The following is a 288,358-nucleotide window of genomic DNA, read 5'->3' as shown; positions in this document are numbered from 1 at the left end:
CATCTTGAAAGGTATCTCCGAGGACGCGTGTCAGATGCTCTGGCTGAAAAATCCTGCCTCCGTCAGTGAAGTGATTAAACTTTGCCAGAGCTACGACGAGCTTCGAAAGCAGCGCGCTTCTACCCGGCGGTCCGGTTTTAGAGACGACACCATTTCTACACTAGCACTGGGTGGTTCTACTTCATCTGAGGACAGCCCTTTGATTCAACAGATAAAAGCCTTCGTTCGCGAAGAGGTCGCCCGCCAACTATCCCTGGTCCCTCAATTACAAGACACTGGTCGCCTTGTTCCCGACATGGCTCCGTCTTTGGCCCCTACCATACGGCGTGCCGTGCAAGACCATATCGCTGATGTCCTTTCGCCCAGTTCCGTGCTCTCGCCCAGCCCAGTGCTTCCGACCAGCCCCGTGCCACCGCAAGTAACGGCACCACTAACGTACGCCCAAGTTGCGGCCAGACCGCTAATGCCAACCGCACCTGTTTCCTACCAGGCCGCCCCTTCCAACCATCCTTCACCATCGCCTGGGTCGGCGTTCCATGTCCGTATTCCAAGGGTACGCCAACGCCCTACGAACCCTTGGCGCACCGCAGACAACCGGCCAATTTGCTACTCTTGTGGGCTACCGGGCCATGTAGCCCGTCTTTGCCGCCAACGCCTTCCACCTTCTTGCCCTGACCCCTGGAACTACACGTACGACGCCGACCAGCCCTCGCCGAGAACTCAACCCGGTTCCGAGTTCGTTCCTCGGGACAATCAAACGTATACCTCTCGCCGATCATCTTCCCCTCGTCGCCGTTCACCATCACCGCTTCCCCGACGTTCTACCGGCGCTGTTGAGGGAAACTAACAGTCGCAGTTCCCGGGGCAAGAACTGCGCTTGGTTCGAACTCTTCAAGTCCTCCGTCTTCTCCCGCAAACGTAATACAAGTGTTCGTCGACGGTGTCGCAATACTCGCTCTTGTTGACACGGGCGCTGCCGTATCCGTCATCAGTGAATCTCTTTGCCGTCGTCTTCGCAAGGTGACCACCGCACTACCCGACTTTTCGCTTCGCACCGCTTCATCCCAGCGCATTCATCCCTCAGCAGCGTGCACGGCCCGTGTTCTCATCGAAGACGTCTTATACACCATCGAGTTTATTGTACTGGCTCACTGCTCACACGACATCATCCTGGGCTACGATTTCCTTTCCGCTCATCATGCCGTTATTGACTGCGCCCGCGCGGAAGTTTCCTTTTTACCTCTTTGTGATACCGTCTTGTGCGACGTCCCTACCCGGCCTGCAAAACTCCTCGTCGCCAGTGACACAGACATTCCTCCATTTTCTGCTGCCCTCGTTCCACTCTCCTGTGAAAGCGTTATTAGTTCGACTGTCTTCTTCACACCTTCCGACGCCGCTTCACGCCATCCCTGCCTCCTGCTTCCATTTGCTGTCCTCAAGTTCGAAGATGGCCTTAGTGCAATGTACGTCTCAAATCCATTTTCGTGCCCGTCCGTCCTGCTACGCGGCGAGTGTCTCGGTCGTATTGAAGAACTTGATCCCGAGCTTGTAAATACTCTTCCTGCAACGCCTACTCCATTAGACGTTAATGTGCTCAGCTCTTGCGATACAGTGACCGCTTCGACACCACCCGATGTTCTTCAACAAGCTATTGACGCAGATCTCCCACCCGCACAACGCGATCAACTCGCTGCTCTTCTACAGAACTTCACTTCTGCCTTCGACCTTCCTCACACTGCTCTGGGTCGCACGTCTGTCGTTACGCACGCAATCGACACTGGTACAAACGCACCTTTACGACAGCGTCCTTATCGCGTGTCGGCCTCTGAGCGCCAAGTCATTGCTGACAACGTGGACGACATGCTTCGCCGGGGCGTCATACAGCCATCTAACAGTCCATGGGCTTCTCCGGTTGTTTTGGTCACCAAGAAAGATGGTTCCATCCGGTTTTGCGTCGATTACCGTAGGCTTAACAAAATCACGCGCAAAGATGTCTATCCTTTGCCGCGAATCGACGACGCCTTGGACTGTTTACAGGGAGCCGAGTATTTCTCCTCTTTGGATTTGCGCTCCGGCTACTGGCAAGTACCGATGGCTGATAATGACCGCTCGAAAACTGCCTTTATAACACCGGATGGATTATACGAGTTCAACGTTATGCCCTTTGGCCTCTGCAATGCCCCGGCTACTTTCGAGCGCCTGATGGACACTGTTCTTCGTGGACTCAAGTGGCAGACCTGTCTTTGTTATCTGGACGACATCGTAGTTTTTTCTGCCGACTTTTCTTCTCACCTTCTCCGCCTAAAGGATGTCCTCACGTGTCTCGCCGGCGCTGGGCTTCAGTTGAATTTGAAGAAGTGCCACTTTGCCGCCCGAAAACTCACAATTTTAGGCCACGTAGTTTCTAAGGACGGCATTCTTCCCGACCCCACCAAACTTCGCGCAGTTGCAGAGTTCCCGAAGCCAACCTCCCTGAAGCAGCTTCGGAGCTTTATCGGCCTCTGCTCCTACTTTCGACGTTTCATCTTGAACTTCGCCTCTATCATCGCTCCTCTGACCCAGCTCCTTGCCGGCAGCTCCGACCTTTCCGCCTGGACTCCAGCCTGCGATAAAGCCTTCGACACTTTACGCCGCCTTTTGGTTTCGCCGCCCATTCTACGCCACTTTGATCCGGCTGCCCCTACGGAGATCCACACTGATGCCAGCGGTATTGGGCTTGGTGCCGTCCTTACCCAACGTAAGCCTGGTTACAGCGAGTATGTTGTGGCATACGCCAGCCGAACATTGACAAAGGCAGAATCTAATTATTCAGTCACAGAAAGGGAATGTTTGGCCATTATTTGGGCTATCGGAAAATTTCGTCCTTATGTGTATGGTCGACCGTTTTACGTTGTGACCGATCACCACGCTTTGTGCTGGCTTGCCTCTCTGAAAGACCCATCCGGTCGCCTTGCTCGCTGGGCTCTTCGTCTCCAGGAGTTTGACATTCATGTCATTTATCGATCAGGCCTAAAGCATACGGACGCGGATGCTCTTTCCCGCTCGCCATTGCCTAGAGATAATTCGTCTGACCACGTCTGTGCCTACGATTTGTCGACTCTTACAACTATCGACATGGCTACCGAGCAGCGGAATGACCCCTGGATCAATGCACTTTTGGATTTTCTCTCAAGTCCTACTCCCGGTCATTCATCCAAAGCGCTCGTCCGCCAAGCCCACCACTTCTCCATTCGTGACGGTCTTCTCTATCGCCGCAATTATTTGCTTGATGGACGGAAGTGGCTTCTAGTCATCCCGCGTCATCTCCGTGCCGACATTTGTGCTGCGTACCATGGTGACCCACAATGTGCTCACGGTGGCGTATTGAAAACCTACACGCGCCTACGTCTGCGATTTTACTGGCGTGGAATGTACCGCTTCATAAGACATTTCGTGCGCGCTTGCGAATCTTGTCAACGCCGAAAAACGCCTCAGAAGTCCTCTGTTTCGTTGCAGCCGTTACCCTGCCCTGCTCGTCCGTTTGACCGCGTTGGCATAGATCTCTATGGCCCTCTTCCGACTACTCCTGCTGGAAACCGGTGGATTATTGTGGCAGTAGACCATCTGACTCGCTACACTGAAACATCACCGTTACCCTCTGCCTCTGCAAGAGACGTTGCTTTGTTCATTCTCAACAACTTGATTCTTCGCCACGGGACTCCGAAGGAACTGCTCAGTGACCGCGGACGCGTTTTCTTGTGCGACGCTCTCGAGGCCCTACTGAAAGAATGTCGCATCATTCATCGCACCGCTACTTCTTACCACCCTCAGACGAATGGCCTGACAGAACGCTTCAACCGTACTCTGAGTGACATGCTGGCCATGTACGTCAACGACGCTCATTCCAACTGGGACCACTTTCTTCCCTTCGTAACCTACGCGTACAACACTGCGATACAGACCACCACCGGATTTTCTCCCTTTTTTCTTCTTTACGGGCGCGAGCCAACCTGCACAATGGACGCGCTTTTTCCCTACCGCCCTGATGTTTCTGAATCGACGCCACTCTCGGACGCCGCCCAGTACGCAGAAGAATGCCGTCAGCTCGCTCGTTCGCTTACAAAGGAAAATCAGTGGCAACAAAAACACCATCGTGACACTGGTGAGGCGCCTTCATATGCGCCCAACTCCCTGGTGTGGCTCTGGGTTCCTGCCACAACCGCCGGCCTGTCAAAGAAGCTTCTTGCTCGGTATCACGGTCCATACCAAGTCCTTCAAAAAACATCTCCTGTGAACTACGTAGTTGAGCCGGTTACGCCATCTGCGGACTTGCGTCGCCGTGGACGCGAAATAGTTCATGTGGACCGAATCAAGCCCTACTACGATCCGTCTGTCCTTTCGGCACCATGAGTCGCCAGGATGGCTCCTTCTCTGCCCGGGGGGAAACTGTAGTGTGGTAATCTTCATCGATATAACCACTGACATGCGTCGCGTGCTGCCGCTCTCAAGGACGAAGAAGTTGTTCGCTGCCTTGCTCTTTCGCCACGCCTGACGCTTCGCTGCGAGTCTCCCCTGAGCGGCTGGAATCACCTGGGTTCACCGAATAAACACACCCCTACAATAGGAATGGACACTGAGAAGTTTGCAGAGCCCTATTTTTTGTTTGCTGTCATTTAGCATTTGTGACACTTAATTTAGATTTGGTTGGGAACCTTCATGATAAATGCTTAATTTTACTGACACTTCAGTATGCCGAAATGCAGCATTTTTGTTTGTCCCTCTTTCCAGTGCATTTTTTTTACAAAGCGCGAGGTAGGAAGAGATCTGTATGCATGTGTGTGCGTGTGTGTGTGTGTGTGTGTGTATGTATGTGTGTGTGTGTGTGTGTGTGCGTGCGCGCGTGTGTGTGTGTGTGTGTGTGTGTGTGCGCGTGCGTGCGTGCGTGCGTGCGCGTGTGTGTGTGTGCGTGTGTGTGTGCGTGTGTGTGTGTGTGTGTGTGTGTGCGTGCGTGCGTGCGTGCGTGCGTGTGTGTGTGTGTGTGTGTGTGTGTGTGTGTGTGTGTGTGTGTGTGTGTGTGTGTGTGTGTGTGTGTGTGTGTGTGTGTGTGTGTGTGTGTGTGTGTGTGTGTGTGTGTGTGTGTGTGTGTGTGTGTCACCGTCTCCAATTCTGCCTATAGACCTTTACACGACCCTTGGAGAAACCGGTTTGACTGGGCTGAGAACCAGGTGTGGGGGGAGAATCCGCAGCTTTTTCCTGTGTTATGAGCACAGCCCAGTCTCCAATATGGCAGCGCCCTGTGGCCAATTTTGAAAAGGTCTATAAAGTGTAGCGGCACGTAACATATTAAGAGCAAATTTTCTACTCTACACCTGTTCAGTGTCGCATATCACAATGACACTTGTGTATGCATGGAAACGAAACTTGATTTCTGAAGACAAAGTACAGCTGAGATTTATTTTCAGCATTTCGAAACAATAACTTTATTTTATTTCCTTATAGAAAGGACTTATGGTCGCTATGAGTGCTGAACATGGTGATATTACAGACAAAAACTGTGGTCGGCAGGATCACTTACAAACGTGCCCATTTCGCAGGACGTTTCTTTCGCTAAGTACCGTCACACCTTCTCCGGGAATCAGTTTAGAAAGAAGTGTACGTTAAACAAATATCCATAGCATGATCTCGATATTGAGATTTGTAAGTGCCGCTAGGTTAAATATATCTGCAGTAACAAATCGTTAAGAAACAACATGATAAATTTTGAATTCATAACAACTGAACAGGAAGAAAAAAGAACTGAAACTCAACCTGAGCAGATTACAACAATTTAGGAAGAAGCGAACGCAAAATCATCGCCAATACTCCTTGCGACATCACTGAGTAGATGAAAAAATGCGATGAACAATATCCCTTCTAAAATTCACACGAAGAAGCTTTACAGAAAAAGAACACATGACTGGCAGGTCACATATCTCGACTAGAACGAACTAAAAAAGAGAATACAAACAAAAAAGGTCAGCATATGCTTTTCGTCACAGGGCTTACTTGCAATAAAAGTGATATATTCTTTTAACTACCCAAGAATTCACAAATAAAAAACGGGTCGTTGATATCAAACGACTAGAATATAGATTTAAAGGTGCAGAAATATATCAAATACTTATTTCCGAATGATTGATTTGGAAGGAAATAAGGTAAACTTTGAACTGCAGATTAAATTCATACGGAAACAAAAAAAGCACCACAATACGAATAAGCATAAATAAAAACACAATCGTGTTAGATTTAGCCGCTAACGTAGAAGAAAATGATTGTACAAAATGATAGACAGACAGACTACAAGGTACAGTTACGAATATTGAAGTTTAATATATGTAAATAACTCGTCTCACCCGTTACTCGCACTGCTCTATCCGCACAAAGATGATGCCCTGCTTTGAGTCAAAACTCACACGCTCACACTTAAAACAAATACATAGATATGCACAGAAAACACACTGACACAAATTTAAGAGAGAAGGGACGCGGACACCTGCAAGTGCCTCCCTTCCAAGAAGCGTCAGGGTGGGAGCCGTCTCGCGTCCGAGCGAAGGTCGCTCCCTCGGAATCGGGAGTACTGCTTCGGGGCCCTCGAGCACACAGACTCTCGCACAAACAAAGAACCCCACCTTCTTAGTCGTAAAACAAGACTAATGGCCGTTTAAAAAAATAAACACACAAAATGAAACGTACGCCCGAAACACTTGCTTACAATCGTAACACAAAAATGTGGCCTGTACTTTTGGTGACGTGTGTGATCTAATGAAAAATGAGAGAGAGAGAGAGAGAGAGAGAGAGAGAGAGAGAGAGAGAGAGAGAGAGAGAGAGAGAGAGAGATAGATAGATAGATAGATAGATAGATAGATAGATAGATAGATAGATAGATAGATAGATAGATAGATAGATAGATAGATAGATAGATAGATAGATAGATAGATAGATAGATAGATAGATAGATAGATAGATAGATAGATAGATAGATAGATAGATAGATAGATAGATAGATAGATAGATAGATAGATAGATAGATAGATAGATAGATAGATAGATAGATAGATAGATAGATAGATAGATAGATAGATAGAGAGAGAGAGAGAGAGGGGGGGGGAGAGGAAGATAATGGCCCTATTTTTCTGATGAGAAACTTCAAGCAGTGCAAGAGACTCAATGAAATATAAAAAGCACATCTGAACGTAAATATAAAACGACTGGAACTAGGAAGAGGAAAATACAAGAGCGTTGGCAGACCTGATTCTCCCATGATTGATTGCAAAGAAGAAAAGAAAAGAAAGGAGGTATAAGTTTGGCTACCCATAGTATTTCACTAGAGAAAAAAAAAAGCAACTGAAAAATATGAGAGGCGAGAAAAAATGCTCTAGGAAAAAAGAGGCACAGAAACAAGACCAAAACTTCGTTCACCCTCACTACTACGAATCACTGTATAGCTATCATTTCCGACGCTGCCTCATCAAACTAGAGTTAGAATTTTTAAGCTCTAAGTTAAATTGTATGTATGTACTACATCAGTTTCTATGAAAAAGCACTGAACAAAGGTAGAGGGGGGGGGGGGGGGGGAGCCTCAGTTCGCAGGTCGAGCGAACGCGTCGACAAGTGGACTTGTCTTCGTCTGTGCAGAGCGATCATCACTGGCAGAGGCTTACATACGCTTTTGCATACGAAGAAGAAAAGCTGTGGATGGGGGGAGTGGGTGAGAAGAAGCCCGCTTAACACATTTAGACACGAATTAACAAATTTTATGATGAGGCAATGAATAAATACTGCGATGTTCATATTCATTTCTGATATCTGATGTGTGTATAATTCTTTGGATTTTGATCTCATGTACATATCCATTTTTCGACTGTGTTGTGAAATCCTCTGCGAGATGCTGCCTGTAGGCCCCCAGGGCCCAGTCAAGCTGTCTGTGACAGCTTTTTCCCTGGGGGCCCCCAACTTGTAGGTTGGAAATAAAGTGGATTTGGAAAGAATGTAGTCAAGGAGTGAAAAATAAATAATTAAAAAAAATCTCTTCAGTATTTCTCAGCCTGGAAGGGGTGATCCTGTGGCCTGAAAAAGAAATAAAAGCAGCTGTACCAGGAAAACCTACAATGTGGGGTGGATGATAAGTCACCACCTAAAGCAGGTTCGGTGCAGACACACCTTTCTTAAAAAGGGACAGGCATTCCAAAGGGTCCTGATAAGGAATATATCTCCAGGGGAACAATTCTCAAAAACTTTCAGCAGGGGAAAGGGGAGGGGGAGAGGGGGGGGTGGGGGGGGGAGCTTCTGTACTTGATGCCCCTGGAGCCCATTTCTGCTCTTGATGTTCACACTGCCAAACTTAGACGTTCTTCTCACCTTGGGCAGTGTAGGGTGGGACATCCAGAAGACGATATGCAACATGGAGTCAGAGGCTCATCAGCGCAGAGGCTCCGGCACTACGTGTATAGTGTGATATGATTCGCGGACTCCAAGTCCTTTTTTAGAGACGGTGCCTGAGAGGGTGCTGCACTTGGCAAGATCGCATATCACTTTTATCACGTTCTAATCGAGGCCCTCCAGAGCTTCTTCTATATAACCAAAGGCTTGCTGCACGTCTTGCTGCTGACCTGAAGAGCTCCTGGGATCAAGTAATTGTCGAACGGAAGATGAATTGCCGTCTATCACGCATAACTTTCTTTGCAGTTTTTTCATGCTTGCAGTCAGCGACGCGTTATATATATATCACTTTCCACTTCCGTATATACTTTGAACATGAGCTCGTGAACATCTGATAAGCGAGCTTTGTCAGATCAGACATTAGAAATTGCATGCGCAATCGGGCTCAACGTGCAGAAAGCGCTTTTCAAATCTTTCCGGAAGTGGTCTTCATAAGCAGCTCTAATCTGGCCGCCATCATTTACAAACCCTGTTGCCAGACCAGGAAACGTTAACAATTGGTATCATTAAAAGTATAATTTGTGTCTTTCTATAACCAATAAATGAGGGGCAGCATGTGCACAAGGTGCAAAAAGCTAGGAAAAAGACTTTACTGTTTCAATGCAGCTATACATATTGATTAATAAATAACTAAAATTTCTAAAAAACATTCCAATAATTCCGGGGAAAAAAACTTGTTTTTTTTTTCGTGTTTTTTTTTTAGCCTTCAAATTTTCAGGAAGTCACCTTTAGTCTAAAATCACATGCATGCATGAGAAGCGTGGAGGCGTCGCTAGAGGGGCGGTCCACTGGACCAGGATTGGTGCGCACCATTTTTTCTCTCGGGATATACATTTTTAATGCCCTTCGTTTTACTGTTAATCCTGATTTTACTCTATTCTCGCGCACCGAACAAGTCATTAAAAGCTCGGGTTAAACCTGATTATGCAGGAGAATGTGTCTTGTAGTATACGCATAAAGAACGCAATTTTTATATACACAAAGCTGAGGACAGCACGCGAAAATTAGCGGGTATCTTGACTCTTGAGTTTATTCCAAAACGGTTCTTACAGTTTACTCGAATGACTTGAACCCCGCTTTCTAAGGCTTGTCATTCACGATGATCACTTTATGTCGTTTCACTCGGTGATCACTTTATGCAGCGCTATTCCTTGCTAACGCCATCCCACTCCAACGTTCTTATGCGTGTGGAATAGTCACGGTAATGCTAAATTAACGTTTTCGACGTGTTTTGGCCATTCATGGGTGCAGGAGATGACCAGGCGAAATAATTGCAATAAATGAGAAAACGGGGGAAATATCTGTCGCAGTATCTTCTCTAATATGTCGTTTTCGCGTAAGTAGCTTATAAAATAATCACCTAAAAAGAGAACATTATGCACCGAAAAAACAAAACACTGATTGGAAAACTAGTCTTGCTGCACAGTATGTCCTCCCTCCTAAAAAAAAAAAAAAAAAAAAAATGTGTTTACATTCTAGCTCATTAGTTCGATTCGTGCCCAAAATTCAGCTCAAAGAATATCGAGGAATTCAAAAAAAAAATAATAATAAAACCTGGAAACGAAATGTGCATACGTTGTCTTGCGCAAAGTTGTGGAAACAGGCCACGGCTGGGTGCCTGTGGCCTTGTCAAGCTGCCCAAGAGGCAGCTTTTACTGTAGGCATCCTGCCACCATGTACTTTGTGGTGGTGAAATAAAGTTATTATTATTATTATTATACGGGGAATGTGCACCGTACATCTCATTTGTGTTCCTTTGTTCTCGTACCTTTTACTGGGTGTAGGTGCTATCAAGGCTAAATGAACAAAAACGTGCGTTATATGGTGAACCCTTCACAACTTCCACTCTTTGCAACTGTATAGTTGCTCCACTTCAGATGCTCACCGGTCCGCTGCAGAGGCCCTGTCGTTACTCGATGACAGCTGGGAGACCTCGGTTCGATCCTGGCCGCGGCGGCCGCGTTTCAGCGGAAGCGAAGAGCAACGCTAATGGGTAATGTGCGATGTCACTGCACGTTGAAGAACCCCAGGTGGACGATGCGGAGCACTACACTACGGTGTCCCTCGTAGCCTGAGTCGATATTGTTGAAAAAAAAGGGGGAAAAAAAAGCTAAATTCCACTACCGGCCTTGTAACGATGCCTAGCTATAGAAAGTAGAATACTACAAGAGATCAGCTATCAATTCGTCGCTGTCACGTCACTTCCATTGTTGTCCGTCCGTCGCAAAGCGCAATCGAAGGAGTCACCTACCTTGCGCGAGAGTGTGCTCCGGGGAATCTTTCATAAATATTTTACAGCGACATTCTTTCCTCCATTGACAAGGCGTAACCCGCTGCCATGATCACGTTTACCCTCTGCACTTGCTTCGCGCTATATTCGTCATCTTCATGGGGCGCGTGAGCGCCCTTGATCACGTTACCATCATCTACATGCACCATCTGTTTCGCGCATCGTGCAACCTTTGTGGCAATTGGGTCATACTCGCGTGGTTGAAATGCACCTCCAAAATGTAGCCTTACAGCCTGCAACCTTCAAAATGTAACATTACAGCCTGCAAATTCGCACAGTTGAGAATATACATATGTGTTACCCGAGCCAGCTAAAACCGAACTTTCGAATAATATACGAACGGTTTGGTTACAGCATTTAACGTCACAACTTATATCAGGCTAAGAAGGAGTTCGTCGTTGCTACCTTGCGCCACATTGGCTACTTTATGACCCTGCCTGGCAATGAAAATTTCAGTTTTGCTGCCTGGCTACTTTCTAGCTACATAGGAGGTTTCACTTGGTTCATATATACCAGCCACGTTTCAGTAAAGGGAGGTACAATAGCGAGCAAATAAAGACAACCCATTATTTCCTAGCATCAGCGGAATCTTGCGCTTGTCTACATACGCGCGCGGCACCATTTTAAAGAAGCACCTATATGGGTGCTTTGTAGGCACCGTATTCGAGTCTGACGCAATGCACTAGCTACCAGCCCTGAAGTTTGTCTGGCCACAGAAAAATTGTAAATGTGCCGAGCGCAATTCGCTCGCCGTGACAAAGAGGAGTTTCCATAATACGATGCTCCCACCCCCCCCCCCCCCCCCCCCCTCATTTCCCCCACCGCGAGTAAGTGAAGCCCTCTCCACTGCCTTTTGTTCATTTACGTTTATGGAGAGTGATGTGAATGCAAAAACATGACTGCCCGACTACGGTGCACGTATTCAGCCATGTTTGAGTTTGCGGTACACAGCAACATCGTGCAAGGACACTTGCAGCGAATGTCATTTTCAACACCTGGCGCAACTCGCACTGAAAGTTTTGTCATTGCCACTTTAAGTTTATTCGCTGAGCGCGTGTCCTCATGCGCGAAATTGCTTAAAAAACACAGATGTACGGCCAAATGAATTTGGACTACATTAATTGCAATTATGTGACGAAGAATCGATCTATAATGCCCAAGAAAACACAGCCTTATAACGTTTAACTTTCCAGCTTATAGTTGCTGGCTAGATTGCGCTAAAAATAATCTAGAAGAACACTGTCTATTGTAGATAATCTGTAGGAGAGCTAATTCGACATTTGAAATGATTTATTTATTTGTTCGCCATGCACGCGTGGCTTGAAGAAAAAAAAAAACAACATGGCCAAATCTTGGTGCTCTTTATGCTGTTTCTTGTGCTGATTGAAAACGCTAATACTTATCAAGATACTTTGTTGGGCGAGTTGGTACTTATTCATTATTAATATAAACAGCGCGAACACAAAGACAAGGGACAAGAAACAAGAAAGCCACAGTACATGCGCTGACTCACAACTAAGCCTAAGCCGTTTACTCCAAGGCCCAGAAAAACAAACATGAAGAAAACGAAACAGTCACGTGAAACAACCCCTGGGTTCACCTGCTGCATAAAAAATTACTTTAAAAAATCACTTAAAAAAGACACCTCTTTGCTTGAAAGAGCAAGAGAAGTCTTGCTAACACACTTATTGTCCGTTGAAATAAAATACGATTCCACTATCTCTCTCGTTATCTTCTCTTTGTGGCGATATAAAATCTTAACACTGTCAAACTTAGGAGTGCACTTCTTCATCTCCTTCTTCATTATTTCACATGACTGGCAATGTGATACCAGAAACGTTTTGTCCTTTCCACTTTCCAAGTTGTTACAGTGTTCCTGTAGTCTCTTATTAATACACCGCCCGGTTTGTCCTATATAACTGGCTCCACACGAGAGTGGAAGCCTATACACAACACCTGTCTTGCATCCAACATATGGGTTTCTATGTTTCACCCCACATTCTTGCTTCTTCGCTTCTCTTTCCCTTTGAACAGCCGGGCAGATCCTCTTCATCTTGAGCGGGGCGGTCAGTGCGACGTCCACATTATACATCTTGCCTACATTTTTGAGGCCATGAGAAATCCTGTGCACATATGGTACCACTGCAACCTTCCTCTTCCTCTCACCGATGCTGGGCAGGGATTTCAGTCTGTGCGTTCTTTTAAGGCTCTTCAGTACCCGGCAACTGGCCTCAATAATAACTGACTCCCGATAACCGGCCTTTGCAATTCTCGTCACTTGTCTTTCAAAACTCTTGCCCATGCCGTGGTAACAAGATTTTTTCAACGCATTTAATAAGCATGTGTTTATCATCCCATTCTTCACTAATTTTGAATGTCCTGAATTGGAGCCTAGCAACGGCTTCATCGATCTCGGGTTGTATTCCCAACAAACATGATCATCACCGAATTGAATCAAAATATCTAAATACTGTAACCGATCGTCCACTGGTTTCTCAACAGTAAATTCCAGCCTGGATCCACACTCAGTAAAAACATCCACAATGTCCTTCATTCGTTGATTGAATCCTTCACGGTCTGTTAATACTAAAAAGTCGTCCACATACCTGAAGGTGGAATAATGTAAGCCCTCCAAGTTATCCTTCAGGTGTCTGTCCACGTACATTAAGATGTCACTCAAGACCGGTGCAACACTCGACCCAATGCATACTCCAGCCTTCTGCGTTAACAGCTTGTTCTTCCAGCCTATGAAGGTGGATTCCAGGTAGAACCAGTCATGGGGGAGGCTATAATATAAATCCTTGACATTCATGCTGAAGCCGACACATTTTCTTGGGTTGTGTTCTTTGAGGAACACGACAAGGGCTTCAGAGTTAGGTAGCCTTAGAGGATCTGATAAAGTCAACGAGGAAAGGTGTTTCTGCAAATATTTAGCAGCACCAGGTGTCCAAATATTTGCAAAAACACCTTTCCTCGTTGACTTTATCAGACCCTCTAAGGCTACCTAACTCTGAAGCTCTTGTCGAAATCTGTACGAAAAAGGCGACGGTTTTGAGGACACGTGGAGACCCCCGTCCGCTACACTATATATTCCACCGCCATTAAAAAGCGGCCGCCGCGGTCAACATCGCACCTGCTTTCTTGATATCAGCAGTCGAACGCTACAACCACTGAGCCACTGCGTCGGTGTTAACTTTAAAAATAATAAATTTGCAATAATGTCATATTTTGCATTGTAGCTGTTACAGTAATGCTAAAAATAAACAAATGACATCATCTTTGGCTTGGTATATGGAATTTAACGTCCCAAAGCGACTCAGGTTATGACAGACGCAAATGACGTTATGGATTACGTTGGAAACGTAATTTAGCCTTCATAGTAAACATTATTTTAATGCTCACTTTCAACCTTGACCATGGCGGCGCAGCGGAGGGTGCTAAGAATCTCTGGCTCCGGACAGGCCGCCGTTGGAAACTAACCCTGGGAACGTTTAACTTCTGGTTTCTACTTGGGCATAGGCCACCAACCACCGCGGGTTCGAGCGTCGCGCGAGCCGAAGCCCCGATCAACCGTCACCACGCGCACACTGAAACACCGCAGCGCGCACTCAACCTCCACCGGGAGGAGAGCACTTCGCTGCAAGGACACAAGCCTCCAAGTTCACAAAGGAGACGTTTATTGAAACGCCATCCTCCAGCGGCACACACACACACACACACACACACACACACACACACACACACACACACACACACACACACACACACACACACACACACACACACACACACACACACACACACACACACACACACACACACACACACACACACACACACACACACACACACACACACACACACACACACACACACACACACACACACGCACGCACACGCACACGCACACGCACACGCACACGCACACGCACACGCACACGCACACGCACACACACACACACACACACACACACACACACACACACACACACACACACACACACACACACACACACACACACACACACACACACACACCCGCCGGGGTGGCGCAGTGGTTACGGCGCTTGACTACTGTTCCCAAGGACGCGGGATCGAATCCCGGCCTCGGCGGCAGCTTTTCGATGGAGGCGAAAAGCAAGGCGCCCGTGTGCTGTGAGATGTCAGTGCACGAAGAACCCCAGGTGGTCGAAATTTCCGGAGTCCTCCACTACGGCGTCTCTCATAGCCTGAGTTGCTTTGGGACGTTAAACCCTACAAACCAACCAACCAACCAACACACAAACACACATACAAACGCACATATACACACACATACTCAATCACCGTGTTCTGGGAGCGCGCGAGGTGCAAGGCTCCCCTGCGCGCACGAAGTGACACGGAGTGCGCGTTGCAAGCACGCAAGGGCGTGCTGTGATCTCTCTCTCGCAGTGACCAGAGAGTTCCAGTAATTTTATGCTGTCTTCGTTGCCAATCTTCGGAGGGGCTGAAGCCTCTCCAAACGTGGTCATTCGGCAGTGAAGCAGAAGACGATGATTTGATGATGGTTAGGAGTAGATATATATTTACAGAAGCAAAATAGTATACATAGGCAAAGTTACAGCAACAAGTCACACAGACAACTGTAACTTAAAAGAAAAAAGAAAGAAGACTCTCACACAGAGAAGTCACTTTACAGGCCCTTACTTTCCTACCGAGGGTTTCGGTTAAAGCCTAGGGGGTGTAAATACGTGCTAAGCACGGAGCCTCAATCTTGACTGTCGAACATGGTCCGAGGACCGCTTTTTGATACCAGACATCAACAAAGACTTAAGGGCGGTCACCTTAGGTGATCCGTCCCGAAAATGAAGCAGCCAATCAAATTATTTAAAAACATGCCACAACCCCCGTGGGTTGGGAATAATCTTGGACCCAGTTCCTTAATTACGCCAAATAAAACTACAACATTCAAAACACACACTCTCTCCATTCGCTGGTCCCCAAACCCTCTCACACGGCGCCTGTCTTTGCCTCCCCTCCCCGTGTTTGCGACGCGACCTTGCAGCTAGCGCCTTTGTGAAAGAAACGCCGCGGGGGATCTGGAGACTAGGCCACCCAGCCGTCCCGTTCGAGGAAAAGGGGGGGGGGGAGGCACTGTCCCAGAGCAATGTACAGTCGCCGTTGCTCGCGGACCCAATGTCTCGCGACACAGCGGGACGCCGCTGGGCTGATTGCCTACTTGGGAGGGCCAAGGGTCGTGCCTATTGTCGCCTTCTGCAGGACATTTAGTGAGCGCTTGTGACAGTGCAAAAAGCTTCATTAACGGCGTCTCCCTGCACCCATGCTTGGAGCCACGGCGGGACATCGCTAGACGAGCTGGCCGTAAAGTGGTTCGCAGAAGGTGCTGCTGTTCCCGGCTGATAAGGATGTGTCTGCCGTTCGCTTCTTGGCGACGCCTCGGGGCGAAGGGGCGAAACAAACCAAGCCTCCCGCGCGCCCGCGCCCAAGAAAAGGGGGGAAAAGGAGAAAAAAAAAAAAAAAACAACAGCACTCGCTCCTTGGCCTCGGCGCGTGGGGGGTTCGACCGCCAGCTCGACTCCACGTGCGAGTCGCTTTTCACTGCGGCCTTACACGTCCCTCCTAAGAGGGTAAATGAGCTTGGAATCCGGTCACTTCAGCCTAATACAACAAAGGCCGCAACAACCCGCGAAGAAAACAAAACATGTAAGACACTTCGCACGTGAATGGAACACCAAATGAATCTCGCGACACAAGATGGGTATAACACAAAACAAATCACACATTCGCATCGGCGGACCGGACAGTGTTCGTGAAAGTCCCGCGCGCGAGGAATTGGATGTCCTCACGCCAAGTTCACGCGCACTCCACCGTTCACATCACACATTGCACCGGGTACGCGGGAACATTCACGCGTCGCCGAAAGGCCATGGCTCAAGCGTGTGCTTGCTCTACGCCCCAAGTCACATTGGGAACACGGGTTAACGCGTCGGCGTTACCATTGCTTGACTCTTTCCTGTGGGTCACCGTCACATTGTAGCGCTGTAGGGCCAGCGCCCATCGCGCGAGTTTTGCCCCATGAGGCGTACTAGTAGTGAGATAGGAGAGGGGGTTGTGGTCAGACACCACGTTAATTTCTGCCCCGTACACCCAATGATCAAATTTCTTTAGTGCCCAGATAATGGCGAATGCTTCCCGCTCGATCGTAGACCAGCGGGTCTGCGTTGGCGTGAATCGGTGGCTGGCAAACGCTATCGGCCTTTCCCGTCCCTCGTCTCCCATCTGCGCCAAACAAGCCCCCGCTGCAACGGCGGACGCGTCGGTGAACAGCCAATATGGCCTTTTAATGTCGTGGGTGTTCAGCGATGCAGCTTCGCACAGAGCTGACTTGAGCCTGTCGAGCGCGTTTTGCACTTCCTGGCTCCACGGAATCGTGTTAGGTACACCTCGCCTCGTCAAAGACGTGAGTGGTGCGGCCACCTCGGCGTATCCTTCAACGTAATCGCAGTAGTAACCACATAGGCCTAGCAGACTCCGTAGCTGTCTCTTTGTTGCGGGGGGCACGAGCCCACGAATGGCCGATATCTTTTCTGGGTCGGGCCCATGGGTTCCGCCTCCCACTATGTGTCCTAGGTACTTAATGTGGGCCTGTGCGACCTGACACTTTTCCCGGCTCACTTTAAGCTTGGCGTCGCGCAACAAATCAAAAATTATTTCTAAGTGCCGCAAGTGTTCAGTCCACGAGGAAGAGAAAATGGCGATGTCATCGAGGTATGCGGCCGCATAAGCCTGATGTTTCGAGAGGAGGGTGTTCATTATCCGCTGAAAGGTGGCCGCGGCGTTCTTTAGCCCGAACGGCATGACGCGCCAAGCATATTGTCCCTCGTGAGTTACGAAGGCGGTCAGATGTTGGCTCTCCGGAGCTACGGGCACCTGCCAGTATCCGCGTCGCAAGTCGATATGAGTGATATACCTAGCGCGGCCCACCCTCATGATGAGCTCTTTAGGGGCTGAAATTGGAAAGGCATCCGTGCGCGTCACTGCGTTTAAAGCGCGATAGTCAACACACATGCGCACCGATCCATCCTTCTTACCCACGCATACAACGGGATGGGCGCACTCGCTTTCCACCGGATACACCAGCCCGAGGTCTAGCAACTCGTTTACCTGGCGGCTCACCTCACTCCTTAATAACTCCGGCACGCGATATGGGAAAGTGCGTTTGAGCTGGTGGCCTTCGTGCAGCTCTATCTTATGTGCCCCAACTCGTGCGACTCCCGGCGTTTCGCTGAACAAATCAGCGTAAGCGGCAAACACCTCCGAAATCTCGAGGCGGTCCTGAATAGGTAGGTGTGCGAGTTCCTCCGCATCTATCAGACAACCACCACATCTCTCAGGCACAGACCGAGGGGTGTACTCGATTTCACCAAACTCCTCGTCTTCCTCGAAAACTACTCCGACATGGCTGACACGTGCGTAGTAGGGTCGCAGCCTGTTCGCATGCACTATCGCTGTAGCCTTTTTTCCCTTGTCGATTCTGTACGAGTTGTGCCTCTCTTGCGCGGTTACGACGAATGGACCGAGCCATTTGGGGGCCATTTTACTGCCAGGGTCTGTGTCAAAGAGCAATACCTGGTCTCCGACGACAAACGTCTTGCTCCGTGCGCGCCTGTTGTACGCCTGCGCGTAACTTCCCTGACGTGCGCTCGCCGTCAAACCCGCTACTTCTGCTGCTACTTCTAGCTGCTCGCGTAGCTGTCGCAAATACTTCGCGGGGTCTTCCCTGAGTGTGTTCGGGAGGGGTTGCTGGCCTGTCCATGTTCGCTGCAGAATTGCTAGCGGTCCGATAGGGTTTCTACCGAATAAGAGCCGGAACGGCGCCACGCCTGTAGTGTCATGGGGGACTTCCCTGTACGCGCAGAGAACGAACGGGACCAGTCTATCCCAGTTCTTGGGATCTTTCTCAATAACATGGAACAACATGTTCTTCAAAACGCGGTTCCACCTTTCCACTGTCCCGTTGCTCTCCGGATGCTCAGGAGTCGAAAAACGCGCTGCGCATCCCAGTCTTGCTAACATCTCACGCGTCAGCTGCGCCGTGAAGTTCGTTCTCTGATCTGAACAGACTACCTCAGGTATGCCTGTGCGGCTGAAAATCGTAAGCAAGGCGTCGCATGTTGCCCTAGCGGTTAGGGATCGCAAACAGACTACCTCCGGCCATCGCGTGCACAAGTCAACGAGGCAGAGAGCGTACCTATGACCCCTGCTCGACGGAACATCGAGCGGCCCGATTATATCGACATTTACGACCTGAAACGGATGGTCGGGTCTGGTGAGAGGTGTGATGGGAACCTTATCTTTAATTGGCCTGTCTGAGCGGACTTGACAGCCGTGACATGTCTTGTAGTGTCGCGTTAGGTCCCCTTCTAAGCCTGGCCAGAAAAAGCTGTACTTAATTCTGGTCTTCCCTGACGTGGTCTTCCCGTGGCCCCAAATGGCCTCCCCAAAGGGACTCATGCGCAAGGCAGAGTATCTCTTCCCGCCTGCTAAGGGGGAGCACAAGCTGCTTCACTTTGCTACCGGAGATTGAGTCCCAGTGATACAACAAGCCGTCTGAAACAAACATGCCTGCCTTCCCTGCCTTTGCGTCAGCCCACGCTTTCTTTAAGGTTTCGTCTGATACTTGGTCGGATCTGAATACCTGGCGCTGTTTTAGGGCTGCGTCCGCGTCATCCTGGATCGAGATTACATCTTCCTTCTCGCTTTCTTCCAGATCTACTTCACAGGGCTGTTCCGTCGCCACACCCTGCTCACCACTCATTAGTTTGTCTGCCTCAGGCCTCGCCGCTTGCTCCTCGTGTGATGTAGAGCTCAGCTTTGCGCTCTGCTCCGCCATGGTGACAGACGCGTTAACTGCTTCAGACAGAGGGCAGGCCTTATTCATAACAAGTGCCTCGTAACGACTGTCTATCTCCGAAAGCAGTTCCCAATCCTCCCTGGAGAGCAAACAATCCACTCCCTCCGCCAGCTTATCAGAAAGCGCGCATACAATGTCTACTGCCTCGGGCCCTGCTATGTGTGCGGTGGGCCGCCTGATGCTTATCGCAAGAGTGACCAGTTTTGCGTTAACCGTCTCCCCAAAAGCGGAAACTAGCTTTATCGAGCTGGATGGCTCCCAACATATACTTGGCACGAGGCCTTCCCTAACCACGGTTATCTCGCTACCGGTATCAATTATAGCTGTCGCCGGTATCCCTGCGCACTCAATCTCCACCTGCTGTAGCTTCGATTTGCGTACCTCGTCGAATGACTGGGGCGTTTTCATCTCTGCTACTAGGGTTGTCTGGGAGGTTACTGACGCCGGTGTTTCGCATGCCTCTACGTTGGCTACAGCTACTTTTTGAGCTCGAGCGCGTTTCTCATTCTTCTGCACGTTTTGTGAAGCGCGAGGGCATTCCTTGGCTCGGTGGCCAGATGCGCGGCACTCATAACACTGAATTGGCCGTTTGCTATCATTGTTCGCCGCTTGCGGGGGTCCCTTCGGTTTTTCCGCATACACAACAATTTGTTTCGCTGCGCGCCCCTTGCCCTTAGCCTGTTCGAACGTTTGGAGAACGTCGGATATTTCATCCGGTTTTAGCCACCTCTCCTCCTCACGAAGACGCACATACTCTAAGCCCTCAGGGCTCAAGCTACCCTTCATGCGATCTGCAATGATCAATGATACCAGGTCGTCTTTGGTTTCTACGTCCCGTGACCGAAGGTAGTACTGAAAGTACGTCTTAGTGCGCGAGGTGAACTGCGCCCCAGTTTCATCGCGGCGTTTCGTCGCGCGCTCAAAGCGTTCGAGGTATTCTGAGGGGTTAAGCTTCAGCTCCTTTAAAACGGCTGTTTTTACCGACTCGTAGCTGCCACACTCATCGTCCCCGAGGTTACGGAGAAGTTATCTGACACGTTCAGCTAGTGCTGGCATGATTAAGTGAACGCGGCTTTCGTTTGGCACCTTGTACGTCGTGAAAATTCTCTCGACGTCCTCGAACCATAACGGCACGTCCGCGTCACACGGCAGCTTCAGTCCCTTAAGGACTTTAGTGCATTGGGAGACTGGATCGGGCCCCATTCGACGCTGATCGTCAATGTCTGACCTTACAGACGTCTGCCCGCTTCCCGCTATCGCCATTGCAACCGCTGGATCTAGCCCAAGTTTCAGTAACTCTAGGCGTTCCTGTGAAAGAATTTTCAATTTTTCCAGCTCAAAATCTAGTTCCATGCGGCGAATTGCAACCGCATCGGATACCGACACCTCCGCTACTTCACGTAGCGCTCCTGCTACAGGCTGAGTTGTCGCTTGCTGCGACTGCTCGCTGTCATCTGTTATATCTCCCCCTGTCTCTCTCTCTCCTACGCTCGCCATCATGCTCCGTGTTAAAACCATACGCCACTTTACACTTGAGCCACAGCCACTTCAACAAAGCGCAAGAAAACCTGCTTACCCGTGCTGGTGTCGCCAGTTGGGGCCTCCGTCCCTTGGTGCCGCAGCCTCGTCGGAGTCCTTCCCCAGAATGCTGCCTCTGGTTCGGGGCCTGGATCACCTTGCTGCTTCTGGCTGGACGTGCGGACGCTTGTTGCCTAGTGGGTTCCCAGGGCCTGGGTGCTCTGGGTGATGCTCGTGGTCGCTGTTTGCCGAATCCTGTCGACTGCGCCAGTAATTTTATGCTGTCTTCGTTGCCAATCTTCGGAGGGGCTGAAGCCTCTCCAAACGTGGTCATTCGGCAGTGAAGAAGCAGAAGACGATGATCTGATGATGGTCAGGAGGAGATATATATTTACAGAAGCAAAATAGTATACATAGGCAAAGATACAGCAACAAGTCACACAGACAACTGTAACTTAAAAGAAAATGAAGACTCTCACACAGAGAAGTCACGTTACAGGCCCTTACTTTCCTACCGAGCGTTTCGGTTAAAGCCTAGGGGGTGTAAATACGTGCTAAGCACGGAGCCTCAATCTTGACTGTCGAACATGGTCCGAGGACTGCTTTTTGATACCAGACATCAACAAAGACTTAAGGGCGGTCACCTTAGGTGATCCGTCCCGAAAATGAAGCAGCCAATCAAATTATTTAAAAACATGCCACAACCCCCGTGGGTTGGGAATAATCTTGGACCCAGGTCCTTAATTACGCCAAATAAAAATACAACATTCAAAACACACACTCTCTCCACTCGCTGGTCCCCAGACCCTCTCACACGGCGCCTGTCTTTGCCTCCCCTCCCCAGAGTGTTTGCGACGCGACCTTGCAGCTAGCGCCTTTGTGAAAGGAACGCCGCGGGGGATCTGGAGACTAGGCCACCCAGCATTCCCGTTCGAGGAAAAGGGGGGGGGGAGGCACTGTCCCAGAGCAGTGTACAGTCGCCGTTGCTCGCGGACCCAATGTCTCGCGACACAGCGGGACGCCGCTGGGCTGATTGCCTACTTGGGAGGGCCAAGGGTCGCGCCTATTGTCGCCTTCTGCAGGACATTTAGTGAGCGCTTGTGGCAGTGCAAAAAGCTTCATTAACGGCGTCTCCCTGCACCCATGCTTGGCGCCACGGCGGGACATCGCTGGACGAGCTGGCCATAAAGTGGTTCGCAGAAGCGTGCTGCTGTTGTTCCCGGCTGATAAGGATGCGTCTGCTGTTCGCTTCTTCGCGACGCCTCGGGGCGAAGGGGCAAAATAAACCAAGCCTCCCGCGCGCCCGCACGCCCGCGCCCAAGAAAAGGGGGGAAAAGGAGAAAAAGAAAACAACCAACAGCGCTCGCTCCTTGGCCTCGGCGCGTGGGGGGTTCGACCGCCAGCTCGACTCCACGTGCGAGTCGATTTTCACTGCGGCCTTACAGTTCCTTTGAGAGAGAGTGGGCAACCACCGCAAGGTACGCCTGTAGCGGATCGTTGGATCACGATCGGCAGGCTCGAGCTTCGCTCTCAGGTACGACCCGGAGCAGACGAACTCCAGTACACACTGGTCTGCGCGGACAAAGGCCGGCAGACAAGAACAGTAGCGTACGCACCTTGCGATGTCTCGGAGGGGTCTCTCTCTCGGCCCCGCTCGGAGGATCGCGCGAGCGCGGCCGTCGAGCGGTGCCATGTTCCCGCCAAAAGGCACCAATGGGAACAGCCACTGGGACGCCAGGGCGGAGCTGCGGCCCGAACGACAGTGACAAGTCGTCCGAGCCTCTCTCCGCCGCCTCAGGCGGGAGAAAGGGAACGAGGAGAACAACTGGGAAGCGGGCGGCGGCCGCGCAAAGGGCAGCCGCAGCAAGCCCGAATCCCACAAACTCTAGAACCTCTTCGAAGAACTGCGGCATGAAATAGGATATCTAATTGAGGTTAGGAGTGTGGTAGATGTAGCCGGTATAACAAGCAAAACTGTTTATACATCAGTAATGGCGCCCGTTTTCACTCTGCTTGGCGCGGTCGCCCATGCCCGGGGTCTCCTGGCGGTCCGCCTGGTTAGCTTGCCGCTTGGGGCGCTGTAGTCAGTGGCGCCCACAACACCCCCTTTTCTTGAAAGGTTTGATCTCACAGGTCCAGGCGTTCTGGTCGCTTACAAACACGTCCACTTCTTGTGGTGCTCGTGTCCTGCAGCGGTTGCAGGTGTCTTGCTGTACGTCTTGCTTGTCCTCTCTCGGTTTGTACAACGTAGGACCTTGGTTCTGATGTTGGTTGTGTTACCACGCCGTGTGATGCAGCTCCAGCGAGGATGCGCACCGCTGTGCCTGGTGGTAATTAGCGCTCTCGGCTCTGTACCTTGTGCCGTATAATGGTTTTCCACGAGCTCTGTAGGTTTCACTATTTTGTCTGAATTCGCTGTCGTCCCACTTCGGGGCTAGCAGCTTCGAAGTGGTTGGTACTGTGGTGTTCAGACAACGACCCATTAAGAGTTCTCCTGGTGAAAACCCTTCCACGCTGGGTGTGGCCCTGTAGGCAAGCAGCGCTTCGTGTATGTTGGAAAACTTCCTCAAAAGCTGCTTTGCTGTCTGCACAGCCCTCTCAGCCATACCGTTGCTCTGCGGGTAGTAAGGACTTGAGGTTGTGTGTGAGGCTCCCCAATGATGCACTAGTTCTTTGAACTCTGTGGAAGTGAACTGCGGCCCGTTGTCTGTGCGTATTGTCCGTGGAACACCGTACCGTGAAAACGTTGGCTCCAAGACTAGGGCTATGTTTTTTGTAGCTGTCCTCGGCAGCTGTTCTAGCTCGAAAAATCGGGAGTAGTAGTCTACTACTACAACATACTCTTTCCCCTCCAGCGTGAAGAGATCCATGCCGCCTGTGTCCCAAGGGTGTGCTGGCAGTGGGGTTAGAAGCAGGAGTTCTGTTTCTGGCTTTCTGTACTCTCTGCAAGTTGGACACTTTTCCACGTAGTCTTCAATGTGCTTGCCTATGCCTGGCCACCATATGCATTCTCTTGCCCTCGCTCGGCACCTCGTTGTGCCCAAGTGGCCTGCATGGAGTTTTTCCAGAACTTCTACTCTGATGTCTAGCGGGATGATTATTCTGTCGCCTTTGAATAGCAGACCATCAACGAGCGAAATCGCATTAGCCACCTCGACGTACCTTTTCAGGTCAGGTGACAGCCCATGCATAGTTGGCCATGATGTAGTGGAGAAGGTAGCCACCCTGGAAAGTGTTTCGTCTGACTGGATGCTTGCCCTGCTTTTGTCCAGCATTTGGTTTGAAGCAGGGAGCTGTTCAAGTGCTAATTCTTCAAACTCGCGCACTGCGCTCTCGAGAGTTCTTTCTTTGTCTGCTGGTTTCCCAGATGGCTTTCGGGACAGAAGGTCAGCTGTGTGCAGCTTTTTGCCGGGAGTGTGAGACATGGTGTAGTCGTACTCCAAAAGGCGCATCCTGAAACGTTGAAGGCGAGGACTCAACTCGTCAAGTCGTTTAGTCGTCAGCAGCGGTATTAACGGCTTGTGATCCGTTTCCACGTGAAAGGTTGATCCCAGCAGATATTAGCGTAAATGTTCGCAAGCCCTTGCGATTGCCAGTGCCTCCTTTTCGATTTGGGCATATCTTTGTTCTGTATCCGTAAGGGAGCGTGATGCATATGCCACAGGTAGGAGCTTTTCGTGCGACTGCTGTAGAAGTACAGCCAAAAGACCGTATGGGGAAGCATCCACAGACACTGTGTGAGGCGACTGAGCATCGTAGTGAGTGAGAATCGGCGTCCTGCTTAAAGCTTGCTTGAGTTTGTCAAAACTCTGCTGCTGAGCTGGGCCCCAGTGCCAGTCGGCGTCTTGGTGGAGCAAGTCTCTGAGAGGCTTCGTAAAGTCTGCTAGCTCTGGAAGAAATTTCGCTAGGTGGTTTGCAGAGCCCAACAAAGACCTGACTTCTGACACATCACACGGTGGGTCGAGCTGGACTATGGCCCTGAACTTTTCCGGGTCGGCGCTGACTCCTGATAAGTTTACGACGTGTCCTAAGAATGTTACTTCTGTTTTGTCGAAAGAAGCACTTGTCGATATTGAGGGTAACACCTGCATCTTCCAGCTTCCTCAGCACCAGCAGTAGGTTGGTGTCGTGTTCCTCAGTTGTCTTCACTGAGACAATGATGTCATCTTGTACACAACTCACACCATCTAGTCCTTCGAGCACACGGAGCATTTCTTGTTGACAGAACCCTGGCGCTGTGGAGATTCCGAAGGGAAGCCTCAGGAACTGGAACCTGCCAACTGGTGTGATGAAGGTTGTGTATTCGCGTGAGTCCTTGGACAGTGGCACCTGCCAGTACCCTGCTCGTGCATCTAGGCGGCTGAAAACTGTTGCACCTGCTAAGTTTGCAAGACACTCGTCCACTGCAGGCATGAGCAGACGTTCGTGTATTATTTGTTGGTTGAGTTGACCATAGTCCACGCAGATGCGCAGCTCATTGTTCTTTTTTCGTGCGACAACCATTGGAAAACACCACTCGGTTGCTCGCTCGATCTTCTGGATGACTCCCAAGTCTTCCATCCTTTCTAGTTCTTTCTTCACAAGTGGAAGCAGTGGAAGAGGCACGCGCCTAGGATAACTGACTGCGTATGGCTCAGCATCCTTTTTGACTTTGATGCGGTACTCAGTCTTCATGACTCCAAGCCCAGACGTTAGCTTTGGGTATGACGCCAAGAAGTTGGGGACACCTGTTGATTGTGCGAGGGTTTCGTCTAGCTCAAGAGGGCGCTGTAGAATCCCAAGTGATTCTTAGCTGGTCGACTGAGCAGCGGTTCTTTTAATCATTTGATGATGAAGACTGTTTCTTGGACTTCAGTGTTGCGCCAGGTGACTGTTGCATCGATGTAGCCAACAGTGGCTATCGCTGTCTGGCCTGGGCCTATCAACAGCTGTTGCGTTGACTTGATGGGTCCCATGACGGTTCTGTCGTTCTGGTCGTGTGCGATTGCAGCCACATCCGCGCCGGTGTCGACCTTGAAGGTAAAAGGCAAGTTGTTCACGGTAGCAGTAATCCTCCACGGCGTGTTCACTCCCACTTTGATTTCGCCTAGATATAGCTCTCCGAGATCTTTTGGTCGTTGCCGGATACTCGAGGTCTCGTCCTTCGGCTTAGATATGCAGACGCGGGCGTAGTGGCCTTTTTCCCACACTGGTTGCACGTCTTGTCTATCGCGGGACACTGTGTCTTCGTGTGGTCACGCACACCACCACACCACTTGCAGCGTTCGTCTCCCGTCTTGTGTGCACGTTGACGGCGCGACTTGAAAGTCACCTTCGCTTCGTTCCGGCAAGTTTTGACGTTTGTCTGGCCGCGAACTTCTCCCATGTGTAGAGCTGGCTGTTCGATGGAGCGAATTTCCTTGTGTTGAAGTTTCACGCTCTCTGAATTGCGGGCAGCTGTGATTGCTTTTTCGAGAGTGAGTTCTGCGTGAAGCTGCAGGCTCTCGCTGAGTTTTACGTCTCGCAAGCCGACCACGAGCCTGTCCCGAATCAGTTCGTCTTTGAGAGTTCCGTAATCGCATCTATTGGCCATCTTGAACAGTTCAGTCGCAAATGCGTCGACGTTTTCATGCTGCTCTTGTTTCCGAGAGTTAAATCGCGCTCTCTCATAGATGACATTATTTCGAGGTAGGAAATGCTTTTCAAAATCACTCCCACTGCGGAGTATGATGCCATCTGTTCGTCTGTCAGTTTCAAAGCAGCGAGCACGTCCTCCGCTTCTTCGCCCGTGGCGTAGAGTAATGTGTTGATTTGCGTCGTCTTGTCCTGTTCTATCAGACCGGAGATGAGTCGGTAGCGTTCCCACCTGCGGTGCCATTGTGTCCAGTCTTCGGGCTTGCGGAAATCGAGCTTTGTCGGCAGTTCCACGGCGAGCTGGTTGAACGTCATTCTCGGAGTGCCGCTCGCGCGCTCTTCGTTCTCGCCGCGAGTGTCTGGCATGACGCTGCGGCCGCTTATGTTGGGCTCGCTGTCCTTCTGGGTGTCACACTGCGTTGGTTATCCCGCCGCTGCCACCATGTGGTAGGCGTAGCCGGTATAACAAGCAAAACTGTTTATTTATACATCAGGTAATGGCGCCCGTTTTCGCTCTGCTTGGCGTGGTCGCCCATGCCCGGTGTCTCCCGGCGGTCTGCCTGGTTAGCTTGCCGCTTGGGGCGCTGTCGTCAGTGGCGCCCACAACAAGGAGGCCAAGTTAGGCATATACTGTATACTGAAAGGGCGGGCACATTGTGTTCAACAGCTTCGATAAGGAACAGCAGTTCACAATATGTAGTGAAGCACTGGGAGTGGTAGGCGAATACTTAGGACAGGTAGTAACCACAGATCCAGACCTTGAAGGGGAAATGGCTAGGGGAATAAGATTAGAATAGGGCGCATTTGGCAAGTACTCGCAGATTATGACTAGCAGCTTACCGGTATCGCTCAAGAGGAAAGTATACAACAGTTGCATTTTACCGTACACTCTCCTATGGGGCTGAAACGTTGAGGCTAACGAAAAAGGTTATACATCAGTTGAGGACAACGCAGAGAGCTATGAAACGGAAAATGGTATGTGTAACATTAAGAAATCGGAAACGTGCAGAGCGGGTTAAAGAAATAACTCGAGTTAATGGCATTCTAGTAGAAATCAAGAACAAATGGGCATGTGAAGGACATGAGATGATAACCGATAGTAACTTAGGGTACCAAATTGAATATTCCGAGGGAAGGAAAGCGTAGCAGGGGGCGAAAGAAAGTTAGGTGGGCGAATTAGGTTGAGAATTTCGCAGAGGCCAAGTAGATGCAGCTAGCACAGGACCGGGTTAATTGGAGGAATATGGAAAGGGCCTTCGCCCTGTAGTGGGTATAGTCCTGCTGATAATTATGATGATGATAACATTAAAAATCTGCAGTAGTTATATGTACTATATACAATAACGTTGCAAATAAACATTATTTTAATCCACTCTTCTCAACACTTTTACAATGCGTAAACACTAGCTATAACTAACAAGCAATGGGTCCCTGAACGTTTTGGATATTCATACAATAGTGGTGCTTTTTTTAACTAGCAGGACCTCGCAACAGAATTTCTTACCATAGTCGCATGCAAAAAGAAATGGTAGAGGTTCAACTATCCTTGAACCAAGTTGTCTCGGCAGCGTATTTGGCACGGCTGCAGTCTCTATATTGAGCGAGATGGCTTTTTATGTTAAATGAAGGAGCGGTGCAGATGGAACTTCATGAAGACGACGAAGTTAATTGCACAGCGAGAGAGTATCTTGCTGTTGGAACTTGATGAGGACGACGATGTTTACTGCACAGTGCGAGCGATTGTGTAACAGTTTTACATGAGGCGTTATTGGCTGCTGCGATAGCAGTACTCTCGCGCCATGGACATGATGATGAAGGTGATGTTTGCTGCACAAGGAGAAATGAAATAACATGCAGCGCCCGAGTGCGTGGCGGCGCCATCTGTGAAACGCATAAGGTATTAGGTGCAGGAATACATTGGGATAACGGGGAATTCGCAAATGAATGCAGTAGAGCTATCGCTCTGAAATTCCTGCTGGTCTAGTGGATGTTTCATCCCTTTCTTCAACAAGTTAGCGCGACCTAGCGTCTTGTCCTGTCTGTCTCACTTGTGACCATTTTTTTATTTTATACTACCTGTCGCGGCACTATGGAAATGGCCTCAATCTTATTATTTTGTTACCTAGCTTTTCTTGTTACCATTCCACAACTACCGCCCATGGGGCGCCACTCTGCAATGACAGGATTTTCCAGCGCTTTTTCTGGTCGCGAAGCTCCCGCCGCGGAGCTCCATATACGGTCAGCGCCGCCCGGTAGAGACGCCATCATTTTCAAAGCAGCGTGAGCTGCCGCTGAACTCGCCGCCAGCCTTTATATTTCAGGCATTACTTGCATCTAAGCGTTAACACATTCCCCGATTGCCTTATCAGCTGATGTTACAGCGTGCTCTAGCATTCAGTTTTTCCATGAAGCAATTTCAGGAAAGACGAGGACAACGCTAATTTGATCTACCAATGGCTCGACGGAGTACGTTTGCTGTAAAGCAAGTTGCAAAATATTTTAATAGCTTGAAATCACCGTGGATGGTATTTATGACGTGAGGCAACACTCGACGCCCAGTACACGAGTCGCAAGACCATTTGCCTCTTTCCTGGCTTCACTCGGTCCTCTGTGACAGAGAAACTTGCTGTGTGGAAGCGAAAACCTCAACGCAGTCCAACATTCGCTTTAGAAATCAAAAGAAGCTGTCATACCTCAGTCATCGAGAGCATCGGCATATGCATTTTGTTGTGTTCTCTTTGCTCGTGGCACACAACGCCGACGCTGGCGGCGCGCCAGTGGTCGGAGTACGGCGGTGTCGTCGCTTGCACTGAAAGGCACTGCTGAAACCGAAACTGAGCGCATTATGACGCACATAAAGTTCAGTGGAAACGGCACGTCCGCTGATTACACGTTTCAACGACTACTTCGTCCAATCAAACTGCAAGCGCTGTCGTACCACGCCAATGACACAGCATGCTGTAGAAAAAAACACCGGAGTGAAATATAGTGAATAATACAGCATAGTAAAACAGCTAGTTAGAAAATGCCGCCGTAGTCACTGCAAGTCAGCAGCGGATGTCACGTTTCCACCGAGCTTCATCGCGTCACATGCGCTCAGTTTCGGTCTTGTGCGAAAAAAAAATAAAAAAAAAACGGATTACATCGCGTGCTAGGCTTTGTAAAATGAGATTTTCTTCTTTTCAAAAACTGATCTGACATTGCCTTGTCGACGGTTTTGACCCTCTATTGGCACCAACCAAAACTGAATTATTTAAAAGGTCAATTAGTAAGTTTTGGTAGGTTATAAATAAGTAGTTCGAAGAGTTTTTACAGTAAATTACGTCCACTTCAGCTTAAAGTCTGTTTCCGCAAATAACTTCTCTTATATTTCCAACTCCTTATATTTTGGGATTTTTGAATGCTCACTTAAACATTCGGTACAGATCCTTGCTTTCGTTAATGTGCCTCGCCGCGTACAAGATTACAGCCACTCTATAGTGACGGTGTTGTCAATGTCGCAATGATTGCAAGCTAACTATTAGAGCAGCAAGGGCCCTTTGCATCAGCTTCTGCAAACTATCTACCTGTTGGAAGAAAGGGGACATTTGTTGGGAACATATCTGTTGGTGTAGCAGTCGCTTCGGAGTACGTGGTTGCTGCCGTCCGTTACGGGTTCGTTATAGGTCACTTTTTTGCTCTGGTGAATCACCACCTTTTTCATTGTTACCGAACTCTTCAAACGACAAAAACGAGCCCTTAGAATAATTATCAACGTTTCCCAAGACACACATATGAATCCGGTTTTTCATATACCGAATATAATCCCTGTTAGGTCGCTACAGGACTGCAGATGTAATTCCAGTCTTTTTCTTCAAGGAAATGTACAGGTATAAACACAAATCTCACAGCTATAGCACGCATACTAAAAATCACTTCATCATTCCACAAACCCAAACTAATTACGGGCGACAGATAATTAATTACAGTTTACCACTTCTCTTAAACATCATTGATTACAGTGTGTAGATCACATTTGTTCTTTATAACCTGACTGAAACTATTTCTGTAAAAATGCTTTCCATCTGCGTGTATGCATGTTATTGATCCAACACTATTAGGAAGTGTCGTTTCGCTATCTTGCTGTTTCTGTAAACAAAATGCATATCTTCGTGTAGTTATCTGTCGCGCCAAAATTGCCAAGTTTTTGTATGGGGCACAGCCCCTTGTCAAGCCCCTATTAGTGCTTTTGGCCGCGCCCCTAACATCTCTGCAACGTTGAAATTATGACGACTTTGTAGCGTAACGATCAATTTATACTCCCAGTTAACTAATTAACAGTACTGAATGAAGATATGAAATTGGTGTAGCGCAATCGTACTCAATATAAGCTATCCAATAATACATAACCTGATGCTCTAGTGTAAAGTGAATTTTTAATCATAGCTAATCAACAGTAATCAAATAAGACGTAATTAGTCCAGGGCAGTCTATTCGACATAAGCTATGCAACGATATATAACTTGATGCTGTACCATAATATTCGGTTTTATTCACAGTTAACTAATTAAGGGTAATTTACCTAAAATTGTCAAGGGCAGTTTTACTCGACATAAGCTATTCAACAATATATGATTTGATGCTGTATGGTAAAGTTCTGTTTTTAATTGTTAACTGTTTTAATTAATGAGCTGTAATTAATTAGGACGCCTAGATAGCATTGCGGTCATTTAGTCATGTGGTCATTCACCGGCCATTTCACAGCGCGCTATATTAGGCGACGCTTGTGGTTTCTCCGGGCCTTCGTCCTGTCTCGCCCTCAGACCGATCGTCGCCTTACCGCTTACTGGCGGTTACGGACCCACCACATGCGCGTTCACTTGCACGGGGTCACTGATCATAGCCTCATTTATACTTCTGGGTGAACTCATCGTTTATGGCTGTCTTGAACTCTTCGCGCTGCGAAGCCGCTGCTCTGCAGTATCCAGGTGCTCCTTGTTTCTTGCCCGATCTCACCGAGGGGTGGTCCACACGTTTGCTGCACCTAGCGCGCAAGCAACCCATCGCACCACGTGACGCCTACTGTTGCTATGCGCGGTCAGTCAACAACGGACTCTTGCCTACCTTCCGAGCTACTGCCTGTAGCAGTCCTCGGCGGTCTACTTCTGTTGCCATCCATTGCGGACGCAGCCAGACTTCTTACTTCTCGCAAGCACAGTAGATCGGACCACATGGCGCTTTCGGCCGCCTGCTGCCGTCCTCTGCGCACGTGGGAGCACGGGACTACAAAGCACCGTTGGAAACTGCGGTCTCCTACGTACCCGCCGCGCTGCGGCCTTCTTCAAGCGTCTCTTTCGGACTCAGAAAGACTTCGTGCCAGAAGGACTGGCGAGCATGGTTGTCTCACACAAGCCCACCACGTGCCACTCCCAGCAAGTGACAATGCATTAGCTTTCCTTTCATTGCGTTGCTATCCTCCGACAGTATCCAGCGGTTTTCCTTCCTGCCCCTGATCTCATCGAGGGAAGACCCATTCATACGCTAGGCCTTGTGCGCGAGTACAGTGGCGCGAGCAACGCAACACCGTGAACGCAACTAACGCAACTGACCCCGTGGCGCCTTCTGCTGCCAGCTTTCCAAACCGTGCGCACCTCGGCGCACTGGTCTGCAACGATCCGTCAGAAACGATGGCCTGCTGTCTACTCGCCGCGCTGATGCCTGCAGCAGTTTTCTGCGGTCTCCTTCATCTTCCTCAAGCCTATAGTGAACTAGAATACTATTATGCTCATGCCTGAAACCCCTCACTGGCTTCGAGTCAGCGTGCTTGGCTTCCGCAAGAACATTTCCGATCCTTGCCACTCGGAGTGAGCGGCGGCTACCCGCTCCCTGCCAGAACCGTTCAAGAAAACCTCTGGAGCTACTGTCCCGTTCCTGTGCTGTGCGTCGCTGCGTTCCTGCTGTTCTAAGCGGCGTACCCGTGATACATTAGTGGTGCGGGAGAGATCCCACTTAGGATCTCAATCTACTCTGTCCTGAGCGGCGATCCCCGCGATACATTAGTGGTGCGGGCGGAGTCTGACTTTAGACTCCATCTTACCTTATGTCCTGAGCGGCGATTGCGGGGGCGGGTGCCATGAGGCGAGTAACTCAAATGCTCACGGCTGAGTAAGTCACGTTAGGAAACACCGGCTCCTTTGGAGGTTAAGAGCTGTTGGGACCTGCCAAGGAAGCACTCCTCGCCAGAGGTTCCTCTCATCTATCCTTTCGACATTCGCGACCCTTTTCTGGTGGGCATTGGATTAACTCAAGTAAATTTACCAGCTGCACCTAGCCCAGACCGGGTGAATTGGAGAAATATGGGAGAGGACTTCGCCCTGCAGTGGGTGTAGTCAGGCTGATGATGATCATGATGAAATTTACCGCCAGCATTCAGATGACCTGCTCTTCTTGGATACAATCTCGCCATGGTCGTGGCCCTTCACCGATCTCTACGGGATCCTTGTGAAAGACCGCGTTTTTTTTTAATGTTGTATTGGGATTTCTCCTTTTATTTTCAATTGTTTTTTCCTGCGATAACCTTTGGCTCGGTGCGGGCTTTTCTCACATTGTAGGTTTTATGTTTTGATGATAGTTTTACAATAAAGGCAGTCTCACTTTGACCTTGGCTCAGCTTGAAAGTCAGGCTGACGGAACGAGGTGTTGTCGGGGTTTGTATACCTGGAGCAGTAGAGCTATCGGTCTAAAATGTGCTTGTCAGAATCATTCTTGTATTAGGAATTGGCAACGTATGCATCATGTGACGTTATGCGGGAAGCTCACTGGCGCCTCTCCACGCTGGTGACGCATGAACACGTGCTACATTGCACAACTCGAGGCACGCACATCCTCACTCTACGCAGTCTACGGAATCCTAATAGAATAAGCGTCTTCGTAAGTGCTCTGAGAAGTCATAAAGGCGGTGGGTGGACGCTTAGACTATTCCAAGAAAGTATACAGGAGGGAGTGAAGGGTCACAGTTCTAAAAACAACCGCGTTAAAGTTCGCTCCTGCAGAATTTTCACGATGTAAGGAGCAGGCGGAAATGTTGCAAATCATAAAAATTGCTTTCCCTATGTCTACCGCTAAATACATTTCAGTCAGTTATGGTGCTAAGCAGACAACTGGCCAGCAAAGGAAAGCCAAGGACGGCCAACAATTAGTCAAGACTTGGGATATGCAGGTACCTTATTCTTGACGCGCATGGCCGCTGTTCCGCGCCATATTCTTTTTCTGGTTGGTTCTCGGAATAATCACGTGTTTTAATTTGTGGCACAAAAATTTTTGCCGTCGAAATGGCTTTTTGCGGTGAGGTCAAAATGACGTGACCTTGCAAACGCGGATCTTTAGCAGTTATTCATGCTGCCTGGATAGTACATATAACTAATTTGGAAAAAAAATGTAAATATGGTAGGGAGGAAAGCACTTGTGCTTGTATTACGAATGGGGTGAAATATGCTGCTTGCTGTCATGGGGTGCTTCTTGAAATCTGATTGGCTGATAATGTGTAGCGGGAAATGTGTCATGCATGCATTTTATACGGTGATGTCAAAATGACGTTTCATGACATGAAGGATCTGCCGCTATTGGCGTAAATAGCAAAAGTTGGGCGGCACGTTTGGGACCGAGCGCATAAAAACATGGCGAATTTGCCCTGGAGTATAAACCTCCTTCACTCCGGCTACGTCACGAAAATGCGGTGGCGCTGTCGTCGTTAGTGACTTTCGCGTGGCAAAAATACGCTTCAGTCGCTTTGCCTACCGTGATTGTGCGATGGCTTGCTGCTGCCGGGGAATGCAGAGCACCATGCCGACTAATCGCGTCGCTATGACATGTGTTGAAAGACACACAAGAGGAAGTTTAGTAAGCTTGCATAGGTTTCTTGCCGACAATGGTCGCCGTAAACAGTGGTGGGCCACCGCGGTGAAGCGCCAAGGCTGGATACCGACGCCTGCTCATCGAATATGTGGCAAATACTTCGTCATGGCTAAGCAGAAACTTATTCACCTTTACGCCAGAGCGGTCTACCGTTGCCACGCTGACCTAAATCATCTTAACCATACAGCCGCTCGACGCTAGCGAGGTGCTTCGTGCTTACCAAGAACGCTCATTTGCCGCTCGGTGTGAAGAATCCTCCGATTATGCTATGATGCTTCGAGCGGACTATTCGTACGCGGTTTGCGAGCGCTATTTATGAGCGAGAAAAATCGCCGTCAGCTTACTCGACTCAAAGTAGTTGTAAGCATCCGAAGCTTTGTAATTCTCGATGCGTTCCATGCATAATTTTCTGGGAGAAAACAGAAAATAGATGCCAACGTCGCTCATTTTCACCGGCTGGCAGCAACGCTTCTCTTGTGCGCCTTGAACCCAATCCCCATCGGTACGGCGTGCGGGTCCGTACGCTGCACGCCGTGTACGTAGAGTTTTTCAGTGTATCGCTTCTGTTCTCATCGCTGAGGCTCACGAAATACTAGCACATGGTCACTTCGTCTGCCTAGAAGGCGCCTGCAAATCACAATAACACTGCCTTGACAAGCTCGGCCACAGTGCCCCGGCTAGCCACTGTACACCGGCCGCGGTCGTGCTTTTTGCCTACCGTGGGATCGCTGACGAGAGCAGCGCCACCTCGATCGCCTTGTTTGTTTACAAACATGAAGGAGGTCTATTGGCCTCGAGATTAGGGTGCCTCGATGCGCGCGCCCTCTCCGCCGCTCCGTGCGGAGAGGGCGCGCAAGGAGCGGCGGAGAGGGCGCACATCGGAGGCACGGAGCGGCGGGAAAGGGCGCACATCGAGGCACCCTACTCGAGATCGAGCAGAGTCGCCACCTTGCGGTTCAGCGGCGAAACCTGCTCAGTGTGGATGCGTTTTCGCGTCGCGTGCCAGCCCGCAGTGATTTACGCACGCGCATGCGGCGTGTACAGGAGTGTTTTTGTTTGTTTCGCAGTTACTGTGAGCTTTTGCTTACCTATATGCCTCTTGCAAAACAAATATGAGCAGTCTATAATAAAGCCCCTCAATAAACTAAAAGTAGCGCCATCTCCTCTCTCCTCCTCCGGCGGCGCCACTCCTCCTCTCGCATTTCGACCGTGGCTCCACCTACGGGGTGCGCGACTAGCGCGCGCTCTCCGGAGCAGGCGCCCTTCACAGCCGTCTCGATAACGGCGATATGTGCCGGCGATATGTGCCGCGCGCGCGCCGTCCGCCCCGCTGGAAAGGAGGAAGCTGTACGCCCAGCAAAAAAAAAAGCGCGCGCGCGCACGTGACGGCGCTCGGCCAATGAGAGGGTCGAACGACGAAGGAGAGCGCAGGAGAGGAGGCGGGCGGCAAACTTCACATGTTGGCGCTACTTTTAGTTTATTGAGGGGCTTTAGTCTATAACCCCCCACGCTTCATTAAAAAAATATATACTCGTCCGTATCGAGCATGTCATGCTTGGATAAGGACATCATCCATCGCGGTCTTGTAGTGGTCTTCGGCGCTTGAGATCCTTTGACATGCAATGTCTCAAACGAAGTGGTACCGTCGTTACCGCCGTGTCGAAGCAAAACAGGTCGCTGCCCTCAATAAAAGTTAATGCAAACGCTCAGAAATCGCATATTCCCGTTTCTGTTTGGAATACCGCAGCTACTAAAACATATGCCACCGCCAACTGCTTTATATAGCAGAATGCAGTTTCAACAGACCACTCTATGCCTACTATGCCGTCTGTATGCACGATATAGTTGTGTGAGTACTTTTTTTTTTTTTTGCTTTTAAACCTCTGTCGCGGTGTCTCAATCGTAAGGGCGCTCGATTGCTGATTTCGAGAGCGGGGGATTCAATCACAACCGTTTCGAAAGGCGTTCCTCTGCTGTGGGATTTGACTGCGCAATAAACAGTGCCACGTGGTAAATGTGGTGTTAATAATGAAAACAAAAAACAAAAAACGACACCAAAACCAGCCTCTGCAATCATCCGTCATAGCCGATGCCGCTTTCATGCATTAAACCCAGGCCAATATGCATTTCTTTTTTTTTTGTTGTTGTTGTTGAAGGCTTCTGTGCATCCGTAAAAGTTTTAGTGAGCACATTTTGCTTTAGAGAAATGCTCGAATGTTTGGGAAAGATATTCCCTGCTTCTAATTGTTACCCTAAATATTACATAATACACCTAGATCAATGTACTTTACTGGTAGCCTATTATAATCATAATCCCTTTTCGCCCAAGTGCTGCCTTCCGACAAAACTCGTCATTTCTGACAAAGGGAGTAAAACAGCTTCACGCGGGCTTAAATATCAGTGTTTAGTTCGGGAATAAATACATTTGTATAGTCGCAATGATAAGATGACCTCTATTTCTTTCGGAATAGTTTTATATTCGGCATCTGTTTTGGAAGCAACCCTAATATTTTACTTCGCATAAGATTTAGTCACTGCTAAATAATTAGTGATAAAGAAATTTTCAGCCTGTAAAATTGCTTCCCAGAACATGACAGTGCCCATGCGAAGTTTATAACTGTCTTCGCAGCGAGTAATTCGTAGCTTGCACTTTAACGTTACTGAAAATTAATCGCTGATTATTGTAAATTCTGTTAAGTGTGTAAATGTTCTCTCACACGGTGGAATTTATTCGCATTGCAAAACAAAATAATTATACTACTAATTTACCGTTATATGTCAACATCACACACATCAGAAATCCCTTATACTTTCCTCGGTTTCAGGAAATCATTTACAGTTAGTGGCGCATGCAGTAATACACTATCACATTCTATGACAGTGGCCGCAAAAAGCATCTCGGCAAATTCAATCCGCTCATCACCCTACACGTGGGCAGTCATATTTCCTGTGCGGCGAGGTTTCCTGTATAGTGTCGGCGTGATCTCATTTTTGGGGAATATTGTACGTGGTTGTCTGGGCCAGAGTTGATGTGCACTCAGTCTAAAGCAACTCGCCATGCAGTGCGCTGTCAATGCTACATTTAGCCTGCTTAATCCTCGAGTCAAGTACGATATAATGAACCAGGCTATCTCGATTCAATCTAAAGTACTGCAGGTCAGAGCACGAACCTTGTATCTGCGTGGGCTTGACACTAAATTCGCCGGTCTCACTCGCATGAGACACGCGCAAACTGTTTAAAAGCCGATAAGAAAAACAAAGCTGTCATTAGGCAGGCCCAAGCATTAGGCGAGTGAGCGCGGTACAGCGCAAGAAACGTGCAAAGTAAATCTAGAAGACTGGTGGTTGCGTGTTTTGTTTTCCTAAAATGCGCTCGTCTTCTGCTGCATTGGCGAAATCCTTGGATTTTTTTCCGCAATATTGCAGAAATACTGCAGAAGACACGTTTTCATCGCCAACAAACCCACCGTAAACTCAGAAGCAGACCTGCGCAGCGTGCGTTTCTGCGAGCGCCGCCGGCTGCCGATCCACACTACCGGAGTGACGGTGGCGCCACCTCTAGGTCGATCTCGCGGCGAATAGACCGTTTTGCCGAGAGCAAGCAGGAGAGGAGGAAAATACTCTCTAACCAGATTCCTTGCGCAGGCCCATTGTTGCCAGTACCGAGTGGGCTGTGCATTCGCACGCTTCATGCATAGCAGAGCGGCCTTGCACATCGGTATATATTCGTTTGAGAGACTTAAATACCTTTATTAGCGCCCATTTTAGTGGTAATGTCATCTGGACAGCAATGCGTGGTCCTGGAATGCACAAACAATGAAAAAAATCGCAAGATGATTGTCAAAAGCGTATGCGGGAAGCATGCATCGACAGTCCGAGTTGGGCTGTGATATGTTTCTGCTTCACCGCTTTCCAGTCTATCCTGATTAATTTCACCTATGAACGTTTTATGTATGCGAGATAGACTTAGTGCCAATGACGGACTCACGAATATGATGCCCATTTCACTTCCTACGCCGTAGTAACCACGCACGCCGGGCAGGCCGTGCCTCCCCCAAGCCCTCCGCGCCAACGATACGGTGGATCTCTTCCGCCAGCGCGAGAAGAGCGTGATAAAATCTGTTCTTCACTTAAACAATAAGACAAAAGCAAAAAAAAAAATATTTCTTGCGGATTTTTGACCCATACCGTGTTATTGATAATTGCAATACAAATAAATTATGCAACACATTGCCGTTGGTGCAGCGCGCGGGTCATTCATTGTCTGCACACTGGCTCCGCTGCCAAGGCGTCACCGAAATGTACATCTTTCTTTTACTGATACTATGGGATCGGCAGTATGACAGTTCCATGACAGACCATTTACTCTAGCGCTGAGCAATTACAAAGCGCCTTCGGATGTGCCTTCGATGCGAAACAATTTAGGCCTAGCGACGATATAGGGGGTAGAGCTTGACGAGAGTGCCGTAGTCCGCCGCGCAAACGGGCGGCGCCGCTTTCGTAAGTGCTGCTGTATGTGCTGCGAATTTGTCGTCTTCGTTCATGGTGCAGCTCAGAGTGCAAGTTTTTCTGTTTTGCTCAACAATACGTCGTGCAAACGATGCTGCTACGACGTACGGGACGGGGGTTTACGATGTTGTGCTGCATTACGAACACTAAGGCTGAATAAAAACGTCGACGGATGGTACTTTAGACACTGTTTCTTTTATGTGCTGCTCTTGAACCGTGGTTTAACCTGAAAGTATACATTGTTGAAGCACGACAGCTCGATCGTATATCGAAATGGGTCGCACTTCACGTTAAATCAATGCGGCGATAACTGAAAAGCGTCTTTCGTAATATCTGCATCCGCGTTCGGTAGTTGCCAGTACGGTTCATTCGCTGTGTGTTTGTATGTACAGTTACCATTGCGATTATAAAATATAATTAAAAATGCATGTATCCTGAAAGATAGAATGGATACACCCTCGCTGTGGAAGTGAAGCGCAATCCTTCGCAGTCACTTCGGCCGTTAGTGCTGTTTCCAACAGCTGCCGCCATGCCAAACGGATGGTATACGGTTTGCTCGCGCGCTCAAACAAAGCACAAATAGCACTAAGGTGTCGGATAGCTTTCACGAGCACCGCGAAACAGCACTTTTAAGGCCCGTTCACACTTGCGACTAGCAACGGTCGCGCGACCGTTTTGGTCGAAAAGCGACAGTCGCAAATGGTCGCATCGGTCGAAAAGCGACTGCCGTGGTCCGATCGGGCACTGCTCGAATTTTCAGTCGCGCGACTACTAGTCGCAAACCATTTCACCAATCAGCGAGGTCCCGGAGTACTCGATCGAGCACCTTCTCAATGCAATTAAAGAATACCCCTACCTTTTCAAAAACGGCACCCGGAATTCAAAGGCAGGGAGCAGGATATGGCCTGGGAGGAGTTTGAGAAATGGGTTTTTCACGCAGACGCAACATTTTACATTGACACGTCGGCGTTCTCCTGGAAACACGAGAGCGCGGCATCCGCACGGGCTCGCCTAAAAAAGCTGAAGTGTCTGGCAAGCGGCTGTATACCGACGTTCGCTGCGATGTCATCGCCCAGCAGCTCTCCTACTCCCAACTCGTTCGGAACCAGAACACAACGAGAAGACGACAGTCGCAAGTGTGAACATCGGTAGTGGCGAGCTCCTCTCCTCTGTCGCGCGACTACCGGTCGCGCGACCTCATCTAGTCGCAAGTGTGAATAGACCTTTACACTACCGCACCGCAGCATCAACACGAACAGCACAGCCCAAGATGGCGTCAGGAGGAGCCGGAGCGGACTTTTCCAGTTTGGCCCATACGGTGCGCGACCATCAAACTAATATGGCTGCACCCAGGCATCGAAACTAAAAAGGTCTATAGGCGGCTGTTAGCTCGCCGCAGTTTAGTAGACAGTTTGACAGGTGGTGAAGTAAGCTGAGACATCTTGTAATTGCAGAAAGCACTGGAACGACGTCAGAAAGGTACTTTTCACCTGAGAAACCTTTTAGAGGATTAATAATAAAGATGCAGATTTACAACCGCACGAGGCCCAGCAACTATTGTCAGATGGGAGGGGGACTTCACACCCGAAAGTGCCGTGCCCCAGTCTCACGTAACTCATCAGCCCATCATCACCTGTTCAAAGCCTCCGGCTTCACCCCCTCCTCCCCAAGGCCGAGGTCTGGGGGAGCGTTTTATGTTCGAGGTGAGGAAGTCTAGGAGGTGTTGGGTGAGGGCCCTAGCCGGACAAGGTAGCCGCCGCACGATGCCCCACAGAAGTGGGCTGCATCAAACGGGAAGACGGCCGCGGCGCCATTGTACGTGGCACTGAGTCAACGAGGCGTTGGACCTTCATGTGTCACCAAGGGCGACCGTTCTCTGCAATAGAATCATATCGAAACTCTTCTGTTGCAAACGCTTTGCTCTCATACAGGGAGTTTATATTAGCCCGACAAAGTCGGGTCGCGTGGGCCTGTCGGGCTGAAAACCGGCTGTCGGGCTCATGTATATGCTAGGGGCCGAGTAGACGACCATCGGGGTCGGACGTTAGGCCGACTGCCGGGGGTAGGTTGGCAGGGGGTAGGACGGGACGACGGGATCACGGTCGGTGGACGGGATCGTTCGTTTGTGCATTCCTCCTCTTCCTCCTCTCACACCTGCGCCTGGTTCACTCGCTCGACGCAAGGTGTAGCAGCGATCTCTGCACGACTAAAGTGACTGTACACCCGACAGAAACGTTTGCATGTGAATCCAGACGGGTCGGGCTTCTTCAACCCGACAACCGGCTGCCCCTATATCGACTTGGCTTGCGTTGGGCTCATGTAATACAATCGATTCGTGCGGTTGTTGCCAAGCGCATAAATGGCGATCTGCTAACTAAAGCAATGCTTTGCAATTATCTATCGGTATGGTTCGCGAGTGCGACAAACAAGGAGACAGACAGCGAGGGATCACCAAGGTCTGCCTTAACGTCGGCCCTAAAACTTTACTAGCCCTATTACGCGAAAATCTAGTCGCCGCTGTGTGGACTCGATGGTGCCCCAAAACGTTGTGATGTGTCCCCTAGGAGCCCTATTCTAAACAATGCGCCATTTTGTCCAGATTGTGAAGTACGTATGACGTGTGCAAAAGGATGGTCCCAGGTTCCGTAAGCACACAATGGGGTTACGCATTCTGAAGAAAAAGATAAAAAATTATAGAACAAAACATATTGGCGCCAAGTATGAAAACCGATGACGCTCCAGGAACCGAACCGCTGCAGTGCATTCTGCGATGCTGTTGCCTCGGTTTGCCGTAAGGGCACTTCATTAACACTTCTTTGGTTGTGTGAGCGCTGTTTCAAATTTTCCTATTGCCGTAAGGGCGAGTGAAATATGCTGCGCGTTGCGGTCTCAGTGTATCGTGACATACTTACGGTCGGACGTTCGGCAACAGCCCTTTTGTTGTGTTCGTGTGTGCCTACACCCACCCACACACCCACACCCACACCCACACCCACACACACACACACACACACACACACACACACACACACACACACACACACACACACACACACACACACACACACACACACACACACACACACACACACGCACACACGCACACACGCACACACGCACGCACGCACGCACACACACACACACACACACACACACACACACACACACACACACACACACACACACACACACACACACACACACACACACACACACACACACACACACACACACACACTCCCGACTAAGTGGAATGCGCACGCTATGCCTTAAAATTATCATGCGCTGGCGCTTGAGGGTTCCCGCGAAAATGCGAAACATGTCTGACAGGTACAAAGGAACAGAAGAATGGAATAGGCAAGGAGGTTAACTAGGCGATGCCCAGGAGGCTACCGTGCACGTGAAAAGCAGAGAAAAGGAAAAGCAAGCGAACGATGCCCAAGGAAATGGCAGCATAAAGGCTAAGCTACATATATGCTAAAACTCACGAGAAGGTGACGGCGGCACGTGTCGCGCGAAGCCTTCGCGCCAACAGAAATTCATCTGTTGCATGGCACGCGTCGCTCGGACCTGCCGAAATAGAGAATTTCGCTTGTTCGCCCGGAAGTTTATGAGTGATCAGCCAATCGCGAAGCGTACGTCACTGCCGCTCATTTCGCACACTTTTGTTATTTTGCAGTGCTGCACTGTGATTATGCAGTACCGCGTAAATTTTTCGCCTTCCACGAACAATAACGAATGATCAAGGATTAAAAGAACACCTGATTGGAACGAAAAAAAAAAAAAAACAATGACATCACGCGACTACTCATATAATGTAAGGTCACACATGTTAGACGCTTCAAATCCATTTTCTTTTGCGCGTTGTCGCAAAATACTTGAATTCTTGCAATTGTTATGACTGGTGTTGTATTTGCCAATAGTTTTGCGGTGTACTGTGCCAGCAACACAGAGCGTCATCGCCGTTTCGCGTTGCCGTCGGTCCGCGCTTTTGCGTGCATGTATCTTGCCCAATCTGCGATTTGCTGATGACATTGCCTTGCTAAGCAACTCGGGGGATGAACTGCAGATAATGATTGATGACCTAGACAGGAAAAGTAGAAAGGTGGGCTTGAAAATCAATATGCAGAAGACTAAGGTAATGTTCAACAGCCTCGGAAAGGAACAGCAGTTTGCATTAGGTAGCGAAATACTGGAAGTAGTGGACGAATATGTCTACTTAGGACAGGTAGTAACCGCAGATCCGGACCATGAAAAGGAAATAACAAGAAGAATAAGATTGGGATGGAGCGCATTTGGCAAGCACTCGCAGATTATGACTAGCAGCTTACCGGTATCGCTCAAGAGGAAAGTATACAACAGTTGCATCTTGCCTGTACTCACCTATGGGGCTGAAACGTGGAGGCTAACCAAGAGAGTTCTACTTAAGTTGAGAACAACCCAGAGGGCTATGGAACGAAAAATGGTAGGGGTAACATTAAGAGATAGAAAGCGTGCAGAGTGGGTCAGAGAAATAACTCAAGTTACCGACATTCTAGTAGAAATTAAGAAGAAGAAATGGACATGGGCAGGACATGTAGTACGAAGAGAGGATAACCGATGGTCGCTGAGGGTAACAAACTGGATTCCAAGGGAAGGAAAGCGTAGCAGGGGGCGGCAGAAAGTTAGGTGGGCGGATGAGATTAAGAAGTTCGCAGGGGTCAAGTGGATGCAGCTAGCACAGAACCGGATTAAGTGGAGAAATATGGGAGAGGCCTTCGCCCTGCAGTGGGTATAATCAGGCTGATGATAATGATAGTGACAATAATAATCTTGCCCAATAGGCGACGAAGCGAACATGATCGTTTTTTCCGCGCCGTTCGTCGCGTCGCTCTCTTCTTCGCTCGACGCCGCGTGCGCGTATGTCGAAACGGTATAATATGCAAAGCAATAAAGGAAGATTGTTTCCTGGCTGTATTAACAAAAGAAGCAGTCAACACAAAAAGTCAATTAACAGCATCATATGATTACAGCATATCGTCATGATGTGCTCTGGGGTAGTTATTTTTGTTGTCTAAAAAATTATCATTTAAATGGTGAGCCTCCTGCATACCTGAACAAAACTTCACATGAAACACGTCACATCTGGCAAGGAAACATGTGCCATGTGCATGGCACATATATATATATATATATATATATATATATATATATATATATATATATATATATCTTTCAATTAAAAATGAAGCTGTCAGTAATACTACCTGCTTTTTCCTTATGAGAAGACTCTTCATTTCATAATGCTGGACAAAACCACAGTAGGGTCGATGTTCACGGCCACTCCATGGTGATCCCTCGCTACTTGTTGCCTCGAAGTTTCTTGCACAGCCATTACACCATATGCTTCCTTAGGTTAACGTACTCAAGAACCGTCCAGACAGATAATTCGAAAGCATTGCAGTGCTCTCTGAAATGCCTCGTCTCGCGCAGGTCAACCGGCCGAGTTACCAGACCGTCATTACTGCGTTTGGCAACATCGCGCAGCAATGGTTTCTCTGAGAGAAAAGCGTTTGCAACAAGAGGGCAGCTAGGGCTCTCGTGCGGCTGTAAATGTGCATCTTCATTATTAATCCTCTAAAAGGTTGCGCGCAGCTGAAAAGTACACTTATGACGTCTTTTCAGTGCTTTATGCAATTACAAGATGTCTCAGCTTACTCCAACACCCACAGTAATAGTCTATCACACTGCGGTTTTATTAAATTCGCAATGTTTTATGTGCACATCTGAGTGGTCCCAAACATGGCGCCTAACTAATGCTATTTACGGCAATGACAGCACATCCTCTACGTCATGACAAGTCATTTTGACATCACTGCGTATGTGTATGCATGACGTATTTTCTGCTACACAACGTCAGCCAATCACATTTCAGTTAGCGCCTCTTGACAGCAAGCCGTAAATTTCACCACATTCGTAATACAGGCATAACCGCTTTCCGCCGTGCCATATATACCCTCTTTTTCCTCCGCAATTATATTTAGTATCCATGCAGCATGAATAGCTGTGCTAAATATCAGTTTTCAAGGTCACGTAATTTTGGCGTCACCGCAAAAAGCCATTTCGACAGATAAAAATTTCGCGCCACAATTTTGAACACGTCACTATTTTCAGAACCAACCAGAAAAACAATATATGGCACCGAACAGCGGCCATGTGTGCCGAGAATAGGGCGCCAAGTACAAATTACACAATGCCTCACAGTGAACTGTTCATACGAGACAAAATAACAGTGGTTCTTTAATAACCTAGTTGACACGTAATTGCCCAACAACGTCACTGACCTTCATGTATTGCGCAATGGCCCTCCATCAGTCGATGTTGAGTGCATCCAGCTGTGTGCTTCCATCCCAAGGCTCGCAGACAACCGCAGTGCGCACAATACCAGCAAAGATCATATAGTTCATCTGCAGGTAGTCCTTTGCCATGTTCACATCCAGACATTGGAGCTCCGATTTACCCGACAGCGCAGCCAGGTGTTCTCGCAGCGATGCGGTGTGACACATTTCATCGAATGCGGCTTCCCAAGGACGATTGGTAGACGTTGGCCCTTCATTGACACTTGTCACGAACCGCGCTGCTTTGTTCAGAAGGCCCTGATTGCGTTCCTTAGCATTGTCCAGGTCTGCCCTAGTCTGCGCCACGTCCTCCCAGGCAGAGCATTCGACATTAATCTTTGCTAAGAAGGCATTCTTGATCACCATCTTCTGAAGCACTCCAAGGGCTGCGTCAGATTTGTTGCCAATGCCGACGATCTGCAGCTCGACCAAGCTGCTCTTGTGCTCGGCAGCAAAGGTAGATAGCAACTCCGAAGCCTTGAAAGTCAAGCGAGAGACGACGAACGAAACCTTCCTGATGAATCGATTGTGTATCAAGGCGTCAGTGACCTCGGCAAGCACAGGGGCCGTATCTTCATTTTCGCCGTAAGCCTTGTGTATATCGCAGTGGAAGGTCTGCAGCCGTCCACACGCCCTGGGTGTCGAACAGAGCCTACGGATATGAGTCCCCGGTGTGTTGCCCACATCGGTAGTACTGCCACCATCGTAGTCAATGTGCAGAGTGTGTAGAGAGTTATTCAGCGCCAGTGTGTTATACGAGAGTCCAGGATGTCGCTGGAAGAATTCCCGTGGTAGATGATCGCCTCGGTGGCACATTTTAGTGCCTCTTCAAGGGACCGGGACACGAATGATGGTTGGCGTACAAGTATGGGAAACTGGACACGGCCAGGACTCTCCAGTCTGAGATGCTCAAGAGCAGGACTTCCCTCCTCTATAAGAGGAGACGTGCAGATGATCACTGGCAGTAAAAGGTTTCGCAGCGTCTTGTTGACAGAAAGGATCCGGCGCAACTTGCTGGTGATCTCTGCTTCGAAGGGACAATTTCGCAGGCTCAGTTGCTTCGAAGTGCGGTTTGCAGACATTGCCTCGGCAACATGCGTGGCTCCTCTGACGTCAAATCTGCATTTTAGCAGCGAAAGTGTTTGAAGTAAATGTTGCCTAATCAAGAGCTGCGCCAGCGCCTGTTCCATCGTGTCATCAATTATTGCCTCTTCCAGTGCCAGGTGCTCGAATGATAGAGTGCCTTCCAATGCACCAAACAACGCTGTCAAACAAGGCATACAGTTGGTGTCTATTCATGAGGCTGTAATTGGAGTGCTTGCAACTAATGCCAGCTTTGCACAGACCTACCAGAGAGACTTTTTGGATTACCTTGTTACATGTGAAGAGCTCTGTCATGGCGTCGCAAGAGGAATATTCTGTGCTGTCCTGTATGGTCAACTCCTTCAGTCTCTCACATGAGGCTAGCTAGAGGAGCAGGATGCCGGCGGAATCTGGAGAAATCATGTTTCTGAGGAGTTTGATGCTCTGCAGGGTTAACCTGTTCTTCCTTAGTACTTCGGCCACTTTGATAGCGAGGGCGTTGGTGATATCAACGTTGGTGAGGTCAAAGTCGTGCAAACATTTCGGCGGGCCAAATGCATCGATGAATCTGCTTCCAGGCTCAATACTGCAAGGGGGCTGCAACACGACGCACTGCAGTTTGGGCGCCTGTCCAACTGCGAAAGGAGCCACGAAAGAGAGGCGTTCAAGATGTCTTTCGTCGTAGACGCGAACCTCGCTGATACAGAGGTGTTGCCTTGGTAGCCAGGCCATAAGGAAAGGACTGCCATTTTCATTGAGGCCGCTACAGCTCTTGTATGCGCAGTCACCTGTTTCATCATGAGAGTAAGCACAGCTTGCCCGGTTCATATTCGGTCATCAAAAGTCTCGCCGTCCGTAGAGCTTTGTTCCATGATGTGAGCTCGGCAATGAGCCAGCATTCTGTTAACGGGCCTGCAGTGCAGGTGCGCTCAGGGCTTAGACCAAACAGCCGTCGTTCGAGGCGCCAACGCCAAGGATAACGGTCACCCGCTCCGTCCATGGCGGTATTCGGTGTTCAAGTTACCTTGATGCTGTAATGTCAGAAGAAGCAGGTATCAATTCCCTCCGTAGCAACGCGTGCCGTGCTCGGGTGAAAGATGACGCTCACGCCGCCAGGTACAAAGCACAAGCACGAGCACTCCTAATTTTCAGAGCAATTCGATCCACTAGCAGGGACACTATACGATCTCATAAATTGCTAGGGTGCACCCCGAAGACAGACGTTGGAAAAACAGCCACGGCAAAAAGTCTAACCCGGCTTCGAACATGAGAGCGCGCGATAACCTCCTTCTTCTTCTCGCCTTTGTACACGTGACGCATACCCACAGTAGGGGACTGGCCAGGTATCAGTGCAGGTGCAAGAAGGAATACATGATTCCGATATAAGCTGTACAATATATAACTAGGAATAAGTGTTGGTTATGGTTTCGTCTTCCGCCAAGCTAGTGGACAATGATGCAATGATGACCAGACATTAATTATAGATAGACGTGAATAAGTGTTGGTTACGGTTTCGTCTTCCGCCAAGCTAGTGGACAATGATGCAATGATGACCAGACATTAATTATAGATAGACGTGAATAAGTGTTGGTTATGGTTTCGTCTTCCGCCAAGCTAGTGGACAATGATGCAATGATGACCAGACATTAATTATAGATAGACGTGAATAAGTGTTGGTTATGGTTTCGTCTTCCGCCAAGCTAGTGGACAATGATGCAATGACGACCAGACATTAATTATAGACGTGCTTACTAACTACGAGTCATTATACTGAAGCATTCACAGTGTGTGATGCAAAGTGCTCGTACAGTGGCTCCGTATATCGTCATTGAACAAACGTATTTTTTGTGACACTAGGAGAAAGACGAAGACGGCGTTCTGTATGGAATCGTGAATGTGTGTTGATGTTATTAATCCAGTCCTCACATATCTCAGTTTATTAACAACGCGTCACTATACGGAAGTCTACATAGTGTGTGATGAGAAGTGCTCGTACAGTGCCTCCGTAAATTGTCACCGAACAGACGTTTTAAGGCAGAAGCCTTCAACGGCTTATACTGTCGGTGCTCTCGTCCACGATTCTGTCACACACTTCCGTATACACTATAGCTAACACGTTGACACGTCGGATTAGGCGGAAATTTAAAAAAAAAAATATTTAGCAGGATCCTGATCAATCAAGCTGATGACGTCGTCGACAAAACTCAAAACCTCAGTAGTAATAATTGTTCATTAATTAGCAATGCATTTATAATTAATTAAATATTCTCTCTGCACAGGGAATCGAACTTCCATCCCTCTAATCCCCAGCCGACAGTGCGACACATCGCTCTCGTATGATTTCCAAGGAAACCGCAAAAAAAAAAACTTGATTTTCGATTGCTTCCCGACGGTTTTTTTTTTATAACTATTATGACACCCATAAATACAACAGCAGATCGAGCTGTTAGTTTAAAAGGACGTTTTCTCTTTGGGGGGGCCATGAACGTGTGTCAAGTCAGAAAGCGCGCACTCCTACAATGTGCTTCGCTCTCCATGTCGTGCTTGTACGTCGTCTACGCCAGGCTATGCTTCCCAAAAGCGAGCGCTGAGAACAGCTGGAAACTGTCATTAGGAAGTCGTTAGAAAAAAAAAAAAAAAGCTCCCGTTGGGCAGGAAGGCTCCGCGCTCTCTACAACACAGGCCGTGTCCGAAGACCTGCCAGCGCTGGTTACAACAACTTTTAGTAGTTTTTACAACTTTTAGAGCTCGAGTTTGGTCCAGAAGTAAAAAAAAGAAAAAGGCTCCTCTTTTTTTGTGTGTGTGTTTTTCGCGTGCTGCGCGCTCGATACAAACAAGCGATCGCTCGTGCATGCTTGAAAGAAACCTAGCGTGAACTACTGTACAAATAAAAAAAATAATAATAAACGTGGGATTTATTTATTTATTTTTTTTTTTGTACGCAAGCGTGTTACAAGACATATTATATAAACTCATGTAAATGGTTTTCCGTGAGGAACCGGAGCAGGCTCCCGCTCTCAGCGTTGTCGGTGAGCCATTTAGAAAAGTCCTCTTCCCTTGTTGTGGTTAGTCCCACTTCGCGCAGAATCTGTGTCCTTGATGCACTTGTCCCTGCACAACTCCATGGCAGGTGGCGAACATCCACTTCTGCAGCTGGTGTGGAACACTTCGGGCATGTCGTTGGTCCGATGTATGCTTGCGATTCCCATCGGCATTTTACCGAAGGGGTAAGGGCCGCCCCAGCTCTTATCCTTCTAAGGGAAACCTCCTCCAATCTCGTTAAGTTACGAGGGAGTGGGAATGTACGCGGGGAAATGAGGGCACGTGTACTTTTCCTTAAAGAGGATGCTAAGATGGGAACAGCGGAGCGGGCATCGAAAGGGAGCCTGGTGGGGGGCGTATTAGTGTTTGGAACTTCGTGTGTGAGGTGGTCAACTTTTCTCTGCTCAGCGTTCTCAACATTGTCTTGTGTCCAATGTATCTGGATGCTTTTTTTTTATTATTGAGTGCGTGGATTTCCTGGGTAACACATAGCGTCTTCGTCACTTTCTTCAGTTGTTTTATGGCGTCTAAGGAGTCTGTATAGATGTGGGCTTCTGTTATCGAATCTATTTTATTTATGGCCTCCATAGCATCGCGGATTGCATAGAGTTCCATCACAAGCGGGTCCGGGTATTCTAAAACATATTCTTTATGTACCTTTAGTTCACTGTGTGTTGGACAAGTAGCTGCTGTTCTACCGCCATTTTCTATAATTGATGCGTCCGTATATGCAGTGCAGGTACCTGGAAGTGCATCAACCAGAGGTCGAGATGTCAGCTTTTCTTTGCGACGAAGCCGAGTGGTCTTGTTTGTCGTAATTAGTCGTGAATTCCCACGGAAGGGGGTCAGCCATTGGTGGTGTTCGAACTGCCACCTCGTTGTACAAGGATGCTATGGGCATAACGTACTTTCGCTTCATATCCCTTGTTGCCTCTCGTTGTTCAATTAATTCTGTCAACGTATTTATCTGTGGAAACTCTTGGAGAATAGGGATAGGGGTAAGTTTTGGTAAGGTCGTGATAGTGCGCATTGCGTTTCTATTTATTGTTTCCAATTTCGCCCATTGCCGCCTCGTGAGTCTTTGGAATTGGGCCTGGTATAGTATCCTCGGCTGTAACACTGATTGTACAAGACGTCTTGCCATGTCCGCTCGAGCTCCTCCTCCCCTAGACGAAATGCGTTTTATCAAGTTTAAGGAAGTCGCAGCTACTTTTTTCACCTTATGAAGCCATTGTGTTCCTTTGCCGGATTTGTGAATTTCTAGGCCAAGAACTCTCAACTCGTCCACCTCTTCCAATGCCTGATTTCCAATCTTTAGGGTGACTCTTTGCGTTGCCAATTGTTTTCTTCCATTCTTGTTGGCAACATGAATGTAACTGGACTTGATTCCAGACCTGCATCTTGAACAACTCGTCCACCTCTTCCAATGCCTGATTTCCAATCTTTAGGGTGACTCTTTGCGTTGCCAATTGTTTTCTTCCATTCTTGTTAGTAACATGAATGTAACTGGACTTTTGAGGTGATAATTCCAGACCTGCATCTTGCCCGTACTCATCTATGGTAATTAATGCCTCTTGCAGATACCGATTCTGTCTCTCAAGTTGTTTATGAACAGACCAAATCATGACATCATCTGCGTATATCATGAACCGCACTTCTGGTATTTTAGCTAATTTCCACGCCAATGGGATCAGTGCGATATTAAATAATAAAGGTGCTAACACTGATCCTTGTGGCACGCCTCTGTTCGAGGTGTAATTGCCAATTTGTTTTCCGTTTATCCGGATAGAAAACGTCCTGTCCTTAAGCAGATTATGTACTGCTTTAATGACCTGCAAGGGAATGCCCATACATTCCATGTTGCTAAGAATCTTGGCATGTAACACGTTGTCGTATGTTTTCGCCATGTCGGTAGCCACTACAGTGCGCACTAGGTGGCTATAAGGCGACACGTGTATGACCTCTTCAGCGAGCACAGCCAGTCCATTTCCTGTCCCAAGGTTTGTTCAGAACCCAACTTGTCGAGCATGGTATTTTTTATTACTTTCCAACCACCATGACAGGCGGGTGGCTATCATCTTTTCATAGATCTTGCAAATTGTGGGTGTTAGCGAGATAGGCCGCAAAGATTCTAGACTTGTGGGAGGTTTCCCAGCCTTTGGTATTGTTACCACCACCGAGTGTTTCCAGCCGAGTGGAATGTCTCCTCCTTGCCATACCCTCTTTACCACATCCAACAAGCCGTCAACTGCGGCTCCTTCTAAATTCTTGAATACTTCATAAGGAATATCGTCATGTCCAGGCGCAGTTTTACCATCCGCTTCTTCTATAGCAGCCAATAACTACAATTTGGTAAATGGTAATGTTATTCCTGTTTTATCAACCGCATCCACTGTCGGTGAAGGCGCCGGATAATGTGCGCGGTTCGGGAAGAAAAGGGCAGCAGCCTGATCTGCAAATTCCTCTGGTGTAAGCTGTAATGCGAGTCTAATACTTTCTGCATGATCTTTACCCTGCCGCCTCTTTTCCATGCCATGGAAAGTCCTCCAGAGGGCCTTGTTAGTCATTCCTGAGCCCAAACGACTGTACCACTCATCCCATCTCCTATGAGCCAGCTGTTTTTCATATCGGCGTGCCTGTGCCGTCACTCTGTTTACTTCAATTTTTCTTTGCACGTCTTTAGGATGGCGACCAGCCTGTATCTCGGCCCCTTTTCGGCGTGCCCAAAGTTTTAGTAGGTGCAGGTCGAGAGTTGGCTGATCTTCGTTCACTGTAGTTGTAATGGTGTGATCCTTGAGTACCGTTTGAAGGGTGGTAACGAGAGTATTCGGGCTAACTGAATGCGTTCGAGTATCCTGCCGTACACTATCCCAATGTGTAACAGAAGCTTTCTTTCGAATTTTCTTCATATGTCCCAAATTAAGACCAATACTAATGGGGACATGGTCACTACCCCACGCATCTAATTCCGCCTGCCATTGTGGCGCACCAGGGCCCTTCCACCACGTCAAGTCTGGTGAGCGTGTTTGTGTTGCAGGTAGTGTTGCGACTCCTGGATTATTTAGCAGTGTAAATTCCATTTCTGTGAAGGCAGTATGAACTTGATCACCCCTTTTAGAATCATAATCATATCCCCATACGGTGTGCGGAGCGTTAAAATCTCCACCGATTAGTATCTGTCACAAACCCCCGCCTTTACGGTCAAAAGAGGTGCGGGATCCCCTTTACGATTACTCGTCGTTCCTCTATGAGGGTTGTGAACACATTTAAAAGTTAGGCCGGTCAACCCGTGAAGCACGTGTGTCGGTGTGTGATTGAGGAATAAGTACAAATAGGTCACTTTCTTTTACAAACAATTGAAGGTTTATAAATAGCAGACCAAAATTACACTGATAATAATAGAGTACAATGAAAGAGAATACAACGCCACGACAAGATATTGATAAAGACGAAGAAATAAATGATAAGAGAAAAAAAAATAACCCGACAATGAACAAAACACTGTGATAAAAATATGAAGACTATAAAGATAATAAAGCAGGTATTTCAGATATTATAAGTATGAGCAAAAGTTACATAAGAACACAGCGTAAAATACTACTAAGTCAGGTCAAAAGTTAACAAAGCGAAAATAATGTTCGATTGAACAACAGTCCGTGGCGAATGAAATTCTCACGTCTTCTTGTTTGCTGAGGCGTCGAAGGCTGTGTTGCTCGGTAGCGGCGGCCGTACAGGTGCAGAGGACGATGCGTCGATCGCGGGCCCGAAGAAACACAATACGCTTCGGAGCACCGCGGAGTGGCCGGAAGTTTGAATCTTCCCAAACGCACTGGTGAGGGCGTGCTGCTGTCGGTTATTTTATACCCTCGGCCGACTATGCAGCAGCCGCGTCAAGGACAGGCGGTCACTGCCCCATCGGCTTGTCGAATCTTGTCCAGAGGAGCGACGGAGTCCCGTGAATTTCGCTCTATATTCCAGCCGTAAGCTCCCGCATCTTCCGCTGTATAATAGGTGAGGCAGCTTGTGACACTGCCCCCCACTGAAGAATTGGAGGAATATGGGAGAGGACTTCGCCCTGCAGTGGGTGTAGTCAGGCTGATGATGATCATGATGAAATTTACCGCCAGCATTCAGATGACCTGCTCTTCTTGGATACAATCTCGCCATGGTCGTGGCCCTTCACCGATCTCTACGGGATCCTTGCGAAAGACCGCGTTTTTTTTTTAATTTTGTATTGGGATTTCTCCTTTTATTTTCAATTGTTTTTTTCCTGCGATAACCTTTGGCTCGGTGCGGGCTTTTCTCACATTGTAGGTTTTATGTTTTGATGATAGTTTTACAATAAAGGCAGTCTCACTTTGACCTTGGCTCAGCTTGAAAGTCAGGCTGACGGAACGAGGTGTTGTCGGGGTTTGTATACCTGGAGCAGTAGAGCTATCGCTCTAAAATGTGCTTGTCAGAATCATTCTTGTATTAGGAATTGGCAACGTATGCATCATGTGACGTCATGCGGGAAGCTCACTGGCGCCTCTCCACGCTGGTGACGCATGAACACGTGCTACATTGCACAACTCGAGGCACGAACATCCTCACTCTACGCAGTCTACGGAATCCTAATAGAATAAGCGTCTTCGTAAGTGCTCTGAGAAGTCATAAAGGCGGTGGGTGGACGCTTAGACTATTCCAAGAAAGTATACAGGAGGGAGTGAAGGGTAACAGTTCTAAAAACAACCGTGTTAAAGTTCGCTCCTGCAGAATTTTCACGATGTAAGGAGCAGGCGGAAATGTTGTAAATCATAAAAATTGCTTTCCCTATGTCTACCGCTAAATACATTTCAGTCAGTTATGGTGCTAAGCAGACAACTGGCCAGCAAAGGAAAGCCAAGGACGGCCAACAATTAGTCAAGACTTGGGATATTCAGGTACCTTATTCTTGACGCGCATGGCCGCTGTTCCGCGCCATATTCTTTTTCTGGTTGGTTCTCGGAATAATCACGTGTTTTAATTTGTGGCACAAAAATTTTTGCCGTCGAAATGGCTTTTTGCGGTGAGGTCAAAATGACGTGACCTTGCAAACGCGGATCTTTAGCAGTTATTCATGCTGCCTGGATAGTACATATAACTAATTTGGAAAAAAAATGTAAATATGGTAGGGAGGAAAGCACTTGTGCTTGTATTACGAATGGGGTGAAATATGCTGCTTGCTGTCATGGGGTGCTTCTTGAAATCTGATTGGCTGATAATGTGTAGCGGGAAATGTGTCATGCATGCATTTTATACGGTGATGTCAAAATGACGTTTCATGACATGAAGGATCTGCCGCTATTGGCGTAAATAGCAAAAGTTGGGCGGCACGTTTGGGACCGAGCGCATAAAAACATGGCGAATTTGCCCTGGAGTATAGACCTCCTTCACTCCGGCTACGTCACGAAAATGCGGTGGCGCTGTCGTCGTTAGTGACTTTCGCGTGGCAAAAACACGCTTCAGTCGCTTTGCCTACCGTGATTGTGCGATGGCTTGCTGCTGCCGGGGAATGCAGAGCACCATGCCGACTAATCGCGTCGCTATGACATGTGTTTAAAGACACACAAGAGGAAGTTTAGTAAGCTTGCATAGGTTTCTTGCCGACAATGGTCGCCGTAAACAGTGGTGGGCCGCCGCGGTGAAGCGCCAAGGCTGGATACCGACGCCTGCTCATCGAATATGTGGCAAATACTTCGTCATGGCTAAGCAGAAACTTATTCACCTTTACGCCAGAGCGGTCTACCGTTGCCACGCTGACCTAAATCATCTTAACCATACAGCCGCTCGACGCTAGCGAGGTGCTTCGTGCTTACCAAGAACGCTCATTTGCCGCTCGGTGTGAAGAATCCTCCGATTATGCTATGATGCTTCGAGCGGACTATTCGTACGCGGTTTGCGAGCGCTATTTATGAGCGAGAAAAATCGCCGTCAGCTTACTCGACTCAAAGTAGTTGTAAGCATCCGAAGCTTTGTAATTCTCGATGCGTTCCATGCATAATTTTCTGGGAGAAAACAGAAAATAGATGCCAACGTCGCTCATTTTCACCGGCAGGCAGCAACGCTTCTCTTGTGCGCCTTGAACCCAATCCCCATCGGTACGGCGTGCGGGTCCGTACGCTGCACGCCGTGTACGTAGAGTTTTTCAGTGTATCGCTTCTGTTCTCATCGCTGAGGCTCACGAAATACTAGCACATGGTCACTTCGTCTGCCTAGAAGGCGCCTGCAAATCACAATAACACTGCCTTGACAAGCTCGGCCACAGTGCCCCGGCTAGCCACTGTACACCGGCCGCGGTCGTGCTTTTTGCCTACCGTGGGATCGCTGACGAGAGCAGCGCCACCTCGATCGCCTTGTTTGTTTACAAACATGAAGGAGGTCTATTGGCCTCGAGATTAGGGTGCCTAGGGTGCCTGTATGCTCTCTCTCGCCCCCGCTCCGTTCAGGGTGGGGACATTCTTTGAAGGAGCTGTCGCCGCCTCGACCGGTTTTCGTAGCGGCTTTCAGCCATTGCATAGCCCAGTCCCCACGGAAGCAGCACGTATGAACTTTGCGCGGCCGCCTGGCTGTGGTTTTCGGCGCAGAATGCCTGGTTGCTGCGTGCCGTTGTGTACGAACCACTCCAGAAATGGTTGGAGAATGTTTCATTTTCCAACAGAACCGAAAAGAAGGCTCCTGTGGATTGTGAAATTCAAGCGCGACAAATGGCAGCCGACAAAGGGATCGTGCGTATGCCAAGTGAGTATTGTGCCTTCGTTTTTCGTGTCTACAGCTTATTGCCGTGCATGTGTAGTAACCGCTATTGGAGTCTGTCCGTTTGTGCTGTGCAATGTGTGACGCCTGGCAGCCTGTGCACTAAAACGCAATAAAAAGGCTGTCATGTAACGAATGAGTTTTGTATGCCTGCAACATGAAACTGTACAACGCCGGAATCTTTCGAGGGTGCTAAATATGTTGCATGCGAACCAAGTACTGAAAGAAATATGCATTGATGATCCATATCGATATTATATTAAAAGCTTCACTCATTATGTCTCGGTTCTGACATTGCCTGCAGGCCCACTTTGAAGAGAACAACTTCGAACAAAATCGGGCCGACGGCTGGAAGAAGTTGAAACCAAATGCTGTGCCAACCGTATTTTCCTTTAACGGTAAGTACATACAATACTTTGACATCAGCGTTGCATTCATAAGGCCGCTTGCCGTTGTCGTACTTTGACGAATGTCAACGGCACTAATGTGCGAGCGCTTGCGATTCCAGGCTTAAATCTAATTCCGGCAACGGGCATTCTTATTTGCACCTTCAGCTTGTTCATTTTTATTATTATTTATTTATTTTTACTTTACTAATATTATTTTTTTTTTTGCTGTTGTAGCCTTGCCGCGGCAGAGGAAGCCACCGAAAGAAAGGATGCGACCTCCTGTGTCATCCGTGGCATGTGAAGAAGGGTTGTCGCCATGTGGAGATGAATCTTCACTAACAGCTGCCGCCTCATCACCTGAAAGCAAGGAAACAGCTTCAGCGTCCCTCAAAAGCAGCAATGAACTACCTCCAGGACATGACTGCAACCCAAAAGCAGCCAGCCTGAGCCTTTCGCCAAGTGACAGAAACAACGCGCAAAGCTCGGCTCCTGCTGCGCTGTCTACTGGAGTTCATGACCAACAATCTGCTAATAGCTCCTGCGCAGAGTTAAATAAGCAACTGGCAGATATGACGAGAAAATATAACCAGCTTCATGAAGCGCACAGCAAGGCAAATACAACCATTCAAGGCCTTAAAAAAAAAGTGAATAAGCTGGAAAATAACTTAGAAAATGTTGGAAAGCGCATGAAGTTCTTGAACAAAGATCAAGTGGAAGCACTTTCACGAAACAGTAACCAGGGGAGCACATGGTCACCACAAACAATCCGGCAAGCACTTCAGATTAAATTTGCATGTGGAACCTCGGGTTATGAAACAGTTAGGAGACTTGGGTACCCACTTCCGTCCAGTAGAACTCTTGCGCGTCGCCTACAGGGTCTGAAGTTTACGCCGGAGGTGGTCGACTTGCTAAAGATGAAGGCAGAAGGCATGGTAGACGTTGAGAAAGGCTGTGCCCTTTCTCTTGATGAAATGGAGATCGCCGAGGGATACGAACTTGATCGTGCTGGAAACGTTAGTGTATGGGGGAAAAAAACTTTGCCACTGAAGCCAGATGAGCCTGCACACCATGCCCTCGTATTCATGGTGGGTGGCCTCACTCAGAGATGGAAGCAAGTAATTGCATATCATTTCACTGGAAGCCACGTCGATGGCCTGACCCTCAAGGAGTGCGTTCTGCAGATTGTTGAACTTTGTGCCGACATTTCGCTGAGAATCCGCGTCGTGACTTCGGACATGGGAGCTTCAAACCGGGCGATGTGGCGGGAGCTTGGATTTGCGAGTCACAGAAATTCTGATACTGTTTGCACAATATCACATCCTTGCCTGGAAGGTAAGGAGCTTTTTTTTACTGCAGATGCAGCACATGTTCTAAAAAATATCAGGGGACAACTTCTGAATACATCTGTGTTTACTTTAAGTGATGCAACTGTATGTGAACATGGCTTGCCATCTAACGAAGTAAGAATAGATCATGTACGCACTGTAGTACAGTATGACAGTGACAAAGAACTTAAAGTAGCTCCAAAGCTCGCAGAGGCACATGTTACTGCCGGCCACTTCACTAAAATGAAAGTAGGAGTAGCTGTACAGTTTTTCAGAGAGGCTCCATCCGCAATCCGGTATCTGGTGAGGCATCAAATTCTGGGCCCGGAAGCTGAGACGACCGCGTGGTTTCTGGAACTAATTTCTAAATGGTATACGATTATGTCTTCACGACACCCATCAACGGCCCTAAGCCTTCAAAACATGAAGAAATAACATTCAGCTATCAGCACACTTATGTTGGCACTTGATACCATTCAAGGTATGAAAGCAGGCAACACGGCTCAGTGGAAGCCATCTCAAGCAGGTCTCATGATTTCTACAACCGTCGTTCTTCGACTCCAGGACACACTCTTGAAGGGAGAAGGCTACAAGTTTTTTTTTTTTTTTTTGACTAGTAGAATACTCCAGGACTGCCTGGAAAACCTATTTTCCGTCGTACGTCTCAAGAATCCGGTTCCGAATGCCTACGACATGAAGTGTACATTGAAGCTTGTTTGCGTGAGCCAGTTTTTGCACACACCAACGACAACAAATTATGAAATCGACGATGGCCAATACCTTGTTGACATGCTGTCGAAAGGCCTGAAAGAGCAGGCTGAAGCAGAAGTAGAAGGCACTGACGACGCAGAGACATTTTTCATTGAGGAGCTACAATCAGCTGATTGCGTTATTCTTTTCCACATTGGTGGGTTTCTTGTCAAAAGCATTGTCAAAGCGTTTGACTCCTGCGAACAGTGCAAGACTGCAGTCTTGGGATCAAACAGCAGTGAGCATGCATATTTAACAGCGCTGAAGGAATATGTTAGCGATGCGATAGGAACAGCCTTCACTATCCAAGCGGTCCAGTCATGAGCACCCTAAAGTCTTGCGAAGAGCATTTCCGCGGCATCACCACTTGGACTGATAGCGCACTCACCATCAAATCGCCAGTGCAGGCAATAACAGCATATCTGAGCAAGATGTTGCGATTCGATCTGGAAACATGCGAACAGCATAAGGAAGCAGTTCAGAAGATGCTCGTTTCAAGCTACGCGAGACTGCGGTTACACATACACCTTCGTCAAATTGGGGCAAGAACAAAAAATGGAAATGCAAGTAAGACATGTGCAGGAGTCAACCTGCCATAAGCTCAGAAAGTTTCATGTTTTTCTCTGTACATAGCCACATTATATGTTCCTCCATTTTGGTTTAGGAATAGTGTTTCAATGTAGTCTGCTTTTGTCAATTTGGGATTCTCGTCATGCTACACATTTTCTATTGTTTTCTTTTCTGTAATTATTTGCATTTTATACTCAGCTCATTTCCCCTTCTGGCTCACTATCTGTTAAACGAATAAAAGCTTTCAAAACATTGATCTGTACGCCTGTTCTTTTAAACTACAGGTGTATCCGGAACTAGTATGATAATAGCTGCTGAAGTATATTCCCCAACACTGATGTCAATACCAGTATTTACATCTATTGGGATTTTTTTATTCATACAATTCAAATTAGCATTTTGATGCTTCGTAACGGCACTTCAGTAAAAATTTAAAGAATTCAGCCAGTTTGCTTTGGGAACGTGTAACATCTAGAGTTCGCCTATGCTACAGGGAACAAGTCCACACCATGTCAATAAGGATCATCTCCCATGCGCGGCGCGAGAACACAGCGATTCACGTCTCGTACTTTCTACGCGAGCATTTCCTACCTTGAAGCAAAAAAAAAAAAAAAAAAAAAAAAAAAAAAACGCCTCGTGTATAGGGCAACGCTTTGCAACATAGGTTGAGCAAAACTATACCATCAAAAAATGAGCCTCCCTGATCTATTATTATGGCCTGCCACCTCTTCAAGGGTCTTTGTCAGCGTGAAACGCGCTTGCGGATGAAAATTTAGTGGTATATTCGTGTGCTTGGAGCGCGCTACCCGAGTGACGGGCTACGCAATGGCGGACGCCGTAGCAGACGACGCGGTTGTCCTCACCCTGAACGGAGCGGGGGCGAGAGAGAGCATCCAGGCACCCTAAGGGTGCCTCGATGCGCGCGCCCTCTCCGCCGCCCGTGCGGAGAGGGCGCGCACGGAGCGGCGGAGCGGCGGGAGAGGGCGCACATCGAGGCACCCTACTCGAGATCGAGCAGAGTCGCCACCTTGCGGTTCAGCGGCGAAACCTGCTCAGTGTGGATGCGTTTTCGCGTCGCGTGCCAGCCCGCAGTGATTTACGCACGCGCATGCGGCGTGTACAGGAGTGTTTTTGTTTGTTTCGCAGTTAATGTGAGCTTTTGCTTACCTATATGCCTCTTGCAAAACAAATATGAGCAGTCTATAACCCCCCACGCTTCATTAAAAAAATATATACTCGTCCGTATCGAGCATGTCATGCTTGGATAAGGACATCATCCATCGCGGTCTTGTAGTGGTCTTCGGCGCTTGAGATCCTTTGACATGCAATGTCTCAAACGAAGTGGTACCGTCGTTACCGCCGTGTCGAAGCAAAACAGGTCGCTGCCCTCAATAAAAGTTAATGCAAACGCTCAGAAATCGCATATTCCCGTTTCTGTTTGGAATACCGCAGTTACTAAAACATATGCCACCGCCAACTGCTTTATATAGCAGAATGCAGTTTCAACAGACCACTCTATGCCTACTATGCCGTCTGTATGCACGATATAGTTGTGTGAGTACTTTTTTTTTTTTTTTGCTTTTAAACCTCTGTCGCGCTGTCTCAATCGTAAGGGCGCTCGATTGCTGATTTCGAGAGCGGGGGATTCAATCACAACCGTTTCGAAAGGCGTTCCTCTGCTGTGGGATTTGGCTGCGCAATAAACAGTGCCACGTGGTAAATGTGGTGTTAATAATGAAAAAAAAAAAAAACAAAAAAACGACACCAAAACCAGCCTCTGCAATCATCCGTCATAGCCGATGCCGCTTTCATGCATTAAACCCAGGCCAATATGCATTTCTTTTTTTTTGTTGTTGTTGTTGTTGAAGGCTTCTGTGCATCCGTAAAAGTTTTAGTGAGCACATTTTGCTTTAGAGAAATGCTCGAATGTTTGGGAAAGATATTCCCTGCTTCTAATTGTTACCCTAAATATTACATAATACACCTAGATCAATGTACTTTACTGGTAGCCTATTATAATCATAATCCCTTTTCGCCCAAGTGCTGCCTTCCGACAAAACTCGTCATTTCTGACAAGGGGAGTAAAACAGCTTCACGCGGGCTTAAATATCAGTGTTTAGTTCGGGAATAAATACATTTGTATAGTCGCAATGATAAGATGACCTCTATTTCTTTCGGAATAGTTTTATATTCGGCATCTGTTTTGGAAGCAACCCTAATATTTTACTTCGCATAAGATTTAGTCACTGCTAAATAATTAGTGATAAAGAAATTTTCAGCCTGTAAAATTGCTTCCCAGAACATGACAGTGCCCATGCGAAGTGTATAACTGTCTTCGCAGCGAGTAATTCGTAGCTTGCACTTTAACGTTACTGAAAATTAATCGCTGATTATTGTAAATTCTGTTAAGTGTGTAAAAGTTCTCTCACACGGTGGAATTTATTCGCATTGCAAAACAAAATAATTATACTACTAATTTACCGTTATATGTCAACATCACACACATCAGAAATCCCTTATACTTTCCTCGGTTTCAGGAAATCATTTACAGTTAGTGGCGCATGCAGTAATACACTATCACATTCTATGACAGTGGCCGCAAAAAGCATCTCGGCAAATTCAATCCGCTCATCACTCTACACGTGGGCAGTCATATTTCCTGTGCGGCGAGGTTTCCTGTATAGTGTCGGCGTGATCTCATTTTTGGGGAATATTGTACGTGGTTGTCTGGGCCAGAGTTGATGTGCACTCAGTCTAAAGCAACTCGCCATGCAGTGCGCTGTCAATGCTACATTTAGCCTGCTTAATCCTCGAGTCAAGTACGATATAATGAACCAGGCTATCTCGATTCAATCTAAAGTACTGCAGGTCAGAGCACGAACCTTGTATCTGCGTGGGCTTGACACTAAATTCGCCGGTCTCACTCGCATGAGACACGCGCAAACTGTTTAAAAGCCGATAAGAAAAACAAAGCTGTCATTAGGCAGGCCCAAGCATTAGGCGAGTGAGCGCGGTACAGCGCAAGAAACGTGCAAAGTAAATCTAGAAGACTGGTGGTTGCGTGTTTTGTTTTCCTAAAATGCGCTCGTCTTCTGCTGCATTGGCGAAATCCTTGGATTTTTTTCCGCAATATTGCAGAAATACTGCAGAAGACACGTTTTCATCGCCAACAAACCCACCGTAAACTCAGAAGCAGACCTGCGCAGCGTGCGTTTCTGCGAGCGCCGCCGGCTGCCGATCCACACTACCGGAGTGACGGTGGCGCCACCTCTAGGTCGATCTCGCGGCGAATAGACCGTTTTGCCGAGAGCAAGCAGGAGAGGAGGAAAATACTCTCTAACCAGATTCCTTGCGCAGGCCCATTGTTGCCAGTACCGAGTGGGCTGTGCATTCGCACGCTTCATGCATAGCAGAGCGGCCTTGCACATCGGTATATATTCGTTTGAGAGACTTAAATACCTTTATTAGCGCCCATTTTAGTGGTAATGTCATCTGGACAGCAATGCGTGGTCCTGGAATGCACAAACAATGAAAAAAATCGCAAGATGATTGTCAAAAGCGTATGCGGGAAGCATGCATCGACAGTCCGAGTTGGGCTGTGATATGTTTCTGCTTCACCGCTTTCCAGTCTATCCTGATTAATTTCACCTATGAACGTTTTATGTATGCGAGATAGACTTAGTGCCAATGACGGACTCACGAATATGATGCCCATTTCACTTCCTACGCCGTAGTAACCACGCACGCCGGGCAGGCCGTGCCTCCCCCAAGCCCTCCGCGCCAACGATACGGTGGATCTCTTCCGCCAGCGCGAGAAGAGCGTGATAAAATCTGTTCTTCACTTAAACAATAAGACAAAAGCAAAAAAAATATTTCTTGCGGATTTTTGACCCATACCGTGTTATTGATAATTGCAATACAAATAAATTACGCAACACATTGCCGTTGGTGCAGCGCGCGGGTCATTCATTGTCTGCACACTGGCTCCGCTGCCAAGGCGTCACCGAAATGTACATCTTTCTTTTACTGATACTATGGGATCGGCAGTATGACAGTTCCATGACAGACCATTTACTCTAGCGCTGAGCAATTACAAAGCGCCTTCGGATGTGCCTTCGATGCGAAACAATTTAGGCCTAGCGACGATATAGGGGGTAGAGCTTGACGAGAGTGCCGTAGTCCGCCGCGCAAACGGGCGGCGCCGCTTTCGTAAGTGCTGCTGTATGTGCTGCGAATTTGTCGTCTTAGTTCATGGTGCAGCTCAGAGTGCAAGTTTTTCTGTTTTGCTCAACAATACGTCGTGCAAACGATGCTGCTACGACGTACGGGACGGGGGTTTACGATGTTGTGCTGCATTACGAACACTAAGGCTGAATAAAAACGTCGACGGATGGTACTTTAGACACTGTTTCTTTTATGTGCTGCTCTTGAACCGTGGTTTAACCTGAAAGTATACATTGTTGAAGCACGACAGCTCGATCGTATATCGAAATGGGTCGCACTTCACGTTAAATCAATGCGGCGATAACTGAAAAGCGTCTTTCGTAATATCTGCATCCGCGTTCGGTAGTTGCCAGTACGGTTCATTCGCTGTGTGTTTGTATGTACAGTTACCATTGCGATTATAAAATATAATTAAAAATGCATGTATCCTGAAAGATAGAATGGATACACCCTCGCTGTGGAAGTGAAGCGCAATCCTTCGCAGTCACTTCGGCCGTTAGTGCTGTTTCCAACAGCTGCCGCCATGCCAAACGGATGGTATACGGTTTGCTCGCGCGCTCAAACAAAGCACAAATAGCACTAAGGTGTCGGATAGCTTTCACGAGCACCGCGAAACAGCACTTTTAAGGCCCGTTCACACTTGCGACTAGCAACGGTCGCGCGACCGTTTTGGTCGAAAAGCGACAGTCGCAAATGGTCGCATCGGTCGAAAAGCGACTGCCGTGGTCCGATCGGGCACTGCTCGAATTTTCAGTCGCGCGACTACTAGTCGCAAACCATTTCACCAATCAGCGAGGTCCCGGAGTACTCGATCGAGCACCTTCTCAATGCAATTAAAGAATACCCCTACCTTTTCAACAAACGGCACCCGGAATTCAAAGGCAGGGAGCATGGATATGGCCTGGGAGGAGTTTGAGAAATGGGTTTTTCACGCAGACGCAACATTTTACATTGACACGTCGGCGTTCTCCTGGAAACACGAGAGCGCGGCATCCGCACGGGCTCGCCTAAAAAAGCTGAAGTGTCTGGCAAGCGGCTGTATACCAACGTTCGCTGCGATGTCATCGCCCAGCAGCTCTCCTACTCCCAACTCGTTCGGAACCAGGACACAACGAGAAGACGACAGTCGCAAGTGTGAACATCGGTAGTGGCGAGCTCCTCTCCTCTGTCGCGCGACTACCGGTCGCGCGACCTCATCTAGTCGCAAGTGTGAATAGACCTTTACACTACCGCACCGCAGCATCAACACGAACAGCACAGCCCAAGATGGCGTCAGGAGGAGCCGGAGCGGACTTTTCCAGTTTGGCTCATACGGTGCGCGACCATCAAACTAATATGGCTGCACCCAGGCATCGAAACTAAAAAGGTCTATAGGCGGCTGTTAGCTCGCCGCAGTTTAGTAGACAGTTTGACAGGTGGTGAAGTAAGCTGAGCCATCTTGTAATTGCAGAAAGCACTGGAACGACGTCAGAAAGGTACTTTTCACCTGAGAAACCTTTTAGAGGATTAATAATAAAGATGCAGATTTACAACCGCACGAGGCCCAGCAACTATTGTCAGATGGGAGGGGGACTTCACACCCGAAAGTACCGTGCCCCAGTCTCACGTAACTCATCAGCCCATCATCATCTGTTCAAAGCCTCCGGCTTCACCCCCTCCTCCCCAAGGCCGAGGTCTGGGGGAGCGTTTTATGTTCGAGGTGAGGAAGTCTCGGAGGTGTTGGGTGAGGGCCCTAGCCGGACAAGGTAGCCGCCGCACGATGCCCCACAGAAGTGGGCTGCATCAAACGGGAAGACGGCCGCGGCGCCATTGTACGTGGCACTGAGTCAACGAGGCGTTGGACCTTCATGTGTCACCAAGGGCGACCGTTCTCTGCAATAGAATCATATCGAAACTCTTCTGTTGCAAACGCTTTGCTCTCATACAGGGAGTTTATATTAGCCCGACAAAGTCGGGTCGCGTGGGCCTGTCGGGCTGAAAACCGGCTGTCGGGCTCATGTATATGCTAGGGGCCGAGTAGACGACCATCGGGGTCGGACGTTAGGCCGACTGCCGGGGGTAGGTTGGCAGGGGGTAGGACGGGACGACGGGATCACGGTCGGTGGACGGGATCGTTCGTTTGTGCATTCCTCCTCTTCCTCCTCTCCCACCTGCGCCTGGTTCACTCGCTCGACGCAAGGTGTAGCAGCGATCTCTGCACGACTAAAGTGACTGTACACCCGACAGAAACGTTTGCATGTGAATCCGGACGGGTCGGGCTTCTTCAATTCGACAACCGGCTGCCCCTATATCGACTTGGCTTGCGTTGGGCTCATGTAATACAATCGATCCGTGCGGTTGTTGCCAAGCGCAGAAATGGCGATCTGCTAACTAAAGCAATGCTTTGCAATTATCTATCGGTATGGTTCGCGAGTGCGACAAACAAGGAGGCAGACAGCGAGGGATCACCAAGGTCTGCCTTAACGTCGGCCCTAAAACTTTACTAGCCCTATTACGCGAAAATCTAGTCGCCGCTGTGTGGACTCGATGGTGCCCCAAAACGTTGTGATGTGTCCCCTAGGAGCCCTATTCTAAACAATGCGCCATTTTGTCCAGATTGTGAAGTACGTATGACGTGTGAAAAAGGACGGTCCCAGGTTCCGTAAGCACACAATGGGGTTACGCATTCTGAAGAAAAAGATAAAAAATTATAGAACAAAACATATTGGCGCCAAGAATGAAAACCGATGACGCTCCAGGAACCGAACCGCTGCAGTGCATTCTGCGATGCTGCTGCCTCGGTTTGCCGTAAGGGCACTTCATTAACACTTCTTTGGTTGTGTGAGCGCTGTTTCAAATTTTCCTATTGCCGTAAGGGCGAGTGAATTATGCTGCGCGTTGCGGTCTCAGTGTATCGTGACACGGTCGGACGTTCGGCAACAGCCCTTTTGTTGTGTTCGTGTGTGCCTACACCCCCCCCCCCCCACACACACACACACACACTCCCGACTAAGTGGAATGCGCACGCTATGCCTTAAAATTATCATGCGCTGGCGCTTGAGGGTTCCCGCGAAAATGCGAAACATGACTGACAGGTACAAAGGAACAGAAGAATGGAATAGGCAAGGAGGTTAACTAGGCGATGCCCAGGAGGCTACCGTGCACGTGAAAAGCAGAGAAAAGGAAAAGCAAGCGAACGATGCCCAAGGAAATGGCAGCATATAGGCTAAGCTACATATATGCTAAAACTCACGAGAAGGTGACGGCGGCACGCGTCGCGCGAAGCTTTCGCGCCAACAGAAATTCATGTGTTGCATGGCTCGTCGCTCGGACCTGCCGAAAGAGAGAATTTCGCTTGTTCGCCCGGAAGTTTATGAGTGATCAGCCAATCGCGAAGCGTACGTCACTGCCGCTCATTTCGCACGCTTTTGTTATTTTGCAGTGCTGCACTGTGATTATGCAGTACCGCGTAAATTTTTCGCCTTCCACGAACAATAACGAATGATCAAGGATTAAAAGAACACCTGATTGGAACGAAAAAAAAAAACAATGACATCACGCGACTACTAATATAATGTAAGGTCACACATGTTAGACGCTTCAAATCCATTTTCTTTTGCGCGTTGTCGCAAAATACTTGAATTCTTGCGATTGTTATGACTGGTGTTGTATTTGCAAATAGTTTTGCGGTGTACTGTGCCAGCAACACAGAGCGTCATCGCCGTTTCACGTTGCCGTCGGTCCGCGCTTTTGCGCGCATGTATCTTGCCCAATCTGCGATTTGCTGATGACATTGCCTTGCTAAGCAACTCGGGGGATGAACTGCAGATAATGATTGATGACCTAGACAGGAAAAGTAGAAAGGTAGGCTTGAAAATCAATATGCAGAAGACTAAGGTAATGTTCAACAGCCTCGGGAAGGAACAGCAGTTTGCATTAGGTAGCGAAATACTGAAAGTAGTGGACGAATATGTCTACTTAGGACAGGTAGTAACCGCAGATCCGGACCATGAAAAGGAAATAACAAGAAGAACAAGATTGGGATGGAGCGCATTTGGCAAGCACTCGCAGATTATGACTAGCAGCTTACCAGTATCGCTCAAGAGGAAAGTATACAACAGTTGCATCTTGCCTGTACTCACCTATGGGGCTGAAACGTGGAGGCTAACCAAGAGAGTTCTACTTAAGTTGAGAACAACCCAGAGGGCTATGGAACGAAAAATGGTAGGGGTAACATTAAGAGATAGAAAGCATGCAGAGTGGGTCAGAGAAATAACTCAAGTTACCGACATTCTAGTAGAAATTAAGAAGAAGAAATGGACATGGGCAGGACATGTAGTACGAAGAGAGGATAACCGATGGTCGCTGAGGGTAACAAACTGGATTCCAAGGGAAGGAAAGCGTAGCAGGGGGCGGCAGAAAGTTAGGTGGGCGGATGAGATTAAGAAGTTCGCAGGGGTCAAGTGGATGCAGCTAGCACAGAATCGGGTAAAGTGGAGAAATATGGGAGAGGCCTTCGCCCTGCAGTGGGTATAATCAGGCTGATGATAATGATAATAATAATCTTGCCCAATAGGCGACGAAGCGAACATGATCGTTTTTTCCGCGCCGTTCGTCGCGTCGCTCTCTTCTTCGCTCGACGCCGCGTGCGCGTATGCCGAAACGGTATAATATGCAAAGCAATAAAGGAAGATTGTTTCCTGGCTGTATTAACAAAAGAAGCAGTCAACACAAAAAGTCAATTAACAGCATCATATGATTAGAGCATATCGTCATGATGTGCTCTGGGGTAGTTATTTTTGTTGTCTAAAAAATTATCATTTAAATGGTGAGCCTCCTGCATACCTGAACAAAACTTCACATGAAACACGTCACATCTGGCAAGGAAACATGTGCCATGTGCATGGCACATATATATATATATATATATATATATATATATATATATATATATATATATATATCTTTCAATTAAAAATGAAGCTGTCAGTAATACTACTTGCTTTTTCCTTATGAGAAGACTCTTCATTTCATAATGCTGGACAAAACCACAGTAGGGTCGATGTTCACGGCCACTCCATGGTGATCCCTCGCTACTTGTTGCCTCGAAGTTTCTTGCACAGCCATCACACCATATGCTTCCTTAGGTTAACGTACTCAAGAACCGTCCAGACAGATAATTCGAAAGCATTGCAGTGCTCTCTGAAATGCCTCGTCTCGCGCAGGTCAACCGGCCGAGTTACCAGACCGTCATTACTGCCTTTGGCAACATCGCGGAGCAATGGTTTCTCTGAGAGAAAAGCGTTTGCAACAAGAGGGCAGCTAGGGCTCTCGTGCGGCTGTAAATGTGCATCTTCATTATTAATCCTCTAAAAGGTTGCGCGCAGCTGAAAAGTACACTTATGACGTCTTTTCAGTGCTTTATGCAATTACAAGATGTCTCAGCTTACTCCAACACCCACAGTAATAGTCTATCACACTGCGGTTTTATTAAATTCGCAATGTTTTATGTGCACACCTGAGTGGTCCCAAACATGGCGCCTAACTAATGCTATTTACGGCAATGACAGCACATCCTTTACGTCATGACAAGTCATTTTGACATCACTGTGTATGTGTATGCATGACGTATTTTCTGCTACACAACGTCAGCCAATCAGATTTCAGTTAGCGCCTCTTGACAGCAAGCCGTAAATTTCACACCATTCGTAATATAGGCATAACCGCTTTCCGCCGTGCCATATATACCCTCTTTTTCCTCCGCAATTATATTTAGTATCCATGCAGCATAAATAGCTGTGCTAAATATCAGTTTTCAAGGTCACGTAATTTTGGCGTCACCGCAAAAAGCCATTTCGACAAATAAAAATTTCGCGCCACAATTTTGAACACGTCACTATTTTCAGAACCAACCAGAAAAACAATATATGGCACCGAACAGCGGCCATGTGTGCCGAGAATAGGGCGCCAAGTACAAATTACACAATGCCTCACAGTGAACTGTTCATACGAGACAAAATAACAATGGTTATTTAATAACCTAGTTGGCACGTAATTGCCCAACAACGTCACTGAGCTTCAGGTATTAAGCAATGGCCCTCCAACAGTCGACGTTGAGTGCATCCAGCTGTGTGCTTCCATCCCAAGGCTCGCAGACAACCGCAGTGCGCACAATACCAGCAAATATCATATAGTTCATCTGCAGGTAGTCCTTTGCCATGTTCACATCCAGACACACTTGGAGCTCCAATTTACCCGACAGCGCAGCCAGGTGTTCTCGCAGCGATGCGGTGTGACACATTTCATCGAATGCGGCTACCCAAGGACGATTGGTAGACGTTGGCCCTTCATTGACACTTGTCACGAACCGCGCTGCTTTGTTCAGAAGGCCCTGATTGCGTTCCTTAGCATTGTCCAGGTCTGCCCTAGTCTGCGCCACGTCCTCCCAGGCAGAGCATTCGACATTAATCTTTGCTAAGAAGGCATTCTTGATCACCATCTTCTGAAGCACTCCAAGGGCTGCGTCAGATATGTTGCCAATGCCGACGATGTGCAGCTCGACCAAGCTGCTCTTGTGCTCGGCAGCAAAGGTAGACAGCAACTCCGAAGCCTTGAAAGTCAAGCGAGAGACGACGAACGAAACCTTCCTGATGAATCGATTGTGTATCAAGGCGTCAGTGACCTAAGCAAGCACAGGGGCCGTATCTTCATTTTCGCCGTAAGCCTTGTGTATATCGCAGTGGAAGGTCTGCAGCCGTCCACACGCCCTGGGTGTCGAACAGAGCCTACGGATATAAGTCCCCGGTGTGTTGCCCAAATCGGTAGTACTGCCACCATCGTAGTCAATGTGCAGAGTGTGTAGAGAGTTATTCAGCGCCAGTGTGTTATACGAGAGTCCAGAATGTCGCTGGAAGAATTCCCGTGGTAGATGATCGCCTCGGTGGCACATTTTAGTGCCTCTTCAAGGGACCGGGACATGAATGATGGTTGGCGTACAAGTATGGGAAACTGGACACGGCCAGGACTCTCCAGTCTGAGATGCTCAAGAGCAGGACTTCCCTCCTCTATAAGAGGAGACGTGCTGATGATCACTGGCAGTAAAAGGTTTCGCAGCGTCTTGTTGACAGAAAGGATCCGGCACAACTTGCTGGTAATCTCTGCTTCGAAGGGCCAATTTCGCAGGCTCAGTTGCTTCAAAGTGCGGTTTGCAGACATTGCCTCGGCAACATGCGTGGCTCCTCTGACGTCAAATCTGCATTTTAGCAGCGAAAGTGTTTGAAGTAAATGTTGCCTAATCAAGAGCTGCGCCAGCGCCTGTTCTATCGTGTCATCAATTATTGCCTCTTCCAGTGCCAGGTGCTCGAATGATAGAGTGCCTTCCAATGCACCAAACAACGCTGTCAAACAAGGCATACAGTTTCTATGTCTATTCATGAGGCTGTAATTGGAGTGCTTGCAACTAATGCCAGCTTTGCACAGACCTACCAGAGAGACTTTCTGGATTACCTTGTTACATGTGAAGAGCTCTGTCATGGCGTCGCAAGAGAAATATTCTGTGCTGTCCTGTATGGTCAACTCCTTCAGTCTCTCACATGAGGCTAGCTAGAGGAGCAGGATGCCGGCGGAATCTGGAGAAATCATGTTTCTGAGGTGTTTGATGCTCTGCAGGGTTAACCTGTTCTTCCTTAGTACTTCGGCCACTTTGATAGCGAGGGCGTTGGTGATATCAACGTTGGTGTGAGGTCAAAGTCGTGCAAACATTTCGGCGGGCCAAATGCACGATGAATCTGCTTCCAGGCTCAATACTGCAAGGGGGCTGCAACACGACGCACTGCAGTTTGGGCGCCTGTCCAACTGCGAAAGGAGCCACGAAAGAGAGGCGTTCAAGATGTCTTTCGTCGTAAACGCGAACCTCGCTGATACAGAGGTGTTGCCTTGGTAGCCAGGCCATAAGGAAAGGACCGCCATTTTCATTGCGGCCGCTACAGCTCTTGTATGCGCAGTCACCTGTTTCATCATGAGAGTAAGCACAGCTTGCCCGGTTCATATTCGGTCATCAAAAGTCTCGCCGTCCGTAGAGCTTTGTTCCATGATGCGAGCTCGGCAATGAGCCAGCATTCTGTTAACGGGCCTGCAGTGCAGGAGCGCTCAGGGCTTAGACCAAACAGCCGTCGTTCGAGGCGCCAACGCCAAGGATAACGGTCACCCGCTCCGTCCATGGCGGTATTCGGTGTTCAAGTTACCTTGGTGCTGTAATGTCAGAAGAAGCAGGTATCAATTCCCTCCGTAGCGGCGCGTGCCGTGCTCGGGTGAAAGATGACGCTCACGCCGCCAGGTACAAAGCACAAGCACGAGCACTCCTAATTTTCAGAGCAATTCGATCCACTAGCAGGGACACTATACGATCTCATAAATTGCTAGGGTGCACCCCGAAGACAGACGTTGGAAAAACAGCCACGGCAAAAAGTCTAACCCGGCTTCGAACATGAGAGCGCGCGATAACCTCCTTCTTCTTCTCGCCTTTGTACACGTGACGCATACCCACAGTAGGGGACTGGCCAGGTATCAGTGCAGGTGCAAGAAGGAATACATGATTCCGATATAAGCTGTACAATATATAACTGCGCCACCCCGGCGGGGTGGCGCAGTGGTTACGGCGCTCGACTACTGTTCCCAAGGACTCGGGATCGAATCCCGGCCTCGGCGGCAGCTTTTAGATGGAGGCGAAAAGCAAGGCGGCCGTGTGCTGTGCGATGTCAGTGCACGCTAAAGAACCCCAGGTGGTCGAAATTACCGGAGTCCTCCACTACGGCTTCTCTCATAGCCTGAGTCGCTTTGGGACGTTAAACCCCACAAACCAACCAACCAATATATAACTAGGAATAAGTGTTGGTTATGGTTTCGTCTTCCGCCAAGCTAGTGGACAATGATGCAATGATGACCAGACATTAATTATAGATAGACGTGAATAAGTGTTGGTTATGGTTTCGTCTTCCGCCAAGCTAGTGGACAATGATGCAACGATGACCAGACATTAATTATAGACGTGCTTACTAACTACGAGTCATTATACTGAAGCATTCACAGTGTGTGATGCAAAGTGCTCGTACAGTGGCTCCGTATATCGTCATTGAACAAACGTATTTTTTGTGACACTAGGAGAAAAACGAAGACGGCGTTCTGTATGGAATCGTGAATGTGTGTTGATGGTATTAATCCAGTCCTCACATATCTCAGTTTATTAACAACGCGTCACTATACGGAAGTCTACATAGTGTGTGATGAGAAGTGCTCGTACAGTGCCTCCGTAAATTGTCACCGAACAGTCGTTTTAAGGCAGAAGCCTTCAACGGCTTATACTGTCGGTGCTCTCGTCCACGATTCTGTCACACACTTCCGTATACACTATAGCTAACACGTTGACACGTCGGATTAGGCGGAAATTTAAAAAAAATATTTAGCAGGATCCTGATCAATCAAGCTGACGTCGTCGACAAAACTCAAAACCTCAGTAGTAATAATTGTTCATTAATTAGCAATGCATTTATAATTAATTAAATATTCTCTCTGCACAGGGAATCGAACTTCCATCCCTCTAATCCCCAGCCGACAGTGCGACACATCGCTCTCGTATGATTTCCAAGGAAACCGCAAAAAAAAAAAAAAAAAAAAAAAACGATTTTCGATTGCTTCCCGACGGTTTTTTTTTTTTTTTTTTTTATAACTATTATGACACCCATAAATACAACAGCAGATCGAGCTGTTAGTTTAAAAGGACGTTTTCTCTTTGGGGGGGCCATGAACGTGTGTCAAGTCAGAAAGCGCGCACTCCTACAATGTGCTTCGCTCTCCATGTCGTGCTTGTACGTCGTCTACGCCAGGCTAGGCTTCCCAAAAGCGAGCGCTGAGAACAGCTGGAAACTGTCATTAGGAAGTCGTTAGAAAAAAAAAAAAAAGCTCCCGTTGGGCAGGAAGGCTCCGCGCTCTCTACAACACAGGCCGTGTCCGAAGACCTGCCAGCGCTGGTTACAACAACTTTTAGTAGTTGTTACAACGTTTAGAGCTCGAGTTGGGTCCAGAAGTAAAAAAAAGAAAAAGGCTCCTCTTTTTTTGTGTGTGTTTTTCGCGTGCTGCGCGCTCGATACAAACAAGCGATCGCTCGTGCATGCTTGAAAGAAACCTAGCGTGAACTACTGTACAAATAAAAATAAAAAAAAAAACGTGGGATTTTTTTTTTTTTTTTTTTGTACGCAAGCTTGCCATAAGGCATATTATATAAACTCATGTAAATGGTTTTCCGTGAGGAACCGGAGCAGGCTCCCGCTCTTAGCGTTGTCGGTGAGCCATTTAGAAAAGTCCTCTTCCCTTGTTGTGGTTAGTCCCACTTCGCGCAGAATCTGTGTCCTTGATGCACTTGTCCCTGCACAACTCCATAGCAGGTGGCGAACATCCACTTCTGCAGCTGGTGTGGAACACTTCGGGCATGTCGTTGGTCCGATGTATGCTTGCGATTCCCATCGGCATTTTACCGAAGGGGTAAGGGCCGCCCCAGCTCTTATCCTTCTAAGGGAAACCTCCTCCAATCTCGTTAAGTTACGAGGGAGTGGGAATGTACGCGGGGAAATGAGGGCACGTGTACTTTTCCTTAAAGAGGATGCTAAGATGGGAACAGCGGAGCGGACATCGAAAGGGAGCCTGGTGGGGGGCGTATTAGTGTTTGGAACTTCGTTTGTGAGGTGGTCAGCTTTTCTCTGCTCAGCGTTCTCAACATTGTCTTGTGTCCAATGTATCTGGATGCTTTTTTTTTTTTTTTTTTTATTGAGTGCGTGGATTTCCTGGGTAACACATAGCGTCTTCGTCACTTTCTTCAGTTGTTTTATGGCGTCTAAGGAGTCTGTATAGATGTGGGCTTCTGTAATCGAATCTATTTTATTTATGGCCTCCATAGCACCGCGGATTGCATAGAGTTCCATCACAAGTGGGTCCGGGTATTCTAAAACATATTCTTTATGTACCTTTAGTTCACTGTGTGTTGGACAAGTAGCTGCTGTTCTACCGCCATTTTCTATAATTGATGCGTCCGTATATGCAATGCAGGTACCTGGAAGTGCATCAACCAGAGGTCGAGATGTCAGCTTTTCTTTGCGACGAAGCCGAGTGGTCTTGTTTGTCGTAATTAGTCGTGAATTCCCACGGAGGGGGGTCAGCCATTGGTGGTGTTCGAACTGCCACCTCGTTGTACAAGGATGCTATGGGAATAACGTACTTTCGCTTCATATCCCTTGTTGCCTCTCGTTGTTCAATTAATTCTGTCAACGTATTTATCTGTGCAAACTCTTGGAGAATAGAGATAGGGGTAAGTTTTGGTAAGGCCGTGATAGTGCGCATTGCGTTTCTATTTATTGTTTCCAATTTCGCCCATTGCCGCCTCGTGAGTCTTTGGAATTGGGCCTGGTATAGTATCCTCGGCTGTAACACTGATTGTACAAGACGTCTTGCCATGTCCGCTCGAGCTCCTCCTCCCCTAGACGAAATGCGTTTTATCAAGTTTAAGGAAGTCGCAGCTACTTTTTTCACCTTATGAAGCCATTGTGTTCCTTTGCCGGATTTGTGAATTTCTAGGCCAAGAACTCTCAACTCGTCCACCTCTTCCAATGCCTGATTTCCAATCTTTAGGGTGACTCTTTGCGTTGCCAATTGTTTTCTTCCATTCTTGTTGGCAACATGAATGTAACTGGACTTGATTCCAGACCTGCATCTTGAACAACTCGTCCACCTCTTCCAATGCCTGATTTCCAATCTTTAGGGTGACTCTTTGCGTTGCCAATTGTTTTCTTCCATTCTTGTTAGTAACATGAGTGTAACTGGACTTTTGAGGTGATAATTCCAGACCTGCATCTTGCCCGTACTCATCTATGGTATTTAAAGCCTCTTGCAGATACCGATTCTGTCTCTCAAGTTGTTTATGAACAGACCAAATCATGACATCATCTGCGTATATCATGAACCGCACTTCTGGTATTTTAGCTAATTTCCACGCCAATGGGATCAGTGCGATATTAAATAATAAAGGTGTTAACACTGACCCTTGTGGCACGCCTCTGTTCGAGGTGTAATTGCCAATTTGTTTTCCGTTTATCCGGATAGAAAACGTCCTGTCCTTAAGCAGATTATGTACTGCTTTAATGACCTGCAAGGGAATGCCCATACATTCCATGTTGCTAAGAATCTTGGCATGTAACACGTTGTCGTATGTTTTCGCCATGTCGGTAGCCACTACAGTGCGCACTAGGTGGCTATAAGGCGATACGTGTATGACCTCTTCAGCGAGCACAGCCAGTCCATTTCCTGTCCCAAGGTTTGTTCAGAACCCAACTTGTCGAGCATGGTATTTTTTATTACTTTCAACCACCATGACAGGCGGATCTTTTCATAGATCTTGCAAATTGTGGGTGTTAGCGAGATAGGCCGCAAAGATTCTAGACTTGTGGGAGGTTTCCCAGCCTTTGGTATTGTTACCACCACCGAGTGTTTCCAGCCGAGTGGAATGTCTCCTCCTTGCCATACCCCATTTACCACATCCAACAAGCCGTCAACTGCGGCTCCTTCTAAATTCTTGAATACTTCATAAGGAATATCGTCATGTCCAGGCGCAGTTTTACCATTCGCTTCTTCTATAGCAGCCAATAACTACAATTTGGTAAATGGTAATGTTATTCCTGTTTTATCAACCGCATCCACTGTCGGTGAAGGCGCCGGATAATGTGCGCGGTTCGGGAAGAAAAGGGCAGCAGCCTGATCTGCAAATTCCTCTGGTGTAAGCTGTAATGCGAGTCTAATACTTTCTGCATGATCTTTAACCTGCCGCCTCTTTTCCATGCCATGGAAAGTCCTCCAGAGGGCCTTGTTAGTCATTCCTGAGCCCAAACGACTGTACCACTCATCCCATCTCCTATGAGCCAGCTGTTTTTCATATCGGCGTGCCTGTGCCGTCACTCTGTCTACTTCAATTTTTTTTTTTGCACGTCTTTAGGATGGCGACCAGCCTGTATCTCGGCCCCTTTTCGGCGTGCCCAAAGTTTTAGTAGGTGCAGGTCGAGAGTTGGCTGATCTTCGTTCACTGTAGTTGTAATGGTGTGATCCTTGAGTACCGTTTGAAGGGTGGTAACGAGAGTATTCGGGCTAACTGAATGCGTTCGAGTATCGTGCCGTACACCATCCCAATGTGTAACAGAAGCTTTCTTTCGAATTTTCTTCATATGTCCCAAATTAAGACCAATACTAATGGGGACATGGTCACTACCCCACGCATCTAATTCCGCCTGCCATTGTGGCGCACCAGGACCCTTCCACCACGTCAAGTCTGGTGAGCGTGTTTGCGTTGCAGGTAGTGTTGCAACTCCTGGATTATTTAGCAGTGTAAATTCCATTTCTGTGAAGGCAGTATGAACTTGATCACCCCTTTTAGAATCATAATCATATCCCCATACGGTGTGCGGAGCGTTAAAATCTCCACCGATTAGTATCGCAATTCCAGGGTATGAATGGCGAATATGCTTAACCCATCCAAGATTAAGTACTGTGTTTCTTGGCCGAGCGTACACGGACACTAATATAAGGGGCGTTTTGTTCGGACGCGTGAGTACAGCAACTACTTCCTGCTGAGTGTTGCACCACTTGCTCAAGTCAAGTGGCGTTTGGGGAATGTTGGCCCTAATATAGACGGCAGCTTTTCCTGGTGTTTCGGCCTCTGCTCTTGCTCGTTTATCAGGGATAGAAGGACACTGGTACCCTATATATCCTGTTATTGAATATAACCTATTGTGCTCCTGTATCAAGAACGCCCATGAATGCAGCTTGCCGTACAATAATTTTGCATTTATTTCCCCAACTTTATTAGAGAGCCCTCTGCAGTTCCATTGTGTAATCTGTTGCCACTTGTTTCGGCTACTTTTATCCATGATGTAAGCTGCTCTGAATGAGGTGTGTCAGTTGCGTAAGTGTGTCCAGTACCGCCTTTCAAATAGGTATGTTATCGGCGGGTTTACAATTCGGAGCATCCACTAACCTTGCTGTCGTACTGCCTGCAAGCGTTTCTTTCTGTTTTTCCGAGCTCTCCTTTCGTCGTTGGGCTATATGTGCTTTCTTTTGTCGCAGATGTGCAATTTGTGCTGAAAGCATCGCAATTTCTTTTTCTATTGCATCCTGCTGGCTTGTCCAGTCTTTAAGGTCCGGAAAATCATTAGCAGTGAATGCCACTGTGCTCCGTTTTGTGCGTCGTCCGTGTTTTAGCGTGGAAGCAAAAGATGCACTGTTCTGTGCAACCACCTCAACAGGCTCTTCTTCTTCTAGCGGGTATTCAAACAGCTCTTCGGCCAGAGCTGCAAATCTGTTTTTAACCATTAACGGTGCACATTGTTTATGTCGTCCAGCCCTTGCTAACTCGAGCTTTCGCTTTTTTGTCGGACACTGAGATGAAGTGATATCGTGATCATCAGATTTGCATAGACCGCATTTGAATTTCGACTCTCCAGATTCAGTTATGTATTCGGGGTTAACTCCATATGGGCAAATTTCTGCATATGGCCTTCTCTGTAGCACCTGCAACAGTGCACCGGTCTAGGTTTGTACGTTTTAGGTCGCACTATGCGGCCGTTGTAGTAAAATCTGTCTGGAAGAGTATCTGGTCCCTGTAATGTGATGAGAAAAGTGCCTCTGTTTCCCATACGACGTGCGGCTAACACAGTATGTGTTCCCGATATGATGTCTCTGGCCACCGTCTCCGGGGAATCTTGTAGGTCTAGGTCATAGAGGACACATCGCTGAGTGTTTGGACCTGACGCAAAATACGTCTGGACAGGAAGATACTCCTCTGTCGTGATTGGTATCTGTGTTACTGTGGTCATTTTGCGTGCATCCTCAATGGTGGCTAAATGTACTGTGACAGTATTAGATGCCCTGTGGCTTACAAACCCCTGGTAATCTGTGGTACCAAGCGCTGCGTCTATTACTCTCTGCATTGCTCTGGTGGGTATCCTAGTGATATCAAACTGCACTGTTGGTCTGATATGCACTCTGAAGGATTTCCGCAAGGCTGGTGTTGGATAAGCAGATGCTAGCTTATCAGGGGCGGTCCTTACCTTCTTTGCCGGTGGTGTGTTGACTGGTGGCCCAGGTAGTTTGACCACCCGGGGTGTCCGTTGAGAAGCGTTAGTGATGACTTCCTGTTGCACATCCATAGCCTGATGTGTATCGTTTAGCTCGGGTAGCGGTCCGATCGTTGTCCTCGTATTCGAAGTAATGTCTACGTTGCTCTGTGGCCAAGTGCTAGCTCCAGGTAAAGGCTCGTTACAGCAGCCTGCCGTTGTACTTGCAGAAGTCACAGCGACTACCGGAGGGTCCATTGGCGTCCCCGGAGCCCCAGTATGTCTAGCAGCAAGGCCGCGTCGGCATTCTGCAGCTCCTACCCGGAGGGCTGTGTCCTTGACGATCTTCTTGCCACGCACGGGTTGTTTGGCCTTTATGCTCTTCTTCAAGACTTTGATGGCCGATGTGTGGGCGCGGACTACAGACGTAGTTCGAAATCTTACTGGACACGATGTAGCTGTTGTTGTTGTTGTCCAAATAACTTATGGCACATACCAACAGAGGGGGATCGGCCAAGAATTGTGTAGCAAAGAATTTTTTTTAATATACTCGCATAAAAAAAATGATTTGAGGGGTAGAGCAAAGGAAACAAAACGGGAAATAAGTGAAATATAAAATGAAAAGTGGTAATACTCACGGGAGATTGACACTACAATTGTAGAACAAGTGATGTTTAAATATTTAGCAAGGCAAACGATTTGAGTCCAGTAAAGAATTTTGCATGACGGTAAACACAGACCTGTAGCCACGGTGCTCAGCAACACGTCTTCTTCCTTCCTTTTCAAACGTGGGAAATGCGCAGCCGAAATGAAAAGCAATGGGTGCGATATGAGATTCGAAATGACTAAGTAAGTACAGGCCCTTGTGTCAGTCGGTGTTTTTTTTTTTTTATTATTCTTACGGGGAATCGAAAAGAAATCGGAACACAGCGTCGGCGCTACCCACGGTTGCTGATCCAGCCGCCTTTTACAGCGGCGCCTCCCAGACGGCGCCACATGTTCGGCCAAAGCACGGCTATGGCTATTGTGCTGGGTACATGTGCGCTAATTTAGAAGGGCTGAAGAAGGCACGCGTCTGGAGCCGAAGCCAGATTACTGCCTGCCTTTTGTCTAGTTTCTTGTCTGGTGAAGGGTATATCCGCCTTTCTAGTTTAAAGTGATTAGTGTAGTCATGAAATGAGATTAGTGCATCTCTCGAGAAATTGGGGGAATCAACCTGGCTCACTGCTCGGCTGACATAACCTCGAGCTATACTGTGAGCCAACTCGTTTCCTTTGTTCCCCGAGTGTGCCGGCACCCATATTAATTCCACCTCTTTTTGGTTCCAGTCTTTATATCTTAAAATTCGCTCTGTCTCTTTGGAGATCATGCCCCTCGCAAAATTGTTTATAGCAGATTTTGAGTCGCTAATTATGGTAACCGCTTTGGTGCTGACCATCGCCATGGCGATAGCCGCCTCCTCCACTGTCCCTGAGTAGTTTGTTTTTATTGAACCTGCCATTAATGTTTTACCCGAGTCGTTCACGCCCACGATAGCAAAAAAGTTGCCTCCTTTGTATTCCGCCGCGTCTACATAAACAGTGTATTTAGAGCCTTCTAACTTGGCCTCAAGGGCCTTTGCTCTTGCTTTTCTCCTGCCTTCATGAAAAGCAGGGTGCATGTTTTTTGGTAGCGGTTTAATAGTAAGTGCGTTCCTTACTTCAGTCGGCAGTTTTACTTGTGCATTTCTTTCTGCGATTGTATCTTGTAGTCCTAATTTACCCAGGAGTTTCCATCCCATGGATGTGGTGGCGAGCCTCTTTAGCTGTGTTATTATATGTGCCTCGCATAGTTCCATGGTGTTATTGTAGACCCCCAGTTTAAGAAGTCTTTCCGTAGGGGTGCAGTGGGATAGCCTCAGTGCTGCTTTATATGCCTGCCTTATGATCGTTTCAATTTTGTTCTTTTCTGCCACCCCTAGCTTGAGGTAGGGGACGGTGTACACTAATCTGCTTATCACAAAAGCCTGAACAATTCGGCACAAATCTTTCTCTTTGACCCCGCGTCTTTTGTTGGCTATTCGCCTTATCAACCTGGTTGTCATGTTAATTGTTGACTTATGTCGATTTATTAGTTCTGTGTTCTTTCCATTGTCTTGGACTATCAGTCCCAAGACCCTGATTTTGTCCACTCTGGTTATCGGTGTGCCATTTAATTTCACCAAAATGTTTTCAGCGTTGATATTGCGTTTTTTTTTTGTTCCTCGGATTACCAGAAGTTCCGATTTGCTTGGTAAGCATTTCAGCCCTGCCCATTCTGCATATTCTTGAACAATGTCGATTGCCTGTTGAAGATTTTCTTCTATTTCCCCATCGTTGCCTGTGCATGTCCATAACGTGACATCATCAGCATATAGCGTATGTTTCACCCCTTTCACAGTTTTCAGTAATGGTGGGAGGTTCTTTAACGCTAGGTTGAAGAAGAGAGGGGAAAGAACTGAGCCCTGTGGGGTGCCCTTGTCTCCTAGCTTAATTGTTTCAGACCTGATGTCTCCAAGGCTCTAAACGGTATAATATGCAAAGCAAGAAAGGAAAATTGTTTGCTGGGTGTATTAACAACAAAAAGGCAGTCAACAGAAAAAGTCAATTAACAACATCATATGATTAGAGCATATCGTCATATGACGTGCTATGGGGTAGTTATTTTTGTTGTCTAAAAAAATAATAATTCAAATGGGGAGCCTCCTGCATACCTGAGCAAAACTTCACATGAAACACATCACATCTGGCAAGGAAACATGTGCCATGTGCATGGCACATATATATTTCTTTTCATTAAAAATGAAGCTGTCTAATACTGCTTGCTTTTTCCTTATGGGAAGACTCTTCCTTTCATAATGCTGGACAAAAACTCGGTAGGGTCGACGTTCACGGCAGTCCTTGGTGATATCCCTCGATGCTTGTCGCCTCGAAGTTTCTTGCGCAGCCATTATTATCCCATACGCCTCCTTAGGTTAACGTGCTCACAAACCGTCCAGACAGATAATTCGAAAGGACTGCAGTGCTCTCTGAAATCCCTCATTTCGCGCAGGTCAACCGGCCGAGTTACCAGACCGTCATTACTGCGCTTGGCAACAACACCGCGGAGCGATGGTTTCTCTGAGAGCAAAGCGTTTGCAACAAAAGTGCAGCTATAGGGCTCTCGTGCGGCTGTAAATGTGCGTCTTCATTATTAATCCCCTAAAAGTTTGCGCGCAGCTGAAAAGTGCACTTATGACGTCTTTTCAGTGCTTTCTGCAATTACAGGATGTCTCAGCTTACTCCAATACCCACAGTAATAGTCTATCACACTGCGGTTAGCTTCCAGCTGCTCCCGGTCAAATTCGCAATGTTTTATGCATGCGCACACCTGTGTGGTCCCAAACATGCCACCCAACTTGTGCAATTTAATGGCAGCACATCATTTACGTCCTGACAAGTCATTTTGACATCACTGTGTATGTGTATGCATTACATATTTTCCGCTACACAACATCAGCCAATCAGATTTCAGTTAGTGCCTCCTGACAGCAAACAGTAAATTTCGCCACATTCGTAATATAGGCATAACCGCTTTCCTTTGTGCCATCCATACCCTCTTTTCCCTCCACAATTATATCTACTACCCAGGCAGCATGAACAGCTGTGCTAAATACCTGTTTTCAAGGTCACGTCATTTTGGCATCACTGCAAAAAGCCATATCGACAGCTCAAAATTTCGCGCCACAATTTTGAACACGTCACTATTCTCAGAACCAATCAGAAAAACAATATATGGCACCGAACAGCGGCCATGTGTGCCGATAATAGGGCACCAAGTACAAATTACGTAATGCCTCACAGTGAACTGTTCATACGAGACAAAATAACAATGGTTATTTAATAACCTAGTTGGCACGTAATTGCCCAACAATGTCACTGAGCTTCAGGTATTAAGCAATGGCCCTCCAACAGTCGACGTTGAGTGCATCCAGCTGTGTGCTTCCATCCCAAGGCTCGCAGACAACCGCAGTGCGCACAATACCAGCAAATATCATATAGTTCATCTGCAGGTAGTCCTTTGCCATGTTCACATCCAGACACACTTGGAGCTCCAATTTACCCGACAGCGCAGCCAGGTGTTCTCGCAGCGATGCGGTGTGACACATTTCATCGAATGCGGCTACCCAAAAACGATTGGTAGACGTTGGCCCTTCATTGACACTTGTCACGAACCGTGCTTCTTTGTTCAGAAGGCCCTGATTGCGTTCCTTAGCATTGTCCAGGTCTGCCCTAGTCTGCGCCACGTCCTCCCAGGCAGAGCATTCGACATTTATCTTTGCTAAGAAGGCATTCTTGATCACCATCTTCTGAAGCACTCCAAGGGCTGCGTCAGATATGTTGCCAATGCTGACGATCTGCAGCTCGACCAAGCTGCTCTTTTGCTCGGCAGCAAAGGTAGATAGCGACTCCGAAGCCTTGAAAGTCAAGCGAGAGACGACGAACGAAACCTTCCTGATGAATCGATTGTGTATCAAGGCGTCAATGACCTCGGCAAGCACAGGGGCCGTGTCTTCTTTTTCGCCGTAAGCCCTGTGAATATCGCAGTGGAAGGTCTGCAGCCATCCGCATGCCCTGAGTGTCGAACAGAGCCTCCGATTATGAGTCCCCGGTGTGTTGCCCACATCGGCAGTATTGTCATCATTGTAGTCAATGTGCAGAGTGTGTAGAGAGTTATTCAGTGCCAGTGAGTTATACAGAGAGTCCAGGATGTCGCTGGAAGAATACCCGTGGTAGATGATCGCCTCGGTGGCACATTTTAGTGCCTCTTCATGGGATCGGGACACGAATGTTGGTTGGCGTACAAGTATGGGAAACTGGACACGGCCAGGACTCTCCAGCCTGAGAAGCTCAAGAGCAGGACTTCCCTCCTCTATAAGAGGAGACGTGCTGATGATCACTGGCACTAAAAGGTTTTGCAGCGTCTTGTTGACAGAAAGGATCCAGCACAACTTGCTGGTGATCTCTGCTTCGAAGGGACAATTTCGCAGGCTCAGTTGCTTCAAAGTGCTGTTTGCAGACATTGCCTCGGCAACATGCGTGGCTCCTCTGACGTCAAATCTGCATTTTAGCAGCGAGAGTGTTTGAAGTACATTTTGCCTAATTAAGAACTGTGCCAGTGCCTGTCCCATCGTGTCATCAGTTATTGTCTGTTCCAGTGCCAGGTGCTCAAATGATAGAGTGCCTTCGAATGCACCAAACAACGCGGTCAAACAAGGGATACAGTTTCTATGTCTATTCATGAGGCTGTAATTGGAGTGCTTGCAACTAATGCCAGCTTTGCACAGACCTACCAGAGAGACTTTCTGGATTACCTTGTTACATGTGAAGAGCTCTGTCATGGCATCACAAGAGGAATACTCTGTGCTGTCCTCTATGGTCAACTCCTTCAGTCTCTCACATGAGGCTAGCTCGAGGAGCAGGATGCCGGCGGAATCTGGGGAAAGCGTGTTGCCGACGAGTTTGACGCTCTGCAGGGTTAACCTGTTCTCCCTTAGTACGTCGGCTACCTTGATTGCGAGGCCGTTGGTGAGGTCGATGTTGGTGAGGTCAAGGCCATGCAGCCATTTCGGTGGGCCAAATGAGTCCATGAATCTGCTTCCAGGCTCAATACTGTAAAGGGGCTGCAACACGACACGCTGCAGTTTGGGCGCCTGTCCAACTGCGAAAGGATCCACGAAGGAGAGGCGTTCTAGATGTCTTTCGTCGTAGACGCGAACCTCGCTGATACAGAGGTGTTGCCTTGGTAGCCAGGCCATAAGGAAAGGACCGCCATTTTCATTGCGGCCGCTACAGCTCTTGTATGCGCAGTCACGTGTTTCATCATGAGAGTAAGCACAGCTTGCCCGGTTCATATTCGGTCATCAAAAGTCTCGCCGTCCGTAGAGCTTTGTTCCATGATGCGAGCTCGGCAATGAGCCAGCATTCTGTTAACGAGCCTGCAGTGCAGGAGCGCTCAGGGCTTAGGCCAAACAGCAGTCGTTCAAGGCGCCAACGCCAAGGATAACGGTCATCCGCTCCGTCCATGGCGGTATTCGGTGTTCAAGTTACCTTGGTGCTGTAATGTCAGAAGAAGCAGGTATCAATTCCCTCCGTAGCGACGCGTGCCGTGCTCGGGTGAAAGATGACGCTCACGCCGCCAGGTACAAAGCTCAAGCACGAGCACTCCTAATTTTCAGAGCAATTCGATCCACTAGCAGGGACACTATACGATCTCATAAATTGCTAGGGTGCACCCCGAAGACAGACGTTGGAAAAACAGCCACGGCAAAAAGTCTAACCCGGCTTCGAACATGAGAGCGCGCGATAACCTCCTTCTTCTCGTCTTTGTACAATATATAACTAGGAATAAGTGTTGGTGATGGCTTTGTCTTCCGCCAAGCTAGTGGACAATGATGCAATGATGACCAGACAATTATTATAGACGTGCTTACTAACTACGAGTCATTATACTGAAGCAGTCACAGTGTGTGATGCAAAGTGCTTGTACAGTTTCTCCGTATATCGTCATTGAACAAACGTATTTTTGTGACATTTGGAGAAAGACGGAGACGGCGTTCCGTTTGGGATCGTGAATGTGTGTTGACGTTATTAATCCAGTCCTCACTTATCTCAGTTTATTAACAACGCGTCACTATACGGGTCTATACAGTGTGTGATGAGTGCTCGTGCAGGGCCTCCGTATGTCGTCACCGAACAGACGTTTTAAGGTGGAAGAATTACACGGCTCATACTGTCGGTGCTCTCGTCCACGATTCTGTCACACACGTCCGTATACACTATAACCAGTAGCTAACACGTTGTCACATCGGATTAGGCGGAAATTAAAAAAAAAATATTCAGCAGGATCCTGGTAAGTCAAGCTGATGACGTCATCGACGTAACTCAATAATTCAGTAGTAATAATTGTTTATTAATTAGCAATGAATTGATAATTAAATATTTTGTCTACACAGAGGATCGAACTTCCATCGCTCGAATCCCCAGCCGACAGTTTTAACGAGCAGCGCCACGCCCGGGAATTTTCTTTTCTTTATTGAATGGAAGTACTTCGAGCGCTTTAACTGCTTTAACCAGGTCGCATTCCGCAATCTGTCAATACACAGTTACACCAGCGTCGAGCTCTCACTTTAATCACACATCAAAATTCCGAGAGACATATATATACATGCATCAAGTAAATGTAACCAGGCACGAGGTCGATCTTTGTCCGAGTTATAGTTCAAAAATTATGGTTCTTTTGTATTTTAGCGAAGAGTGTATAGTTTTATGATGTTTTTCTCTTGCTAGAGGACATACCGCGATTTCGCTTTGCTCGACTAGAGTCCAGGGACCCTAGCGCGACGGCGCCAGTTGGGAGGACATTTTTGCAGATCCTAAATGCGCAATCACGTGACACAAAAGTGACGTATGTAGATTTACGTTACTTATGCGTGTCCTGCCGAATATTTTTTTCTTGCATTTTTTTTCTACTGGGGTAATGAGAAAAGCGCCTGGCCGTCGGAGCGCGGCTTCGAGCTGGAGGAGGGCGAGCATCTAGCCGTCCACACTCAACAGCACGCACGCTTTCTTCTGCATCCGCCCCCTCCCCCTTCCCCCCCCCCCCTTTTGGTGGGGAAAGGTTGAAAAGAGGGGCGAGCAGGCTAGCCAAAGTAGACAGCGTAGTTTCAAACAAGTGACGGCTTGGAGCTGCCCTCGGCAAAGCAGTGTGCACGCTTGCTTCCTTTCTACTTTTTTTTTTGTTTTCCCTAGCTGTGAGGTATGGGCTGGTTTAACCTGAGCGGCAGCGGAGGGAGTGCTGAAGATTTGCTGTGCGCGTGTACTTGGCTCAATCGGCCGTTTTGCACCTTAAAATTTACGCCTCATGTGAAACTATATATATATATATATATATATATATATATATATATATATATATATATATATATATATATATATATATATATAGACATGGATTGCTTGTTACTAATGGGCCAGAGTTAAATTCAAACAGGATGTCACACAACTTTCCCGATTATCGATTTTATTCCAACAGTATATATATATATATATATATGTGTGTGTGTGAAGGAAAAATCCAACAGTCGGTGAGGCCACGGAAAGCATTGGGGATTGTACTTTATCTTTTTTTTAATTTTTACACCGGTAATCACATAAATTAGTAATGTAATATGTTTAGGGGAAAGATAATTAAACACAAAGTAGAAGGAAAAACAACGTGCCGATGGTGGGAACCGAACCCACGACCTGCGGACGCGATATTCGGAGGTCGTACGTGGGTTCGGTTCCCACCATCGGCACGTTGTTTTTCCTTCTACTTTGTGTTTAATTAACGTTCCCATAAACAGATTACATTACTAATTTATGTGATTACCGATGTAAAAATAAAAATGATAAAGTACAATCCCCAATGCTTTCCTTGGCCTCGCCTACTGTTGGCTTTTTCCTTCATGTATTATAACGAGCACCCTCATTTCCCCTTCATTTATCTGCTTATATATATATATATATATATATATATATATATATATATATATATATATATTGTGACGTAAAATTGTTTGTCCATGAGATAAGTACCATCTGTTATAATTTCACAGCTTAATTCCAAACATCAACGTTTACGTCGCAAGATGTTGTCATGCAGTTAGCTATTTGCTTTTTGCCACTACAAAACTGCATGTTTGTGGGCGCGCGTGTATGCAAATAACTCATGCGCAGGTACTCAATATATTTGCGGCCCCGCATAAGGTCAGTATTCTTGCAACCTGCAGTGGCCAGGCGTGGAGTGTAAAACCCCTCAATAAACTAAAAGTAGCGCCATCTCCTCTCTCCTCCTCCGGCGGCGCCGCTCCTCCTCTCGCATTTCGACCGTGGCTCCACCTACGGGGTGCGTGACTAGCGCGCGCTCTCCGGAGCAGGCGCCCTTCACAGCCGTCTCGATCAGCGCCGCGCGCGCGCCGATCGAGGCGGCCGTGCGCCGGGTCTCACCAGAGCCTTGCATTTTGTCGCAATGTGTTCAGGTTAAAATATTACTCACTGCTGAAACATAATTACCGAATGTTGACAGAAATTTCCCGCCAGAATAGTTTCAGCTGTGAGTGTTATACACCACATATACGCGATTTCGGCGTTGGTTCAACTCGCCGTCATCTCCGTGTATCCGTAGTTCGTCACATTTGGCCACTCATCGGCATGCTTTATAAAATTTGTAACTAGGCGGCGGACAGGAACAATTTTGGAACAGTCTGTGTATGGTTTCTTCGCAGCGTTGACTGGATTGCGAGCTGCCGGTAAACTTGAGAAGTGGGGCAGCGGCTGTCTTCCATGTATTTTCAACTTCAGCTGCAGATCAAATTAACTATAGACGGCGGAAGCTGCAGTCTGTGTGGAGTCTTTGCAGCTTTGATTGACTTCTGAGCTACTGGTAAACTTGGGGAGGGAGGTAGCAGTTATTTGTTTTTTTTTATATTTGGCGTTGAGACGGTGCCGTGTTCAGCTGCCATGGTGTGTCACCATACGTACACGATTTTGGCGTCGATTTAACTCGCCTTCACCTCCTTGAGTCCGTCAGCCGTTGACAAAAGTGCGCAACATGCTTGAAAAAAAAATAACTAGACTGCGGAAGCTGCAGTCTGTGTAGTTTCTTTGCAGGTTGGACTGAATTGTAAGATACCGTGAAACTTGAGAAGCGTGGTAGCAGATTTTTTTATATATTTTGCGCTGAAACGGTTCCGTTTTCAACTGTCAGTGCGTGACACCATTTGTACGCGATGTCTGCGTTGGTTGAACTCGCCTTCACCACCGTGCTTCTGTCAGCCGCCGGCCAAAAAGCGCAACATGCTTGAAAAAAAAAATTAAATAGCCAGCGGGAACGATTTAGTAGCAGTCCGCGTGGCAGCAAAACACACGGCGATATGTGCCGCGCGCGCGCCGCCCGCCCCGCTGGAAAGGAGAAAGCTGCACGCCCAGCAAAAAAAAAAAAAAAAAAAAAAAGCGCGCGCGCGCACGTGACGGCGCTCGGTCAATGAGAGGGTCGAACGACGAAGGAGAGCGCAGGAGAGGAGGCGGGCGGCAAACTTCACATGTTGGCGCTACTTTGAAAGTAGCGACACTCTCCTCCGCGCCGCGCTTTCCTCCTCGATTCTCCTCGAGCGGCGGCGGCGAGCGCTGAGCACGACACGCTTTTTCCCCTTGACGCCCGCCGGCAGGCCGCAGCAGTGAGTGAAGCGCGAGCTTTTGGGCCAGGTCTGCGCTCCAGGAGTGCACAAAATTTTTGAAAAATTGCGAGAAAAGCATTGAGAATGCCGAAAGTAAAGTTCATGAATTGATTGGTTTCTTCTTAGAACTGTTTGAATGGGGAATACTGATAAACAAAGCTTTCAGGCGAGTTCTGTGCTACAGACACTTTTTAAGTCTCATGATAAGGTTTTACTTTGTGCACTTAATCTAGTACTGCCTCTGACTTTGTGTTTGTTTTTTTTAGAGCGTGAAATCTGTCACCGCGGTAAAACTTCGGAAAACGATCCAGGCTGGTGCTTTGAACTTCAAGATTAGAGTAGGTTAAAGCAGGACTTAGTCTATTTCGCTACTGTCAAGCTATCTCTCTAAGCATAGTATATGTCACGTGATCAACCATGTGATTGGATTATTGGTTAATTGCACATGTGTTTCGATCAATTACTGGGCCCAATTAATTGATATTTAGTAAATTGCAATTAAAATCTAAATTTTAGCTACAACATCGAACCATATACCGCTGGAAAGCTTAGGCCAAGTGTAATGGCACTGTGCTAGTTAGCGATCCGCGATAATCTGCGTTCATTAGTTAATTTTGTATAAAACCAAATTTTGAGCTGTTCCTTGCTGCTTCGAGGCAAGGAACAGGTTTGCCACGGCAGTCTTGATATGATGCTGATGGGGGAATTAAATAATTTTATGAGTACGCGGCCCCTCACTGACTTCGCGTGTGGTTAAAGACAGCAGGGTACACTGGGAGAAGTGGTGGGCCCTATTGCCGATACACTGAAGTTCTAGGGCAAGCATGCTGTGGTCTCATGCGCTGTGTAAAAGAGCTTGATTTCATTGAACGCAACAATCAAATAAAAAAAATTACAAGGTGCACATAGGTCTTCAACGTGCGGAAATGAGAAAGCATATAACTGCCAATTCATTAACTATCGCTATCCTATATATCACTATATCTACTAATGCCAGAGACCTATCGTAACTGTCACTATCCGCAACAAACACTATCATCTCCCTATCCGGGCCTATTACTATAATTTACTATTATTATCAGTAACAGTCACCATCATTACCTATCACTATTCATAACCATCACTATTTAATCTGATGCCGTCCCATGACCCATTGATATACTTCAATTTTCATTGACTTGCGTTGTCAGTCATATCTATATTATCTCATAATATCTGACGAGACAACTATACATTGACTTTTAATTCTTATACTTTCTTGTTTTCTCATAAATGGAGGTGGGAAAAGAGCAAGCCACAGAAATAACTGACTACTATCAGCGCGAGGTTCATGTCTCTGTCGAGGAGGCTTCCTTTACTTCAGGACAGGTCGGTGAGAGAAAATTGATGGAACTGCGTTTGGCCTGTTTTTTTTTTCGAGTTCGTGTAATATTGGCGGCTTAAACTGGTCTTCAGTGAAATGTAGCTAGAACATAGAGCGATGAGATAATTACTCAGACTAGGTGAAAAAAAAAAAATCTTGCATACAATTGAAATGAGTAATATGTTACAGTGTTAAGAATTGTTGCTCGCAAAATGTTCCCCTATTTTTACATAATAACTATAATCATTATTGATTGTTTAAGTTTCGTAAATACAGAAAATTGATGCAATGATTCCGGCTGATTTGACATCGATGGGATAACTTTTCTCGCAATAAATGAATACGCGGAATCGCGCTTTTAGAGCTCCAGCTTTCAAAGCGAAGGTAACCTGCCAATGTCTAGTAGTCATGGTCAAAGTGAAACGTGTGTGATCATATGAACACTTCCTGCACAGTGGCCGTATCCCTGATAAAACGAACGCATATTTTTTAACCCACGCGTGCGTCGAAGCATGGCAAGACACATTCAAGAATTGAAAAAAAAAAAATGCCGTACGACCTAACTAGTGCAGATTACCCGCAATACCTCGGGTTTACTTGCCAAAGAGTTTTTCAGGGCCAGCATTCATTGCTCATGAGTAACCGACGTACACTACAAGTACAAGCTGGAAAGGCTAGCTCCTCTACAAGCCCGAATTTTGATTTTTAGTGAAGGAGGCCAGGGATCCTAGCATAATCGCGACAAATGAAATCGAGAGACTGTAATTTTCCAGTTATTTCTGACAGAAAAAAGCAGATTATAGCGCCCTGTTTCTGACTGTACAGAAGTCGAAGCGTGTTAAATGATGGAGCCTTGGAGCCTCGCAGAATATTCAGCATGCTGCAGAGGACAACCTTATTTTTATACAATGAACATGCTGCCGCCGCAAAAATATTGAGGAGCAAGCAGGAATAAAAAACGCAGCGTCAGGTGACGCGTTATTACGGGGAGTGAGAAAGGCACCCGACGTCGCAAACAACTCTGTTGTTTCTAGGAATAAACGTCTTTCGACTAATCTTGTGAATCCATTGACTCGTGCGCAAGCCGTCACGCTTGCCTTGAGATATCATGAATACCGCATAACCATCTTTAGGCCGCTTGCTGCAGTTGTACGCGTAACAGCACGGCATAGAGCTTGCACGCTGCAATAAAAGCACAGCGCGCAATATTCGCTCGGCCCCGCCGGGGTGGTGCAGTGGTAAGACGCCCGACTACTGTGCCGGAGTTCCCGGGATCGAATCCCGGCCTCGGCGGCTGCGTTTCGATGGAGGCGAAACGAAGTGGCGTCCGTGTGCTGTGCGATGTCAGCGCACGTTAAAGATCCCCAGGTGGTCGAAATTACTCCGTAGCCCTCCACTACGGCCCCCCTTTCTCTCTATTCACTTTCACTCCCACCTTCATCCCTTCCCTTACGGCGCGGTTCAGGTGTCCACAGAGCAAGTGTGACAGATACTGCGCCTTTCCCTTCCTATGAACCAACCAACCAACCAACCATATTCGCTCGCCGAGACTAGGAGAAAAATGACGCGAAGGAAAAAGAAAACACAAGAAAAACGCCGGACGCGCGTCGGTTTCCAACGGCAACGGCAGGGAGACCAATCGTCGCTCAGGAAAACGGGCGGAGAGCCGGCCTTCAGCGAAGGGGCGCTCAAGGGGCGAGGAGGAGGCGAGGAGGTCGCGCGGCGGCGGCAAAGTTCAATCGTTGGCGTAACTTTCAAAGTATCAAGGGGTTTTAGTGGAGTGCAGCATTCAGCGCCACCAACGGCGGCGCCGTCTAATCTGAGGCGGCCGGCGCGGTCGGGTTGCGTTCGCCGTTGTACGGCGGGAAGCATCTCGGCTCTCATTTTCTGCGGTTTTAAGGCAATTGAATGTCTTCAGAGCTACTTCCGAAGACCAATACTGGCGAAAGGACACCGCCTGTTTGAGAATAGCCAAGTTTAGAACGTGAACGGTGTCGACGTCACCGCGAAGTGCGCGCCGCTCGCGACGGAACACCCGCGCGCACAACTTTGAATTTCGCCTGAGTAGACGGAGATGATTTTTTTTTGTAATGAAATTCATTGCCTTAAGGCATCAGTCGGATTTGTGATGATGAATTAAGAAATGAATAAAGGAATGAAAACCTTGAAAGTGCAGAGACAACCTGAGAAGAGATTGATCGCCGTTTCTTCTTCTTTTTTTTTTTTTTTGTTCTTGCTGTTTGATTACAGCAGCGTAACAATTTCGTCGCGGTTGCGCTTTACAGTTTAATACCATGGCAAACACGTTTGTTCGTGGTGCACCTTTAGACAGTGCCGCGGAGGTTACAGGAGGCATGGTGCTGTACCCGCTACGGATGTCGTGGCGATTGCAAGCACTGTGCGGTTGTAGCGTGCGTCATCTACCAAAACTGGCATTTGGTCACGGAGGCCCCGGCCTCCGTCCCATAGGCCTGCGTGTCGGGGGCGGGGAGTAGGGGGCCTCCTACTTCAGTGGAAAAATAAAGTTTTTAACAACAACAATAACAACTGGCATGCATTTTATGCCTCCGTACCACAAGCTTGGGGAAAGCCGGCGGGAAATGCTGGTACTCAAGGGCAAAGCTTCACGTAGGCCCCGGCACGTCGACGATACGTGACCACCTTCCCACGGCTAGACCTGGTTCTTGGCGCTGCGGAAGCGAGGGTATCATATTCGCCCCGAGATCGACCTAGAGGTGGCGCCACCGTCACTCCGGTAGTGTGGATCGGCAGCCGGCGGCGCTCGCAGAAACGCACACTGCGTAGGTCTGCTTCCGAGTTTACGGCGGGTTTGTTGGCGATGAAAACGTGTCTTCTGTAGTATTTCTGCAGTATTGCAGAAAAAGATCCAAAGATTTCGCCAATGCAACAGAATAAGCGCGGATTTTAGGAAAATAAAGCACGCAACCACCAGACTTCCAGATTTACTTTGCACGTTTCTTCCGCTGTACCGCGCTCATGCGCCTAATGCTTGGGCCTGCCTAATGACAGCTTTGTTTTTCTTATCGACCTTTAAACAGTTTGCGCGTGTCTCATGCGAGTGAGACCGGCGAATTTAGTGTCAAGCCCACGCAGATACCTGCAATACTTTAGATTGAATCAAAAAAGCCTGGTTCATTATATCGTACTTGACTCGAGGATTAAGCAGATTAAATGTAGCACTGGCAGCGCACTGCATGGCGAGTTGCTTTATACTGAGTGCATATCAACTCTGGCCCAAACAACCACGCACAAGTATTCCCCAAAAATGAGATCACGCCGACAATATACAGGAAACCTCGCCGCACAGGAAAGCTGATTGTTCACGTGTACAGCGCTGAGTGGATTGAATTTGCCGAGATGTTTTTTGCGGCCACTGTCATAGAACGTGATAGTGTATTACTGCATGCGCCACTAACTGTAAATAATTTCCTGAAACCGAGGAAAGTATAAGGTATTTCTGATGTGTGGGATGTTAATATATAACGGTAAATTAGTAGTGTAATTATTTTGTTTTGCAATGCCAATAAATTTTCCCGTGTGAGAGAACTTTTACAATCTTGACAGAATTTACAATAATCAGCGATTACTTTTCAGTAACGTTAAAGTGCAAGGCAAGCTACGAATTACTCGCTGCGAAGACATCGTTGTAAACTGCGCATGGACACTGTCATGTTCTGGGGAGCAATTTTACAGGCTGAAAATTTCTTTATCACTAATTATTTAGCAGTGACTAAATCTTATGCGAAGTAAAATAGGATTGCTTCCAAAACAGATGCCGGATATAAAACTATTCCGACAGAAATGGAGGTCATCTTATCATGCGACTATAAAGATGTATTTATTCCCGAACTAAACACTGATATTTAAGCCCGCATGAAGCTGTTTTACTCCCCTTGTCAGTAACGACGAGTTTGCTCGGAAGACAGCACTTGGACGAAAAGGGATTATAATTATTATGATAGGCTACCAGTAAAGTATATTAATCTAGGTGTATTATGTAATATTTAGGGTAACAATTAGGTGCAGAGAATATGTTTCTCAAACATTCGAGCATTTCTCTAAAGCAAAATTTGCTCATTAAAACTTTTACGGATGCACAGAAGCCTTCAACAACAACAAAAGAAAAGAAAGCAAATGCATATTGGCCCGGGTGTAACGCATGAAAGCGGCATCAGTTATGACGGATGATTGCAGAGGCTGGTTTTGGTGTCGTTTCTTTTTTTTTTTTTTTTTTTCATTGTTAGCACCACATTTACCACGTGGGATTGTTTATTGTGCAGTCAAATCCCACAGCAGAGGAGCGCCTTTCGAAACGGTTGTGATTGAATCCCCCGTTCTCGAAACCAGCAGTCGAGCGCCCTTACCATTGAGACACCGCGACAGAGGTTTAAAAGAAAAAAAAAAAAAAAACTCACACAACTCTATCGTGAATACAGAAGGCATACAGTAGGCATAGAGTGGTCTGTTCAAACAGCATTCTGCTATATGAAGCAGTCCGCGGTGGCATATGTTTCAGTAGCTGCGGTATTCCAAACAGAAACGGGAATATGCGATTTCTGAGCGTTTGCATTAACTTTTATTGACGGCAGCGACCTGTTTTGCTTTGACACGGCGGTAACGACAGTGCCACTTCGTTTGAGACATTGCATGTCAAAGGATCTCAAGCGCCGAAGACCGCGATGGATGATGTCCTTATCCAAGCATTACATGCTCGATACGGACAAGTATTTTTTTTTTTTTTTAATGAAGCGTGGGGTTATAGACTAGTTCATATTTATTTTGCAAGAGGCATATAGGTAAGCAAAAGCTCACAGGAACCGCGAAACAAACAAAAGCACTCCTGTACACGCCACACGCGCGCGTAAATCACTGCGGACTGACGCGCGACGCGAAAACGCATCCACACTGAGTAGGTTTTGCCGCTGAGCCGCAAGGTGGCGACTCTGCTCGATCTCGAGGCCAATTGTTTGCGTCGGCATCGGCGGCGTTGTCCCTGAAACCAACTCCGCAGCTGGGGTTGACTCACTATCGGCGTCAGCAGCATCAGTCAGTCGCTGCTATCTCTTCCCTCCTCCCTTTATCGCGTTGTCCGCTTGCTGCGCGCGCTTCTGCCCCCATCGTTTGCCGCTGGGTGTACACGCCGCCCCCCTCCCCCCTCTTCCTGCGAGTCTCCGGTTGTCAAAGCGCCGGCTCGAACTTAATTCCTTTCTTCGCTCCTCCTCCAATGCAACCCCTGTGCGGTGGCAATCAGAGAGCCAGATCGGTGGCGGCGGATCTGTATATGTGCACCGCCCGAGCCGAGACCGATGTTAGTAGTGGGGGACTTTAATGTTGACATAAATACAAACAGGAATTTCTTCACACTTACGCGGGAGAACATCCCGTTCCTCTCGCTCGTAACGCGTCCCACGGCTGTGACAACCTCGCGAGGCACTTGTATAGATCTCGTCTTTGAGAATCAAGCATTGGTGTACCAAGTCGAACATATATCAGTCTATTTCTCCGACCACAAAGCTTCCATGACTGTCAAGAACTGTTAGTGGAGTCTTTGTTAAAGGAATACGTGTGAAAAATAAAAAAAAAAAAAATTCTGTGATAGCGCATACATGTGTTGCTCGATTTCTTTGCCTCAATCTATCGAAAAGGTGAAACAGCTTATTTACTGCGCTCAAATTTCGCATTAGGAAGTAACGTAATCGTCGGTATTTTTTTTTTTCATACAAATATCTTGTTTTTCTGTATTAGTGTCTGCGAATCATCAGCTGTACTGCACATGTTACCCTGCAGTTCAATGTGGGCGCCGGCATTGGCCATGAATTATTATTCGATTTACAAGTACGCGCTGCCGGACGTTTATCGAACGCAAAATTTTGAAAATAATCATTCAGAGGGTGACTTTCAGTTATCTTTCTCAAAATGTTTCAGGACTGAGGAAGCATAATATAATGCGTTTTGAGCCATAATATTTCAGCAGTCACCGGCGTAACGGGAGAAGAGACACTTCTCTCCGCCGCCAAATGGCCGTTTGTCATGCAACTGGGAGACAACGGTATCCCAGAGAGCCATATTGTTGCGAACAACATGAAGCGTGGCACACACAGTACTGGGAAGAGGTTATATTGCTAAATTTTACAAATTTGCGTTCACCGAAGAAGTGGTCAAAGTTTAGCTGGCGTCATACACTTCCTAGCATATGACCTAATCATACATCTGTCTACATCAGGAACGGCAAAAATCTAAAAATAAAAACCACCGAAGTTGCACTCAGTGACACAATGCAAAGCGATCTGCGAAAGATACCGAGCAAATCAGACGAGTGAAATGCAATCAACTGATTGGGAAAAAAATTTGCGCTTTATGGTTACATAGAGATCGATCAGCTCCTGATGAAAATGTACATTGATCATAGGAAGATTTTTTTTTTTCATGCAGGAATATTACTAAGATCTAGTGGCGCAGTCCGCGAAGACGATCATTAGTTGCGGAATGTCTAACCGCGGATTAACTGGTGTCAGCGTTGCCCATATGGATCTGACAACCACTACGCTAAGAGATGTAGATGCGATTGTGCACGTTTTGGAAACCATGCAAGGCTCGTTGGACCTTTAACAGCGGAGGGACTGCCTGCTACGAACAGGACGAATTTCTTTTTAACGATAAAAGGGGACTAAAACTTTTGAAAAGGATGGTTCAGAAAACATAAAATGCACTACATTAACCCATGAAAAAAGTGCTCTTCGGGGTCGTAATTTGAAGAGGCTGGCTGATTCGTTCCATTTTAGCCAGCAGAAAAAACAAACAAATTAACCAGCTCAGGAAAGGGGTGAAGAAAGCTCCAAAAGCTCTTATGAAAGTATACAAGACCTGTCAGGTTAGAATATATCCCAATAACAGGAGGTGTGTCGATCCCATAAGGCAGTCCTTTAATCGCCTCAAGCCTCGGGTTCAGATGGCATCAACTGTCAGAGGCTTCACACATACGCCTCACAAAATTGTTTTCGGGTGACGTGTCTGCTATTGCACAAAACCATAATGATTATGAAAACGTTAATTTGTACGGAACGCGATGAAAAAGGAGTGAGCATAGCGAGAACGCACTCGCTTCCAGATTATGTCGGAAAATCTAAAAATAAGGGTGACACTGATGCTCTGCTGTTAAGACGCTATAGTGTATCACATACAGACAATGCTTGTTACTTTTCATTTTTTTTTTTATTTTTACAATTTTTACTCACCGATACTCGCATCTGCTAACATTGTCTTCTCGTTCTGCGCAGTGCACACCTTAGCGCAGGTTTCATTTCTTCAACTACTGAAATTATTTAATTATCAATTGCACACTCTGAAATTTACTTTATTAGCATCATAGAGCATTGGCTTCCATTCTGAGCATCCTGACATCATTGAACCCCCTTTCTCATATTTTTTTTTTCAATTCCTTTAATTCCCCGCTAAATTAGCTTCAGTGATTTCGTTAACTCCCTATCGTCTACCACAAGCCAATCGGTAATCAATCACTAGAACTAAAGATTACGATTACGGTACGATTTCTTTTGCTCAGGCCCCCTATTATTTCCGAAGCGCGGTGCGGACTACAACTATTACGCCGACGAATTTTCGACCGGACTACTTGCATAACCTATCGCGTAAGCGCGACCGTTGAGTGTTGTAGCAGTAGCACGCGGTGGTACCTGTCATTGTTTGCACATATCCGGGCATGTATATGTACGCAGGCATCAAAACCAACTGGCGAAATGCACACGCAAAAAAGGTGACTGTTCTGCCCAAAGCGATAATTATCGCAGACGCCCAAAAAGCAGCAATCGTCCTTACTGTCCCGGCACTCACATCTATAAACCTGTCGCCACAGAGCGCGAGTTCGGAAAGCAGAGTGGAGCGCGGCGCTTCTGTAGCAGACGACGCTCTTGCCTGGCGCAAAGAGCGACACTAGCGCCGCGGTGGCGGGAGCAGCGGCGGGCCGCCTGCTCCCTGCGGGCGCGCCGAGGAGAGCACTATACCGAGGAGATTCGGAACTAAAGTGGTGCAGAGGGCGCCATCTTGCATCGCTGAAACTATACTGAAACGAATGGTGAAGTGCAGCACCACGTGAACCAGTTCACGTAGTGCAGGTGAAACGAACGGATATCGCAGAACAGGTGCTTGTGCATTACAGCGTGGACAGATAATTAAACTATAACGACGAAGAAAAATGACTGAAGTAATAGACCCTTTTTATCAACAGGTGTACAGTAGCGCCAGGTTGCCTGTAGTGTTCTTTCCCTAGCGGCAAGTGTTATGAACTAGAAGGTGCGCGATGGAGCAGGGCTATCTGTGCAGGTCTTTGTAGTTGTCGTCTGTAGCAGCACCCACTTGATGGCTTGTTCTACCCAGGGAGTCTGCATGTTGCGCCATACCTAATTGTGCCGTTGTTACCGCGTTGGACGGGATAACCAGCAATTTCTTTTATGTATGGTTTTGCTGGAAAGGCAAGGGGTGGGACATTGACAGCCAAACTAGCCAAACTGGATGTCTTGTCGATATGGTACCGAGGTAGCGACCGTATGATCCGTTTGTTATTTGTGCCCAATAGTCATATTGATTCACCTTAACTTCACAAATGCTTTATGTAAGTGCCTTTATTAGTTCTCCACGTAGTAAGGAATGCAATCGCTTTCATGGGCTGTATATAGCCTGTGCTAAATTATGCGAGCCTCGATACAGTGCGGATTAAACTTGGCTTCTTGATTGAATTTTTTGTTTTGATCACGACCTGGCAGTAGTAGTCAGAGTTTGTGTTGGAGGGCAAAAGTTCTGCAACCTGTGCATTCCAAATGTCGACTTTTTTGTGAACTGGGCCGCTTTTGCCGGTTGACATATGCTAGAGTGTTCGAGTTTTACTGTGAGTGAATGTGTGCATAGTGGGGATGATTTCACAGATATTAGGATTTTTGTTTTTAAACACGAAACATGCTACGGTGGAGAAATTGCCGGCAGAATAAACAAGACTAGTCCCACCTGTAGCATACAAAACTCAAAATAGTGTGCACGCGAGTTCTGTCTTTAGCTCGACATATCTGATGCTTTGAACATGCTCAGAAAGCTAGCCTTTTTTTTTTTTTTTATCAGCTGGGTGTTAAGCTTTGGATGCTTCTTCTTTGCACAGTGGTCCAAACTGCACAAAAAAGACTAAAGGGATTGATACGAGGGCTGCATCCTAGATTGTGGTTTCGATCTAGTGGCAGTGGTAAAAATTGCTGCAACCTGTGCATTCCAAATGTCAGCGCTATGTGAAATGAGACACTTTTGCTGGTTAACATATACTAAGTGTTTGGAATCTGACTTGGAGATGAGTGTTCTCAAAAGAGTGTGCACGCGAGCTCCATCTTTAGCTCTGTATATCTGTTGCTTTGAACATGCTCAAAAAGCTAATCTTGCTCCTCTTTATTTTTTTTCTTCAGCTGGGTGTTAACTTAAAGACACTTTTTCCTTTATGGTTGCACATTGGCCTGAACAGCCAAAAAAAAACAAAACACCCAAGAAGGATTGATACGAGTGCTGTGTTGCCTAATTCTGCGATGCTCAACAACAACAATAATTCTGTGGCTGTGCCTTTCATGATGTTTGCATCACCTTTTTTTCTTTCCCCCTTTTCATCTTTGCTGCAAGGAAAGTAATCATTGGGGTTGATTTTCTCTATTGCTGGCATTTTAAACGTGTTTTTATTTCAGACAAACTGAGGTGTGACATATTTATCAAAATGCAGTGTCCAGGATGGTGGTTCCAGAACAGATTTGGAAGAAAGTGTTGTACCACAACCAGAGTGTTCCCGACAACTACGTTGACCAGTCATTCTTAGGGCAGCTCCGCAAAAATGGTCTGTTGTGTAATTCCAGATTATTGTATCAGTGTTCTCATTGCTTGGAAGTTGTGCATTAGAGTTGTCTGAGAGGTTGCATTGCACTGCAGGACAGCTGTCAAAAAGTTGCATTAGGATGCCACCTCTTTTAAGCCACCAGCACTTGTCGAAAAAGTCAGCGAAAGCCTATTTTACTGCAGGAATTAAAAATTGATTGCAAACAAGGGCTAATTCCTCTGCTGTCTCTAGTATACAGAGCAGGCAGTGCAAATGCAGTCTAAACAGAAGCTTTTGGCAGGAAACTATCCTTACTGGGAAGTGAGCTTGAAAATTATCAAGTCAGTTGAGGTAGCCAGGTGAACACAATGCTGCAGAAGTTTTTTTTTTGCTAGTTTATTTGGTGACACTGTGCAAAGTGACATTTTGCAAACCAAGTGAAAATGAGCTTTTGCAAGACATGGTCTCACACTGTTGTAACTTAATATCTTTGTGCAAAAATATATGTCACACCAAGCTGATGAGGGACGTTTTGAAATATGCTGTTTCTCTGATTGGAAGCAGTGGTCCAACACATGATTTTGTTCATTGCAATGCATTACCATATTACTACTGGTCCGGAATGAGACGTGAACAGTACACACTGCAGCTGCGAAGGGGCAGCTGGACCAAAGAGTGCCATGACTAACGCCGTTATGGTCAGCTCAAGGTGGGATCACAGACCCATTTTAGTGCAAACGCACTCATACGAATGCCAGAGCTGAGCAATAATCTTGGATTTTGTTTGTCTTACGCCTGATTGCCCCTCCAGATTGTGACATCACAGTCCACGTGTCATGGTGCAGGTAATTAAAACAATGCTTTGGCACAGTCATCAACCTAACCGAGTTTAACATCCTTGGTAATTTTAGTGCAAAAGCACTACTTCACACTGTCAAGTCTAAGCGAGAATGTTGTGGCTCGTATATGCACAGCTCGGATGAAAAAATAAAATCGTTGGAGCAAAGTGGATTCCAACCCAGAAATTTCTCTTGGGGGAGCAAGCTTGGAACATCATAGCTATCATTGTAGCCGATCGCCCCATATGCAGACTGCAACACACTCTTGTGCCGTGCATTGTACACTGCAGTCTCCGTCAACTTTCATCTGGGCACATAAGCTTTCTCATGTCCTACTTGGTTGAACTATGTTTCAACCCTACCATTTTTTTCTTAGTCTTCTGCCTCCAGAGGCGAAAAAGCATCAGCACTTGTACCAATCTCCATTTTGTACGCATGGGGAAACCAGTGGACACTTGCTGACACTGTTGATTGAACCTTGCCCCTCCTGTATATGAGGTGGATGTTCAAACTACAAGCCTGCCTCTGCGGTGCTTAGCTGTTACAGGCAACTACATAGTGAATTTTTGTTACCGCTGAAAGGGTACTGCAAAGTGTATATTCATCAACTGAATGCATACTGATGTCATGCCACATCATTAAAGAATAATGCATGGTAATGTCTCCATTTCAATCTGGCCTAGTGGTACTGCTTTGCACCTAGACACTAAATAGACCATTTGCAAAACTTACAAGTCAGCTTCCCCATACAGGGCAGGGAAATAATTGGGAGCAGCGCTTGTGAGTATTGCCTGGCAGGTACGTCATTTCTGGAAATACCTTCCCCGCCCCATTGTTGTTGCTTCACCTTTATGCCCAAAATCTGCTTTCGCATAGTAGCCTGTGGGAGCGGCGGCTGCGTGTGAAGCTTCATGGACGCTGGGAAGATGCATGCATAGCACCTAATTAGTATCCCCGAGTCAGGTTCTGCTGCCATTGTGCATGAATTTCTGCCTTACAAGTAACCTGGTTTGTAGTTTTTGCAACTGGTCTGTTGCGTTGCCTGTCTGTGGGTGCATTCAATTCTTTCTGTGCAACTTTTTGTCTGTTGCAGTGAACTTGGTCCATTTCAGCTTGAGTGAGGCCCTCTACGGCGTGACTGGTGTCGTGCAGCAAATTTGCCGGTATAAGTTTCAACTGTTCTACTCAGTATTGCGTGACAGCCTTGCAGAGTAGCCTGTAATTGTCCCCTCCAGCAGGTTGTAGTGCAGTGGCATTTTTTGTCTGGTACAGCTCTGCATTGTTGCAGTATTGATAAAACTTGTACTTCATGGTTCAGTAGATTTATTAGCCTTTTCTCACGCACACTGCTGAAAGTACTACAACACAAGCACCTTACCCTGAAGTTAGAATGGCCGTTAGTAAAAAAAGGGAAGCAAGCAGTGCCTTCAATGTTGTTTTTAATATGGCTTCGTTTATCGCATTAGGGAGGAGCTGGCTTCATTAGTAGCCATGTGTGTTATTACATGCATGCTTGAATTCTGTTTACATGGATTCCCGTTTTTTTTAAGGAGGTTATGATTGTGTTTAGATTTTCTTTTGTTCAAGTGTCAAGCAAGCTGTAGATCGATTTTACAATTCAAAAGAAGAGCAAATAATGCATGTTTTTGAATTTTATCTGTTCTTTCAGCATCAATTTATGTAACTTTAAGCACTTATTTCAGCCTCTAATAAAATTGAATTTAATTTACTTTTCCACTTTAACCCCTTAAGTGTTTCATTTTTTTTTTTTTTCAATTTTTCCGACCAAAAGTGCCTATTTTTTTTTTTACTGATTTCTAATAATATTGTAAAAATCAACTACTCGATGTCGCCAGAACAACTGCGCCACATACTAAGTCAGATTAGCACAGTGAAATTTACTTGGCAGTGCTGCATACAAAACCAGCTGTTTGCCGGTAATGAACAATAAAAAACACTTAATACAAAATAAACATCAGTATTTGAATCTTCACTAGAAGAAGATGATGACGAAGAAAAACTTTTTTGGGCTGACGGACCAGCCGAGTATGTGTCGCCGCCACCGGATGCCATGTTTTCACTCGACAACCGCGCTCCTCGCGAAGAAGAAAACAAAATCATCAAGCAAGTGCTTCCATCTAGCATAGAAAAAACTAAATTACCAAGCAGGTGCTTCCATCTGGTGGCAGAAACCAAAAAGAAGCTGCGGACGAGCACTTCTTGCCCTGGACATTCAAGAGAAGAAACTTTTCAAGGAGGACGAGCTGGGCTCGTTCAAAACACTTTGGTGACAGCTATGCTTGGACGAACTGTGCTCATCCAAAATATTTAAGGGGTTAAAGGGTGAGAAAAAATAGCAAACGGTATAATGAACTAAGCAATATTGCAATTTTGTTAGCACTCACACATTCACAAAGAAAGCTTTGGGCTTTGTTGTTTTTCTTATAGCTCAAGGAAAGGGCTCTTAGGTATTACTGACTCATAAAAACATGTCACTAGGGTATGTGTGATCTTGCTGGGTGCATTTCTGAGGAGGATGGCTGTGGCAGCAATGCTGCATATTTAGGCATGCATGAGGATAGAGTATGTGGAGCAGAGTAGTGTGGAGTTGATTCGGCAGGCTACAGCATTGGGTTCCATTAACCCGAGTGACACCTGTATTGTGCAGCCACCCTTGTTATTTTGTCTTATTTGGTCATTTGTTCTCATCATTATTTTTAAATAGCTTATGAAAAAATCTTTGTATATTGGCCCGTAAGCAGTACAAATGAATCCTTTTTATTTAAATAGCTTGTTTTGTATTTGTTCTCTTGGAGAGATCAGGGCCAAGAAAACCATTTTTAGTACTGGAAAGTATACCTATTAAATCAGAAATTTTGCTTGTTCTGTGATGGTAGCTTTCTGGTTCTCTGATGTGTGACACTTGGCGGTGGTTGCGGGTATGCAGGACCGCCCTGTTTGCTGTGTTGTTTGGTCATCTCCAGGATGGCCAGTTACATCCTTCGTGTGTTTTCCTTGGGCTGACCATGCTTGGCTGGCCAACATACCTGCTATATGCATTTGTGCAGCAAAGAACAACAGCTGAAGGTAAAGGTGCTGATGGCTTGGCTTGCACCACTGCCATTTTTACTTATGAAACTAGTTTTAGGATTTATTTTATTTCCTGTGAATATTGTTGCTCATGTTGTTTTATTTATATGTGAGATTCAAGTTGGCAGAAGTTAATACTGCATTCAGCTCCTGTAATATCCAACCTCTGTTTATCTCTGAAAGCCAAAAATGTAAGCAAGTACTGGGATCTGCAAAAGTTCGTGCTCTGCTTGAGTAGGTCTCAGCCACGGATGTCAAGAGGCTAGCCCCTGATGCCAAACTGGATGTCTGGAATTTTTGATAAGTTATAGTATAAATTGTATTGCAGCCAAAAACCTTTATACAGCTAGTCTGAATTAGCCTGGTTCTAGATGTTCACAAAAGGTAGTGGTAAAATTAGTCTCTTTAGGCAGGAGGTGTCCAAGTGGCAGCGTGGATGCTTGAAACCGGCAAAAATTTTTCACGGATATGGAAATCTAAGGCTTTTTTGCGCATGACTCCAAAACTAACACGATTTCATTGTCAGACAGTGTTGTTGGCTGATATGGCAGTGAAAACAGAGATTTGACAACACCACATGAGCCTGTTTTTGTCCAGACAGCACATCACGCTTCAAGATGTATCACACTGAAACTTCACAGAAAGTGGAAAAGGGGGCTCTTAATTCATGTAACAATTGTTCAGCAAGCTTTCCTGTCGGAAAGGGTGTAATAGGCAATGAAAAAGTACTCTTTATTTAAGAGGTTAAGAGAAGAATGCTATTGTAGCATAATTTTATTGTGCAGTGGCGTAGGTACACTAGGAATAGGTTGATCTTTTAGATTTATTGTTGAAGCCATAGCACTTTAACCCTGATGGTTTGCTTTTTGACTCTTTAGCTGTGGGAGCTTGTCTTGTCTTGATATTTATAAAGGATAACTGCGCATCCACATCCAGCACCTGATAATCATGCTTGCCCCTCCATGGGGCAAACTCAACAAAATTTAGGAAATATGTGAATTGTTCTGAACATCTGAGATGTTTGCAGGTATGAAGTGTGTGAATTGGTGACGGTAGTTTGTGAACATTTGATGATCTGATATGCCCTGGAAAATGATCCTAATGAAAGAATAATTCTGCATATAGTGGCAGTGTTTGGGCTCATGTGGGGTTTGTGAACAGGTATAGTGTTCATCTAAGGTTTGTGTTCTCTATACTATTGCAGTGGTAGAGGACCTCCGCCAAGCTGCCATATTTGTAGCATTTGGATCGTCCTTGGCACCGATCATGGGCACTCTGACGGAGACCATTAGTACAGACACGGTGTACGCTATGGCCGCAGGCGCATTACTGCTGCACGTGGCCTGCCATGACTACTCGCCTTGTCCCGGGTGTGGCTCCGCTCTAATGGAGTGGGATATTCTCTTTGTGCTCATTGTAGTTTTGCCATCACTTGTGCAACTAATGCATTTGTAATAGCTAGTGAAGTATTTTGCCAATCATTTCACCTAAAAATACTGGTTACAGCTACAAATCATGAATTTTATACTAGAATTAGAGCTAAATTCATGATTTAGTACTGATTTCTCACTTCTACATTAGGACGTAAAAATAGGATTTAAATGTTGGTTTGTGGAAAAATGCGCATTGTTTTCAAGTCACCTAGTTTGTTCTATGCAAACTAAAATGCTTTGTCAATTCAACTGATTTTGAGGTGACCTTGTGCAAAAACTGGCGGCCCCTTGCGCTGACCGCATATGTTTCCTCCATGTTGGGGGATTCTGGATACCGCAGCAGTACTATGACAGTACAGGATAGCGATGCACAAGTTGGCATTTATTGTCATCTAAGGTACCCAAATTTGCAGAAAGGAGCTATGGATAACCAGGGAAACAAAATCAGGGTGTCAGCTTTGTAATTCTTTATTAATGCGCACTATTACTTGGCTCATTAGCATCATGTATGGAATGTGTGTAAACAGAATGTGTCTGCAGACTGCTGTGTAGCTTATGTTGAGTATAATTGCACTGTATTAACTTTAAGTCTCAGTTAACTGCCGTTAGTTAATTGGGATTAAGTTAAACTTTATGTTGTGTCAGTAAGTCATATATCGTTGGATAGCTTATGCCAAGTGCAGTTGCACTGAGTCAATTGTATATCTTAATTACCGTTAATTACTTAACTATAACTTAATTGAAAGTTTTGCTAGAACATTATCATATATCACTGGATAGCTTATATTAATTACGACTGCACTGCAATAATTGTAGCTGTTAGTTAATAACTGTTAATTGGTTAAATGGGACTAAAAGTAGTGTGATTAAAGTAGTGTGGTAAAACCGCACATTGGCTGGGCTAATGATTATCTACCTTGGTTAAAAAAACACGCAACAAAAGCAAAACAGGAGAACTTAATGTACTCATTAGCATCACAGAAGACCTAAGTGTCCTGGTAGTTTTATCTTGCTGGGATTACGATATGAGGCCAGACGGAAGCCAGTACCAGATGTTGAGTTCTGGAGAGGTAATTATTTAATTGCAAAAGTTATATCATAGAAAAAGGCCCAAGAGTGAGCTGTTTGCTTATCTTGTAATTTGCCAAGGAGCACTCTGTGTTCTGCTAGCAGTTAAGGCACAGGTGTCAGTCGGCTAGTAGTTTCTCACTTGGGACTAGTTTTGTGCCTGGTGCTTCAGCTTCATGTGCCATTTTTAACCTTAACGCTCAGTTTGATTTTATACAAGTCTTGCACATTTTTTTGTTTGCGAAGTGTCACAGGCAAACGAATCAGGAGGAGACCTTCAGCTAGCTCGGGGCATGCAGCAGCCACGTAAATTTGTCATTCACTGCTTGTGCTCCTGTTTGCTCTTCGCATATTTTACAAAGATAGAATCTTCCAAGCTGAATTTTCCAAGCGATGGTGTGCACCCAGAAGTGCAGCATCGCCAGTATGGTTAGGCTGTTGATCACCTGCTATTGTGGCACCGAAATGCACGCAGCAGTGCAAATTATCAGGCCACTTTTTACCAGAGCTTTGAAGTGCTAAGGGCTGCAGATTAATTTTGAGTGTCTCGGGAACATTAACATGCACCGAAATCTTGACACACGGGCGCTTTAGATTTTCAGTTCCATAAGAAAAATGGTCGCTGCGGCCTAGATTGAGCTTGCATCCTTTGGCTCAGCAGCACGAGGTCTTTGGTGAGACTTAAATACTTTACGCTCTACCAATTGGCAAGTTTCACCAAGGTATACTTGTAATCGAGTGTGTGATTCTGATATGGCGTCATTTATGCAATGTGGGTGCGGAGCTTGCCTTAACCCTTAACCATCACGATATAATCGTCCATCGTCCACGGGAAAGAAAACAAACAAAAAAACTACGGAGGCTAGTGATTGAAGAGCAGTGTGTTTGACATTTCAAAACAAAAAGTAAAGATATTTTAACGGATGAAATGGTTTTAATACAGGTGAATGCCGTATGAAGGACGGATGCACACGGCTCAGAAAACCCGGACCAATCTGCGCACGTCTCGCTTCCTCTGTCTTCTTCTTTTTCTTTTGCTTCTGCTGCTTCTCAGTGTGCCGCTACGCGGCGTAAAATTCCCCCTGGACAAATGATTCTCGTCCTCGAGAAAATTAGGCAGATTGAAGATGGCAGCGCTTCAGGCGAGCCACGTGAACAACTTGTGTCTTGCGGGATCGGCGGTTATCTGTCGTGACTTCGGCGATGACGTAATTCACGCCATTCAGTTGGTCCAACACGACGAAGGGGCCATCATACTTGTAGAGAAACTTCTCATATAATCCTCGCTTGCGAATAGGCATCCAAAGCCAGACATAAGCAACTGCACGATGATGCAGATCGTAGTGTTCTTTCGAGCGGCTTTGAGAAGCCAGTGTGCATAAGCGGGCTATACGACGGGCTTCTTCGGCACGGCATAGTATCTGGGAAACAGACGCATCGTCGTTGGGGGAAAATGGGAAGATGGTGTCTAGGAAAACATGGTGAGTTCTTGCATAGAGTAAATAGAAAGGAGAATAGCCGGTAACTTCATGATTTGCAGTGTTATAAGCGTACGTCACATACGGTAGCACTGCATCCCAGTTGCGATGGTCAGACGAGACTTACATGGACAGCATGGTTGTCAAGGTACAGTTGGTGCGCTCGGTGAGACCGTTGGTCTGCAGATGATACGGTGTCAAGTGTCGGTAGTGTGAACCATAAAGTCGAGAGCATTTCTTCTACGACATCAGCAGTGAATTGCCGACCACGATCGCGTATAATAACACGGGGTGCGCTATGTCGGAGAATAACGGAATGCAAAAGAAACGACGAAACATCAGCAGCCTTTGCGGTAGCAGGAGAGCAGCGGTCTCTACGTATCTAGTAAGATAGTCAACGCAGACGATAACCCAGCGGCAGCCCTTTACAGTCCTTTGAAAAGGGTCGAGCAGGTCAATTCCAATCTTTTCAAAAGGTGAGGTAGGTGGTTTGACGGGTTGTAAAGGTCCGGCCAGCGTGGTGGTGCGTGCCTTAAGTCGTTGGCATTGTTCACATGTCTCAACATATTGCTTGGTTGTCTTATAAATTTGTGGCCAGTAAAAACGCTGGCGAATTTGGTGCAGGGTACGACAGAAGCCCAGATGTCTATAGGTAATATCATCGTGAATGGCATGCAAAACTTGTGCACGGAGACTTTTTGGGACGACCAAAAGGAGGGCAGCACCGTCAACTGAGTAGTTCTTCTTGAACAAAACACCGTCTTCGATAGTAAACTGCGTTGACTCTGCTCTTCCGTCTGCCTCTTGTATAAGAGGCTGTAGTGATTGGTCGTTGTGTTCTCACCTAAAGGTCGCCATACTAGGAAATGTCGACGCGATTGAGGCTAAACACCCGTTGAAGCCGTCTTTATCAACGGAAGCTGGCAATGGGTGCCGTGACAAGCAGTCTGCATCACTGTGATGTCGTCCACTCTTATACGCGACACCAAAGTTGTATTCTTGTAGGCGTAATGCCCAGCGCGCCAGACGACCAGATGGATCGCGAAGTCCAATGAGCCAGCATAGCGAAAGGTGGTAAGTAACTATGGTGAAGTAGCGTCCATATAGGTATGGTGGGAACTTTTGCACAGCGAACACAACTGTGAGGCACTCCAATTCGGTAGCTGTGTAGTTCTGTTCACATTTTGTCAACGTGCGGCTGGCATATGCAACAACGTGCTCAGCCCCGCTATGCAGCTGCACAAGCACTGCCCCAAGACCGACATCACTGAAGGGTCGAAGTGGCGCAGCAATGGTGCTGAAGCTAGAGGAGACTCGAGCAGATTGAAAGAGGATTCGCACTCTGGGGTCCACACAAATTGCGAATCCTTGTGCAGTAGAGAAGTAAGGGGGTGGGCAAGTTGCGCAAAACCAGCAATGAAGCGACGAAAATAAAAAGAGAGGCGGCCAAGAAAGCTCCGAAGACTTTTCAGGGTGCGTGGAGTTTCGAAGTTGCGTACTGCAGCAATCTTCTGCAAATCCGGCCTGATACTATCCTCGTTGATGAGGAACCCTAGAACTAAAGTTTGTTGCTCTCCAAAATGGCACTTCTTCGAATTCAAAATGAGGCCCGCTTTGCCAATGCATTCAAGAAGATTATGGAGCCTCTTATTGTACTCTTGTAAAGTCTTTCCGAAAATGATATCAAGGTAACACATGCATATTATGCACATGCATAAATTCATATAAACCATCTGGTGTTACAAAAGCAGTCTTCTCACGGTCGGATGGATGTAGAGGAATTTGCCAATAGCCAGATCGCCAATCAACAGAGGAGAAATATGATGCCGAATGCAGACAGTCGACAGCGTCATCAATGCGAGGTGACAGGTATACGTCTTTCTTTGTTACCGCATTCAAACAACGGTAGTCTACACAAAATCGCCAATTGTCTTTTTTTCGCACTAGGATCACAGGTGCGGCTCACGGACTGGAAGATTCTCGGATGATTCCTTTCTGCAGCATTTCGTCCACCTGTTCTTGAATTATCTTCCGCTCTGCCGGGAAGACTGTGTAAGGTTTTTTGGCGAATAGGGGGTGCGTTTCCTGTGTTAATTTTGTGCTGTAGCCGAGAAGCTGGGAAATGGCTACCCGATCCATTTGAGGCAAAGTCGAACACTTGGGCATGAGTTGTCAAAATGTCTTGCAGAATACGACGTTCACTAGATAGGAGCGATTTGTTGATCATGCCTTAAAACTCAGCACAATACTCAGACTTGTCTTTTGCGGCTCTTCTGCAATCGGAAATAATTCCAACGGTACGAGTCACATAATTCTCAAATCTCGCGAGTGTCAAACCAGAAGGAAGACAAACAGGCTCTTCTGACACGTTTACAGCCCAGAGGTATGTGCGACTATCCTCCGCCTCCACGACGGAGCGTGGCACCAAAATTTTTTTTCATTCAATTTGAGACATCTGGCTCGACGACTATTGAATGTTTACCCATGAACGATTCAGATGGCTTCATGGGGAGAAACGTCGCCGTCATCGCAGGCAGCAGCACATCTTCCTTCAGGGCGAGAACTCCTTGATGACACTGAGACATGTTATCTACTAATGCGGGGATAATGTTCGGCTGCAAACGAATTTCACCCCCAACCCCACAAAATGTAGTGTTTTTGTCCCCCACAAACATTACTTTCTGTCGAAGGCGGTTCTTAAATGAAAGGCTCATAACTGACACAGTGGCACCAGTGTCAACCAAAGCATCCGTTTTAACATTGTCTACACACACTGATACTTTGTTCTTTAGCATGACGATAGGTAGAGGTATGCGTGAAATTGACCGTCCAGCGACCTTACCTCCATCGTTCGCACCACCTAGTTTCCCAGTGGTGGAGAAACAAAGCGGTGTTGTGGGGATGGCAAACTGGGTTGTCGCTGTGGCGGGGGAGTGATGCTGCGATCGGACACGGGAGTCATTCCGTGTGTGGCGTTGAGGGGAAGACGGCCGATAGAAGGTAGCGGGTGGCTGCTGCTCCCACTGGGCACCATTCGTGAAGCGCGGTGCTCATTGGACAGGGGGTCGGGTAATTTGACGACGCGGGCAAAAGCGGAAGATATGTCCGCTGCCCCCACAGCCGTAACATACTGGTGGCTGGCGGCTCTGGTAGTTCACTTCAGGATCCCTTGGAGGCCGAGATGGGGCGACAGAAGCGCGACGAGGAGCATCACGAAGCACTTCATCTGGATGGGCTGGGCGCTGCTGGAAATAGGGGTGCGATGTTGGTTGCAGGGTCCGCTCCACGCTGTTGTTGTAAGATGGTTCGCTGTTATTTTGTGCAGCCCATGGCGTGTGCTGTTCCCATGATAATATGGACCTCGATGTTGGATGGTAAGGTACATCAAAACTTATACGTTGCCGCTGAATATCGAGCTCCTTGCGTATAATCCTCCTGACCATAGAAGCAATGTCTTCAGCCTCCGGAATGTCGATACCGGCAACAGTTGTCACATTAGAAAGACGGCCAAATTTGGGCACTATCCGATGTGCCTTTAACGCCTCAAATGCCCAGCACTGCTTGATGACATCTGCTACTGTGGCAAGGGTGTCCCGCAAAATAAGGAAGTTGTACACATCCTCAGCAATCCCCTTGAGAAGGTGTCCTACCTTGTCTTCTTCTGACATCTGCTGGTTTACAATGCGAAAGCTTCAATATTTCCTCGATGTAATGTGTGCCTGTCTCACCGGGCAGCTGGGCTCTCTGGGAAAGCTGATGCTCAGCGCGTTCCTTCTTCGCAAGGGTATCCACAAAGGACTTCGTAATTTCTTCAACGAATCGGTCCCAGGTCGTCAGGATTTCTTCGTGGTTATCAAACCAAGTCAGAGCCGTGCCAGCGAGGAAGAAAACAACATTGTACAGACGTGCAATCGAGTACTAGCGGTTGTACTTGCTGTATCTTTCGTAATGTTGGAGCCATTCCTTAACGTCATCTTTGGGCTCACCATGGAACGTACGCGGCTCTCGCTGGTGGGGAAAGGTCGTCGTCTCTTCAGGTCACTGTTCATGAGTCTGCGTTGTGCGGGTGGTAGCCATTGAAAGGTACTGCTGAGGAGATAAAGGTGGCAAACCTGCTACACGACGGCTGCGATGAGGTACTGGCGGATCCAGAACATTTTTACCCAGCGCCTAGCACCAAATGTAACGGATGAAATGGTTTTCATACAGGTGAACGTCGTATGAAGGACGAACGCACACAGCTCAGAAAACCCGGATCAGTCTGCATGCGCCTCGCTTCCTCTGTCTTCTTCTATTTCTGCTGCTTCTCAGTGCGCCGCTACGCGGCATAACAATTATATGCCCCAGTGCACTTTCTTGTCTTCAACATACGAATGGGTGCCTCTCCCATTCTGTTTTCGACGCATAATAGGTACATGAAAAGCCATTCGGAAACGTATGCAAAACAGAAAGGTCCACGAATCACTCGTTGGTCTTTATTTCTCTTTTAAAGCTTAAAATAAAATGATCACCAAACCGAAAAAGCCACTCATATGTTCCATGCCAGGCAATCCTGCGACCGTTATTCCCCAACATGGCGCTGATTACTCATTTCGGTTTCCCTCCAGTAGATGGTAGCACTTTTGCATAAGGTCTATAGCTTCTAGGAACGCACTATTCTTGTTATTCAGTAAAGTGTGCTGATACATTAGAATGACATCAATGACTAACCTTGTTGCCTCATGAAATTATCTGTTTTTAACCTTGGATCAAGTAGGAATTAGTTTTAAATAATCTGATAACAAATACTTGTTTGAAAGAGGTTGGGTTTGTTGGGCTTATGGTGCATTAACAAGTAAGGGAATCATGCTCTAAGCATAGGGTCAAGAATCTAGTTTTAATGAATGAGCTGAACAAGGTAAGACTTGACACAGTAAAAATTAGTTATTTGTCTAGCTTTTCAAAAGCATAACAGTCTTGGTACAAGCTATTGTATCTAGTGTCTGGCATTTTAAAGGGGACTTTCTGTTTTGCGTCATCTAATTTATAAGTGGGCGATATATAAGTATGCCGCATATGAAAGAAATTGCACTTCAAGCCTGTACTGCAGGTACAACCTTGCATGCCATGGCTTCCTCCATCTAGTGAATATATATAAAAGTTTTTCTGCATTTAGTTCATTTTTATAAACATATGCAGGATGGCATTTAGTTAAGGTGAAACAAAAACTATGCAACTGAGCTATATTTTAATAATTAGAAATTTCTGGTCATCATCCTGCCTGCCATAGTGGGCTCAAAGTACATGGAAACTACTGTTTCATGCAATTCAGGCTTGTGGAGGTATATTTTAGTAATTGCTGGCTGCGCAGTTCGTACCTCAGTGCAGACCCTCGTTCGAATGAACTGGAACGAACTAGCTTATGTTTGAATCTCACACATAGACTTGCATAAGCGTTGGCCAAGACCAACATTACTTACTTTTTCTGTTTGAAACTCCGCCACCACATGTGTCACCCTTCCTTATCCTGACGAGCAGGGGATGCACTTGTCGCAGTTTGGCCAATCTGACAGCCTCTGGCCCCTGTACCAATGTTGCCCATTCCAGCAGTCAACATATCTTCTTCTGCTTCTGCTGAACATTTCTTTGTTGTCTTCAGCTGTATTCCATGTTGATCACTACCCCTATGAATCCTCGTAAAATTTGCTTAAACGTGGAGAGGGACGCAACTCGTGCCGATTACGTGGCATGTGTTTCTGCTGCAACTCGACGCTGCGGCATCTGTACGCAAAAACTACACATTGTACTATGCAGCTCTCGTTAGATGCAACTGTCCAGCTTGAATTCTCGACCCTGAAATCAAGACACAGCATTTACGCAATGTCATCAGCAGACCAGAGCCCATTGTTGGCTGAGATGCATATCTTATTACTTATCGGAGCTTGAAGGAAGGCCGCATAAAGCACCCAACAGCTAGGTTGTTGAGTGTAATGACAGTTTTTAACGATGTAATGTCTGCTACATTAGGGGAAGCTGGTGCCTGTACTAACATTTTCTGGGAGGTGCTGGAAGAGCTAAAAATGTGCAGCATTGCTTGTTTGGGCTGTGTTAAGCACATCACCATTCACCTGCGGGATACTGAATTTTGTCATTGTAAGCAGGATGCACTTTTTCCCCCAAGATGTCAAGCACCAGCTAGAGAGCAAAGAAAAGGTGGCTGTAACAAGCAGAAAAGTGCCCCTGTTGTGCCTCTGGCTTTTTAAAACTGTTTCGAGCAAAATGATGTTTTCAGTGCGAAGGTCGAAATGGTCCTTCAAGATGTGCACTACAGATACTGTGCCTTTCCTTTCCTGTAAACCAATTATTATATTATTCAGGTGTCTACAGAGAGCATGATAGATACTGCACCGTTCCATTTCTGTAAAACAGTTACTGAAAGAATTAGTAGGGTATATAAAAATGATGAATAGAAATGACAATAATTCATAACAAATACTAATAAAGTAATAATCCATGATAATTAGTTTGATAAAATAATAAACTAAAAACAAAAATAAATAAACATCTTGCTGCGCACCATGGTTGCCTGCATAGGTGCACTGCACATTTGCTACAGTACGTCAGACTACACCACGATGGTGAGTGCGCTGGGCTCTTTTACTGTCTCTGCCGAAGCAGTCCGTAGTGTCCAGCGGGCTGAGTTGAAGCGGGAGCGAAGACGCCGTAAGCGTGAATACGTCGCCTAATATGTGTATATCAGAGTGTAACCAAATCAAAATTTAGAGCAAAACAAACAAACAATAAATACCGATCAACAGCTAAACCAAATTAAACCGTGCTTTCTCGCACCTGACTCGGTTTAACCTTGTTTGAAACTTTGCTAATTTATTTCTGTCGATTCAATAAATTGTTTTCTATATGACATACTTTTGCTATTCGCGTCATTTTTAGTTTTTTTATAACATCAAAAACAGTGAGCTTTCGCAGAAGTAGATCTGTATCTAGATTTTAAAAACAAAATTATTCAAGTGGGGGGTTCTGCAACAATTAAACCAAGGATTCTTGGCTTTAGGCTTTAGTGTTTTCAGCGACGTGATTACTGTTGTTGAGTGGCTTGCCATTGACAGTAATTATGTGCAAAACTGAATTTAAAGATTACAGGATTGCACTTCACTTAAAAGCTTAGTGGCGAAAGCCGTTCCTTCTCCTTCTCTTTCCTTTTCTGTCTACCTCTTCTCTTCGTCCTCTATCTTGCGTGTTAGTGTACGCGTTACGATTTTATTACTTTCTTTCCTTTTGCTTCGTCATCAGAACCTATTGCAATGTCCTTATGCGAGAAATTATGTTGACGTCAGAACTTATTGCGATGTCTTGCTGACAAATCTCACAGACATGTCTCGTGGACGCATCTCACAGATGCGAGATGGGTATTTAGCCTAGAAAGGCTTCCGCCCTAAAACTACGCCCAATATCCTACCTAAGAGACTCGATTAGTCTTTAAAGCTGAATGGATAAGGCTCCCGTGTAGCAATTCAGGCATCTCAGTCGCATGCAATCGTTCTCAAAGCTTCAGTGCCACTTTGTGTGCACACTAAAAAATAATGCTTACGCACTCTTAGGAAATAATCCCCTGGAGCAGAATTACCCGTGTAAATTGCCATGAAATGCAAAGCGCACGCTTTACAATGATTGTGCGAGTGAACTGATAGCTTAGGAAAAGCCACCTCACGAGTGGGAATGGAAGGGGGCCGCATTTTGCTATGCGTTGTGAGCAAAGTTTGCAAACTGACCAGGTAATCTTGTAATATTGGTTGAGACGGCGCTCCTAGTTTGAATTATCCAAATTTCCTAACTTGCAGCAGCCGAATTATCAAGCTTTTACTGTATAATCTGGCAAGACAGAGAGGCTAGTTACAGAGCTTGTCACTTTGAAACTGGAAGACTGTTTATATTATGTGACAGCAGACAAGTAGTCTCTAAATATGTAATGTTGTAACGCTAAGTCAATGGGGTGTCCTTCATAGTCTGAATCATTTTAGGCTCCTGATCTCCATGAAGACCAGAGGTTGAAAAGGATAGATGAAATTATAGTGTAGGGCATACTTGAACTAATGGCTCAAATAAGCTCTATGCTTCACTTAAAGCAAAGCGACTTAGGCTCAGCTCCTGAATTTATTTTGTGCACTTGAATACTAATTGGACCCGGATATATCAAACTCGGAGGGGATCGCGAAATAGTTCGATATGCAGAAATCTGCTTGAGATGCCACTTGCGATTGTGAAAATTGAATGCACAAGCCTGGTTCGATTTATCACGCCATGCTTGGGGTGGGCGGAGTCCACTGCCACAAAATCATTGGAAAGCATGATAGCAGCAAATACCGTTTGAAGCGAGCAATGCGAAAAGCCTGTTTCATGATCGCAGCTGACCACGTGGTTTCGTTGATTCATAGATGCAAGGATGGATGACTCTTGCAAAAAAAATCTGCTTCTTCTTAACGTCCGCAGCGCTACGCCACATGTTCAGCACGATGACAAGCATGGAAGACTCGCAAAAAAAAAGAACAGGAAAAAAAATCTAATTTGCCTCTTAAAGTTTGCTGCTGCCATAGCTTATGCTATGCCACACATTCAGCACGACGTCAAGGATGGACAACTCTCGCAAAAAAAACACACCACTTAACGTTCACAGCTGCCATAGCTTACGCTACTCAGCACATTCAGCACGACAAAAAGGATGGACGACTCTCGCAAAAAGAAAGAAACAAAAAATAAAGAAATCTGCCACTTCTTAACATTCACAGCCGCCATAGTATGACGACAAGAATATGACTTGCAAAAAAAAAAAAGAAATCTGACGCTTCTTAACGTCCGCAGCCGGCATAGCTTACAAAACGCCGCAGATTCAGCACGACACAAGACGTGCATCACACGTCTCCCACCGTGTACAAAGGGTTCACAACACACACTAGAGAGAGTATTCGACGTTCTGTCTGCCACGTGCTGAGCTGACTTGTCGATGCATGCGTAGTGCGTGCTGCTGTGGACGAAGACCAGGAAAGAGAGAGGAAGGGAAGAGAAATCTTGGCAGATGAATGGGCGCACCATTGCACTTTGCTCTATCACGTTGTTTTCCCTCTCGCGAACACTACGTTGGCTGCGTCTGCTCCATACCAGGCATTGCCAAATCAGTTTCCTCTGGTTCCTTCACGCAATGGCTTGCAAACATCACATGCTGGCGCACGGCAAACGAATCACCTCAGATGCGTGCACCTTTGGGGAAAAGGCGCGGCACTGCTCTAGACCAACCGTCGCCGCACTGTTCTCTCTCATTCCTTCTGCACATGGCTTGAAAACGTCACATGGCAAACGGCTGTAGGTGATGTGATCGTCTTTGGGGAAGGTGCACCTTCCAGTGCATGATGTGGAGTTCGATATGTCGAACAACCGCTGAAATTTGAGTTCGATATATGATGCAGCTTTCCCATACTTTTATATGAGATTTTCAAGGGGATATTCTGTCAGTTTGATTTAACCAAAATTCAAAATATCCGGGTTCAACTGTATCTTTGTTCTTGTGTGGCATGGGAAGCATTATTTCTGGTAAAAAAAACTCAGTTGAATTAATATATTTTTATTTTGTGACAGAGCCATTGAACTAATGTCATGGGTAATGCCATGAAATTAAGTAAGATTATTGAGCTTGGTGTGTGATGACACCACTGAAACAAAATCATGGTAAAGGTCGCAGCACACTATGAAATATGGGAGTAATTGTGAGAAATTGTATTGAAAGTAAGACGAAAGAAATATGGCACTGCTGAGGACTTGCAGGGAACCTGTCAGTGACATGTGGTGTGTTGCCTTTTCTTCTGCCTGTGAACTTCCCTAAAAATGCCACATACTAACGTATTTGCACAAACATAAGGAGAGTTTGTTTTCCTTAGTTAATAGGATCCAGAACACATCTCGTGTTGTAATGGGAACCAGGGTGATTTTTAGTGCAATACCTCTACTAGTCCAAATTTCGCACGCGAGGTTTCGAAGCCTCGTGTGAGCCAAGCACAAGCACAGTATAGTACAGCATAGCTACAATGTAACATCTAATGCATGTTGTTCACTGAACTGCTTTTATTTTTTTCTTCTCACTGCTCCTTACACTTGTTACTGCTCTCTTCACCACTAGACTCATAAGCATCTAGCAGAAGCCAACTTTCTGACAGCTTCCAAATGAGGAAAAAGAGTGGCAAAAGCCATTAAGAAGTAGATGGGAATGAAAGTTAGAGTAGACATGAGTAGAGTAGGAATGAAAGTTAGAGTAGAAAGAAATAGAGTAGACAAGGGAAAGAATGGAGAATGGACCACAGGATTGGGCGAACAGGAAGAAAGGGTGACACGGTGCATTGTGGGGATGTCGGCCACTGCTGCACGTGTGAGCGAGTCTGGTACTTTGCTGCACTCGATAATGACATGCATACCCCTGAAGTGTTGCCTCTCAAATAGTATCAACACATCTGTTGCCTCGGTGCTTTCTTCTTCTACTTTGTATTTAATTGTCATTCTCTCTAAATAATTAAAAGAAACGAAAAACATTCCCCTACTCTTTGCCTCATTGACCGTTGGCTTTTTTTATTCGTGTATCGTAATGAGCTCATTTCCTGTTTAATTTTCTGCTATATATTCATTGCTTTTGAGAGGTCTCAAACTCTTTCTTGCATTATATTCATATTTGTATTTTTACTTGTAAACACAGTATGTGAGAAAATAAAAGTTGAACTACTTGGAATGACAGATGCCTTCAAAAAATAGCACAGTGACAAAGGACAAATGTAGCCCACAGAGCCTATCTTGTCAGTTCCATCCTTTGTCATTGCAGTACTTAAAAAATTATATAATTTTATTTTATTTATTTAAGAATACTGTCAACCCTCATTTGAGGGTCATTACAGGGAGGGAAATTAAAACAAATATATACACAGAATGAAAAACCACTTCTAATATATGATACAAAAGAACATGAAAACACAACACCGCTGTACAGCAACCTGATATATTAAAATATATATACACATATACTTGCATATTCACAAAAATCTAAACAGAGCCATCAAGTGCATTCACAAATGCAGCTACACTTGCAGACAGCAATGTAAACTGGCAGTTTATTCCAGCGCTCAACAACATCCGGAAAAAATGAGCAGCGAAATACTTTAGTGTTAGTTAGATAAGGCCTATGTGCTTTGTGATGATTAAGGCAGGAGTTTAATCTACTGTAGATATGTGGCTGTAGATATGTTTCCTTATTTATGTTTATTTCTCCATGGATGATTTGATACAGCATTTTTAACCTCTGCTGTGTACGTCTTCTTTCAAATGTTTCCAGTCTGCATGAGTTTAACATCTTCGTTACAGAATCTGTTTTTATATACTTTGAACAAATAAATCTCGCCACACGTCTCTGAACCTTTTCTAATTTGGTTGAAAGAATTTTCTGATAAGGAGCCCATTCTACAGACGCATATTCAAGGGAAGGCCTTTTGTTCTAACTTGAATATAACACTGTAATTTTCAAGCACTGTTCTGGGTACCAACTGCTTTAAACCTAAAAAGAGGGCTTTGTCAGGCTGGGTGGTTCATGGGACGAGCGGAAAGGAAAAAAAAAAAGTGGAAAGACAGCGCATGTGTCTGTCTCGCCTTTCCACTCGTCCCATCTGTTTGCGCTGTTTCTTCGTTTCATTGTCTTAAACCTACTTTTGTTCATTTGAATGTGGCTAGCATTATGTAGTTTTACACTGACATTTTTTTTTTTTTTTTTTTCTAGTTGTGCCCCTGTCTTTGGCTTGCTTCATCCAAGGTTCTGATCAACATATGTAGTCCAGTGTACTTTTTTTTTTCTTTGGTCTTACAACACCGAGACTGAAGTGCCTCCATTCTCATTTGTGCATGAGTGCGTGTGCGTGCGTGCACGTGCATGTGTGTGTTTTGCAATGTTTGGCAAGTTTCAGATATTGTTTACTATAAACTTGTTTGGGGCTCGAAATACAGGATGGTTGCGCAATCTTTAAATAATCTGGTTGCACCTAGAGTTTCCGTTTGGTAGGTAAATAGTAGTTACAATACTGCAGGCCTGGTCAGAATTTTCCTTCACTCAACTTTGTACTGTTTTGAAGACAGTAGAGCTATAAAATTTGTAAAGATAGCACATAAATGTTTGTGTATTGTGTGATAGTGCAAAGAGCTCATTGTGCTGAAAACCTGGCATAGTCATCAGAAAATACCAGAAATGAAGCTAACGAATTGGGGAAGGGTCCAGATGAAGCCAAAATTGATGAGGAGGTATTTCAGAAAATAGAAAGCATTCATTAAGATAAATTAGTTGGCACCGGGTTTTGAACCCAGGCATAAATAGTATGTAGTGGCATCGTATACTCTGTATGGAGTATCGTATGGAGTGCCACCTAGATAGTGATCGGTAATCAGTAATTGTGATTTTAATCAGTGACCATGATTGCATATTGGTAATCAGTAAGTGATTGGGAATAGATGATTATTGATGTGATAATTGTAAATGATTATGGGATTATTAATTGGTAATTATAGATGCGCTTTATGATTGGATACTCAAGTGGACAGGTTTGTCATGGGAATCAAGAAGAGGCTTTGCGTGTAGTTTGAGCAGTTATTATGTGTACGTATAACACCCCATGTGGTGATCACAGCAAAATCACTGTCAAGAAGAAAAAAATGAAATGGAATTAACAGAAAAGCAAGAGGAGGTGCTATTGTGTCTGCTCTTTGGTGAAAATTAAGTATCCTTCTAATTCTCTCTGGCCATGAGAGGCAAGGAAAATGCATTTTCTGACCACATGCACATATTGCTTGTACACTGATGTTGGTTAAATTCGATGCACTTACCACTAGCGGATATAGAATGCTTTGGTTAGAAAACCTGTAACATTTAAGTTGCAAGCTTTCTATAACTGGATTGCTGTTATCAGCTGATAAAGCTGATGTGCTGTTGCTTTGTGAGTAAACTTGTCTATTTCATCACCAGCAGGTATGACTGCAAGGTTATATATACGTAGTTTTCTGTTGCATATATAAAATATACACACTTGCACATACATATGATAAAGAAAGAGTAGGAGAAATCTGCATTAATGCTGATGCCCTTTCTGCTTTGCAGCACCCAGGGAGGTTGCACTACAGAAGCTGAGGAGCCCCCTTCAGATGAGTGAGTTTGTCTTGTATAGTGTCTACGTGCTGTGCTGTGCACTAGGCTCTGTGACTAATGGCAGTGAACAGCCAGTTTTCATACCTTGTTTTTCTTCTTTTTCTTTTTTTAGAAAACTTTTAGCCTGCAATCTGATGGCATATATGAGGCCTTTCATTTTTGGGTAAATTCAATTTTACCAGATTTCTGCACATTGAATGGAATTCTTAAAAATGAAATTAAAGGACTATAGACACCTAATATTTGGATTCGTGTTTTATTATTTGTAATGATCCGTAGGACATCACTGTACATGGATCACCATGTCACATTTGCCTATGGCTGCTGAATAATTTATAATCGAATTTCGTTTCTCACCTGTTTCGGTTTTCGTTCCAACAGCCGAGCGATGGCTGTAACGTCACAGTCGTCTAGGTCACGCAAGGGATGAAAATACAGCGATATAATTATTGCTGTGTCATTTGAATTCACTACAATAATAAAGCCAGCCTGCCTCAAGAACAGGAATCATTACAAGTGAGGAATGAATGATTATATTGTTGTTTTTTCATGCCGCGCATCAAGACACGTCACAACAATCTCTCAGGTATCCAAACCGAAACTGGTGAGAAAAGAAAATTCAGTTATAAATTATATAGCTGTCGTAAGCGAAAACTGCGTATGGATCGATATATAGTAATGACTTACGCATCATTAACAAGAAGAAAAATGGTACCAAAATTTGGTGTCTATAGTCTTTTAATACTGCTTCGAATGAAAATGTTTGCTTTATAAACACTTATGTTTTCCAGTGCAAAATTTGGAGAAATCTGATGAAAATTAGCAGGCTTCTAGGGCCACTTTTAGAGGTGTATCTTCAATAAACGGTTGGTCTAAAACCTCTTTTAATGTTTGTAAGCATAGCTTAGTTTAAAAAAGTATGGTATGTTTGGAGGGCAAAATACAGGTACTGATCCCGTCCTATTGGCATCAGTTTATTAAACTATTCACTCTAATGATGTCCTGCTGCAAGGATCTTGTGTGTTTAGCCATTGTGATGCTGAATTAATGTTTCTTCAGTTTAACATGGTGGCAGGCCTCTCCCTCTGTATATATTAATAATAATAAGAAATGCGTATAGGAAAGGAAAGGTGCAGTATCTGTTTAACTTTCTCCATGGACAACCGAGCCGCATCGTAAGGGAAGTGAGGAAGATGGGAGTAAAAGTGGAAAGATAGAAAAAGTTGTCATGATGGAGGGCTGCAAAGTAATTTTGACCACCTGTGGGTTTTTAACGTATACTGACATTGCACAGCACACGGACACCTCTCCGTTTCGTCTCCATCTAAATGCAGCCACCAGCAGTCGGGTTAGAACCTGAGTACTCTGGTACAGTAGTTGCGTGTTTTAACCACTGCACCACTACGGCGGGGCCTGCAATATTACAAATTTTCTCAATTCCTCAACGCAGCCCCCACTGAAGGGTGTGTATTTCTGTACTCCATGTAATGAAGGTGTTATGGTGGTTTTGCCTCATTGACTAATGCTGTGTTACTTGAAATTTGGTCGAATCATGCAAAAGGTTTGTGACAGTAAAGCACAAACTGCCATGAGAAAAATATTTACACTCGTAATGAGTGAATGCAGTTGACACAATGACCAGTGTCCTTCCATTGGAAACCCAGCTTTCACTTTTTCGCACCAAGTGGTACTAAAATGGCTCAAGTCCAAAAGCAGCAGGAAACAACAGGACTTAGCAAAAAGAGCATGAGACGAGTGCCCAATGCTACTGCTTGATTACTCGTGTGATTTAGGCAGCAAATGCATGGCAGGAGTGGGGATGGTGGAGAGCACTGGCAATGCGAGGTATAGAGTTAATTTCCGAAGCATTGGTGCATGGGCAGGTTAGGAGTTGAGTGTATGAAAATAGGTAAATTTTTCCGAGTCCCCTACTTTCCCTACCCCATGCATAGCGGCGTCATGTAATCTGCAGCAGAGGGAGGTGGTGATAGCTGCTGTGGCTCTTGCATTATCAACGTGATTGCAAAGTGTCTCTTCATGTTACAACTTTTATCGCATCGAACAGTGCAACAAAATGCGGGGACAGAAGAAAGGATGACAGAGGACAAGTGCTGACTCTCAGCTAACTTTATTCACCATAGTGCACTGTACTTATACGCGTGAACGAAAGAAACCACAGAAAAATAAAGAAAGGTTTATAAACACACACAAAAAATATATGTGCAACGTATGTGAAAAGCAGACTACCTTTTTGTGCTGAACACGTAGATATGCAACTTCATTGTCGGTTAGAAAAATTCTGGGTTTACTGATGCACGTGTCCCGATTTTTGTGATGTGAAAAGATTTAATTATCTCATAATGTTTAATCAAAGTGCTGATACAATATCCTTCTAGTTCTGAACCATGACAAGCACCCCTTGCACGTGAGGCAGTGGACTGCGATGCATGACTTTTTGTATTTGTTACCGATGTTGTTGCTGTGCTCTTAAAGGCATGTGTCGAGACATGTCGTCGTTTCTCCTATTCCCTCGTTTCATCGCGCTGTTCGATGTGATGGATCATTAGCAGCTTGCCAAATCGCTCTGCTTCTATTACAACTTTGAGCTAAAGGATTTAGTGCAACTATTTGCTACGCAATTTCATCTATTTATTTTTCGTTTTGGTTTCCATCTGTACAGTTCTTTCAAATTTCCTTGTGAAAACTGGATGTAGCAAAAACCTGCATGTATCATGTAAGAAAAATTGCAGACTTTGCTCGATTCCTTTATATACGTGTTTAACATTATGTGGGTTACAACAGAAAAGTTGACTCTAAGTACAGTTGATCATGGATATATTGAATTATTGCTTATATTGAGCTGCGTCAATATTCCAAAATCCCACGCAAAAGTATATCAGTGTTCGCGTTTATCGAGCACCTGCTGCCAGCACTAACAGTGTAAAATCTCGTGACGAGGTGAATGTTGAGTCCGCTTCAAAGTGGCTTTTGTACCAATGTGTTTGTGTTCAACGCGGCACTGCTGTCATGAGGCAGAGTCAGCGTTCGGTGCAGGTGTTGTTGTGCTGTGAAGCCAGCCTACCTGACCGAAGGCTTGCAGCTGCTCTCGTTTGGCCTGCTTCGCTATTGATGACGACACAGAAATCAGTTCTACCAAATTGGGTTATCATTATAGTACTTACAGTGCACCAGTAACATCTTGCTGCTGGCAATGCTTTTGCCTAAAGCTTTGGCCGCTTCAGTTTTGATGCGATCGCAAACTCCATTGACACTTGTGTCGCATGGCGTGAGCTCTAACGCTGCAATATGGAGCACAGAGCAGCACTTGAATGTGCTCCCAGTGCACTCTCCTTTTCAATGCTTGGTACGAGGCGCTGCTCTATGGTGGGTGCGAATGCATGGGCCTCACGGGCCAACGTGCTCGAGGCGAGTAGGCAGCGTATTGCTGCAGGTATAGCGCCACTGTCGTGGGTGTACCATATTCACGCATCTGGCTTACAGACAAGCTCATCTGTTGGCACGTTTTATATATCGAATTATTGATATGTCGAACTTTTTCGCGATTCCCTTCAAGTTTGACTGTATACGCCGATGAAAAGTATTGATTCTAAACTAATCCAATGACAGAATTTGCTAAGATGCAATAGGTATTGAGATACCTATTAATTCCCTGCTTCTTCTCAACATGCACTAAGAGGCGGTGCGTGCCAAGCGCCTAGTTTCGGAGCGAGGTGCAAAAAAAATAAAGGCATTGATTGCTGAATATTTTAGGACCTATTCCACTTGTAAATAAGATTGGTTGAATAAATAGTCTTCAAGATTGTGATTGCAGAAAAAGTGAATAATTAAAACTAATTACCAAATTTTGGCCAATTATTCATACTGCTGCTGCTGTCTTGTTATCTTGTGTCTAGTGGATTCATAAACACTGAGTGGAGGCAGAATTTATGGAACCATCATTATCACCTTTATATAAAGCTGTAAAGATCTAAAAACGTCATGTTTGCAAAGGAAACTAAATAAAAGTATTTTTGAATAATGCAAATGTAAAATGGAGGTTGGATTGACTATGTGAAAATTCTTCAAACACTGCACATAAGATGAAAGAGGAAAGAGAAGACAAGTGCTTATCTTGTCATTTCCTATTTTTTCTTTGATCACATGACTCAGACATGCTGTCATATTACAGCCCACTAGCTTGGCGGAAAGTACTTTACTGAGGGTCAAATAAAACGCACGCCTCATGATGCTGGTTGACCCCATGTTTTCGATGTGCACATTGTGTTCTTTTTTAGCTGAGGCAAAAATAGACAGAGTGGTTAAAAAGTGCCACAGCTATGCCTAGCTCACTTTTTGCAAACTGATAAAAAATGAGTTCTGTGTGACAGTCACATTTGTTGTAAACTCCTGTTTCCGGCATCAAAACATTTATTTGTGCTTCAGTACATGTGCAATCCTTTGGGCTCTCTTTTGTTTTGTGTTTTTTTCTGCTTCGTTTCTAAGTAGAATGGAATGGTGCCTAGTGTCAATGGCCAACATGAGCCCACAGGGACCATGTTGGAAAGCTGGGCCTTGTTATTTACCAATGGGCCAGAGGTCTTCAGTGGGCTGCTGGACATAACTGTCTGTGAATGGCGAAGAGGGGCAGACGGGGTTCCCACAACATGGCAAGCCTATTAGTATCCAGGATTTGCTTAACCGAATAAATATGTAGAAAGAATTTGCCTGTATTAAATAATAAAAAAAAAAACTTGTCTAACAAATCCTTCTGGTGCAGTGGACCATGGGCTGCTATCTCACTAAATGGAGCTCTTTTCGGTGCGGTGTGCCTTGCTTCACGGCTGCCTGGAACTGGCCCTGTGCTTGCCCTGTCTTCCCTAGCAGTTGCTCTTTTTCTACTAGCACCCTTGCTGGCCTCATGGGTGCAGGTTAGTTCATTTTCTTAGCTGCCTTTAAAGATTTCGCACTGCCTGTAGCAGCATTTAGTAGGACATTACAATGCATGTCCGAAGGCAGTCATTTTGAGTAAGTGCCTGTAGTTTATATAATTGCTGTTTATTTTTAATCCACATCACTTATGTAAAGGAAAGTTGAGTCGTTCTGCAAAGCTGGGAATCGCGTGAGTTTGCCAAATTGTTCCTGCACCAAGAACGATCTGGCAGCAGATCTTTTTAGGACATTTTTATCCTTTCTAAGTCAAGCACATAGGGCATTGGCATCTTCAGTATACTGTCACGTAGTGGTGGCAATGCCATCGGCAACAAATGAGGAGACTTGATCTTCACAGGAATCAACTCTTTATTGGGCTGACTCGCAGCTGAATTCTGAACAGCTCGGGGGGTGCGATGGCAACAATCGTGTTCAACAGCGGTCGTTGATCTACTGAGCCCATCATATCGACAAACGGTCAATTTATAAGAGGCGAGGAAACATCTAGATAAAGCCGTAAATGGTGACTAGCACAACTTAGAACATTGCAGAAACATACGTGAGTGGCCGGAATCTTTGAGACACATCGCGGTGAATCTTGCGCGACAAAGAAACTAAGCTGCACCTTGCGATAAAGAGCATGATCAAACAAAGGACACAGAATTGATATGCGTGCCAGAATCAGAGTGATAAAGCCGCATGCCAGTGCCTGTCAAAAAAAGAAGATTGCAATGTTTTGCGGCAATACCAAGTGAAGGTTTTGCCACGCTGCTGAGCATGATTATACCACACGAAGATTACGCACTCATGGATGTTCGAACGCTTTGGTGAAGCTCTTTTTTAATTGATAGCCAAGTCAGAAGGGGGCCTACATGGCTGCAGAATCCAATCTTTGGTCCCACAACCATATCCATTGAACGAAAATGACATTGCTGAGTTTTGCAGTGTCATTCTACTGGTTGTAATAGCTCGCCTGCTCATAGGACGTCAACCATTTATCAGCGTCATCGTTGCCGAGCGATGCCAGAACAGATGAGAGAATGAGTGCACTGGTTTGGCTGGTTTCATCATGTATGTTGGAATGTAGGGGCCAGGTGTGACTCTGTAGTTCCAGAGTGAGAATTGTCCAGCACCTCTAGCAAACTGTAAAGAAAGGTTGAGCCAGTACAACAAAGCTAAATCACTGGCAGTTTGTTTGATTGTTTACACTCTCATTCAGAACCCAAGTCTTGCATATCTGTTCTGCTGTATTGTTCTCATATTTGTTCATTACGCTTGTTTGATTGTATAAACAAAAGTTCAATCTTCATGTGCAGCAACTGTGACCATGGTGTTCTGTGATTTCACCATTCTGATGTATTACATAAAGTACGGTAGACTCTTTTAAGATGAACTTGGCAGAACCAGAAAATTTTTTGGCCTTAACAGATGTTCCGCGAAGAGAAGATATTTGAGCATGTTAAGTGGGGCCAGTAAAAAAAAAGCTATAGATAAATAACCTTCCACAGAGAGGATCATAATTACTAACGGAGCATTTGTAAAGCAAGAAACAAGCTCCTATTATCCTAGTAATGTGAATTGGTTTATAAGAAAGGAACGGTGCAGTATCTGTCACACTTTGTGGACACCTGAACCACACTGTAAGGGAAAGGAGGGAAGTAGGAGTGAAAGAGGAAAGAGAAAAGTGCTATAGTGGAGGGCTACGGTGCAATTTCGACCACCTGTGGATCTTTAATGTGCACTGACATTGTGCAGCACATGGACGCCTCTCCATTTTGCCTCCATCGAAACGCAGCCGGCGGCGGTTGGGTTCGAACCCAGATACTCAGATTCACTAGCCGGGTGTCTAAACCACTGATCCACCACGGCGGGGCCTGTTATCCTAATGTAAATTAGCATTGGTATAGTTCCTTTACTTTTTTTTTTCGCCATCTTTCTCATTGTATCCCAAATGGCTGTAGTTCTTTTTGCTCTTGAACTGTATTTCGAAGGTGCCCAGCATGGTAACCATTGTCTGTTTTATCTCACTCCCTCTGCATCATATCTGTTAACTACGCTGCAGGCAATACATGTAAAGCCAATATCTGGCCTTCTCTGTGACACCGTGTCATTTGAAAATATGGTCCTGGAGAGTTTAAGCTTCAAGCAAACTGTAGGTGCGATGATGCCCTGCCTCTTCTGCACCGGCAAGAAAGCACCCTACAGGAAAGTGTGCTCCCATAAGATAGCACATAGTTATGCAAGCCACCACCGGTCCAGTGAAGTTTTGGCATGTATTTAGAGCTGCTGCCCTTTTCTGTCTTGCCTAAAGAAACAGAAGCAACGAATGCATTGAGATGGAGGTCGATAGGTGTCTGCAGGCTTTGAATCTACCATTCATCACTGTGATTCCATCTAGGCAGGCCTTCAATTGATAAAAAGTTGCGCTTAATTTTTGACACAATGGTAGTTTGGCGGTGTAGTAATTCACATGCTCAGGTATGGCGATGCCTGTATCTGCGGAACATGCATCTACCAAAATATCATCTTTGCTGAGCATCGATGGGTGACAGTTTGTGGGGAGAGTCCACACCAACATTATGCATGAGTACGGTGACGATGTGCATACACTGTTCTACGCTATGCAGTCAAAATATGAAGTCCATCTGTGAAAATCGCAGGTAGCTGAATCGGTGGCGAAAGCTGCCGAGCATGATCGGCCATTTAAACAGATGCAACTGCATGGAGCTGTTGTAGTTGCTTTTCGCCATTTGTTTTAGTTGTGCATAATGGTGACCCTGGCACTTGGCCATTTGTTTTAGGGATGGAAGGTTTTAGCACTGGCTTTGTGTTCACTTCAGGCAGCCAACACACGGGCCTGATCAAGACTCGCAAGGATGTGAAGGCGTCCGAGTCTAATTGCATCTGCATGAGAGAAGCACATGCTTGCATAGAATTTGACAGGACTGGCTGACATAAACAAAACACCGGAGACGTAATGTGGGGGAGATTTAATAGAGGCTATGTTTTAGAAATAAAAATGGTGAGCCACACATCAGCACATTTGAGCTCATGATTATAGGCAAAGTATGTGCTCTGAACCGATTGACATGGTAGACAGTGTTAAGGTACTGGGGGTATATTTTACCTCAACATTACAATGGGATGATCATATAAACAGTCTAATAAATAAATTGAGTTGCATAATGGGAATTTTAAATCGCAGCCGCGATACTCCCCCGAAAATAAACTCATGGTGTACAATGGTCTCTTTGCCTCCTACCTAAACTACTGTCATTTAGTTTGGGAAACTGCAACAAAAACAAATTTACTGCAGTTACAAAGGCTACAGAAAAAGATATTACGAATCACTGCAGATGTAGAATACACAGCACCAACTTCTCATATTTTTTTTCATCGCTTAATGTGCCAGACATGAACAACTTATATGAGTATAAGTTGTGCTAGCAGTACCGTTTGAGTATCCAACAGAACAGTTCAACTTTGAAAGAAATTGCAGAACTATGCCCTAACAATCCAATTTACAGAACTTTAATTCCAGAACAATGGAATGCCAAAATGCCGCACAACCTAACACACTTCCACGATTATTGAACATTGTAGAAAAGGGTGGCATTGATATATTCAATATTTCTTTATCATCAGTGAAAATATATTTCACAACATAACCTATGTAGGTTTCAAAGCAGTACTCTATTAACGTAAATTATGATGAGTATATTGTCAGGTGCATGTTTTTTGTTTTTTTTTCAGAGTGTATTGTCTGATGTGCATTATGTTGCCTTTTTATTATTATTTTTTTTCCTTTCATTTTTTTTTTCTTTCTTTTTTGCCTGTTACCGTTTTGTGCCAACTTTCATTTCACCCTGCTGCTGTACACTCCTTAAGGGGGCTGAGGACTCCTCAAACCGCAGACACAGCTTTTCCCTTGGCCTCCTTCCACATCTATGTGGTGAATAAAATATCCATGATTGATTGATTGAAGTAAATAATAGGGCCATTTTTTTAACCTACAGCAGCTATACTAGTGTAGCAAAACACCATTGGAGGTATTGGCGTTTTGTACGCCGATGTATTTGTTGTAATTTAAAAATATAGCCCTAACTGTATGACATATCAAAGACTCTCAATAAATTAAACTCGGGATCATTAATCATTTTAGCCAATTCAAGCAAATTTCAAAATTTTTGGCTGGCTGGCTGTATCTTCAATGCATTTTAAAGCCGCTTATTTTGTACCATGGTTTTTCTTAAACTCGCTTATAGTTATGCTAGTTATGCTCGTCTTGCTGCAACGTACCCTGCACGCAAAAGAGCAGCAGCTGAGGTCAGACACGCCAGGTTCACGGCGCTACTCCAAGTGATCGAGGCAACCATCGCCACATAGCTTCATTTCTGATCTTCACTATACCGGACTGCAGCAGTAGCGGTTATTAACAGTATTGGCAAGCCAAGGCCAGCTGCATGCTATTTTATGTTCTGATAGGCGTCGGTCGTCTTTGTTCTTTTTATCTTGAAGGCATTTTTCGTCCTTGCTTTCGCCCACTGCGTAGTTCATCCAGTGCACCCATTGTTTGTTTGCTGAAGCCATCTTTACGTGGACACCGTCGCTTGTTAGGAGGCTCCACCACACCGCACCTGCGAAGGAGGCTGCGGAATATTTTGGAGCAGTTTTGCTTTGATAATTCCTCTGGCTGATATCCAGTACAACTTGATGGAATTGCAGATAGTAGTCATTTTTGCAGTCTTCACTCAGAGGAGGTGACCATTGCCCATTTTTTCACTAAGTTAAATTTTTTGCAGTGCAAAACATTTTTTTTATTTCTGAAATTGTCAACTGAAATGATTTGGAAACAAAGCCTCGTGCTCTTGAGTGCTTTCTAAATCAGTGTTTTACTACCCCAAAGTGTTCCAGGTTTGAAATTTATCAGCACGATACTGCTCTTAAAACAGCATTCCTCCGCTCCAAGGTGTTTCAAATAAAAAATCTTAGTGCCTCCAAAAAAATGGCTCAAAATTGCATTTTGACAGTAGTATCACTGTGCTCAGTTCTAATTCTTGCTAGTTTCCAGCATCCCTATTTTCTTGCATATCGTGGATTTTTTTTCACCTCCTAATGGCATGTTTTTCGATCTTGCTTGCTAATTGCAGGATCGCTGGCCTAGACTGCAGGTGGCACTGACACTGGCCCATGGAGTGCTAGCCATGGCTAGCTGCTTGCAGCTGAGTCCTCCTTTGGCTGCAGCTCTGGCCATAACATTGCTTGCTGTGGGCGTGCTTCTCCCTAGTCACTTTGTTTACTGCCATCAGTACAGAGAGTAAGGCATCCTTCCTGCTCATCAGGCAGCCTTGTGTATCCCGAGTGCCAGATAAAGCTAATGCCATGCATACAAGTCTGTAATTTTCACGAAGGATGCAAAATTGCGTACCCTTCACACTGGCTCAAATGGATGACGGCTGTATGGCGTTAGTGGTCTCAAGTCTGTTTTCGCCTTGCGTAATTTTGAGGCACATTATGCTTATTAACACTTGTTTGGTTGCATATAGAAGTTCAGTTTCCCTGTGCAGCAACTGTGGCATCTTCGCTGCTTGTTAGGCAGCCTTGTTTATGATGAGTGCCAGAAACAAAACAAGCAAGAAACCGATCTGCAGAAATTCTTTGATGCATACTTGATTTATGTGCAATCATTAGGCCCTAAAGTGAAGAGTTCCACTACCGTTGCTGAAATGCTGTCTCTGGTCACATTACACAGCTGAATGTACCGTGGCTTTAATGGCGCAGCACCTCTTCTAACTAATGGTCATGTCAACAATTGGTGCCGGCATACTGTACTAGAGGGGTGGCGCAGTGGTTACGGTGATCGACTACTGTTCCTAAGGATACAGATCCAATCCTGGCCTCGGCAGCTGCTTTTCAGTGGAGGCGAAAAGCAAGGTGCCCGTGTGCTGTGCAATGTCAGTGCACGTTAAAGAACCCCAGGTGGTCGAAATTTCCAGAGTCCTCCACTACGGCGTCTCTCATAGCCTGAGTTGCTTTGCGACGTTAAACCCCACAAACCGAACCAAACCATACTGTACTAGATCCTGTCTTCCTACTATTGTATTGCACAGGCATCACTATAAAGACATCATTATTTGACCTTGCAAGAGCATTGTTCTTGGCATGAGAAAATTTCAACAGTGGTGAATTATGTTCACTGGCATAATTTTAAAAAGGCCCTGAACCATTCCTTGGTTGATTGCAAAAGATGCCTTGGAGAATGTAGGGGACCGCGGGAGAGGTGTTGTCACAAAATAACTTTTGCTAAATGCTCATTAGAAGGAGGGAAATTAAAAATACAATATTTAGCCTTTGCTGCACCAATCAGCTTAAATCCCGTGTCTTGTTTTCGCTGAATCTGAGTTTCTGGGAGCATAGCCATTATCCATGGCAGCTCGGTTCCCACCACAGTCTTGAGCAGCATGTGGTTTAGTGCAAGTGCTCCTCACCACGCCAGCTGCAGTACTGCATTAGGATGGCATAGTGTAAAGGAGTACTAGGGAAAAAGAAAAAAAGATGTTGCTTTAGCGCTGTTTATAAGTGCTATGAGCAGTGTACGGCTGAGTAACTTGCCCGATAGGTTCATGGTTGTGCATTCTCCAACATAAAAGTGATATGCCATGGCAGAGGTGTTCAGGGTCCCAGTCAATGTTTATCACTGTTTTGTTTCATTGGTGTCATATCCAGACATGCCACCACACACACTATACACTGTATTGTCGCCTCGACACACAAAGAAAGCAAATGATGCGCATGTGGCCACTTCGTGCGGGCGTCACATTAAATTTTTTTTTTTTTTTTTGTTACTAGTGGCCACAGTTGGTGAACAACAGGGATAAGAAAGTAGTAGTAACGGCAGTTACAATTGGCCCATCAGCTGCACCTGCTGTGGTGGTGCAAGGCTTGGGTGTTTATTTATTTATATACTGTAAGCCTTTTGACAGGCTCATACAGGAGTGGGTAAAAAAGTCACAATTTCAGAGACAGTTTACAATACATCCTTGTTTTGTGGCTTTGCTTTCTTTTTTCAGTTTCTTTTCGATCCTTCTCATAGTCCCTTCATCACAAAAGCCCCTTTTAAAGTTTCGCTCACGTGTACACAGCAGTTCTTGACTTACGTCCACATCCACCTCCTCTGGTTGCTTTACATTGGAAAGATGGCTGTGGTGCCAATGTACAGTAGTTGTAGCACTACCAAAGTACAGGCGGATAGCACTGTGCACACTCCAGCCATAGAACTGAGTCCTCTGAATGTCTATGGGCACCATTGGAGCCAAATCTTGATTGGGCTACTTTGAAACTTCAGACAATACATCTTTCATAGCGTAGATTGGCCTTTTGCCTGTTACCCCAGGACCCAATTTAGTTTGCACTGATTAGATCTACACTGTTCATTTGACACTTTAAGGCTTAAGGCAGTCTATAGTTTACGACAAATTGCAGTCCAGTCAGGGAGTGTTTGACAATTACTGCTTAGAAGGTGATGCATAAAACCTGTTGCTGTGTATAGTACTCTAGTGCTTCACGTTTGCCATGTTGTACAATAGAATCTCGATATGTTCTCAGTTAAGATACATTTCTTTTCTTCAGACTATACCAGGCGTTTCAGCGAACACTTCTGAAAATTTCTAAACACAGCGAGTTTATTCACAGTAACTATCAGGCTTGATGGATACAATTTGCTGCAAAACTCTTCTAATTATGCAACTAAATAACTAGAATTTGCTAATTACCTTTTTAATTACTAGGCCATTAATTCCAGAGTGAAGTTCGAAGCCATGAACGAGATGATACCATATTGGTTAAACTCATTTTCTGAAGCCGTGCAGCGCGAGGAAATCCGATACTGTTTTCTCTACGGAATCGAAACTGAGCACAAGAAACATGCAGGACGCTCGGCACAGACATGATATCTGGTGACGGCGTGTTCAATCGCTACAGCGCCATATTCTAACTGCGTGCTCTACTACGACGTGTCATGCACTTTATTGTGCTCCGTTGCTGCCAACAACAATGACCACGCCGTTGGCAGTGACTGGCCTTTTCCATGCACCAAGCTGCGAGGCAAAAGAAAGTACAGGGTGATCCACTTCTAGCTACAACACGGCCACTGCTTTCAAAGCATCACTGCGTCCGACCCAGCCATTCCATAAGCTAGGCGGCAGGCCATGCATCACCTCTGCGTCCCACTGTGCATATATCGCATTGCTCCAATAAGCACCTGCATCCGACACAATGCTGCTTTGAAAGCAGTGACCGTGTTATAGGTAGAAGTGGATCACCTTGTACATGACATGGCACAATACCGGTTGCATTTTGAACTGAGCACTGTAGCCCCTGCACATTATCATTGGACATTGCGTCGGTGCCAAGCTTCCTGCGCGCTTCTCTTGAACTCTGTTTTGTACGAAAAAAAAAAAAAAAGATTTGCTCATGCTGCAGGGCTTTAGAAAATTACTCTCTCTCTGTTTCAAAAACAGACATGGCATCGTCTTGTTCACTGCTTCAGACTTCTCATTGGGATTAACCAACTGTGATTAATTAAAGCTAATTGGCTTGATAATTTGAAGAGTTTGGCGGCATACGTGTCTGCCGCAGCTGAAGAGTTCAAATACTTTTTTCGACTTTGACCTATTTTCAGGAATTTTTGAAACCGTTTATTGAAACACCTTGTATGTTCCCGGATGACGCGTTTTCCTGGCTACAACGTTCAACATTCCGACCCAGTCTAGTTGTATACATTTACCGATTATTTATTTACGCGCGAACACAGGAGTGGGCTAAACTTGGGGGCATGCGAGAGAAGAGCTAGAGTGCAGCAGCATTCACCTGCCTTGGTGGCTTCTCTGCAGTGCCAAGGTACGAAAGAGCAAAGCATAAAGGAAAAACCCCTAGCTTATGAAGGGGGCACCACTTGAAATAGTGCATCGGTGCTGGCTTCGTTGCAAGGAGGAAATGTGGCAAAGCATCCAAGAACTAAAACTATGCATTTAGATATAAACGAGCCAGACTAACAGTGGCTTCTGTGCAGTGCAATGGTAAAGCTGCTGCAAGGGAGCAAAGCAGCTAAAAATAATGAGGTCTTATCATCGCTGTTTAAAAATTCTTCTGCGTTAGGGGCAGTGCAATCACAGGCCCAATTCTGCAAGCACTAAATAAAAAGGGGGCTATTGATACCTTGCGCCAAGAAATGCTAAATGACTTATTATAACGCGAAACTGTTGGTAAATGCTTTTGCATTTCATTTAACTGTTACATTTTTCAGAATCAGGCAGTTTGAAACATGTTCAAGATGTTTTCTAAAAACATATCTGCAAGGTTGCACAGTGCTCGCAGTACTATCTCTGAGTGTACTACTGACTTTGACATGCATGCCTGCATTTATTTGCTTCACTAGTCATGCTAAGGAGCAGTCACCATGCTGCAGTTTTATCCTAATGTGCTAGCACGCCAGCCCTCACACTGTTGGGATGTCAAATTGAACATTACTGGCAGACAGATGCCATATTCTTTTTGTGCGTATTCAATAGAATACTGAGGTTTTGATTCTTCTGTATAATTCTAACGAGAATTAAATTGGGCTTAAAATTACAAATTTATGTTGGGCTCTTGAAAAGTGAATTAAACACACACTGCTGCTGAAGGGATGCAAGCTGAAAAGGCATAGAGATCAGTGTTCAGTGCTTAGCATGTTTGCAAACAATTAGTATGCACAAACATTTCTTTGAAGCAAACATTTCCAGTTATGAGGTGCCTTTTTTTTCACTGTGGATAAAGAGTACAGCCAGCCCCTTTGAAGGTGCAAGGATCACATGTTAAGTTTCTCCACTGCTAACAGATATGCTTAGAGGCCACAAGAGAATTGTGCGTAGCTCACTACCTTATCACTGAGAGGTCTGCTTGGGCATAACTCATGCGTGGTCCCTTCCTCTGTCCTATTGCACTACCTTTCTATTCTGAGCATGTGTCACCAACTAGCCCAGCAACAAGTTTTATTGAAGCATGCTTTTCTTTGCAGGAGCATCCACGGCCCTTGGGATGAGGCAGTCATAGATGACCAACCACACTAAGCTGGAGCAGTCAAGCTCCTCGTGAAGTGCAGAGGAAGTTGGCAGTTGCAACACAGCAGATACATCTGGTATGGCAAATGCACCAGAGCCTTCTTCGGCGTGCCCAAGACTGAGTGTATGGACCAGTGGGCGTCTGGTGCACTCATAAGCACAAGGAGTAGTACATTGTGCCTTGCCTCATGAATCGGCGTAGCACTGTCATGTGCAACTTATGTTGCACAGTGAGAGAAACGCAGAACTATGAGCACATGCCTGACTTTTATTCCTACAGTGGACACTGTTTATCGATATTTGTTCTATATAAATATTTAGGTTTGTGTAGCCATAAAAAAAAATAAGCAAGGGCCCTCTCTTCATTCCTCTTTTCAAGTGCACTTTCGTCCAAAACTGTTGCTGATCTTATTCTGGTTGCAGCTAAGATAATGCTGTGATACTGTAAAAGGTAAAAATAACATAAAATGCACAGGCAGTTAGGGCACTATTGTAGTCCGAAATGGGAGGGGCATATTTTTGTTCACAGTGTGTCATCAGTATTTATTTGTGAAAAGCACCACTGTATGCAGGAAGCAGTCTTGCCATTCTAGTATCAGCCGAGTGTTAGTACTGCTGGCTACAAAGATGAAACATTGGTTGGCTCGTTGTGTTATGTTGTTTGTTATGTACATGTAATATATGTACAGTCGAACCCGGATATATCGAATTTTGGTTATATCGAGCTCACGGAATATCCCCTTGAAAATCCCATGTAAAAGTATAGGAAAGCCGCGTCATATATCGAACTCAATTTCATTGGTCGTTCGATATATCGAACTCCGCACTACGCACTGGAAAGTGTGCCTTCCCCATAGACGATCGCATCACCCTCGGCCGTTTGCGGCGTGACGTTTTCAAGCCACGCGCGGAAGGAATGAGAGAGGACAGTTCGGCTAGGGCAGCGCCGCGCCCATTCCCCAAAGGCGCGCGCATCTGCGGTTATTGTTTCCCGCACGAGCACGTGATGTTTGCAAGCCATGTGCGTGAATGAACCAGAGAGAACAGGTGGGAACGAGAGGGGAAAAACGCGATAGAGCGAAGCCCAAGGGTGTGCCCATTCTTTTGCCGAGCTATATCTCTCCAAGCCAGCTCAGCCCGTTTTCAGACAGAACGTTGGACGCTTTCTCCAGCGTGTGTTGCGAACCTCTGCGCGCGGTGGCTGACATGGCTATGACGCCTGCAGCAGTTAAAAAGCGACAGACCTTTTCTTTTTTTTTTTTTTTTGCGAGTCGTTTGTTCTCATCGTTGTGCTGTACGCACGGCGTAGCATAAGATATGGCGTCACGAAGCGGCTTATTATTATTATTTGTTTACGGGAGTTGTTTATTCTTGCATGTATGAATCAATGAAAGCACGCGGTCAGCTGCGATCATGACACCGGCTTTTAGCATTTTTCGCTTCAAACAGCATTTGCAGCTACTTTGTCACGCTTTCCAATGATTTTGTGGCAGTAGACTACGCCCGCCCCAAACGCGGCGTGATAAATTGAACCAGGCCTGTGCAATCAAGCCATCACGGGCAGTCTGCCAAGTTCGCTCCCTGCCGCGGCAGGAGCTATCAAAGGATATACACGCCGGGACGTTATCGCTGCCCAGCATCTTGGCACGCTGCCAAGAAATGAGCTGTGGATGAGACGACCGAAACGGAGTGCGACATGCAAGCGATAACGTTGGCGATTTCCGCCACGGCGACACAGAAACCTTGTTTTGAGCTGCCGGGGTGGCTCGTACGGCAGAAGGACACAGTTCTAACAAGTTGGAAATTTTTTGCTCTGTCGCTGCGGCTCATCGCTGAGATCGCTTGCATGTGAGCGAGCTCGCTTTAGCGTTTTTTTTTTTTTTTTTTTGCCAAATTCTCGAGTGCAAAAGTGGAGGGTAGGTTCATTATGTGAGTGAGTTGATTACACGACAAATACAGTATCGTTTTTTCGCATCGTAAGTGCCGTCCCAAGCCGATTTCTGTATATCGAATTATCGATATATCGAACTATTTCGCGATCCCCTTCGAGTTCGATATATCCGGGTTCGACTGTATTATGTTCTATCACAGTGCGAGTTAAAATAGTATGCTATGCAGTATATTATGAGCATTTCTTTGACATGGCTGCACATATAAAAGCTGGTGTTAAAAATATACAGCTGGCTTGTATGCAAATTCCTGACACAATCTAGCATGAGTTAAGCTAGAAAAATGAGGGAAACTGGCGGCATTCTGAATAATTTATCCTCTGACGAAAGATGTGATCAAGTCTTTATATGTCTGATGCAATGGCAGTTCTAATAGTAATGTGCTGGCAAGCACGAAATCTTTCTTTTGTTACTGTGTGCTGCATGCGAAGAGTGCTGCGTGTATAAAAGCTTTGTTTGCACACTGCTCCCAACTCTGTTTATTATACTTGCCTCATGCAGGCATGCATACTCTTATGCTATGTACTATCGTGCGCAAAAGTGGGGAGACCACTGCTTTGGCGACTGGAGCGGCTGCAGGGACGCACCGCATTGCTGCTATCTCACGCGGCTCGCTCGCTGCGAGAGCAGTCCCATCATAACGCAAGACTTTCCCTCGCTCTCAGGCTGGCGCTTATCACGAGTGACGAACTTCTAGTGCGGCATTCTTCTACTCTGCTATTGACGGTCGCGTCAAAAGGAGCGGCATTGCAGGGTGTTCAGAAATAGCGCAGTCCCGCATTAGTGAATGAAATGTATGGTAACGCTTTTTTTGTCTCCCCACAGAAGGAATCGTGGTGTTTTTATCTTGATTAGCTTACTCGGCTGTGCGATATAATTTATTTCAGCTAATATAACTTCACCCAATCGGTGATTCAAAACAATCTTTCTTGCTAAATAAACTGGAAAGCGCATTTCAGATGATGATATGCATTAGAATCTTCATTCCCGAATCAGTGATGCCTTGTGCTGTATCGTTTGGTCGCTGTCATGAGTTCCGTCAGAACGGATATGCGAGAAAGTGTCGAGACCGCACGAGGTGGTGATTAACTGTTCGGAAGCGCCATAAAATAGCGAGTGCCTGAATGCTCAGTGCACTTCTTAAAATTGCTAGCTTGTTCACCGATGCGTTTCTGTAAGACACCGAGTTTTGTATACGAAAGATGCAAAAGGCCGCTATTTGTTTTTTGCCGTGACAAGCTAGTAGGGTGAGCGAGTTAGACTGTGCGAGTGGTTTTATAAATAAGTCTTTAACATGAGCCGCTATCACGGCGTAGCTCATCAACCTATTGGATATTGAAGCAAAATTAAAGCAAAGCGAAAGCAAAGTTACCTCACAGCTTCTGCATCCAAAAATGCATGTCTTATATAAACGGGTGGGTGAATAAGTCAGGGTCATTAAGAAGAGCACACTGCGCATTCAGGCGCGCGCCGTCACATCACACTGACAACAGTTAATCACATTTCATGTCTTTACCCCACTTCTCAGCACCTGGGATGTGGAAGAACTAAGTGACCAAACGATACAGCACAAAATACATCACGGCGTCACAACAGCCACTCATATTCTCTGCATCTTATTCTAAGTCAAGCTTTGTAGTGCGCTCTCTGGTTTGTGGAGCAAGAAAGCTTGCTACGGTTATTTTATTGGAATAAGTATTAGCTCCTTTAAAAGGGGAGACTCGCGCATACGAGTTCTCAATTTAAGAGAAAAATTTTCCAGTTATCAATTACTAGCACACCATGTATACGCAATAGCGTTTTCTACATCATGCTACATGATTGATACCGTTTATGTAATTAACAGATATTGAGGTTAACTCTTATTTCACCATCATTTCGTGTGTTGTGGAGTTTTTTTTTTTTTTTTTTTTTGAAGGACGTAGACCACAGGAGATATCCTGTCAGCGTCGACGTTACTTTCAGGTGAAGGTTTCGAGCTCAATGAGATCATATAGTCTTATGATAAGAGAAATGCGGATTTCCATGCCATCTCTCAGAGCATGCTCGCGATTTTACAAAGGCTGCCATACCTCGAAAAGGGGGGGGGGGGGGGGGGGGGGGGGGGAGAGAGTTCGGGATTGCTCAAGGCTTCGAGTATTCAAAACGAGTGACGCCGTCGACGCTGACGGACATTATTTCTCGACCTGCGTTTACTGACGCTATCGCTTTAAAATGAACTGCTATTCCTTCTGTGGGGGGAGAAAAATACGAAACGTTGGTGCAATCAAAATTAAAGTGGCCTTTGATGCTGCGGAGTCAAGTAGATCGACGCAACGTTACCATCCATTTCATTCACTAATGCGGGACTACGCTATTTTTGAACACCTCACAATGCCGCTCCTTTTAACGCGACCGGCAACAGCAGAGTAGCAGAATGTCGCACTGGAAGTTCGTCAGTCGTGATAAGCGGCAGCCCGAGAGCGAGGGAAAGTCTTGCGTCATGCTGGGCACTCTCGAAGCGAGCGAGCCGCGCGAGATAGCAGCGACGCGGTGCTTCCCCACAGCCGCTACGGCCGCCGAAGCTGTGGTCTTCTCACTTTTGCGCACGATAGTAGTTGCAGTTCTAGGCTTTAATTCCGTGATTGTGATCTTTCAAAAAATCAGATCAGTAAGCTTTTCAAGGCACTAAAAAATGAAGTGCTGGTCTCTCTTTATGACCTGCAGCCATGGAGGCATGCCATAGTAAAGGATTAATTTTGGCTACCACAAATTATTTAAAGTGCGCTAGCATTTTTACACAGAGACCTTCGTGAATTTTGCCTCTAATGAAATGTGGCTGCTTTGAATGGCATTAAAGTCACAAGTGGTTGACAGGTGAGTGTTGTAGGTACTGAGACGGCACAGCCGTTACAAAGAAATGAGTCTCACCTGTACTTACTGCGAAATTCAAAATGACTGTAATGGAAGTAGATGCTATTCCCAAAGGTTACTTTGGAGCACTCTTTATGATCAACAAGATGACAAGTTGGAAAGTTGGACCGACTGCTTCATAAACACAGCAGCATGTGCTGAAAGCTTCTGTTATTGAAGAGTCAAGATGGTGAGAGTAGGGCCTCTACTTCAGGAGAGAGTGCTACTTGGGCAGGAGTCTGGCCATCTGCATCCTTGACATCCCTGTTGGCACCACGCTTGAGCAGAAGTTCAGCCACCTGCTGGTGGCCGCATGAGGCCGCTGCAAAGGGATCCAATGTGGTACAAACAAATGAAAAACTATGCAGCTTTGCACTAAACAAGCGTAGTGCCTGCTATTCTAGAGGGCTCAAAAACCAGAGCAGCAGTCCAGTCAGGCGCTGCTGATATGAAAGTACCGATAAAAAGTTGGGAAAAAATTAAAGAGCCAAGTCAGTCCCTTCCTAAGCCCTTTTCTGGCTCTACTTCCGGTTGCGTGACGTCACATCCTTGACGTCACATTAATTCACTTCTTGTTTACCCATTTTAGTCTTTAGTACTTTCAAATTCCGTGCCAATCCCTTCCTATGCCCTTTTTCGGCTCTATTTCCGGTTGCGTGATATCACCCTAATTGACTGCCTTAACTACTTTAGTCTCTGGTGCTTTCAAATTGCGTGCCAATCCCTTCCTATGCCTTTTTATTTTTGGCTGAACGTCACATCCTTGACGTCACCTTAATTGACCGATTTAGCTATTTTAGTATTTTATACATTCAAATGTGGTGCCAAGCCATTGGCTAATGAAATCATTTTTGCCTTTGCTTTTACACATTTGTCTCTAATTAATTACATAATTAACTTATTGGCCTAATTATTTTCTTCAGACACATTACATCACCCTCTATCAATTGACAATACTCATTAACCTCTACCACTTCTCAATTACAACTGCTGTGGATATGATTTTGCGTGTTTTGCCTCTAATTAATTACCTAAATAATTTATTGGCCTAATAATTTTTTCGGACACAACATTACGTCACCCTCTATCGATTGACACCACTCATTAACCTCTATCACTTCTCAATTACTCACAACTGCTGCAGACAGAAATCTGTGAACATAGCGAAGTAATGCTTTCGCAGTAATAAGTCATTTTTTCCGCATGTGAATCAAACTGATAGAAATGAAATCCATAGTTTACACAAATGCAGAAAAAAGAACATGAATGCGCCATTTCTGTGGGTAATATAACAGGCAATATTATTAGCACAAGGAGCACACAAGCAAGGCATGAGAGAAAGCTGTAAGCAAAGAAAGAAAAAAAAAAGCAGCAGCTGCTGATGCCCACAAAAAATTTCAATGGTAAAAGAAAACATGCGACGGCACGAAACCTGGTGCAGCATTGCGGTCGCAATAAAAAAGAGAAGCAAAAATGAAATGGAAAAGCCTTTCTCAAAGAAGAATGAGTTGAATGTGCTGCACCCTTAGCAGCTCAATCAGATGCATAACCACCATTTTCCACCTACCAAACTAAGTGATGCAATGGGATTCCTTTTCCCAAGCCTTTTCACTATGAACATCAGCATACCTCAGCGCTTTTGTTTAAAATGTGCCTTCAAATCTTTGCTCTCGCTCTGTCACTGCAACAGAACAGGAGGCAAGGTCGAATCCTGCGGGATTGGCCCCAGCAGACTGATAAAGAAATGTGCTTAGCTTTGCACTCTGTTCTTGAGGCTCAGTTGCAACATTTTCTAGTAAGTCCTTAAAAGGGCATGAGCCAAGGTCCAGGACAGGTCTGCACAGATTTGCCTACAGCCATACATTATGGGCCTAGGGGTGACTGAAGGGACTTTCTATCCATCTACTAAGCCAACTTCCAGCTATTTGTGCTAGCTCTCTTTGGTGAATGTAAATACTGCAGAAGGAAGTATCAGCTTTTCCTGAAACGTTGCACCTCTGCTCCTTGGGGCAAGGCACCAAGCCAGGAACACTGCTAGCAGTTCACACCATGGCTCCAACCGGTGAGAGTAAATATCGCATAAACCAAAATATAGGTAGATTTTTCTTAAAAAAATCAAGCTAAAGTTTCCCCTTGCCTTATATAGTGGTTTCTAGCAGAATTTGAGGCACAGTCTGGCAATGTGTGACGTGCCTGCCTGTGAATGACGGAAAAAGCCGTATCGACATCCTTGCAGTTACTGGAACTTTTTTTTCTCAGTCCCTGGCACATTTGCCTTCACGTGCACTCCTTTTGACCCATAATATTTTATAGCGCCTCTTTAGCAATGAATAGCGGCATGCGGAGGCAGTTTACAACGGCTTTCCAGAAAGAATTTCTGTTCGCGAACATGGCCGCTCGCTCAGCGACAGTTCGTCATTTCACAAAAGAGGATGCGGTGACGTGAACGAGATCAGCTGTTTGTGTGCACCCTTTTCAACAAATCCTACTTAAACAACATGCTTGATGAGCTAGATGATGTATGATGGGAGGTGGCAGGTGGCAAAGACGCTGCTGAAAGTTTGGAGTGCGACCGTAGCTGTGGTGATGCAGGGACATGGCTAATATTTTAAATATATGCACTTCTTTTTTTTTTCCTTGTTTTATTTTTCTGTTTTTTTCACTTCATGCTAAGGGTGCCTACCTATGGGCACCGTGTAGCAGTAACTCGCGGCGCGATGTGCGCGCCCCTTTGCGGCGGGAAGGAGATCTTTGTAGTGGCCTGGCCGCGCAGCCGAGACGCGGCGGATCTGCTGTGTGTGGGTCGCATTCGCCATTTGTTCTTTCTATTCGCAACATTCTATAGTCAGAAATGAATTGCTAGGTTGCAGTCGTTGGGTTGATGGGCTGCACACATTTTCACTGGCCTGATAAAATATTTTTCACGTCCCTGAACAAGCTTTACGAAGCGAAAAACCGCTAAGTTTGGATCGCTGCTGTCCGACGAGCAGTGAGCTGGCAATCATGCCCGGATTTGCCGCGTCCAGATTTTCAGCGAAGTATTTTTCCCGAAAGAGGACACAGTATACCTTTCACCTGTGTTAGTACCTTTCCTTAAATCGTAAAAGAAAAAAAAGAAAAATTATTAAAAGAAATTGGGCAACTCATAGATGCACCTCTACTGGAACTGCCGTGCGCGCCGGCCAAGTGGGCCGCGCTCATGGATGCATGTGATCACTGCATAATTTTTATTGAAGCTATCCTGTGGTCTATATTTCCCTGTATACGAAAGCTTGCATGAGCACCAGCACAATGAAGAGAGTAATCAATGAGAATGGAGCGTTTTAACTGCGCATTTACTATGTCTTCCACTTAGTTTCGCGATCTTTTTTTTTTTTTTTTTTTGCTATCTTTCATTATTTTTACCTCTCTCGGCTCGTTCCTTTTTTCCTCCCACACCCTTTCCCTCCATGCTTATACCGCTGCTTTCCTTCTCCTCCTGGGCGGTTTTCTTTGTCCGTCCCCCAGCCTGACTTTTTTTTTCTTGCTATCCTTCGCTACCCTTAACTGTAAACGTTTCTACTTGCCTGCCCTGTCAGTTTTCTTAGTCTGGATGGTTGTCCGCTGTGCACCTCTAGATAGCCATATTTCCCTGGGATCCCAACATGCTAGCGGCTGTCCTTGTGTCATTGTCGTACCACATGCATGAGGAGCTTGCGGCCCACTTTTTTTTTAGCAACCTAGGCGACACCAGCACGCCACATAGTTCGCCACAACTTCCCCACCACAGCGGAAACTCGTGTGAGCGACTTGCAGACACGCATGCTTACCAAGCGCCGAGAAGCGGCATCTGACGTCAAGTACCAGCTGTCCGCTTCACCCTCCCCTGTAGATGCGATTCATAAAGCCCCTGCCTGCCATTCCATACATTTCGACGTCTACTGAGCTGTTGAACCTCGAATGATGAGCTGTTTCTCATGCCATATTGCTTAATTGAGACTGTATAGTAACATAAATTTTTTTTTTTACTTAGTCGTGGACGCTCTGGACATATCTTGCATTCATTACACGCCATCCTGCTCCAAACAAGTGGTCGAGCGGCTGGCTGCCACCTGTTAACTTCCCCTGTACTAACTTAATTTTGTGGCATAAGAATTGAAAGTGCTGTTAAAGAGGCAATAAGAATCGTTAAAAAAGAAGAAAAGGAAACTAGCATCCAAGTCGGGATTCGAGGCCGGACATTCTTTCCAACTAAAGAGAAAAGTAGGCATGCTACAATCCTGACATGTCTCGCAAAGAGGAAAACATGCATGTATATTAGGAACCGTTGATCGCTTGTTATGCTGTGCTGTAATGGAGTTTTCCATAGCTGTGTCGCTGTATCAGCGACTGCGTGCGCAAGCACCGCGTGGAAAGAGCGATTGGTGTGAATCTGCTATCCTTTCCTTTATCGTTGAGAAAAGTGGTAACTTCACCAGAAAACCAGCTAAAGTTCTTCAAAAGTCTTCTGCATAATATAAGTGGCTGCGGCATTGCCAAGCCCCGGTAATTGCGTTCTCGAGTTTTCAGGCTTGTCGCATTTTTTTTTCCAGGTTTTTTTTCTCTTTTGCTCCAGCTTCATTCATTCCTATTCTTCTCCCATACTATACTCATTCCATCCTTCCTGGCCGAATTCCTTGCAGCTTTCCTTTTTTTTTTTTTTCTCTCTCAGCCAGTCCAGCTTGGAGCGTTCGAGGCTGGCCTTTGTGAAGCTCTACAACAGGTGGGAGAAGGGGTGTTCGCCACATTTTTATGTATTTTTCAACATTTTTGCAGTGTTTTTTTTTACACCCCCCCCCCCCCCCTTTCGTTTTTTGCTCAGCCTTTCCCAACTGCACGTGCCCCCAACAATGAAACACAGTGAATGCATACCTGCTGCTTACCTTTTAGCACAGAATGTATTCTGTTGCTAAGTTATAACTTGAGATGCTGGCAGTCAGAAGAAGGTAAAAAAAAAACAATGTAAGCATATTATGCTAACCATCTATCATTTAAAATAATCAATCCATTTCTTTTACCATTCTGCTCGTCAGTTCTATTCTTTATTACAGTGACAGAAGCTGCTCATGGTACTTCATAGCGAATAGCATTGCCATGAGCATTGTACAGCACTGCAGCCAAATAAGTGCTGCCGGGTTTTAAGGGCACGGTAAAGCTACTGCCATCATTTCTTCACTTAACATCTGGCTATGAAGTGTGGGAGCTTAGCTGAATGCATGCTATTTATATCAACCTTTTAAAAAAGCAGCACAGAGGAAAGCTGCTAGAGCTCAGTCAAAAAAGCTGGGTACAAAGATTCAACATGCTCTGCTACACGAAGTGTGTTATATATTGAACTTGATGGTGATTGCAATATAGTTTGATACATCAATTGATAGATAGCAATGGTGAGAGCGCATCCGTAGTCTTGAAGCAAGAGTACGTACACTACACCCATGATGCGCTTCTAGCAACGATAAGTCGACCTCTAGCATACTGGCACTCCACCCCTGGCTAGCTCAAGCCTGCTTCACATCACAGTTGTAGCGAACAGCACTTTCAGCATGGCAGCTAGGTCACGTGAAAAGTGTTGCACACTCTGCGTACACTAAGTCATGTGGCTTTACAGTGCTAGCACTGCCAGCAAGTGTCCAAGGCCTTGCACTCTACCTGGCTCCTCTAATGAAAAGTGATCGTGAGAATTTTTTGCACATCTTCAGGGGGATATCCTGACTGCTCGTTATGAAAAAAAAATGAGAAACAGCCAGGTTCAACATATCTGGGATTGACTGTACATGTTACGGTACAGCCTTGTTATTGTGTCCTTACAAGACCTAGCCAAGGGAGGGAGGGGAGGGAATGGTGAACGCTGAACCACTTTGCGCACCTTGAGCAAGAGTGCACATTTCAAGAATGCACTGGAGGCATAACAATATTTCAAGCCAACTTACCATAATGCAAAGGTGTCTGGCCTTCCGAATCCTGAAAAGGAAGTAAAAAAGCAGAATGTTTAGATTAATATTGGAATCTTTTGGTGCTGCAGGAAGAATGGCTGTTAGGTTTTCAAGGAAGCATGCAACTCCCTACGTGAATAACAGAATGTTCATGAAAATTAACCCGAATTATCATTTTTCCTGTAAACTGTGACTAAATACTTTGCAGGAGATAAGGGCGACTAGGGCTGGTTGCATGAAAGTAAGTGAATATTATCGGGTGATGCTTTTATCCTGCAGTGGACATGACCTGCTAGATGATGGAAATAAGCCCAATGTAAAGAACTGCCCACATATTTTTTTCTTAAACACCATGCTGCGAATGTTGCTTTTATATTCAGTCTTGTAATGTGAACCAGGCTGTTGGTATTTCTAAGGTCAAAAGACATTATACAGCTTGTTGTTGCAATTAAATGATGTGTTAACCGTCTGTATTAGTGGATAGCTGACGAAATACAGCAGACCCGTTCTATAGTAAAGTCATTTGGGCCAACACAATTCTTTACTGTACCAGTTGTTGGTGATGACATGCTGTCTGGTAATTCAAAGGGCTACTTACTAACACATCTTGTTGGTTATAAAAGAGACACTCCGAAATACCTTCCATCCTTCTCTTATCGTCTCTTTGTGAGATCTTAATATTTTTGTTTTTGTTTTTGTTTGTTTTTTGTTTAAATTTTATGGAAGTACCACTTCAGCATAAATACAATGCGAGCTTGATTTCTTGTGAAAAACCAAAGCTTTGCATGACCATGTCATCATCTTCCATTGTTTCTGTCATTTAAAAGGCAGCGGTGAGAAATGCACGCAATACAGTCGAGCGGCAAAACCTTGTGCGCTGCGCCTCCATATATTTTTTTCTGCTGCTTCGTGCTCCTTCCAACTTTCAGCAGTTTCTTCCCTTTCCTACTTCTCGCTGCACTTTTACTTTTTTACTTTCAAATGGATCACGCTGCCTTCTTTCTATGTTCGCAGCCAGCTTTCTTTTTCTACGCGCCACAAGCACTTCTAATACACAGAGGATAAAATAAAAGTGGATGAAAAAATAAAAAATAAACAAAATCCTGAAAGGATGACCGCACTCTCTCTCTCTCGTGACACAGTTTTGCTTCTGCAGACAGAATGTGTAAGAAGCACAATTGCTACCTTTGCTGTTCTTTCATCCTCATGACTGATGAAGGATGTGGGTTTCTGATTAAAGCTAAAAACAAAAACCAAGCAAAAAAAAAAAAAAGGCAACTTGCCTTGGTGTCAGGGTCAGCCCCCCTGTCCAAAAGCAACTTGACTACCTCCAGGTGGCCACGGTCACAAGCCCAGTGCAGCAGGCTCATACCCTGCAGTTAAACCTGCATTAGGTTGTTAGCCAACACAAAACTGGTAACACTGCTTGTGTGATACTACATGATCTTGCACAACTCTGTTTCTTTACTTCAAATCCACAACATCTATGACAGAGTTTAGTTCAAATGTGAATACTGCATGCATTATTTGTGCTAGTGTGTGGCATGGCATTACCCCTTTAGATATGAAAAACTTTAGCGCAAATGTAATAGGCCGAAGGCTAAAAGAAGGGGACAGGAAAGGGGACAGCGCTCTTTCCTATCCCCTTCTTTTTGCCTTCGGGCTATTGAATTTGCGCTGAAGTTTTTTCATATCGTTATGGACTAACTAGCCTAACAAAAACTTTTACTTCAGCAACCCTTCAGAATATGTAAGCTATACTTAAGTTACTCCCTGCAGTTCCAAGGTAAAAATGACGATTCTGCTCTACTCAAAAACAGTGCATTCATTTTGGCGACGCAGTACACATGGCAGGAGTACAGACAAACTGCCATATAAATTCAGCTTGACCAGGCTAACTAAAGGTTAGCTTGGCTTAAAGCTAGGTTAAAAAAGTTCAGATGATGAAGTCCAGATAGCTGCCCACAGAAACTGCTAGAGAATTCAATCAACCTGCAAAGTTCCAAACACCTTAAAGCAGCACAAAGAATTACAATTACAGAAAAACCTTTGTAATTTGAACTCATAATTTAGGAAAATTTCTGCGGTCCCATAATTTCTAATGTGAATTTGAAAGGATTATTCGACGCAGCGGCCTGCACTAGCCCGGTTATTTCTAAGATTTGGAATGCTATGCTGGAACACCTGGTTTCAATTTCGCCACAATGTGATGCCATTGCTTGATATGCTGTAGTGCCCCCAGCTCGAGAACAACTTGTAATTTCGTGGATGTGCGCGCACCACGGAATCCTAAACGACATGGACACTATTCGGGCCGCAATCAGGCGTGGAAGGCAAGTTCAAGCGCCATTTGAATATTATTCTCTGCTGGCTTTAATTATGCACACGCTTCGTGGCACCATCCTGCCGAAAACTACAAAACAAAGTGTGACAGTGGGACAAAGCAGGGGGCATCGCAGCTTTCTCGTAATCAAATGTTTTGCCTGAGCCTGACCGTTTTTTGTCCCGTTTGATTAATTCGAACATTCTTTATGGTCCCAATGATGAGGTTTTACTGTACATGAATGCCAGCATAAATGCACGCTGCTTTAAGAAGTGGTGGATCGTCATTTAAAAAGCAGACACCTCAAAAGATAAATTAATTCAGTGCCCGTTAACCCATCCTTCTACACCAAACTACACACTAAAATGCAATTTAACCCAACACCATCTTTTCTAACAATGCCACCTAGGTCTCCCCAAACTGCCTCCGAAATGTCAACATATTAATGCACTGAAGTCTTGCAACCTTGCCACGATGGCGTAAAAGTTAGGGTGCTCGACTGCTGTACCCAAGGATGCGGGATCAAATCTTGGCCGCGGCAGCCGCTTTTCGATGGAGGCGAAAAGCAAGGCGCCCATGTGCTGTGTGATGTCAGTGCGCATTAAAGAATCCCAGATGGTCGAAATCTCCGGAGCCCTCCACTGTGGCATCTCTCATGGCCAGAGCCACTTCGGGACATTAAACCTCATAAATGAAATTAAACGATGAAGTCCTGCAAAACAATTCGTCTTTCTAGTAGTTCTGCTAAGAAGACAAGCTGGCAAAGAATTAGCATACGATGTTTCAACTCATGCAGCAGACTTGATGATTTTTAACAGAACAAAACAGAGTGCAGTAAAGTGTATATCATGCTAAATGTTCATGGGCAGCTACATAGCTTTCAGATGGGTTCTGCTTCAGCACGAAATGAAACCACTGTAGCATTGACTCTAATAAGGCTACCACAGTGCTCTGATGTTTTACATCCCCCAGGGATACAGTTGCAGACATAATGATTATGAAGCAGCACGCAATGCCAATTAAGACCCTTGCTCATCTTGGGTAGTGAAATTAGTTTATATGAATGCTCACAAATGTTATTTCTGCACTTGCATATATCTGAAAGGAACCTTTATATTTTTTCTTCACAACGCATGAAAAAAGTTCAAATGCTGAAGCATGCTCCATTTTATTTTGGCCACATTTGTAGAGTTGAGCTAAGGCAACCCAATCAGCAGGTGGTTATAACTACTAACTCGTAGCTCACTGCCTGCACGAGTGTATCACTGTGTACACTCACATTAGTCATCATGGTAAAGGCTTATGATGACAAGGCTGGTTGGGAGGACAACTTGTTGTTCAAGAGTTGATGGAGGAGAGTATGTTAATAGGGTTATTAGTTTTCGGGTTTTATATTTTTTCAAATTCGGGGGGTAAAAATCGGGCATTATTTTTCGGCTTGATAATAGGGGAGAAATCAGGTTTTTTCGTGGGAAAATTCCGCAATTCGGGTTTTATCGGGTTAAATTTGCAAACTAATAATTTATTCGATTTGCTCTAACCGATGGGTAACAATTAGGGTTAGATTTTGGGCTGCTTTCAAGAAAATATTGCAAAATTTGGCGTTTCATTGGTAATGAATTATTACTCGCAGTGAGAGGCAACGGTCAGTTTTGAGAAAAGAAACATTTTATTCACGTGGGCTGGTCATCGACGTCCTACACGTCCTTATTAACATACATAATCACCTGCATGCGCAACATCTCGGTTTCCATACGAGACCTGTCTGGTCTCTGCAGGTACCTTAGCTGAGAGAACGTTCGCTCAACGTCACAGTTGCCATTAGCTAGGCACAACAATGATAACGCTGCATATGCTAGCCTTGGGTAATGCACAGTTGTGTCGTTCCAAAAGTCCATCACTTCAACACCTTCATTCGTGGGGCTTGCTTCCAGCAAGTACTGGTTGAACTCCTCGCGAAGCGAGCCTACATCGTCCATCACGGAATTAAAGAGAGGTCGGTAGTCATCAAACGACTGACTCAGCAGCCGCTTTTGGAACGGATCGAGTACGGCTCCCAGTTTCCACAATGTCAACTGGTTTTCTTCTTTGTCTGAGACGTTCCGGTTCAAAGTGCAGTCCCATTTTGTGGAGATTTTGGCGCAAAACTCTTCACAACAAGTTTTTTACTAATATGGCACTGCTCTTAGGCAACATAGACAAAACACCTTTCGCCCGATCACTTTTACCGATCGTCGTGGAAAGCTCGTTGACAGTCTGCTGTAGCTTGACGTTTACAAGGTGATCGAAGCTTGGCATGAGGAGTTCTCCGCTTTCAAGCGTTTTCTGGACATCTAAAAGAGGCTCGAGTGCATCTCTCATTAAGACTGCCTTTGCATAAAGACCCTCTTTTTCAGAAAGTATCGCTCGAATAGCTTCCGCTTTGGTGCTATCATGCGAGCATTCAACAAGTTCTGTTAATGAGCTCCACATTTCTACGACGACAAGCGCTTTGTAGAAGCTTTGCCATCAGTTGGGAACGACAGAAGGAGGCTTCTTTGCATCAGCGCCAAACAGACTAATGCTCCAAACTTGATCACTGCGGATCGAACATCAGACACGCAAGGTGACGAAATCGCATGGTCAACGCTCACATGGATCAAATGGGCTAAGTCCTTTACATGCAAGATGTGGATCGCTTCAGCTTCGCAGATCTCGCGTACCATTTTTCGCATGTACTCCGCGGAATCTGTGGCTACGGCTACAACATCCTTCCACGTCTTGCCCACAGTAAGGAGAGCCTTGCCGACTACCCGGGCCACTGTGTAGCTGTTCGAAGCATTAACTCTGTCGACGTCGACTAAACAAACCTGCTTCTTTTTTGCTTTTTGACTATAATAGCACATCAGAGTGTTAATGGTAGGCACTCCGGTTATGTCAGGGGATTCGTCGACGATAACATTCATTTAACGGCTTGCATATCATCACGGATTTTCGCCATGTCCTTGTCAAAAGCTTCTTTCAGGTATTTAATCCGAAGTCGCTGTCCAGTCGGCATAGTTTTAGCGGCCTTGCAGTATTTGCGTACGAAACCCCCCAGAGGTCCGTCCGCCTGATGCATGCTGATTCCACTGTACGCCAGGGCACGAACGAAGTCGTGAATCACGCCATCCGCTTCATTTTCTTTCGCACGCTGCCTACAGGAAACATCGAAGAGCGTTGACTGAGATGTTCCCACCTTTTCAGCTTCTTGGACCGCCATCTTCAACTTCTTATGACGCGATGACGCGAGATGCTCGCGAATTCGGTCGTAGGGCTTCTTCGCTGGATCGGTGACCATCTCGGTGTTGCAGTACTTGCACACCAGCGCGCGGCTGCCTTAAGAGTCTTTTGCTGTAGTCTGCAAATCCTCGTGTTCTTTGCACCAATCATCCAATGTCTTTCGTTTTCTTCCCATCTTGAACGCTAGTCAGCAGTGCTGCGAATGCACGATGTGTAAATATCGCCGCTGCGCGTGCCCAAGCTACTGGCGCTGTGTTCGGGACTCCGACGTTAGATTGCGCCACGGGGCCTGCAATCAACGATTGTCTGTCTGTCGGCAGCTTTGGCCGCTTCTCGGTTGCGCACCAACTGGAGGCGCAGCAATTTCGTGGGCACAGTTGTTTCAGAAATCAGGAAAAATCGGGTTTCACCCGATATTTTAGGAACACGCTCGTGGTGCAAAAATCGGGTAAAATCGGGTTTTACCCGAAAACGAACAACCCTAAGTATGTACAATACAACTGCTGTATGGTGAACACCACTCCAGACTGCTTGTCTACCTTAGTTCACAAAAATTGCCTACAGTTCTCTCTGTCCGCTCTGAGAGCATGCAACTGCAACAGGAAACCAGTGTACAGGAAAACATAAACCCTGGTATATGCCGTGCCGAAATTCAGGACATGAAATTATGCTCTCACAGCTTACAATAAGATTTTAAATATGCTTGCAGTGGTAAGACTGAAGAGTGAAGAAAAAAGAAACCACTGTATAGGCCAACACTCTAACTTGCAACCCGCAGGCTGTACGCAACCACTTTGCTGTTGCTACAGGCACATTTACACTTTCGAAAACTTCACCCTGTCTTGGTCCCTTTCTTCCCACAACACTGTCGAATTTGAAGTGCAGTATTAAAAAGCTCAGTTACCCAGCTTAATTGTCATTTGAATTGGAGAAAAAAAGAAGCAAGAATAAAAAAAAAAATTTTTTTACATCAGCAGATTGGACACAACACGAGCCCTGAATGCCTGTGCATCACCTCTCACCTGTGCATCACGTTCGTGTACCAGAGCGTTGTTACTAAGGCACTCCAACAGCCTCTCCAGGCAGCCTTCCTTTGCCCAGTCAAATGCATCCTTATTCTCAGGGGCTACACCAGGCTCCTGCGCAAAACCTTGTCATATGGCAATTGTACAAATAATACAGCCACTCTAGCTTTAAGCAGTTGCAATAAAAGTTTGGTAGACTCCCATTAAAAATGACCAGTTAAGACAAATTCTCAGACAAGATGAACAATGGGAGACCATACGCTGCTTTACCACAGGACTAAATGTATATGAAAAAAAAAAAAAAAAAAAAAAAAAAACTGCTTAGTTAAGATGAACTTGTAGATATCACCAGGCAGGGGCAACCGCGGCCACATTTATTTGAGGAGAAGCTGAAGAGGTGACGACGGCAGCGTCCGGCTGAGGCGAAGGTCGCGAGCGTTCCTAAGCTCTCGTGCCTGCGCTGCTTCCTTTTCTTCGGCATGTGCCGGCTGCATGCCACACGAGTCGCTACAAACTGTTTCACATGTACTTCGGTTAAGGCAAACTTTTGCAGTGACTGCGAACCATGTGAGAAGACTGTCTTGTGGAAGTGTGCTTTCCTGGGGAGCAAATGGCAGAGACGGCAGAGTTGGTGTGCAAATGGCAGAGACTCATCACGCCTGCGCTAGCAGAGATTTGACATCAAACCTTGGCATCATGCATATGTCACATGCTACGCACTGTGTCATACAGACTGAAAGGCACATATGGTCAAAGCGCATCTGCCTGGTAACTATGAGGCTTAAGAACTTTGATGCCGCTTTTTCTACTGACGTGGCATAACGCGCATTGTTGTGGCACAGAAATGGCCAGATATCACTCTCCATGTGCACTGCTTGCTGCACACAAAAAGGAGCATGGAGTAAAAACAGCTACGCTGCCTTAAGGGCGACATAAGAGAGACCCATGGACCATGCTGGAGACCTAACTGCATGAAGCAGATAGAGACCCAACATCAGAAAAGCACGCACAAATAGCAGCCACTGCGGGACACAGAGCAAAGGAATGGTGAAAAGAAGAAAAAAAAAACCAGACAAATGCTACTTTTAAGTAGCATAATGTGAGCTAGTTTAATGCTTTCAGAGCTAATTTCATGTGATGCAATAAACGCTCTACTTGAAATTATTCTTTCCCTGAAAGCCTATTTTATAGAATGTTTTTATGTAACGCATATTATGGCATGACTAGCACATTTTTCACAGGAACTGATGTTAAGAAGAACGAATTTGCTGGTCCCTTCAAATTCATCTTAAAGGATGTCCACTCTAATAATGAAAGCAATAAAGTGCATGCCACTTATACATACACGTAATACTCTGTGGGTAGCCAAGTGTCAGAGTGACACGCCCGGCAAGTGTTCTGGAACAACACTACTGCACCTCATGTAAAATGGGAATAAGTAGGAATCACTGAAAAAACTGTGTCCTGCAGTGGAACCAGCTTGGCTGCTTTTGATGACGATTTATGACAAGATGATGAGCCATCTCAGCATAAATTGGAAAGCAAATGTGTGAAAAATAGAAATCACATCACCACCACAGCAGGAGTGCAGATCCGTCAAATGATCCGAATAACCGAACAGTCCAAAAAATCTGCAAACTTTAAAAAGATCACTTTTCTGTGAAAAATCAGATTTACAAATTACTAACTTCCCCGCTCCCCGTGTTTTGTTTATATGTAGATAATAGGGATTTATAGCATAGCACGGTCCACTACTGTGATCAGCTTCCGTACGCCGCTCATGCGCACGCGCCAGTGCGATCTGATAAGGTCTGCCAGTGGCCAGTGCGGGCGCGCTGACTGGTGCTGACACGGTAGGCGTGCGCATGGCCGGGGAAGCATGCAAAGTGAATCGTGTTATGCTATAACTATAGCCATCCAGTTAGAATATCTCGGCCAGTCATGCTTTCTTCATGTCCATGCCATTTCATGGTGTACTGTGACGTGCAGGACATGCTCATGCTGCGAACGAATGTGCGCACCACGCGAAGCAATAACATTGTTTCCGTTGCCATGGTTAACGACGGTAGCAAAGATCGCCAGATAAAACTCACGGGAAAAAACAAGTGCAACGAGAGCCTACGTGAATACACTACCATTACCCCCCTCCCCTCCTTTCAGCTTTTCTCCGCAGGTGGAGAGCATGTCGCGGTGACGGTGTTCACGCTCCATTTTAAGGCGAATGCCTTTATGGCTCATACTCGCGGCATCCGTCTGTCCATGCCTTGAAACAGTGCCAGCTGTGGCCTCTCCCTAGCAACCACCTGCACTGGTGGGAGTGCAGCTGTGCATAGCAACCGTGACGTCACGTGTCGGTGGGCAGGGCGCACGCACGCGTCAGCAGTGGCAGCAGGTGCGGCGACGTTCCTTCGACAGATGTCTGGGTGCAGTCAAGTGAGTGAGACGCATGTTGCCGAAGTGGCCTAGTGACTGTGCGGCAAGCGAAGCAGAGAAGTGGCGACGGACGCCCAAATCCCTAACACAAAACGTAAGAAGAAGAATCAGTTTGGTTGCCACCATTTCCGGTTCCGGCGTTTCCTCCAATCAGAAGACTCAAGGCCAGGGAGACGGCGACACTTTCGATAATGACGCAAACTCGGAATACAACCCCAGAGGCAAACATAGTAAAGCAGGAATTGGAGGCGTTTCAAACAAACGCTTTTGCATCACCGCACTTTAGTTGTCCAAAGTGCCACACGAACTTTCCCGCCTGATTGCGCGCTCCAGGCTACCGCGATGACAAGACTGAGCATCCCCTTACTGCCACTGCCTCCAATGGCAACGATGCAGAGTGAGCCAAGCTAGTTCATCTGAATTACTTGCTTCACCTAAGCTTTCTCGGCCGTGCAAAACCGGGTTGTTTGTGACAGCGATATCCGCTTGCGTCTATATTATGCCGAAAAAAAAAAAAAAAATGACACCCTTCGTCCAAAAAACCAAATTTGGTGCGAAAAATCAAACTTTTGGACACAATAAGGTCCGAAATATTGGCCTTGAAAATGTACACATTCCTATGGGGCACATGGGGTTCCGGAATGAAGACCGAAATATCGCACAAGTTCGAATTACTGGCATCCGAAAAATCGGTCGGCTACTGTACTGCAACTACATGTTTACACAGACAGGTGTAGGGAAAATGGTACTAATCCACGTCAACAGGAGATAATTAAAAAAAAAAACAATCCTCCATACTTTCTTTGGTCTCACTGACTGTTAGCTTCTTTCATCTGAACTTCATATTTAGCATACATGTCATACTTGGCCAGGTAGAAAATATGAGAAGCAAATACATTTTGCAACAAGTGATGAGACGCTAGCTGGTACCTGGCAATCAATTTTTCAGAAAAAAATGTTACACATTTTGTACATTTTTGCACCTGTGCCTCCCGACCCATGAAAACTGTCTCTAACCTCTCAGGAGACAGATGCTACGAACATTAGTAATGAGTAGCAGTGACGAAATCTGCCTTCAGAGAAAAAAGCAGCACTGTAATTAAGGGAACATGAATAGTCAACAAGTCTTTTTCATGGGCACTATATCACTACCTTACTAGAATACCAAAGCACACAAGTTGACAAAGGTTTTGTTTTATCAACTTATTTATTTATTAAGTACATAGAATCCTGCAGTTCTTTGATGTCAACTGTAACTGTGCAATGAAAAGTAGGGGGACCATTGGATGGAACATCAACATGCATCCTCACAGCTGCAATGCACCTAGTCTTTACAACAGCTAGGAGCATTTGTCCTCCAATGAAGGAGAGGGGGTGAAGGCACAATTCAGCATGCTTAGGCCAGATGCCTCGATTTTGGTTTTGAGTCGCATGTATTCATTAGCTTACAGTTGTAGCCTACCACATGATGTGAAAGCCACCCAACACAAATATAAAGCCTCACTTTAACCAAGCCATAGGAACGTGCCATGGCCTAGGATATGTGACTCGGCATCCGAAGGTCCCGGTGAGTTCCATTTCCATCTCGGTAATACTACTGCCGAATTTGGCAGCCCCTGTTAATTTGGCAGTGATTGACACAAACCACTGACTAATCGATACACAGCCATGTAACCTAGCACCTACCAGAAGCATGCTTGTGAGGTGAAGGCGTCAGACATCGCGTAACAGCTAAATGACTGAGTAGAAGCTCTAGTGCACTACAACAGTGCCAAAACTGATTTGTTTAGTCACAGGGCCTCACAGTCAAATTTCACTACAGTGAAGAGAAAAATGGCACACTGACAAAAGGTACCCCAGTGCACAAAAGCTGCAGCAAATGCGTGGGAGGACTGCTACGACTTACTGCACAAGGCCGGCTAATCACAGCTCCCAGCATGGACCTTGCACTGCTCCTCATTTCCTGCATGCCACATAAATTGCAAATGGTAATCAAGTACAATCAAAGGCCTATGTACTAAGGCATTAAGAACTGTGCAGTCCACCGGAATGGCAAGATTAAGCACAAAAGCACAAAGGGGCAAAGCATCAAAGAAACCCTACGAGCCAACATATAAGGCACCCGTTCCCGCAGAAACATGACATCATGAGGAGAAATGCGTTGGTAACTACTCATCAGCATATGAGCGAGCCGGGTCTGGGGACGCAACATGAGCAAAAATGCGGCAACTGTAAGCCATCGCGATGGCTTCTCCACATGTCACTAGTGTAAGGGTGTGAAGCACCCGGAAGCACCCCAGAAAGCAATTCCGGCACGTCACTGCCTTCTACGAACCGGATTTGTCACTAAATCTCTTCTGCACTTCAGGCAATGCAAATACGAACTGAATTCTGTGAGAGTGAAAAAGGAGCTGCGCATTTATGTCTATAAATGTTAATCTACACTTTTATGCAGTGAAAGTCTGAATTCTAAATGACATTGCACCTCATTCAGCAGTTTAATTTTTTTAAATCGGGCAGTTTGGATTACACGTTTCCTTGGCGAATGCATTTTTTTTCCTGTATTTTTTTTAAAAAACATATCAACGAGGTTTCACCATACTACTTCATGTCAGCAATGCACATTTTTTACCAATTTTCCGTGAGTAGGAATTTTAACTCACTACATGGCAGTATAGTCTGCACATGCCAATTCCTTGAGCAGAACACCAAAAATGAGATCTAAAAAGAGTTTCAGACCACAAAATATAGACCACACTTCAAGATTGATCGAAGTGATTGCCTGATGCTGTTATGTACAGTCGAGAGCAAAAGTGGTATGCAACACTCGGTTCGTGACAGGGCTCGGGAAAACTGCCTCAAAATGGCATCTAGCGGCAGCGGAAAGGACAGCGGCATCAGCATATGCATGTGGATAAACTGGGGCACCGCCACTATCGTCTCGATTTTAGGTAGCTCTTGCCAGATGAAGTTAGGATGCAGTTTTCTCTAGCTCCGCCACCGTCTACATGTTGTATACCATTTTTGCTCACGACTGAACACTGGTAACTGCATGTTGCACAAAAGGGTTGCCATAAGCAACAGCAATAGGGCAAGGACTTGGCAGACGGGGTGTTGCAGGCACAAGTACAAGAAAACTGGAGGAAGGGAATTCGAGATGAAAGAAACTGCAACAGCTAAATATTATACACTTGATCTATGCACTCCTGCAGCACATTTAGAAAAATCCTCCCTGAACAATGCTACTGGCAAACAGTCTTGCTGATTCCAGTGTTTCTCATGATTAAGAGAGATGTTCGAAACGCTTCAGACTACATTTTAGGGCAGCAGAAAGCTATCCAAAATGGCAAAAAAAAAAAAAAAAAAAAAAAAAACACCTGCAATAAAGTGAACTGCACAAATGGTCGCCACAGTAGCCCAAATCTCTGCATTGCAAAGACCAAGAATGACATGACTGATGCTAAGTTGTTTTTCTGTTAAAGCAAGCATTTGCTGGTTTATAACGTTACCAGTTTCTTTTTAGTAAACTTAGTACTCATTATTCACTTTAGTTTACAAACTGTTCGTTACCCTCTGCTGCATTAATTTCCTTTATGCTGCTCAAATTATTTAATGCTCTGCATGAGCTTAAAAAAACAAGGTGTAGGTATTAATTAAGGTTGCTTTCCATGAAAAGAACATTTTGCTGCAGCATATAGACAGTGCCAAATCTTGGCTGAAATGTTAAGAAGAACATAAGTGAGAACCTGTAACATAAACAAGACTAAAAGCTTCGCTGGGTGCCTTTGTTTAGCGCAGTGGAGTTAACATCCGCCAGAAATATTAAACTGTTAGCGAAATCATCAAAGCAGCTTAGATTGCATGCATAGGCAACAGGCATGTAAACATGGCATCACTCGCACTATATAGAAAAATATATATACTGAATGTCTTTCCAAGGTTCACTTTCAACACAGAGCAAAGCTCATGCTGCTGCGCGCCCTTTCTTCTTTTTCTGTCCAATAAAACACACACATACACATGCAACTTTTAACCAGCAAACAACTCACTGAACTTAATTCCAGTTAAATCTATGATGAAAGCAACAATTTCCTCACCCATTTGCTCCAACAAACTGTATACTTAATTTCATATTTGAAAAAAATGCTCGAAAGCTGACAAAAAGGAAGAGAGTCTTATTTACAGAGAGAGGAAGAAAAGCCTCAGCTACAATCCCATAGCCTACAGTATTCTGCTCTGTATGCATGTAATCAATTGCCACGCCCACAAAGCATACCTATAATTACAGCAACAAGAGAAGAGTAGAGCATAGAAATGTTGTTGCCCGGGCACTTAGTGCAATGGTGCAGAATTGGTGAAGTGAGAATAACCCTACCTTGAGGCTCCAATCTGGGAAGAGCTCACAGACGAATTTTACATATTCATCCATCGCTGTGGTAGCACTCATATCACCCAACTGCCTCCAGGCATCCCTGCCAACAATAGACACATTAATTTTGACAGTTATGCATTGTAATTCATGTTAGGTTTTCAGCCACAGTTAGGAAATAAAACAGAATTGGAATTTTCTGTTAATGTTTCCTTCACTCCTTGTAGTCTGCAGGCCTACTACCAAAAATAGTAACTACTGATCTTCCTTGCTACAAAGATGACTATTGCTTTCGAAGACTACAATTCTCACAATGTTCTTATGGCTGCAAAGGTTTATAAAGCAGAAAATGCATTAGTGCACACAAGAGCAAATATGGTTGCTACACACAGCTGAGTTTTCAAAATATGTGAAGGCCTAACTTTAAAAAAAATTGAAAGATGGCTTAGCTCTGCTAGCCTGGATATACGTAGCGAAAAGCAGTGACTACCTCGCGATCAGAAGAAGTTAATTTCTCCAGTCTTCTGAGCCGTTCGCCAGCAGCTAAACTCTCCTTGGCTTCCATGTCGAGCGCATCTAAGTTCACCGGCGTTCTGTAATTCGTTTACAGGAAAGGAAAGGCGCAGCATCCGTTACTCGCAGAAGGCAAAAAGCGCCGCCCGGCAGCATTGGAGCGCACTCATTCCCGCTTGGTCCTCATAGCTGACGGCAGATGGGTGACGTCACATCCTTGACTTCACCCTAATTGAGTGACTTACCGGTAACTGCTTTTTAGTCTATTTCTATACACCTTTTCAATGAGTGGTCGCTGGGGGTCGCCATATTGCTTGCTGGACTGCATTTTGCGCTTGTAGCCAGCACGGTAGAAGCTGCAGCGGAACCAGTTTTTCTACACAAAATGCAGTCCAGCGAGTACTATGGTGGCGCCCAGGGATCACTTGTTGAAAAGATGTATATATGCTCTGTGGTGTGGCATTCGAGGAAGAGCCAAATGAAAGGCGCTGCGCGGACACGGGATGGAACGCCCGGCGGGGTCAGCTTTGTATAGGGGTGAATCTCCTGGTGACGTCACCACCAGTCATAACGTCATGACCGGATGTGACGTCATTACCACTTCTGGTTATTATACAGGACCGGATGGGACGTCATGATGTCATTACATACGGTCATGACATCACGGCCGATGTCACCATGTGACGGCTATGGACATCTCGAAACGTCTACCCATTACTATTGGTTAGTGATAGTTAACCATAACTTGCACTTTCTGAGTACTAGTTATTGTATGATTAGTGTTAAACACCTGTTAACTAGTAAGTGATGGTTAGTAATAGTTACAATGACCTCCGAATGCATGAGTTCCGATGGGCATCTGCAACGCTGGCGGTGCTTTTACTATTGGTTAGTGATAGTTAACCATGACTTGCACTTTCTGAGTACTGGCTAATGTCTGATTAGAGTTAGTTAAGCATCCCGTAACTAGTATGTGATGGTTAGTGATAATTACGATGACCTCCAATTGCATGAGTTCTGATGGAAATCTGCAACGCTGGCGGAGCTTTGCGAGGGGGCTGCACAGCTGGCCTTGGCTGTGACGTCACTCGGTCGCGGCATACCGCATACGCGAAGCTCGACTCTGACCCTTGTAGTGAAGCTTTTGGCTTCAAAATCCATGTTAAGATGACCCCCCTAATGCAGAGTCGTAGGCTGGCAGTTTTTACATGCCTTCTGCATCTCCCCGAATTTACGACAGATTTGAGATGGGCTCTCAAAGTTTAAGAACTGATGTCTAATATAAGAATTACTCCAAAATTAAAACTGAACATGCACACTGCAAAAGCAGCAGAAATTCAATTTGAAGCTCGATTATGCCCTTTTCTGGACTATGCAACCTTGTAACCACTTTTTTTTTTTTACCACTGTGATGATGACACAGTCTGCTCACGAGAACCCTAAGCATTCTCACTGAAGCATGAAGTGGCAAGCATTTTAACTTCGTGTCCTAGTCTATGTTGCTGGAGCATAGCGTGCTTCTTTCATTTTGTTCACTCATTGCTTAACATTTGTGCCACGGCTTTCTTGCAAGCTCAGTGCCACACAATCTCGGCAAAAAGTCCAATGCTTTGCTTTACTGCTGTGGTAACTAATTCATGCATCAGAGCATCTACTGAGACCCACTGCCTCCAGGTAACAGGTGCAGACGCACCCCCGTTTTAGTGCAAGCCAGGTGCATAACATAGACTTATGATGTAGGTTTGCCTCCTATAAAGGTGAGGAACATCACTTTCCAAAATTTTAATATTTTTGCTATGATCACTGATGGGATTGACAGTTTTGAATAAAAGTAAATTTCCAGCTGGAACAGGTTTACGAGCCTCTTGACACTTCAATGAAAGGAGATTAATTACCACAGAACAGAGCGTCGATGTGCAAATGCAACATATTAATATCGCAGTGTTGTACACAGACATCATACATGACGGGAAGGCTGTGTTAGCATAAGCATTCAGCGGGTGAAATGCTCCGCTATCTATGCACAGGTTACGAAGTATATACCGTATAAGTCGTATGTCAATCAGATCAAGCTCACAGCATGTGCAAAAGGTTAATTAAGTACTGCTCCCATTGGTCACTATAGCAACATACAAGCCTGTGACAAACCTTACCTATCAGACTAATTACTTGCAAAAAAAGACAAATAATTTCTGCATAGCACTGCACAACTACAGCATATCTGGAGCTTCCATGCATCACAAAAACCTGTTGGCTTTCAAGACATCGAGCACAGTGATCATACTAAAGGTGCTAAAATTATCCAAATGAAAATTTCAATTAAACAAGAGAAAACACTCATGCCTTCAGCTATCTGCTGATACAGGATTGTCCATGAAAGGAGGAAAAAGCTTTGAACGCACTTCTGCATTCTGTCAGAGGCGAAAATAGAAAAATGATGTACAAATTAACAACCCTTCAGTTTTAAAACAAACCTAAAACTGAAGCACACTGCGCTAATCACTAGGTGCACATTACACTATGCCCGAGGCCAGGCCAAATATTCAGTGTTTGTAGTCTAATGCTTGTAACCAGGCAAGGTAAATTTGTTTTCTCATGTGTTACAGCGCTAATAGCAAGGGGTTAAAAGGCTGATTGTTCGACCTCTTTTTCATTCCAAATTTAGAACCATGAACCTCAAAGGTCATTTCAATATTATAAAGCCAGAGGCCATAAACGATTTCTGAGTCAGTTACCATTTCTGGCGGCCCTTTATATCATAAAATGCAGGCCTTGATGATGTGCAGGGTCCATCATGAGCCTACAAGAAGAAATGAACACACGTCACATCAGAAAGCACACTTGTTAAAGCAGCTGAGATCAAGCACATTATTCTCTAAGCATGCGGACATCAAGATTTTGCCTCTTTCACAAAGTACAGTCAGGGCCAAAGCCACAGTAGCCCAAATCTCTGCATTGCAAAGACCAAGAATGACATGACTGATGCTAAGTTGTTTTTCTGTTAAAGCATTTGCTGGTTTATAACGTTACCAGTTTCTTTTTAGTAAACTTAGTTCTCATTATTCACTTTAGTTTACAAACTGTTTGTTACCCTCTGCTGCATTAATTTCCTTTATGCTGCTCAAATTATTTAATGCTCTGCATGAGCTTAAAAAAACAAGGTGTAAGTATGTGAAACCTATAAGTCAGCTACTCTGTGCAGCAGAAATTCCTGCACAATGGTGGCACATACTTTCAGGCAGTAATTAGGGGTAGTGCTGGCACATCGCCTGGTGAACAGGTGTGCCATGTGCTGTCTCTAAAAACAACCTTCCACACCCTACTGTGTCAACGTTGCACTTCAAATCCATTTTTTTCCCCCCCTCAAAAATGCCAGAAAACTTGCTCTCGCACAATGGCCTGTATGATCACGTGAGACCAGATGTGAATCTAATAGATGATCGCACAGCGCCTAATTACTGTCCCGGACTCCCGAAGACAGGTTCCGCCGTCACTGTGCATGAATGTCTGTCTCACAGGTAAGCTGGCTTGTAGGTTTTGCAACTGGTCTATTATGTTGTAGCTGGACTACATAATAGGAGGTCACAGTACTTGCAACCTAGTGCCCGAATATTGAATTGCTAATTCCATTCCTTTTTACAGCATGCAAGCCTATGCATACGATCTGTTTCTGGAACATTCAGCAAAGACTTTAATTAAAGCATTACATTCTTTAGTTAATACAGGTATACCTTAATTCTTTGACCAAAAGAAATAATTTGAACAGCAATAGTAGATGCAGGACCTCCTGATTAGGCAAAGGGCGTCGATACAGTGCACACTTTATGGACAGCTGACATGGAAACGTGTGCTATCGACATTTACTGCCTGTTTCATACAATATGAAAGTGATGATGCTGACTGAACGTGCAGCGGCACCTACTGAGAAAAGGCGGAAATCAATGAAACAGAGAACCAGTTCTAAGCATGTGGATGAGCAGTTTCTAATGGATGGAATATGGTTCCTTCAGAATGCATACAGCAGAAGAAAATTAGGCGCTTCTTTTGGATGCACAGTCAATACAAGCATGCTCAAAGGCTTAACAGAAGAGAATCAAACCAGTTGCTAAAAATGCGACACAGGTACACAAACGTCACTTCATAGTTATAACCAAGTCAACCACTAACATCTATTAAACATACCAAAATTATGCAGATGCCTATGTCCAGCAGTGATATTTATGGGACATCATGTGTACAAAAAATTGAATGCAGATTAGCACAGATATTAAATTTACATATATATATATTTTCATTTTATTTGAGCATACTGCAAGCCAGAGTTGGCTCAAGCAGGAGGGGCATACAGCTAAATATAAACCTATAAAAAGCATCAGCCACAGCAGCCGCAAGTCAATAACAGGACACAAAACCAGCAGGCAATATATATATGTTAGATTATTTTCAATGACCTATTCAGCACATCTGCGTGGAGGTATAATGAATGTTTTATGTACACTGGTGCAAGGATATCAACACATTAATTTTGGTGGCATTCTGCAAGCTTTGTTGTCAAGTGCGCATTTATTTTGTATATAAGTTATACCACTTGTAAAAGTACCGACAGATAAGTCCCAAGTACCATTTGAAACCTCCTTATGCAGTGTTCTACGAAGGCATATGCAGTTATCAAAATTTGCCAATCAAAAATGTATGTGCTCTATATAAAGTGACACAGAAACGTTCACAAGCTGTTCACAAATACTGCACATATCAGAGGCACACTGCACCCATCAATGACACCATGGTCATAGTTTGCATCACAGAGGTCTCACGTGTACATAAAGCTATTTAACGTGAGACCGCACCCACCTACTCATTTTTCATCATTCATATGTTCATTTCATTTCGACCCCATTGACCTGTGCCTCTTTTTTTTCATATGCTTGCCTAACGCTTCAAACAGTAGCAATTAAATTTAAAAATTTATTAATCCCAGCGGACTGCTGGACAAATCTAAGATTTTTTCAGCTGGGCCTAGATTAGGCATATTTCGCGCCATTATCGCTCTAAAGTATATCATATAGATGCATAAATTGGAGGTGCTACTACATGAGCTTATTTTTGTAATCTCACACTCACCGCTATTTTCAACTAACAGAGCATTGTAGATCAATTTACTCATTCCACAGTATTAAAAATGAATAAAAAGTCTCAACATTTATTTAGATAGGTTTATTAACCAACAATCTAGCAATATGTTTCCTTTCACACAGTGCGGGAAAAAACACGAACGGACAAGGGGGGAAACACCACAAAGCGTTTTGTGCCGATTTCTTCCTTGTCCATGTTTGTCTTCGCGCTGTGTGAATGAAAGCATGAAATACACTCTCACCCAGGAACTTGGTCTGGTTTGGTTTATGGGGTTTAACATCCCCAAGTGACTCAGGCTATGAGAGACACCACAATGGAGGGCTCTGGAAATTTCAACCTCCTGGGCTTCTTTAACGAGCACTGGCATCGCACAGAACACCTTGCTTTTTGCCTCCATCGAAAAGCAGCCGCAGCAGCACGGAATGAAACTGCATCTTTGGGATCAGCAATCGAGCGTATTAACCACTGAGCCACCGTGGCGGTGCTGCCCAGGAACTGGTTTTAAGCAATTTACCACTAGTCCACATGAGGACAGACTTCATGGTGGGTATAAAGGTGCATGTGACAGCAATATGTTGGCTTCTGTTACCAAGTGAGTGAAGAGATATGAAAAGTGCTTGAGCTATGGGACACTGAAGTGCTTTTTACAGGTGTTATGCTGTAAAATCGCATGATGACGTGTTATGTATGATTTTATATTCAAACAACAATTCTAATTAACATAATTGCTGGTATTTATGTTCTCCAGGTGTCATTTTGCACTATATGCTATAATAACATATATGTTGCGTTCTTAGTGAGGAAAATAGTTTCTACTGCATGGTGCAAAGCATGTATGTGCAAAAGATAAGCTGGATATGCCGAGGGCCTCAATGTTCACTGGGGTAGTTCGTGGACATTTGGGGCATGTTAATGATGCTTTAAGGCTCGGAATTGTCCACTGTACAGTACGTAAATTCAATGTTACATTCAATTGTGGATATCCATAACGCATCTGAACCTTCAAGAAAAAAATATCCTTCATGCATTTAACAGAGTTGACTGGGAGCGGTCAACATAAATGCATGTTTTCTAATACAAGCCGGGACCCTTCAAGAGGCAGCACGTTGCAACTCCTATTCAAGCACTTACAGGCACGGCCGTTTGTGCAGATCGGCTGTGGCATGCATTAAGCACGTAGAATTGCTTCATTAACAAGGCTGAGACAGAGAGAGAGAGAAGGACTGAAGAAACGCTGTGGTAATTCCGAATGATTATCCATACGCACCTGTTTGTATCTTGCATAGAGGTAGAGAAGCTGATCGCTAGCCAACTTTCCGGCATTGGCCTGAATGTGCTCCGCCGCCCTCGAAAAGAGGTCCTTTTGCTTGTCCCACTTATTAAAGTCATTCGCATCATCAGCCTGAGCCATGATCTCTGAATAAATATATTTCAGTGAGCGCAGCAGGTATTCTCACGTTGCAGAGCAAGTTCACATACCAACTCTAGAGCAAATAAACGTCTAAAAATATTTAGTAATACTTTCTGCTTTAGGTAGCTATGGGAATGGAAACCTTCCTACAGAAAAAGACTGCCTGCGCTGTTTCTGTGAGCAAAATAACGCAACCCTGATGCGGTAGACCTTTCAAAACCATTACCTGGCACAGGCTGGATACGTTAGGATACGGTTTTGGCTAAATTGCTTTCAAAACCGTCTTTCTCAGAAACAGCACATTTTTTCTTTTCTATCAATATAGTCCGCGTAATAAGGATACAAAATAATTTAATCCAAGCTTTGTGAGCATTAAAAAATATGATTGCTTTGCGTTACGACGTATGCACATACGTTTGGCCCATGGATATCATGGATATCATGGACCATCTTCTATGTTCGAGTCAATCCACTGTGCAATGGTTCTTAGCGGCTCGGCCTGAAACACTTCTGTTGGTTCCCTCCTCCAACATGCGCTATGCGCAGGTTGCCGTGTGTTTGTCGAGGTCGTGGTTTGAACTCCGACGTGTGTCTCGTGCTACTGCTGCTGCTGGATGCGTGGCAGACCTGTGAGGTAGCACAATGTCGAGCGTTAGTTTGCCTCGGAACTATTTTGTTATCTGGTGACAGGGCAACGTCGCAACACATGATTTGTTTTCTACAATGAGCGGTGCATTACCGTCGAACGAACGAATTATGCGCTCCAGCGATGTCGAAAGTGGACTGATTAACTTGTCCGGCGCACCGCCGTCGTGGGCTGGGAGCTTCACATGGAGAATGGGCCAAAGGAAAAGTCTCTGGAGGGTGCGTACGTTCGCTTGTGCCACATCATAACGATAGCGATGCATAGAAATTTCCCTTTTGCTTTGTGGTTCTCGGCTGACACGTAATGTTTCCTGTCATCATGAAGTCCTTTCCGCTGCTTTGATCGTTAAAAATCTGGCTGCAGATCGGCATTAAGTGCGATTTACTTAGATGTTCGTGAAGCTTGTGGCTCGGACAGCATCGAAATCGAAAGACAATCGGGGGTTTGATAGGCCGCAGCATGAGTATCATTCTCGCTACGCGTCGTTTTTTGATGTCACAGCGGTCGTGCCACGTAAAGAACGGTGCAGCCTTTACTAGCTGTCAGGGCTTAAATATGGATTTGTGCAAAGTTGTTGTTCAGCTACCCCCATTTATATATCCCTAGTTTTAATGTGTAAGCAGCTCGCAGATTAGTTGGGGAATACTGTTGAGCCCTGTAATTTACCAGACTTCCGAAACATTCGATACCACTGAGATATAGTCACCACTCAACACGAGACCGAAGCTCGCATTTGCTTCATGGTAACGTATCTGTTGTTCTTGGTTTGCTCTTAAGAAAAGAAGTGCTCTTGTGAGCGCGCTATAAAACACGGACGCAGTCGGCGTCCGTGTTTTATAGCCTAGCACCGCTAGGGCTCAGTTTATAGCAAACTTTAATTCATCGCATTGATCTCAACAATTACAAACCCTTTCTTTTGACCGCTTGAATACTAAAGACCACGGTTTTCTTGGCACTATCATTCTGACGTGCACGTTTTTATGGCTGCAGCTTATCACAGTGCCAAAGAACCTTCGAGAGCTAGTTTATTATTGCAATAAGTTTTATATAGAGGGTGATGTTCTCATCATCATCATCAGCCTGATTATACCCACTGCAGGGCGAAGGCCTCTCCCATATTTCTCCACTTAACCCGGTTCTGTGCTAGCTGCATCCACTTGATCCCTGCGAACTTCTTAATCTCATCTGCCCACCTAACATTCTGCCGCCCCCTGCTACGCTTTCCTTCCCTTGGAATCCAGTTTGTTACCCTCAACGACCATCGGTTATCCTCTCTTCACACTACATGTCCTGCCCATGTCCATTTCTTCTTCTTAATTTCTACTAGAATGTCGGTAACTTGAGCTATTTCTCTGACCCACTCTGCACGCTTTCTATCTCTTAATGTTACCCCTACCATTTTTCGTTCCATAGCCCTCTGGGTTGTCCTCAACTTATGTAGAACTCTCTTGGTTAGCCTCCACGTTTCAGCCCTATAGGTGAGTACAGGCAAGATACAACTGTTGTATACTTTCCTCTTGAGCGATACCGGTAAGCTGCTAGTCATAATCTGCTAGTGCTTGCCAAATGCGCTCCATCCCAATCGTATTCTTCTTGTTATTTCCTTTTCGTGGTCCGGATCTGCGGTTACTACCTGTCCTAAGTAGACATATTCGCCTACTACTTCCAGTATTTCGCTACTTAATGTAAACTGCTGTTCCTTCCCGAGGCTGTTGAACATTACCTTAGTCTTCTGCATATTGATTTTCAAGCCTACCTTTCTACTTTTCCTGTCTAGGTCATCAGTCATTATTTGCAGTTCATCCCCCGAGTTGCTTAGCAAGGCAATGTCATCAGCAAATTGCAGATTACTGAGGTATTCTCCATCTGCCCTTATCCCTAACTGCTCCCGTTCCAAGTCTCTGAATACTTCCTCTAAACAAGCTGTGAACAGTAATGGGGAGATTGTGTCTCCTTGCCTAACACCTTTCTTTATGGTAATTTTCTTGCTTTCTTTATGCAGAACTATGGTTGCTGTGCAGCCACTATATATATCTTCCAGCACTTTCACGTACGGCTCGTCTACCCTCTGATTTCGCAATGTCTGCATCACCGCCGAGGTTTCAACCGAGTAAAATGCTTTTTCGTAATCAATGAATGCCATGTATAAGGGCTGGTTATATTCCGAGCATTTTTCTATCACCTGATTGATCGTATGGATATGATCGATAGTACAGTACCGTTTCCGAAACCCTGCTTGATCCTTTGCTTGATTGCAGTCTAAGGTTGTCCTGATTCTATTAGCGATTACCTTAGTAAATACCTTATACGTAACAGACAGTAAGCTGATTGGTCTGTAATTTGTAAGGTCCTTAGAGTCCCCTTTCTTGTGAATGAGGATAATGTTTGCATTCTTCCATGGTTCCGGTACCATCGATGACACCAGGCACTGCGTATACAGGGTGGCCAGTTTTTCTAGCACGATATCACCCCCGTCCTTCAGCAAATCTGTAGTTATCTGATCCTCTCCAGCTGATTTCCCCCTTTTCATAGTTTCTAGTGCTTTCTTGACCTCGTCCTTCGTCACTGGTGGAACATCTGACTGTTTTTCCCTGCCGCCAATCTCATTACGGTCCTGACTACTTTGGCTACTGTAGAGATCTGTATAGAACTCCTCGGCTACTTTGACTATCTTTTCCATATTAGTGATGATGTTGCCCGCCTTGTCCCTTATCGCATACATCTGGTTTTTGCCTATGCCCAATTTCTTCTTTACCGCTTTAAGGCTTCCCCCGTTCTTTACAGCAGGCTCAATTTTCTCCATGTTATAGTTCCTTATATCGGCCACCTTGCGCTTATTGATTAGCTTTGATATATCGGCCAATTCGATCTGGTCTGTTGGATTGGAAGCTTTCATACTCTGGCGTTTCTTAATTAAATCTTTCGTATCCGTAAACAGCTTACCGGTATCCTCTCTAACTATCCTACCGCCTACTTCTACCGCGCATTCAGTAATGATATCTCTGAAATTATTGTTCCTTGCCTCTAGGGTAATGTCGCCATCCTCAGTTAGAGCTGAATACCTATTCTGTAGCGAGATCCTGAACTCTTCTGCCCTCCCCCTCACCGCTAATTCGTTGATGGGTTTCTTTCTTACTAATCTGTTGCGTTCCTTCTTCAGATTTAGGCTAATTCGGGACCTCACCATCCTGTGGTCACTGCATCGCACTTTCCCGATTACCTCTACATCTTGCATAATGGCGGGGGTTGAACACATTATGAAGTCGATTTCATTTTTAGTCTCTCCGTTAGGACTTTTCCATGTCCATTTCCGGTTCTTCCGTTTGCTGAAGAAGGTATTCATGATTCGTAAGTTATTGCGCTCTGCAAACTCAACTAGTAACTCCCCCCTGCTATTCCTAGAACCAATGCCATAGTCACCTACTGCCTTGTCTCCTGCCTGTTTTTTCCGTACCTTGGCATTGAAGTCGCCCACTAGTACAGTATACTGCATCTTTACTTTTCGCATTGCCGATTCTACATCTTCATGGAAGCTTTCAACTGCCTGGTCATCATAACTACATGTAGGTGCATAGGCCTGTACAACCTTCAGTTTATACCGCTTATTAAGCCTAATTACGATGCCTGCAACCCTGTCATTAATACTATAGAATTCATCTATATTACCTGCTATATACTTATTGACAAGAAAACCTACTCCTAGTTGTCGCCTGTCTGGTAAGCCTCGATAACATAGTACATGCCCATCCTTCAGTACAGTATATGCCTTATTCGGCCTCCTAACCTCACTAAGCCCTATGACATACCATTTCATGCCCTCTAGTTCCTCTTACAGCACTGCTAAACTAGCTTCACTAGCTAAAGTTCTAGCATTAAACGTTGCCAGGGTTAGTTTCCAATGGCGGCCTGTCCAGCCTGTCGTTCTAGCTTGTAGCAAATATTTTTGTTTTTCAGTAATGTTGTGAATAGTCTTTGCTAAGTTCATGCTTAAACAGAGCTTCCACACTAATGAATAGTAGGCATGACATGCACAGGTTAGTTTATGGGATTTAATGTCCCAGAGTTACATGAACTTCTGGATTATACTTAACGGACACCTGCATTGATATTTAACTTTTCCTGGCTCAACAGTTTAAAACGCTGTTTTCATACATGAGGTTAAAACATTTAGTCTCAATGTTTAAAGCATCGGAGACTTGAATTATATAACACAATATAGTTTTAGTGTTGATATTGCTAGTTCTAAACGTTTTGTTAAATTTAGGAAAGAAAGTTCTGCATGGGCACACACAAGAGCGAGGATGATGATACAGGCACCAACTTCTAAGCTGTTTATTAAGACACAGGAGTGCAAGTAACTATAATGTCAAGTCACGCTCACATTCACTACTCCTGTGCTTTGCAGTTACTGGCACTTATTATACCTCAGTATCACATCTATGTAGAAAATAAAATTTGGCCTTGTACAAGCTCATCGATCCATTGCTTACACACAGTCCTGTCTTTTCCTTTATGTGATGGGCTATAAAAAAACCCTTGCCTTTTCATTCTTGCTTCCACCTAGAATCCTCGCTCTCTCAGGTCAAGGCTCATACTCACACATGCATACTAGACCAAATTGGAATGTTCATCTTCTTTATTTTTTAACTTTTTGCTGTGCTCCCCTATAGATTGCATTTCATAGGTCTGAGGCATTTGGAGTGGTTGTATGGTGTCTCATATTTTATTAAACATTAAATTAGTTTAATTAAGACTGGGGCAGGGGAGACACTGGATTTGGGCAAGCTAGTATGACACTGTAACTGCTTTTCTGCCAACTATAGTTGTGGAAGCAGCTCTCAAGGCTCCAAAGGTCACTGCTGCTGGTGCTTGCTGTGGCTGCACTAGTGCTTGTGGCATCGCGCATGGGCCAGGGACCCCTGCCAGCGACAGTTGTGCAGACAGGCCAACCCCCCGAAGAGCCATCCCAGCAAAGGCTACCCTCCACTGCTCGGTCTCCTGATGACTCGAAAGTCTCCCTCGGGCATAGCTCTCACAGGGTGGAACCAGAGGCAGACTCGTCACGGCTTCTTCAGCAAAGCCTGGTAGGTGCATTTCTACATCATGATCTGTACTGGGTTCTTTTGGGCTGTAGGGAAGTCGTCACTGATTTACACCTAGTACTTGCCTTCATCGCTGTATTTACAGCAAGCACCTGAAAGTTGCAAAAATAAAATGTGGATATTTATAACTTAAGAAAATTAGTACTCAAATCAACTCTTCCTTTACTGTGCGAATGAGGAAGTGGGTTGAAAGGGAAGTGAGCTGTGTGAGTACGAAGGTCTCCACGATAATTATTGCAAATGCGTAATAGTGGTGAGCTGCAGACCTGCCATATTCTTCTTTGTTTTCATGTTTGGCAGCATTTTTTAGCTGTCATGAGGTTGGAGATATGACTTTTATTATGGACATTGTCATTTATTGCATGTGTCAATTTTGGTTTTGTTAATGGGTGGCATAGTTCACCTTCCTTACTTCTGAGTCACTGTTATGTTGCACATAGCAGTTCCTAAGCTGTACGGTTCTCTCACATGTCCAGAATTAAAATTTTTGCACTTGGAGTGTGTCTAGCAATTGAATAACACCACTTTGAAACTGTTTTGATCTCTGATCTTTGTGTGAAGATGAGGTTAACCTTTGCACCAATGACTTTGCAAAAGGCTCTCAAATGTGGCAGGTATGTGGCAAGTCTGTAAACCAGACTTTTTCATGTAGTATAAGAAAACTTGGATAGAACTGCAAATTGCTTCAAGAAGTGTTATGATAAAGTTGCTGGATAAACAATGCTAAACATTATCACAAAACTGAGTCATGCATGCCTAACTATATACAAATTGCTTCAAGAAGTGTTATGAGGAAGTTGGCTGATAAACAATGCTAAACATTATCACAAAACTGAGCCATGCATGCCTAACTGTATACCCACCCTTTTGAAAATGTGCCTAACATTAAGGAAGAAATTTAGCAAAAGACTAACATACACTCAAGGATTTTCTTGATAACTTGGTAGTATGCATTGAGGATGCTAAAATATGGTACATAAGTGCACCATTGACTGTTTGCTGGCACTTGAAGCAAGTGAAATAATGTGTGGCCCACTGTCATTTTCAAAGGGCTAAAGGGTAGAGACACCAAACTTTCTTAGTGTATTTCTGCTTAGGAGTTATATGTAAGACATCAGTAAACCAAGGTCAGCTTCACTTATGCTCAGGAAATAATTTATAATTGAATTTCTTCTACATCGCAAGTGAGTATTAGATTGTATGAGGCACATCAAAACTGCAGTACAACAGGGCTGTTTTTATGAGCTCTTTTCTGTGTAGCCAAGCAAGGCAAAATGCAGTGATCTCATGTGTCTGTCTCATCGCCGTGCTGACCTGCCAGTCTAGGTCTGCATTTGTGTGCATCTTTGTTTGCCATGCATGTATCATTTACGCAGTTCTTTCTTTGCATCAATAATCAACCAACTAGGCCAGCAAGTTCTACTGAACTACATTAGCTCTTTGTCCGGTCACTGTCATGTTGGATTGCATCATTACAAAGCAGAAACATACTAGAAAAAAAAATTGGCCTCTTATGTTACAGCACTGTTGAACACTACATTATACCATAGTGCTTCTCTTCAAAGAGCTTTATTTTTTAACCCTTTCGCTGTCACAGACATACCGGTACATTTTGCGCTCCTCCCCTTCCCACACACACATATACTATGGTGAGGCAGGCCAAAAGTAAATAAAAATAATGCGCCTTTGCCCGTGCCACTAAGTATAAAGGGCTACACACACACACAGTGGCACTGACATACTGGTACATTCTCTATCGTGCGTTCAAAACTTCATGTCTGAACGCAAGGCTGGCACGCTTGGACTGGCTGCGCAATCTGTGAAATCTTTCTACAAGTTGGTAGTTTCACCCCGCACTGTGTTGGTACGTATATTGAAGAGTATGAAGCGACTCCCCCTCCCCCCTTTTTTTGCTGGGAGGGGCGTGGTCACTCCGCTCACACGCACTACTCTCTCGCTCTGAGCGATCATGCAATTCGCACGTGCAGTTACAGGTTCAAGGGTTGTTCTGCCATCTGGCGCAGGTTTGCAGGTTTTTATTTTTATTCTGTTGGCGTGTCTGCTAGGCACGTCAAGCTCAGGAGCGCCCGCCGTGCAGTTGCCTCTCCAACAGACTGACACATGACTCGATCCCTGCTTTCGCTCTCTCACCGTGCCCTCGCTTGCGGCTAGCAGCAGCAAACAAGGTTGTTTTAGCCTCTCTCCATCTCTCTCCGTCATCTTGATTTCACAGTGTGCCATTTCTATCTGTTGCACGGGCCACTGAAAGTGTGCACGTGGCTACTTTCGGATGGCTGACCACGCGGGACCTTCAATTGCGGACTGGAGTGATAGCTCTTCCGATTCTGAATTCAAGCCCAGCTTGGATTTGGGTTCTCAAGAAGTATTGAGCAGTGTTTTCTCTTTTTTCATGTTATCCTCATTTAGCTCATTTATAGTCAGACTGATGACGATGATGTTTATTGACAACACCTGCAGAACACAGAAATGTGCATATTCTTTTGACTGTTATTTGTATAGCAATCATAATCAAAAATAAATCTCTATGCTCATACCCTGATATGCTTGCTCCCTGAAACCAAGCCGACGCTGGGGGTGCGTCACAGCCAGAAACACCCGACAGCGAAAGGGTTAAGCTTGTTTCTAAGGTACATGCAATGAGATCATGTAAAAATGTGCATTGTAACAAAAGGAGAGAGAGAGGTAATAAATGGTTTGTAGTTCCTCTTAGAAAGCCTTAGTTTATGCACATGAAAAGTTATTTTGATGCATTTAATATTACTGAGTATTCAGTATTGCACCTGCTGCGGTGGCACAGTGATTAAGATGCCCAGCTACTGTGCTGGAGTGCCTGGCTTCAAACCCAACTGCTGGCGGCTGCGCTTTGATAGAGGTGGAGCGGAGAGGTATCCGTGTGTTGTGCAATATCAGTGCACTAAAAGAATGCCAGGTGGTTGAAATTTCCGGAGCCCTCTACGACAGTGTCTCTCATAGCCATAGTCACTGTGGGACGTTGAACTCCTTAAACCTATCCAGTATTAAGACGAAAGCCTTTAATGGCTCATACTGTTGGCTTTTGTTCGTTCAGTCACACTATAGCTGTCAATCAAATGATGTCATCACCCAAAACCGAAACTAATGTCATGAGAAAAATAAAAATCCAGTCTCTGCCGGGAATCGAACCTCCATCCCTCGGATTCCCAGCCGAGCACTCAACCGAGTATGCCTGCCTGCGATCGGGAAACGCATCATAATTCTCCTTGTCTACAGTGAGGATGATAGTGGCGATGACAATAATGTCAATTAGTGATAATTACAATGAGGGCAAACGTGATGCAGCGTGTGCACTAGCAGCGCTCAGGCTTTCTACAGTTTCGATTCCACTGTGCTTTCAGAATTTGTCAGTATCGCTCATCACATCAAAGTGATTCTTCAGCATCTACTTCATGAATGACTGATTTTGTGGTAATAAGGTTTTAACATTACTTTGCAGTGTTAGTGCTTTTCTTTTTTCTTTTTTTCAACTACTGCTTGTAATCATTGGTTAGCACCTTTACTTCTGGTTGTTCTCTTGAGGTGTAATCAGTAGTCACAGTGACATTTATCTCTTGGCAGTAGTTATCAGTAGCCATGTAATGCTACTGGGTACTGTAGTTGAATGCTCAACTTATTCACCATCTTCATACTTTGCTGTGACGTGCATTATTACCTCCATTAGTGTATCTGTGCAAAGTAATTGAAAAGTTTGTCACTTTTGATGTTGCATTGGAAAAGTGAACACTAATACAGGGTTAATACCTCACATGCTGAAGTAGTTGGGGTAGCAGTTAGAACACCTTGACTTATACATGTGTGTTACCTCCCGACAGAAGACAGCTGAAGCAGCAGAGTAGAGAAATGGTGGTGTGAAAGCTGCTTGTTCATGGTTATCTTCTCTTAAGGTTTGCTGGTGAATCAGGTCATGATGTACATCAAGATTTGAGGAAGAATTCTGTGAGGGAAGGCACTGTCAAGCATTGGTTTGAGAAGGTCAGGATCTGGCCCTTTGTTGTACACCTAATGGTAGCTAGCCCATAGGCATGGCCATAGATATGGGGTCAGCTTGCTACAAGCTTCTTGGTTTTGATGTGAAACAGTGACTTTGCCTATGCCATATTATGTCGCCATTCTTGTTGAGAGGGGTGCCCTATACATCTTGGGAAGTCAACAAGCAGCAACGAATGGCAACACAATATTTGTCATTGCTCTTTCAGCGCTGCAACATACTGATATTTAGTGTCCTTCCACTTTTTAGTACAACCTGGCTTTATCCAGTTCTTGAACCCTGAACATATTTCGTAAAGTAGGGTCAAATTCGTTTTCTACCCAAAAATAAGCCTGCTCCAGTACATAGATTTCCAGTGCACAAATCAGATGACACAACTAGAAAATTAGTGGATTTGTTGGTCTTATCCCATGGGATTGTTTTAGTTAATTCATATCTTTATACATCCTTTAATGCGTGTCATTTATGATTCTAATTAATTTCAGGTTGTTTGAAATGGATGTTTTGAAAGCAAATGGTCAAACCACAAGAACTGACCAGACATCTTGTTGGCATCATTCTGTGAAGTGCTATCAAAGCTAATGACTTCATATGACTAAGATTGTTGTGCATTTAAAATAGTTGCTGTACTGTTGAGTGAATGTTTTTGCAGTGTACAAAAGCTGGCAAGTCTTCGAACAGATTTGGAAGCACTGTTCAATTGTTAATATGTGTAGTGAAATAATTTTAAAAAGTGAAACCAAATAGAGATATGTTGAACCCCTTTATAAGGGACATGCACTGGGGAGCAGTTTTTGTCTCTTATATGAGAGGTCCCTTATGAGCAGGGTACCACGTTCACATTTTCTAACCAGACATTCTTTCGACATAAGCATCCTACGGCTAAAATACACAAAAAAGAAGGCTATATCCTATTGCAAAGGTTTTATTATAGCTTTTATTTACATATTGCATTTGCTTGGTGGACCACGACATACTGACCACACTTGCAACTTTCTTACGTTTGTTTAATACTGGAACAGTTTTAAATCTTGGTCTGCTTCAAGGCTGCATTGATGCCCTTCAACATAGCCTCCTTCTCGGGTCAATCGCTCTACCAACTGAGCTAACCAGGATGGTGAGCAGAACAGATGGTAGGGCAAGAGCGACTTGATCAACGACTTAAAGTGGGAATGGTGTTGGCCGAATAATTAGGGGACTCCCCCAAAGCAAAGTAGATTTGTAATAAGGGAGTAATTATGCTCATTATCATCCACCCAAGCACAGCCATATGGCTACAAAGGAAAGCCATACAGCTTTCTCAGAAACATAATAGTTAAAGAAAAATAGTTTTCTCTAACTACGAAGTTTCCAAAAATGCTGCATAGCTTTCCTTTGTAGCCGTATGGCTGCGCTTTGGTTGATGTCGAGGGGTATAATTACTCCCTTATTACTAAACTATGATGGCAGCAGGAATTGCAGCTATAGATTGAGAACCTTAAGAGTTGACAGGGTATGGACTGCATGCTGAATGACCAGGTGTGCTACCCTCGTGCTTGATGGTGCATTTCATCATAGCATATATCTCTAGGTGTTTGCTGCAGTACATGCCTCATGTAATTGATCACTGGATTAGTTGATGGATGGGAAAGACAGGCAAGTAGATGCAAGATACAAAACAGGCAGTCCATGCTGTTCTTAACTAATTGTTTTTGCGTGATAATATTAGCTTAGCATTCAGTGGCTTAGGCACAGTTTTATCAAGAATGATGAACAGTGAGTATTGAATACTTCGCCAGTCTGGACATAGACCGTTTCATTATAACTGAGTAGGACTGTGCTTTTCACCCATTAAGGGACACTAAAGACACCCAAATATGCTATCAAAATCTACTAAACGGCATTTGGTGACACTGTCATCGCATCAGTTCAGTTCATTCGTTCAGTCGTGTTCGACTCTTCGTGACCCTATGGACCATATCACGCCACGCTTTCCGGTCTCTCACTATCTTCCTAACATCACATAACTTCATCTGCAGCGCCTCGAGGATGCCATCTAACCATCGCGTTCGCTGCATACCCCTTCTCCGGTGATCCTCAACCTTTCCTAACATCAAATCTTTCTCCAGCAACTCCTCTCTTCTCATCATATGACCAAAGTAGCTGAGCTTTAACTTTAGAATTTGACCCTCCAATGAGCAGTCAGGGTTTATGGTCGACAATATCAACTGATTTGATATTCTGGCCATCCAAAGAACTCTCAAGAGTCTCCGCCAGCACCACAATTCAAACGCATCAATTCTTCGGCGGTCAGCCTTCTTCACAGTCCAACTCGCATCCATACATCACAACTGGAAAGACCATAGCACGAGTTACACGGATCTTGGTTGGCAGTGTAATGTCTCTGCTCCTTACTAGGCGGTCAAGGCTAGCCATGGCTCTTTCCCAGAAGCAGGCGTCTCCTAATTTCATGGCTGCAGTCTCCTTCTGGGGTAATCTTGGAGCCGAAGAAGAGAAAATCCATCACAGCTTCCACTTCTTGATGCTCCAGAACTTGATAGGGCAAGACGCCATGATCTTTGTCTTTTTAATGTTCAGTTAAGCCCAGACTTCTCACTCTCTTCTTGTACACATATCCGGCAGCAAAAAATCGAATTAATGCTGAGATATTGCGACAAGAAGTTCGGTTTTTTTTTTTTTTTTCCTGCCGGTTGAATTGAAACTGTTTTCACCTACTACGTAGTAGGGTAGGATGACGCACACTATGATGCAAGAGGAGAGTCCGTGATTGCTGGCGCGCGGGGAGCGGAGAATACTTCGGAGGTGCGTGCCGAGTCATGATCTTCATTTGATACGCACTTAGGGTAGGCGCATCTGCTGCTCTGAGCTCGTATTTCAGACGCCGCAGGGCCAAACCAAACTATTTGAGCACGCACGAAGTGCCTGAGCTGGAACATACCCGAAACGAGGCGGACGGCTGTAGCGCCGTGTTAGCTGAGACACTAGCGGCATCTACCAACAAGTGGACGAAATAAATATATTTTTTATTTGCCTTGCAACATTTACGTTGTCTTTTCGTCTTTTTGCCATCGTTTACATGTGATAAAAGCATGTCATCATATTCGAGACAAAACCGACTACCACATTCAAATGGTCAACGTAATTCGCATATTTGTCAGCCTCCGGGATCCCTTGCGCGTCACGTGGTTTGTAGTTGCGAGCCTCGGCCGTTTCGCCTGTGGCGGCGATACCTGTATTCCTGTTCTTCCTCTTTACTACCTTATAACAGCTCTGTTTTCAGTAAGAGTGGCTTTTTTGTAACCAGGAACTGGCATTCTATCGATGCAAGTCCACTTCATTTTTCTCTTTAGTGTCCCTTTACAGTAACTTATAGGCTCTCAGGGTTTCATTTATGCACTGACTGAAGCCACGTGTGCATTAGTTTATGGCATTGCAGGTGGTCCTGAAGTAAGTCCTTTTAGGTGTTGACGTCAGCTGAATGGTCTGACATTTGCTAACTGCAAAGAATATATTTGCCAGCATATTTAGCATCATCAGTTTCTTATTTTGCTTCTATTTTCTTTAAGACAGCATGTTTTGCTCTTTTGCTACAGCTTTCAATGCTGAGTCGTTAATGTTCAGGGCTGCCAGATGCCTACAAGTTAATGATAGAAACACACACGGTTGTTAAAAAAGCTCTGCTTTGTATATTGATCATCATACAAAAAGTGCTTCTTTTGTGTTGGGCATTGTGCAGCATCATAGATCTTGCTTTTGTGTATATTCGAATATTGAAAAACTGGTGCTTTGGTATGCAAGCTGCAGAAGGAAGAGGCCACACGGAGAACTTTCATTGAATCCCTCCTGTTGCTTTCTAACACTGGGTTTATGTTGGTAAAGTTTAGCGCTAGAAACTGGTAGAATATTAGGCATTGAATTGCCTTATAGTATTATTAGGGCTGAATATTTACTTCCAGGCCATGTTACTCTCTGCTGTGATGTTATTTACAAACTTGTTTCTTTTTGTTGGAATGGCTAGTTTATCAAGATGTGGTCTTGCAAATTCCAGTACTGTTATGCATGGAAGAGAGATTCCTGCTTCATGCTTGGCTGCTGAGCCCATGTAATACCTTATAAGGTTGAATCCCATTTGCAGTCGCCACATTTTGATGGAAGTGAAATGCAAAAAACCTTGAGAGCACTGCAGAACGGGCACTGGAGAAATGCGAAAGCTTGGGTGTTTCTGCTTCTGTTGCGCCACTAGAGACATCTTTTTTTATTATTTTTTCTAATTTTTAGACGTTTTTATTTTTTGTGTTATGTTTAAATATATATATATATATATATATAACATATTCATAAGTTTATTCATAAGATATATATATATATATATATATATATATATATATATATATATATATATATATAATTTCCCTAAACGCCCTCCATCATCCTTACGCTAGACAAGGAGAATTATGGACATGTTTGCAGGAAGTTGACGTAGAGAGCGTGCTGCCACAAGGAAGGATGGTCCTTCAAGTCCTAGCATTGACCTGATTTTTATGTCCTTATTAATGATTAATGAGGACACTCTCTGATGATGCCACTCATGTGGCAAAAAATGCTTTCATACTGTGTAAACGCATATGTACTGTGCAATTTCAGCTCACATCAGTGTACTTTTCTTTGTTCCATCCTGTATTGCAGTTTTATTCATAATTGAACATTAAAAAAAAAACAAGCCAGTCTAAATTAATTCAGAGCCCATTACTATGCATCTTATAGCCTTCGTGGAGTTTTGAATGTCTACATAATTATCATTTTTGCCTTATGTGACGCTTGCTTTGTTATTATTTGTTAAGGCTTTTACTATGAACTTTGCAGACCCTGCGTGAACGCCGAGAAGCTGTAGTGGGTGCATTTCGTCATGCATGGAAAGGCTACAAAATGCATGCCTGGGGCCATGATCACCTGCGGCCCATGTCACGCACAGGCCATACATGGTTTGGCCTGGGCCTCACCATTGTTGATGGCATGGACACGATGTACCTTATGGGACTCCATGAAGGTGTGCATCTGTTTATTCTTGTAAATAGCAGGAACTGCTTTTCTTGGTTGTGACTTACTAGCCCTTATTACACTCCTTGTTGTTTGGTTTAACCTTTTTTGTGACCTGGTTTTGATCATATTTAACTTGAATGAATGGCAGAGGACCCAAACTACTTGCTGAGTTGGTTTATTCAAATATGTGGTGATGTGTATTTTTGGCAACTTAATCTTTTTGATATAACTAGGCTTCTTGTTTTTAACAGCAGTGTCCATCTTGCTTCTTTTTGATCTGTGCATTTAAGTTACACACTTGAAAAAAAAAAAAGGGGGCTTTGGGAATTATTTTTAAAAGCTGTGGTTATCATACTTGCTAGTAACACATTACAAGTAATTGAGTACTTCTTGTAAAGTGTTACATTCCCGGTAATTCAACTACTATTTCAGTAATCAATTACTGGATTGCTGGTAATCTGTTACTTTTTTATTTTATGAGACCAAGTTGTAACTAGTGGCACAAGTTAAGAAACCTGAACCCAGTGGTGAATACCGATTTCCTCGAATGAGAACAGCAGCAGCTGGGCTGCAGAAAAAGCATGTTTGCAAAGACGTCTATACTCTGCATTTGACTAGCTGGATGTTCCACGCTTCACATTTTGTATTTCACTTCAACGGTACAGTTATGTTTAGTGAGCTTGGGCTTTGGCCCCCCAAAGTGCTCACAGCAGTGAAACACTGTGGTGTCCGCAAGTACGAAGATGTCTGCAAGGTCTTGCTAAAGCAATTCATTACTCTCTACCACATGCATTGCAATATTCTTCAGCCTGTCTGCTGATGCATTCCGAAGCAAACGTGGAAAATATGCTGAAAAAAAGAAATTAGGAGAACAGTTGCAGTTATAATTATCAGTGTACGTAATGCAGCAGAAGCCACATTAATTCTTGTCTGTGTATATTTGTGCCAGGTTGATGAAAATTGTGAAAATAATCTAATAGTAATCGATTACTTCTCTGTAGCTGTTCAGTTACTTTTCATGGCCAAGTAACCCGTTACATTTCAGGTGAATCAGGTAATCATAATTGGTTACTTGCTTTCTGTAATGTGCACAAGACTGGTAGTTAAACAGATTGTTGCCTCTGATTAGTTGTAGTTTTTTTTTTTTCTTTTGTGCCTCACAGTGCGGGAGGAAGAAATTACAAACACGTTACAAATATGTGTAATGAGATAAGTTACTCGTCTCTTGTTGTCTGTGCAACTTGGGCTTTTTGTAGTCTGGTGGGAGATAACTGAGGTCTGCTCTGTTCATATTACACGATATCATATACAGTTGTTCAGTCAAAAAGGCGTCATCATTACTCAAAATTGAGAAAAACATGTCGTAAAAAATACACACTTCAATCAAATAAATTTGTCGCCATTAGGGTTCAAACCCAGGCCCTCTACATAGCTGTGTTTACATGAATGCGACAGCTGGCTCATCGCATTGCACCCGGTTCCTAGCGCATCGCATCCATGTAAACAGGAGTAATGTGCTAGGAAAGGCATCACATTAATGCACCAGGGGTAAGCCGACTTTTTCCGTGCATGGAAACCCGGTCGCAGCGCATGAAGGGTAAGATAACGTCATACAGCGAAGCGGTGGCCGCTCGCCTCACCTCCAATTTGTCGTTGCTCCTCCACTGTGTCTTCCGTTCGCTGTAGACGAATGGTGAACGAAGCTTTATATCTGTCTGAAGATGCCCACACCACACAATTCTGGCGACTAAACGCCTCAAATTTGAAGATAGCTTCTGGAATTTGACAGCTGTTAGGCTTAGCGAGTAAGCATTGTTTGGGCGCCAATGCTAGAAAGCGCGGGATATTCAAATAGCTGCGTATTGGATAAAGGCGGTGCAGTATTTCATTCCGCTTGATACACTGTTTCTATTATTTATTACGGCTTTCTTCTTACTTTGTTATAAATAAAATAAAGATTAAATCAAATTTGGAAAATTTACAACCTGACACTAGCGTCGCTTTCGATATGAGACACCGGGTGCCGCTACCACAGTCCTAGAGATGATGCACTGTATGTATGAACGCTGTTGCATGGCATTACCGCGAGGCACTACTAAATGCGATGTGATGTGATGCGCTGCCGCCTTCATGTAAACGTGGCTCATGATAGGCGGGCACACAATGCATAGGTCACGAAGAGTCACTGGTGCCAAGCATGCTAGAGGAGCATCTAGTGAATGCGATGGTCTGCGTGTGACATACTAACGTGTGTTTGGGATGAGTACTGATGTTGCAGTAATAATAATTTTTGAAGTAAAATTGTCAATAATTGCGGAATGGAAAGGCTGTGTTGAAGGTGCTGTTGCATCTACTCTTAAGGTGAAGCTTAAACATCCTCCTGATTTTTAATTGTTGCTATAATTGCTGTACACTCTCGGTTGCCCACAAAAGTAACTTATGTGAAGAGGGAAGAGCCTGATAGGCATTGTAAGGATCAAGGCTTGGATCCTATTCCAACTGTGCAGAGCTTGCTGCAGCTCGGGACTGGGTAGCACACAGTCTGCAGCTTGATCAGCACCGGGATGTGAACCTGTTTGAGACCACCATTCGTGTGCTGGGTGGCCTGCTGAGTATGCACACTCTTACGGAGGAGCAGATGTACCTTGACAAAGCGGTGAGGGAACACTTTTGACGCACTGTTCACTCCCAAGCAAAAGTCACTGTGTGCTTATCTAGTGTTCGTGAGTAGTGACTTTTTTATTTTGTTCACTCCTAAAATTCTTTATTTGTTATGTAATCTCAATTCTCATGCCTGTGTATATTATTGATGTATTTGTGTGTACTTATTTGTTGCTTGCACTTTTGTTTTCAAATGATAAAACAAAATATAAGAATTGGATCTAAATGATATGCATAAGCCAGGAAAACATTTTATGTAGAAACATTGCATGATGTTAAAATGCACGTCAACTGTAGTTTGCTTTTAACATTTATCTGGCAAGAATGCTGGTTTAACCTCTTTTCTGTATTCAGTATTCTGACCCGTCTGTTTAAAGGAGTCATGTGTGCCCATGGGTCTTGATTGCCATGGTTAATTATTATAAAGCGGCTTTTCTTTCTTCTTTTTTTCTTGGAAAGTGCCAAAATTTAGGTACCGAAATTAGGTGAAGTTCAGCTGAAATATTAGTCAGCAAATATCAAAACTAAATTGACCATATAACTACCATTTTAAGACTTAACATAATGTGTTGATTTGGATAAAAAAACCTTCCACATTTTGTTTGTTTTCTGCCAAAGTGAATTCAGCCCTCTTCAAAAAAAGAAAAAAAAAAGAACACTTTATATATTTGTGCCAAATGTGCAACCCATGACCATCTAGATCTGATTATTGTAATCAGAACCACACTGTTATCTGTGACAGGGATTGTCCAGCATACCCACAGTTATGTCAAACTTGGAAGAAAAAAAAATGAAACAGCTTACAATGTGAATGAACACTTGTCTTTTTGTGATGCCAGCAGGTGGCTGTCTAAACGTCAGAACACGTCTTACACTGATGCGGTGTCCACAAAAAGCAGACTTCTCTGGAGTGTGTTGTACAAGCCGATAAATAACACATGTGAAACACCCCGAATTTTCCAATTCATGTTAAAGAGCACTACATCATGTGGGAAGTGCAGTAGTACTAGAGGAAACAATGGGTATTGCAATGTGTGTCAGTTTTTACTTCAACATGTTGTGCTGCCTGTGTTGCTGTGTAAAAAATAAGGCATGAAGATATCAGAAATGGTGCAATCTACACAGACTCTCAAAGCACACTATTTGCACTGCATTACAGAAACATTGGTAAACTTTTGTTGGTCAACATTACACACAAAAACAGCAGCCAGAACGCAAATCCTGCCGGGCTCCAAATTGCTTTGGACCATGTCATATAAGAAAGCTGCGATGGGTGCACCATGAGCCCGCAACAATTAAATCAAACTGTATCCTCTTTAGACGGGACCAATACTTTGGCTTCGTTTTCTTCAGAAGGGTATATCAGAAGTGTTCTCGAAAAGACTGTATGCACTTTGGCTGCATGGAAATATATATTTTTTTTAAGGGTCATTGCTGCGGCAATGATCGTTCACACAGATGAGGGTATGCACAGGCTGTGGTGAGGTAAACAAATGCAAGAAGGAAACTCAGCCTGAGAACAGAGCTGCACCTGGTGCTGCCAAGAAATGCTGCGTTTCACTGTCCCTGTGTCACTCGAAATCTTGGAGGTGTGCTGGTCTTCCTTGTGCGCAATAAACCACATAGTCGAACTTTTTTGCAGAAATAATTTTAATGAAAGAAACGTGGCCATGCAAAAAGGATGCTTTCACCTTCCTACACATAACCCTGCTGTTGTTGCTTTCTTTTTTTTTTTTTTTCCTCCTTGTTCTTCTTCCTTTTTTTCCCTCTGCAGCCCCTGAAATTAACCTGAGCACCTTTAAAACAGCGCGATAACTTCGAAAGGGGTATCTCACTGCTGTCTAGTAAGGGTCTCTTGAGTTTTCGTTCCTTTAAAGTATACTTCCCTTGGGTTCATTTCTGACAAAATTTAGCATTACAAATCGGATCAGTTATTTGCCACCTAGAAATTTCAAGATGGAAGGAAGCTGCAAGAAAAAAAGTTGGCAGTGGCTTAGTGCTAATATGCCTTGATATACGTAGCGTAAAGTGGAAAGCGCCCGCTGCAGTGCGCTCTGGGAAGGTCCATTCTTCCGGACCTCTCTCGCGGCCGCTCTGGGAAAGCGGCTTGTCGTGACAGTATTTCACGCGCCCCTTGTTGAACACAACCAGCATTTCATTGAATGCGTTAAAGTTCACTGGCGTTCTATAATTCGTCTACAGGAAAGAAAAAGCACAGTATCTGTCACTCGCGGAATCCCGCTATCCTTCTCACTGTAGACAAGGGGAATTATGAAGAGCATTTCACGATCCGGGGCATGACGCAGTGGTAAAGCGCTGGGCTGCGGATCCAAGGGATGGATGTGCGGATCCCCGGTGGAAGGCAAGGTTTATTAATTTATTTTTTAAGTATCGATTCAGTGGTGATTGTGCTTCGAATTTAGCGGCTCTCGCGCATGCGCATAAAGGGCGGCGCCCACACACGCGAAACTCTGCTCTGACCCGCATATGTAGCTTTACGCTACAAAAGTTGCCCTTGCGCAGTTGACTAGCCTGCAGCACCCAGTTTGACATAGCGGCAGCATCCATTGCAAATGCACACACAGATACGAAGAATACAGCAAGGTTAGTCATAATCAAAAACTTCAAGCTAGAATAGTCATACCTTAACAATATTGTAAGCAAAGAAGAAAGGAAAGACACACTCATGGATATGTTGCAGCGAAGTTCACAGGTAGCAAAGCTGAGAGTATTGGTTATATCACAGCGTGTTCGTAGAGAGCATGAAGCTCCTCTTACTTGCACAAAAATAGATCAAAGCAATTCGGTTCACACTCATTAGTAAAGATGAAAGTAAATAACAGAATCCTTCTTTTACGAAATTTAGGCGAGGAGTAGGCATGAGCCAGGTCTCCTTATGTCTTGTTTTATAGTTGCACTCTCTTTTTTTACATTTTGGCAACCCTGTACAAGTTGTCGATATTGTTTCTCGTTTCTGTTTTAACTGTCAAGCTTAACCGATATCTATAAAGCTTGAAGATTCGCACTGGATACTGCATAAGTCAACTGTGTCGAACGATTATACAATTTTTTTCACCAATTCATTGTGCGAAAGTTTTACTATACATACAAGATAATATATCATGTTTTCACTGATGCATGGTCAATTGGTGTCTTGCTTGCAGCTGGAGTTGGGACGCCGCCTGCTTCCTGGGTTCCGGTCTTCATCAGGAGTGCCATACTCAGATGTGAACCTGGCTTCGGGAGTTGCGCATGCCCCAGCTTGGGCCCCAGACAGCAGTGTTTCTGAAGTGGCTAGCCTGCAGCTTGAGTTTCGTGCTCTCAGTCGTGCCTCAGGGGATCCTCAGTTTGAAGTAAGTGGGCTTCTGTAGCTTGCCATACCATTGCACAGTCGAACCTCAATATGTATAACGAAGTTCTACTTGCAGCCGAAATTTTTCTTTGAAGCTGGAATTTTGTTACGTCGAGGTCAATTCAGAAAATAAGCAAGAAACTCTAGCAATAATAAAGTCAACAAGGACACCGGATGTTTTGTATATCAGGAGCATAATGAATAATAGCAAACGAACACAAACATCCTTTTTCTCCGTGTGCGCATAGCAAAGAGCGAGCGCAGTGCATAGTACTCAAAGCTGCCGCCAGGCTTCGCCACTCATATCGTCCAACATTTGCAAACGGGGACTAAAGTTTCTAGATCACCTGATCTAAGGGACTTTGTCATATATTTGCATCGTCCACGCCTGCCTTTACTCACGTAATAAACCTGCCTCCCACTTTTATCACTGAGAATTTTATTGCACCGTCGCAGTCGACAATGCATTCCTTGGCAGTGCGCCAAGATGCCGCGCAGCAATATCATCACAGTGTGCTTATCTTTTGACATTAGCTCTAGCAGTGGGGTGTGGTGGGTGGCAACTTGGCAGAGGGCCACCGGCCTTGACAGGAGTGCCAGCGGTGGCTTGCTCGTCCGGTTACGTTAGTCTGGTTTTCAGTATGTTCGCTTTATTACCACACGGTTCAGGAGGTCACCGTCCACTGCCACAAAATCATTGGAGCGCATGATACTAGCAGACTGCTCTAGAAGTGAATGACACTAAACGTCGGCGTCATGATCGCGGCTGACCGCGTGTTTTCGTTGATGACTTATCGGTGGATTGATGGATGGCTGTCACAAAAAAAAAAAAATAATCTCATCTTTCTTCCTTAAGACTGACGTCACTTTTTCTTGAGAAAAAAAAGTGGATTTACTACGCGAGTAAATATGGTACAGTACAACCTCGATAATTCGAACTCGGTTAATTCGAAATCCCGGATAATTCGAAGGTTTTCTGCGGTCCCGTATTTTCCAATGTAAATTTGGCCGGATAATTCGAACAGGCGGCCTGCGCCAGCCCGGTTAATTCGAAAATTTGGACTGCTATGCGGCAATGCCTGATCCATGTTTCGCCGCAAACCCGGCGAAACGACGGCCCTACGGAGCCGCGAGGCAAAGCCACATAGTAATGGTGATGATTTATAGGCGAAGCGCCCCAGCCGGAGCACTCTCTGCACAAAAATCGGTCCACAGTGCGCCTCGCGCACCGCCGAAACGCGCCTGCAGAGGAGAAGACGTGCTTCACTGCAACACGGCGGGCATACCGGTTTTTATCACGTGACCTCGCCCCCACTCCATCCCTTGGTGTGCTTCGCCCACTCTTCCCCCGTGCCTCCGACGCTGCAAGTACGCCACCACCACCGCCGTGCTGGTCTCGCCTGCGCCATTTCTTTTTGTTGTGCGCTGTGGTTAGGGGTCGGCTACTGTGCCGTTTTTTTTGGGCGGGACTGTGCAGAAGTGCTAGCTTTGTGACCGTAGCAGTGCAGAAATGCCAAAGTACAATAACGCTGCAGCAGAAGTTCTGCTTGATCCAGAAAGCAGGTAAGAGCGCTTGTTCGAAGACCGAGTTGGCCAAAAGGCATGGCGTGCCCCTCTCGACGTTGTCCACAATATTGAGCAACAAGTCAATACTAGAGGCTTACGGCAAGACCTATTCTTCGAAGCAGTCACGAGTGCGGGCTCCCACGTATCAAGATGTGGAAGCTGCTCTGCTTCGCTGGCTGCAGAAAGCAAACGCTGCCCACCTTCCCGTCAATGGAACGCTACTGCGGGAGAAGGCCAACGACCTAGCTCTACAACTTGGGCACGAGGAATTTAAGTGCAGCAATGGATAGTTTTGCCGTTTTAAAGAACGCAATAATTTAACCTTTCTCACCGTCTGTGGTGAGAGCGGCAGCACTAACGAGAGCGTTGTCGAGGATTGGAGAAACCACACATTGGCGTCGCTGCTTAGCGAGTACGGTGCAGACGACGTTTACAACCTTGACGAGGCTGCACTTTTTTATAAGATGCTCCCAACAAAAACATTCGCAGTGAAGAACACCGCCATCAAGGGTAGGAAACAGGCCAAGGACAGGATTACTGTGCTGTTCGGCGCAAACATGTGCGGTAAACACAAGCTGCCACTACTGGTCGTCGGGAAGACGGGGAAGCCTCGCTGCTTCAAAAATGCGCGGCTGCCGCCAAAGGATGAACTCGTCTACAGGCACAATAAGAAAGCCTGGATGACAGGTGCAATATTTGAAGAGTACGTGCGGCAACTTGACCGCAAGTTCGCGGCCACGGGCAGGAATGTCCTATTTGTCGTCGACAACTGCCCGGCACATGGCAACATCCCACATCTCCAGGCCATCAGGATGGTATTTATACCTCCGAGCACCACTTCGATCTCACAGCCGATGGACCAAAGCGTCATTCACCACACTAGGAAGATTTATCGGTACCACCTGCTCAAGCGCATGCTCCTTTGCTACGACAATGGCAAGGAGTACTCCATCGACCTCCTCGGAGCCATATGCCTCATGGTGTACGCTTGGAAACAAGTGGAGCCCACATTGATCAGGTGGTGTTCTGAACACGCTGGTTTTTTCAGTGAAAGCACTGTTGATGCCGATGCAGACCACCCATGTACTACTACTCTTGACGAAGAAGGAGCAGAGTATTGCGACCGCATCAATGCGCTCTGCGCAGAGGATGAGTCCAACGCAGTCGGCTTCGCCGAGTATATCAACATTGAGAGCGAAGAGCAGACTGGCTACTCTGACTTGGAGAGTGAGATCATTGCTGGTACGAACATGCGCGATGACAGCGACGATAGCGACGACGACACCGACGAGCCTCCCCGAGCACCTGCTCTTGGTGAAGTTATCGGATCGCTGAACGTTATCCGCAGTTTTGTTGAGTGCCGCGGTGGAAGTTCAGAGATGTTTCGTCTATTTGACCAACTCGAGAGCATGACCTTAGGAGCCGCAAGCTACCGGACGCGGCAAACCAGCATCTCTGATTACTTTCAGTAGTAATTCAAAATATGCCGAATAAAGGTAACACGTTCCTGCAACAAATTTTTTTGCCTAAGTCTTATTTCTTGGTGTGTTCGGTTAATTCGAAAACCTGCTTAATTCGAAGATTTCTCGCGGTCCCGATGACTTCGAATTAACGAGGTTGTACTGTATTTCCATTAGCGGTTTCTCGCGTCGACTGGCCAATGACGTCATCACATGACACGTCCTGAAACTTACGCACCGAAGATTTTGTATGCACACGACAGATGGCGTGGCAGTACGTTCCTGTCATCATCATTTTGTTTCATTGGCGCATAAATATAATAATTGGTTCACAGGAAGGGAAATGGGCAGTATCTGTCACACTTGCTCTGTGGACATCTGAACCGCACCATAAGGAAAGGTGGGAGTGAAAGTGGAAAGAGAGAAAGGGGAGCAGTAGTGGAGGGCTATGGAATAATTCCGACCACCTGGGGATCTTTAATGTGGGCTGACATCGCACAGCCCACGGACGCCACTTCGTTTCGCCTCCATCGAAACGCAGCCGTCGTGGTCGGGTTCGAACCCGGGAACTCCGGCACAGTAGTCGGGCGTCTTACCACTGCACCACCCCGGCGGTGCACGCGCGCGTAAATGAACGCATACAAAATGCAGTCTGTCTCGGCTAAGTGATGCAGGGACTTTGGTATTCGAAGTGATGCAGGGACTTTGAGTCACGAGTCTGCTTCTTCACAGCGCGCTGCAGGGATTGTGAGTTTGCTTCTTCACTACAATGAAAGCGTGCAAGGGTACTGACCTTATGCGGGGCCACAAATATATTGAGTACCTGCGAATGAGTTATTTGCACACACGCACGCCCACAAACATGCAGTTTTGTAGTGGCAAAAAGCAAATAACTTTAACTGCATGAGAGCATCTTGCGTATAAGCCATATAAGCATTGATGTTTGGAATTAAGCTGTGAAGTTATACAAGATGGTACTTATCTTATGGACAAATAATTTTACTTCACTGCATATATATATATATATATATATATACACACACACACACACACACACACACACACACACACACACACACACACACACACACACACACACACACATACCGTGTTCAAAATTAGACTTTACTGATTTTTTTTTTTAAATGCAAAATGCCTTACGCTCATGCCGTTTTTGTGCATTGGTAATGCGGCCAGGCGGACACAAATTGGGGCATTAATTGTCCCCATTAACTCAGTAATTCACTAAAATTCAATAATTAACTTTTTATTACCTGAAGTTAGCTTGCATATATATATATATATAGAGAACTTGGAGGCGAATGCTTTTTAGGGCTATTCCATTTTGTAGAATTTGAGTAACGTGCCTCTGTCCTGAGATGTGCACGTCTAAAATTTCGTCCCAGTTCGTCTAATTACGCATGCGAGACGGCGGCACTCGGCGTGAAGCACCTCCCACCTCTGACGCAGCTGTTGCGTATGGCACTGCCTTGCAAGAGTTTGTAGCGAGCGGCGACGCGGATCACTTTTTGTTCTTGGCCAGCGTTTCTTTCCAGGCGCGCAAAAGCGATGAATCACTGTCCTGGAGGACTAGAGCGAGCGATAAATTTGTAACTTAGCAACTAGGCTTGGTGCCGCTGTATAAACATGGATGAGATAAAATGGGCCGTGATATATTGTTTTTATTCTCAATAGCAACGCTAGTACAAGCCACATGGATGGGCAGATATGAAACCCCTTTTCACGGTTAGAACTGATTGCGCATTCATGATTAACGTCGTCGATCGCTGCACACCCTTGCAAGGCAGAGTGCCATACGCAACAGCTGCGTCACACGTGGGAGGTGCTTCACGCCGAGAGCCACCGTCTCGCATGCGTAATTAGACGAACTGAGACGAAATTTTAGACGTGTGCAACTCGGGACACAGGCGTGCTACTAAAATTCTACAAACTGGTATACAGTGAAATCTCATTGATACGATTCGGCTAAATATGCTTTTCGGCATAATACGTTTTTTTTTTTTCGTTCCCGGCCGATGCCCTATAGAGGTAATGCATTTTTGTACGGCTAATACGATCGTATTTCCACGTCGGTTTGGATAATACGATCATGGAAACGTCTTCCGTAAATCTCGCGCAGTTTCGATTTTTGCGCCAGGAGGCAGCAAAAGTGTCCTAGCGGGATCTGACAGTAGCTGCAGTGGTCGTAACTCCCCTAGCGCTTGTGGCCGATTTTCGATGTTGGACATGACCTTTTGCTAGACACGTGTAGGAATCACATCTCTCCAACTATGATGATGACATCAGAGCCAGTCCTTTGCAGAGGGTGGGCAGAGCTACTGAAATTATCGCATCGAGCGAAACTACAGGCACGGCGGACTGAACACGCGACGACATGCGCTTCGTATGCTCGAGGCTTGGCCTGGCTCGGCTCGGCTCGAGTCCGGCCGTGCCTCAGCACAGCGTCTGCAGCAGTGTGGCGGCCTCTGGGAGCCATTTTCCCAAGCTCGCACAACAAAAGCGCCGAAGCGCACCGAAGGTTTTTAGCGCCATCTATCCTAAGACATAGTAATCACGGTAAAATCACGTGACCAAGAAGTAGTGATTGGCGCATGCATTGACGATGCTGTAGGCTTTGTTGGCTTTGTGTTTGCCATTTCTCGTTGCCATTTTGGTTTTCCGAGCGTTCAGCTTGCACTTCGCACTTATCGTTTTTGTTTTGGTGCCGCGTTTCACCCGTGCGCTTCACCATGTCTAGGAAGCGTAAAGCGTTATCGCTGAAAGAAAAACTTGATATTCTCGTAAAAGTCGACGACAATCCGCAGAAGAAACGTGTCGACCTGGCACACGAACTTTGTTTGCCTGTCTCCACGCTGAACACGATCGTCGGCAAGCGAGAAGAAATTCGGAAAAACATTCAAGTCTTCGGCGCCGGCGTGAAGCAAACAAGGGGCGCCCAGCATGGCAAGATGGAAGAGGTTCTACTGGCGTGGTTCAGGGAAGTAAGGGCGGCGGGCGTGAACGTGGACGGGACAGTTGTTCGCGAGAAAGCTGATGAGATTGCACTCTCGTTGGGCATTGAAGATTTTAAAGCTTTGGGCGGGTGGCTCCATCGTTTTAAAACATGACATGGCCTGTCGTATAAAACCGTTTCCGGCGAAGGGAAGTCTGCCGACCAAGATCAGGTCTCCAACTGGCTTTCGACTCTGCCGGCGGTGATTGCTCAATACCAGCCAAGGGACGTGTTCAACGCAGATGAAGCTGGGTTGTTCATCAACCTCCAGCCCGAGAAAAGTCTCAGTATGAAAGGTGAGACGTGTCAAGGTGGAAAAAAAAAGCAAAGAAAGAGTCACCGTATTGTTGTGCTGCAATGCTGATGGAACCGAGAAGCTCAAGCCTACCGTCATTGGCAAGTTCTGGAAGCCACACTGCTTCTCGCGTAACCCACGCCTTCCTGTCGTTTACGAAGCGAATAGGAAGGCATGGATGACCGGAGCCCTTTTCACAGAGTTCCTCACCCATCTGGATGCCCGGATGCGTGCCGAGAACCGTATAATTCTTCTATTTCTCGACAATTGTGCCGCGCACCCTGTCGATACTTCGTGGCTGCAAAACGTCAGAGTAATTTTCCTGCCGCCCAACTGCACCAGCCACTTGCAGCCCCTAGATGCAGGAATCATTAGAAACGTGAAATTTCACTTTAGGAGCTTGTTGGTCAGACGCTTTTTGGCCAAGATTGACCGGAAAGATGCCAGCTTGAAGGTGGATCTTCTTGATGCCATTCATTTTCTAGCGATGTCATGGGATCGCGTCAAACCCGACACCATCGCCAACTGCTTCAAGAAGTGTGGCTTTTTTTGTGCATCTGGCGATACGGAGGAACATGGAGCTGACAGCGCAGAGATTGACATCCCAGACTGGGGTGACCTCGATGTCGGCATGTCTCTGGAAGAGTTTGTATTGACGGACGACCAACTGGCGACATGCGAATTGCGCACCGTCCAAGACATCATTGCAGATGTTACCGCTGAAGAGGAGAGCGATGACGATGACAACCAAGACGCCGGAGATTGCAGCGGCGATCGTCGGCCATTAAATACTGATGGTGCACTCCAAGCTTTGGACGGGCTTCGTGGCTTTGTCGCGTCTGCGGAGCTGAGTGAGGAAACTGCTACTCGTTTCTACGAGTTCCAAAAAAGCTTTCTTCAGGACCTCGAAAAGCAAAAAGTGCAACGCAAAGTGACGGATTATTTTAACGTGCTTTAATAAAAGCAAGTTCTGTGCCAAGTATGTATTATTCGCGATCTTTTGGAGTCCGTTTTGGATAATACGATTTTCGGATAATACGCTTTTATTGTCGGAGCCCGTGGGAATCATATCAACGAGATTCTACTGTAGCCCTAAAAAGCATTTGCCTCCAAGTTCTCAATATAAATATATATGCTACCTTAAGCCAATAAAAGATTAATTAATAAATTTTAATTAATTACTGAGTTTACGGGGACAATTAATACTAATTCGTGTCCGCCTGGCCGCATTACCAATGTACAAAAACGGCTTTAGTGTACGGCATTTTGCGTTTTGTTTAAAAATCAGTGAAGCCTAATTTTGAACACCCTGTATATTGTGACATGTATGCCCTGCGATGCTGGACGTTGAAGAAGACGAACGATCAGTAACAGTGACACAGAAGAAGACAAAGTGGTAGCAACGGTTAATGCTTTAAGAAGGTTGACGCTGCTGTGCTTCTGTGTTTTGTGTGCTACGTCATCTTGGACCAACCTTGCCACGTATCAAATTGGTGGAGGTGAATAAAGATTCCCATGTGCACCGATAAATCCATTTAAGCAGCCAAAAGCTGGATTTGCGCATTGGCTGCCACCTACCTGGGATCGCAACGTCAACAACGGCCACTATGACCTCTGAAGCAGCTCCTACCACCACAGCAACATCTGCGCAGCCACTCGTCCTCACGAAAATCCGCCACCCTCCCATCTTTAATGGCGAAGACAAGACATATGTTGACGATTGGCTGGATGAATACGAGCGCTGCAGCAGGAACAACCACTGGGACGCGACCATCATGCTGGCGAATCTTTTTCTATTTGGCGGGAACCACTCGCATGTGGTTCCAAAATCATGAGCATGAGCTGGGGATGTGGGATATTTGCAAGCAAAAGCTTCACGACTTGTTTGGGAAGCCTATTGGACGGGGTGTTGCAGCCAGAACCGAACTTTCGTCTCGCGCCCAATCCACCACGGAGTCCTACCTTGCCTACATTCAAGACATGCTCGCGTTGTCTCGCAAGGCGAACAGCTCCATGCTGGAAAATGAAAAGGTAGGGCACATTCTCAAGGGCATCGCAGATGACGCGTTCAACATCCTCTTCTGCATGAATTGCTCTACTGTCGAGTCGGTGCTTCAAGTCTGCCGAAGATTCGAGCAGGCTAAACAACGACGCCTGGTACATCGCTTTGAGCGCCTTCGAACATGGCAGCTACATCATCCTGCGATGATCTGGCTCCTCTGCAACAGCCTTCTCATTCCACAACCATGACTCGGATCGTCAGGCGAAAACTCGAGGCCTTAGCTCCTGCACCACTCCTATCTCCACTGCCCGGCACCTTGGCCACGATACAGGCTGTTGTCCACCAGGACCTTGCCAACGTCGGTCTTCCCTCCAACCCCGTACCGCCCTCGTCACCATCGCATCCTGCTCATGTAGTGGCTGCTGCAACCACTAGCCAGGCTCCCCCCATGTCGCTACGTTAGTCGCAATCCTGCAGAGTGACACACCTCAGACGACAGGCCAATCTGTTTTATTTGCTGTCGAGCAGGCCACACTTCATGTTATTGCTGCAGTCGTACCTTCCCCACCCCTCGTTCTTATTACAATGCTGACTATCGGTATTGCTACGGACCTCGACGCTTCCCTGTCCAACCTGGAGAGCTCCGCCCCACATATGATGGAACTAGACACTTCCCTCCTCACCCAGCTGAGCCTCACACTGAAACCGTCTCAAGTGTCCATCACTCCAGCCGATCTCCATCTCCACGGCCTCGTCGATCCCGTTTACCGGTGCCTCGTCGCAGCTCCTCCCCATCATACCTTGGCACATACTCGGGAAACTAGCGAGTGCAGCGCCCGGGAGTGACGCTGCATTACCGACCCGGTCTGTCAACTCGGAACTGACGCTCGCATCCAGACGCAACCTCATTGACATTCTTGTGGACGGAGTCTCAGTTTCTGCCCTTATTGACACTGGCACCCACATTTCTGTCCTCAGTTCCTCGCTCCGTCAACGCCTCAACAAAGTCCTCACACCTGCTTCCTCATCTACCGTTCGTGTTGCTGATGGCAACACAGCTACTGTGATTGGTATGTGTACTGCGAGAATTACCATTGCGGACCGCCACATCCCTGTGCTATTTACAGTCCTCACCAGCTGCCCTCACGACGTTATATTAGGACTCATTGACTGTTCTTCTGGACTGCTTCATCTAGACCTGCCGCTCTGCCTGGACAAACAGGCCTCTGATACTTCAACGCTCCGTCTCCGCTCCTCTACATTTACTCGCCTGCCACCAGAAGCTGCAGTGTATGGATTCATGTCGCCTTTCCCCTCCGTTCCTGATGGCGACTACGTTGTTTGCCCCATAACCGACGTGATACTGCAGCATAGAATCGCTCTCCCTCATAACATTATGCACGTAGAAAATAACGCTTTTATTCCAGTCTTGAACTTCGGCCTTTTTGTGCACATTCTTCCTGAGGGCATTACTCTCGCCGAACTGACCCCACTGTCTGACATCACAATGGAAGCTCTTTTACCTGACCCTACTACTAAAGTGTCAACACGACCTGTACCGTCCCCACCTCCGGAGGCCCGCTTATCAGGAATGGTTGCACCTAACTTGCGCCCTGACAGTGCTACAGCACTTGCGAACGTTCTGACTTCGTACAGAAATATTTTCGATTTTGGTGACAGCCTCTTAGGACAAGCATCCCTCGTTACACATCGCATCGATACCAGAGCCACCAGCCCAATTCACAGAAGACCTTATCGAGTCGCCATTTCTGAATGTCGCGTCATACAAGATGAAGTAGACAAGATGTTAGCAAAAAACATTATAGAGCCTTGGAGCAGTCCCTGGCCGTCGCCTGTCGTGCTTGTTAAGAAGGACAATACCTGGAGGTTCTGCGTTGATTACCGACACTTCAATAAAATCACAAAGAAGGACGTTTACCCGCTCCCCAGGATAGATGATGCCCTTGACTGTTTGCACGGTGCCAGCTATTTCTCTTCCATTGATCTTCGTTCCGGTTACTGGCAGATCGCAGTCGACGAACGGGACCGAGAGAAGACCGTCTTCATATATCCCAATGGCCTGTATCAGTTCAAGGTGCTGCCTTTCGGCTTGTGTAATGCGGCCGCAACATTCAAGCGCATGATGGACTTTCTCCTGCTCGGCTTGAAATGAACGGCGTGCTTGTGCTATCTCGATGACGTCGTATTTTCTTCTACATTCGAGAGCCATCTCCATCGCCTTGATGCCATTCTTAGTGTCTTCCGAAGAGCTGGCCTTCAGCTGAACTCGAAGAAGTGTAGCTTCGGCCGACGTGAACGACGCCCATGGTGTTCAACCCGATTCAGACAAAATACGTGCTGTAAGTGCATTTCCTACACCCTATTGTACCAGTGACGTGCATAGTTTTCTTAGGCTTTGCTCCTATTTTCGGCTGTTTGTACCCAACTTTGCGGAGACGGCTCGTCCACTCACCAGTCTTTTGAAGAACGATGCTCCAGTTTGCTGGGACAAAGAACAATCCCAAGCCTTTTCTGCGCTCATTGCAGCCCTCACCAACCCGCCCGTCTTGGCGCACTTCAATCCCTCAGCACCAACGGAGGTACGCACCAACGCCAGTGGTCACGGTATTGGTGCCATTCTTACCCAACAGCAGATGGGTCGCACTCGCGTCATTGCTTATGCCAGTTGCCTCCTTTCTGCGACTGAACGGAATTACTCGATCACAGAACGTGAGTGCTCAGCCCTCGTGTGGGCCATTACAAAGTTTCGCCCTTACTTGTTTGGCCGCCTGTTTTCCGTCATCACCGACCACCATGCCTTATGCTGGCTTTCTATGCTTAAGGACGCTACTGGTCGCCTGGGCCGTTGGGCCCTCCGCCTTCAGGAATACACTTTTTCTGTTGCCCGCAAGTATGGCCAGCTGCGTGCTGACGCCAATTGCCTGTCCCGCAACCCGGTAGATCCGCCACCTGCGAGCGAGTGTGACGATGACACATGTGTGTTGGCCATCTCTGACCTTTCAAACATTCGCCATGAGCAGCGCTTAGATCCCAAGCTTTGCAGCATTCTCAATCGCCTCAACACTGATCACCTTGATGCTACCTTTGCTCTGTTTGTGCTCCGCAACGGCACCTTATACCGGCGGAATATGCGACCAGATGGCGCCGAGCTTCTACTTGTAGTCCCCGAACACCTGCGTACCACCGTTCTTCAGCAGCTGCACGACGTGCCCACAGTGGGTCATCTTGGCGTATCTCGTACGTACGATAGCGTCCGTCGCCGCTTCTTTTGGCCAGGCCTCTATCACTCTGTTCGTCGTTACGTGGCTTCTTGTGACCGGTTTCAAAGACGGAAGAAGCCCTCGGTTAGTCTGCTGGATCCCTGCAGCCGATCGACATCCCAGTAGACCCGTTTTCCCGAGTTGGCCTTGATCTTCTTGGGCTTTTCCCACTTTCTGCGTCGGGGAATAAATGGATTGCGGTGGCCACAGATTATACTACGCGCTACGCTGTCACCCAAGCGATACCCACCAGCTGTGCAACTGACGTGGCTGCGTTTCTTCCCCACGACGTCATCCTACTTCATGGTGCTCCACGCCAGTTGCTCACTGACCGTGGCTTTTGCTTTCTTGCTCGAGTAGTCGATGAAATTTTAGGTACTGCTCCATTAAGCACTATTTTACCACCGCTTACCATCCACAAACGAAAGGCCTCATCGAACGCCTCAACCGCACGCTCACGGACATGCTGTCAATGTATGCCTCGGGTGATCACCGTGACTGGGATATTACTTTGCCGTTTGTAACGTTCGCGTACAATCCCTCCCGTCACGACACAATGGGCTACTCACCCTTTTATCTTCTATACGGCCACGACCATCCCCTTCCGTTTGACAGCGTACTGCCTCCCACCACTAACGCCAGTTCCTACGTTCGTGACGCCATCTCCCAAGCTGACGCTGACCGTGTTATTGCTCACCGCCGACTGGCTTCCTCCCAAAATTCTCAAAAACGGCACCATGATTCTCGCCACCGAGGTGTCCACTACTCTCTGGGCTCTCTCGTCTTGCTCTGGGCTCCCACTCATAAAGTTGGGCTGTGTGAGAAGCTTTTGCCACGCTACGCAGGACCCTACCATGGGTCCTGCGTAGCGTGGCAAAAGCTTCTCACACAGCCCAACTTTATGAGTTGGAGTCCAGAGCAAGACGGCCAGTCACTCCTGTGACATACGAGATCGCCCTGTATCTCCGCCGCAACAGTCCTCTATGCCACGCACCGAGATTGTTCATGTTGCTCGAATGAAGCTGTACTATCCCTGCAGTACATCCTAGTGCTCACCGGAACTGTGCTATTCGGGGGGGGGGGGGGGGATGTGACATATATGTCCTGTGTCGCTGGACGTTGAAGAAGACAACGATCAGTAACAGTGACACAGAAGAAGACAAAGTGGTAGCAACGGTTAATGCTAGAAGAAGGTTGACGCTGCTGTGCTTCTGTGTTTTGTGTGCTACGTCATCTTGGACTAATCTTCATGGACTAACCTTGCCACGTATCAATATACATATATATGTAGTGAAATTATACAAGATGTTACTTAGCTTATGGACAAACAATTTTACGTCACTACACACGCGCGCGCGCACGCGTACACACACACACACACACACACACACACACACACACACACACACGCGCACACGCACACACACACACACTATATATATATATATATATATAGTTTCACATAGTTGAGGCGTAAACTTTAAGGTGCAAAACGGCCGATTGAGCCAAGTACACGCGCACAGCAAATCTTGAGCACTCCCTCCGCTGCCGCTCGGGAAGCAAGCGTGCACACTGCTTTGCCGAGGGTAGCTCCAAGCCGTCACTCGTTTGAAACCACACTGTCTACTTTGGCTAGCCTGCCCGCCCCTCCTATCAACCTTTCCCCACTAATAGGGGGGAGAAAATACAGAAGAAAGCGTGCGTGCTGTTGAGTGCAGACGGCTAGATGCTCTCTCTCCTCCAGCTTGAAGCCGTGCTCCGACGGCCAAGCGCTTTTCTCACTACCCCAGTAGAATTTAAAAAAAGAAAAAAAAAAAAAGTCGACAGGACACACAGAAGTGACGTAGCTCTACATCACTTTTGTGTCACGTGATTGCCCGTTCAGGACCTGCAAAAAAATCCTCCCTTTGCGCGGCTGCGATTGCGATGATGATAGTGCTCATTTGCTTCTGTTTTCGCCGCATATGTCGAGTTTTCATGTCATTGTCTTCTTAATATTTGATCTTTTATTGAATGTTCAATCTAATTTTCGTGGTAAACACCTATCGAGTGGCGATAAGTTATCATTCTATCCGATGTACCATCGATAATCGATCATTATATCTGGTTTATTCTTTACATAGGGGCAATGGGGAAAATAATAAATAAATCTCAAGAATTTGATCGTTATAAGCGATATATCTCGATATCTGGTATCGTTATAAGTGGACTGCACTGTATTGAATGCATCGCAAGCCGCAGCATAGTCGTGTTATGTGCTAGAAGTAAGAGGCATAACAGGCCATCAAAACTTTTGATATTGTCTGTATAATTGAGTTTGTATGCTTAGTTAAGCGCAGAGGAACGAATGGTTAAAATCTGATTTTCTTATGCTATATGACCTTGGTGCATTTACAATATGTTGCCTTGTATAAAATGAATCACCTGGAATTAGAAAGGCTTATACAGGACGCTTGCCTATTTGCAGGGTGAAAGGTAATTATGGATGGGCCATGAGTAATGCACAGCTCATCACCTCATGCTGATACCCTTTTCTGGCAGGATGCATGACGCTCCATGTCTCAATAAAGAGAAAAACTTGTAATTTATGTGCATATAGCAGGGGTGGAAGTGCTACATGGCTTGCAAACGTCATGTGTTGGCGCACGGGAAACGACAACTGCAGATGCGCGCGCCTTTGGGGAATGGGTGCGCCGCTTCCCAGACCAGCCGTCGCCTAACTGTCCCCTCTTATTCCTTCCGCGCGTGGCTTGAAAACGTCACGCGGCAAACGGCCAAGGGTGATGCGATCGTCTTTGAGGAAGGCACACTTTCCAGTTCTCGGTGCAGAGTTCGATATATCGAACGACCGGTGAAATTGAGTTCAATATATGACGCGGCTTTCCTATACTTTTACATGGGATTTTCAAGGGGATATTTAGTGAGTTCGATATAACCAAAATTCGATATAACCGTTTTCGACTGTAATTGCGAAAAAAAATGCACTGTGCATGTGACGTAGCACCTCCTCTCAGCCTTTTGAATCGCAGGCGGAGAGAAGCGAGATCAGCAAGCGAAGCAGGTAGCGCAAACTACTATGAGCTGTTAGGAAGGAAACTTGTCCGACTGCAAAAACTGCATGAAATATTTTAATGGTTCTGCTGTGAAAACAAGCAGGTACTTCACCATCGAGCCTCTTTTTCAGTGACAAGCTTGCTAGGCCTACATCAGACAAAACCATACTTGAAGCGTTATGGGTTAGTACGCCAAAGCTGTAAATCACTAGTAAGCTTCTCAAGAGTGTTGGAAAGGCATAAGGCGTCTATCGCCAAAATATTAAATATGAGCCCCGCCGTTGCTCAAGCAAAGAGTGATGAACTAGTGGCTGGAGGCAGTGAAGTAAAAAAGCTCTATGGAAAGGCTACCCTTCAATGCCATCTATCTATATCCCAAAGTTGTTCCAAAATGCTCAAGCCTGCTTCCACCCATGTAAACTCCCCCATATTTACGAACAGGCAAGATGATCGAAGTAGTGCTGCAGTAGTCTGCGATCCCATGGTAGGCAAAAAGCATGGGAGCGGCACTAGCACCAAGCTTGTCAAGGCGCATTAGTGTGCTCCAAAGGCGCCTTTCGAAATATCTATGTGCTCAGGAATTTATCTGCCCAGGCATAGGATCAAAAAGGATCATGTAATAACCCCATATCTGGGGGCTAATCACCGCCCTCAATTTGGACATCACAATCGTACAAAAAAAGAGGTGCATAGAATCGAGTAAATACTGTATTTAATTTATTGATTGAGGTTGTGAAGGATGCAAATTATAGAGGGTTCTTCCTCATTTAAGAGCATGTAACTTTGATGAGGGTGATGTGCAGGTTTACAACATTTGCAAGTTAGAATTCAAGGAGTGGAAGGTAATTCCGTCGTGTTGAAAGGTTCTGCTGTATTTATTATCTTAGACCTGTTTAAGTATCTTCCATGCATATCATGCATAGAGGGCTCACTTAAAAAAGAAAACTGGTTTCACGCAACTCAAAAATGAAAACAAAAATTTTTAACATGTTGCACTAGCTTCATGGCAAAGTCTCGAATTAGCATCGTTGCACTCGTAATGTGCATGTAGTATTGTAACAAAATTGTTGGGGATCGCATTTGATTGGAGGTGGCATGCAAGTTGCCTCTGCACTATGTGATGTCGGTGCATATTAACCCCAGTTGTCAGAATTGTCCGAAGCCTTTCACTAAAGCCTCCCTCGTAGTCTGAGTCACTTTAGACATTAAACTACATATTCCCGAACTATATTTGTTGTTTAGAAACAAAATTCTCTTTGCAAGTGCCAGTATGATAGCTCTTTGTCAGACATTTTTTTACTAAAAGCGATTTGGTTCTTTGTGCTCGTAATACGAATAGGTTGATTGTAGGTGTATGAACATAAGTAACCCACTGTGTCATGGTAGTAGCTTGCTTCATAGCAGTAGCGCTTAGCAGTAAATTCACTTTTCAAAACCTTACTTATTGCTTTATGGTGCTAAGGCTTTGTGAGTGCCGCATAATAGATGTAACAGTTGCTATTGCTATTGAAGTACAACTATTAAGCATTTTTGATGTAGTCATTGAAGTGATGCTCTGACGAGATTGCATTACGTCAGCATTGCTATTCATGACTGTACAGTAGCAGACTGCCCCAAAAGGTGTTTGGAGAGTTTTGAAATTTGAACTTAAAGAGATTGAATGTTTGAAATTAATGCAAAGCATGTGAAATCTTTTTGTGCTATAATTAGAAAGGGCCGCAAAATCACCAAATAAGGCTGTGGCAACGTACATATTCTCTGTTGGGCACAGCATCAAGTAAGGGGCACCATGAAAATGTCATTTACCGAGGTGGCACATTTTCATAGCAGAAATGCTTGCTTAAAGGAAGGAAACCAGTGCCACTGAGGACAAAGCCAGTGCAGCCTTGTTAGGCAGTAGTTAAGAAGGTGGGGTGCAGGCTGGACAGAAGATTGCAGTGTGTTGAGCTCCCTTTAGCCTCACTCCTCTACTGGCAAGCAGTAAGCAGTGCTGTGGGAGCAGGCAGCAAAAAAAAAATAGTATGCACCTGAGCCAGATTGGGTTCGTGACACATTCATGGGCAAAGTGTGGTTTCAGCCTCTTTGTTTTACTCTCTTGGATTGGTGTATGAGTTGAGAGGGAAAATGCTGAGGCTGCTTTTAATCACTATTACATCTGGGGATAGGTCATCATCATCATCGTAATCAGCCTGACTATACTCACTGCAGGGCGAAGGCCTCTCCCATATTCCTCCAATTAACCCGGTTCTGTGCTAGCTGCATCCACTTGACCCCTGCGAACTTCTTAACCTCATCCGCCCACCTAACTTTCTGTGCTAGCTTTCCTTCCCTTGGAATCCAGTTTGTTACCCTAAGCGACCATCGGTTGTCTTCTCTTCGCACTACATGTCCTGCCCATGCCCATTTCTTCTTCTTAATTTCCACTAGAATGTCAGTAACTTGAGTTATTTCTCTGTCCCACTCTGCACGCTTTCTATCTCTTAATGTTACCCCTACCATTTTTCGTTCCATAGCCCTCTGAGTTGTCCTCAACTTAAGTAGAACCCTCTTGGTTAGCCTCCATGTTTCAGCCTCATAGGTGAGTACAGGTAAGATGCAACTGTTGTATACTTTCATCTTGAGCGATACCGGTAAGCTGCTAGTCATAATCTGCAAGTGCTTGCCAAATGCGCTCCATCCCAATCTTATTTTCCTTGTTATTTCCCTTTCATGGTTCGGATCTGTGGTTACTACCTGTCCTAAGTAGACATAATCGCCTACTACTTCCAGTGCTTCGCTACCTAACGTAAACTGCTGTTTCTTCCCGAGGCTGTTGAACATTACCTTAGTCTTCTGCTAGGGCTAGGTATGGGGCTAGGTATGATAGATCAAAAATTTTTACATTAGGATGATAGGCGATTCAATCATTATCTGTCAGTATCATCAGCTTTCTTTGCCCTCGGCGGATACCCTTTGAGTGCCCTTTTAAAGTTGCCATGCTTTAGTGCGTTTTAAACTCTTCACACTGCAACTCCCAAGGTCATTCACTTGCGTTTTCGACTTTGAGCTGTGGGACGCTGTAGTGGAGGGCTCTGTAAGTTTCGACCACCTGGGGTTCTTTAACATACACTGACCACATAACTATGCAGGGTGTTTAACAACTGCTTTGCTGGCCCTCTTCAGTGCTTAGTCTCACCGTGGATGAGTGGCGTGCTGGTCCGAGTGTGTGAACAGTTCAACGCAGGCATCAGGGTGGTGTGTAGCCATGCTTAGCAGATCTTGCGTGCAGATAACTAAGTTTGACTGGGATAAAACTCCGCAATTTTTTTTTTTTAAAGAGTCGTGCATAGTTTTGCACTCCCTAGTCCGTACCATTGCTTACTTTTTTTTTTTTATTTAATAGGAAGGAGAGTTGAGGCAGCTGTAAGTGGGCATAATATTGTTGCACTAATGCAATGAATGCATTAGATCATCTGTGCCTTGGGCTCTTTTGTTCTCTACACATATGTTCAGTATTGCTGTGTAAGAGGGGGCTGGTGTCTTGCTTTTCAGAAAAAGGCCTTTGCAGTGTCTGAGCTCTTGCACCGATTGCCCAAGAAGGAAGGCCTGGTGCCCATGTTCATAAATGCGGAGACAGGCCGCTTCAATGCTGATTCCACTTTGACCCTGGGTGCCCGTGCTGACAGCTACTATGAATACCTCCTCAAGCAGTGGCTCCAGACTGGGAAGGCTGTCTCCTGGTAAGCTGGCTGCGGTAGCGGTTTGAGATGAGGAAAGGGGGATACTGGCTGCTGAAGCTGCCACATTCCTTTCAGGGCATGTGAACTACAGTGGTGGAAAGTAGGAAAGAGAACAGAGCTAAAGACTTTGTACATACTACAGTCGAACCCGGATATATCGAACTCGAAGGGGATCGCAAAATAGTTCGATATATCGATAATTCAATATACAGAAATCGGCTTGGGACGGCACTTACGATGCGAAAAAACGGTACTGTATTTGTCGTGTAATCAACTCACTCGCATAATGAACCCACCCTCCACTTTTGCACTCGAGAATTTGGAGAAAAAAAAAAAAAGCGTTAAGGCCAGCTCGCTCACATGCAAGCGATTAAGCGATCTCAGCGACGAGCGGCAGCGACAGACCAAAAATTTCCAACTTCTTGGAACTGTGCCCCTCTGCCGTACGAGCCACTGCCGCAGCTCAAAACAAGGTTTCTGTGTTGCCGCGGCAGAAATCGCCAGCGTTATCGCTTGCATGTCGCACTCCATTTCGGTCGTCTCATCCACAGCTCATTTTTTGGCAGCGTGCCAAGATTCTGCGCAGCGATAACGTCGCTGCGTGTTTATCTTTTGATAGCTCCTGCTGGGCGGCAGGGAGGGAACTTGGCAGACTGCCCGTGATGGCTTAATTGCACAAGCCTGGTTCGATTTATCAAGCCGTTCTTGGGGTGGGCGTAGTCTACTGCCACAAAATCATTGAAAAGCGTGATAAAGTAGCTTTAAAGGCTGTTTGAAGCGAAAAATGCTAAAAGCCGGTGTCATGATCGCAGCTGACCGCGTGCTTTCGTTGATTCATACATGCAAGTATAAACGACTCCAGCAAAAAAAAAAAAAAAAGAAAGCCGCTTTCTAACGTCATATCTCACGCTACGCCGCACGTACAGCACAATGATAAGAACAAACGACTCTCGCAAAAAAAAATATAGATCTGCCGTGCACAGAGGGTCCACAACACGCTGGAGAAAGCGTCCGACGTTCTGTCTGAAAACGGGCTGAGCTGGCTTGGCGCATGCGTAGCGCGGGCGTAGCGCGTGCTACTGCGAACGAAGGCCGGGAAAGAGGAAGGAGAGAGATAGCTCGGCAAAAGAATGGGCACACCTTTGCACTTCGCTCTATCGCGTTTTTACCCTCTCGTTCCCACCGGTTCTCTCTGGTTCATTCATGCACATGGCTTGCAAACGTGACATGCTGGCGCGTGGGAAACGATAACCGCAGATGCGCGCGCCTTTGGGGAATGGGCGCGGCGCTGCCCTAGCCGAACTGTCCCCTCTCATTCATTCCGCGCGTGGTTTGAAAACGTCACGCGGCAAATGGCTGAGGGTGATGTGATCGTCATTGGGGAAGGCACACTTTCTAGTGCGTGGTGCGGAGTTCGATATATTGAACGACCTGTGAAATTGAGTTCGATATTTGACGCTTGTTTCCTATACTTTTACATGGGATTTTCAAGAGGATATTCCGTGAGTTCGATATAACCAAAATTCAATATATCTGGGTTCGACTGTATATATAAAAAGACTAACACGAATATTCATGCTTGACGAACAAGCAAAAATTAAAATGGGCACATTCGAGTGTGCTATCGCTTTTCTTTGCACAAGAGTTCACTGCACGCACACACAAGAGTTACAGTATGCTCAAAGATCTAAAGTACACACTTATAATGCTTTGTCACGAGTCAGTTGGGGTGGAATACCCAACTGCTCCACTGTTAAAAGGTAGTGCACACATGAGTGCTCTATATTAACTCTTCAGAAATCGCAGCGGCTTTGTGTGACTACTAGTAAGCTGCGACTTATAAACATAACCAATTTCATTTGTCACTGATACATAGTGCTTGAGCTAAGCTTGCCCATAATGTTTAAAAACGGGCATTTGGAGGTATATAAAGAGGGCTTTTGCCGCATAAAATACCACTGGAAAGCAGATGTGTTGTTTTCACTGGTCGCTCATAAAGTATATTTTAATTGTAGCAGTCAAATGCTTAGCTGTAGTGAAAGTTTAGTAGCTGGTGTTAATATCTATTTCATTTTTTAAATCTTTACTAATCTGGTCCTGAAAAGCTTAGAGAACTTGCAGCACTCCTTACAACGTCCATCAGCCACTTGGACATAGATGATGCTGCTGCAATGAAAAGATTACAGGACATATCATAGATGCAGCCAGAAAATATATTTTCACAGAATACACCACAAGTTGCAAATAATGGTGGAATTGCTTTGCAAGGCTACATGCCTGGAGCAAAACAAGGTGTCAGGAAAATGTCACAAAGTTTATAAAGGCAAAGAATAAATGAAAGTGTATCTGGCTTGTGCTCAAAAAGGAATGTTGACCAGTATATCACATCAATAAATTCACATAAAGAGAGCCATAAAGTTTATGACAGTCTGCAAGTGCTGAAAGGCCAGACCAGACCAGGCTGGCAACCTACCTGCTTTTGTTAGCAGCAACAGAGAAATCTCCAAGGTTAGGCAACTAAGAGAAACTGTAATCATGTCCTTGAGTTTCATTTCAGATCATAAAATTACACAATTCATAATAATCAAGCTCATTGACTGTAGACCGTAATGGCAGTAGACCATTCAAGAAGGTACAGTAGAATCCCACTATAGTAAACCAGATATAGTAAAGTGAAACTGAAGTCCCAGCTCGTCTTCATACATTTTTTCCCCTTTATAGTAAATACATTTTTTTTTAGAAAAATTGGTTATAGTAAAGTGAGTGTGGTCACAGTGACATACTTCTAACAAAATGACATCGTCGTAGCGTGCTACCAAGTATCGCGAATGAAATTTTTGTTTAAGGAACAAAAAATAATAACCACGAGTGTTCTCTATATATTTTTTTTAATGGCTTTACCACCAGGCTCTCGAGGAGAAGGCAACTTTATGTAAGCCTTGGAGCCGTGAGAGAAAGCATGCAGCATGTGAGGGGAAAAAAATGTAAAGCTGGCTACGAACCTGGAAAGTAGACAGCGCGGTCCCTTCAGAAAGTAAAAGAGAACATAAGTACAGCAAGAATTAGAAACGGCCGAATATTCACTCCACTGTGCAGCGCGAAGCATGAGTTAATGGTGGCAAGTGGCGGTGTGGCTTTGTTTCGCTTGACTGTTGTGTGCATTTCTCATCCATATTGCCTCTTAAATGACAAACAACGCAACGTCGTGTTCTTCATGCAAGGCATTGGTTTTTACATGGAATCAAACTTAGTTGTATTCTTAGCCACTTTTCATTCATGCTAAAGAGGTACTTCCACAAGATGTAAACAAAGGATTCTTATAGCCAAAAAAAAAAAAAAATTGCACAAAGAGATAAGAGAGAAACGGAAGGTATTTTAGTGTTTTTTTTTTTCTTTCTTTTCTATGAAGCAACAGGTCATGTTTACTGGCCATTTAATTATCTGACAGTGTCTTTAGGGTTATGTTATCACCAACAGCTGATGTAGTAAAGATTTTTGCCAGCTCAAGTGACTTTACTATAAAAGGGTTCTACTGTACTTGAATAACCCTGTCCAGAACATGGTGATAATTGAAAAGAAACGCAGACATAAACAGATGTATTTGTCACATTGACATAAAACTATCTTTCTGTGGGTTTTTGGTGGGAGGACGAAAGATTTGACTGTGGAAATCTTAGCACAGCTTAACTTTTGCATTAGCAATCTCTTGCATTTCATGTTAGTGTACTGGATCGGCTTTCTTGCAGAAGCTTTTGTGTTGCTAATATTTTGACTTTGCATGAAAAGCAAGCAAGCTCTTAGTCACAGTTTCTTGTGCACTGTTAATATCATCATTGCCGCTTTTCCATAACACTTAGGTCATACCTCAAACTTGCGAACGGTTTATAAGGGAAGGTAGTACACATAGACCTCTAAAATATTACTTGTATGGGCACCGTTGAAGGAGAACAAAAATAAATTACACTAGTGGTGTGCGATATTTAAAATATTGAATAGTTGCAAGTAGTATTTGCTGTTCGATTTAATTCGCATAGCACTTTTACTTTTTGAAATGTATTTGAACCTTCCAAATGTTCGGAAAATGGGAATTTTTCATTTATCTGAACTCGCAACCACATTACTCCATATCCAAAGGACGCTCGATTGAGCAGCCCATGCTTGATACATTAGTTAACCTACTTGCTCTTTCCTCATAAAATCTATAGCCAACATGCAGTAATCACGTCTTGCATAAAGCCAATGAGCTGAACAGCCACCTACCGCCGCCGCAACACGCCCCCGGTTAGAAAAAGCACAGCACCAAGCCACTGTGCAGTCGACAAGTGACTGCCAACGGACACCCGGGATTGGCTTGTTTATGGTCACGATAATAAGCGACCAAGTGCGCATAGTTATGTGGCTTGCAGAGCATAACAGCATGGACAAACCTATGTCTCTTTCTGCTATGGTCATTTCTTGACTCATAGGTTTCATATATTAGAGTCTAAAACTGCATATCCTTGGCCATAGAGGACAGGAAGACATGTTATGGGTTAAACATAAACCTGGAAACTGGCTAGCTCAATCACACTGCATTAGCCTTGGGTCTGCACACAGGGCAAGCGAAACAATGTCAACCTCGCATCTTGGTTTTGTTTCCGCATGTTCAGTTTAGCTTGCTCTGTAGTGAAACCAAGACAAGTGAGCTAAGTGGGCTACATGTCATCATGAATGCTGCATTGAGAGTGGCATTGCACAGCCATCATTTTGCGTCTAGACTTGCGAGGGAGCATGGAAGGAGTGGTCCTGCTTGTATTGTAGCTCAAGTTGCCGGTTTTATATCTGTCTCGCTAGGTGTCTTGTTGTATTTTACCAGCACTACTCTGTGGCTCGCTCTTCCGATAATCAACTGCTGACATAACTGCTATGTTGCGAAGCCATCTGCTACTAAACCTCATTCATATGTCGGCTGTTTATATGTTCAAAATTGTGGGCAGTAAAAATCTCTCTGAAGTTAAGCTGTTTTTCTCCTGGTTAATATGTTCCCAGATAACATGATTTCCTGACTACTACTACTACGCTCAGATTTTCTACTCATTGTGGTCATATATTACATTTAATGCCCAACTGCACATGTGCTAACACACGAGCAGGCCGAACCTAAATGTGACATAACGGGAGGTCAGTGGCATTCACCCATCATGTTGGCATCTCTGCCTGAGTGCCTCGATGCAAACGGGGTGTATCAAAGAATGACAGGAAGCTTATGTGAGAAAACTGTTCCCGCAGAGACACAATATGATGAGAAGGAACGCAGCAGCTTCTTCACATTGCTTTAGGGGAATAGAGGAAAAGTATTTGAGAACTACAACTAATGCGCTTGCGTACAAGTGGGCCAGGTCTGGGGAACGCAGCATAAAGGTCTAGAACATCGGTCACTGCACCATACCGTGTTGGTGTAAGGGGGTGAAGTATTCAGAAGGGGCGAGGAAGTGATCCCAGCTCGCCATTGTCATCAGTGTACCGGATATGTTGTTTAACCTCTTCTGCACTGTAGACAATGCAAGTGCGAATTAAATTCTGCGAGAACCAGTGAAAAGGGAGCTCTGATTACCTTACACTAGGAAATGCTGTTGTACCTCATTCAACAGTTACATTTTTCAGAATGGGGCAGTTCGGATAACATTTTCTGAATTAATATGTTTTCCTCGCAATTAAAAATGCATCAGCAAGGTACTACTGTATTGCATGACTGCCTGTCCCTTATTTAACGTCTGGTAGGCCTTATGGGGATAATAAATTATGCTCATGTTGGGTGAAAACAAAATTTGTGGTATATCTGCTTCCTTTCATAACTGCACTTTGCATTTTTAGTTTAAAATACTTTTATCAGCATTCAAAACTATTTGAGAGTATTCAATTTAATTTGAGCTCTATTTGTGTTATTTGCATTTGTTTGCTCCCAAAATTTTGGTATTTGCACACTCCTACTTAACACCTAGTTGTGTTACTCAAAATATCGATGACTGTAATAGCAAAATTTTTTCTTGTACACAGGTTGAGATCTTAGCGTCTTATTTGTTTCAGGTGTGTGTGTTATCTGACAAGAATTTCTAAACTCGACGCAGGCTTAAAGAAGATTACCTGGATGCTGTGGAGGGCATCCAGAAACATTTGGTCAGACGGTCTGAGCCCAACAAGCTTCTCTTTATCGGCGAGCTTGTGCGAGGTCGCACCTTCTACCCTAAAATGGTACGACAGATCAGCAGATGTACTTAACGAACAAGGAAATATGCAGGTGTCTAAATATGCAATGAAAGCTCCAGTTTGACTACGTATTATGTGGATAATTACTTTTACATTACTAATGAGCATGTAAAATTCACAACTCCATTGAAAACTTGAGCTTTAGCCTTGCAGTTAATGACTCTGAAGTGTACTCAGCTTGCTATGTAGCTTTCAAAGTGACTTTTTTTTTTTCACTCATATGTGCAGCATTGTTTTTGTAGTGGGCTCATAATGTCCTTTTCTGAACGATGGCTGCAAGCAGTAGAAGGAGACACTTTGTGCTATCTTCTTATCTTCTTGCCCTTTGTTGTATCCATCTCTGCATGCACATCACTCACAGTTTGCACTAGCCACTAGAGCTTGACCACTCCGCTGTGTAGGTATTAAGCTCTGCTGTGTGACTTGCTGGGGATCTTAATTCACTTAGTAAATAACTTGCTGTTCTAGCTAGTTATTATATGCTGGCTTTAAGAAGTTAAAAAAAAGCTGGTGGGGCTTAGAATTGCAGTTACTGCATGCAACTGAACGTTGGGAATCCACAGCCTCATGAGACTAAGTCATCAGGTAGATGAACCATGGTTCTGGGGCAAGGCACACGCATTGTCTCTTGGATGATACGCAATCGGGCACCCCACCCAGGTTGCTTGTGCAGTGTGTCACACGTATGCAATTCTTTAGGTCCATGCACGTGAGGCTTTGTATATACAGTGTTTTATGTGTTGTAAATATTTGCGGTGGTTGTGTGCATAGTTACTTTGAACTGTGCCTGGGCACTTGCGCACAAGCAGCGCAAACTTGCTACTTTTTGTATTTTGTAAATAGCGTACATTGATCTTTCCTGTACTTGCTTACCTTTTTCATGCAATTTAACAATTCAGTGGCAAAAAGAAGTACAGTAAGGCATTCCAACGCTAACTCTTCGTTTCATGTATAGTTATTTGGCCACTAAGCACCCCTATGCAAATGCCTGGTTTTACAATGTCGCATTACTACATGCACTACATAATGTCTCAGCACCTTTCTGTGCCTTGACATTGTCCACTTCATCTGATACGCGTCTCTCATAGCCTGAGTTGCTTTGGGACGTTAAACCCCACAAACCAAACCAAACTTCATCTGATAGTCTCAAAAAGTATAAAATTATGTGCAGGTCATTGGTGACATATGATAGGTTCCATAGTGCATGCAGGCAACTTTGGCAACCTCGTTCATAACATCAATGGCTGTCACAAAAAGCTGTTCACATCACTTACTGACATTGTGTTTAGTGACTTGTGCACCACACAGTGTGCAAAACTGCTCCAACTGCTGCAACCTTTGTGACTCTATTACTGTTTCAACCTTGCATATTGGCGTCGTTTGGCTGTGTGCAAGGATCATGTAAAAGTACTGTGCTTTTCCTAGTTTAACTCAAAAGTTGTATGCCACAGTTTAGAAGGCTGGCTATAGGCCGGGGACTAAATGAGATAAAGATTCAGCTACCTGGATGGGAAAAGGTTAAAACAACCAAGAGCAAGGTAATGCCAAAAGGCCATAAATGACTTCATATGAAGATGGAGAGGACCTCAAGGTCTGAGACCTGCAGTGGAGACAGCTGCACTTGCTGGAGTGCTATCTATGCTGCATGAGGAATTGGCACTTGCCAGATAGTGGCTGCCACTGACATTTACAGTACTAAAAGCTCGGCAAGCTTGGGGAAATTGCAAGATTTGCAGAATTTTTCTAAAATACTATCATACATTTCCATAAGCTTCACTGTTGGTGACGCTAGTACTTCTGCCAATTTTTTATAGCACTTGACATCATATGACTTTGACCATGCAAGATCTGACAGTGTTAAAAATGTGTGAAGCGCACACATTGCTTGCCTCAGGCAGGTACAGCATGCGAATGTGATTGTTAAGGTCTCAGTGCCGCGCTCAAGTCACTTTATGGACTTGACCGTTTAATAACGTCATGTAATGGGTGCTGGGGCCTTGAAATTGTCCTTACATTTGCTTTTCTTACTTTTGAAGCTAGATATTGCTCATTAAAATCTAGATACTAGTATTTGTAGTCTAGGTGGCACTGTTAGTGTCTAAGTGGCACATAATACACACTCGTATTTAAATCTTTCTCTTGGTGCATGATGGCCTAAGTTGCCTATGTGCCATAAAACACAACACAACACATACATTCATCGACAAAAGTTTTTGGTGTTCATCACCTGGTATTCCACAAACCTGCTTTGCCTGACCCTAAGGAATTTTTTTCTACCAAGTGTCTACATCCGGCAAACTTTTGTCCAAGACTGTATAATCTGCGTCGCCCTTATATAGAGCTCTTGAGCCATGTGCACCATGCATTAAAAACTGAAATTAGAAGCAGCCCCTGGCTTCCGGGAAGCGTGCCTGTGTCCATATTATTTCTCATCTACAGTAGAACCTCGATGATACGAATCTTAAGCCGCGAAAGAATTTGTATCATCCTAACATTCGTATTATCAAAACTAAAGAAAATAAGTATGCAGAAGCATAGGAAAGGCAGTCGCGCATATCTATTTACGTTCGAGAAGGTTTATTTTGGTAGCACGGTCATAGCTCACCACTCGCAGCGCACACAGCGCGACAGGCGATCGCAATGTTGGCAACGTGCGAGCCGCTTGCCTCCGCAGACTTCTCACGACGTGTACAGCACGACAAGAGATGGCAACGTGCCAGCCACGCGGTTGCCGCAGACTAAAGCCCCTGAATAAACTAAACTTAGTGACATCTCCTCTCTCCTCCTCCGGCGCCGCCGCTCCTCCTCTCGTACTTCAACCATGGCGCCACCTACACGGTGCACGACTAACGCGTGCTCTCCGGAGCAGGCGCCGGTCACGGCCGCCTTGATCGGTGCACACGGCGAGGCCCCAGGTCGTTTTTTATTGGTGGAAAGCGCACGCAAACACGTGACGGCGCTTGGCCAATGGGAGCATCGAACGTCGAAGGAGAGCGCCGGAGAGGAGGCAGGCAGCAATCTTCACAAGTTGGCGCTATTTTTAGTTTATTGAGAGGCTTTACCACAGACTACTCGCGATGTGTACAGCGCGACTAGCGGTCATGAAGTCAATGATGTGCGGCCTGTGCGTGCCCGCCGCATGCGCTGCCGACTACTACTCACGGCCGCATGCCACTGCAGACCTTTTGTGGCGTGGAAAATGATAGTGATGCCGGCGATGTGTGATCCGCCCACCTCCGCATACTTCTCGCGGCTCGTACAGCATGACTGGAGATGGCGACGTGTGGTCCACTTGTCGCCACAAACTGCTCGTGATGTGTACATACAGCGTGGCTAGTGATCGCGGAATCAACATAGTGCTCAAGGCTGCAGTCGCAGTTTGCGCGTTCGTATTATTCGTAGAGGCACGGGAGATTGTTCAGACCGTACGAAATTTTGCACATTGTACACAATGCACTCTGGTCGGGGTATTTCGCGAATTCGTATCAACTTGATTCTTATTATCGAGGTTTCACTGTATGGGGTTCGGCCTCCGCACAAGTATTGCCAATTGCTTTTAAAAGCTAAAAGCTGCAGTAAAGTATTGATTTTATCTCAAGTGTATAAAGCTCGTGCGGTTGATAAGTCGTCACCGTCAGCCATAATTGAGAAAAATGGTGTCGGAGAAAATATGCACTTGATTTTATATCAAAATTGTGGCGAAATCATTCTGTGCAACGTTCAGAGTGGTGTTATACCATTTCGCTTCCATTTAACATCCATCTGCTAGTCAAGTTAACGGCTAGTTTGCGATAGAGATTCTAAATGACAATTGTATGCCATTCATTGTAGTGTAAGTGTCTACCAAGAAGTGAGGCAGGTACTGTGCTTTCCTTTTCAAAGGGGCATTAATGCCAGGTATAAGGGGAGGAGCACCAAAGAATAGAAGTATGAAGTGGAAGTTGCCTTCCATCTCAGTTTAAATGTGTTTTTCTCTATTATTGTGAAATATTAATACAGCTGCTTTTTGACTCTAGCAAACTCCATTAGGTGAAGCAGTTTGTCTCATAGTAAACTCGCACTCTTTTGAACGGTGTGTATTCCACTGCATTGATGCTTTCTCTCGCACTGGTAAGTGCACAGGAAGCACTTTATATGCCAATAAACAAATTTATTTTTAACTTGGAACAAATTTAGCAGCATATAAATTTTAAATTGTGAGGTTTAGCTTTCCAAAATGACACACAGGATACAGCAGTGGGCACCTTCAGATCAATTTAGGCCATCTGGGATTCTCCACTGTGTGCTGACATCGCATACAACATGGTTGCTTTTATGTTTCGCCTCTGTTGTAATGTGACCGCTGCTATATGTTTTAGAATTGAGAAGTGTGCCATCTGCCACCAGCTAACTGGCCGTTTCAGCAATGACTTCTCCTGCAGCATGAGCGGGCACTGTGTGTAAGTGGAGCACAATTAGCGCTGAGCAGACAGCTGGGTGAATCACCTCCGTCACTCCTAGTTCTTCGGACCCCGAAGGCACGCGACAATAAAGTGTGTCGCTTTAGCTCCCACACGCTTGACTAAATGTATTAGACCAATTCTGTGCATGAATAAAGGAACTAGTTCTCAGTGTAAACGGCTGTCGTTGGGCAAAATATATTTAAGTGGCAAGACACATACTGCCCATGTAAGATACAGATTGCCGATGAACTGACAAGCAAGAGTGTGAATTTTCCTTAACGTATTGGGTACTTGATTTTTCGAACGTTAACGGGAGGTCCAATGACGAATGTCGAACATATTGTTAGGATCACATTAATTTTTATCATCGAATGCGCCGGTTTATGCTGGCTAGACTGAAGTCTTCCACCCGCACGACTGAAAACGCAATGGAGGATATTTTAGGCTATCGTATCATTGTTTGTTTGCACCACATGTGAATAGAGGTATGTGAAGATTGCTTGGAGACTGAAATTATGCCAGGGGCCGATAAATACTTTATTTGAACGTGGCCTGATGCATTCGATCAGGTAGTTGTATACTAAACCAAATAGATCAGCGGCACAGCTCCTACAAATTCGCGGAACCACACATCGGATGACCTCAGAAACCAGCAGGATAAACAGTTCGCGATTTAAGTGAATATAAATAAATAGTTTAAGCATATGGCAGCAACATATATTAAAGAGTTATATGAAAATGTCACTGCACTACGAGCACATGAATGAATCTGCCTTTTGCTGGAGGATGTGGCGCCATCATGCGGGAGCGGGCAAGAAACACATTGGACGGCAGTATAGCAGACGACGCGAAAGCGCACCATACGAAATGGCCATGCCAATGCAGGTAGAAAGCGAAAGCTCCCCCTTTTTTTGGCCTCGGGGTGGAAATTAGTGACAGTGATTGCAGTATATCATATTCAGGCAGTATGGGGGAATGTTACAGTGTTTTCACAATCCACTCATAATGCACGCATATACTATCTTCGTATTGTAAGAGCGTGTAGCGCGGGCTGTGTTCGACGTGACAGAATGAGACGCTCTCAGCATGCAAGTTTTCGGCAGAGAGAGAGAGAGAGAGGGATCTCAAAAGGCAAGGCCGCCAGGGGTTTGTTGATGCTGCAGAGCTAGGTGGAATCGTCTCCTGTGACTTACGAGCGGCGCATATGCGCGGGGTGTCTTGAGTTACCGAGCACAATGCGGTCACCGCGGCGCTGGCATGGTGCAATGGGCGTTGCTTCCTCCTCACGTCATCTACAAGCATGCAGCTATAGGATTTCATCTACGAAGCTCGGCAGAGAGGCACTTATACACCCCCCCTTGAAAAGGGCATTGCCCCGGCCGGAATGCACACCTGCAGGAAACGCGCGGCATTTTTCTGGCAACGGATGATTCAGCCGGTAGCCGGTTTCTGCTCTCAAGAGTCAGAACGGATGTGGTCACAGTGGTGAAAAGGTTCTCGGTGCACAGAGGATGGTGATTCTGTTGTGAAAGGATCCACAACCTTTCTGCCTCCGCCGCGATTTCTGCGGAATCGACTTGTTGACACATGTGCATCTACATATCGGATGCGCATCTCGGTCCGGAACCAACGCTGTTCTACGTCCACAGCGATCCACTCTGCAAGTGAACGAGCATGAACCCTCCAGGAGACTCATTTGTGCCGGGCGGTTTCCTTGCCGTTGGACGAAGACAACGATTATCAAGCTCCCTAACGAAGTGCATCTGATTGCGAAGTAACAAAATCCGAATGCTTTGGCATGCACGAAGGCGAGCCTTTAAGGTAAAAAAAAAAATACTGTGCGTCGTGCAAAAGTGTCAAGTGTGTCATATGCTCCGAGCGGCAAAAACACAGATACTACAGGTATGTATATGCATCTAAAGGAAATATGCATGATGAAAAGTACTTACTGGAGTTTGCACCAAGCCTGTAACGCATCAGTGATAGCTGCAGTGAGGATTTCTTCGGTGCGTGTTTGCTTTAGTTGCGCCGGTGCCTGATGGCGATGTATTTTCTCATTTCTTTTCTTTATGTGCGAAAGGGCTAGGTAGCTTAGATATCACAGGCGGCTGTGTGCGCTAGGCCGTAATATTTAGCATGTTTTATCGTGCCTGCTGCCTGACTAACAAGAAAAAAAAATACGGCGTTTTAATGCACTGCCGTTCGCGAGCCTCATGACCAGCTCAACCACTCGGCTCGCGTCACAACAAACGCCCATTTTTTTTTTTTTCTTTTTAGTCAGGCGGCAGTCGTGGATAAAACATGCTAAATATTACGGTCTAGCGCACACAGCCACCTGTGATATCTGCGCTACCTGGCCCCTTCGCACATAAAGAAAACAAACTACAAAATACATCGCCACCAGGCTCCGTCGCACATAAAGTAAACACACGCTGAACAAATGCTCATTGCAGCTATCACTGGTGGGTTACAGGCTTGGTGCAAACTCCAGTAGATACTTTTCATTATGCACATTTCCTTTAGATGCATACATACCTGTAACAAAGTGTTTTTCGCACAGTCGAAAGTACGCAGTCGGTCGCTAAGGTAGGCCATTCACATCTTGATGTTTGGTGGTCTTAATTCAAGCTTCATGTCGTTGTTGGTTGCGGCTCGCCGAAGGAAACCTGAAAAACCGCGTCTTGCATCCCGGCACACCTAGAGAGTGGCAACCGTACGCGGCAGATGTGGTTGGCATCGCTTTGCCAAGCCTATGACAATCACCGTGCCACCCAGTGCTGCCAGCCCCCGTGCACTGGCGGCGCCGAGAAACGCCGTCGACGCCGTCCAATGTGTTTTCATCGGTCGCCGCTGGGACTTCGCGCATGCGCAGAAAGCTCGCGCAAAAGGCGGATTAAGCTGCTAAATTTCAAAACACAAGCAGAGTCATTAAATAAAGCCCTCAAACACGAATATTTGCGCCTCCTCAGTGTCGGGTGCTTTGTCCGCTCTGCTTTAGAGCTCTGCTCTTGGTTTACTAACCTCACATAAAAATGAAATTGCATGAGGACGTATAAAGTCATTATAACGAACCGTGATTTCTTTGTCATGCGTAGGATATCCAAGCTTAGAAATTTGTGCGCTTTGCCGAAGCATCTCAAATTCATGCATGCTATTTGCATCAATCTAGCTTGAACTGAAAAGAAGATGTGAAGGACTCTTCCAGCGTGTTAGTGGACTGTAAAGTTACCCGAAGGCCTTCCGCAGTGCTGCTGTTTAGGCAGCCGAGCAAGAAAAAAAAATAATGATAAAGAGAGCGTTCAATAAGGGGAAAGGGGTTGGAAGCCAGGCGAGACAGACTGGAACTGTGACTGTGCTCTCTGCAGACACTTGTTTTCTTGCTTGACCAATCACCTCTATTTACTGAACAGCATACCATACTACGACAGAGAAGCAACGTGATGCAACAGAGTCAACGCAGGACATGAGCCGCAGTAGCAGATGCCCCGAACGTTTCCTCTGCGGCGTGCTCCTGCGACTGACAGTGCCATCCAAGTTTTTCATCGCTCCGGCAACCACCTCACTCCCATTGCCGCGCGTTAAAGACAGAAAACTTTTCAATTCTAGAACACTATACCGCTACAACCAAGTTTGAACTTGAGTCCTGACGATTCTAGTATTTTGTATAATTACATTGCTATAATTCTTGTTCAGTAGCATGGCATTGTAGTGTGGTTCATTTAATGTTAAATTCCAATGGCATATCTGGATCACATTTTTCTGCTCTGTTTTAGGCAGTCGTATTCCAGTGGCAGAATGAGAGCGAGAGTTGTCTGTTCCAGTGGCAGATTGGAATCAGGTGTCAATCCTGGATCGCTCCATGGAGCAGCGATACTTGCTCTATTGAAATTGGGGGACTTGGCCAGAAACCCATATGACGTTAGTCTTGTTTCCGCTTCAGCTCTATATCACGACCAGTGCATCCTCGCTTCCTGTTGTCGATACATGCATGGTGGTCCAAGCAGCTGTGGATGATATGAGCGCTGCGTCTTCTGCTTGCTGACCTCCAGCAAGTAAACTTTCACTCCGAAATTCTGGTGGTGAAAAATCTTGTGCGGTGGGCTGCATCAAAATTATCAGACAATCCTCCAAGTGAGGAACGAGCGAATGCCGCCGGCACGTACTGCCAACAGGCCAGTCGCAATGGGCAGTGACGCAAAATAAGCGGCTACAGCATACAACGGAATAGCGCATGCATCTACAAAACAGCATATACAGAAAAGCGTGGTGGGCTATAAGCATCTAAGTAAAACTTGAAATTTCTCCAACCAACACTTTTTTATTTTACAAAACACGACGTTTCGGAGCCGGCTCGGCTCCTTCTTCAAGGGTGCATGATGTGGGGCTGCGTGCAGCTATAAGTAAAGGAATGGTCGAGGGGGAGAAGAAGGGGGGAGGAGAAAGGGGAGGGGGTGAGATGGGTGTGAAATGAGAAAAAAAGGAGGGGGGGGAGGGGGGGTCAAGACAAGTCACAGTGCCGCAGGTGCAGGGGTGCTCGCTGGCGACTTTTTTCTGTTCATGGTTAGTTCCTTGAATATCAGGCGTTCTTCTTTTGCTTTGTCGGGTTCTGTGGTGCAATGTGTTTCCACTCTTTGTAATAAGGTCTTCACAACTGGCGTTTTATGGCTTGTCGGGTGGTCCGAAGTGAAGTGCAGATATCGCCCTGTGTGGATGGGTTTTCGGTAGACAGAGAATTGCAGACGGTTGTTGTTTAGGGTCACCAGAACGTCCAAAAACGGCAGGGTGCCTCGCTTCTCCATTTCTAGGGTGAACTGAATCTCCGGTTGTATGGAATTTAGATGAGAGAGGAAATTTTGGACTTCAGATTTCTTAATAATTGAGAAACAGTCTTCGACATATCTGAGAAAAAATTTCGGCGGCGGCAGAAAAAGTTGAGAGCTCGTTCTTCGATGTGCTGCCGAAATGTTTAGCTATAAGCATCGTACCTTGCAAGTTTAAGTAGCAGCCGGAAAAGGTACCGCCTGAACGCCAGCCACGACGTATATTGGCTGTTGTAGCACGAGTTTGCTTATATATCTGTCGTAAGCTTTTCCTTGATGTTAACCTTGCAAGGCATGTCATGTGCACTATGCCGTATGGTTCTCAACTTTGTTCACACACGCTTCGGGGGCAGCAACGCAATGAAACCCTGCAACCAGCCATGGCAACGTAAATATTCAAAGCATATTTTTTTTTGCATTCCGATTCTGTAAATGATTCTGCATCACAGCCAACATGAGAACTATGTTTCTAAGCTTTCTTTATGTTTTGCATCTCAACGAGTGAGCCCCTAAATCACTGCAGGGAGGAAAAACTTGCATTCACTTCACCTGAGATGCTGCCGTGCTGTGCTCGGTATTGGCAGCTTTCCAAATGGCACCTCTGCCACTGCAAAGAAATGTGTTAGCTTTGATCCAAGAGTTGATTATGCTTTGTTAGAAGTGCGATGATTCATCCCATTATATATGCTTGTTTTGACAACAGTTGCAAAAATCTTCTTGCAACAGAGCAAAGGTGGCGGCCATTGCAGAAGCGGAGCGACGAGTAGTTCTGTCTTACGTCCATCAGAAAACATGTTGCTGCGGGAGCAAACGCATTCCAATAGGAAATTTTGAGGATGGGGTCTTCACTGGAATAGTGCACTATGTCTGTGATCTGGTCAAGCACTCGCGATCTGCCATTGGAATTCAACGTAGCTGTCATTTCTACTCCCACTAGCCAGAAAATGAAATTCACACAGGTGATCAGCTTGCAAGTTGCATCAGACAAAAGTCCCACACTGGTGTCATTCAGCCTCCATTTCTTTTTTTCCACTTAGAACATCCTTTTCTGCAAGAGGCTAGGACTCGAAAAAGTTTGCAGAATGAGTGAGTGCACTGTAGCACATGATGTATCAATGCCACCAATGTCCGCAGCTTATGTATGTGGTTCCTTTCTCTGATACTGGAATGATGATGACGATCATTTCCATTGCTTGCGAAATATGCAAGATGCTGCTCCCAACAAAGAAGCTTGGGACAAGCAACAAAGTTCTTTTTTACCTTGTAGCACTGTCATTTAGGTGTGGATTTAACATCTGTCCTGTATCTCTCGTTTGGTTATAACGTCTCATAAACTGGCACCTTGTGCCTGTTCCAGCTTGTATAAAACGTCCAACAAGAGCAGGGAACAAACATGTTCGTATCGAATGATGTCCATGTATATTGAGTGGAGCTCTTGACAACAGATATGCAACATCACATAGCATTAAAATGGATTTCAGTTAGTGCCTGGTATTCTTGCAAACTTTGCAGCGAACAGTAATTTTAGTCTACACGAAACTGGCAACACCTTTTTTCTTTTCGTCTAATAGATTTAATAACTTTTTTTATTTCTTTACAATTCATGGCATACAAATTCAGTGTAGAGTGAACAAAGGTGTGGGGCATTTTTGTAGTCACAAAATTATCTGTTGGCAACTGCAGGACCACTTGGTGTGTTATTTTCCTGGCACACTCATGCTTGGGCATGTTGTCGGTGGAATGCCACAGTCTCACATGGAACTGGCCCGGGAGCTTATGGACACCTGCATACGCATGTATTCCATCAATCCAACGTTCCTGTCACCTGAGATTGCCCATTTCAACCTGAAGCCTCAAGGCACCCGTGATATTCTAATCAAGGTGAATAGCATTGTGCATGATCCTTTCTTAGAGCTGCCTTGCTTTCATTCAGATCTCATAAGAAACATGTCAAGGTGTTAGTTTAATAGATATTGGCCTATTAGTGCTCACATTCTTTTATGCCGCATGCTGCATGAACGCCATTCTCAAGTTGTTGGTTAGAAATGCGACATGGATGCTTTGCCACCAAAGCCTGTGTTTTGTGTGGTTAATGAGTATGCTTACTTCGTCTGATGGACTGAAAAAAATATCCTTGCTTATTGCACTGATGAGCTGTAAGCTGTTCTGGTAGTGCACTCATGTTAACCTTTCTCTGTTGTTTTTTGTTTGTTTTTTTTTCACTTGCCTAAAAGCTCTTAGCGAGAAGGATAGCAGACACCTCGAGTACATGCTGAAAAAATAAACCCAAATCATTGCCTATGATAACTTATACAGCAACTGCATTGAACACTAGCAGAGGATGCCAAGTCAGCAGAATGCACTGGCAAATGTCAAATGTGGTGTCAGTAGTGCAGCATTGTGCTGGTGTTTTCTGTAATAAGAACCCCTTTATAGTAAAGTCACTGGGACCGGCAAAAACCTTTACTATATCAGGGTCTTTGCTATGTCAGTTTTTGATGATAACATAGTCCTGAAGATGCCGTTTGGTAACTAAATTTTTCGTGTACATCTTGTGAAAGTACTTTTTAAGCATGAAGGCAGCTGGCTATGAATACAACAGAGTTTGATGTCATGGGAAAACCAAAGCGGTGCATGAACACGGTGTCATCTTGTGCTGTTTCTGTCAGTAAGGAGGCAATAGATGAGAAATGTGCGCGGCAGTCGAGTGCTGCAAAACCTCACATGTCGCGCGTCTGTGCTACCTCGTGCTGCACAGTGCTGCGAATGTTCGCTTATTTCTTCTTCCCTATTTCTCACTGCTCTCCTTTACTTTTTGAACAGATCGTGCAGCCTTCTTTCCGTGCCTGTAAACAGCTTTTTTTTTTTTTTCTATGCACTGCATGCTTCTTTTCGCAGCTCCAAGGCCTACGTAAAGCTGGTTTCACCTGAGTGCTACTAAATCTAGTGGTAAAGCCATTTAAAAGAACACGCGGTGTTTTCTTTAAAAAAAAAAAAAAGAAATGCCTCTCGATTCTAGGTAGCGCGCATGCGGCGATTTCATTTAGTGGGAAGCTGTCGCTACAGCCAGACGCCTTTAACCAATTTTATCAAAAAGTCTTTACTATAAGGGGGGGAAATGTACAGTTGTCTTTGGAACATGAACTGGGACTACAGTTTCACTTTACTATATTTGAGTTTTTACTATGTATATCCAAGTTTACTGTAGCGGGGTACTTGTACCATCAACTAAAAAGAAAACTAACCGTGCAAAGCTTCCTCTTCATGTGCCTTTGCTTTCTATCTTTTTATTTTTTATTTTATGTAATTTTATGGCCATGGGCATTTTGTAGACTTATTTTCTGCTTGGCACGTAAACAGCCTGAAATTCATAATTTGGGTGCTGCAGTCTCTTGTATTTTATCAAACATAGGCTGACAAAGAGAGGAATAGTAGCCCAGGAGCCAGAAATGGCATCCAGTTTCTGAAAAGTCTGGCTCATTCTAGTCCTCCAGGGGGTGAAAGCAAAAAAAAAAACTCTTTCAGTGCTGTCTCTTTCTCAACAGCCTGCACTGCCTCTTTTCCATGTTCATAGCCACCGTCACCTTTACTTGTGCGAGCTTGCTGGCACATTGTATGGCACCAAAGCCATGAAAATGTTCCTTCTCATAGCCGCTTAATTCCACCGCTGTGGTGCAATGCTTAAGGTACTCGACTGCTGCACCCAAGGCCGCGGCCCGGCCGCGGTGGGCGCTTTTCGATGGAGGCGAAAAGCAAGGCGCCCGTGTGCTGTGCGATTTGAGTGCACGTTAAAGAGCCCCAGGTGGTCGAAATTTCCGGAGCCCTCCACTATGGCATCTGTCATAGCCTTAGTCGCTTTGGGACACTGGGTAGCGCCGCAAATTCCGTTGCCTTGCCCCCGGCGACGCTATAATTCTTCATGTTTTCGAAATGCTATCCGTCGATTTCCACCGTCAAAAAAGCAACAAAGCTAAGGACGGACACTTTCTTTTGTGCTAGCACCAGAAGTGCTCTTTAGAGCGGTAAAACTTTGCTCACCAAACGCACCCCATGGTATGCTACGGCAAAAGTCTGCCCGCGGTCTTTTGGTCACTTCAGCACCCAAGAGACCCCGGTTTTCTGCCATTGCAAAGCATCAGAAAAGCATAATTTTTGTGTAGATTCTATCACAGGGGACACCAGCGATACGATTCCGACCAGGGGATAATTCGTGGCGACAATCCGCGCGACGGCATTGCACAGTGGGCTGAGGGTCGGCATGGCATTGCCGCTCACTGCTGTCGCTCAAGTTCTGGGTTTTTAGAAAACTTCACTTATCGCCTGAAAGCAGCTAGCGAGGCAGCCGATTGCAAAAGGCAGGGGTACTCAACTTCCGTTCTGGATTTGTTTTTTCTTTTGTATTTTGTTTTCATAGTTCGGTTTGAGTGAAGGACCTGCAGATGCTCACTTCGTCTGATCCGTGCATATGAGTGCATTCAGACAATTCAGTAAAAGCTTGAGGGTAGTAAAGGAAAAAAAAAAGCTAGTGTGGCTTAATATTGTTAATTTTCGAAAGGAGCAAGAGAAAGTCACTGCTTGTAATGCAAGTCTGCATCGCAGTGTAGTAGCACACCACTGCGCTGTGACTTTTTTTTTTTTTTTTTTAACGCGATGCATTACAAACAATTTTATCAGTGTTTTATTATACGTCATACTGTTTATTGTTAGAAATGGGATATAGTGCAGCTGTAATCCCCCTGACCGAACGATGAGGCAGCGGTAACAGAGCAAAGCTGAAAACGCGCCTCTCTGTCGCCGAGTCTTGTCGCTCCCTGCGGTGTGCGCCAGCAGGAACGACAGGCGTTGGTGTCGTCATCGTGTGACACATCTCCAGAGATTGTTGCCTCATGCAGTTGCCGCTGTATGCGCAAAAGTGTCGCTGCCACTCCGCGATGCCTCCACTCGCCACTTCGGCTGTAATTGGGTCAAGCTCTTTGTGCACTTCTAGTAATGCGGCTTAAAATGAAGGCGTTTGGGCCGGGCCGAAAAATATTTCGAAGCGATTTCGTTATAATGAAGGATTACTGTACCTTGTTTGTGGATCTATAACGCAAGATGCGTTCCAAAACTGACAAAGTGAAGAGGAAACCTCATGCTATCGAACTCGAAGGGGATCGCGAAATAGTTCGATATATCGATAATTCGATATACAGAAATCAGCTTGTGACGACACTTACGATGCGAAAAAATGATACCGTATTTGTCGCGTAATCAACCCACTCGCATAATGAACCCACCCTCCACTTTTGCACCGAGAATTTGAAAAAAAAAAAAAAAATCGTTAAGGCCAACTCGCTTACATGCAAGCGATTGAGCGATCTCAGCGATGAGCGGCAGCGACAGAGCGAAAAATTTCCATCTTGTTGGAACTGTGCGAGCAAGCACACTGCGGCAGCTCAAAACAAGGTTTCTGTGTCGCCGCGGCAGAAATCTCCAGCGTTTTCGCTTGCGTGTCGACGGCGCGCGTCACTCCGTTTCGGTCGTCTCATCCACAGCTCATTTGCAGCGTGCCAAGATGCTGCGCAGCGATAACGTCAGGGCGCGTTTATCTTTTATAGCTCCTGCGGTGGCGGGGAGCGAACTTGGCAGAGTGCCCGTGATGGCTTGATTGCACAAGCCTGGTTCGATTTATCACGCCGCGCTTGGGGCGGGCATCATGATCGCAGCAGCTGACCGCGTGCTTTCGTCGATCCATACATGCAAGGATAAACGACTCCCGCAAAAAAAAAAAAAAAAAAAAAAAAAAAACTGCCGCTTCTTAGCGTTCGAACAGCACAATGATAAGGAATGATGTCGCAAAAAAAAAAAAAAAAAAAAACACCAGAGAGCTGCCGCTTTTTAACGTCCGCAGGCGCCATAATCACGTCAGCCGCCGCGCGCAGAGGGTTCTCAACACACGCTGGAAAAAGCGTTCGACGTCTGAAAACGGGCTAAGCTGGCTTGGCGCATGCGTAGCGCGTGCTGAAGGGGAGAGATAGCTCGGCAAAAGGATGGGCACACCCACGCACATGGCTTGCAAACGTCATGTGTTGGCGCGCGGGAAACGATAATTGCAGATGCGCGCGCCTTTGAGGAATGGGCGCGGCGTTGCCCAGACCAGCCGTCGCTGAACTGTCCCCTCTCATTCCTTCCGCATGTGGCTTGAAAACGTCACGCGGCAAACCGCCAAGGGTGATACGATCGTCTTTGGGGAAGGCACACTTTCCAGTGCTTGGTGCGGAGTTCGATATATTGAACGACCGGTGAAATTAAGTTCGATATTAGACGCGGCTTTCCTATACTTTAACATTGGATTTTCAAAGGGATATTCCGTGAGTTCGATATAACCAAAATTCGATATATCCGGGTTCGATATAACCAGGTTCGACTGTATTCATATAAATGCAGTAAGTGCTGCAAAGTGAGTAAAATGCCATTATTCGCATTTTTCCAGGGTAAAGTTGTCATGTGACAGCCGAGAAAATGACCATGCACTTTCATAGGTAAAAGGCCATTTACCCTCTGTGGCTGCTGTTTGTGTACAACTCTGGGAACCTTTTGAAAACCTCAGAGAAGTACTTAGCTGGTGGCTTGCATACAGGGAGCAGATTGTATTGTATTTCTACAGCACTGCATTCATCCGCAGGGCAATGATGCACACAACCTTCTTCGACCAGAGACTTTGGAGAGCCTCTGGTACATGTACTACTTTACACGCAACGAAACTTACCGGGATTTGGCATGGCGTATCTTCCAAGGATTTGAGAAACACTGCAAGGTGTGTAAGGATTTCATTGTTACTGTCGTTTCTTTTACCTTCGCAACATAGCAGCACGTCTAGCATGGTTAATTGCATGTTACGTGTTCTTAGTTTACAGAAACTTTACTCTGAAAGATTACCATAACTACAGGGAATGTGGACAATTTGGCAGCAATAGAAAGAAGTGCGCAATCTATGCTTAGCCAAAAAGATTCTTGGCTAATATGTTACATTTGGTCTATGCATTGTGGTGTCAAAAACCCATTTTTCCAAAAGCATTTCACCTGGGAGACACCAAGCTCTCTGTGATAAGGGCAAGCTTGTTATAAGTTTAGCGCAATAAGAGCATCTGCTGATGTTTGAAATTGGCTGGAAGTGTGATATGCAAAAGTAGATTGCCCCCTTCGTGTGCATTACAGCTAAGAACTGATAGTTGTTTACTTTGTACAAAATGAACTGATACTATGTACCTACATGTTGGCTCAATGATGCAATGATGAAAATTTTTGGCAGATGCCCAGCGTAGATAGACACACATTTTTTGCCCTGCCACACAGGAGGATTTAATTTCATTTGAACTAAATGCGCTTGATCAATAGGGGGGGTAGTGGAATTCTACATAGTAATTCGTATTAACCCTTTGATTATATATCTGCATTTCTTCTCTGCCCATTCATTGCTGTTTGGGAACCTTGCTAGTACTCATTTGCAATTTTGTGCCCCACTGGAGATAATGCTCACTGAGAGATGCTGCTACCTTCTATGACTTGATGCGAAGCGAGAACTGATTTTGTTCTCCACTGTGCCGTGTGGCTTAGAGGAACGTCGTTTATTTATTTTTTTTTTTCCGCATGATATATACAGCTAGTTTGATAGTGCGGATCTCTAGCCGATCGTCTCTTGGCTTTCGAGGAAGGCCTGGCCCGGATCAAGACCGCCCTCATTTTCATTTAAAACATATATTGCTAGAAATTCGATGAGACACTTGCTAACTTTGGCTACAGTGTTTTCAAGTCAGTTTAAGATATTTGCAAAGGTTCTTTGTTCTCGTCTGCAGCTTGTGGCATTAGTCTCTTCGCCGCGCAACATTTCTATGGGCCCTCACGCTGCCTGCCCGCAACCTCCCAATAACTTAATTGCTCTCTTCATTTCTCCGACGTCAAAGCTTCCTTCATGACAGCCAAGAACTGTTAGTGGACTGTTTCTTGAAGGAATATATTTGAAAAATAAAGTAGTTGTCTGCGATAGTACATACGTGTCTTGCTTGAAATCTTTGCCTCAATCTATCGAAAGAGGTGAAAAAGCTGATGAGCTGCACTCAAATTTCGCTTTAAGAAGTATGGTAATCGTTGGCAAATTTTTTTTTTTTTTTCCTCATACCATTGAAGCTTAAAATTCTTTACCAGGCAACATTTGTTCATTGTCATTGGAGGAATTCTTAGAAGCCTGTTCATAGTGTTGTATATTTACTTTCTGCATTTCTTTGTGTTGTACTGTACTCCACTCCTGCAATAGCCTCTCCGAGGGTGCAGTATATAAAAAAGTGAAAAAATAAATATCTTCTGTGCCAAATGCAAAGCAAACCATCATGTGATACTGCTAGTTACTGTATAAACACGCGTAAGGGTAGCACTTTCTTCTTTTTCCAGATTTGAGGGCCAATTTTGGGGTGCGGCCCATACACGAAACATATGAAACTTTTTTCTTCTTTTTTTTTTTTTTTTTTTTTTAAGTAAAGACAGACCAATCGGTGAATGTGCGGCATTTATTTATCATTCAATTGTCACTCGCAGAGTCTTCCGACTCCGAGCTGGTAACGCGCTCTAGTGCACATTCACTTGACAAGTCGTCTTCAGTCCTGTTTAAACTGTTTGAAATCACGGTCTCCTTGAAACTACGGGATATAATGTCCATAGACACGGGAGTTCCACGCGGACAAAACCCAGCCAAGCACAGTCGCGAGCGGCAATTCACGAACGGCAATTCGCTAAAAACAAAGCAGAGAGCACACAAGAGCCGCAACTACGGTGCGCGACCATGCCATTCACGCCACCACTACTCACGTGCCTTAGACAATCACAAAACAAAGCCAGGCTGGCTGGGACCGAGGCGCTGCAGAGGGAAAATATGATAATGATGATAACCTATGACTTCAGGCGCCATCCTTGGGCAGCATCTGAAAGCTCCTGTGCGTGAAAATATGATAATGATGATAACCTATGGCTTCAGGCGCCATCCTTGGGCAGCATCTGGAAGCTCCTGTGCGTGTGTTTTGAAGGCTATTTCCGCATGGGTCGTGGAAAGTTTGGGTGCGGCCCTTACACGGATTTTTTTTATTTATTTTTTTTAATATTTGCGAAATAGGGGGTGCGACCCATGCACGGGTGTGGCCTTTACACGCATTTAAATGGCGTATGCTGGAATAGAATGCATTTTCAGTGTCTTGATGTTGACTTTCTTGCGTTGTGCAGGTGCCAGGTGGGGGTTATACTACAATTGGAAGTGTGCTGAATGCCAAGCAAACTGGCCCACGAGACATGATGGAGAGTTTTTTCCTGGCTGAGACATTGAAGTACCTCTATCTGCTCTTCAGTGAAGAGGATGTGCTGGAGCGGTATTCTCCAACAAAATATCTCTTCAATACCGAGGCTCATCTGCTGCCCTTGTACACCTCCTGACACCACCGTGGCACTTACCAGCAGCTATCACCTTGGCATTCATTAACTTGATAACAACGTCCTGCATCTTCAGTGTCACCACTGGTGCTGTGTTACATAGGCTGTTGGCTCACAACTTGCACTGCAGAGTACTGAGTGTTTAGGCTAAGTTTACAGGAGCCCTTCCACTTCTCACACAACTGCCGTGAAGGCACATTCCTTGTGCAAAATCTAATGCCTTTTTATTCCTGTGCTGATTGCCACAGTAATGATTCATGAGGGCCTGGAACAATATGCAGGGACTGCCCTTGTTGCTGGTGCATGGCCACTGCTGGACTTTGCTACTGTTCCAGCAGTGCTCGTATGTTTACTTGACAAGGGGTAATGATTAGATGTCCGGAACATCTCACCTTCTGCCTTCAGCTTAAGTCTGCACAGTGTAGCACTTCAGTCGTATCATAAGGTGTGTTAAATTCACTTATCCTACTTTATTGTTCAACACTTACGCTTAGTCTGCATGGTGTTTTTTTTTTTTTTTTAGAATTAGTTTTGTGATCATGCTGTGGGGCTGTTATCCTCATTTTTCCAGTTGTTGTCGCACATACTTTTAGTTGGTCATTGAACTGCAACGGTCTTGATTGGTCATTTATGTAAGTATATGTCTTTGCATCTTTGCTACTGTCCTTCTAAATTGGATAATCTGAAGTCACTGGGTAAGTGTGTCAGTGAATAATTTTTATCAAAAAGCTTTAGTATTGAAGGCTATGTATCTCTAAGAGAAGTAAAAGGGCTTATTTGGTGGTGGCATCATGCAGATGTATCTCCTCATCTGCATCGATTGGCTCCCTGCAAGTTTGCATGTCAGCTAGGAGGTCTTGCTGCAGCAGTTTCTAAAATGGCCTCATTGAGCATGTTGGGCCTTGAGCACAGGAATGCATTGCTAGTACTTATAAAGCCTACAAGAAAACATCTCTGCAGGTTGTGCATGAACATAGTCATTTTGATATGTGTCTGAGTTATTATTGTGTACTCCATCATCTGTTTCATGTTGGTTTGCAATCCCGGCTTATTATGTGGTGTCAGCAGCGCATCATAAAACTTTTACATAGGCAACTCCCTGTCGTGAATAAGTCATCTGCTTGATTTGTAGGAGACATGAGCACAAGACTCGAATCTTTCTGCCTGCAAGGCATGCCTCCTTTAATTGAAACTTTTTTGCAAGATATAAATACCTGTTCTATACCTGAATTGAAGGTATAGTGGCTGTATTTTACTTGATGTTTGTTTGCATACATGGAGCTTCTCAACAGTGAGAGTCAAGTTGCATGAGTGTATACATCTTTCAACATGAAGCTGACCTTTCCATGAATGATCACCATTTATGTGTTGTTCAAATTGTACACGCTCCTTAGCAAATTTATGCAGGTCTAATGTTGATTTTATTTTCAACGCCATGTAAAACTAATTTTTATTTTTAAGGTATGCTTCGCTGCCTCTCAGCATTTATCTTCAAATTTCAGAATTAACTGCATAATCTTAACAAAGCACTACTTAGGCAACATAAAAAAGATGTGACGTGATCTACTGTCTTTTTTTTTTTTGTCTGGGCAGCGCAGGTGTTTCTATTGAAGCTTTTTTCTGGACTGCAGGTGCGCATTTTTGTAAAGCCATGAAAATACACTAAATTCGGCTGCTTGCAAAACTCCATTTGACACCTTGCTGTTTCAATCATTAGGAAATCACTGAGTTTTGACCATGCAGCTCTGAGTGTTATATATTGATATTAGGGGTTAAACCTGTGGCTTGCAAAGGAGCAGAAAGATCAAACATTAGTATCTTGGAGGAAGTTTCCTTCATTCCATATTATCTAAAAGTGAAAGTGGTGTTCTGATGTCATCTTTGTCTCTCATTGTTTGCTTTTGTTTTAGTTCTGAACAGTGTGACGAACAGAAGCAGTTGTTATTTTGGGGCATCAAATAGGCATGGAGGGATTTAAAAAGAAAAGTGAATCAGTCTCTGTATGGGACTGGTTTTGGAACCGTGTTTAAACTGCATTCTGAAAAATTGAAAAAAAAAAAAAATGTGCTGTTTTTTTTTTTCTTTTTTATGCACACTTTTAGCTTTTTAACTGCAGAATTTTAATCAAGCTGGTACTGCTAGGCACTATTGAGTATTTCAGCTAATGCTTTCTCATGCTGAAATTTTTAGTCCATAGACAGTGAATGCCAAAGCACAACTCTAATGAGCAGTTGCTGCAACACCATTCTCGGCTGTGTTGTAATTAGCTTGTTGCCACTATAGGACCCCAGAGAGTATAGGGGCTGAGGTGCATTAAAAGGTGACTTCCATTTAGCAGACTATTGAAACCAAATGGTGTGTATGATCCACAGCATCGTAAGCAGTGTCATGAGCATATGAGCAAGCTTATGGCCACGTGGTGAAAAATGTTTGGCTGGGTTGTGCACCAGCAGTCTTCAGTATGAGAGAAAAGAACTTAGTAAATTTGCCCTGTAATCACGGTTCTTGAAGGTTGTATTGGTAATACGCTTTAGTGGTGTGATGCTTGATTGCCCGCCCGAGCTGAAAAAAAAAAAAAAGGTACTTGGTTTCATACTGTGCAATTCAGGCCTCCATTAATAAAAAAAATGAGAAACAATATATTGACAACACTCCGCTCAGTCATCAGCTCAGCTTAAATATAGTCGGTAGTTTTGCATCTTAAGTACACTTAAAATGCGTAGTGTCACGAGGAGGCCTTCAAAGAGGATTAAAGTTATGTTGTCTGATCCTTTATTATTGCATATTGGAATGACATTCTAAACTATCAGAGTCTTCCTTGTGCGGTCGACTGTAGTCTGTAGCAAGTTGCCTTAGCCATAAAAACTGCGTACTATATTAAAATGTTCAAATCGCCCCTCACTATATGCCGTGTTGCCAGTCCTAACAATATCAAGGTAACATGTGTGGCAGTACTGCAAGTGGCTTTATTGAAAATGATGGGTTCAACAGCTTGTATTGTAACATACCAGTTGAACTGTTGTCTCTGGTTCGATTTAAGACTGTTAAGGATATAACCTGAGGTGGAACTTTTGTCCATTGCTTTGTAATACAGAATGGTGGTTATACAGTCTAACCCGGATGAATCGAATTTTATTGCTTATATCGAAAATTAAAAATAAAATCTTGAAAATTTTATGTAAAAGTATAGCACTATAACGTGTTCATCTAATTCCAGTCATTGGAATATTTGACATATAGAATGACACACTGCTTCCTTGCAAGGGGCGCTTCTCATAACAGTGCTCCCGCAATCACTTTTTGCATGCAAAGTAGTGTCAGGCACGGCCTTGGGCACTTACTCGTGCTAAGACGTCGTAAAATTGCATAACGTCAGGAATGCGGCGTGGGATAGGCGGTAGCCTTTGCTCTGGCAGCACCATTTTTCACATGACACTGCTGCATTGTGGGGAAGCCAGTGTTTTGTACAGCACTCGAAATGCTGTGAAGCTAAATCTGGCTGACCGAAGGCTACTGGTGCAGGCTTGCTTTGCCCACTTTGAGGCTGAAGGTGTCATAAAAGCAAACTGTACTGTTATCTTAATAAAATATTATTGTGCTTACAGTGCATTGGTAACACAATTAGGCCTGTTTCGTTAGGCAGCGGCTAGTTCTAAAGCACTGTCACGGCAGCTGCATTGCGAAACAGGCTAGGTTTAGCAACACCCAGCGAGTGGCCTGCTGCTAGTACGCCAGTGAGTGACATGCCACTGTTGGACACTGCTGCACCTTAGCATAGGTGCACCATACTCTCACTTCTAGGTTGCAGTTAATGTTATTCACTGACATGTTGCGTATATTAAAATATTGACACATCGAACTATTTCAGAATCTCCTTCAAGTTCGGTGTAGTATCCGGGATCGACTGTACATGATGAACACGTTCAAAATTCACTCTGTAGTTGCCCGGCAATGTGAACATGCACGTAGTCATACTCGTAATGCTTTTAATTTTTTTCAGGAGCACTGCATCTAAGGTAGATAATTATAGTGCATAAAAATTGTATAAAACGTTGCTTCAGTTTTAACAGAGGTCATTGTTCCACTGTTTGAAATGCGTAGTCTGTAGTGCATGCCTTGAACGTCTCACGCAAGCATGCTACTGACACTGCTTTCAGGCATGTTCTGCCAGTAGTTGCTGCACTTGTAGCCGAAGTCATTGTGTCATGAAAAAAACTGACATTCTGATATTTTGGAAATGTTTGGTCACTGAATATCTTCTCTTTGTTATACAGTCGAACCCGGATATATACTCGAAGGGTACCGTGAAATAGTTCGATATATTGATAATTCGATATACAAAAATCGGCTTGTGACGGCATTTACGATGCCAAAAAACGATACCGTATTTGTCGCGTAATCAACCCACTTGCATAATGAACCCACCCTGCACTTTTGCGCGGAGAATTTGAAAAATAAAAAAAAAGCGGTAAGGCCAGCTCGCTCACGTGCAAGCGGTTGCTTGAGCTATCTCAGCGACGAGCGGCAGGCAGCGACAGAGCGAAAATTTTCAAACTTATTGGAACGGCAGCTCTAAACAAGGCTTCCGTGTTGCCGCGGCAGAAATCGCCAGCGTTTTCGCTTGCATGTCGATGGTGCGCATCACTTCGTTACAGTCGTCTCATCCACAGCTCATTTCTTGGCAGCATGCCAAGATTCTGCGCAGCGATAACGTCGGGGCGTGTTTATCTTTTGATAGCTCCTGCGGCGGCGGGAAGCGAACTTGGCAGAGTGCCCGTGATGGCTTGATTGCACGTACAAGCCTGGTTCGATTTATCACGCCGCGTCATGATCGCAGCAGCTGACCGCGTGCTTATGTTGATTCATACATGCAAGAATAAACGGCACCCGCAAAAAAAAAAAAAAACCTGCCGCTTCTTAACGTCCGAACAGCACAGCGATAAGAAAGGATGACTCGCAAAAAGAAAAACAAAGAGAGAGCTGCCGCTTTTTAACGTCCGCAGGCACCATAGCCACCTCAGCCGCCGCGCGCAGAGGGTTCGCAACACATGCTGGAGAAAGCGAAAGCGTCGATGCCTGTCTGAAAACAGGCTGAGCTGGCTTGGCGCATGCGTAGCGCGTGCTGAAGGAGAGAGATAGCTTGGCAAAAGGATGGGCACACCCACTCACATGGCTTGCAAACGTCATGTGTTGGCGCGTGGAAAACGATAACTGCAGATGCACCCGCCTTTGGAGAATGTGCACGGCGCTGCCCAGACCAGCCGTCGCCGAATTGTCCCCTCTCATTCCTTCCACACGTGGCTTGAAAACGGTACGCGGCAAACTGCCAAGGGTGATGCGATCGTCTTTGGGGAAGGCACACATTTTAGTGCGTGGTGCGGAGTTCGATATATCGAACGACCAGTGAAATTAAGTTCGATATATGGCGCGGCTTTCCTATACTTTTGCATGGGATTTTCAAGGGGATATTCCGTGACTTCGATATAACCAAAATTCAATATATCCGGGTTTGATATAACCGGGTTCGACTGTACTAGTCTTAATAATTGCAAAATTTAGTTGACTTGCAGGGCTGGCTGGGTGGGCAGTTTAATTGACCTATAGGGCTGGAAAAAGAGGAGGACCGGGGCAAGGAGTGTATCATAAGTATTTCTCATGCATTATTTCATAATTGCTGAAGCAACATCAAAAATTTCATTCTGTGGGAAACTGCTCAGCAATGCTTGAGGGACCATCAGTGGCAGAGAAAGGCTCACGTTGCATTTAGTCAGCAGCAGAAGAAGAAGATTGATTTTGCCACTTTTATGTTTAGTGCATAGTTGCAACTGTGCTTACACTGGGCACCTGGTAGCTGTGGTAAACACATTTCCACGACGAGGAATCTGGCCAGCATGAAAAATGCCGAACTTTATGAGTCTGACGTGAAAAGTGGTGTGCACAATTTCTATTACCTGATTGGCCTGTAGTAGCCTAAAACCTTGGTTTAGATGGTTTGCTATTTTATGTTTATTGCCGTAGTTAGCAGAACTTAGCAATATACAAGTCATTTCATCCAGCAGCCTAATACTGGAACAGTCACCATGGGAGCATGACAGTGCCTCAAAAACAGCGAAAATAGTAATATATATTTGATATTCAAGCCATGAATTGAAAAAACTGCGTGATAAATATTCATTAATATCAACTCGTTCGTATTATGTTACATATGAAGAAAGCTACAACCACTGATGCCAAGAGATGCATAGCGGCGTATTTCGACTCTTCTTTATTTAATTGGTGTTCATCTTCAGCAAATTATTTGTTATTGGTTGTAATATTTGCAGTACCATTATTTTCCAGTGTGCATGTTGCAGATTCAGATTGCACATCAGGACTGTGCCTCCGAAGAGCTTATTGTAGATTGAGAATGCTTACCTTGGTTGTCCTGTGGCAATGTGTGTGGTGCCCCGCTTACCCCACTACCACCACTACCAATGAAGATGTGTTGGGAAGAGTGCATTCTTTATGGCAGTTGTCTTTTGACAGCTGTGTTGTTTATCTAAATGCTGTGGTTGGAAGTTTGGGGAAATCATGATGAGGTGGCTAGGTTTCCGAAACTGATGTTGTTGCATCAGCACTAAATGTGATTTTTAGTTCGGGAGTGTGCAAGCCAGTGTGTATAGGTGTAGTGTGCAAATTTGCACTGCTGTTGCTGTCCTTTTCTTGTAAATAAAAGTTTGTTCTATAATGGCCATTGTGTTTTCATGTGTTTTTATAAGCAACTGATGTTACTCCTTACCTTACTGTTGTCCTTACCATTGTGATTCTTATTGGTGGCTACATTTTGCAGTGCTACATGTTAAAGCAAAGGCGCCCTATGTGCAGTAATGTTTTTCATGTTCACCAAAATGTGTGCATTCATGTGACCACTCTGTCTACATTAGCTGCGATGCCTTGACAGATTGTTTGGTGGCGTCGTATCAAGACGTCGCCAAATGGCCAAATAACTTGAAACACCACTCGCATACCAAAATGACTGCATGATACGTCATCTTACATGCGCATCTGCAGCAGTGATGTGCAGTTATGGTTGTGCTGCTCCAGTTGCGCCCAAGTACACTACTAACTGACGGCTTCTCCAACTTTTGCCAAACCGGCATTTCAGCAACAGATTGCATGAGGCTGCACCTAGGTCATGGGTGTCTCAGGGGTTCTGAGTCACCTCTCCAATATTTAAAAGGGCCCTGAGACCTGTGCTGAAATGTAAATTCTGTCTCAGTAGTTCCTTGAAGCATTAGAAAAGCTGCAATGAGTGCAGAGACAACATTCTGGCACTGTGGATTGTAGTGCCACTATAGAATGGCTATATGAGCAAATAAAATAATCCACTTTAAAGTTCGCATTAATGAAGCACTTTTTCATGTCAAGCTGTAATGCATGCTGGCATTACGCTATTCCTAAAGTTTTGCATTTGAAACTTGCATACACAGAAATCATAATGCAGCATGACACTGAGCTTTAAAGCCAGTTCTCTCGCTTCATATAGGACTTCAAGAGAGAGAAATAGTAGAATAGAAAGGCAGGGAATATAGGACTTCAATTTTAACCCGTTAACGGCAACACTGAAAGTGCTTTTTTTTCTTCAGTGAGGGGGGCTGGGAAGCAGTTCCTTTTTGTCTGCTTTTTATTGTTTATATACTAGAAAAGTGCTCACTCACTGCCCTTTCACATTCCTGTGCAAAATGAAACCAGCAAGCAAGTTTATTTGCACCAGCCTGTTTTTATTTTTTTAATTGCTGTGCTGTGAAGACTAAAATGACTTCTAGCAACTATAATCCTTGCCTCCTTTAGTGTTTTTGGATGTTCTCAATGCAAAATTGCCTGCTACGACATTGTGGTAGTAGCCAGTTCTATAGAAATACGGATGCCCAATGTTAGGTTACAGCAAAAATGGCAGTAGGTTAGGTTGGGTGGCAGGTGCTCACCACAGTAAGGTGATTAGGGCATAAATTGGAGGCACAGGTCGGTTCGAATCCCTATCGCTAACTAGACTGCACTCGTGAGCAGCTTTTTTAACTCTGCAACGAAGGCTTGGCTGGAAAGGGAAGGGGACAGGCCTTGGTCCACATCACGTGGCGTGTATTAGGTGTATTGGGTGACAGATGGTGCGAAGTCAGTAATGCGAGGTAGCTGATTTTCCACGGGACGGGAACAAAAAATTGTGGAGGTTTATAAAGAACCCGTGAAATGCTATTTGTGGTAATATTCTAATGCAAGTAATCCATTCAGGAGATCCTCGAGTATTCAAGTCACATTTGAAAGCTTTGAGTGGATTGTATCATTTACATAAATTTTTAAAAAGTGCTCCTGCCAACTACTCTGTAGCAATTGGGGCGACACATCTTCGCGTGCACCACGAGCAAACCTCCCATGTGACGTCGCATGGGCTTCGTGGGCACAGCAGGACGGCGCGTGATGGGGCGACCTGTGTACTTTTTTCTTACGCGCCGGCGTGAGCGGAGGGGGCAGAGGAGCATGATTTTCGATCTCCCATATCTTTATTGTTAATAAAGTTAGCTTTAAAAAATTAGCATTGCAGTGACGATTAATGTGATACCTCGTGTGTTTTATAATTTTAGTAAATATAGTTTTTCATGGGCCCTTTAAGCATCTCAGACAACACACACACGTCCCAGGCATTCTGATTATGGGAGATTGGGATGTCCTAGGGAAGTCCGGAAAAGTCCCACAAAAATCCCCATAACATCTCAAATGAAACAAGAAGTGACTTCCTCGGGACGTCCCAAACAGTACTGCCACAGGACATGTTTGGGGTATTTTGAGAGCATATTGAGACATTGTTTAGGGGGTTTTACTCAGCTTGTTATTCTTAGCCCTGTCTTGCAGAGGTCTTGTGAGAAGCATCCAAATTATGTCTTCCAAAATTCTTTATTTCCAGTCCTCAAAATACTGAGCTCATGTTATAAGCAGACACAAGATGCCATCTTTAATTTATATTGACACAATTAGGGCAGGGCTGCTGTGGGAACAATATTGAGGCATAGTTGAATTTCAACAGAAAAGTGGTCACCATTCTGGAGTTGACCATTCTCAAAATTTGTAGTTATAATTATTTTGTGTTCAACTCTGCAGTGAGTTGAATATGTGCTGAATCAATACAGGTATAATATTTTGCTTAACAAATTCTTAATACTCGAACGCCAATGTGCAGAAGCAATATTCGGGGGCTGAACACTAGCCTGTACAATAATTCAGCGTTATCTGCATATGCCTAGTACTGGGGGCCGTTTTAGAAACAGGTAATGTCGCATAATAGTATGTAACAACATACACAGCAGAAACTTTATCTAGTCGCAGATCTTTGCAAATTACGTAAACTTCAAACTTACACGCACATTCACATTTTTCAAACCATACATGAATCACCATTTTGAGATCAGGACTCTCCTCAAGCTCTATTACTCCTCCACAATGGTGTCCTGGTATGTACTTGCAATAGACTGCATATGAGCAAAGCTATATAAAATAACGTCTTGAATAGTTTTGTTTGCAGTACAGTAAATCAAGGTTACATGCAGCATTCTGTTAATTGAGCCTCTTCATTTCTTTGTCGACAATAAAAATAAAGCGATTAGTTAGAGCTGTTTTGTGTTCTTCGAAGTTGGGCGCCACAAAGTTCGACGCCGCGATCGTTGGGCGCCACGTTTAACTGTTTTGCGAACATGTGATTCACATTGAATCTTACCTCTCCCATCATGGTAGGCGGCATGTAATGCAGAATATATTTCGTGGCCGCGTTTTATATATTTCCCAAAGGAACCAATTCCCATGCATCAGCTAATGCAATTATGAGCTTACATTTGCTGTTCATATGCTTTGAAAAACCACAATGAATAATCAGTTGCAACCCACCAACATAGACTCTTGGAAAAGTGCAACCGAAATTTAGTTAGCAACTGATGAGTATCGTAGCAGGGACGCCGCCAATATCTATGATGACGATCAGATATGCCTTTTGTTTTCGACATTTCAAGCAAATTAGTGTGGTTCTCGTTCACTCGCTTTCGTGCGACAGGGCGCATGATCGCTTACAACTGCCTTTGAATGTATTTAGCATGGGCTTATAAAGTATAAATGGAACGTCCCACGGAGATCCTTATTTGGTGGTTCGAACATAGCCCAGAAGGGAGCTCGCATGGGCGCGCCCTGCGGATTGCCCTGTTAGGATGTGGGAGGTAGGGATTTAAACGGGACGTCCCTGGGAGTTTGCGTGTTGTCTGGGATGGCTTGAACCTACTAGCGAAAGCTGTAAGTATTGCAGCAATAGCCTCTGTAACACCGCCTTTTGGGTGGATGCCGCGGAATTGTGGATTACACCTAACCTGATCAAGGTCACGTTTTCAGTTTTTCTTATAAATTGTACATTGTTTTCTAAGAAAGTAAAAGCGCAGTATCTGTCATATAGTTGAGGGAAGGGCTGAAGGTGGGAGTGAAAGAGGTCCCGTAGTGGAGGGTTGCGGAGTAATGTCGGCCAATAATTAATATCACGCAGACACCGAATCAAAGAGAATTGCAGGAATCGGTGCACTAGAACAGGAGTTATAAGGAATGAATTTGCAAAATACAAGCAAACCAAAATTTGCCCTCAACTAAATTTTTCCGGTCTTTCGCTTTCCCAAGTTCACTCTCCCAATGACAACACGTTTGTCAACAACCGAAACAGCCTACATGAGCACGTCACTACAACGTCGCGGAAGATGGCTTCTCATATGGTTTTCTGTTGGCTGTAGCACGTTTTTGCTGAGTTTGACGACCTCTGTTGGGTGTCTCGCAGAAACAGAATGAGAAGCAAAGATATACAGTTAGGAGCAGGCAGGGGAAGGAATATTCCTTTGTCACCGGGATTCAATTTTTTCACGTCAGACGGGGAGGATCACGTGACAAGAGCGATGCTAGGTGGAATGAATATATATATATATATATATATATATATATATATATATATATATATATATATATATATATATATATAAACGTGTGCCGCGGGCGCGCGCTCGCGTGGTCGCCGCCAACCACCTATGCGGCCAACATATCCGGCTAATCGGGCCTTGGTAACTGTACGCGCGCTGCTCTTTCTTTAGCCTGTTTTCGTCCTCGCTTTCAAAATATTTTTATCTGAAATATTGAAGACAAAAATGCCTACCTGGTACTGCGCGTAGGAAGTACTCAACATATTTTTACAGGTTACGGCGTAAGGCGTCCAAGAGATCGAAGATAAAGAACGGTGCCAGCGCGCGAGGCAGAAATTCATAAAGAATCGCCGCCGCCGGTCGGGTTTTAAGCGACAGCAACATACTGATTGGTAATCGTGATAGGCGTTGACGAGTTAATGAAATTGCTGTATTTCATTAGATGAAATAAAGAAATGAAAAAAAAAATCCGAGAAATGTTATTGGAAGATGTCACAATGCTCAGAATGAAATTACGTGCTTAATATATGATGCTAAAACATTTTGTGTAGCTGATGATTGATCAATCGATTATTTGAAAAACCTGATACAAATTAAAAATGCGTTGGTGTCAAACTGCAATGTTCACTGATGCCAAGAATACTATAAAACAGGTAAAAGATTAAAAAACAGAGATTATATTCTGGCTGTATTAAAAAAAGCAATCAGCACAAAATGCCAATCAGCAACATCATATATTTGAGTGTATCGTTGATATCATCATCTCAATTTGGAGTACTCAATTTTTTCTTCTCCCGCCGGGGTGGCGCAGTGCATGGTTACAGCGCTCGACTACTGTTCCCAAGGACGCGGGATCGAATCCCGTCCTCGGCGGCCACTTTTCGGTGGAGACGAAAAGCAAGATGCCCGTGTGCTGTGCAATGTCAGTGCACGTTAAAGAACCCCAGGTGGTCGAAATTTCCGGAGTCCTCCACTACGGCGTCTCTCATAGCCTGAGTCGGTTTGGGACGTTGAACCCCACAAACCAAATCAAACCATTTTTTTTCTAAAAAATAAGCATATGGTGAGCTTGCATGCATATCACAACCAAACTTTACATGAAACACATCACATGTGGCAAGCAAACATGTGCCATGTATAGCACACAAAGTCCTTTATTAAAATAAAAGCTGTCATAATTTTCGCTCCCCCCCCCCCTCGTGGGATACTTTTCACTTCATTAAAAATTGGAATGAGTGCATAGTGCTAGACAAAGCAAGGTTTAGGACCGACGTGTAAGGCAGTCCATGGTGATCTCTCGCTGCTTGTCACCACGAAGTTCCTTGCACAGCCACCGCACCATATGACTCCTCAGGTTGTACTCACGAACCGTCCAGACAGATAATTAGGAAGCATCACGGTGCTTTCTGAAATGCCTCGTCTTGCGCAGATCAATAACCGATTGAGTTAGCAGGCCGCCATTGCTGCGCTTGACAATTAACCGCGCGGATCGATGGTTTCTCAATGAGGGCAAAGTGTTTGCAACGGGAGGGCAGCTAGGACCCTCGTGCGGTTGTATATTTGCGTTTTCATAATTAATCCTCTAAAAGGTTGCACAGCTGATAAGTACACTTATGACGTCACTTCAGTGTTTTCTGCAATTACAACAAGATGTCTCAGCTTAATTCACCACCCACCAAACTGTCTATCCAAACTGTGGTGAGCTAACAGCCGCCGTCGAATTTGCCATGTTTTTTTTACGTGGTGGCCTCAAAGTATCAAAGTGGTCCGAAATGTGGCGCCCAAATTTGGTCATTTACAGCAATGACAGCACAACCGTTACGTAATAAAACGTCATCTTGACATCATCGTATAATGTTTATGCATGACGTTTTTCCCACCACACAACATCAACCAATCAGATTTCAGGAGGCGGCTCTTGAAAGTGGGCAGTTCATTTTACCCTATTCGTATTAGATGTTTTAGCGTGTTTTCATCTCTACCTTCATTTTCCCTCCACATTTACTTATATATATCATCCAGGCATCATAAATAGCGCTGCTCAAAATCTGTTTTCACGCTCCTCATTTTTACGCCACCGCAAAAAGCCATTTCGACAGATCGCAATTTCGCGCCACAAGTTTAAAACACGTGACTTTTTTGACAACCGATCAGAGAAACATCATGGCGCCGAACGGCGGCCATGCATATCGAAAATAGGGCCCCTGTTCAGATGCACGAGCACAAGTTTTCTAATAAACGTTGTACATTGTATGTAACCATAAGAAAAAAAAAAGCACGATTTGACTAATGCAGCATTGGCCTCGATCACGTCACTATATTTAAATATAATTCGTAATTGGTTCACAGGTAAGGAAAGGCGCAGAATCTGTCATACTTGTTCTGTGGACACCTGACCCGCGCCATGAGGGAAGGGAAGAAGGTGGGCGTGAGAGTGGAAAGAAAGAAAGGGGCGCGTTGTGGAGGGCTCCTGAGTATTTTCGGCCACCGGTGTCTGATTTTTATTTTTCATACGACCCGACTGAAAACGCATTGGCGCAAAGCCGCAATGAATAATCAGGGTCAGCAGTTCCGTGACAAAGGTACGGGTAAATTGTTTTGCTGAAATGATGTTGTTGCAATTTGCAACCATAGCACACTCAAACCTTATCGCCTTATCCTCCAGATGTGTACATGCATGCTGATGTCGCAATTTAATAATTTTAGCAAAACCAAGTGTCCGCGCTTGTCTCAGAAACATTACTGTAAAAGATGGCCTATTTATTGATTACGGCTTTGTTTCTCAGTCGGGGCGCGTTTGAAGGATTACGACGGGGCAGAACATTGTCATATATAACAGCTCTGCGATATTTAAAACATGAAACCTACAATAAGTTTATTTCGCAGAAAACCACGTAAGTTTCTCAAACTGCTATGCAACATTTACAGCAAACTTAAGCGTCCGGATATTTAATGATGTCATCTGCTTCATATTCGTTATTTAGTAAAAAAGCAACATTTCAAAAATATTCTTATCAGCCAAGACATCCAAACTTGCAGAAACTTAGATAACCCGTTATTATTTTGTCATTTTTTTAAAGCTTGGTACAAGTTAGCTGAACACCTGATGAGCATGTGAGCAGCATGAAATGATTCGCACGAAGGGAGTACAACTGCTTACCCGAAAGCAAGCGCACAGATCACAAGCAATGGCAGTGTGAATTTCACGTATGGACACCGTTACACCAGGAAAAAACACTTGCCACATAAATCTTGTCCTCAGCACCGGTGCAGAGATTCGTCTTGGCAGCAGCGATAACGCTTGTGCATCTACTCACCGCTGCTATGGTTAGGAGTACCGCAATATTTATCACATATTTATATAAGTGATAGCATCAGACATTTAAGTGCATTGTATGCGTCCGATCGATGCGAGTCGGATTCTTTTCGACTCTCTGGTTAGTCTCGAGTTTCCCGAACAAAATCAGGCTAATACCTGTCCAGCAAGTGCACCGCCATGAAGAAGTGAAAGGCCAGTGTTTTGGGTAGAGGAGACCAAGGACCTGAGACTTAAGCGAAACGAGCTTCTACTTTCGCAGCCCGTTTCTAGATCGGCTGAGCTCGTCTTTATGCACGATCAGCGCACACACCACTTATAAAAAATTCAGTTAGTTACAACCATGGAGTAAGATAAGACAGGAGCGCCGACTCTGGCACGCTGCAATGCATTCGGCGTAGGCCGATTTTGCTATACGAACGCCGAGCCCGCGTCCGGCGCTCAGCTTCGCACTGTACTCTCTCCCTCGCTTCCCTTTCCTCGCCGACGCGGGTTTGGTCACGCTTTCCTCCTCCCTAATCCTCCTTGCAGAAAGAGGCAAATATGCACGTCACGTGTCAACAGTGTTGCGAAACGAAATGCACTCGCGAGCGTTGCGTACAACGGGCGGAGACATGAGCGGAAGCAGACTGAGGGGTAGCTTTGCGCGTCGTCTGCTAGCCGCGGAAAACGCACAATTGGAATCGGGGTCATCACCAACCTGTTTCTCTTTTTAAGTAAAACTTTAAGATAAAGCTCCGTCAGTGTTTTTTTGTCGTCTGCGTATTCCCTTGAAAATGAGTCGACAGGAGCATGCAGACGACAAACTACGCAGCGAGATCACCAGTACACAGACGGAACGGCACACAGCAAGACGTACGTGTGAGGAGCGCATACTGTGCACTCCTTCTTTTTTTATATGCGGATGGTAGGGTAGATGATGAAGTGTTGCGTAGTTGGATGTAATTCAGGGTCGTAATCATCATCAGCCTGACTATACCCACTGCAGGGCGCAGGCCTCTCCCATATTTCTCCAATTAGCCCGGCTATGTGCTCGCTCCATCCACTTGACCCCAGCGAACTTCTGAACCTCATCCGCCCACCTAACTTGCTGCCGCCCCTGCTACGCTTTCCTTCCCTTGGAATCCAGTTTGTTACCCTAAGCGACCATCGGTTATCCTCTCTTCGCACTACATGTCCTGCCCATGCCCATTTCTTCTTGATTTCCACAAGACTGTCAGTAACTTGAGTTATTTCTCTGACCCACTCTGCACGCTTCCTATCTTTTAATGTTACCCCTACCATTTTTCGTTCCATAGCCCTCTGGGTTGTCCTCGACTTAAGTAGAACCCTCTTGGTTAGCCGTTAGCCTCCACGTTTCAGCCCTATAGGTGAGTACAGGTAAAATGCAACTGTTGTATACTTTCCTCTTGAGCGATACCGGTAAGCTGCTAGTCATAATCTACGAGTGCTTGCCAAATGCGCTCCATCCCGATCTTATTCTTCTTGTTATTTCCTTTTCATGGTCCGGATCAGCAGTTACTACCTGTCCTAAGTAGAAATATTCGCCTACTTCGCTACCTAATGTAAACTGCAGTTCCTTCCCGAGGCTGTTGAACATTACCTTAGTCTTCTGCATATTGATTTTCAAGCCTACTTTTCTACTTTTCATGTCTAGGTCATCAATCATTATTTGCAGTTCATCCCCCGAGTTGCTTAGCAAGGCAATGTCATTAGCAAATCGCAGATTACTGAGGTATTCTCCATCTACCCTTATCCCTAACTGCTCCCATTCCAAGTCTCTGAACACTTCTTCTAAGCAAGCTGTGAATAGCACTGGGGAGAATGTGTCTCCTTGGCTAACACCTTTCTTTATGGGAATTTGTTACTTTCTTTATGCAGAACTATGGTTGCTGTGCAGCCACTATATATATATCTTCCAGCACTTTCATGTACGGCTCGTCTACCCCCTGATTTCGCAATGCCTGCATCACCGCCGAGGTTTCAACTGAGCCAAATGCTTTTTCGTAATCAATGAATGCTATGTATAAGGGCTGGTTATATTCCAAGCATTTTTCTATCACCTGGTTGATGGTATGGATATGATCGATACTAGAGTACCGTTTCCGAAAACCTGCTTGATCCTTTGCTTGATTGCAGTCTAAGGTTGTCCTGATTCTATTAACGATTACCTTAGTAAATACCTCATACGTAACAGACAGTAAGCTGAATGGTCTAATTTTTAAGGTCCTTAGAGTCCCCTTTCTTATGAATAAGGATAATGTTCGCATTCTTCCATGGTTCCGGTACCGTCGATGACAGCAGGCATTGCGTATACAGGATGGCCAGTTTTTATAGCACGATATCCCCCCCCCCCCTTCGTTTTTCAACAGATATGTAGTTATCTGATCCTCTCTAGCTGATTTCCCCCTTTTCGTAGTTTCTAATGCTTTCTTGACCTCGTCCTTCGTCCCTATTGGAACGTCTGACTGTCTTTCCCTACCACCAATCTCATTACGGTCCGGACTACTTTGGCTACTGTAGAGATCTGTATAGAACTCCTCGGCTACTTTGACTATCTTGTCCATATTCGTGATGACGTTGCCCGCCTTGTACCTTATCGCATACATCTGGTTTTTGCCTATGCACAATGTCTTCCTTACCGCTTTAAGGCTTCCCCCTTCTTTACAGCATGCTAAATTTTCTCCATGTACGGCAGGGTACGGCAAAGAAAACGAAAAAGCTGATTCAAAGCTTTTCGAGCAGTGGAAGCAGAACATTCCGCAGATTGGCCAGGAATTAACTCAAAAGCACAGGGTGTGTGCGCGGCATTTCAAGGATGAATTTCTTTCTCTAAATTACTACAGCAGCTATAAAGGAAACGTATTACTTAATGAAGAATTACGGGCTCACCTTGTCAAGGGCGCAAACCCCACCGTTGTTTGGTTGGTTCATAGGAAGGGAAAGGCGCAGTATCTGTCACACTTGCTCTGTGGACACCTGAACCGCGCCGTAAGGGAAGGGAGGAAGGTGGGAGTGAAAGTGGATAGAGAGAAAGGGGGGCCGTAGTGGAGGGCTACGGAGTAATTTCGACCACCTGGGGATCTTTAACGTGCGCTGACATCGCACAGCACACGGACGCCACTTCGTTTCGCCTCCATCGAAACGCAGCCGCCGAGGCAGGGATTCGATCCCGGGAACTCCGGCACAGTAGTCGGGCGTCTTACCACTGCACCACCCCGGCGGGGCCGCAAACCCCACCGTATTTCAGAAAAATTAATAAACGAAAGCTGTTGAGTGATCCGAATCAGGGGGAAAATCGGTGAGCTGTATGAAGCAGGGGAGCGCAACGGGACTTAAAGAGATATACGCCAGCGATGAGGCAGGCAACAGGTGACACCTCAGTGCAGCTCGAAGATGCAGACAACACGATTTCAAGGGATATATTTACCACGGCGATGCAGGCGATACGCAAGTGCAGCGACAAGAAGCAGACGACAGACCCGGCGGCAGCACGGCACCGCCGGAGCGGAGGCGCGGCGGCGGCACGATAGCAGAGTCGGATGGATGGATGGGATGGAATATAAGAGCGTCCCCTTTGGAACGGGGTGGTAGCAGTAGCTATCATGCTCATTTGTCTCCCTATACCTTAATTATTGTTTTGGTTAACTATACAGGCCACCATTCTATTTATTGGATTTCTATTTCTACATCATTAACATTACGTCACTTTTCTGGTTTTGGGTCACCAATCTTCCTGTCGTTTTTTTGCTAGCTTCCACCGCCGGTTTATTCACCCGGCCACTGGTATCTCTAAACCCCAGAGCTTCAGGAAGAGTAACTGCGTCTGCATCGACTTCCGGATGGATACCATTACATTCGAGCATAACATGGCCAATTGTTTCACTGGAGTTACCACATACAGCACATGCGTCATCTTCATTGTTAAATATCTTTTTTTTTTTTAGCTGCGTGTTCTAAGACACCCTGATCTAGCTTCAAAAAGTAGGGCACTGCCTCTTGAGTTATCAAAGAAAGCTTCCTTCCTGATCTGCCTTTTCCACTTTCTGTATAATTCCACACTCTGTTTCTTTTCCATCGAATTTATCCAGTTTTTACCTTCTGTGTTTTTCACCTGTTGCTTAATGCTCTTTATTTCTCCGTCCTTGTGACTAGCATACTTACTAATTTGTTTCTTAGTTCTTTTCCTCCATTATGAGTCAACGCTGTTTAGGTATATAGGTATTTAAATATTTTAGCTGCCCATCTGTTACTAATTTCCTCAGGCGTTCCTCATATAAAATTTTACTCTGAGCTTCCCATACTTCGAAAGATGCCCAGCCCATATCTCCCTGTACCGCCTCATTTGTGGTTTTTCCGTGGGCCCCTAGTGCTAATCGTCCGACGGCTCTCTGATTTATTTCTTATGTCGACTGTACCTCTGATTTTAGGCACAATACCGAAGTTTCCGAAAGTAAGCCCGGGCACCATAATTCCTTTCCAAATACCCCTCAAAACCTCATACCTGTAGTATCCCCACAATGTCCTATGCTTAATCATCCTGACATTTCTTCGCCCTTTGGCCTTAAGTGATTGCTCATGCTTTCCAATGTATGCCAATCCTTCGTTTACCGATACCCCGAGATATTATATCCTGCTACTCTGGGTATTTCATGGCCTTGTACTTTAAGACCCTGATCAGTTGAGCCGTTTAAAATCATCATACTCGACTTAACTGCGCTAAAACTGAAGCCTAGAGCGTCCCCTTCGTCTCTGCAATACTTAACTAGAATTTACAATTCTTCCGGACTCTCAGCTAGCAGCACAATATCGTCTGCATACATCAAACCGGGGAGGCGCTGCTCTACCGCCTTTCTACCTAATCTATATGACAGGTTAAAACCTAGGTTACTTTCTTGTATCTTCCGTTCCAGGTTCTTCATAAAGCATGAACAGCAGCGGGGATAGAGGACAACCTTGTCTTAATCCTTTGCATACTTTGACATTTTCCGTACTTCTTACCCCTTCCCATGTTATCCCGGTATATTTCCTGTAGGAACTCTGTTAGCTCATAACCGAAACCTTCTTCTTTTAATATGTTCCACAGGAGTTCCCTGTTTACGTTGTCATACGCCGCGTATGTCCAGGAAGGCCAAATACAAAGGTCTATTTTCCACTCTAGATATTTCGATGCATTGGGTAAGCACGAACAGGCTATCATCTACGCGCCTACCATTTCTAAAGCCGTTCTGAAGTTCTCCGAGTATCTTGTTACTTTCTACCCATGCTTGCACCTTTAATTTCACCGCCTGCATAGCCAACCTGTACATAACAGATGATATGGTAATCGGCCTGCATGATTTTATGTGCATCCTTTCTCCTTTTCCTTTATAAATCAAATTCATTTTACTCTGTCGCCAGCTGTCCGGAATTTGCTTATTCGTTATGACTGTTTCCAAAGCTTTTCACTACGTTTCCTTACTTCTTGGACCAAGTTCATTAATCAGCTTGATCGGAATTCCATCTATTCCTGTGGATGTGTTTTTAGGAATATTTTTTCTGCCTTTTTTCCAGTTTAGATTGGTCAGTTCTAAGCTGCTTTGTATTCTGCTATCTTGTGTTGCTTCCTGAGTTACGGAGATTACCCTATCGTCGCTCTTAAATGACTCGGCTATATTGATGTAATGTAATTCACTGCGTTGTCTCCCTTTAAACAATTTCCCTCATTATCTTGATTCCGGTCTTGCTTTCTTTGATTCTATTCACCTAGCCAGCTTATATGGTTCTAGAATTTTCTTGGTCCGCCTCTAGAGGCACCGTGTATGTCAGCCATTCAGCGATCGGTGGACTGCTTTATTTTACTTTGGACGAGTTTCTTTTGTCGATATGATACCCATTTTTAGTCGATTTCCTCCTGAGATACCTGTGCTTTCTTTGCCTCTCGGTTTTCCCTTGGTGCAGCCCGTCGTTGTTCAATGGCTTCCCTGATTTCCTTATTCCACCAGCTCCGTGGCTTCCTATTTCCATTCCAGCGGTTTGCTACTTTAACGTCCTTAATTTTCCTTTTTATGAGTAGTTATACATGGTCATAATCCCAGTATTTCATGGGGCTTTTCTCTATTGCTTCCTCTATGCATACTGCTATCTGCGCTATTTGATCGTCGTTTAATTTTGCGTTTACTTTTTGTCTAAGTTCCACTTCTCTTTTCATCAAGGGCCTCATCTGCAGACTAATAGGTTTATAATCACTTCACAGACTACCACTCCCCTCCTTCGTCTATTTACATTTTTGTGACCTTGCTATAAATTCCTTGCGACATTAGACAGTAGTCAATGGTCATCTGTCTGTTGCGGAATTCCCACGTGATTTGTCCTGTCGGTGATAAATACTAGCGCCATCTATCGGATCTGCCACCAAGCTTTCTCCGACGTAGCAAAATTTCGCCCTTTCAAAGAGCGGAGTCGGCGCTCCTGTCTATCTTACTCCGTGGTAACAACTAAGATGTGCAATGCCCTAAAGCAATTCATTATTATTTGCGGTACATTGTGGTATTAAACAAAATCAGCGATAATTTGACTAACCTCCCTCCGTAGAAATGAGTGAATAAACTTGATTGAATTAAGACAAAAATGAAGATAACATTAGTGGGCCCTTAGTCTAGAGCCACAAAAATGATAAAAAGGATTATGCATCCGGGAGGACCTGTTGATATGGCACAAGAGGGGCCTCCAACATGCCATCATGTTTACCCCCTAAGGTGAAGCTAGCCACTCCCATAGTGAACGGGGTCGATAACTGGGTGGGAGAGAGTTTATATACTGTTGGTGGGATTGGAGGCTGTGTGGGCAGTCCCACAGCTCGTGCACGGTGTGAGGATATCCCGAGCAGTAAGAGCATTTTGGGCGGGAGTGATATTGGGCGATATAATGGAGTATATGAGGGGCGGGAAGACTGCTTGTGCGCGTCGGACAAGGCAGGAATCTCGACGGAAAAGGAACTTGGAAGGGGATGGTATAAGGCAGGACCTTCCAGGAGCTCCTGGAGGATCTTGTGGCGATCTCGGCGGTCTATGGTTGGTGGTGATAGTATGTGGGCCAAGGTGTGCGCGAGTCTCCCGGAAGAGCTGCTGCACGGGATAGTTGATCAGCCAACTCGTTGCCTGGCACCCCATCGTGACCAGCTGGAACCCAATTTAGTGTATAGGTCGTGCCCTGGTAAAGGGCAAAGTGAACTGAGAGCTGGTAGAGGATGTGAAGGAGAAGCGCGCGCTTAAGAAAATCAAGAAGCGCCTCTTGGTTGTCCGTATAGTATGGTGTGTTGACCGGGAGTAATGTGGCAGAGTATGGCTGAGGCTTAGGCCTGGATCTCGAGAGAAAAGTTTGGAACATGTGACAATTGGGTGAAAATAAGCAATTGCCTTGGGGCTATAACAGTCACCGTGCCTTGCTGAGTCTCGGCATGATATGAACTGTCTGTATAGGTAATACTTGTCGGGCCGGGGTAGCGGTAGCGGAGTGTTCAGATGAGAGCCTCCCTGCGGCCAGCATGGCTTACTGGGTGCATGTTGCCGGGTAAGGGTGGCATATGTATATGAGGCAAAGCTGCCTAAGGAGGTGGTTTTGGTGGAGTTGGGGGAAGGTCGTTGATGTGTAGTGAAGGGAGCTGAGAATCTGTCGGCCATGATGCGTCAGGTGGAGGTGCGATTGTTGTGCGAGGAGGTGCATGTAGATCCTTGCATCCAGGGCTGTGTGGAGGGCAGTTTTTCGAGTTTTGATAGCGGGGTGTAGCGGGGCACCCAGAGAGCCAGGCGTGTGGCGGGGCGCAGGAGTGTTAAGTTTTTGATGTTGAGAGGGGGTATAAGCAGTATGTATTGGAGGACATATATGACTCCAGTGTAGAACAGAACTTCTGTGAAGCGGCGTATGTCATGCTCCTCGAAACCCGGACGTCTACGTGTCATGCGTCCGATTAGGTGAGTAAGCTGAGTGAGCGTTCGTTGGAATGTCTTAAGTCATTCGGTTGTTTTGCCATGCTCTCAGGTCAAAACGGAGTACTTTGTTTTTTGCTTACGGAAAAGGGGTGTGTCGCGTAGGGTGAGGTGGATAAGATTGCAATCGGCTTGCGCTCCAGCTCGGTGAGGGGGAATATAGTGACCACAACATATTCAAGTTTAGTAGGAGAAAGGATTAGCCCATGTCTGATGAGAGAAGTTGGCAACTATTCAATGCCCTGTTGAATGATGGAGGAAATAGTGCCAGACTTGCCTGGGGATGTCCAGAGGGTTACGTCATCCGCGTAAAGCCTAAAGGAGAGTGACGGCACCTGTTTGAAGAAGAAGGGTAGAGGTCGAAGAGCAAGATAAAGGGGAAGGGTGAGAAGCCTTGGGGAGCCCCGCGAGAGGGTGTCCAGTATGGTTGAAGATAGTTTGGCAGCTTAATAGCGTGGCGATGGGCCGTGAGAAAGTTATGAATATAATTGTACAGGTGGGAGCTGCAGCTGGTTAGATGTTTAGGTTGTTCAATGATGGCAGAATTGTAGATGGAGTCGAAAGCCTTTTGAAAGTCTAAACCTACAGTTCAGTGGAGTTGACTGCTGGAGTACTGATAGAACTCTTACTGAATACGGAACACCGTGCCTTATGTGCTGACATGAGCTCGAAATCCAGTCATGGTCCAAGAAGGGAATAAGGCTTATTTGTGAGCCAAGTGAGACAAGCGAGGACCAATTTCTCCTAAGTTTGCCTACACATGACGTGAGAGATATGGGTTGGTGGGTGCCTAGGGTTGCTCTTTTGCCGGGCTTCGGGATGGGAACAGTCATGTTTGCAACGTCTTCGGCACGTTGAGGAAGTATTGAAGGCAGACAACTTGATGAGGTGAAGGAGGTGATGAGATTATATTTACACTGAGTATATATACTGGATAACTGATGTTACAACTAGGTGGCCTCACACAGAGCTGCCACCACCCTAGCAAAAGGGTACATCTCATGCACAAAACATATCTTACAAAGAACTGCTTTCTATCGGTAGAGCCTTTCACAACACCAGAAACATACGGGAAAACAATACGAGTGTGTAGGGAGAGGCGTAGAAAGTACGCACTTCCACATGACACACTAAGCCGAGAATAAGCCACTACACTTAGACGCCTACAAACAAGCACATATCCAAACTGAGCTCTGTACCACAAGATATGGCCAACACAATACAAAAGCGAATGTGTCTATGCGGAGACATATTGCTACATTATACCACACAACATGGGGATGTAGGGCAAGCCCCATAATGCTTAAAATATAGCCATGGTCCTGAGCAGTGGGAGGACCTTCTAGCCGGCTTAGACGCGCAGCATCAGCCCATGCTGGTGCAGCGGGTTAGAGCCGCTGCTGAGGCCAACGGACTCCTGGACAGAAGGCTGCCGACTACTGCTCTTTCCTAAACCACTACCCCTAACACCAATTTTCCCCAATGAAGTTTATCAATCAATCAAGTCACACAGAGGAAAGCTTACGTGCTGAGCACGGAGTTGCCAGTTGTGCTCGGCTGGACAGAACTACTCAACCGGGTCTGATGGTTGCTTTTTCATGGCCACGACAAAGACATGAGGGCGGTCGCTTCACATGATCCGCCTCAGAATTACGCAGCCAATCAATCCCGTTGATTAATAAGACCCAACTCCGGTAGGTTGGCCATAATCCCGGACCCAGGTCCTTAATTCTTTCAAATAAAAAAATCGATACATTGAGGCAAAGAAATCGAGCAACTCATGTATGCGCTATCACAGAATTTTTTTTTTATTTTTCACACGTATTCCTTTACAAAGACTCCCTTCTCGGTGGCGGCGATGAACTTCTGCTTCAGCCTCGCTTACACCTGGTTGCTCTCGACGGTGGCGATGAGCCTCCGCTTCGGCGGTGCGAACGGCAGGGTCTTCTCGACGGCGGCGATGAGCTTCTGCTTCAGCCTCGCTTACTGCTGTGGATTCTGGCGGCGACGGCGCTGGGCCTCTGCTCTGGCAGCTCGTTTAGCAGCAGCAGCAGCAGCAGCAGCAGCAGCAGCAGCAGCAGCAGCAGCAGCAGCAGCAGCAGCAGCAGCAGCAGCAGCAGCAGCAGCAGCGGCGGCAGCAGCAGCGGCAGCAGCAGCGGCAGCAGCGGCGGCAGCGGCAGCGGCAGCGGTGGCGGCGGCGGCAGCAGCAGCAGCAGCAGCAGCGGCGGCAGCGGCAGCGGCGGCGGCGGCGGCGGCCACCGCAATCGGAAGAATGTTTTTGCAGGTCGACGATGCGCAATCACGTGACACATGAGTGACGTAGCCTACACGTCAAGTACGCGTATCTCGCGGAGTCTTTTTTTTTTTTTCCTTGTAAGAGGAAGCGCTCGCGGCAGTTTTGTTGAGGGGTTGAGTTCTGTCCACGCCATGGCTCCTCCTTCAACACAGTCTTCCCCCTTCCCCCATGGCTTCAAGCAGTAAACAGAATTTTCCTCCCCCGGGGGAATGAGTGAGCGCAGATTTTGTGCGTTCGCAGTCTTTTGCTTTCGTTCTCTTTCTTCCGGTGGTCTGGCGGGGTTAGAGCTGGTATTCGAAGCGACGCAGGGACTTCCGAGTCGCGAGTCTGCTTCTTCGCAGCGCGCTGCAGGGATTGTGATTGCTTCCTCACTACAATGAAAACGTGCAAGAGTACTGACCTTATGCGGGGCCTCAAATATATTGAGTACCTGCGCATCAGTTATTTGCACACACGCGCGCCCACACACATGCACTAATCTCGGAAAATATTGATGTTTTACATGTTTCATTATCTACTCTACACAATTATTTTTGCCACTAATATTGAGTGTGTATATTGTCAACCATTGGGTTAGTCATTGTAAATCAGCACTATATATGTTCCTTGCCAATTGTACTTCTTTTGTGACTGAGTGAGATTATTTTCATGCTGCTGTATTTTTTTTTTATTTTTTTTTACTAACCTATGTAGCTTTGCAGATTCACTTTTTTTGTTTGTTATTTTTGTTTCGTTCTTCATGCTTGTGCTTTATTGTATTGAAAGCAAATTGCCATTCCGCACGGCTGCTGCTGCTGCCAACGAACGGGTTTTAGAACCTGTCAAGCTGTTTCCGCAGCTTTTTTCCTCGAACCTGTCCCTTTACAACTGTACTTTGCAAACGGAAAATAAAGCACTTACTTACTTACTTACTTACATGCAGCTTTTTAGTGGCAAAAAGCAAATACCTTTACAGCATCTTGCGGCGCGTAAACGTTGATGTTTGGAATTAAGCTGTGAAATTATACAAGATGTTACTTAGCTTACGGATACGTCACTACATTATATATATATATATATATATATATATATATATATATATATATATATATATATATATATATATATATATATATATATAGTTGTATGTACATACTTGAGGCGTAACTTTTAGGGTGCAAAAGCGGCTGATTGAGCCAGGTAAACGACAGCAAATCTTCAGCACTCCCTCCGCTGCCTCTCAAGCCAAACCAGCCCATACCTCACAGCTAGCGAAAAAGAAAAAAGGAAGCAAGCGTGCATACTGCTTTACCGAGGGCAGCTCCAAGCCGTCACTCGTTTGAAACCACGCTGTCTACGTTGTCTAGCCTGCCCGCCCCTAAAGCCCCTTTATTGAGGGGCTTTACCCGCCCCTCCTTTCAACCTCTCCCTACTAATAGGAAAACAAAATACAGCAGAAAGCGTGCGGACGGCTAGATGCTCTCCCTCCGCCAGCTCGAAGCCGCGCTCCGACGGCCAAGCGCTTTTCTCGCTGCCCCAATAGAAAAAAAAAAAAAAAAAAAAAACGTCGAGAGGACACGCAGAAGTGACGTAGTAGCTCTACGTCACTTTTGTGTCACGTGATTGCGCGTTCACGACCGGCAAAAATACCCTCCCACCGCAATCACCCGATTCTGTCATGCCTCTCTCCTTCCGTTCCCTCGCAAAGGTTTTTCACTCTCCTGCCCGAGGTCGTCTAGCCTCCGCAATACAAATTCCCCTTCCTCCTCCGCGTTTGGCGGGAGGTGGGGCGTGGCTCTCCGCGAGCGCGAAAAAAAAAAACGGTCGAGGGAGCGCGTGCGCCGCTGGATTCAGTCTGGCCGTGGCGAGGGAAAAGCGCGCTGCGAGCGGTAGACACCCATCCTTCTCCCGTCAGTCAGCGAGACGGACCAATGGACATCGTTCGCGGTACGTACGTCATTGCTGTGGCCCGTCGGGCCAGCGCAGGAAACGGGGAAGCTGGCTTCCCGGAGGAGAGCATGAGAGAGCTTTGAATTGTATTTTCGATGCTTTGCGGTGCGCGTGTCACTGTAGCATTTTGCACAGACTATCTCCGGTACCTGATCGAAACACTGGGCTCCTTTGCTTAAAAGGGCCTTCTCTGGACAGTGGCCCTTTAACAGCCCCGTTCCTTCGTTAGCGGTGCCACGTGGGGCACCGCCGAGGAAAGCGTGTTTCTGGAAAACAGGCCCTCCCAGGCAGAGGGGAGCGCAGTCCCAAAAGTCTTCCAATGCCTGGGAGGTGAGAAAAACGAAAGCTTTTCTCATTCCAAGCGTGCTTGGGAGCGGCCAGCACCGGAGGAGAGGCGCGAGAAAACAAAGAAACAAAACGCTTCAATCCTGGCTCCGAGGAGCGGGGCCCGGCTGCTTTTCGACGTGGTGCGGGGCTACGCGTGAGTAAGCGCCATTAAAAAAAAAGCTGCATTTTATCGTGGCCTTACAGGAACTATGAGTTTTCAACTCCTCGGGGAGGATCCCTGTGCGCCATACTTCGTTTACGTCGCCGAGTAGGGCTTCTAGGGCAGTGTCACGGAGATTACGAAGGTGGCCATATGTTATGCCGTCGGGGCCAGGGATCGTTCGTTGCCGAGACTAAGAAAGCGCTGCGCGGAGTTCAGCATGTCGATGTGATTACTTTTAGGTGGGTCTGATACAGGAGCTGCAGGATAGGGTGGAGAAACTTTATGTGAAGTTCAGAAGAAAGTGTGGAATCAGAGTCCGGTAGATAGCTGTAACTGAGGAATGTGCGTGTGAACACGTGCCTGCCCAATCACCGCTCAGAGTATGTGCCATACTCTGGCTGTGTGCAGCACGCTATCAAGCGAGTCACAGAACTGAAGCCAGTTGCTGGTCTCCAGCTAGCGCGCGTAGTCCATGGCCTCAGCTGTAATGGCTTCTAGCTAGGATTTCAGCAGGCGATTCTGCTTATTTCGCCTCCACTTTTTGTGAAGCGCGTGACGTTGGTCCCATAGATGGAGATAATACGTTTGGCCGTTACGTGCGCGGTCTGGGTGACATATTCTTGCCATTCGGAGTAATTTTGAGAGAACATCGATTCAAGGCACCTGTAAAAAGAGTCCAGTCTGTAAAGTGAGCTCTGCTAGCGTTTTTTGTACATTGGGGTCATAGAGGGAGGTGGTAGGTGATAATAACATCGCTGCCAAAGGTGAGAGTAGCAGTTTCCCATTCACCGCCTGATATTCGCAGAGACCATGTGAGGTCGGGGACTGTGTCACACTGGATGCTGTTGCTCTGACGTGTTGGTGATGTGAAGTCGTTACAAAGGATAAAGCCGAGAGTTTGTGTCACCGTGTGCAGGGTGCGGCCCCAGTGTGTTGCACGTGTGTAGAGCCAGTCGGGGTAGGGAGCATTTAAATCTCCAGCCCATATCAAGAAAAGGAGTGAGCACCGACATCAAATAATATGTTCCACATGATGCCGTGATAGCGATTGACATTCACACACCTCTACAGGACGGCAGCGCGTGCGTTCAACTCCATCATTACGTGACGTCAAGCAAAGCAGTGCTCTTCAGGCCCCGTGCGGAGTTTCAGTTTCAAGTTCTTTGCTTGATTAAAATTATTGTTTGCATATTGTAAAAAAAGCGAAATCGCGTACTAAGATGACCAAATCTTCAGCAATATAAATTAACTATTAACTCAGTGCGGTCGGAAAACCGCCGGAGTTAATATGCGCTGACATCGCAGAACACAGGGCTGCCTCTCCGTTTCAGCTGGGTTTGGGGTATTTTGGGGAAAGAGAGGCGCAGTGTAGATAAGCGCCAGCCCGTGACGTCAGTGGCGATGCGGCGGCGCTGGTGACAGCAGTGACTTTCGGGGTGTAAGCAAAAGCCGGAGCCGTCTGCATTGGATGCGTAGCATAATTCCTGACATTCCTGCTAGCTGGGGGCGGTTGGTTGCGCCATGAGGCATAAAAGAGAAAGTAACACCTGTTTTCACATGTTTCTTGCGATCAGATAAAGTATAAAGATACGAGAGCGAACGGCATGCGGCGTTGAGCGCGACGAGTAGACCCTTCGGCGAAAAATTGCTTCGTGGCTAACGTGCGTTAGCATTTCTGCACTGAAACTTGATCAGGTAGTTTGCAACTCTTAATTTTTGTGGTTACTTTTCGACTGCACAACGAAGAGAGCAATTGCAAACGCCTGCAGCTTGTGCATGTTTTATTGCATATACTGTCGTCATTTAGACGCGATATTACGTGTGCGTATAATGATCTTAATCGAAGGCAGGAAAGCCGCGATGTGACCTCGCTCTCCTTGCGCACTGTCCTTGTATATGTTCGTACAGAAAAGGACGCAAAAGCTGCTACGAAAGCCTCTGCAATTACCCTGAGCGGTCACTCCAGCGCGATATTGCCGAAACAGGCCCGGTCCTGTGAGGTATAGTTTTTCCCTGTTTTCACTTTCGCGAGTTTCAACCAGTGACTGTCCATCACCGGTCCTAGAAAGTCAGTAAACATCGTTAGGATGGAGTTTAATGTCCCAAAGTGGATTCGGCTATGAGGGATGCAAAATAAGCAGAATAAGATGACGGGTATCTGAATAAAAATGTTCCAAGTATATTGAAAAAAAAATCAGCAAATAGCTTACATTTCGCTGCGAGCGATCGTGGACAACATTGCATTTACCCTCATGTACCTCTCCTATAGAGCAAAGGAAGCAAATGAGAGCATTCTTAGAATTCATATATATATTTACCTGTAAATGACCTTGACGCGTCTATCCGATGAAAAAGACGTGAATCGTTTTTTTTTTATCATCCAGCGTTAAACAGTTGTCTATAGGCGAATGTTACAAAGAATTAAAACACTGAGTTCTTCTTATTCGATGAAATTCTGTCACTTAAATTGCAGGTACAGTGAGCTAGAAATATGATTTCTAGTTCCCTATAGACGATTTCAGTTTCGATGCCTGGACGCAGCCATCTTAGTTTGATGGTGGCGCCCCGTATAAACCAAACTAGGAAAGTCCACTCCGACTCTTCTTGACGCCATCTTGGGCTGTGTTGTGCGTGTTGGTGCTGCGATGAGGCAGTATAAAAGTTCTATTTCGCGGTGCTCGTGAAAACTCTCCGACACATTGGTAATATTTTGTGTTTTGTTTGATCGCGCCAGCAAACCGTATACCATTCCTTTTGCATGGCAGCAGCTGTTGGAAACAGCAAGCGGCCGGGGCGACTGCGAAGGACTGCGCTCCGCTTCCGCTGGCCGAACTCATCAGAGTTAACTGTGAGGGTGTATCTGTTGTATCTTTGACGATACATGTATTTTCAAGTATATTTTATAATCGCAATGGTTACTGTACACACAAGCACAGCGAATGAACCATAGGGACACCTATCGAAAGCGGAATACACAGATACTACGAAAGATGCTTTCCAGTCAACGCCGCATTGATTTAACGTGAAGTGCGACCCATTTCATGTCGTGTATCTCCTCTCGACAGTGCACATGTATAGCGGATTTTGCGCTGCTTTCATTTCGCATTAAAGGCACGAACAGCGTTCGCCGCGGTTATGCCCGCTGCTATCGCGTACCGAGCTTGGCGAATGTATGCGTGTCTGTGGTGAGGCGGCGACCGAGTGCGAAAAGCATACGATCGAGCTCTCCTGCTTCAACAATGTATACTTTCAAGTTAAACCATGGTTCGAGAAAATAGCACATAAAAGAAGTAGTGTCTAAAGTACAATCCGTACACGTTTTTATGTAGCCTTGATGTACGTCCGGCGGCGCAGCAACATCGTATCCCCGTCTCTTCGTAGCAGCATCGTTTGCACGTATTGTTGTGCAAAACGTCCAAAAACGTGCGCTCAGCGCTAGAGCAAATGCTCTCTCGTGAAAGTGCCGATCCCATTTTATCAGTAAAAAGATGTAAATTTCGGTGACGCCTTAGCAGCCAAGCCAGCGTGCAGACGATGAGCCAGCGGCAGCTGGCTGTGTTGAGAAACATGTTTGTATTGCAATTATCAGCAACACGTTATGAGTAAGAGATCCACAAGATTTTTTTTTTTTTTGCTGTCGGCTTATTGTTTAGGTGAAGAACAAATTTTAGCACTCTCTTCTTGCGCTGGCGAAAGAGATCCACCGTAGCATTGGCGCGGAGGGCTTGCGGGAAGCACGGCCTGTCCGGCGTGCGTGTTTACTACGGCAGAGGAAGTAAAATGGCATCATATTCGGGAGTCCGTCGTGGGTACTAAGTTTGTCTGGCTTACACAAAATGTTCATAGGCGAATTAAATCAGGACGGACTGGAAAGCGGTTAAGCAGAAACATATCACAGCCGCACTCGGACAGTCGTATCCTCCACGCATATCCTCTCGGCAATCATGTGATTTCTTCGATTGTTTGTGCAGTCCACGAACACGCATTGCTTTCCCGATGACATTACCACTAAAAGGGGCCCTAATAAAGGTATTTAAGTCTCTCAAACAACAATATACCGAGGTGCAAGGCCGCTCTGCTATGTATTAAGCGTGCGAATGCACAGCCCACTTGGTACTGGCAACAATGGGCCGGCGCAATGAATTTTGTTAGAGAGTATTTTCCTCCTTTCCTGCTTGCTCTCGGTGAAACGGTATATCTCTATAGTTGCCGGTAATATTGTTCTTTAGAGTGAAGGTGATTGGAGCAGCGGAAGGAACAACACAAGAATCGTCAAATGAAAAACACACTTCCAGTCATAGATATCGTTGTCCTCCTTTCATGCCCGGGAGTTGAAAAATCTGCCTATAGTCAATGGGCATAGTTGCCGGTAATATTGTTTTTTAGAGTGAAGGCGACTGGAGCAGCGGAAGGAACAACAAAAGAGTCGTCAAATGAAAAACACACTTCCAGTCATTGATATCGTTGTCCTCCTTTCATGTCCGGGAGTTGAAAAATCTGCCTATAGTCAATGGGCATAGTTGCCGGTAATATTGTTTTTAGAGTGAAGGTGATTGGAGCAGCGGAATGAACAACAAAAGAGTCGTCAAATGAAAAACACACTTCCAGTCATTGATATCGTTGTCCTCCTTTCACGCCCGGGAGTTGAAAAATCTGTCTATAGTCAATGGGCATAGTTGCCGGTAATATTGTTTTTTAGAGTGAAGGTGATTGGAGCAGCGGAAGGAACAACAAGAGTCGTCAAATGAAAAACACACTTCCAGTCATTGATATCGTTGTCCTCCTTTCATGCCCGGGAGTTGAAAAATCTGCCTATAGTCAATGGGCACAGTTGCCGGTAATATTGTTTTTTAGAGTGAAGGTGATTGGAGCAGCGGAAGGAACAATAAAAGAGTCGTCAAATGAAAAACACACTTCCAGTCATAAATATCGTTGTCCTCCTTTCACGCCCGGGAGTTGAAAAATCTGCCTATAGTCAATGGGCATAGTTGCCGGTAATATTGTTTTTTAGAGTGAAGGTGATTGGAGCAGCGGAAGGAACAACAAAAGAGTCGTCAAATGAAAAACACACTTCCAGTCATTGATATCGTTGTCCTCCTTTCATGCCCGGAAGTTGAAAAATCTGCCTATAGTCAATGGGCATAGTTGCCGGTAATATTGTTTTTTAGAATGAAGGTGATTGGAGCAGCGGAAGGAACAACAAAAGAGTCGTCAAATGAAAAACACACTTCCAGTCATTGATATCGTTGTCCTCCTTTCGTGCCCGGGAGTTGAAAAATCTGCTTATAGTCAATGGGCACAGTTGCCGGCAATATTGTTTTTTAGAGTGAAGGTGATTGGAGCAGCGGAATGAACAACAAAAGAGTCGTCAAATGAAAAACACACTTCCAGTAATAGATATCGTTGTCCTCCTTTCACGCCCGGGAGTTGAAAAATCTGCCTATAGTCAACGGGCATAGTTGCCGGTAATATTGTTTTTTAGAGTGAAGGTGATTGGAGCAGCGCAAGGAACAACAAAAGAGTCGTCAAATGAAAAACACACTTCCAGTCATTGATATCGTTGTCCTCATTTCATGCCCTGGAGTTGAAAAATCTGCCTATAGTCAATGGGCATAGTTGCCGGTAATATTGTTTTTTAGAGTGAAGGTGATTGGAGCAGCGGAAGGAACAACAAAAGAGTCGTCAAATGAAAAACACACTTCCAGTCATTGATATCGTTGTCCTCCTTTCAAGCCCGGGAGTTGTAAATCTGCCTATAGTCAATGGGCATAGTTGCCGGTAATATTGTTTTTTAGAGTGAAGGTGATTGGAGCAGCGGAAGGAACAACAAAAGAGTCGTCAAATGAAAAACACACTTCCAGTCATTGATATCGTTGTCCTCCTTTCAAGCCCGGGAGTTGAAAAATCTGCCTATAGTCAATGGGCATAGTTGCCGGTAATATTGTTTTTTAGAGTGAAGGTGATTGGAGCAGCGGAAGGAACAACAAAAGAGTCGTCAAATGAAAAACACACTTCCAGCCATAGATATCGTTGTCCTCCTTTCAAGCCCGGGAGTTGAAAAATCTGCCTATGTCAATGGGCATAGTTGCCGGTAATATTGTTTTTTAGAGTGAAGGTGATTGGAGCAGCGGAGGAAACAACAAAAGAGTCGTCAAATTAAAAACACACTTCCAGCCATTGATATCGTTGTCCTCCTTTCATGCCCGGGAGTTGAATAATCTGCCGATAGTCAATGGGCATAGTTGCCGGTAATATTGTTTTTTAGAGTGAAGGTGATTGGAGCAGCGGAAGGAACAACAAAAGAGTCGTCAAATGAAAAACACACTTCCAGTCATTAATATCGTTGTCCTCCTTTCAAGCCCGGGAGTTGAAAAATCTGCCTATAGTCAATGGGCATAGTTGCCGGTAATATTGTTTTTTAGAGTGAAGGTGATTGGAGCAGCGGAATGAACAACAAAAGAGTCGTCAAATGAAAAACACACTTCCAGTCATTGATATCGTTGTCCTCCTTTCATTCCCGGGAGTTGAAAAATCTGCCTATAGTCAATGGGCATAGTTGCCGGTAATATTGTTTTTTTAGAGTGAAGGTGATTGGAGCAGCGGAAGGAACAACAAAAGAGTCGTCAAATGAAAAACACACTTCCAGTCATTGATATCGTTGTCCTCCTTTCATGCCCGGGAGATGAAAAATCTGCCTATAGTCAATGGGCATAGTTGCCGGTAATATTGTTTTTTAGAGTGAAGGTGATTGGAGCAGCGGAAGGAACAACAAAAGAGTCGTCAAATGAAAAACACACTTCCAGACATAGATATCGTTGTCCTCCTTTCAAGCCCGGGAGTTGAAAAATCTGCCTATGTCAATGGGCATAGTTGCCGGTAATATTGTTTTTTAGAGTGAAGGTGATTGGAGCAGCGGAGGGAACAACAAAAGAGTCTTCAAATGAAAAACACACTTCCAGCCATTGATATCGTTGTCCTCCTTTCATGCCCGGGAGTTGAATAATCTGCCGATAGTCAATGGGCATAGTTGCCGGTAATATTGTTTTTTAGAGTGAAGGTGATTGGAGCAGCGGAAGGAACAACAAAAGAGTAGTCAAATGAAAAACACACTTCCAGTCATTAATATCGTTGTCCTCCTTTCAAGCCCGGGAGTTGAAAAATCTGCCTATAGTCAATGGGCATAGTTGCCGGTAATATTGTTTTTTAGAGTGAAGGTGATTGGAGCAGCGGAAGGAACAACAAAAGAGTCGTCAAATGAAAAACACACTTCCAGTCATTTATATCGTTGTCCTCCTTTCATGCCCGGAAGTTAAAAAATCTGCCTATAGTCAATGGACATAGTTGCCGGTAATATTGTTTTTTAGAGTGAAGGTGATTCGAGCAGCGGAAGGAACAACAAAAGAGTCGTCAAATGAAAAACACACTTCCAGTCATTGATATCGTTGTCCTCCTTTCATGCCCGGGAGATGAAAAATCTGCCTATAGTCAATGGGCATAGTTGCCGGTAATATTGTTTTTTAGAGTGAAGGTGATTGGAGCAGCGGAAGGAACAACAAAAGAGTCGTCAAATGAAAAACACACTTCCAGTCATTTATATCGTTGTCCTCCTTTCATGCCCGGAAGTTAAAAAATCTGCCTATAGTCAATGGACATAGTTGCCGGTAATATTGTTTTTTAGAGTGAAGGTGATTGGAGCAGCGGAAGGAACAACAAAAGAGTCGTCAAATGAAAAACACACTTCCAGTCATTGATATCGTTGTCCTCCTTTCATGCCCGGGAGATGAAAAATCTGCCTATAGTCAATGGGCATAGTTGCCGGTAATATTGTTTTTTTAGAGTGAAGGTGATTGGAGCAGTGGAAGGAACAACAAAAGAGTCGTCAAATGAAAAACACACTTCCAGTCATTGATATCGTTGTCCTCCTTTCATGCCCGGAAGTTAAAAAATCTGCCTATAGTCAATGGACATAGTTGCCGGTAATATTGTTTTTTAGAGTGAAGGTGATTCGAGCAGCGGAAGGAACAACAAAAGAGTCGTCAAATGAAAAACACACTTCCAGTCATTGATATCGTTGTCCTCCTTTCATGCCCGGGAGATGAAAAATCTGCCTATAGTCAATGGGCATAGTTGCCGGTAATATTGTTTTTTTAGAGTGAAGGTGATTGGAGCAGCGGAAGGAACAACAAAAGAGTCGTCAAATGAAAAACACACTTCCAGTCATAGATATCGTTGTCCTCCTTTCATGCCCGGGAGTTGAAAAGTGTTGACGATTAGTTTTTCTTTTACATTGCGTTTTTTTTTTTCATTTAACCTCATCAGACTATACAGCCGCCCGCCGTAGCAGCACGCTGTTGAGGCCACGGCAAAGGAAGCCAATGCAGCTCTTCGCCGGGTAATTCCAGCAGTAATCGGCTCCAAAAGTATTGAACAACTCTCCAGGCATAAACCAAAACATTTCTACGCGCAAGCGAATCTTACGCTTATGGGGCCCTGCTCCACGCACGAGGCAGCGCAGCGCTCCAGCCACATTTGAAGCGCGCGCCGCGTCCTGGCATCCCTTTCTCTCTACTGCCGAGGGGAAACCGGTCCTTGATCGGTCCCCGCTCGGACCTCATAAAACGAGGCGCGCGGATGTCTCGCTCCCTCTTCGCTCTCCTGCTGACCGCTTGCTCTCCGCTCCCTGGCTGCTCTCCCGACCTGACAACGGCACGACCCCCCGACCCCCCCGATCTGCCTGACGCACCTGCCTGCCCCTGAGTGATAGCATCTTCGATCGCCCGCACCAGTGCGCACCGGGCGCCCTGGTGCGTGCCATCTATCCTCGATCAACCGCACCGGTGCGCACCCGCTGTCCTCGATCACCGGAAGCGACCCTTGCCGGGGCAGTTTTTCGTTGCCCCGCCACGCACTCAGAAAATCGTTGGTTAGCAGGGGTGCAATCCCGTCAAGCCCTGCAGGACGCCCGCTGAAGAGAAGCCCGCTTTACTCTGCTCGATGTGCTCTCGTTTGCACGCAGACTGCCGCGATGGAGAAAAATAGTACGGATGGTTGCCGCAATCGATAAACTGCTGTCAAGATCATTTGGCTACCAAGACGGTATGACAATCGGCCTCACAAAGCGTAAACACGGTGAATGCCCGAAAGTCGACCAGTTTTTTCATCGGGCTCATCATCTGGCGCCTCAATGATAGCGAGCGGCTGTTTACGATTCCCTGCTTAACGTAGCAGCTGTGCAGAACCTTTGACACGTCGAGCTTGTAACGTACGATATGCGCCTTTGAGACGTGAATTGTGTTATCTATATGTAGTTCAGAAAGCATTTCTGGGCGAGCAGGAACGTCTGCTACAATATGATCGCCACGGCTATGAGAAGTCGTGTTTTTAGGGTCTGCGGGGTCCTTACCCACCGAACACGGCTGAAGAACACGTCCTTTCATTTCTTGTTTTTGAGTAATCACGACTGAATGCGTAATGACTGGATTTAACTAACGTATGGTTTGATATCTTGGGTATCAGCGAGCTCAAGTGGACCGGAATGGGAGAATTTAACTCCGGCGACCTTTATGTCTTTTATTGTGGGCACGAATCCAAGAGAAGGAATGGGGTCGCTCTCATAGTAAACAGAAGAATGGGGAAAGCAGTGCTAGGGTACAACCCCAAAAACGACCGAATGATTTCACTTCGGATCCAAGGTCACCCTTTCAACATAACAGTTATCCAAGTCTATGCACCGACCACTGCTGCTGAAGAAGCTGACGTTGAGAGATTTTATGCGGACCTACAATGCCTTTTAGACCGCACCCCATCATCAGACGTCGTTTTTCTCATAGGAGACTGGAATGCTAAGGTCGGGAGTGAAGAAATATCCGGAATTACAGGCAAGTTCGGTCTTGGTGAGCCAAATGAAGCTGGGCAGAGGCTAGTAGAGTTCTGTCAAGAAAACAACCTGACCATAGCGAATACTCATTTTCAACAGCACAAGAGGCGCCTGTACACATGGATTTCACCGGACGGTCTGTACAGGAATCAGATCGATTATATTATTTGCCGGCAGAGATGGAGAAGCGCTATACAAGCAGTAAAAACAAGGCCTGGGGCCGATTGTGGCACCGATCATCAGCTTCTTGTTGCCAAAATTAAGCTTCGATTGAGGAAAACGCAGAAAACTAGAAGGCCTTTCAGGTATGATCTGGATCAGATTCCATTAGAATATGCTGTGGAAGTGAGCAATCGATTTCAAGAATTAGATCTAGAAGACAAAGAGCCCGAAGAGATGTGGACTGATGTTCGTGATATAATACAAGAAGTTGCTACTAAGGTAGTTCCAAAGCAAAAGAAATGCAAAAAAGCAAACTGGTTATCTGAAGAGGCTTTGCAAATAGCTGAGGAAAGGAGGATGGCAAAAGTTATGGGGGATAGAGAAAGATACAAGGTTCTCAATGCGGATTTTCAGAAAATAGCAAGGAGAGATAAGAATGCCTTCCTGAACATACAGTGTCAAGCAGTTGAGGACAACAGCCAATTAAGGAACACAAGAGCTCTGTATAAGACAATCAAAGATATCAAAGGAAGCTTCTGTGCTAAGCTGGGCGTGATAAAAGACAAACGAGGCAAGGACCTCACAGAAGCCTCAGAGATAAAGAAGAGGTGGCAGGAATACACAGAAGAACTGTACAAGAAGGTCCCGGATGTGCAAACCCAACATAGGACGGTTGTGATTGCTGATCTCGAGCCGGGCATCCTGAAGAGTGAAGTTGAATGGGCCTTAGCCAGCCTTGCTAAGAACAAAGCTAGCGGAATTGATGGTATTCCAGCTGAGTTGCTTCAAAACCTCAACCACGACGCTGTTAACACACTGCATACATTATGTCAAAAGATTTGGACAACCCTGCAGTGGCCACAGGATTGGAGGAGGTCAGTTTACATCCCCATTCCAAAGAAAGGCAGTGCCAAAGATTGTTCCAACTACCGCACGATCGCGCTTATTTCGCATGCTAGCAAAGTGATGTTGAAAATCCTCCAAGGAAGGCTGCAGTATGTGGATCGGGAGCTTCCCGACGTGCAAGCTGGGTTTCGCAAGGGCAGAGGAACTAGAGACCAAATTGCCAACCTTCGCTGGATCATGGAAAAAGCAAGAGAGTTCCAGAAACCCATTTACTTCTGCTTTATTGATTATGCGAAAGCGTTTGACTGCGTAGATCACAGCAGATTGTGGCAAGCTCTCCAAGAGATGGGAGTTCCAATTCACCTCATCTGTCTCCTCAGGAACCTTTATGAAGGGCAAGAGGCCACAGTCAGAACTTGGCATGGTCTTACTGATTGGTTTCCGATTGAGAAAGGGGTGAGGCAAGGCTGCATACTGTCGCCCTGCCTATTTAACCTATATGCAGAGTGCATCATGAGGAAGGCCGGTCTGGACGAGTCTTCAGCTGGAGTGAAGATTGCTGGAAAACGTATCAACAACCTTAGATATGCGGATGATACCACTTTAATGGCAGAAAGTGAAGTGGAACTCAAGAGACTTCTGATGCGCGTACAAGAAGAGAGTGAGAAGTTTGGGCTTAAACTGAACATTAAAAAGACGAAGATCATGGCGTCTTGCCCTATCAAGTCCTGGAGCATCAATGGACAAGAAGTGGAAGCTGTGACAGATTTTCTGTTCTTGGGCGCCAAGATTACCTCGGAAGGAGACTGCAGCCATGAAATTAGGAGACGCCTGCTTCTGGGAAAGAGAGCAATGGTTAGCCTTGACCGCCTAGTAAAGAGCAGAGACATTAGTCTGCCAACCAAGATCCGTATAACCCGTGCTATGGTCTTTCCAGTTGTGATGTATGGATGCGAGAGTTGGACTGTGAAAAAGGCTGACCGCCGAAGAATTGACGCGTTTGAATTGTGGTGCTGGCGAAGACTCTTAAGAGTTCCTTGGACTGCCAGAAGATCAAATCAGTCGATATTGTCGACCATAAACCCTGACTGCTCATTGGAGGGTCAAATTTTAAAGTTAAAGCTCAGCTACTTTGGTCATCTGATGAGAAGAGAGGAGTCGCTGGAGAAAGATTTGATGTTGGGAAAGGTTGAGGGTCGCCGGAGAAGGGGTAGGCAGCGAACGCGATGGTTAGATGGCATTCTCGAGGCATTGCAGATGAAGCTATGTGATGTTAAGAAGATAGTGAGAGACCGGAAAGCGTGGCGTGACATGGTACATAGGGTCACGAAGAGTCGGACACGACTGAACGCCTGAACTGAACTGAATGCAGGAAACAAAAGTAGCGAACAAGCCATCACCGTAGTATTTAGCATATCAGAAAGTACACTCTATGTCATAATCGGCCCGTGTAACCACTTCCATGACATCATTCAGTTCTCTTACAGACATTGCCGACTGACGCCTAACGTATCGTTGATATTGTTGTTTTCTACAACGATGTGTGTGGGGCACGAAGTTTAGCGAGATTGCAGCAGATAATCAAATTCGCGCTCCAGAAGAAAGGTGTCGCTGCATGCATGCATGCACCCGCTAGCACCCGCGGGGTGCATTTTGTCCTCAATGTTGATCCTTGTCAGGGTGCCACCTCCGCGGTGCACACGGCACCGCGCCGGTTTTGGGGCGCACCCAGTGCGCGGTGATCGAGGATGCCATGAGATAAAGATGTTCGTTTCACAGCCTGCTGCGTGTGTACGTGTCTTAAATCTCCCTCCGGTAGAGGAATCGCCCGCAAATGGCACCCAACTGGCGCTGAGTTAGCACCCATGTAGACGATTTCTCTTCCGACGTGGGAGCGCATGGCAAGGCTCACGGCAGGCGTCCTTTGTGTATAAGCGCGACGACACTTTGAGTTTAGGCTTAACAGCCGGAATGCAGTGCAAGAGTGCGAACAGCGTTTTTTTTTACTCCTCATGCGCCGAATTTGATCGTTTTTTGCTAAGAAAACCGACCATTTGTAGGTTCTGATAATGCCCGAGGCTCGCTAAGCTTTGCCACGGACTTTGATTTTGTTACCATGGCAACGGTACCGCCGCCACCACGCGCCACCGATGAATTTCCTGTAAAAACACGTGCCCACGCTGCCGAAGCACGCGCTCATGCCTCCGATGCAGTGTAAGAGTGCGAACAGCGTTTTTTTTTTACTCCTCATGTGCCCAATTTGATCGTTTTTTGCTAAGAAAACCGACCATTTGTAGGTTCTGATAATGCCCGAGGCTCGCTAAGCTTTGCCACGGACTGTGATTTTGTTACCATGGCAACGGCACCGCCGCCACCACGCGCCACCGATGAATTTCCTGTAAAAACACGTGCCCACGCTGCCGAAGCACGCGCTCATGCCTCCGACTCCAGCAAAACACACGCTCCTACCTCTGAAGATTTCGATGCGTCTGACTGGATTACCCAAACGAGGGAAGGCAAACAAAAGATTCCGGCAACACCTTTGTCAACATTGAAAACCGTCGTAATCAGGGCACCAAGTACGCTCAATATATCCCAGGTTAAACTCTACGAAGTTCTTAGTCATTGCCTCAGCAGCAGACTTGGCGCCGCATGAGCGATAGACTCTGACTCTGAAAATCAAGTACCACCAGAGTGTCATCCTTCTGAAGACCACCAACGAATTCAGCGCACGAAAGGTAGCAGCACTTGCCATGTTATCCATCCAAGCCAAAACTCATAACATCCAATGTTACGTGATGGCACCGGTTGCTTTGTGCCGGGGCGTAATTCATGGAATCGAGAAAGGTCTTTCAGAAGCCGAACTTTTAGAAAGCCTTGAATTGTGGCATACGACGATCCTATCCGCTCGTATGATGGGAAAGACCGAGTCAGTGCTAATAACTTTTGAAGGCATGCCCATGTACCTGGACAAATTCTGTTCCGTCGCGTCTTTTACAGATGCAAGCCTGAAAGACCCAATGCTTTGACGCGCAGCAGGTGCCGTGAATATGGGCATCATCTGCTGAACTGCCCTCACTCTCCGACATATCAACGCTGCCCCACCTGCTCAACCCAGCCCAACCAACAATATGAACCACATCGTTGCTCCGCCTATTACTTCCACTGCGGTGGAACTCAGCCAACTTTTGACTACAACTGCTCTGTACAGAAACAAGACCAAAAGAGCCACAAAGCTGCATATGACCGAAAGAAGAGTCTTAGGGAACAGCTGGAACCTTCAGACCAAGAACAGCAAAAGCCATCTAAATCCCGGCATCTCACTCAAACGCGACAATTGACTAGGAGCCAAACATTGACGTCACCCTGGCAAAAAGAATACGCAACCCCATCACCCTCCAAGTCACGAGGACTTCCCCCCTCTATCACTGGCAAATCAGGAGATTGCACGACCCCCCCCCCCCCTCTCCGGACCAATGTCTGGCATCGAGAAGTTCAGGAATAGCCAGCTGCCCCACGTCCGCTTCTCAAGCCAGCTACGCTCCCACCACCGGGTAAGCCAAGCCCGCCTCTTCCCATTTCGCCTCCCAAACCTTTCTCATACACATCTCCAGATTCTAAACCAGTGATCCCATCTGATAATTATATGCTCCACATAAAAGATCGGAATGCCCCTAGTATCTGGTACCTTGCCGAAGAAATTTCCGCCATTCGCCAAGCATTCGAACTCATGCATACCCTCCTTAGCAATCTCCTTCAGGATGACGAACGCATAGAATTCCTAACTCATTCTCTCAAACGGCCCCATCCATCTACATCCACTGAAGAAACGGCTGCATCCTCTTCCGTCCCTCCCGAGAAGCGTGCTAACGTAGCTTAAGAATGGCTGTGGACAAAAACATACACATTGTACAGTGGAATAGCAGAAACCTGAGTACCAATCAAACACTCTTTATACAATTGCTCACAGCCTCACGTCATTCTCATTCAAGAATCGCGTGCTCTTAAAGGTATTCCGTGCTAGCGTGCCCTTCTTTCTTTTCTTTAACATCATGTCTGGAAAAGACCATGGAACGGATGGTGCTCAATCGGCTCGAGGCTCATCTTGAATCCACAAATTCTTCCCCCCTCAACAAATTGGCTTTCGAAAAGGTGTGTCTACTAAGAACCTCTCTTTCTCCTCATGCACGAATTTGACCCTCCACCCTCTTTTCAAATCCAAGCTAAAGGGGCCCTTGATGTGCGTAAGGCTTTTGATAACCTTGCCCACGATCCTCTATTAAACATCCTTGCCTCTACTGGCTGTGGTCTAAAGATCTACGGCTACCTCACGGCATTTCTCCGCGACAGCACGGTCAAGTTTCGTCTCCCTGATTCTATATCCGATCCTTTCCCCCTCACACGTGGTATTCCTCAGGGCGCTGAGGAATACCAAACCTAAAACATACGTTCTATGCAGACGACCTTACTCTTCGGTGCACTTCTGAGTCTCCTGGAGTAGTAGAGGAGACCCTACAGCGAGGTATCGATGCGGTCGTTAGCTATCTTGATGGTTATTTCTACCACCTGAAAAATCCTAATTGCTGCTGATTGCAAAAACTCGCTATCAAAGCCAACATAACCAGCTAATCAATCTCACAATGGCAGGGCATCCCATTCCTCGTGTATCGTCCTGCCGGATCCTTGGATATCATATCCATGAGTCAACTAATCAGGCCAATTTATCTATAACCGTTAAAGTTTGCAATCAGCTTACGCATCTAGTTCGCCGCATAGTCAACAAGCACGCCGGGCTACGTGCTTCAGGCAGCTTGTCCACGCATTAGCATTCAGCAAAATTTTATATACAATTCCTTACCTTATTCTAACCTGTCGCCAACGGCATAAGATTGGGGTTGCGCTTTATATATTGTACAAGGCTACACTTAACGTCCCTGTATATACGTCCACGGAGCGCCTATACTCTACGGGGCTGTTCTTGCCCCTGGGAGACCTCAAACAACAACATCGAGACCGGCAAATGGCATGTCTTTGTAGCACCAAACAAGGGCATTGGATACTACAGCAGGTTGCACGAAACCTATCGACCTCCCTATAATTGATCCTCTTTCTTCGCTCCCGGATAACCTCAAAATAACCCCCATTCCAAAAAACATTGCATTCGGTACTAACCCAGGCAGACGATCCGCTCGCGTTGCCAATCATGTTCACCCTACAGATTCCACGATCGTCTGCACAGATGCATCCCGAACTAACGTCGGAGCGGCTGCTTACTCAATTGAGATCTGTAGCTATGTAGTGACGCATACCCTCGGTCCTTACATAGATCCTCCTCCTACAGCGACTCTCGATACCCTGCAAATAGTCGCTAGTATTCAAGACATCTCACAAGCACTCCCTAAACCTTCAGGATATACCATATACACTGATCCAATACAGGCTATACGCGCCATTCATACGGGTTGCATTACTGAAGAAGTGCAGGATGATCTGCACAGAGCTCTCACCAAACTACGTCCCAACACTGTCACACTGAGGTGGATTCCTGGTCACGCTGGAATCCCAGGCAATGAGGTAGTGCATCGCCTCGCCCGCGAACTTCAACACCGGGCGCCTGGGATTCCCTGGCCTTATCCACCCACGTGGTACACTACTCTTCACTACAAAAAAGAAATCAACATTTACTATGACAACATTAGAGAAGCTCTTCGTACACTTCCTCTTCCTGATAAATCACTCACTACTACGCAAATACGTATTCTTAGACGCATACAACTAAATACACTGCTTACTCCTGCCAGATCGTTTCTATATACCGATTCAGACATTCCCCCGCATGCCCAAATTGTTCCGAACACTATGCAAACTAGGAACATTGCATGTTTTCATGCCCTGTCGCAATTCAGTCACTCCACTTTCCACACCCTCTTCCCACAACGTGGCGGGCTTGGTTAGCAGTTGACCAGCTGAATGGTCAGTTGGCCTTGGTGACTCTGGCCCAGGACATTCTTGAGGCGTAGTAATGTGTTGAATAAAGTTGTTTCCTCCTCCTCCTCCGCGTTTTTTTTTATTTGTTTCGGGTTGTGCGCGGTGCTTATTCGGTTTTGAGACTTATGTTTTGTTTGTATATTTGTAGGTAGAGATGTAAGTTGTTTGTATTTTTAGAGATCCGTGCGTATGTTAGTTTTACAAGGTGCTGTCGCCGCGATTAGCCTTTGTGGCTAGCCTCCTGACGCGGGTTAGGGGTAGTCGTGCGCGAGCAGTTGTTCTGCGCCTTCCGGCCGGCCTTCGTTGTTGATTGGGAATGCCGCCAAAAAGGGAGGTGCCAGATAGGGCCGCCGTTTCGGACGCCAGTGCGTCCGGAAGTGAGGTAAGGGACGCGGTAGAGCCTGCGCAGGTAACCGATGAGGCCGCCCTGATGAGGCAGATGACCGAAGTGTCGGTTTAACCGGTCAGCTCGGTTCGGTGGCTAGCGCCAACCAAGCCGCAGCTGCGGCGACAGTCTCGCATCCACGGATAAATATAGAGGTCCCCTCCTTTTCCAGCTACACGGACGTGAAGTCAGTCCACAAGTTCTCACAGGAACTCGAGGATTATCAAGCGGCACTGGGTTCCCCAGATGACGTGGTGCTAGCGCAGGTAATTCCTGTAGCACTTGTTGAGAGCGCGGCGCGATGGAGACGTTGCCAGCCGGCCTTCCAGTCGATGGTAGACTTCACTGATCGCTTTCGCGCCGAGTTCTTGCCGCCCGATTACGAGTGCCGGATGCTTGAGGAGCTCACGTTGCGCATACAGCACCCAGAGAAGAGCCTCCTCGAGTATGTACACACAATGCAGGAGTTCTACAAGAGGGCATATCCCACGGCAACCGAACTTCAACAGGTCGCGCGCGCGATCAGGCAATGCCATCCGCGCTTCAAGCCGTATTTGCGGGGACATGGTTTTGCAAACCTGGAGGCCCTCACAGGAAGCGAAGATAGTGCAGGCGGATTTACTCGTTAAACTGCTCTACCAGCCACCACCAGGCCAGCCGAATCGCTAGAGCCGCGAGGCGCCTGGGCCGGAGGCCAAGACTTCACGCCGCGCGCCAGAGGCACAAACGTAATGACGGTAGGCCAAGAAAGGCCAGCGTCAGGCTCCGCTATTCCTCGCGCTCTTGACCCCTACGCGTTCGAGCAGCGGCGTCGAGCTGGGATCGTCAGCGACGTCCGCGTAGGTGCGGAGAGAGGGAAAGACGTCCCAAACCGCTTCGTGGAACGCGAAATCCCCCGACCGCGCGGCAGGTGAACGATTGGCTTTGCTGGAATTGCAACCAGCCGGGCCACGTGGCACGTGAGTGTCAAGGAAGGCGTATGCAGGGAAACGCGGACCGCCGGCGGTGATAATTGGTAGCACCAGCCTGTCGCCGTTGGCGGGAGAATTTCGCAATAACCACGGCGGAAAATGGGAAGTGTACTCCCGCGCCGCGTCACCGGGCGACCGCATCGGCGGCGCAGAGGCTATTGTTCATCTCGCCTGTAGAGCGCAAGTAGTGTTGTCGTGCTCAAGCCCTTTTATGCTAGTGCTGTTGGCTGGTCAAAGTTACTCTGCCCTCGTTGACACGGGCTGAACGCTTTCACTGGCCGGTGACGACATGTTCGAGGCCTGCCGTAGATGTAACATCCGTGTCAGGCCAGCCGAAATCCCTTTGAGCATAGCAGCCGGGACGGCAAAAGCGGAGGGAGCAGTGCGTCCCGTGGTGTGCTTTGACGACAGAAAGCGGAGGCATCGCTTCGTCTACTTGCCGGCTTGACCATACCAGTTATTCTGGGAAGGGATTTTCTTTCGAGTGAAGGCATTGTGCTCGACATGGGGAGAACGGCTATCGCTACAGCCCCTTCACCTCCCTCATTCCCTTTGTTAGCGCACCCAGGCAGGAATGCGAGCGTCCACGCTTGTGCGGCAGACGGCTCCCCGGCGACGCTGAAAGGTAGCCCATTAGAAGTAATTATCACGTCTTTCTCAGGACACGGCAGTCAGCGCCGAAGGCTTGCGGAAACTTTACTCCCGTTTTCGAATTGCTTCACAGAAAAACCAAGCAGAACTGACATGCTTTAGCACGAGATTGAAACGGGTGATGTACGCCCTTTCAGATGTAACCCGCGGCCGTTAAGCGCACATAAGATACAGCTTCTCGACAGCGCCCTTGACGAGATGATTGATACCGGCACGGTGAGTCCCTCACAGTCTCTGGGTGCCCCCAGTGGTCTAGCGCCAAAGAAAGATGGTTCAGTCAGGCTGTGTGCTGATTATCGAAAGCTGAACTCACTGACACCTACGGTTGCGTACCCTTTCCAGTCGATCGAGGCTGTGATGTACGCGTTAGGGAACGCAAGGTTTTTCACAGTCCTGGATGCAAGCAGAGGGTACCTGCAGATTGAGGTGGCGGGAGGTGACATTCAGAAAACCACATTCACCTGCCACCGTGGGCTCTTCGAATTTACTCGACTCCCGTTTGGTTTGTCTAATGCATCGAGCACGTTCATGCGATTGATGGACATCGTGCTGGGCGATACAAGGTTCAACTACAAAATGGCTTACCTCGGCGATGTCGTGATATTCTCACAGTCGTTCGAAGAGCACCTCATTCACCGGAATTCTGTTCTTGAAAGAATGAGACGTGAGGGTCTAACTATCAACCCAAAGAAAGTGCAGTTGGCATCAAAGAGAGTGAACCTCTTGGGTTTTGTGGTTGATGATGGCACTTTGAGAACGAACGATGGCAAACTGCAGGCAATTCTAAACTACCTCTGCCCGATGGACGTGAAAAGCTTGCAGAGGTTTTTGGGAATGGTTGCTTTCTACAGACAATTCTTCCCTAGTTATTCGGAGCTCGCAAGGCCGCTGAACCTGCTGTTGCGTAAAGGCTCGAAGTGGGCTTCGGGCAAGGAACAGAACGACACATTTGTTGCCTTGGCTCACGCGATAGCGAATACTGCTAGTTTGCGCTTCTCCTACCTGAACAAGCAGTTTGACTTGCAGGCAGATGCTAGTGATGCTGGTGTTGGAGCTGTTTTGTTGCAGGAACACGAGGTAAAGCAGCGCCCTGTCGCGTTCGCTAGCCGCACGCTCACATCGGTTGAGCAGAAATACTCCGAGAATTACGTGAGGACCACCCAGAGGGCTATGGAACGAAAAATGGTAGGGGTAACATTAAGAGATAGAAAGCGTGCAGAGTAGGTCAGAGAAATAACTCAAGTTACCGACATTCTAGTGGAAATTAAGAAGAAATGGACATGGGCAGGACATGTAGTGCGAAGAGAGGATAACCGATGGTCGCCGAGGGTAACAAACTGGATTCCAAGGGAAGGAAAGCGTAGCAGAGGGCGGCAGAAAGTTAGGTGGGCGGATGAGATTAAGAAGTTCGCAGGGGCCAAGTGGAGGCAGCTAGCACAGAACCGGGTTAAGTGGAGAAATATGGAGGAGGCCTTCGCCGGCTGATGATGATGACTCCGTGACCGAAAAGAATGCCTGGTAATCATGTTCGCGTTGTCAAAGTTTGACATGCACCTAGACGGAGCGGTTTTCACCGTGGAGATAAATCACCAGACACTTTCGCGGTTAAAGAGGCTGAAAAACTCCGCAGGCAGATTCGCGAGATGGGCGCTGAAGTTGCACGCCATTGAGTACCGCCGGTGTAGCACGAACAAGGTGGCCGACGCTTTATCGCGCGCACTGTGGAAAGCTGGCGGAAGCGCATCAGAGGCGCAGTCCATGCACTGCTGAAATCGGCGTTGCCGCTATTGGAGAGGAGGCGAGGGCGGAAGCTAGTGTCGCGCGTCTGCTTAGTGCCTGCTTAGTTAAAGAGAGAAAGGAGGCGGACAGAGGTGCCGCGCTGTGCTGCGAGAGAGAGAATGCGCAGAAGCTGGTGGCGGCGACTGCTCGCCTGCCATGAAGCGAGGCAGAGAGAAATCTGTCTTGGGGAGTAGCGGTCAGTAGGGAAGAGCTGATGAGGCCCAGAATGCAGACAGTCTATGCCAGCGGGGGCTAACAGAGCTTGCGAGTAGTGCAGCTTGCACCGGGAATGCTGAGGGCAAGTGCGACGCGTATCAGCTGGACGACGATGGCTTACTGCTCCGATACATCCCCCAACTTGACGAGGAAGTGGCGATTACATCCCCTTTCCGAGTCGTGGCCCCGAGAAAGTTGCGGAAAAGATTCCTCCGGTACTTTCATGACTCAGCGCTGGCAGGCCATGGCAGCGGCAGTAAGACTTACGACAAGTTATGCCGTGTCGCGACCTGGCCAGGCATGAGAAAGAATGTGCTGGGTTATGCACGTACATGCCCTGTGCGCCAGGTAGCCATGCCTCGGGCGGGGAAGCCCACTGGCATGATGAAGCCGGTAGTTAGCAACTATCCGTGGCAAGTGGTCGCGTGCGATATCATGGGACCCCTCCCTCGCTCCGCGTGCGGAAACCAATATATCCTGGTAATAACTGACCACTATTTGAAGTAGGTTGAGGTATTCCCCCTTAGGAAGCTTGTGTAGGAATGGATTTGGGAGAAACTTATGGAGACATTCACTCGTTTCGGTTTCCATTCCGACCTGATTACAGACAATGCTTCGTATTTCACAAGCAATCTTTGTAGATTCCTGTCGGGCGCTTCAAATCCTCCGCAGGAAAACGAGTCCCTACCACGCTCAGAGCAACATAACCGAGAGGGTGAATCAGAATGTTAAGAGTATGCTGGTCGCGACGACCGAGCAGCACAAAGATTGGGACGCACGACTGTCCGAACTAGCATTCGCTACTAGAACAACTGTGAACAGGTTGGTGGGTATGACATCCGCTTACTTGAATTTTGGGAAAGAGATCGCTTTTCCGCTAAAGAACGCCCTACTTGACGTGTCGGTGCCCGCGCCCCTTCCGCTTACGCAGTATGCGGCAGGGCTCCGCGAGCGCCTTGAGGCAGCGAAGCGCGCGACTCGTGAAAACCTCTACGTCGCTCGCATGGAGCAGGCGGATCAGTACAAAAAAGGTCGTTGTTACGTCGTTTTCGACACGGGCGACTTGATACTGAAAAGAACGCACCCGCTAGTAACGCAGCGCGCGAAGCTATAGCACAAGTGGGTTGGACCGTTCGAAGTTACGGCACGGACTACGCCGCTCACCTACCAGCTGCGGTTGTTGACGAACGGTGAAACCACCGATCCGGTGCACGTTGCAGACTTGAAGGCTTACCACCTCCACAAGGACGATAACTGCGAAGCGGTGGAAGCTCAAGGCGATACAGCGATGTCCCCCAAGTAAGGTGTACAGGTTTGCAACCGACACTATAACCTAAGACCAAGGTAGTGCACTACTTCGTCTAACGTCTTTGCTGCTTTCAGAATGCATTCTGATAAGATTTCGCAGCAGCCAGAAAGAAACACCGTCGTTGGGGCGGGAAACCGCACCCGACGCATGGTTCAAAGAGGGGCCACTTAAACGGGAGGTACCCTCCTAGTTTGTGGTTTGTGGCCCATCATCATGACCAGCGCGGCCATGCTGGTCGTCTTCAAAGAGGCTGGTTTTGGAGTCCGCTGCCGAGGCCTGAGTATGGGCCTCAGGGAGCCAGGCGTGCCCGGAGCGGAGACATCTGCTGAAAAGGGGTCCCGGTGAATCCAGCACGGCACCACGTGGAAAGGGGTGACAGCGATGTGGAGGAGCAGTTTTGGGCCGCTGCCGGGCGTATCCGCGGCCGAGCCCAGATGTGCTGTGACCCCGAGCCTGTGGCCTGCCAGCGCTGCCGGAGAGGGACCAGCCGGAGCAGTCCCGCCATGCCTGATGCTTCCCTGTCACCTGACGGATCAGCTGAGCGGGCATCCCGCCAGAGCCAGGCGACAAGCCTGCCTATTGAACGCCGACCCGGGCTCGGGCATGCCCCGGTTGTTGCCGGACTCCGAGTCGGACGATGAGGGATGGGGGAGATCTGGGGCCCTGCTCCACGCAGGAGGCAGCGCAGTGCGCCAGCCACATTTGAAGCGCGCGTCGCTTCCCGGCATCCCCTTCCCTCAACTGCCGAGGGGAAACCGATCCTTGATCGGTCCTCACTCGGGCCCCATAAAACGAGGCGCGCACCTCAACTGCCGAGGGGAACCGATCCTTGATCGGTCCCCACTGGGACCCCATAAGACGAGCCGCCTGCGCGCCTCGTTTTATGGGGTCCAAGTGGGGACCGATCAAGGATCGGTTTCCCCTCGGCAGTTGAGGGAAGGGGATACCGGGAAGCGGCGGCGGCGTCTCGCTCCCTCTTGCCTCTTCGCTCTCCTGCTGCCCGCTTGCTGGCCGCTTCCTGGCTGCTCTCCCGACCTGACAACGGCACGACCCTCTGAACCCCCCGATCTGCCTAACGGACCTGCCTGCCCCTGAGTGAGATAAAGACATTTGTTTCATGGCCCGCTGCGTGTGTGTCTTGAGTCCCCCTCGGGTAGAGGAATCGCCCACACACTTCAGAAAATTCGCACATGTGAACTATATATTTTCGAAGGCAGCATCACTTGGAGCTGTGTAGGCACGCTGTGTTTTAGCCTACACCCCATGTCGCTGCAGATCGCAGCGCCACCTTTATTTACAAACATGACTCTTGGACACTATGAAATCATGGACATCTACACTTAATCCGGTGAAGGTCATTTGATGGTCAAATTCAGTGCCACACGATGACCGGCTCTACCTAGCATAGTCTTCAACTGTAAATTGGTTAATAGAACAAGCGCAGTATCTGTCAAGGTCACTTGAAGGTCAAACTGAGGCTTACGTAACGACTGCTTTACCTAGCGTAGTAAAGTTTTCGCTTCAAAAGCCCGTCGCCTTTCCTGCATACCTTTCGCTGTAGAGCCACAGAAAGTTGTCAGCGAGTATAGACCATTTTACCGGAAGGAGCTGGAGATAAGGGAAAAACTATCTAACGACATGATGATGATAACGATGGTATGGCCCAAACCATGTTCAATGGGTGATCACAGTTAGTTCTGGATCAGTCCTCTAAAAGCGTACATACAATGTCAATGCGTTCACATAAAATTAACATCTAGCCATCCCCGCCACCAGTGCTCTGAGGTGTCGTTTGGTCGTTTCCACTGTCTTTTCGCTTGTGCCGTGCACTTCTAGGCACAGTCCGAGTGCTATGGCCAGTATGTCTCCATCGTCCATCACGGTACCGTGTACTGGAAAAGTAGTACAGTATAACTCTAATCATGGCGGTAACTGCGCCGGCTCATTGTTCGCAGTCTCGAATGGCTTGTGCATTCGCACGCTTTAGGATGGCAAAGCGGTCTTGCTCCTTAGTACTTTGCTGTTAAACAGGCTAATATCCCTGCATTAGTGCACTTTTCGGTAGGTAACGTCATCGGAGATGCAACGCACAATGAAATCGTAAGCTGATCACCAAAAGCGTATACGGGAAGCATGCAATGACAGTCCGAGTGCGGCTGTGATGTGTTTCTGCATCACCACTTTTCAGTAGGTCCTGGTTTAAGTCACTTATGAACATTTTGTGTGAACGATGGACTCTCGGATTTCATGCCCATTCCACTTCCTCCACTGTCGTAAACACCGCACGCCACGCCGGCCATTCGTACCGCAAACGTTGCCTCAACGACTGTGGATCCATTGTGCCAGCGGCAGAAGAGCGTGCAAAAACTGATTTCCGTTAATAATAAACCGAATGCCAAAAAAATCCTCCTTGAGTATCGTTGACCCGTACCGTGTTATTGGTAGGAGTGATAACTGCAATATAAGCAATTTTCCGCTCCAAGCCAACTGCCGCCGGCCGGCAGCTCGTGGTCTGCTTGCCCATCGCTGGCTTCATTACTACGTCGTACCGTCGAAATTAAACGTATCTTTCCTTCTTATCAGTCAATGGGATTGGCAATAAGCCAGTTTCATGACGGACGATTTATTCTAGCGCTAAGAAATTCCAAAGCGCCGTGCGATGTGCCTTCGATGCGAAACAATTTAGGAATAGCGACGGCTTGGGAGTAGCGCACGTCGTCCGCCACGCCAACGGGCGGCGCCACTTACGTAAGCTCGTGGCATCCGTTGCTGTGTCAGTTTTGCGAACTTGTCTGCTTTCATGGTGCTATTGAAGCAATACGTTTTTCGACATTCCGCTCAGCAAAACGCCGCCCAAACTATGCTGCAACGACGGGATGGTCCGGGACTGCAATGTTGCTTCGTCGTCGGATGTATACCCGAAGGCTGCATAAAAACGCCCTCAGACGATACTGCAGAGACTGGTTGTTTTATGCGCTGTTCTTGAAATGTGATTTAGCGTGAAAATATGTTGTTGAAGTGGACTACCTCGATCGTGCTCTTTTCGCACTCGGAGCGCGGCGCGTAGCATTCGCCGGTTCGTGAGTGTTTTACCTGATTTAGCGGCGTCCGCGGTGAACGCTGCCCATGTGTAACAAGCGTCAAATCTTTTAATCCGATATAAAGGAAGTGAAATTTGGAGCACATATAGGCACTACGGAGAGAGAACAAAGACGAAATGGGTTGCGGTAAATCAGTGCGGCGCCAAATGGAAAGCATCTCTCGTATTAAATCTGTATTCCGCGTTCGGTAGCTACGGCTAATTCGCTGTGATTTTGTGTCTAGTTATCATTACAAGTATAAAATATAACTGAAAACAGAGACATTTGTAGTGAATTGTGACACTCATAACTGAATGAGAGTTCAGCCTGCGGAAGCGCCGCTCAGTCCTTGCAGTCCTGTACTGCTGGTGCGTCAACAGCTTCACACCCGTGCGAAACGGATGGTATAGGTTTGCTTAAACGTAACACCAATTGGGATCACTATGCCGGGCCACTTCCGCAAGCATCGCGCAGAAGCCGTTGTACACTGCTGATGCCGCAACGCCAACGGCGCACACGCAGCCCAAGATGGCGTCAAGTGGAGCCGGCGGGGATTTTCCCTGCTTGGCTCATGCAGGGTGCCATCATCAAATAGAGACGGTGGCCAAGCATCCAAACTAAAATTGACTTCACCCGCAACGCTCCACGAAGAACGGTTGCATACAATTTTATTATTGAGGCGGACAAAAATGACACCACGTGGAGGGGCACCAGAGGTGAAAGTGGGGAAGAACACCGGCACAGAAGTATGTTTTTGAATGCCATGGTCCCACTCCCTTGTTTCGATGGCTCGACAGCGCCTCGTGACACAGTTGCTATGACAGTGACGCAAGCGAGAAATTCTACCCAACGGCTTTCTCTGGGAAGGTTAAAATATCATGACTCATGACTAAAAGTCACCGTGGTCAGGTGTAATTGTCATGCACGGCCATATGACACATATTGTTAGTCATAGGGTGGGGCGGATGCTCGGTTTCACGTTGGTCGGGCTTGAAGGTAGTGTTAAAAGCTAGTTGAAATCGTTTTACCTAGAATAGTACAGTTTTCGCTTTAAAAGTCTCACACTGCACACACAAAAACTGACACTGATGTTGATGCTCGCGCGATAATAAAGGGGTCCTGCAAACATAATTACAGTGCAATATTTTGCTTTATGGCGATGTTATTACCACCGGTCGTAACGCGCATATTTCGGTATTAAGGCGAACGCCTTTAATGGCTCATAGTTGTCAGCCGGAATGTGTCGACAAAAATCTGCCCCTTTTCATTTGGTCGATCGAGGTGTGACGTCACAGGCTGCGAATTTCAAATGAGACCATTTGTACTTAGGCGAGTAATATCGCTTAACTAATTAGGTGGTTGGTGTGGTAGTACCCAAAGTGAGTCTGGGGTTAGTACTAATGGCTGACTAGTCACTAACTGATGATTAACTAGCCATTCACTACTTCTAATTAGTCATTAGTCATGACTACAGTGATGAGTAATGACAGATGACTGACTAGATGACATCCCAACGTCATCGGTCGTGACGTCATGACCGGATGTGACGTCATCATGACGCCCCATGCAGCCATGTCTCATAACTGGGAGTGATAATGACATCACATTCGGTCATGATGTCATGACTCGTGATGACGTCACCAGGAGGTTCACTCATGTACGAAAGTGACCACGCCGGGCGTTCGATCCAGGAGTCCGTGCGGCGCCTTGCATTTGGCGCTTCCTGGAACGCCGCACCACAGAGCATATAGAAATAGACGCAGTACAGCAGTCATCAGCGGCGTTTAAAATTGATTGACAGCAAAGAAAAGGTGTAGTATCTGTCACAATTCTGCGCGGACACCTTAACCAAGCTGTATAGAAAAGGAGAACACAAATGGTCTCGCAGTCAATGCCTAAGCAGCACGGCGGGGAAGGCTTTCGCCTTGAAGTACTTTAAGGAGCCAAAGTGCCCCTGAAGTTTTTAATGTTTTAATTTGTTCTGGAATTCATGGTACTGATGGTGTCGGCACCCAGTGGTGGTTCTTTGCAGCGTGTATGACGTCAACAGGCGTGTTGGCGATTGCATAAATAGCAAATGCACTGCAAATTGTGCCCATTAGGAAAATTTATGTCGCGTTCTTGCATTTCGTATTAAGCCAGTGAATTCAACATGTTTCCTTTATACAAAGGCACTGCAAAGCAAATGACTCAATAAGCACCAGCAGAGGCGCTCATAGGTGGGCGCCCATGGGACGGGGGCGCAAAGTCGGCCCGTACCTTTACTGTGTCACACCTGTGCCGTCGATTTTAAAAGTGCAAGGTTATGGCCATGCAGGTGTTTTCAATATACTGGCGGTCGATGACTGTCACGAAATCGGCACACATTTTCATCAAGCCGGTACGGCGCGAGGCCCGCGCGGCGTCGCGTGCTAAAGCATGGAGAGAAGAGCCTCCTTCCCCGCGCGGGAGAGCGCGTAGCTTTGTACGCGTTGCCGTCGCCCTCTTTCCCATTGCCCGGGGAGGACGGTGGTTCATCGGCCTGGAATACGCCAGAAAATTCCGGAATCTTCTATGGGACCTAGCCAATGACGACGCGCGGCTCGACGGGAGGAGAAGGGAGCGCTATAACCAGCGAAGCTAAGTGTGTGTGCGCTCTAGCTTTGGCGCGTTTTAACAGACAGACGCGGCGCGCCCTATTTAAAGAGACCGCGCCGCTTGTAAGTCAGTCAGTCAGTCAGTCAGTCAGTCAGTCAGTGTTTTGCGACGTGCTCGCCTGTGCTTCGGCTGGACTCCCGGGGATCACCCGCTGCTGGCAAGCCCACGGACTTTCAAGGGAGCGGCGCTCGTCTCGTATGGCGGCCACATCGCGACTCTTGAGGCGTCGGACTGCAACAGTGCCCAGTGAACAATTTGGTGTTTGTTTATGTAACTCTCTCGTGTTTGATTTGTTGTAAAGCCTCTGTGTTATTGGATCATTCTGTAGTTGCATGCTTAGCGTTTGTATTCTGAGAACCTCTCGTCTGTTGTATTTCAAGTGATCTTGTGTATTCCTTTGTATCGTCTATTGCTCTACATAAATTGTGTTTTGTTTGTTACTTCTGACTCCGATCCTTACTCTGGTTTGAACCGGCGACAGCTGGGCACCAAACGGCCACCCCCTTCTGTCACTACTAGGTAGTTGAATTCCGGCTGAGCTTGCCACGCAGGTCGAGGGCATCTCCTTCGCGACCGGAACAGCTACCCTCACTCACTCTAAGGGTGTCTGGGAGTGTGCGCACCGTTAAGGGCGCATCGTTAATAATAATCCCCGCCTAATTATTAACGGGTGACAATGACACGTAATGTTCCGTTGCACGGACTACTTGCTTGGCACCTTTGCCTCCGGAAAGCCGGTGGCACAAGGAACCGTTGTGAGAAGCGCGTGTTGCGTCATTTCCAGTTTTTGCATCCGTGGCGAAGCTAACTGTTTCGTCCTTTAAGCGCACAAAACTGTGTGTTGGAATGCGGAAAACAAACACTCTGAAAGCCAGATACGGAGGGAAAACGGCGAGACAAGCGCTAACTATTATGAGAGTTAGCGAGTTGACCCCCCCACCCCCCCCCACCCCCTAGCCTTGTACGCACGCCTATGAGCGCCTCTGCTGGTGCTTTATAGTCACTTCCTTTGCAGCGCCTTTGTGTAAAGCAAACATGTTGGATTCATTGGCTTAATATGAAAGGCAACAATTGAGCTAACTATTATGAGAGTTAGCGCTTGTCTTGTCGTCTTCTTCCCTCCGTGTGCTTTTATCAGTGCGCTTGTTTTCCCCCTTCCAAATGTATGTACCACCTGGCTCAGATACAAATGTTGTCAATATTTTATATATGTTACAATTTCATCGCAGCAATAACTAAATGCCTTATAATCATTCCAAGACTTTTCACGACGTTTTAACCGTAAGGGCCTTGGTTGGTGGAAATAGGGATCGAAGGGGGGGGGGGGGAGGTCACCGGGTTAAACCTTGGCTCCCCCTAATGCAGAACACTGCGCACGCCTATGGAGACGCTGGTTAGGTTACTATTTTGCATTAGGAACGTCCATGCAGCCAGAGGTAAGCAGAAATACAGTGGCTAGAATAGGGAAAATCTGCGGACCTCACTGCCGGCTCTGAAGCCCTTCCGCGATGCCCCGG

General features: G+C 45.8%; 3 protein-coding genes and 1 pseudogene across 6 annotated transcripts; 3 read left to right on the top strand and 1 right to left on the bottom strand.

Moving 5' to 3' along the window:
• Positions 1-56,301: 56,301 nt before the first annotated feature.
• On the top strand, positions 56,302-59,533 carry LOC146203734 (uncharacterized; annotated as a pseudogene).
• A 39,341-nt stretch (positions 59,534-98,874) lies between these two features.
• Positions 98,875-138,932, top strand: PIG-C (phosphatidylinositol glycan anchor biosynthesis class C). Of its 4 annotated transcripts, none has more exons than XM_084588904.1 (10): positions 98,875-99,063; positions 100,277-100,387; positions 102,299-102,368; positions 104,153-104,292; positions 105,500-105,665; positions 121,440-121,487; positions 126,265-126,415; positions 131,567-131,733; positions 135,229-135,314; positions 136,474-138,932. In XM_084588904.1, the coding sequence occupies exons 1-10, from the start codon at positions 98,979-98,981 to the stop codon at positions 136,506-136,508; spliced, it is 1,059 nt and encodes a 352-aa protein (XP_084445030.1). In that variant the 5' UTR covers positions 98,875-98,978; the 3' UTR covers positions 136,509-138,932. The 4 variants fall into 4 exon arrangements, with proteins under 4 accessions (XP_084445030.1, XP_084445033.1, XP_084445031.1 ...); XM_084588906.1 differs by having other exon boundaries at positions 98,888-99,139; XM_084588905.1 differs by lacking the exon at positions 135,229-135,314 and having other exon boundaries at positions 98,877-99,063.
• Positions 138,933-141,433: 2,501 nt separating this feature from the next.
• Positions 141,434-168,032, bottom strand: LOC146203732 (acyl-CoA-binding domain-containing protein 6-like). The gene is made up of 8 exons (XM_084588908.1): positions 167,633-168,032; positions 163,968-164,032; positions 160,726-160,822; positions 158,257-158,313; positions 153,915-154,031; positions 148,592-148,681; positions 147,306-147,336; positions 141,434-141,679 (listed from the first exon to the last, which is right to left on the bottom strand). Exons 1-8 carry the CDS (start codon positions 167,774-167,776, stop codon positions 141,540-141,542), a joined length of 741 nt encoding a protein of 246 aa, XP_084445034.1. The 5' UTR covers positions 167,777-168,032; the 3' UTR covers positions 141,434-141,539.
• A 204-nt stretch (positions 168,033-168,236) lies between these two features.
• Positions 168,237-236,878, top strand: alpha-Man-Ib (alpha-Mannosidase class I b). The gene is made up of 10 exons (XM_084588903.1): positions 168,237-168,640; positions 173,246-173,506; positions 182,433-182,616; positions 185,117-185,265; positions 188,435-188,623; positions 206,824-207,011; positions 213,119-213,242; positions 224,203-224,400; positions 229,184-229,315; positions 231,769-236,878. Exons 1-10 carry the CDS (start codon positions 168,500-168,502, stop codon positions 231,973-231,975), a joined length of 1,773 nt encoding a protein of 590 aa, XP_084445029.1. The 5' UTR covers positions 168,237-168,499; the 3' UTR covers positions 231,976-236,878.
• The last annotated feature ends 51,480 nt before the right edge of the window (positions 236,879-288,358 follow it).

This window comes from Amblyomma maculatum, chromosome 1, assembly GCF_055883805.1.
Source record: "Amblyomma maculatum isolate TAMU_Amacu chromosome 1, ASM5588380v1, whole genome shotgun sequence".
Taxonomy (NCBI): domain Eukaryota; kingdom Metazoa; phylum Arthropoda; class Arachnida; order Ixodida; family Ixodidae; genus Amblyomma; species Amblyomma maculatum.
This window is presented reverse-complemented; position numbering and strand designations above follow the sequence as displayed.

What these genes read in the sequence shown, in the direction of transcription:
- PIG-C (XM_084588904.1), top strand. Translation starts at nt 98,979, where the DNA reads ATGTATGGTTTTGCTGGAAAGGCAAGGGGTGGGACATTGACAGCCAAA. An exon ending in AGGGCAGCTCCGCAAAAATG is followed by an intron (nt 100,388 to 102,298) that starts GTCTGTTGTGTA and finishes TGTCTGTTGCAG; the next exon opens with TGAACTTGGTCCATTTCAGC. An exon ending in GGCTTCTCTGCAGTGCCAAG is followed by an intron (nt 135,315 to 136,473) that starts GTACGAAAGAGC and finishes TTTTCTTTGCAG; the next exon opens with GAGCATCCACGGCCCTTGGG.
- alpha-Man-Ib (XM_084588903.1), top strand. Translation starts at nt 168,500, where the DNA reads ATGAGCGGTGCATTACCGTCGAACGAACGAATTATGCGCTCCAGCGAT. An exon ending in AGATGTACCTTGACAAAGCG is followed by an intron (nt 185,266 to 188,434) that starts GTGAGGGAACAC and finishes TCTTGCTTGCAG; the next exon opens with CTGGAGTTGGGACGCCGCCT. An exon ending in CCCGTGATATTCTAATCAAG is followed by an intron (nt 224,401 to 229,183) that starts GTGAATAGCATT and finishes ATTCATCCGCAG; the next exon opens with GGCAATGATGCACACAACCT.
- LOC146203732 (XM_084588908.1), bottom strand. Translation starts at nt 167,776, where the DNA reads ATGGCTCAGGCTGATGATGCGAATGACTTTAATAAGTGGGACAAGCAA. An exon ending in ATAAAGGGCCGCCAGAAATG is followed by an intron (nt 160,823 to 163,967) that starts GTAACTGACTCA and finishes TATTGTTGGCAG; the next exon opens with GGATGCCTGGAGGCAGTTGG. An exon ending in TCCCAGATTGGAGCCTCAAG is followed by an intron (nt 158,314 to 160,725) that starts GTAGGGTTATTC and finishes TGTGGCATGCAG; the next exon opens with GAAATGAGGAGCAGTGCAAG.